The sequence below is a fragment of the Oryx dammah genome, unplaced genomic scaffold (assembly GCF_014754425.2).
Source record: "Oryx dammah isolate SB20612 unplaced genomic scaffold, SCBI_Odam_1.1 HiC_scaffold_3, whole genome shotgun sequence".
Lineage (NCBI taxonomy): Eukaryota > Metazoa > Chordata > Mammalia > Artiodactyla > Bovidae > Oryx > Oryx dammah.
The window spans coordinates 67,194,354-67,405,071 of NW_024070187.1; the positions used below are offsets into that span (position 1 = coordinate 67,194,354).

The following is a 210,718-nucleotide window of genomic DNA, read 5'->3' on the forward strand; positions in this document are numbered from 1 at the left end:
TAGAGGGGTCTGGTGTGCTGCAGTCCATGGGATTGCGAGGAGTGGGACACCACTTAGAGACTGAACAACAACAACTCCCTTTGTTGGTGGGACTTCCCTGGTGGCTCAGTCAGTAAAGAGTCCACCTGCAACAGGGGAGACTTGGGTTCAATCTCTGGATTGGGAAGATCCCCCCGAGAAAGGAATGGCTACCCACTCCAGTATTCTGGCCTGGAGAATTCCATGGATAGAGGAGCCTAGGGGGCTGAAGTCCATAGGGTCACAAGGAGTAGGACACAACTGAATGACTTTCACTTTCAGGAATCTTGGGGAAGCTGCTGAATGGATACCAGTGTTTTAATCTCCTACCCTCACCCCCTAGCTTTATTAAGGTGTAATTGACAAATAAAAATTATAAATATTTACAGTGTATGATGATGTTTTGATATATGGATACATTGTGAAATGATAACCTTGGGCAACTCAACATACCCATTTCTTCACGTAATTACTATTTGTATGTGTGTGTGATAAGAACGTGTTGCCTGACCAGATTTCAAGTATACAGTTGTTACTTCTGGTCACGATGCTATATATTTGTTGTTGTTGAATCGCTAAGTGGTCTCTGACTCTTTTACAACCTCAAGAATACTGGAGTGGGTTGCCATTTCCTTCTCCAGGGCATCTTCCCTACCCAGGGCTCAAACCTCAGCCTCCTGCATTGCGAGTGGATTCTTTACAGCTGAGCCGCCAGGGAAGCCCATGCTATACATAAGATCTCCATAATTTATTTATCCAACCTGCAGAATAGAAGCTTTGTACCCTTTTACAAACATCACCTCATCTTCTCTACCCCCCACTCCCTGGCAACCACCATTGTACTCTCTGCTTCTAAGTTTGACTTTTTTTTAGATTCCACATATAGGTGAGATCATGCAGCATTTGTCTTTCTGTGCCTTGTTTATTTCCCTTAGTATAATGTCCTCTCGGTTCATCCCTGTTGTCACAAAACATAGAATTTCCTTCTTTTTTAAAGCCTAGTAATATTCCTCTGTGTATGCATACACCACATTTTCTTTATTCGTTCATCCATTGATGGACACTTAGGTTGATTCTATATCTTGGCTATTGTGAATAATGCTGCAGGGAACAGGGGAGTACAAATATCTCTTTGAGACTCAATTTAATTTCCTTTGGAGATATACCGAGAAGCTGTACTTCTGGATCATAGTGCCAACTAAAAATTGGCCCTTGCCATCTGCCTCTACCAATACAGCAGATATGGGTTTGATCCCTGGATCGGGAAGGTCCTCTGGAGAAGGAAATAGCAACCCATCCCAGTATTCTTGCCTGGGAAATCCCATGGACAGGGGAGCCTGGCAGGCTACAGTCCATGGGGTCACAAAGCAATCTGCCTCTGCAGGAATGAAGCCGCAAACTGCTGTACTGCTAATCTTCAACACACTCTGAACGGAGTCTAGGATGGAGATCAGGAGTGTGTTCTCTGGGAAAAAACAGCAGAACAAACCTTCAGATGGTTAGATATTTTCAGGAGACAATTTTATGAGCCCAATTCTTGTACCTCCTCATATCTAGAAAAGCACTAAAATCATTAATGATGACCTCTGCTCTTCATGACTAGTAGCAAGCCTCTACCAAAATGTATGTTTTACTGCATATAACCCCCTACACTAAAATCGTATATAATATTGACCTCTTGCCTACCTCTTTGCAGCAGTTTCTCAGAGCTATCTGAAATGCTGTCTTCTGGGCTATGGTCTTCATTTTGTGCCCAAATAAACTTTACTTACGGCTCTCATGTTGTGCATTTTTTTTTCTGTCGACAACAGGTGGTTCAATTTTTAATTTTTTTGAAGAACCTCCATACTGTTTTCCATAATGGCTGTACCAATTTACATTCCTACCAACAGTGTATATGTGTTCCCCTTTCTCTGCATCCAAAACTTGTCTTTTGAAAATAGCTATTCTAACAGATGAAAGTTACACCTTATTGTGGTTTTCGGTTTGTATTTTTCTAATGATTAGGGATGTTGTATTTTTTCATGTATGTCTTCTTTTGTGAAATGTCTTTTTAGGTCCTTTGCCTACTTTAAAAAAAAATTTATTTTAATTGGAGGCTACTTACTTTACAATATTGTGGTGGTTTTTGCCATACATGCACACAAATCAGCCATGGGTGTACATGCATTCCCCATCCTGAACCCCCCTCCCACCTGCCTCCCCATCCCATCCTTCAGGTCATCCCAGTGCATCAGCCCTGAGCACCCTATCTCATGCATTGCACCTGGACTGGCAATCTATTTCACATATGATAATATACATGTTTCAATGCTGTTCTCTCAAATCATCCCACTCTTGCCTTCTCCCACAGAGTCCAAAAGTCTGTTCTTTACATCTGTGTCTCTTTTGCTGTCTCACATATAGGGTCATCGTTACCATCTTTCTAAATTCCACATATATGGGTTAATATACTATATTGGTGTTTTTCTTTCTGATTTACTTCGCTCTGTATAATAGGCTCCAGTTTCATCCACCTCATTAGAACTGATTCAAATGTATTCTTTTTAATGGCTGAGTAATATTCCATTGTGTATATGTACCACAGCTTTCTTATCCATTCATCTGCCGATGGACATCTAGGTTGCTTCTGTGTTCTGGCTATTGTAAACAGTGTTGTGATGAACATTGGGGTACATGTCTCTTTCAATTCTGGTTTCCACTGAGATTGCTGGGTCATAAGGCAGTTCTATTTCCAGTTTTTTAAGGAACTTCCACACTGTTCTCCATAGTGGCTGTACTAGTTTGCATTCCCACCAACAGTGTAGAAGGGTTCCTTTTTCTCCACACCCTCTCCAACATTTATTGTTTGTAGACTTTTTGATAGCAGCCATTCTGACTGGCATGAAATGGTACCTCATTGTGGTTTTGATTTGCATTTCTCTGATAATGAGTGATGTTGAGCATCTTTTCATGTGTTTGTTAGCCATCTGTATGTCTTCTTTGGAGAAATGTCTGTTTAGTTCTTTGGCCCATTTTTTGATTGGGTCACTTATTTTTCTGGAATTGAGCTGCATGAGCTGCTTGTATATTTTTGAGATTAATTCTTTGTCAATTGCTTCATTTGCTATTATTTTCTCCCATTCTGAAGCCTGTCTTTTCACCTTGCTTATAGTTTCCTTCATTGCACAAAGGTTTTAAGTTTAATTAGGTCCCATTTGTTTATTTTTGCTTTTATTTTCATTACTCTGAGAGGTGGGTCATAGAGGATCATGATTTACGTCAGAGAGTGTTTTGCCTATGTTTTCCTCTAGGAGTTTTATAGTTTCTGGTCTTACATTTAGATCTTTAATCCATTTTGAGTTTATTTTTGTGTGTGGTGTTAGAAAATGTTCTAGTTTCATTTTTACAAGTGGTTGACCATTTTCCCCAGCACCACTTGTTAAAGAGATTGTCTTTTCTCCATTGTATATTCTTGCCTCCTTTGTCAAAGATAAGGTGTCCATAGGTGCGTGGATTTATCTCAGGGCTTTCTATTTTGTTCCATTGATCTATGTTTCTGTCTTTGTGCCAGTACCATAGTGTCTTGATGATTGTAACTTTGTAGTATAGCCAGGCAGGCAGATTGATTCCTCCAGTTCCATTCTTCTTTCTCAAGATTGCTTTGGCTATTCAAGGTTTTTTGTGTTTCCATACAAATTGTAAAATTATTTGTTCTAGTTCTCTGAAAAATACCATTGGTAGCTTGACAGGGATTGCATTGAGTCTATAGATTGCTTTGGGTAGTATATTCGTTTTCACTATATTGATTCTTCCGATCCATGAACATAGTATATTTCTCCATTTATTTGTGTCATCTTTGATTTCTTTCATCAATGTTTTATAGTTTTCTATATATAGGTCTTTTGTTTATTTAGGTAGCTTTATTCCTAAGTATTTTATTCTTTTCATTGCAATGGTGAATGGAATTGTTTCCTTAATTTCTCTTTCTGTTTTCTCATTGTTAGTGTATAGGAATGCAAGGGATTTCTGTGTGTTAATTTTATATTCTGCAACTTTACTATATTCATTGATTAGCTCTAGTAATTTTCTGGTGGAGTCTTTATGGTTTTCTATGTAGAGGATCATGTCATCTGCAAACAGTGAGAGTTTTACCTCTTTTCCAATCTGGATTCCTTTTATTTCTTTTTCTTCTCTGATTGCTGTGGCTAAAACTTCCAAAACTATGTTGAATAGTAGTGGTGAGAGTGGGCATCTTTGTCTTGTTCCTGACTTTAGAGGAAATGCTTTCAATTTTTCACCATTGAGGATAATGTTTGCTGTTGGTTTATCATATATGGCTTTTATTATGTTGAGGTATGTTCCTTCTATGCCTGCTTTCTGGAGGGTTTTTATCATAAACGGATGTTGAATTTTGTCAAAGGCTTTCTCTGCATCTATTGAGATAATCATATGGTCTACTTTTTAATAGAGTTATTTTTTTCTTGCTATTGAGTAGTTTGAATTCCTCATATATTTTCAATATTAGCCCCTTACCAGAGGTATAGTTTGCAAATATTTTTTCCTGTTTCATGTTGTCTGTTTACTCTGTTGATTGTTTCCTTTGCTATGCAAAAGCTTTTCAGCTTGATGGAATCCCATTTGTTTATTTTTTTCTGTTGCCTATGATTTTTGGTGTCATATCCAAAAAAATAATTGTCCAGACCAGTTCAAGAAGCGTCTCCCCTATGTTTTCATCTAATAATTTTACAGTTTCAGGTATATTTAAGTTTTTAATCCATTTTGAGTTGATTTTTTTATATGGTATGAGATAAGGGTCTAGTTTCATTCTTCCATATGTGGCTATCCAGTTTTCTCAACACTGTGTATTGAAGAGATTATTCTTTTCCTGTGTGTATTCTGGGAACTTTGCCAATGATCAATTGCCTGAAAATGCATAGATTTATTTCTAGAATCTCTATTCTGTTCCATTGGTCTATATGTCTGTTTTTAATGCCATTACCCTACTGTTTTGATTTACTATAGCTTTGTAGTGTATTTTGAAATCAGAAAGTGTGATGACTTTAGTTTTGTTCTTGTTTAAGATTGATTTGGCTATTTTGGGGTCTTTTGTGGTTCCACATAAATTTTAGGATTTTTTTTTTCTATTTCTGTGAAAAATGTCATTTGAATTTTAATAGAGATTACATTTAATCTATATATTTCTTTGGGTAATATAGATATTTTAATAATATTAATTTTTGTAATTTAAGAACATGGAATCTTTTACCATTTACTTGTGTCTTCTTTGGTTTCTTTCATCAATGTTTTATAGTTTTCAGTGTACAGATATTTTACCTTTTTATTAAATTTATTCCTAAATATTTCACTGGTTTTGGTGCCATTATAAATGAGATTTTTTAAAGTTCTTTCTTGGCTAGTTTGTTGTTAGTGTATAGAAATGCTATTGCTTCTTGTATACTGATTCTGCATCTTGCAACTTTACTGAATTTGTTGATCACTTCTAGTTTTTAGTGGAGTCTTTAGGGCTCTCTCTCTATAAGATAATGTCATTTGCAATATTTCAGTGACTTTATAACCAGCTGGATCACAGTGGTGAATACCAGCTCAATACTAGTTTGCCCATTAGGTTCTTAATAAAGGTCTTTCAAAAAAACTTCCAAACTCTGCTGCACTGAACTGAGGAGGGAGGAAATTTGTTTGTATCTGGAACAAATTCTCTATGGAAAGCAAAGTGGCTCAGATCAGGTGTATGGGTTTAGAGAAGATCAGGGAGGAGGGATGGTCAGCAGTTGGCCAACAGGAAAATCATGGAAGAGCCAGGTAAGCTGTGGTAAGGATGTGGTCAGAAAGAGTAAGTTGGAAAGAACAGGTGGAAAAACACCTCTCCCTTCTCTCTTTTCAAGGAAATGTGCAGAGCCTTGGCATAAGTGAATAACTTTGCAAAGTCTAAAAGTAATGACAATTCATAATCTTCCTTCCTCCACTCTGTTGGAGCTCAGAGCAAATCATAAAGCAGATTTTCTTTAAGCCAGCAAACCACATAAATGACTAGTTAGTTCAGGGAAAAGTTAGCTTTGGTATACAATCATGCTTAATAGCCTTTTGGCATCTCCTGGGCACAACTTTCCTACTTTCCCTTCTTCCATTGGGAGGTGATGATATTGACAGACAAGAAAAGCTGAAAGCCAAACAAGAAACAGAAAAAGCAGTGAAAGGTCTGGAGAGCATCCATGAAGACTGGGTGGTAGGCAGCATCTTCCATCAGAGAGACAACCATCACAGTTTAAACATGAGAATCCTCCTGCCCTGGGGGTGGTGGTAAGCCCATCTGAGAAGAGAGGCAAAAAATTTGCTCTGTGTGTATACAGACTGGAGCCACAGCCAGCACCATTGCGTCTCTGCTAAGAGGACTTAAGCTAAACCCCAAAGCAGTTCCCTGCACACTAACAGCAGAGCCAGGGCTCAAACCCAGGTCTCACCCTGAAGCTGTCCTCCTGACCAGCGCACTAGAGCACCTTGTGATAAATCAGCCGGGAGTGTAAAAAGGGCCCACCTAGAGGAGAGTAGTAGTGGCAAAGGAGAGAAAGGATGCCTGAGAGAGTTTTTTTTGCAGAAAGCACTCCAAAAGACGGATGTTATTCATTTTTCTCAGCGCAGCAGTCTGAAAAAGCATAGTTCAAAGATCGATGACCAATTAATATCCAGCTGCCAAAAGAGAACAGTGCTTTGACCTTAGCAGAAAGTTACATAAACTCTCCCCAGGGCAAGAGACTTTTTAGGGAGAATTAAGAGGTAGCATAAACACAGCTCATTTTTGAAGAACTGGAAGAACTTTCCTGTTGAATCCCTGGAATTCCACTGAAAGCTGTGGTGGGTGGAGCCCAGAGGGGACTCAGCAATAGCTCTAGAGGTTCTATTAATAGGATTAGGGGATCAGGTTTCTAGAGGTATCTCAAAGACAGTGAAGCAGTGGTGGTATTGGGGAGTGATTTCCAAATTCTTTTATGCTTCTGTGTTGCTCTCTGGACCCAAGCTTGACTGTGGCAATAAAGGCTCTGACTTGCTTGAGGCCCCTGACATGTGGTGCTTGGTTTGATAAGCACAGAGAGTGGTGTGTTGGAAAGAGCTCTGAACTGGGTTCTGGTCTGGGCTCTGCATTATGGGCCAGCTCACCTTGGCTGTGTTACACTGAGATGACTTTTATCATTTAAAATCCAACAGGGTGGGGCTTGATTAATTTTTAAAAATTCACTCCAGCTCTGAAAGGCTATGATTCTGTGACCCTGGAATATTTTCATTTCCTAAGAGAAATGAAATTTTCCTAAGTTTCACACAGGAACGTTCATGAAGCAAATCTAACTTGGAAGTAGAATAACAAGGACAATAAACATCTGTATGGTGCTTATTGGTACCAGACATGATTTAAGTGTTTTACAAATGCTGAATCATTTAATTCTTAGATCAATCATTTGAAATAGATAGTAGTATTATCTTCATGTTGCAAATGATGAAACCAAAGTGCAAAGAAGTTATATAAGCCTGTGGGGTCAGTGCCACTCTTATCCCTGTACAATGGGTGAAGACACAAAGACTTACAGGTGGGCACATGCTGCTGGCTTTGGGCAAAGAATGGAAAGGGCCCAGCATGGCTGTACCAGGAGCATGTGGCCACAGCAGTCCAGGGAGGCACGTTTGTCCAGGGCACCCCCTTCTGGGCCCTTGCAGGATTGTCTGATCTGAACCACACCACAGCAGTACAGAGCAGCAGCTCTGGAAAGCTAGCTTCCAGCCCCTACCTCCTGGACTTGCTGCCTGGCTGAGGCGCCTGGGCTCTGGCAGCCCCAGGTATGTGGGAGGGGGTAGGATCTGAGGGGCCCCCTCCCAGAGTCCTCACTGACGCCCTCAGCATTCCCTGGACTTATGCTTAAGTTCCTCCTTCCTCATCTCATTCTTCCCCTCCTGTTTCCTCTCCTATCACTGCCTACAATCCCTCAGGGCCAGAGGGGCAGTTCTGACCTTTCACTTCCACTATTTCACACCCTCCTGCTCAACAGCAGGCCCGTGGCCTAGGCCTGGTTCCGTGGAAGAACCCTCTGGGCAGGGCCTCCAGGACTGGTTCCTGGCCTTGTTGGGAGAGGTGATCCACCACGCGGGTGCCGGCACGTTCCCCCTGGGAGTGCCAGGAGCCCCAGCTCTCAGCCCCTTTCCCAGGCCACGTCTCAGGGCTGTGCGTGCAAGGAGCAGCCCGAGGGACAGAGCAGCCTCTCCCTGAAGGTAAAGAGCAGGCGATCCCGAAGCTCAGCGTTCCTTGGTCATGACCCCAGTCACGGTCACCATCCGTCCCCAGCCTTCCTGTGAGCACCTGGTGAGCTCGGAGGAGGGAGCGATTGGGAGCATTTATGGCTTTTCTCGTAGAAAACTTCAATCACCTTTCTTCAGTCAGTTGATCAATCAGTGGCTACTGTGGAGCCTGAATGTGTACAAAGGTTACACGTTTGTACAGTTGTATGGGGTTTCAGGTGGCTACAGGTTTCTGGAAACAATGACCTGTTTGTTGACTTCCTGGCTGCAGACAATCTGGTTTGTGATTTGATATGAGCTCCAACAGAGCAGTGGGATGAAGATGAATTATTCACTATCCCTACTTTTAAAGTCTTTAAGATAATTTTTTTTTATGCCAGGGTTATACATACTTCCTTGAAAAGATTTTTCAAGGTAAGCAGACAGATGAAAGATCTCACAATTAGATGTAGGGAGGCCCTCGGTTGCTGGCTGTCCTCAGTGTGCCAGGTTTGAATACTGAGATGCTGAGACCCAGGGAGGATTATAGAAATCTGCCCCTGGCCCTTGAGGAGGAGCTCAACACATCCTCCCTGATGGGACTGATGACGGACTATAATAAATGGCTCCCACTGAAGCATGACTGCATTAGGCATATGGGTCATGTAGAAATACAGGTGGAGTCCTGGGAAGCCAGGGCAAGTTCAAAGCTTGGGTAAAAGCATAAACGAGGCTAAGGAAGGTATTATTTAGACTCAAGGGAGATGCAGGTAGATACTGCCGGGGACCTAGAAATCCCAGGAATCTTTACCCAAACCCTTTTAAAATACATCTACAAGTGGGTTTCCACTTACCAAAGCATCAAAAAGCTAGATCCAAACAACCTGCTTCCAATGGTAAAGACTGTCAGAGAAACAGTACTTGGTCACCCTTTCTACTGAAATTCTATGAAAGTGTTCTAAGGGAAGGGAAAGTTAGACTGAAAGTCAGGAATAGTTAACATTTTTCTACTTTAAAAATTTTCTTGATCATGACGATGCTTCCCGAGAGATCACATAAAGTTAGTAAAAGAGATTAACTACATTCTTCTTTAGTGAGTTCTGGAAAGTGAACAGTCTGAGACCACCTTCCCATCACTAACATGTGTGTCTTTTCTAACAGAAGTATGTTGAAAAGCACTTTTTTGGCTTCAGTTGAAATTTATTTGCTCAGTCAAAAACGTTTCTTGAGCACTTACTGTGTGCCAGGCACTGTCCCCAGTCCACGGGGATGCTCCGGTGACCAAGACAAAAATGATTTTTGTTCTTATTGAGAAGAGAGATAATATAGAAGGAAATATTTAAATAAGCAGTGATTTTGTAGATAATTTTAGGAGGTATGAATGTGATAAAGAATGCTTCAGGTGGGGTGTGCTACTTTAGATAGGATAAGATGGGAACACCTATCTGTGGACGTGAGATCTGAGCCAAGATCTTTAAGACAATAAGAAGCCCTGGTGGGAACACTCCACAGAAAGGCACGCGGAGTGCCCATTTCTGTAGTGGGAAGAGGCCCTGCGCGTTCTGCGAGCTGAGAGTGGCCAGTGTGGCTGAAGCAGTAAAAGGAGAGTAGCTCGCTGAGGGGTGGCCAGGAGGTGGCAGCATAGATGTCACAGTAGGGACATGGGCCAAGTAGGGAACCCATTTGGAAGGTTTTCTATAGGACGATGCTGAGGTCCTTCTACTGAAAGTGTGGTCTTTACCTACCTCCTGGGCGAAGTTAGAAATGCACAATCTAGGGTGCCTGACACCTCTGCATCTTAACCAGGTCTTTTGTGATTCTGTGATTTGTTTGCACAGTGGGGATTTGAGAATTGCTGTCCTAGAAGGTCTGGACATTGTGGTTCTGGCATCTCACTTGGAGAAACTCTCTAATAGCAAACTTAGAAGACAGAGACTGGCTTCACTCCTGACCCTGGGCACTGTTCCTTTTCCAGGAACTTTTCCAGGACATGAGTTTGAGTGAACTCCGGGAGTTGGTGATGGACAGGAGGCCTGGTGTGCTGCAATTCGTGGGGTGGCAAGGAGTCGGACACGACTGAACGACTGAACTGAACTGACTGATTTAGATAAGTGATTTAAACAACACATTGACACTCATCTGGCATACACCCATAAGTCACTTCATGATATGGACAGAATATTCATACTCCCACCTGTCTAGCTTCTCATCCCATCACCCCAGCTCTGGCCCCTGGAGTGGCCCTCATGGCATTTTGTACATGAGAGCTTTCCCTTGAATGGAGAGGTAAATTTAAGCACTTTTCCACATCTGTGCGTGTACAATTTAGGGAGCCAAAGTTGGCCTGCCATAAATACCATAACTACTTGAGTTCAGTTCAGTTGCTCAGTCGTGTTCGACTCTTTGCAACCCCAAGAACTGCAGCACGCCAGGACTCCTGTCCATCACCAATTCCTGGAGTTCACTCAAACTCATGTCCAACGAGTTGGTGATGTCATCCAGCCATCTCATCCTCTGTTGTCCCCTTCTCCTCCTGCCCCCAATCCCTCCCAGCATCAGAGTCTTTGCCAATGAGTCAACTCTTCTCATGAGGTGGCCAAAGTATTGGCGTTTCAGCTTTAGCATCAGTCCTTCCAATGAACACCCAGGACTGATCACCATTAGAATGGACTGGTTGGATCTCCTTGCAGTCCAAGGGACTCTCAAGAGTCTTCTCCAACACCACACTTCAAAAGCCTCAATTCTTCGGTGCTCAGCTTTCTTCACAGTCCAACTCTCACATCCATACATGACCACTGGAAAAACCATAGCCTTGACTAGATGGACCTTTGTTGACAAAGTAATGTCTCTGCTTTTGAATATGCTACTAGGTTGGTCATAACTTTCCTTCCAAGGAGTAAGTGTCTTTCAATTTCATGGCAGCAATCACCATCTGAAGTTATTTTGGAGCCCCCCAAAATAAAGTCTGACACTGTTTCCACTGTTTCCCCATCTATTTGCCATGAAGTGATGGGACCAGATGTCATGATCTTCGTTTTCTGAATGTTGAGCTTTAAGCCAACTTTTTCACTCTCTTCTTTCACTTTCATCAAGAGGCTTTTGAGTTCCTCTTCACTTTCTGCCATAAGGGTGGTGTTATCTGCATAGCTGAGGTTATTGAGATTTCTCCCGGCAATCTTGATTCCAGCTTGTGCTTCTTCCAGCCCAGCGTTTCTCATGATGTACTCTGCATAGAAGTTAAATAAGCAGAGTGACAATATACAGCCTTGATGTACTCCTTTTCCTATTTGGAACCAGTCTGTTGTTCCATGTCCAGTTCTAACTGTTGCTTCCTGACCTGCATATAGGTTTCTCAAGAGACAGGTCAGGTGGTCTGGTATTCCCATCTCTCAGAATTTTCTAGTTTATTGTGATCCACACAGTCAAAGGCTTTGGCATAGTCAATAAAGCAGAAGTTGATGTTTTTCTGGAACTCTCTTGCTTTTTTCCATGATCCAGCAGATGTTGGAAATTTGATCTTTGATTCCTCTGCCTTTTTTAAAACCAGCTTGAACATTTGGAAGTTCACAGTTCATGTATTGTGGAAGCCTGGCTTGGAGAATTTTGAGCATTACTTTACTAGCGTGTGAGGTGAGTGCAATTGTGCAGTAGTTTGAGCATTCTTTGGCATTGTCTTTGTTTGGGATTGGAATGAAAACTGACCTTTTCCAGTCCTGTGGCCACTGCTGAGTTTTCCAAATATGCTGGCATATTGAGTGCAGCACTTTCACAGCATCATCTTTTAGGATTTGAAATAGCTCAACTGGAATTCCATCACCTCCACTAGCTTTATTCATAGTGATGCTTTCTAAGGCCCACTTGACTTCACATTGCAGGATGTCTGGCTCTAGGTGAGTGATCACACCATTGTGGTTATCTTGGTCATGAAGATCTTTTTGGTATAGTTCTTCTGTGTATTCTTGCCACCTTTTCTTAATATCTTCTGCTTCTGTTAGGTCCCTACCATTTCTGTCCTTTATCGAGCCCATCTTTGCATGAAGTGTTCCCTTGGTATCTCTAATTTTCTTGAAGAGATCTCTAGTCTTTCCCATTCTGTTGTTTTCCTCTATTTCTTTGCACTGATCGCTGAAGAAGTCTTTCTTATCTCTCCTTGCTATACTTTGGAACTCTGCATTCAGATGCTTATATCTTTCCTTTTCTCCTTTGCTTTTCTCTTCTTTTCACAGCTATTTGTAAGGCCTCCCCAGACAGCCATTTTGCTTTTTTGCATTTCTTTTCCATGGGGATGGTCTTGATCCCTGTCTCCTGTACAATGTCACGAACCTCTGTCCATAGTTCATCAGGCACTCTATCAGATCTAGTCCATTAAATCTATTTCTCACTTCCACTGTGTAATCATAAGGGATTTGATTTAGGTCATATCTGAATGGTCTAGTGGTTTTCCCTACTTTCTTCAGTTTAAGTCTGAATTTGGCAATATTTTAAATGTGTCACTGATTTAACTGAAAGTGAGTCATTCCAGGCTGCTGAGTCAGCCAAAGTAAAAGCTGGTACGATTTGAAGCCAGCAGGTCGGGGAGTTGGTGGAATACTTGGAGTGACCGCTAGTGGCAGGGTTTACAGAATGGGAAGATCTTAGGAGAGGCTCCTATGGAAACGGCAAGAGTTTATAAACCCACTCTCCCTACAAGTAACTCTTTGCTTCTGTGTAAGGGAATGCTTTTGCAACTATTTAGCTTTGTCATGGTTTATTTTGTTTTTTTCCTTGGCAACTGTGGGCAGAACTTGTTCTGGGTTTTCTGCCCTCTGGATTTGGGTGTGAGTGAACTTCCATTTTTACTACTTGTAAATCATTTTCTAGCTTTGAGGAGGCAGTTTTGCAAGCACGGGTGGCATGTGCGTAATGCCCCACGTAGGACATACCAGACATCTAATCACTGTCTCGTGGCAGCAAACGTAGCTCACCGGTGTGCACTGCCTTGCACCCTTGCTGGAGCTGCAGATCCTTTCAGGACCTTGCAGAAGATTTTTCAGCTCCTCTTATTTCAATATGAAAATAAGGTTGACAGGTAAAACACAGGTCACCCAGTTGGATCTAAGTTTCAGCTAAACAACAAATTATATCTTTGTATAAATAAGTCTCAAATATTGCATGAGACATACCTACATAGTTGGAGAACATTTGTTGTTTAGCTTAAAGGCAAACTCAGCTAGGCGTCCTGTATTTTTATTTGCTAAACCTGGCAACGTCAATTAAAGAGAAAGACAAATACCTCATCCATATGATATCTTTTATGTGTGGAATATAAAATATGGCACAAATGAACCTGCCTACAAAACAGAAACACGTGCACACGTATAGAAAGCAGACTTGAGTTTGCCCAGCGGCAGTGGGGAAGGGAGAGAGATGGACAGGGAGCTTGTGGTTGGCAGATACAAACTATTGCACTTAGAATGGATAGACGGTAAGGAACTGTATCCAATCTCCTGGATAAACCATAAGGGAAAAGGAGATTAAAGAAGAATGCGTATCTGTGTTTAAGTGAGCCATTCTGCAGAAATTAACACAACAATGTAAACCAACTACATGTCATTAAAAAAATAGAAAAAAAAAATCGGTGTGTGCAGCTAACGTGGGGCTGGCAGGAGGCAGGGAGGCTGCTCTCAGAGCAAATGGCCTCTGCCAGCTGGGTGGCGGCTCTCCGTAGCAGGAATAACTCCAGACCAAACAAACGCACTCCAGCTGTTTGAGATTTTTTTTAAAGTTGGTGGTGGGGGGAGCAACTGAGGGCCGTTTTAGCTGCTACCACCCATAGGGTCCTAGCTGCCAAGTACAGCCAGCTCACCTGACGGAAGGAGCAGGGTGGGAAGGGCAGTGTGGGGGTTCATCCCCAGAGAGAGAACCTCAGGGCTCACCTGGATCTGGAGGGAGAGATGGAAGCAGGAACAGGGAAGCTTTGACCCTTGAAGACAGCTCCGTGGAGCCCATCCCAGAACGCAGGAAGGTGAAGATGGGGCTGCAACAGCCTGGGGCTACACCCTGGGTACCACCCCATAGCCCCATGCATGGGGCAGGGAGGCTGCCAGGTGTGGCGTCTGCTGCAGCAGGCACTAGTCTTCTTGGGAAGAAACACCTGGAAGATACTGTGACATCCTGAAGAGAATGTTTTCTACATCTCCTGGGTGGCAGGGCCTCCCTGTCAAGCCAGCCAGCAAGAGAGGCAAGGATAAGGATCGTCCTCACTGGTGGGGGACATCCAGAGTGAATTCTGGTTGGAAACAAGGACTAGCTGGGTGACCTTGGGCACAGCAGTTTACTAATCTGTTGCTTCACTTTCTTCCTCTACAGGATAAGGTTAGAATCAGTGGTGGGCTCTGCCATCTCTGATCCGTTATTCTCCTGGAAACTACTCCAAGTTGGAACAGAGTTTCCCCAGTCAGGTCAGTTACCTACACCAGCTATAAGAAAGAATGAAATGACAAAGCTAAAAAAAAAGAAAGAAAGAAAAAGAAGGGGAAATGAATTTATTCTCTGCATAATTATCAACATTATTTCTCATCATTTGCCAACAGAAATTCATTCCCCTTGCTGAGGGATGGCATTCTAAATGTGACCCACATTAATAAATTGATGTGGATGCAAGACAAAAATGTAGTTATGATTTTGGTATCTACAAGATGTCCATAGAGTCTGGAATCATAGATAATACTGTTTTACTTTTTCTTAATGTTGAAGATATTTGTGACATATTCACCCACATTTCTGGAATGCATATATATGCATATATATAATAATAAATAATATATATTAAATATATAATATATATAAATACATATATATTTTTCAGTGTGTGTGCACACAAGTGTATGAGAGAAAAAATAAATACAGCAAATATTAATAATTAGTGAATCTTAAAAATAGTCAGATGGTGATTTCAGCCATGAAATTAAAAGACACGTACTCCTTGGAAGGAAAGTTATGACCAACCTAGATAGCATATTCAAAAGCAGAGACATTACTTTGCCAACAAAGATCTGTCTAGTCAAGGCTATGGTTTTTCCAGTGGTCATGTATGGATGTGAGAGTTGGACTGTGAAGAAAGCTGAGTGCAGAAGAACTGATGCTTTTGAACTGTGGTGCTGGAGAAGACTCTGGAGAGTCCCTTGGACTGCAAGGAGATCCAACCAGCCCATCCTAAAGGAGCCCTGGGTGTTCATTGGAAGGCTGAGGCTGAAACTCCAATACTTTGGCCACCTCATGAGAAGAGTTGACTCATTGGAAAAGACTCTGATGCTGGAAGGGATTGGGGGCAGGAGGAGAAGGCGACGACAGAGGATGAGATGGCTGGATGGCATCACCAACTCGATGCACATGAGTTTGGGTCAACTCTGGGAGTTGGTGATGAACAAGGAGGCCTGGTGTGCTGCAATTCATGGGGTTGCAAAGAATTGGACACAACTGAGCGACTGAACTGAACTGAAAAATAGTCAATGAAAGTAAATACAACTCTAGGTTTTCCACTGGGGTGTTCAGGTAACTACTATTTAACCAGTCAAAACATTTCATTTGAATGGAAAAACAAGCTTTCAGATCAGTGAGGTGTAAGAAATGATTGCAATATTTATGTTAGTTATTAAGGGCATTGTTGTTTAGCTGCGAAGTTGTGTCGAACTCTTTTGCAACCCCATGGACTATAGCCTGCCAGGCTCCTCTGTCCATGGGATTTCCCAAGCAAGAATACTGACATGGGTTGCCATTTCTTTCTCTAGGGGATCTTTCCAACTCAAGGATCAAACCCATGTCTCCTGCTTGGCAGGTGGTTTCTTTATCACTGGGTCACCTGGAAGACTGTATTAAGGGTATTAAATATACAGAAAGAAGGCTTTATATGAATGCAAAGAATTTATGGAAAATATCTAGTCTTATTTTTATTTCTGTTAATTTTGTAACTTTACATTTGATATGAAAAGCATTTCTAATTTCTATATCACATCCTAGCAAAAATTGCAGGAATCCATGGGTTCACTCCTTTGGGCTACATCTGCTACTAACTGAATGGGTTACACTGCTCCACTCAGAACTGATTAAGGCCTTGCTAATGCTCCTTGTTTATGAGCTACTCCAGACTACTTTTCATGAAAACTGAAGCATCAACTCTGTGTTTAATTATTTTGATGAAATAATTCACCAAGTAAGGATTATTTGAAATCCATTTTTCCCTTAAGTTCAGTTCAATATTTGATTGCTGGAATGTAGGGGTAAGGGTTATGTATAAAGCATGCCCTTAGTCTCAGTAAGCTTGGGGTTCCAGATGCTAAAGGACACAGGTTGCATGAAGACTGCTATTCTAGTTCTGGTGATGGAATTGAAAGCAGGGTCTTTCTTTCTAAAGGAATGTATCTTCATGCAGCCACAAAAGGTATGGGTAAAACCACAGTAAGCTTAAAAGCCATCTCCAGCCCTTCTGAGTAGAGCAAAGCTTGTTGTCAGAGAAGGAATAAGGACCTGTTCTGACAGCCTGGAGTCACTGAGTGTTACCCAGTATACCACCCAGGGCACATCCTATTGCTTTTGGGCTACCCTGCAGAGAAAGTCAGCAGACCCTCTGTTTATTGAGGTCAGTGACGTAGTCCTGACCATATCAAGAGAGATCAACTTTCAGGGCCTGGGCTGCACTACCACAGTGGGCCCATTGTCTTGTAAAAATATATGGCAGAAAGTCCCACACTTATATTTCAAACATAATATTGGGGCCTAAATTTAAGCTGCTATTGAGCAATCAAGTTTCATCAGCCAGCTGTTTGTCTCAATACATTTGGAGGATTTTCCAGGCAAGAATACTGGAGTGGGTTGCCATTTCCTTCTCCAGGAGATCTTCCTGACCCAGGGATTGAACCCGGGTCTCCCGCATTGTAGGCAGATGCTTTACCGTCTGAGCCACCAGGGAAGTCCATTTGAAGGACAGTGTTTAATCTTTTGAGAAAGATAAGGAACAAAAAAAGTTTAAGCCTCTTTAAAAAAGGAAAGTATTTTAATTAAAAAGAACTGTAGGTGGTCCTGTGGTTAAGAATCCGCCTGCCAATGCAGGGGACACCGGTTCAATCCCTGGTCTGGAAAGATTCTACATGCCACGGGGCAACTACGCTCACACACCAGCAACTACTGAAGCTCTAGCACCCTAGAGCTCCTGATCCAAAACAAGAGAAATCACTGCAATGAGAAGCCCATGCACCACAACGAAAAGTAGCTGCCACTTGCCGCAACTAGAGAAAGTCCATGCATGGCAAGGAAGACCCAGCACAGTCAAAAATATAATAATAATAATATAACAGTAGTCTTTCTGAAAAAAAAAAAGGGGGACTGTAAATAAGCTCTTGCACCTAAAGGTACATTTGTTTAATTGGGCATTATATGCAAATAATACCTCTTTGTTGAAAAGAGAAGGTGCTGCTGCTACCAATGCATATTGCTAAATAATAGGATTAAGATGGAGAAGGCAATGGCACCCCACTCCAGTACTCTTGCCTGGAAAATCCCATAGATGGAGGAGCCTGGTAGGCTGCAGTCCATGGGGTCACTGAGGGTCAGACATGACTGAGTGACTTAACTTTCACTTTTCACTTTCATGCATTGGAGAAGGAAATGGCAACCCACTCCAGTGTTCTTGCCGGGAGAATCCCAGGGACGGGGGAGCCCGGTGACGGGGGAGCCTGGTGGGCTGCTGCCTATGGGGTCGCACAGAGTTAGACACGACTGAAGTGACTTAGCAGCAGCAGCAGGGTTAAGACAAAGTCTCAGGTAAGAGAGACTGTCTGTACCTTGGTGATAATTCTTTTTGGCTGTGTTTCTCAGCCATCCAGTGTAAAGCCATCAGAACTCTCTTGTTATCAAATTACTTTATGATGAAAGTTTTTTTACCACGTGAAATGTAAACCTCTTTTATTTGTTTGGATGTCAGCAATCATGAAACAGATGAAAAGTCACAAAATGCCAGGTAAGAAATTATAATAGATGAAAATGGTATTTGTTAATGACTGAAAATATAAATAAACTTAAAACAAGTTGTGTTTTCTCCTTTCCTATTAAAAGCTGTTTCTGGTTCTACTAATGCTTTAGAAAGTACATTATAATTTCTGGTATTTGAAACAGTAGCATGGTAAAAATAGGACTTTCAAAAATCTTAAAACCAAAACATAACAGGAAGCTTTGTTTGTTTCAACCACAATAAATCAAAGCAAAAGAATTTGAGTAGCAATCAGTAATGGGATATTTACAAATATAGCTGCCAAACACTGCAATGTTAAACCTTATTAATCATCCAGTAGTCTTATTATCTATGTTAATATTAACATTTTCACTTCAGACTTAATTTTTGTGGAAGGATAAAAAATAAGTAGTTATATCATTTAAGTTATAAATAAATCTGGCTTCCCTGGTGGCTTATACGGTAAAGAATCAGCCTGCAATGCAGGAGACCCAGGTTTGATACCTGGATCAGGAAGATGCCCTGGAAAGGGAAATGGCAAGCCACTCCAGTATTCTTGCCTGGGGAATCTCATGGACAGAGGAGCCTAGCGGGCTATAGAGTCCATAGGGTTGCAAAGAGTCAGACATGATGAGCGACTCACCCCTTCACTTTCATAAATAAATCTGTGACTCAGCAAGTTATGAAAGATAAGTACTTAAAATCAAAGTTTGGAAGATTCTGCGACCCCATGGATTGTAGTCCACCAGGCTTCTCTGTCCATGGAGTTCTCCAGGCAAGAATACTGGAGTGGGTTGCCATACCCTCCTCCAGGGGATCTTCCTAACCCAGGGATCGAACCCAGGTCTCCCACATTGCAGGTGGATTCTTTACCATCTGAACCACCAAGGAGACCCAAGAATCCTGGAGTGGGTAGCATGTCCCTTCTCCAGAGCATCTTCCCAACCCAGGAATCAAACTGGGGTCTCCTGCATTCTGCATTGCAGGCGGATTCTTTATCAGCTGAGCTACCAGCGAAGCCCCAGTAGAAGCTAAAATTGTTAGCAGGTATAGCACAGAGGAAATGTAAAACTAAACCTTGAAAGTGTTCATGTGAGCTCATGTATACAAAGGAGATCTTTTCTAATTCTGCCTCTAAATAGCCCAGCTACAGTTATCCCAACACTACACTCAAGACAGATAATCTATCCTCCATACCTATGCTTAATTTTCATATACTAGTATAGTGTATTTCTCTATGTTCTGGTCAACTACATAATATATCACCCTAAAACTTTGTTCTTGTTCAGTCACTAAGTCATGTCCGACTCTTTGAGACCCCATGAACTTCAGCACACAAGGCTTCTCTGTCCGTCACTATCTCCCTGATTTTCTTCAAACTCACATCCATTGAGTCAGCGATGCCACCCAACCATCTCATCCTCTGTCATTCCCTTCTCCTCTTGTCCTCAATTTTTCCTAGCATCAGGGTCTTTTCCAGTGAGTCAGCTCTTTGCATCAGGTGGCTGAAGTATTGGATCTTCAGCATCAGTCCTTCCAATGAATATTCAGGGTTGATTTCCTTTAGGATTTACTGGTTTGATCTTCTTGCAGTCCAAGGGACTCTCAAGAGTCTTCTCCAACACCACAGTTCAAAAGCATCAATTCTTCGGTGCTCAGCCTTCTTTTATAGTCCAACTCTCACATCCATATGTGACTACTGGAAAAGCCATAGCTTTGACTATTATGGACGTTGTCAGCAAAGTGATGTCTCTGTTTTTTAAAACACTGTCTAGGTTTGGCATAACTATTCTTTCAAAGAACAAGTGTCTTTTAATTTCATGGCTGCAGTCACCATCCGGATTGATTTTGGAGCCCAAGAAAATGAAATCTGACACTGTTTCCACATTTCCCCCATCTCTTTGCTATGAAGTGATAGGACCAGATGCCATGATCTTAGTTTTTGAATGTTGAGTTTTAAGTCAGCTTTTTCATTCTTCTCTTTCACCTTCATCAAGAGGCTCTTTAGCTCCTCTTCACTTTCTGTCATTAAAGTGGTAAAATAACCCTAAAACTTAATGGCTTAAAACAACAATCACCATTATCTCTCATTGTTCTGGAGGTTAACAGGTTTGCTTGAGTTGTTCTTGCTTTGGGTCTTTTTAGGGTTACAGTCAGGTGTGGCTATGGTTGAAGTCATCATCTTTATTGTATATCTTTTTCTGGAGGCGGGGGCGGGGGGTGGCTCTGCCTTACAGCTTGTAGGATCTCTGTTCCTTAACCAGGGATTGAACCCAGCCACGGCAATGAAGTGCTGAATCCTAACCACTAGACTACCAGGGAACTCCCTGAAATCATCCTCCTTAAACGTCTGACATCTGGGATGGGATGTCTGGAACAATGGGGAGCTAGTTGGGTATCTCTCTCTCCACGTGGCTAGCTTGGGCTTCCTTACAGTATGGTGGGCTTAGGGTAACTGAATTTCTTAGGTGGGGGCTGGCATCATCCAGAGTGAGCATTCCAAGGCACCTAGATAGAAGCTGTAACAGTTCTTATGACAATCTTGGAAGCCCTTCAGTCAGTTCAGCTGTCCTCTGGTCATTAAAGCAGGTTCAGGTCAGCTCAGATTCAAGGAGGTGGGAGGATGTCTGCAGGTACAGAGAGAGAAGAAACTGATGGCTTCGCAAAGCATGTTTCCGCCATAGGAATTGGTTCAAGTGTGATCAGAGAATGACGTCAATCTAACCTAAGAGTCAAGCCTGGTCGTATCAGATTTTTCTAGGTGAGGAGCGCCTGAAGAGCAGGAGTAGAACTGAAACCTTCAGCAGAAAGGAAAGCACGCCTGCCGCTCAGTGCTGCCCTGGGGGTGCGATTCCTCGCACTGTGTTTTGTAGACATTGAAAATGAGCACCTGCACCAGGCTCTGTGGGAGCCCAGAGAGGTGGGCCCCAGCTTTGCGTCACTTTTGGCTCCTGTGCCTGGGAAGTTCCTGGCTCCCAGCTGGTTCCGGCTGGATTGTCCCAGCATCCTCCTGGCTCTGCTCTAACTGAACAGTGGCCAGTATTGCCATTCAATGTTTATGTGAATTTTTAATGTCTCCTCTGGTAGCCTCTAGCCATGTCTAGCTGCCTGCATGTGTGGTCCAAGGTGATTGTCAAGGTACCAATGATTGTTTTTCTTAGCACTTTAGTCACAAGGTGGCCTATCTTTTGAGCAGTCTCCCCAACTTTATTTATCCCATAAGCCCCATGACTTTTAATGTATATTTTTGTAAAATATGTGGTTTTTCATTAATGGACATTTCACATTATAGCAGACAAACCAGAACTATTTATTTAAGCAGGTCTCTTTGGAGAGAAGCTGATTCCATTCTTGGGGTAACATTCTAGACGGACTTGGAACATTTATTGCCAGAAAGTAATGATGCTTTAGAAAATCCGGAGAAAGATGGAGAAACTAGCCTAAAGGAGGATTGATTGACCAAATTGCAACAATCTAAGTATCAAAAGCTAAAAACCAAAAATTATGGTTAATTAAAATATATTGAGTCCTGAAAGCCACAGTCAATAATGATATTCAAACAAAAATAAGAATTTTCTTTTCCAGTAACAAGTGTGGGTTGCATCTATTCAAATGAGCCAAGATGCTACCATGTGTAAGTGCACACAGTGCTTCAGGATTGCAGATACATATACACACAAAGGCAGACAAAATGCCTATCAACAAAAGACTGAAAGATTTCGGGCCTGGGTTTGGGATGTCCTTGTTCATTATGGTGACTGAAGTATGCTTGTTATATTGAGTATGTTAAATTATATAGAGTCTGCAGAGCCTTAAAATTCAGTAACACTTTTCACTGCCCATGACACCTAGACTTTTCAGATAGTAGTAGAACATTAACATGGATATTTGAAAAATATAAACTGGCTAGTTTGTGCAGAAACAATGATTAGTCAATCAGTTTTTGCCCTCAATTTCTCATGAATATAAGACTTTCAGGCAACAGAAAGACAGCACTCTTTCCTCCTACTTGCTAGTAAGACCTCCGGTTGTAAGTCTGTGGCCGGCCACTTTTTTTTTTGATGACATAGTAATCTAGTTCTAGTGAAATTCATAGGCAAAAGAACTCCTTCTCCCGCTCTCACTTCCATCTCCCTTGGGTCTGAAAAACATGTAGCCTTGAGTCGAATGGCTTTTGTCTTTCAAATGAACTGGAAATATGACAGTATCTCTTAGCTTATATCTATTTGCTGTTTGGTGGTTCCAGCGGTTATTCCTTTGTTTTTCTCCTTCACCCTGCATGGCCACTGAAAGAGCAAGATGAATCTTTCCTGAGGAGAGAAGGGGAGAGAGGCCTGACGACTTACGTCTTGAACCATTCTAGAGGGGAAGGGGAAATTTTTGTCAACCTGAACCAAAATGACTTTACTAAACCTGAAATAACATCAAAAAGACAAGTAAATGTGGCACTAGTTGCTTTTTTAAGAAAAGTATTTTAATGTTTCATATGTTGTTTGTACAGCCATGTGTCCATGCTGTGTTTAATAGTCTTAGAAACATGTAAGGGTTAATTATGCCAGGGGTTTTTCCAATGTTTTCTTAGATGAAAATACTCCATTATGGAATTGTTAGGCTGATAAAAATTTGAGTTACTCTGCTAAAGAAATTAAAAAATGTTATCTTAATGAAAAGTGAGATGTTTGAAAGGTCATTTGTGTCATGATAGAACTAGAGGCATAATTGGAATAAATGAAACTGGGGTAAAGGGCATCTAAGGAACTTAGGAATTTTCAAGTTTGAGTCAGTTTGGGGGCAGACCCCGAAGGTGAGACATTTTGGAAATCTGGAAGTAGCGGGCCTCAAATCTCACTCACATCAAGCAGTGTTAGCCAAGCTTGTGTGTGTGTGTTAGTAGCTCATTCATGTTTGACTCTTTGTGACCCCATGGGACTGTAGCCTTCCAGGCTCCTCTGTCCAAGCAGGCATAATGAGAAGGGTTTAAAAAAAATTTTTTTTATGAGTGCTTGCTGAGATACAGACCTACTTAACTGCAATACCTGTGATGTTTATGCCACATTACCAGAAGCCTTTTTTTTTTGGAGGTGTGAACAAAAACAAACAGAAATAGTCAAAGCCATATATACTTTTTTTTCTTCAATGCTGCTGAAATAGAAAGTAATTTTTCACTTTATAAAGTAACTGCAAACTCTGAGATGATTTTCAGCTTTATAGACCCTATGCTGGTAATGAACTTCATCCAGCCCACAGAAGAGTCTCCAGCAGATCTCAGTCAAACCATGTGAAGCCTTGTTTTCACCACAGCACACAGCAGTAGAGCAGGGACTGGAGGGAGTAAGGAAGTGGTCCATTCTACTTGGGTGGAATGAGCCGAGAAAGGCTCTTGGGGGAGGTGACCTTAAACAGTGTCTCAAAAACAGCAGAGACATCTTCCAGGCAGGGACTGGACTTAGTGGAAAGGCCAGATGTGCCCCTAAATGTGGGGAGCAGAGTGGGCAAGGGTGACATAGTCTGGTGTGTCTGTAACTGTGGATTTCAGAGTGAGGTACTGCACAGTGAGATAAATACCACATGAAAAGTTGGATGGAAAATGGGGCCAGATCAGTACTAAAGGGTTTGTTTTCACTCATTTAATAAATCCATATATCAAGAACCTATTAAATGCTAGACCTTTAGGAGACAAGACACATTATTGTTGTTCTTATGGAGATGAGTATAGAAGAGGCAGACAGACAGTAAACCAACCATCACACAATAACTATTCAACTTTACTTGCGATAAGCTCTCCTTGTGAAGGACAATGCTTGTTTAATGAGAGAGTTTGCAACAGGAAAATCCAACGGAGTCTAGGGGTCCAGGAAGGCTTCCATGAGGAAGTGTTAAGGCTGAGACTCAGGTAGGGTCTATTGAGCTTAAAGGGGGGCTTTGGTGGTGAGGTTGTTGGGTGGGGTTGGAAAGAACATTGTGGGCAGATGCGATGTGGACAAAGGTCTGGAGACAGGGAGTTACATGGTGCTATTAAAAAAGAAGAAAAAAAAAAAACAAAAACAGAAAAGACTGCATCCACAAAAAATGGGAGCCATGTGACCATACTTGGGTTTTAGGAACCGCTCCCTGGCTGTAGTGTGGGAATGATACAGGCATATAGGGCCAGTGCTGAAGAACCCAGCTAGTGCGCTATCGTCACAGATCTAGTGGGAGTGTCCAAGTGAGAACTGAAGCTGGAGCTGTGTGGACAGAGAGGATAGAACAGACTTGACAGAGACTGAGGGGCTACAAGTGATTGTACTCAATGAAAATAATTAGATGTGGGCAGCAAGGAGAGGAAGACCCCCAGGTTCCCGGATGGAGCAATAGGGCAGATAGTGAAATGGAGGATCAGGCTGGGGGTGGTGGTGGAGAGAATTAGGCGCTGCTACTGCGTTTCACTTTGGACATGCTTAGACTGAACTGCCTATGGGGATATCCAACAGGCAGCTGGATGTGAGTTTAAAGTTCCAGAAAGATTTCAGAGCTGAAGTTATAGAAGCAGAAAATAACAATTAAAAGCCATGACAAGTAACAGCTCACTCAGGGAAAGGAAACTGAGACAGAAGACAAGAGGGTCTGGGACCAAGCCAGACATAGCTAAAAACGACAACAACGTAGACATCTACCAGGCAAACATAGAACGGTGGAGTACCTTTTTCTTTTACAAGAAACATAAATGCTCTTCCTGAAAAATAATTTTTAATTTACACTTTGTTCTACAAAATGGAGTCTCCATTAACATTTTTAAACAAATATTTAGAATTGCTCTGAATCCCTCCAGTTTTGTAGTTTTCTAATCACACTCCAAAAAGCTATGCTGTTCTTTGTGCAAAATTCATTAAAATCTCCTCAGCAGCTCCATCTAAGTGGTTCAATATGCACTACAAATGTTACTTGAATCCCCTTTGATTTTCAGGTTGAACATCCTTGTGTTTGTCATAGCAGATCTGGTCCTCACATGGACAGCTAACTCCCATCAGGTTTCTCTGGGTCTGCATTTGAGTATAAAAATTGGAATCACCTTTTTTCTAACTGCAATACCATCAGTGTTAAATTTTAGTGTAAAATTTATTAATTGGAACCTTTGATGTTTAGGTATCTCAGTGCTTCCCCACCTAAATGACCCATGTCTTGTGAATGGCAGTTTTAATATTAGAATTAACTAATTATATTCTAATTATATTAGAATTTAGAGACTCCAGTTCATTGACTCAGCTTTGAGTGCTGACCCCGGTCTTTATCACTGAAGTGCTCAGTGAGCTGGCTTTATCTGAAAGCACTTGTAATAGTGGTACCTGGCTCTTGAAACCATCTTCCAAATACCCCTCCTGCCCCCCTACCCCTTCACAAATGGTGTTTCACTTATAACCTTTCTGGAATCATTGTCCCCAAGAGGATAGACACACCCCTCATTTGCATCAGTGTCCATTCTTGTTGTCCTGTTCAGAATCTTGTTGTGAGTTTCTCAAGTTCTGCCCTGCAGTGACCTTGGAAGGAATACTGTTTTGAGCTGTGTCTATTCCTTGGACATAAAGTTCTTTACAAACATCTGTGTCTCCTTCACGACAGACACTTGTCAGGATCTGAGGGAACTTTGGCAGAACACGGTGGTGTTTGTGGTAAAGCATCCACATTTGCAAATTCCAAGTCTCTAAGTGAGTACTGCCACTCCACTGCGCTGGGTTGAAGAGCAGAGATGTAGTTGTAAATGGACATGCTTGGGACCTCCTCACTGCTAGAACTGCTGCCTGATAACCGGGGCAAGGGATCCTCATAATTATTGGTGTTAGAGGCACTTTCCAGATGAGTCTGGCACAAATGAGAGTCTGGGTCAGAAATGACAGTTTTTCCAAAATGATCTTCCTGATTTTCACATTTCCTCAGAGTCTTCTGGAAGGTGATGTTGTCCTCAGGACTCTCTAATGGCCTGACACTGTCCCTCCTCCCACAGGAGGCCTGGTCCCCAGGGGGCTCCTCGGCTCTCCAGCTCTGCTCCCCACCTGCCTCTTCTTTGGCCACATTTCTCCAGTCTTCTGAACTTGTTGAACTCAGAGTAAATAAAGACCCTTCCTCAGACTCGGAGTCAGAGTCCACCTTGTACTGAGCGTCAGGAGTGTGCTTCTGCGTGGGCTCCTGGTAAGCTGGAGTCACTGGAAGGTCCCCACGGCATCCTGGAGGGCCGCTGAGTGGGGACGGGTCTCCCGGGTCACTGAGCGTGGCTGCTTCGTAGTGGGCGGGAGGCTGTCCCTCAGCACCGGCGCCCTGGAGCCTCTGCTGCTGTGCGCTCTGCCCATTCTCCTTAGAAAACTCTGAACGGGAGTGTGGAGGGACCCTTCCTCTCTCCTCCCCAGTGCTGGGTGTGTGTGTGCACGCTGGTCTTTGGGAGAGAGGCGCTGTCATTTCTCTGGGGCAGGGTGGGCCTAGTTCATCGGAATCCTTACGGACTGAGCCAGGGCTGGTCTGTATTCTGGCAGCCACTGCAGGGATGCCCACTGAACGCTCACCGAGGGAAACTTGCCTGGCCACAGTGTCATAGTTACCTTCTCCAGGAACATCATTCCTGTAGACGTGGTCCCATCCCGCCGATGTGAGTTGGGTGTCGTGGGCGTTTGGTGGTCCATAGAGAACGCGCCAGGCTGCACTGTGATTTGGGGGCACCGTATCCTTCCCACTTTCTGCCCCAGTGGGGACCCCGCGTTGTTGCCCGTCCTGCTGGCCACCAGCCCCACTTCTGCTCGGTGCCACCGTTCTTGCTGGAAGCACAGCGGCACGTGGGGCTTGGTTCTCATAGAGGTTTAGATGGTGGAAAGTTTGGGGCAGATCCATCCTCGGCTGCTGTAGGTTTACCGCACCTTCGATTTCATCGTAGAAGGCCTGGTTTGAATACTCGTTCCCCAACGCTGAACCTGGACTTTTTTTCCGGCATCTCTGTTGCCACAGTCTGTCCATATAAGGCCTCGTAAAAGCCCCCAGGCAGAAAGCCACGAAGAACGTGATGAACACCGACAGACAGACGGCCAGGACCAGGTCCTGGGAAGAGTCTGCCTGTCTGCCAGCAGCGTGCACATCCTCGGCCCTCCTAACCCGTTTTGGCAGCTGTCTCGGCCTGTCACCGACATCAAAGGCTGCAGTGTCCTTCTCCAGCATGGAAAAGCGCACTTCCTGGGCCCACTCAGCTTTGCTCCGTATGAGGGTTTTCATATGATTCAAATCTGCTTGAGGAAGGTGAGTTTCTCTGGACATTCTGCTTGTGGGGGTCCACCAGTGTGCATCCTCCTTCCCTAAGAATGGGAATGAGATTCCAGTGATTTAAAAGCATCTGTGAGTCCTCAGTCCCTTCAGTCGTGTCCTACTCTTTGAAACCCCATGGACTGTAGCCTGCTAGGCTCCTCTGTCCATGGCATTCACCAGGCAAGAATACTGGAGTGGGTTGCCATGTCCTCCTCTAGAGGATCTTCCTGACCCAGGGATCAAACCCACATCTCCTAACTTGCAGGCAGATTCCTTACCACTGAGCCACCAGGGAAGCCTCAGTCCTTATCTAGCTAGATGTAAAGTCTATTTTACATGATTAGCAATTTTACTGGCTGATTGATTGGTTGGTTGTCTGATGCCAACAGTGTGTGTAAGGCTCTGTGCACATTTACACGAGGCTCTCAGGCTTGGGTTTTAGGCTCCAAGGCCCAGAGGCTGTGTTTCTTAGGCTTCCTGACTGACTCCTGCCCACAGAAGGAAGGAAGCCAGGCTGTGGGTATAGTCACATTGCCCCTCCTCTCTCCACATCCTTACCTACTTACTGCACATCTGTGAGGACATTCTATCAGCCCCTTGCAAAATCTGCCTTGGCCCCACCTGTGTTTGTTATATCATCTCCTCACCATTCCTCAGTGCTGGTAAACAGCAAAAATATTCAGGTTTTTCTACTGGTTCCTGACATTCTGCCCTCCACACTCAGAAGGCTGGTGTGGCTTTTACAGAGAGATGAAACAAGTGTGGCTGACACTAAAGACTTTTCTCATCATTATGGATTTCTCCTAAACCTGTTAAACATGGCTATGTCTCTACTCAATAGCAGTCCTGAGTAGAGCAGAGGCCAGAACGCATTAAAAAAAAAAAGAAAAGTCCATTTCTCTCTTTTTTCCCAGTTAGGAGTTTGATTTTAGATTTAGCCAAGATAGTTACTAACAACAGTGCTCACTGCTCAGTTGTGTCTGACTCTTTGCAACCTCATGGACTGTAGTTGCCAGGCTCCTCTGTCCATGGGATTTCCCAGGCAAGAATACTGAAGCGGGCCACCATTTCCTTCCCAAGGGATCTTCCCAACCCAGGGATCAAACCCACATCTCCAGCATTGGCAGGCGGATTCTTTACCGCTGAGCCACTAGAGAAGCCTGATAAAATAGTGAAAAAAAAACTTTCCAGAATATTCAGTTCCAGTCACATATTTTAGCAGTTTGGGAGAGTGACAGATAAAAAAAAATCAAAGAAAAATATACTTTTTAAATTTGTGTGTTTTGGGCATGTTACATTTTCAGAGGGGTAGCAAGTATCTTAAATAATTATGGTTCAAGTTTTAGAAGTTCTTTGATTATTTTGTTACTCTTTTGGGTTAAAATATGACATTTGGGGGTTGTAGAGAAACATTCTTTGTGAAATTTCTGGTTTTGACCAAATCCAGTGGTTCCTGACCATGTGAAGAAAACTGTTCATGAATTGAGGAAAACAGATACCAACAATTGTTCTGTGATACAGCCCAAGAATTACTAATGCACTCTTGCTCCTGAGGCAGCTGTCATTGTTTCAAATGACACTAAATGTTTTGGGTACATTTTTTTCTGTTTAAATGGAACCACTTCCAAGAGGAGAGGTACTGCTGACTTACCTATGGACTCATTACAAATAGCATTCCACCTTTTCCTCCAGGACTCAGAAATAACATTTTGGAAGACTGCCAGGCTGTAGTCACACTGCCATGGGTTATCAGCCAGGTCAGCCTCCAGGTGGGGAAGCTCTAGGGCCATGATTACCACTGGCAGGACGGCTGTCAGTGCATTGTTGCTGAGGTCTACCATCTGCTCAAGAAAAAAAAAAAAAAAATTAGGACAGTCTGTGAATAAAGGCATTTGGAGACAAATGAGTTACAGATATGGTCTATATCTCTATGGAAGCAATATGAATTTCCCACTGATTTCAGAGTCAGAGACTACTGGGTTTAAATCTCTGCTCTGCCCCTAAGAACTCTGTGAGACTCAGCAAATTGTTGACTCTCAATGAGCCTACCTCCCAGGGTTGTTCTGAAGATTAAATGTATGGGAAATGTTTAAGTCCGGAGCCTTTATTAAAAGCCCAACCACTTTCCCTTCCTTTTTTCCTAACAGTTGTGTTTTGTACTGCTAGATATAACCTACACTCCCAGTTCTTATCAAGATTTGGAATTAGGTACCAGGTTTAGAATGTCTAGAAGCCCTGTCATCTTGAAAGTGGCAGAAAATATTGGATGATGAGGATAGAGTCCAGAAGAACAACTGTGATTGAACAGAAGGAGCCAAGAGGATTATTTTGCAAGTATTGTTTTAAATGTTGTTGTTCAGTCGCTTAGTCGTGTCTGATTCTTTGTGACCCCATGAACTGCAGCACTGCAGGTTCCTCTGTCTTCCACTATCTCCCAGAGTTTGCTCAAATTCATGCCCTGAGTTGATGATGCTATCTAACCATCTTATCCTCTGCTGCCCACTTCTCCTTTTGCCTTCTATCTTTCCCAGCATCAGGGTCTTTTCCAATGAGTCTGCTCTTCATATCAGGTGTGAAGATAAGATACTACCTTATCTTAAAGGTAGTGCATTTCTCTGCACCCATGGCTACTCAGTATACACAAAATGACTACTTTTCCTAGTCTCATATGAAACAAAAGGGAATGTGGGGAACAAAAAGGACTCAGTGACTCTAGAAACACAGAGCAGGATCTGCTGAAGTTGGATCTGGCAGGGGTGTTATGGGGTAGGGGAAGCAGAGTTATATGTAGCTCTCACTGCTGTCTACAGAGCATTGCTGCTGTGTACCAGGCATTCTACTGGGTGCTTTACATGCCTTATCTCTGATCCTCCCAACAGCTTTGTCATTTCCCCCTTTTTACAAAGGAGGAAACTGGATGGGGTCACAGTATATCCCACATAGGCCCTTGTCCTAGAACTTGGTACCCACATGCTCAAAAAATAATGGAGGAATGAACAAATGAATGAATGAATGGCAGAGTTAAAGTCTGATCTGCCTCTGCAGCTGGGTGCCTTCTATTTCCAGAATACAGCCTCTTGGAGCCTGAGCACTCACTGCCCTGATGAAGGGCTGGGCAGAGGAGGCCTAGAGTGTGAGGCACCAGTGGGATCATGGGGTTTGAAAGCAAATCATAAATGCAAACTTTGCTGAAAAGTAAAAAGAGAGCCATGGATAAAAACCAGAAAGTCTGAATGTAATTCAGGTCAATTGTTTAATAAACTCAGGGAAAAAAGCAGCATTGGCATCTTAGGTCATATAAATTCTTAAGAAAAGCTGATTCAAACACTCAAACAATACCATAACCAATACTCAGTAGTGAAGGGGACCTTTGCATTGTTGAGTAACCAAGCACTCTTAACTCTTAAAGGAAGGTGGTCAAAAATAGGAAATGAGATTTGGAAGACATACACAAAACAACTTTGCTTTCGCCTGGCCTTGTCTAGGATCAATAGCTTTCTGCATACACCTGTTGCGGTCTTTTACAGACTGGGACCTGGGGATTGGAGTTGACGAAAAGAAAGAGAGAGAAAGAGAGAAAAAGAGAGAGAGAGCAGTATCTCTCGGGTTACATGGAAAACCAATAAAGCCCATGAACAGGACTTGTGCTGCTCATGAAGGCACAGGGCATCCTCTCAAGGAGGTCTTGATCCTGGATGAGAAAGTGAGCTTGGCAGGCTTCCACACTCTGATGAGAATGAAGACACAAAGAAGGGTGTGGGGGACCCAGGTCTCTAGTGGAGCAAGGGTATTTTATTAGCAGAACTGCATGCTTATATATCCTCAGTAAAATGATTACTCAGCCATTACAAAGAATGAAATTCCACCAGTTGCAACTAAATGGATAGTCTAATACATACAAGGTCACTGAAGTGAGTCACTGAAGGGAGTCACTGAAAGGAGTCACTGAAAGGAATCCAAGCAGGTGCCCTTTCCCATTATCTCAGTCCTGAGAACTGTATGCAGCTCTACTTGTTCCTGTATTCCAGGAACTGATAAGGAACAGAGAGTCCTTGAGAAACGGCACACAAAGGAAAACGCAACACACTGGATCCCTTGCAGATGACACCACCCTTATGGCACAAAGTGAAGAGGAACTCAAAAGCCTCTTGATGAAAGTGAAAGAAGAGAGTGAAAAAGTTGGCTTAAAGCTCAACATTCAGAAAACTAAGATCATGGCATTCAGTCCCATCACTTCATGGGAAATAGATGGGGAAACAGTGGAAACAGTGTCAGACTTTATTTTGGGGGGCTCCAAAATCACTGCAGATGGTGATTGCAGCCATGAAATTAAAAGACACTTACTCCTTGGAAGGAAAGTTATGACCAACCTAGACAGCATGTTAAAAAGCAGAGACGTTACTTTGCCAGCAAAGGTCTGTCTAGTCAAGGCTATGGTTTTTCCAGTGGTCATGTATGGACGTGAGAGTTGGACTGTGAAGAAAGCTGAGCACCAAAGAATTGATGCTTTTGAACTGTGGTGTTGGAGAAGACTCTTGAGAGTCCCTTGGACTGCAAGGAGAGCCAACCAGTCCATTCTGAAGATCAGCCCTGGGATTTCTTTGGAAGGAATGATGCTAAAGCTGAAACTCCAGTACTTTGGCCACCTCATGCGAAGAGTTGACTCATTGGCAAAGACTCTGATGCTGGGAGGGATTGGGGGCAGGAGGAGAAGAGGACGACAGAGGATGAGATGGCTGGATGGCATCACTGACTCGATGGACGTGAGTCTGAGTGAACTCTGGGAGTTGGTGATGGACAGGGAAGCCTGGTGTGCTGCGATTCATGGGGTCGCAAAGAGTCGGACACGACTGAGCGACTGAACTGAACTGAAAGTTGAACGTCCCCTGACATACACCCTTCTCATCAACAGGTGAAATATTCCAATGTTTTAGTGGGTATTTTCTTCTTCCTGCACATCTGCTTTTTCATCCTAGTAGCTATTATGTTATAAATCATGAAACTGAAATCAAAACATAATAGAGGACAGAAAGCTAATAAAATGATTCAGGAGGGGTAATTTCTAAGAAAAGATGAAAACAGACCAATTTGGCTAAAGAAGTGACCATTCACCATCATTTGAAAGGAATGTACATTATATTGTAGAGAGATTGGGAGAAGCATGTAATGTTGGTAACAAATCACTATGCTAGGAAGAATGGCATGCAAAAAAGAAGGCTAATTTGAAATGCCAATGAAACATTTTCATTCTATCCAAACATGAAGATGGATTTATGCTTTAAAAAATCTATCTGGCTTCTGAAAAGATTCCCACATGAGAAGATACATAATATAGTACAAGTATTAAATATATCATCTGGGGAAAAAAACAGCATCCATTTTAATATTCAGCTTTCTGGTACCAAAGAGTCTCATCATGTCCCCAAACCAGTTTTTAGAGTTATTGCTGAACAGGCAGAAGGGAGAAGAGAGAAGGAGAAATTGTATGATTCTGGGCAACTTGGGTAATTTAGAATTACAGATGATTTAAACATTCTTGGGCTTATTTTTTAGTCCAACTGTAGCATCTATTACCTGTGAGCTGCAGAAGACTTTTATTTATAAGTACAATAAAAATGCATAGGAAATAAAACAGGCCTAGGGAAATTATATATATAAATATAATCAGTATGGGCTTCCTTGGTGGGTCAGCAGTAAAAGAATCTGCCTCCAACGCAGGAGATGCAAGAGATGTGAGTTCAGTCCCTGGGTTGGGAAAATCCCCTGGAGGAGGGCATGGCAACTGACTCCAGTATTCTTGCCTGGAGAATCTCCATGGACAGGGGAGCCTGGTGGGCTATAATTCATGGGGTCACAAAGAGTCGCACATGACTGAAACAACTGAGCACTCACACACACACACACACATAATCAGTATACAACATACTAAATGGGGTTCCAGGCAATCTGACAACATTTCTGTGGCAAATTGTGGAGTGCTGCCAAGTGAAGTAGACTTTCTCATCTGCTCTGATAACTACTATGGCAGACAGGTCCCCAGAAAACCTTCCCCACATTCACATCCTTTGAGTCATCACCTCCCCTTGGAGGGGAAGAGGTGAGACCTTTGCTTTGCTTCTAACAGATAGACTATGCTGAAAACAATGAGACATGTCTCCCATGATTGCATTCCATGAGCATGTAATGTTCTTGCTGGCAGGCTTTCTCCTTTGGGCTCTGAAGCCAGCTGCCATGCTGTGTACTGTTGTGTGGACGCCCCCATGGCACAGAAACAAGTGTAGGCTTACGCTGACAGCCAGCAAGAACTGAGCCTTCAGCCCAATAGCCCATGTGGAACTGAATCCTGCCGATAACCACGTGGCCTTGGAAATGAATCCTTTCTCAGCTGGGCCTTCACGTGAGACTCCAGCCCTGGCCAACATCTTGACTGCAGCCTCTTGAGACACTTTCAGCAGAGGCCCCAGCCAAGCCTTGCCTGGATTGCTGATCCACAGAAGGCATCAGATAAATACATGTGTGTAGTTTTAGACTGCTAAGTTTGCAGTAATTTGTTACACAGCAATAGATAACTTATACACCTATGCATGATCATCATCTACCCATTCATTCCTTTGTTTATTCACCAAGAGTTTGTAAATACATGGTATGTACTGGACAGACGTTAAGCACTAGAAAACAAAATAGACATAATGTATGTCCTCAAAGGGGCTTCCCTGGTGGCTCAGTGGTAAAGAATCTGCTTGCAATGGAGGAGACACAAGTTCAAACCCTTGGGTCAGGAAGATCCCCTGGAGAAGGAAATGGCAACCTAGTCCAGTATTCTTGCCTGGGAAATCCCAGAGACAGAGGAGCCTGGCATGGGGTCACAAAAGAGTCGGACATGACTTAGCGACTGAACACACACACACCCATATATTCTCAAAGAGCTTTGCACCTAGTAGAAGGATTATAGGGATATACACATTAACAGTTAACCATACCTAAAATGAAATAATTTCAGATTCCATATGTACAATAAGGAAAAATCATAGCCTATTAAATACGTATAAAGGGAATGAATTCAATCTAGAGGCCCAGGGAAGGCTTCTTTGAGGAAGAGATGTTGGAAGGATTAGTAAGAGTTCGCTCTTTCAGGCAAAAGGATTAGCAAGATGGGAGGGCTTGGGATGAAAACTAGGCAGGAAAGCAGTTAAGATTTGTATGTTAAAGGAGAAGGGCACCCTGGCCACTTGAGAATGTCTATGTGTAGTCTCTGTTTATAAAGGGCTGACTGTATTCCAAATACATTAATGATTTTTATATTGACTCCGTGCTAAGAGATAGTATTTGAGTATACTAGGTTATAAAACATATTACTAAAATTAAATTTACCTGTTTATTTTTACTTCTTAAAAATAAGTTACCAAGAACATCTAAAATTGCCTATGTGGCTCACGTTTTTATTGGATGATAGTGGCCTATGTAAAGAATGTGGGTGTGTGGTGCAGGTTACAGGGATGGGGGCTTAGGCTGCTCCTAAGCCATCTCTGCGCTTCCCTGGTGGCTCAGACAGTAAAGAATCTGCCTGCAATGTGGGAGACCTGGGTTTGATCCCTGGGTGGGGAAGATCCCCTGGAGGAGGGGATGACAACCCACTCCAGTATTCTTGCCTGGAGGATCCCGATGGACAAAGGAGCCTGGCGAGCTACAGCACATGGGGTCACAAAGAGTCAGACATGACTGAGGGACTAAGCACAGCACAAGGCATCTCTAGGTGCCACACTGCTGGCCACTTTGGTATTTCTAAAGGAGCACTGAGGAGAGATTTTACAATAGCTCCTCAAAGAGGGGGAGGTGGGAGAAAGGGGCTTGGAGGAGAAGGGGCTAGAGCTATCAGAACTAGAGCAGGGCTCTGGGAGTTCCTCACATTCACAGCTGTCAGGATGTCAGGACCTTGGTGAGATTCGCTGCAGAGTGCCCGAGAGCCAGGCAGCAGGGCTCTAAAATGTGACATGGGTGCCCCCCCTACATTGGTCTGATGTTTAGAACCATATGTGGCATGTGGTATGTGTGATGCAAGTATATGTTGATACCATTATTATTTGTATTATTCTGTGTGCAATGTTGGTGTGAGGCACCAGGGTCACTAGCCTTCTGAGATTCATGTGGACCTGGGCTCTATGGGTGTACAGCCCATATAGGCCCATAGCGTCCCAAACTGCATCAAACACCAGGGATATTTGACTGACCTTGTAGTTTAGAGAAGGAGCCTTCCTAATAACTGAGATTCATTTTCTTGCCAATTGGTAAGTGAAAGCTCAGAGCTGAGTTTAATTTGACTTAGGAAAAATAATGTGCCTGTTCTTGCTGCTGAATATTAATGTTCAAATAAAATTCATGTCCACTACTGAGGCCTTGGGGTTTTGAGGCAAGAGAGAGACTTCAACTTTTTCAGGGGAATCTTAAAATAGACTTATATTTTTTGATTAGTAGCCAGTACTACTGGGCATGTACAAACTGTTCAATGAAGAGTTCTAATGTAATTGCCTGTAGGTCTGCATATTTGAGATGTTATAAACTTTATTTTCTAACCTGTAAATTTTTTAGGTCCTTGAAGGCTTCTGGATGAATTCTGAATATCCTGTTGCTCTTTAAATGGAGGTTTTCCAGTTGCAGGCAGTTATGAAAATCAGACAAACCAATTTGTGATATCCTGTTGAATGACAGATCCAAACTCTGTAATGACTTCAGTTTCCATAGTCCTGTTTAAATTAAAAAGCAGATTGAAATATAAATCTGATATTTACTGCAGCATTGTTTATAATGGTAGAAAACTGGATACAACTTAAATGGTTCACAACAGAGAAATAGGCAAACAAAAGGTAGTCTATCAATACTATAAATACCGTGTAGCCTTAAAAGAGAATGGGGTAGACCAATATGAACTGACTGAACAGGAAGGTAAGTGTTAGTTTTCAGAAAAGTATAGAGTATAATTCTAATGTTTTTGCAAAAGAAGAACCAGATACATTTGTTTTGAGAGAGCAGAGAAGAAGGCCTGGAAGGAGATGAACTAAGGTACCAGTGGTATTTACACTTTGGAGCAGGATGGTGAAGAAAGGTGAAACTATGCTTCTATTTTATACACTTTGAATTCTTTCTTTATATGAACATGTGCTAATTTGGGGTCTTCCCAGGTGGCATTAGTGGTAAAGAACGTACTTGCCGATGCAGGAGACATAGAGATGTGGGTTCAGTCCCTGGGTGGGGAAGATCCCCTGGAAGAGGGGATGGCAACCCACTCCAATATTCTTGCCTGGAGAATCCCATGGACAGAGGAGCCTGGCAGGCTCCTATTGTCTTCAGGGTCACAAAGAGTCGAACACCACTGAAGCTACTTAGCACGCATGCACCTGCTAATTTTATCAGAGCACCAGTAAAAAAAATCTAACCTGGATTGAATGAGATAATTATAATACTTGCTTATTTGATTGACCTGTGGGTAAAACTGGATGATCTTGCTATGGTTATAGAGAAAAAAGTTATTTTATGCTTCACTTACATGGATGAATTCTTCCCCTTTTCAGAGATTATTATGCTATTTTGTAGTTATATCTTTTAACTACTTATTGTTGATAACTGTTTTCTAGAAATTCTTGTATTAGGTAATGTGTTACAGCTAGATATTTTACTTTCTGGCAAAATCATCTAATTGAGTGTTGGCCTCTGCCTTCGTATTTCACTTGATTCCAGAAGTAACCATTTGGCACTGAAGATAAACATTGAGAATGAGGTGCTAGCCATAGCAGTCTTCCAAATTTGATTTCCCATATGAGTCTCACAAGGAAGCCCTGCATTTTTACATTTCCTTCTGCTCTGTTCTCACATGTAGTCTGTGTCTTTAACAAACTACGACATACAGATCATGTTGGTTCAATGCCAGAAGGGTTTATTTCTTGTCTACTATCTGCAGAGTACTTACTATAACTGTTTATGCTGAGAGATGATGACTTAATTGAAATGGCTTTACATCTATGCCCTCATATGTTCATTTCAGCTGTATAGACTAAGCAAGAGATCACAAGGATGACAACTCAGTCAAAATATTATGAGCAAGGCACTTGGTGCTGGGGACGAAGACAATAGAGAAACCTTGTGTCGGGTTACGTGATAAAGCACACGCACAAGAAAAAGCTGTTAGTTACACAAAGCAGTTATACCCCCACTGATAAAACAGTCTTTGGTTGTCAGTCTTTCCGTCAGATGATTGGTCCCTCCAGGGCAGAATTCACATCTTTGTGAACACTTGTAAGGCCTGTTGTATGATATACATTCTGTAGGCTAGAGGTCACAGTGGTTGACCTGCACAGAAATTTACAAGTCGTGGAGCCAACATTAAAGATTCAATACAAATATGTACATTTCTAACTTTTCTTGAAAAATTGAGTCTAAAATGGCACAAAACGTTTGGCTGGAGCTGAATGAAGGCTGCCTGCTTTGGATGGGACATGTACTTATAGATGAATATGATGTCTCTATCAAAAATAGGAAGACAAAGAATAGGCCAAGAAGCCCTCATGTTTAGAACAATGAGAGACAGCCAAGGTTAATAATATTCAGCTGGCATATGCTGAATACTTATGAATACAATATGAGAAATACTTCCATATTGGCTCGTGAACAGCCATCGCTGAGCCCTTGTGTGCTGCTCCACTGCCCTGGGCACTTGACTGACTGCGTCCTCCCTTCCCCCTCCCTCCCCCAGGAAGATTCCACTCCATCAGTACAGCCAGGAGGCTTCCAGCTTGGGAACCCAGGCTAAAGGTCGCTTGTTAAATGTTTTGAATATAACCTCTGGAGAAAATCTGTTTCTTTGTGGAATGAAGAATATCCCTATGTGTTTTACTATGCACACATATGGGTCCTGAGACAAAAATGCCACACAGAAACTGAGATGAAGGAGTTTCTTAACATTTTCATGAGATTTCCTGGCCTGTTAGGGATGTAAGCTCATGGTTGCTACTATATCTAGTGCTTAATTGAATTGAATAAGTGCCCCAGGAGTTCAGGGATGAGGGAGACCACATCCATCAATTGACAGGGGGTGCTGAAACCTCCACCTCTAACCGTGGATTTGAGATGAAGCTGGAGCTTGTGGGGCCTTCTCAGAGACAGGACCCTGTGTTCCCTCCCTCTCGTCTGTAGAAAAGCTTTAGCCTCCTAGGCCTTCCCCAAGTTCCAAAGAGCACATTTAATCAGAGAAGTGAGGAAATGTAGAAACCAAGGAAAACAGTCAAGTCAGACAAAATAATAATAGTTTATAAAAACAGAATGATCATACGATCCAGCAGTCCTACTTCCGGGAATATACTCAGACAGAACTATAATTCAAAAAATACATGCTGCTCCTAGCAGCACTGTCAAAAGAGAGAGCAAAAGCACAGAAACAACCTAAATGATCCATCAACAGATGAAGACAGAGAAGACGTGGCACGTGTATACGACAGAGTACTACACAACCACAAAAAAGAACGAAATAATGCCATTTGCAGCAACATGGATGGATCTAGAGAGCACCGTAAGTGAGGCAAGTCAGACAGAAGAAGACAAATACCATATGATGTCACCTACATGTGGAATCTAAAATATGGCACAAATGAACCTATCTACAAAACAGAAACAGACTCATGGACAGAGAGAACAGACTTGTGGTTGCTAAGTTAAGAGTGGGGAGAGGAGAGGGATGGACTGGGAGGTTGGGGTTGGTAGGTGCAAACTATTGGCTTTAGGATGGATAGACAACAAGGTTGTACTGTATATAGCACAGGGAACTATATTCAATATCCTATGACAAACCATATTGGAAAAGAATATAAAAATATACATATATTACACACACACATATATATACATAATATACAACAATATAACTGAATCACTTTGCAGAAATTAGTACATTGTAAGTCAACTACACTTCATTAAACAAAACGACCAAAAAAAAAAATCACAGTCTCATCTCAGCCAGCTCTGCAGGCTGATGTGCCCCCTCCATAAACCAGAGATGCTTTGGTCTTGGTATCAAGGTGTCCTATGGCATGCCCAGTGTGTCCCACTGCAGAGCAAGGCCATATGGGTGTAGCTGCCACATGAGGCTGGCAGGAGGCGGGGAGGCTGCTCTCAGCAAACATCCTCTGCCAGCTTGGTGGAAGCTGTCTGTAGCAGGAATAACTCCAGACCAAACAAACACTTCAGCTGTTTGATTTTTGAAATAAAATTGGGCAGTGGGGCAGTTAGCAACTGAGGGTAATTTTAGCTGCTACCACTAAGGTACCTTGTAAGGTACAGTAGCAAGAACTGGGATGTTAGATAGTCAGGATGATCAAATGGGCCTAAGAGAGAACTAACATTTTTGCACACCTGTTTTGTATGAGGTTGAAGGAGAGATGTTTTACATATATCACTCTGTTACAGTTTTTACAAATTTTCTCTCTAAGCCTCACATCAACCTTTATATATATCGCTATCTCTAGGTACAGATAAGAACCAGGAGGCTTTTCTAGGTTAAGTGACTTGCTTAAGGTCAATAAACAAGTGGAGTAATACAACTGGCCTACAATTGGTAGGCCAGTTAGTAAAGAATCTGCCTGTAATACAGGACACTGGGGTTTGACCCCTGGGTCGGGAAAATTTCCTGGAGAAGGAAATGGCAACCCACTCCAGTATTCTTGCCCGGGAAATCCCATGGACAGAGGAACCTAGCAGGCTACAGTCCATGGGGTCGCAAGAGCTGGACACTATAGTGACAAAAACCACCAGCAAGGAATACAAAAGATAAAGCAGAGAGTAAATGCACATATGATAGGCACATATGAACTTACCTACAAAACCAAAACAGGCTCATAGATAAAGCGAGCAGACTTATGGTTGGCAAGGGAGAGGGGCAAAGGAGAGGGATGGACTGGGAGTTTGGGGTTGATAAATACAGACTGGAAAAGTGGAACCAGAACATGCCCAAGCATGTTTGGGGATGGGGGGTGGGGTGGCTTTTGAACATGGACAGTTATAAAAATACCTTTTTTTATTTGAATTCCTTCATAATATCCAGCTAAGATCCATAAGAAGAAGATAACTTTTGCACATGGGAATTAAGACTGTAATGTTCAGTTATTCCTTCCATATGAAGATTTTCTCTTTACTTCCACTTTTAGAGAATCAAGCTTTAATGCTACTAAGAGAACTGGTGAAGTTCTACACATGATCTTTTCATCTAGGGGGTCTTTCAAGATGGAGTTGGGGAATTTGGGTAAACTCTTCCAAGACCCTTGACTGTGTTTCTCAATAAGGGGAAGTATGTTCTTTTACAAACTGCATGGTGAATCAGTGTTGAGGGACATTCAGGTGAGTGAAAGAGGTGAGGTGCATTACTGGGTGGGGCTTGGTTATCAGAGAGCACATTTCATGTTTAAAGAGAGTTAAATGTTGGGAGAAAAATATGGAGGCAATTTTGTGGAGAAGGGATTATTTATTAAACTGTCTTCTGATGATCACTTAGGCCACAAGGGGCAGGAATTTGATTAGCCTTTGCATTTAAATGGCCAGACAGTTTTATTATTTCCAAGAAATTATCTCAGTGTCTATTAGAAAAAAATGCTACAGAGGGTATGCCCAGACATTACACTATCTTAGAAACATTCCTTGGGACTCTGAACTTCCTAAATGCTCTTCCAAATGTGATAATCTGATAACATAAAGTTTATGGCTTCAAGTTCAAAAGTCTTAAGAATTGGAATAGAGTCTGGAATGGTCCTGGATAACATATTTGATTCATAAAATCAGCCCTTAATATGGTCAAATTTACATAGGTGAGTCATAGACCTTGCCCTCTTAGCTTAATGACATATATTCATTTTGTTACTTTAGAACCTGTATTGGTTTTGAGAACATTGGTTACTGGTATTTCCATAATCCAAGGAGCAATCAGGATGAAAGGTTTAATATCCTACAAATGAAAAGAACACAACATGCTTCTTTTGTTCAACAATACACTGGTTACATTTTTTCCCTTCTCCATCAGTTTCAAAAATCAGTTCCTATTTCGCCTCATTGATAACATACTTATCTCTTAGATTCTGGAATTTAGTGTGTTAATGTGAGGTTGTCACATCTGGTCTTTCAGCCTAACTGGAGACCCAGTAAGATGTTTGTCCTGATATATTTTCAGGCACTTTTGGGCACTCCCAAAATACTGCTTGATGTAAGTGGGATAGTGTAACTGGAGACCAGTTCCTAGGATTTCTATTCTTTTAAAACTGATTTTTCCATCATTAATGCTATACTCCCAAATATGGGAAGAAGGTGAAGTGATCATTAAGGTTAAATTCATGGTTGGTTTCTGTCATGTAAATTATATTGGCCAGTACCTCCTCTGGGTGTTTTTCCAACAAGAAGCTTTTTGGTAACATCACAGCTGGTCAGTATCAAGACAGGAAGTCAGCTGACATTGGGTTAGTCAATATGATCTTTTACCCTTCCAAAAGTGGGCTTTCTGGAGTCAAAACAAAGTTTCACTGGCTCTATGAACTGTCATTATTTTAAGACATGTCAAACATGATTTATGAAGGTACACATGTGCCACAGGCCAATTGTTTGATTGGTGTTGAGATTGTTAATTGAGATGAGAGCAAACACCTATGTAAATCAGTTCAGTTCAGTTGCTCAGTTGAGTCCAGCTCTTTGTGACCCCATGGACTGCTGCACACCAGGCTTCCCTGTCCATCACCAACTCCTGAAGCTTGCTCAAACTCATGTCCATTTCGATGGTGACGCCATCCAATCATCTCATCCTGTGTCATACCCTTCTTCTCCTGCCTTCAATCTTTCCCAGCATCAGGGTCTTTTCAAATGAGTCATTTCTTTGCATCAGGTGGCCAAAGTATTGGAGTTTCAGCTTCAACATCAGTCCTTCTAATGAATATTCAGGACTGATTTCCTTTAGGATGGACTGGTTGGATCTCTTTGAAATCCAAGGGACTCTTAAGGGCCTTCTCCAACACCACAGTTCAAAAGCATCAATTCTTCGGCCCTCAGCTTTCTTTATGGTCCAACTCTCACATCCGTACATGACTACTGGAAAAACCATAGCTTTGATTAGATGGACCTTTGTTAGCAAAGTAATGTCTCTGCTTTTTAATATGCTGTCTAGGTTGGTCATAGTTTTTCTTCCAAGGAGCAAGTGTCTTTTAATTTCATGGCTGCAGGCACCATCTGCAGTGATTTTGGAGCCCCCCCAAAACATAAAGTCTGTCACTGTTTCCACTGTTTCCCCATCTATTCGCCATGAAGTGGTGGGATCAGATGCCATGATCTTAGTTTTCTGAATGTTGAGTTTTACGCCATTTTTACTCTCTTTTCACTTTTATCAAGAGGCTCTTTAGTTCTTCTTCGCTTTCTGCCATAAGGGTTGTGTCATCTGTGTATCTGAGGTTATTGATACTTCTCCCAATAATCTTGATTCCAGCTTGTGCTTCATCCAGCCTGGCATTTCTCATGATGTACTCTGCATATAAGTTAAATAAGCAGGGTGACAGTATACAGCCTTGATGTTCTTCTTTCCTGATTTGAAACCAGTCTATTAGTCCATGTCCAGTTGTAACTGTTGCTTCTTGACCTGCATACAGATTTCTCAGGAGGAAAGTCAGGTGTTCTGGTATTTCCATCTCTTTCAGAATTTTCCACAGTTTGTTATGATCCAGTCAAAGGCTTTGGTATAGTCAATAAAGCAGAAGTTGATGTTTTTCTGGAACTCTTTTGTTTTCTTGATGATACAACAGATGTTGGCAATTTGATCTCTGGTTCCTTTGCCTTTTCTAAATCCAGCTTGAACATCTGGAAATTCATGGTTCACATACTGTTGAAGCCTGGCTTGGAGAATTTTGAGTATTATTTTGCTAGCGTGTGAGATGAGTGCAATTGTGCTATAGTTTGAATATTCTTTGGCATTGCCTTTCTTAGGGATTGGAATGAAAACTGACGTTTTCCAGTCCTGTGGCCACTGCTGAGTTTTCCAAATATGCTGGCATATTGAGTGCAGCACTTTAGAATTTGAAATAGCTCAACTGGAATTCCATCACCTCCACTAGCTTTATTTGTAGTGATGCCTCCTAAGGCCCACTTGACTTCGAATTCCAGGATGTCTGGCTCTAGGTGAGTGATCACACCATTGTGGTTATCTTGGTCATGAAGATCTTTTTTGTATAGTTCTGTGTATTCTTGTCACTTCTTCTTAATATTTTCTGCTTCTGTTAGGTCCATACCATTTTTGTCCTTTATTGTGCCCATCTTTGCATGAAATGTTCCCTTGGTATCACTAATTTTCTTGAAGAGATCTCTAGTATTTCCCATTTTATTGTTTTCCTCTATTTCTTTGCATTGATCATTGTAAATCTATTTACCTATATAAATAGTTAGATACAAATGATTCTCTGCTTATGGATTATAATTATGCATTAGAGTGGGCTAGGATCAAGTCTACTGCAATAACTATTTAACATTTTAAAAGATAACTTCAGATTTAGCCAAAAACAAATTTATTGTTACCTAGCCATAGTCACAGAATAATGAATGGGAAGGTACACTAGAGGGGACTCAACGTAGTAAAAACTGGAAGTATATGATGATTACAGAAAAATACTTCAAATCACAAAATGCTATGGATAAAAGAACTCAAGAATATCCAGTTAGATTTAGGGCTTACATTGGACTTTCATCATTGATTTTATTCATCTCTCCATAGTTCTATATGCTAGAATTCTATTATTGAATAGAATTTTAGATACAGGATTTGCTCATTTCATATATTCCCCCGCCCCCCCACCTCCTTTGGAAGTTTAACATATTTCCTGATATTTTGGGAAGCAAAAGTTTAACTTGAGAAAAGAAGATGGGACTGTATCTGCATTTTATAGGGATATTTGGTCCTTAAATGAAATGTATTCATCCTAACCTCCAGTGAGCTCTGGGGAATTCATCTGTCTTAAGGAGACAGAGTCAGCATTTCTCTATGTACTGTTGTGGTGGGCTAATATTTTGACATATTAATTGCCTATCTCTTTTCCTTATTTCCTTTCTCTCTGTTCCAGCAGAAAGTAAAAGATCTGTGTTAATTGTTCCAGGGGAGGCCCTCCCTGGCAGCACAGTGGAAAGAATCCACCTGCTAATGCAGGGGACACAGGTTGGATTCCTGGTTGGGGAAGATTCCACATGCTGTGCAGCAACTAGGCCCATGCACCACAACTACTGAGCCCGAGCGCTAAGGCCTGCAAGTCTCAACTGTTGAGCCTGTGTGCTGCAACTGCTGAAGCCCACATGCCTAGAGCCTGTGCTCCGCAGCAAGAGAAGTCACCGCAATGAGAAGCCCGCATGCAGCAACGAGACAGTAGCCCCCGATGGCACATCATGAGGCAGAAAGCAGAGGTGAATACATGTCTTTTTGCCTTTTGTTTACTAAAGGCCTAAATCTTTAGAGGAAAGGAATTTCTAGATCTAGATAGAAGATTTTGAAGAAACAAAAGCAGGTAAGAATTTCCTCCAAAGTGAAGGACTGAAAAGAAATGTTCTCTGGCTAGAAGGGGCAAGGGATACACATATGAGCATGTGTACATGTGCACACACACACACACACTTTGATGCCTTGTTGGGGTATAAGATTCTAGAGCTGTGGTACAAATCTAGGAAAAGACAAATGAAAGTCCATGAAAGACTGATGTTAACTGTCACTATCTCTCCATCCCACCCTAACTGATGCTAGCAGAATGGGGGCTCAGAATTAGAAATTCTGCTGAATTATAAACGATAGTTATGTATCCAGCTCACCTCAATTTGTCGGTTGAGATTCACATTTAACACACTAGTTAGGAAACACTGCTATATCATGTGAGTATGTGTAGCTTTAATGAGTTATAGCAAACAAAATGGAAATAATCTAAATGCTATTTAACTAAACTGATTATAATATATGTATATGTGAAAATTGGGGCTTCCCTGGTGGCTCATATGTAAAGAATCTGCCTTCCAATGCAGGAGACACAGGTTCTATCCCTGAGTTGGGAAGATCTCCTGGAGAAGGGAATGGCTACCCATTCCAATATTCTTGCCTGGAGAATCTCATGGACAGAGGAGCCTGGTGGGCTACAGTCCATGGGGTTGCAAAGAATTGGACACAACTGAGCGACTAACATATATGAAAATTATTTGACTATTTAAAATATTTATGAGATTGTTTAATTATGTAATGATGTTCCAAATATTCTGTGATATAAAATTATGTTATGACATATGGGCAGTAGGATATAATTTTGAAAGAAAAATATATAGGTAGGCATAAAGAATAAACTTGAAGAATATATATTACATGAGGGGCTTTAATGTTTCCCTTAAAATTGTTCTTTAATTCCTAATATTCTACAAATAACAGGCATTTCTTTTACAATAAGAACAATATAATAAAAATCATAAAATGCAATTAATTTACATTTTGCACTGAAAATACTACACCCTGCTTTTATGGAAAAGGTCAGAGAGAGAAGACTCCTGTCCTCACACAACCCTGCTAATATGGTGACTGGAACAGTTGTCCCTTCACCTGCCAGGCTATTATTGTCACAATTATGCTTACAGAAACTGGTGAAAGAGCAAAAAATAAATGAATAAATAAAAAGATAAAAACATGAAATTAAAGAACTGGAAATGAGAAAAACTAAATATAATTTGAGATGGAGGAAAATGGAAGCACTCTTGCATTCTCTTTTTCAGCATGTGCACGCATGTGTGCTAAGTTGCCTCGGGCATGTCTGACTCTGTGCAGCTCTATGGACTGCAGCCCGCCAAGCTCCTCTGTTTATGGGATTCTCCAGGCAAGAACACTGGAGTGGATTGCCCTGCCCTCCTCCAGGGATCTTCCTGACCCAGGAATTGAACCCATGTCTCCTACATTGGCAGGCAGGTTCTTTGCCACTAGCTCCACCATAGGGTCTAATATAAAGTAAGTACTTAGCAATAGTGGTTGAGACTGAAAACAAATAGGGAAAGGAAACTTTGTAGCTTTCCTGAATATAAAAAGGAAGCTGTGGCTTACAAATCTGATTTACTTTCTAAATAAAACATCATTATTATTATAAAATATAAAAATATAAAACATTATTATTAGTATTATTATACATATTTTCTAAATAAAAACATTGGAGTTAAGGAACTCCAACATGTAGATTACTAAGTATCAGAATGGATGACTATTTATTATTAAATAAGATGATATGTGTTCTGATGAGTTCTAATTTTGATTTAATAATGAGTTTACACATAATATTAGCATATATATAGTCTACATTTGGAAGAGAACTAGATAAGTAGATGTAAAATGTATTCTGTAGAAACAAAAATTATAAATATGGCAACATTTAATTTGAATTGTTACATATTAAAAGTATCTGAACTAGTTATTTCTCAATGCTTTTCTATAATTAGTAACAAATATACATAAATTAGGTAATTTAAAATAATGCATTATTATTTAGCACTTAAATACTTCCTATTATTAGAAAGTATTTAAGTATGAATATGACAAATTCATATAATATCAATATAAGTTATGGCAACAGGAGATTAAATTACACTGATTTTAAATTTCACATATTATAAACTTAAAATTCTCATAAGAAACTCCTTTTACTATATTTGAAAAGTGAAAGTGAAAGAGTTAGTCACTCAGTCGTGTCTGACTCTTTGTAACCCCATGGACTGTAGCCCTCCAGACTTCTCCATCCATGGGATTTTCCAGGCAAAAATACTGCTAGTGGGTTGCCATTTCCTTCTCCAGGGCATCTTCCTGACTCAGGGATCGAAGCAGGGTCTCCTGCATTGCAGGCAGAGCCCATCATATGAGCCACTAGGGAAGTCCTTTTATTATATTTACTCTGATCAAATTGCTATACTTTCAGCTGTTTTCCTCAAACTGAAAACAAACCTGGAATTCTTACTGACACCAAACATTATGACTCAGTGGGTAAAGAATCTGCCTGTAATGCAGGAGACATAGGAGACACGGGTTTGATCCCTGGGTCAGGAAGATTCTCTGGAGAAGTAAATGGTAATCCACTCCAGTATTCTTGCCTGAAAAATCCCATGGACAGAGGAGCCTGGTTGGGTATAGTCAAAAGGGTCGCTAGGGTCGGATGTGACTGAGCAACTAAGCATGCAAATTAGCTCTCCAAATACTCGTGGTTTCTTGGTCCATCTTTTAAAATTGTACTTACCCTTGGGAATGTTGCTGAGTTTATTTCGTTGAAGAGTAAGCAACTTTAGAAATGGAAGCCGATTTCTCAAGCTGCCTCTGTGGCGTTTCACCCATGAGGACTTAAAACTGGGTAGATCCAGTAATACTGAGTGAATGGCATTGTTGCTGAGGTTTAATATTTCCAAAGCATGAAAATGTTCAAGAGAGCTTAAGGTTATTTTTGATATGAGATTGTTACTAAGGTCCAGGTGTTTTATGTTCCATTCTTCTTTCTTCATATGAGTTTGTAAGAGAACCCTAAAGAAGTTGGAACTTTCATCCACTGTGGGTGCTATCTGTGATATGTCCATGGGTATTTCATGCTTTCGAGCAAAAGAGCAATTTGTTGTAAGATATCCATTCCATTGGCACTTGGAATTGAGTAAAATACTGCTTTTTCTTGATGGGTTTGTCATTGTGTCAGTAAAACAAAGACCTATAACCATGGTAATCACTCTGAAACACAGGTTTTTCATAATGCCTGGAGAAAGAAAAATTGACTTATTCAAAATGACTTATGTACAAATAGCAAATAAGCAGAAAATTTAATTTTCAATTTAAGACTTAGCAAAGTTATCTTGCCTTGATTGTCAATTTAAGTGGATGTTTGATTTCTTACAAATCAAGGTAAAATGTAACTGCCAAAATGGTATACAGCTATAGTGTAAAATTACATTTGTGTCACATTTTAAAAGAAAGACCCTCTCCCCCCACTGCCCTCCACCCTGATCTGTCAAAAAATACATATTTGCTTGGGTCTCACCTCTGTCTGGTTTTCCAGGACCATTCACCCTACAGTCTGCTTTAGAATGGGGGAAACCTACCAAGATTAAACACTTCCGTGTTCCTTGCTGGTCATTACCACTGAGTAAAGTCTATTATGCTTATCTTACAGCACTGTAATCAGCCATGCGCTTTACCATGTGAGTGACAAGTCATCTAGTTACACTAAACCACAGAACTGTATTGGTGAAAAGTTCAACTCATGAAAGAGACTCATGATTATTTTAAATGACTGGAGGAACTACAAGCTTTGTCTTTGTGGCTTTGGTGACCTTTCAAATCCTCCTGAAATGAGACATATACAACACTAAAAAAAGGGGGGGTTATAAAAAGGATGCTTTGCCTAGGGCCCATGAAGATGTAAGATACAGAAACTCAAGTATCTTCTTCATCAGAGATTCTTGAAAGCAATCAAAAGCTTTAAAACAAGTATCTACAAATCACAATGCCTGAAGATATACACAAAAATAATTTTAAAAGAAAAGTAAGTGAATACTTTTGTGATTTAATTACTAAATTCAATTAAAAAATCAGTGTGTGTACAGATAACCACATGATTCAGGAGGTAGTTTTACGACAGATCACCCTTTCTGCTCTAGTGGCACCACTCTCATTCTCATCACTCATCTGAGTACTGCTGCTGCTGCTGCTGCTAAGTCGCTTCAGTCATGTCCGACACTGTGCGACCCCAGAGACGGCAGCCCACCAGACTCTCCCGTCCCTGGGATTCTCCAGACAAGAACACTGGAGTACTAGAATGGGCTAACTAGTTTTCCTGCCGTTTTTACTGCCTCTTGATTTTCCTTCCTGGTTTATCCAATGAAATTCCGAAGGGTTACTTCCCCACAGTACTGTTTTCCTCATTTCATTCCCTCATTCAAAATCCTTAAAGGGATCCTCAGTGCCAATAGTCCAAATCCCTTGGGTCAGCATCCTAGGCTTTGTATTATTTACATAACTTTATGAATTAGTTTTGAAAGCACATGTGGAGTACCTATGAGATGAGGGTTGTGCACCTCAATATATATGCAGAGCTCATGCAAAAATCAGCTTTTGGTTCACTCTTAATTCCAAGCCCAAAGCCCTTTCCTCTTCTCAGTTCAAAACCTATGTATGTCCTTCTAGATCTATCACAGATCCTATGGCCTGAAGACCCTTTTTCCTGCTTTGGCCTCTATTTTATCCAGAAACCTTTCAATAAATATTTATTGAATGAATGAATATATGTTAGTAACATTCAGTTTGACAGAATATCAATACTATCCCGCATTGCTTTGCATCTGTTTTTAACACCCCAAAAGACAACAGCTCCCAGATGGTAAGGGCCATGTTTTTATATATATACACATACACATAAAGATAAAAGTTCCCCCACTTTTTAATGTTTTTAATACTCTTCAGTCATAGGGTTTTGCTAATATAAATAGGGCTGTATCTATATCATCAACCTATTTATCATCTAAAATTTATATACACATACATAAAAAGTTCCCCTATTTTAAAAATATATACACATAAAGATAAAAGTTCTCCTATTTAAAAAATATTTTTAATAGTCTTCAGTCTGTCATAGGACTATGCTATCTATAAATAGGGATATATCTGTATCACCAACCTAGTTATCATCTAAATTTACATATTTCCCCCCAGGTTCTATATTTTTAAGTCTGCAGTCTGTCATAGGGTTATACTCTGCTTGGATAAATGAATAGATGGAGTGAATGAAACTTACCATGCAACTTTTTAAACTTTGGTGTCATGTAAGATCAAATCTGCCATATTTTGAAGGGCATCTAAATTCAGGTACACATGGGCCATGAACTGCAAAGGTGCCCTCAGCATGGAGGAGTGATTGATTTTTAAAGTGTACCGCTTATGTAATACCAGCAATTGAATTAATTTGTATAGTCAGAAAGGTATTTGTTACTACATTCAAAGCCTAAATCATCAGTATACAATTATATAGCAAGCTAATGTCACAATATCAGCAGTAACAGAAAAAAGTCATCATTCATAGGCATACTATAATATTAAAGAGAAACGTGGTTGAAAAATTTTTTAAGGGGACTTAAAAAAAATTCACTTTTTTTCCCCACTTACCTGATTCTAAGTTGAAGAGATTTATCTGTAACTAGTAGATTTGACTTCAAAACAGCTGATAACTTTGTATCTTAAAATGAAAGGTATTAATTCATAAATTAAAAAAATATTATACAACAATGCAAACCAGCCATAATATACATATGTCCCCTCTCCATTGTCATATGGCAGAAACCAACACATTGTAAAGCAATTATCCTCCACAATTAAAAATAAATTCAAAAGATTTTATATATATATTTTATATATATATATATATATATAAAACAAACCTCTATTAGGTAAGGAACATCTGAGAACTCCAGGAATATTTTCCGAGGCTACTGGAGACAATTAGGTAAAACATAAATCTATAAATGGACACATTCAAGCTGAAGTTATGAGGAAGCAGTTAGAAATGTTGGGTGTGTCAGTGAGAGGTAGGGAGAAAGCAGTAGAAAAATCAGAAAGTAGAACGGAAATGAGTCCATTCCTATATGAAAGTTACCACAATTAGAAGAAAAAAGAGCAAGAGGCCAGTTTTGCCAGGATGTAGAAAGCACACAACAGGAACACTGTTTCTTGGGCATACCTCTGGTCCTCAGGGATTCTTTCCAGTGGGCTCTCTCCGAATCATGCCAGGTGAGGATTTTAGACCTAAACCTCTGAGGCTCCACCCATCCGCCCTGGAGCCCGCCCTCTGGCAAACCTTTAACCCTTTCTTATCTAAGCTCTGGCCTCTTGCAGAGATGACAGACCGTGTAGCGCACATTCCCCTGGGATGCTGGGGAAAAGATACCAGAGAGAGAGGCCTTCTGCAGTGCAGAGGGCAGGAACTTCCAGACTGGGACTGTACAACTTCTCACTCAGCTCTAGCATTCCAGAGAGATGACATAAATACTGGGGGTGCCCAATTCTCAAGCTATTCAACATGTTTATAGGAGTGAGTAGAAACCTGCCAATATTTTAACAACTAAAAAATCAACAGCAAACAATTTTATAGAATCTTTATTGTAAACAGAAGTCATTAATAGTTATTACAAACTGAATCAACTGAAAGTCAAATGAGTAACTCAAAACAGATTTGTATGTTTATTTTTGTATGGCATAATTTGTAATCTTTGCCCCCTCAATGCTTTGAAAAAAGGTTACTAAAATTATTAGCATTTCAATGGTCTCTTTTTTTTGTCAAGTTTAGCACCGTAACATCCTCATCCTTTTAAAGAACTCACTCAAAACTAGGTAGAACTTTTCACTGTTCATTCAAAACTATCACACACCATTTGTTTTTTTCATAATGCAAAAAGAACACAAGTATATTTTTAAATATTACAGATAACACATAGACAGTCCCTACTGTGTGTTGTTTTGCATTCTTCCTACCTGCCCATTAGACAGCCTCTAAAATACCTTGCTTTCATTTCATCTGTCCCCCTTGTCATTGTCATCTACCTCTAAAGGAGCGCAGTTATTTAAACAAGCGTGGGAGGCCCCATTTTCCTGGGATCTTGTCTGACTTGTCCTCTACTCACCCTAAGTCTGTTGCCTGTCGTATCAGTGCTTGATGCAGGGGAGGAATCAGCAGAAGAGGCAAAGTTAAGAATTCAGTTTATAGAAAAATACCATCTGATGGGAAGAATGAGTAGCTGAGGCTTTACTGTTACACAAAATGGATGGTTTGTTCTCGTTCTGCTTCCCAGGGAATTTTCCAGGTCTATGTTTCGATGAAGAAGCAAAAGCTACCTGTAAAGTGTCCTAAAATATTATACCTGTTACCTTAACAATCAGTTCTATAAAAACATCAAAATATTCTCTCATGTCCAAAGCACTTTATGGAAATGTATCAAAAACAAGTTATTTCTCAGAGAAGTAAAAACAGATTGTTTCATGAATTACATTCAATAAATAATACTTTGTAACATAGTGTTTTGTGGTTTTTGTAAAAATATTTATCTAAACAAAACTGCAAAGCAAATCTAAATAAAGCAGACATGTAATGAATGTAAAACTTACAAACATACTGAGCCGCTGAATGAAAATTCCAATGGATTTTTTTTCTGAATATCATCAGATGTTAAATGAAACTGAATATATTCATATGGGTTTTGAATATCACTACAACTAACAATACCCAGAGGGCATAAATTTCACTTCCTCTCTTTTTTCCTTCACTTAAAAACTGTACTCAGTAATAGGCAAATCAGTCTCTACTGTTTTTTGGTTTGGTTTTTCTGTCAAAGAGACTGACAATACCGAATGCAAATTATTTTTGTATTGATTTTCTCATCTATATAGTTCAAAGTGTCAAGGACAGAATACTGTTATATTTAAGTGCAAAATGGGCATTACGGTTTATCTCTGCTGCCTACTTTATGGTACACTACTTTGAAGTCTCTCTTCCTGATGTTGCACGTGTGTTAATAATACTAGAATTCCTTTTAAGTCAAATATGAAACACATTAAAAATCAACAGGCTTGAGGGTTGTAAATCATTACAATGGGTGCTGACATTAGAAGCATAGATCAATTCTCATCTTACATAAAAATTACTTGTATTACTTCCTGCATTAGTACCCTTTAGTCCAGTGCTTCCTGACTCTCCTCAAGGTTTGGCACGTATTAAAAAGGTTAATATCTGTCTGGCTCGCTGGGGTAAACTCACCAGCCATCTCTGGCCAGCGGGGCTCACCTGGGACATGACCTCCCGGTCTCCCACCGTGCCACCCCAAAGGCTGAGGTATACATATCTTGGCAACCCCTTTACCCATTCAGGCACCCCAGTTGGGGAATGGGGGTAAACCACAACTATGACCTCTCTATAGTATAATATTTTGGAATTGGCTTAAGAAACTTTAAAATCTGACATTGACTGGTCAGTTATTTGACATGAGATTGATTTTCTTTTATCTAGGGTAGCACAACTGTTTTGATTCTTATCTGCATAGCTAAGTCTGAATTAGCCTCTGTTCATCTTTCTAGAGTTTTAAATACCTTAAAATCCAGTACAATAGTGATAAAAAGAATGTGGTATTTAGAAACAGGTCCATCTAGGTTTGAATCACATCTGATTTCCAATCCCAACTCTGTTCTTTCCTCAGGCAAGTTTCTTAACTTCTCTAATCCTCAGTTTCCTAAATGGGTCAACTGGGATACCATCTTCTTATAGAGTTTGTAGTGAGAACTAGACATTACATGTGCAATGCTTAGGACAATGCCTAGCAGTGTAAGATGCTCAGTAAGTGACAGCTATCATCATTTACTAGTTAAAGCTGAGATGGTGCTTTCATTTCTACCACATTGCGAACACAGTATTTAACAAGTAAATCAACATTTAATGAGTGAACATTCTCTTAGAGTATTTTCTTCCTAGTGCAAAACTAAGGAACCATCAGTTCAGTTCAGTCACTCAGTCGTGTCTAACTCTTTGTGACCCCATGGACTGCAGCACTCCAGGCCTCCCTGTCCATCACCAACTCCCAGAGTTTACTCAAACTCATGTCCGTTGAGTTGGTGATGCCATTCAACCATCTCATCCTCTGTCGTCCCCTTCTCCCGCCTTCAATCTTTCTCAGCATCAGGGTCTTTTCAAATGAGTCAGCTCTTCACATTAGGTGGCCAAAGTATTGGAGTTTCAGCTTCAACATCAGTCCTTCCAATGAATATTCAGACTGATTTCCTTTAGGATGGACTGATTGGATCACCCTGCAGTCCAAGGGACTCTCAAGAGTGTTCTCCAACACCACAGTTAAAGAGCATCAATTCTTCAGCATTCAACTTTATAGCCCAACTCTCACATCCATACATGACTACTGGAAAAACCATAGCTGTGACAAGACAGACCTTTAGTTCCTTACTATCTCCGATATGTGAAGCTCTTTAGTGACCTCACTTGTATGCGAGAATATAGTTAAAAGTAATGCACTAAAAATCTGTCTTTCCTCTTAGAAGCCAAAAGACAGAACATGTAACATTTATAGATGGTGTACCTTTAAATATCTTAAGTGGGTCTATCCCCATTAGTTACCAAAAGTTACTTACAGTGAGTCTAAACAGTTGCTTCATCCCTTTATCCTTTAGACAGGAACAGTGGCATTAAAAAAATACTTCTTTAAAGATTACTTTTGATTATATTCACTTCTCTCAATAATTTTAGAGAACCGTAAATTGAAGATCAGTGCAACTCAATGAAATGTATTAGAATTTAGGCTCTCTGAGACTATCTTAAACATGGAGACTACATAATAGATGCCGCAGTGCACTGCAGATAAAATAATTATGAGTTACCACAAACTCCGTAAAAACATGATATGCGTGCCTCGTCTTAAAAAGATAAAAAGTCAAGTCACAATACGAATCTATTGATGTCCTCTTGGGTTCTTCTAGTACGGGTCTCCACAGGGGTTGTCTGAGGTCTGGCAGCCCATGTTCTGACCCGTCACCTGCACTCTGAAGAGTGTTCCGTCAGCGCACATACAGAGTTTGTAACGCACCCAGTCATCACCACCAAACTGGTCTCCGCTGGAGGAACTTGGGAGGCGAGTTGTGCTGACCATCACAGTTCCGTTCAGGATAATGCTGTTTTCCTATCAGGAGAAAAATCATTACAGTTTATTTACACCCATAAGAAGGGACAGAACAAAAATAATAAACAAAACTCACTGAAATATGAGCAAGAATAGAAGGTGGTAAGATAGAATAAACTCATGACCAAAATAACAAAAAAATCCCCAAACCAATCAAAATTCGACTAGTGACCTCTTAGTAACTGTTCATAAGGTGTATTTATACACTTAACACAATTTATTTCTGTTAGCTAAAAATTATATCAAAATTCCTAAGTGCACATAAGACTGACTGATCAAGCCTCAGATCATTTTCATTTGCTACTACTTAAGAGAGTTTTAACCAAGTATCTGATTGAGATGTTTCTGACAATGAACAGAAAAAGAAAAACTAGAAAACGTTTCTCTCTTAGAGAAAAGTAATATTAATTTCCAATTATTTTTGGTAACACCATAAATGAAGATTCAAGCCATATAATTTTGAAGACCAGATACTCAAAGAAGGCTGCCTGGAAGTTCTCTTCTTCAAGCCCACTGTCCCAGGAGCACTATTATATTGCAGACTCTTTCTCTTTTGGAACTCCTCTCTCTCCCTTCTTCCCTTTTCTTCTTTTCCTTCATTCAGTGATTAATTTTTAAATGTCTCCTGTGTGTCAGACACTATTCTTGGTGTTGAGTACATAGCAGTCAACAGACAGGCAAATTTCAAGTCCTCATACATTGATGTTTTACTGGGGAGGGGCAGACAATAAACATCTTAAGAGGTAAAACAAACATCATCTGAGAAGAGCAAGTCAGGATAAGTAGAGAGAGAGTGACCAGGTGGGGTTCTACTTTACCGAGGAAGGTCAGGGAAGGCCTCTCTGGTAAGGTCACAGTCTGATGGCAACTGGGTGACAGGAGGGAGCAGGGCATGTGGGTGATGGGGCAAAGGAAAGAACAGTATGCTCGTGGGACTTGTGTTCCAGGAACAGACAGGAGGCCAGTGTGGCTGAAGGAGGTGAGTCACAAAAAGAACCAGGGGCCAGACACCTGGGGCCAGGGAATGGACTTTGGATTTTATTCCCAATCAGATGGGAAGACATTTGGAGGGTTCTGAATAGAGAAGTGACATGATCTTTTAAAAAGGATTTCTCTGCTGTTTTTATAGAGAATTGCGTACAGGGGTGAAAGAGGAGGCTGTTTTGGCAGTGCAGGCAGGAAATGACAGTGGTCTGCACCATGGTGGAGGAGGTGGCGAGCATCAGCCAGGCTCTGTACATCTTCTGAAGGTAGAGCCCGTGGGCTCTGCTGATGAACCAATGGGCACCATTTAACAAGATGGGAACACTGAGAGAAATACATGTTTGGGGAGGGAGGGAGGATATGCAGACTTTTAGATGTGCTGCGTTTGAGATGCCTATTAGACACTGAAATGGAAAGGTGGGAAGGCAGTTGGATATATGAATCTTAGTTCAGGGGAGAAAGAAGTTCCAAAGTTGAGAGTTATCAGCTTATACAGGGTGTTTAAAGCAATGAGAGAAAGTTGATTATGAAGTGATGGAAACAGTTAATTGATTATGTTAGTGATGTTGTTGTTGTTCAGTTGCTCAATCATGTCCGACTCTTTGCGACCCCATGGACTGCAGCACTCCAGGCCTCCCTGTCCATCACCAACTCCTGGAGGTTACTCAAATTCATGTCCATCGAGTCGGTGATGTCCTCCAACCCATCTCATCCTGTTGTCCCCTCTTCCCCCTGCACTCAGTCTTTCCCAGCATCAGGGTCTTTTCAAATAAGTCAGCTCTTCGCATCAGGTGGGCAAGTATTAGTTTCAGTTGCAACATCAGTCCTTCCAATGAATATTCAGGACCGATTTCCTTTAGGATGGACTGGTTGAATCTCTTTGCTGTCAAGAGTCTTCTCCAACACCACAGTTCAAAAGCATCAATTCTTTGGCACTCAGCTTTTTTACAGTCCAACTCTCACATCCATACATGACTACTGGAAAAACCACAGCCTTGACTAGATGGACATTTGTTGACAAAGTAATGTCTCTCCTCTTTAATATGCTGTCTAGGCTGGTCATAACTTTCCTTCCAAGGAGCAAGCATCTTTTAATTTCATGGCTGAAATCACCATCTGCAGTGATTTTGAAGCCCCCCAAAATAAAGAATGCTTTATTTTTAAATTTTATTTCCCCATCTATTTGCCATGAAGTGATAGGACCGGATGCCATGATCTTAGTTTTCTGAATGTTGAGTTTTAAGCCAACTTTTTCACTCTCTTCTTTCACTTTCATCAAGAGGCTCTTTAGTTCTTCTTCACTTTCTTCCATAAGGGTAGTGTCATCTGCATATCTGAGGTTATTGATATTTCTCCCGGCAATCTTGATTCCAGCTTGTGCTTCTTCCAGCCCAGCATTTCTCATGATGTACTCTGCATATAAGTTAAATAAGCAGGGTGACCATATACAGCCTTGAGTTACTCCTTTTCCTATTTGGAACCAGTCTGTTGTTCCATGTCCAGTTCTAACTGTTGCTTCCTGACCTGTATACAGATTTCTCAGGAGGCAGGTCAGGTGGTCTGGTATTCCAATCTCTTTCAGACATAGTACATGGAATTGAGATAGTATATGGAATTTTCAAATTTTGTTCCAATGCTGCCATCTTGTGGTCATGTAATTTTACTTTCTTTTAATTTGTAAAGCAGTTTTTTTGTTTTTTTAATGGAAGTATAGCACAAGCTGGAATCAAGATTGCTGGGAGAAGTATCAATAACCTTAGATATGCAGATGACACCACCCTTACGGCACAAAGTGAAGAGGAACTCAAAAGCCTCTTGATGAAAGTGAAAGAGGAGAGTGAAAAAGTTGGCTTAAAGCTCAGCATTCAGAAAACGAAGATCACGGCATCTGGTCCCATCACTTCAGCTCAAATAGATAGGGAAACAGTGGAAACAGTGTCAGACTTTACTTTTTTGGGCTCCAAAATCACTGCAGATAGTGACTGCAGCCATGAAATTAAAAGACACTTACTCCTTGGAAGAAAAGTTATGACCAACCTAGATAGCATATTCAAAAGCAGAGACATTACTTTGCCGACTAAGGTCCATCTAGTCAAGGCTATGGTTTTTCCAGTGGTCATGCATGGATGTGAGAGTTGGACTGTGAAGAAAGCTGAGTGCTGAAGAATTGATGCCTTTGGACTGTGGTATTGGAGAAGACTCTTGAGAGTCCCTTGGACTGCAAGGAGATCCAACCAGCCCATCCTAAAGGAGATCAGCCCTGGGATTTCTTTGGAAGGAATGATGCTAAAGCTGAAACTCCAGTACTTTGGCCACCTCATGTGAAGAGTTGACTCATTGGAAAAGACTCTGATGCTGGGAGGGATTGGGGGCAGGAGGAGAAGGGGACGACAGAGGATGAGATGGCTGGATGGCATCACCGACTGGATGGACATGAGTTTGAGTAAACTCTGGGAGTTGGTGATGGACAGGGAGGCCTGGTGTGCTGCGATTCATGGGGTCGCAAAGAGTCGGACACGAGTGAGAGACTGAACTGAACAGTTAATTTACAATATTGTATTAGTTTTAGGTGTACAGCAAGGTGATTCAGTCATGCATCTGTTTTTTTAGGTTATCTTCCATTATAAGTTATGACAAGATTTTGAATATAGTTCTCTGTGTCATACAGTAAATCCTTGTTGTCTAGTTTATGTATAGTAATTTGTATATGTTAATCCCACACTCCTAATTTCTCTCTCCCTGCCTGCCCTTCTTTCCCCTTTGGTAGCCATGTTTGTTTTCAATGTCCATGAATCAGTTTCTATTTTGTATATAGGTTCATTTGTATTATTCCTTAGGTTACATATATAAGTGATAGCATATCTGTCTTAGCACATTTTTTTAAAAAAGCAGTTTAATTGATAAGATTCTTCCTAATGCTTAGCCACACACTTAAAAACCAACCTCTGATATTAGCTGAAAGATAAAGCTAATTATCTTTTCAACACTGGCTTCTTTTTCTTTAACTGTGGAGATATTGGGGGAGGGGTGTGTGTATATATTTCAAAGTATGTCACATTAACAACAGGTAGAATTTTCGAGTAGAAAAAATTAAAAGATTTAGGTAATTTGCTAATGGGTATAAACAAATCAGTCACAGCTCTTGCTTCTGAGCTTCTGATGTGGAGAACAGCAGCCCCTCTGTGACACTATTACTCTCTCAGAAGGATGGCTTCTTTTTACAGGGTACACAAAGAGTACTCAGTACTGATACTGAGCTTCTGATAAGAATCACATTTTATGTTCATATTTACTATTTATAGACTGGTACATGTTCTTCAGAGGAAAAAGATATTTATGAAAGTGAAAAAACCATTTTTTTAAAGGAAAGAATTATTTTGTAAGTCCTTAGGTTTAAGTTCATCTTTGTTATTTAATGCTTGATAAATTTAATTAGCTTTAGTTAGATAGCATACAGCAGGTGCCCAAAAGACATTCTGAATAAATATACTTTGACCAGAATTATGAAACAGGTAAAATGTTTTTAGACTTATGGCTCCCTTACATGAAATATGTTACCTATTAAAGTACAGATATAGTCTGTGAGGCACAAAGAAAACTGTGCTTTTCAACAGGTATAATAAAGACAAAATCTTTTTCCTTTACAATTAAATAACAGATGTATAAATAAAAACACATTTTATATATTGACTAATTGATTTTTACATCACTAGATACAAAACCCAGGAAGAGATATGAAATATCTTTAACTGAAAAAAGCCCCAAAAACTTCAGGGCATGGATAGTTATTTTTATATTCTTTAAGAAGGTTTTTTTTGTTTGCTTGCCTTTTAAAATAATACAGGCATCATTATGCAAAAAATTTTTTTTAGAAAATAACAGGCAAGCAGAAATAAAATAAAAATCATCTGTTACCCTGCTGGCCATAACTAACCATTGTTGACATTTTGGCATAACCTTCCAGGTTTTTATAAACATACATATAATCTGAAAAATAAAAATGAAGTATTTCACACATTGTTTTACAACTTACTTCCACTTCATAATCTATTGTGAACATCTTTCCATGTCAAAAAAATACAAATACACTATCATTTTTCATAACTATACTTTCCAAATATGAGTTTATGTACCCAAGAATCTAGCAATTCACTTAAATTCAAAAAATACTCACAGCCTTTAACTCCATATTACCACCCATGTGGAATTCAATTGTTTTGCCCATAATGAATACGCCTTCATTTCCACGGACAATAGCACGCCCATCAACTTTTATATTTAAGTCACTAGTAGCATTGCTAGTAATCTGAAAATTAAAAAAAAAAAACTAGTGATGAAGAATTTCTAAATTAAAGTGAGAATTATTATTAGAGATAGAAGAGTAGAAGTTTCAAGGAAAAAATATGAAAGGCAAGTGTTTTCATTCATATTTTATAGATGTAAAGAGATATGATTTGATCATGATCACACAAACCAGTTGATGACAAATGTAGAACTAATCTTTTCCACTATTTTGGAGTTAATTCTTTCCCAGCACTGTATCAGTAAAACTGCCTCCCCTCCATACACACTTTGTAACTCTAGACAGTAATTCTCTACCATTAATAAAGCAAAGAAAATAAACCATACCCTTTCAGTAGATGCTTTTTGAACATTCAGACTTTTCACTCCACTTGGCAAATGAAACTCATGAGTTTCATAGTCTGTGCTGAATAAGATATTTTGAGTCCTTGGGTCGAAAAACTGCATGCCAATGTCACTTGTAATAGAAGTTTTGTTCTTTTCTACACTGAGCTTTGTTGTCCCTTGCTGAAAAACAATCTTCAGAAAAACAATTCATCATGAATATGTTTTTGAAAAAGGCTGCATCCAAAATTCATCAAGAGCATTATCAAAACTCTACAATAACAGACCTTTAACTTCAAGTAATCTTCACTGCCTCTCTGACTCCCTCCACCCACTTGGGAGAAGAGTTCTTTCAAATGAGGGCTTACATGCTTATGTGCTGTAATGCTTGGCAGAAAACAGATGGTTGCCGAGCACAAGGACCCAGAGCTAAGGTGGGCAGGGCCAGTAAGGATGCTTCCTTCAGGTTCTGGTCAGTTATATTAGCCACTCGGTAGGGGTTGCCACTGACTAGATGGACGTATTCCCTACCAGACACCCAGAGAGTAGAGGTTATTCTAACCTGGGAAGGTGTTGATTTTTAAAATTTATTTTTAACTGGAGGATAACTGCTTTACAATATCATATTGGACACAGTGGGGGAAAGCGAGGGTGGGATGAAGGTGCTTTATAAAATGGTTTCTTCATATGGAGGAGAAAACGAGTAACTACGCATTCTTACAGTAATTATATCTATCCCAGAAAATGTTACCATAAACAAAACCTAGAATATTAAGAAAGTACTGAATATTAATGGATTACAAGGCCAATATTATGAAATATAATTATGAATTTTCTCTAAAGGAAAATATCCATTTCAAACAATCAACTTGAGGTTTTTACCAAGAATTTTTCTCTAATGTTTCTCAAATAATATGGTTACTTACAGGCTGGTTGTTGCCAGTGATGACTAAATTTTCATTTCGCCTTCCTCCTACTGTGCTCTTGTAAAGAGGATGTATAACTCCCATGTCAGATACTTGTTTAAATCGAAGCAGACCACTTTCATGAAACTCCATGCTGTCACAGCCATTTGGTCCAATTCGAATCACAGCCCAGATAACAAGTGTTATCTAAAATAGGAATCAAACCTACTGTTGATAGGTAGCATACATTCTTAACACAACTTGAAAGCAAACAGAAAAGGCAGCTGCCAAAGGATTAAACTTCCTAAATGGTTTCATCAGTGACATAAACACATAAACTGGGTTTCCACTTACACACAAAACCAATTTTATTTTAATCAAGGTATTATATACAAATAACTAAAAGTTAAAAAAAGGAAGCAGCTTATTTCTTTCACCCCCCTCTGTATCCTGTCCACTTTAAGCAATTTTAGCTATTTTTGTCTAGAACTTCTCTCCATATTTCTGCATAATGTGTGTGTTATGTCTTTACTGATCAATTTTAGATTGTTATCTATTAATCTATTTTAGCAGATGAGAATTTTAGCTCATTTCTATTTCTTCTCCCCTAATTCCAGCCCACGTTACATCCATGTTCAGTATTCTCAGCCATTATGACAATATAAATATTATTCACACCAAGCCAAACACTGTACTATGACGGCAGTTATTTTCTTGGGCTTTGTGTCTTTCAGAGTTTAATACTTGTCTTTCCCTCATTTGCTTAATTTCTCTGAATATCAGACTCTTTTCAAACTCTCCAACATTTCTGTAAAATGTCTCTCAATAAAATGTTCTAAAAGTCCAAACCTCTCAGAAAATGTATTAGTTCTCTCTTCCTCTCCCAGGAACTCTTTCTGGAACCCCCATCTTCTGCCTCTGTTCTTGCCCTCTGGGTCTGCCTCACAGCTGTTACCCTGAGCTTTCCCTTCCCTTTCATGGGACAGCTTCCTTTTTCTTTCTCTAGTGTAGGGTACCCAGTTTGCTGTATCCTTGTCTTCAACCTTCTTGGTTTAGTACCTTTCAGTAAAGCAGTCACCCATGGCTTCCTTAGGAAGAATGTATGGAAAGTAAGTATTTTTTGAGCACGGCTAAGAAAATGTCTCTATAATCTTTCACATTTGATTGATAGTTTAGCTTGACACACATTCCTAGATTCGAAATTATTTTCTGTCTGAATTTTGAACGCCCTTGCTTTCCTGCCTGCTAGTTTCCAGCACTGCTTTTGAAAGGTCTGATGCCAATCTGATTTTGTGTTCTTTATATATAATCTTTAAAAAAAATTCTCTGGAAGATTTTAAGATCTTCGCTTTATTCCTGGTCTTCTTAAATTTTACAGTGATAGCTTTGGTGTGAGTCTGTTTTAGGCATATGCTGGACCCAGAATGGGCTTCCCAGGTGGTGCTAGTGATAAAGTACCTGCCTACCAATGCAGGAGACTTAAGAGATGCCAGTTCGATCTCCGGGTGGGGAAAATCCCCTGGAGTAGGAAATAGCAACCCATTCCAGTACTGTTGTCTGGAGAATCCCATGGACAGAGGAGCCTGGCAGGCTACGGTCCTTAGGGTTGAAGAGTCAGATACGACTGAAGCAACTTAACACACACACGTGGACCCAGAATAGTAGTTTTCAAATTTTCTTGATTTGATAACATTCTCCCTGGTTTGTTCTTTCTTCTTTCTAAAACTCCTATTAACAGCATGTTCATGGATTAATTCTTTTATTTTGTTGAATTTCGTGGAAGTTTCTTTTTTCTTCCAATATCTATGTATCTACCTACCTATCTATCCATTCATCTATCCATCCATGTGTGTGTATTTCTGAGTTTTCCCATATTCTTTAATTGCTTTTTAATGGCATGGTATCCTCTTACTTCTCTGAAGATAATGATTTTAGTGTTTTTATCTTTTAAAAAAATTAGTTTGCAATATTGTGATGGTTTGTGCTATACATCGACATGAATCAGCCACGGGTGCACACATGTCCCCCATCCTGAATCCCTCACTCACCTGCCTCCTGACCCCATCCCTCTGGGTTTTCCCAGAGCACAGGCTTTGAGTGCCCTGTTTCATGCATCGAACCTGCACTGGTCATCTGTTTTACACATGGTAATATACATGTTTCAGTGCTACTCTCTCAAATCATCCCACCCTCACCTTCTCCCACAGAGTCCAAAAGCCTGTTCTTTACTTCTGTTTCTCTTTTGCTGCCTTGCATATAGGATCATCGTTACTGTCTTTCTAAATTCCATACATATGTGTTAATATACTGTATTGATATTTCTCTTTCTGACATAGTTCGCTCTGTATAATAGGCTCCAGTTTCATCCACCTCATTAGAACTGACTCAAATGTGCTCCTTTTTATAGCTCAGTAATATCCCATCATGTATAAGTAAGTAAATGAAAGTTACTCAGTTGTGTTCGACTCTTTGTGACCCCATGGATTGTACAGTCCATGGAATTCTCCAGGCCAGAATACAGGAGTGGGTAGCCTTTCCCTTCTCCACGGGACCTTCCCAATCCAGGGATGAGACCCAGGTCTCCCACACTGCAGGCAGATTACCAGCTGAGCCACAAGGGAAGCCCAAGAATACTGGAGTGGGCAGCCTATCCCTTCTCCAGTGGATCTTCCAAACCCAGGAATCAAACTGGGATCTCCTGCATTACAGGCAGATTCTTTACCAACTGAGCTATCAAGGAAGCCCTGATATTGTGTATATGTACACACCTTCCTTATCCAGACATCTAAGTTTACTGTCATTTGCTACATTTTCTCTATTTCCCTGAATTCCTATTTTCTCTGTGGTTTGGGTGCTTTTGTTCTCAATCATTTCTCAATTCTGGGAGCGTTCCATAAAAATTTACTGATCCCTGTGGTTCTGTGTTCATAGTTAACACAGCGGTTATAAAAAGTTCATGGAAAGGTCTCTGTGTGGGGCGGGGCTAGTAACTGACAGGCTTCACAGTAGGGGATTTAGGTAGCTTTTTCACGGGGACCTGCCAAGTGTCAGCATCTTCAGATCTTGCCCAGAGAATGTAAAGACTGGTGCAGGGAGCTGGAGGTGGGGGATGAGGATAAGAGAGCCTCAAGGCTCAGGGTGCAGGACTCCCCTGCTTTTCTATGGAAACCCATGCCTACCCTCAGGCAGAAAGAATCCTGTCTGGTTCAGTGCAGGGTGAGGAGGGGCAGCTCCGTGACTGCTGGCTGGAAGGGGAGCGGGGCTGGGGATCGCATGGCTCCTTCTATGGATTTTTCAAAGATGCTCTCTGTTTTCGGTTCCCCTCTCACTCCTGCTTTTCAAGGAACTTGTACTTCCACTTCCTGAGGTTTTTTAGGATTCTGCAAGGCACTTCCACCAATGCCCTCTGCAACCCCCTCCCCAACATGCAGTTTCTCTTCTCTGGTAAGTTGCCATTCCTCATCCTCCTTTTTGTCTTCGAATATTATGATTTAGAATTCTGATTGCCTCCCGCTTTCTTCCAAGATATTTCTGCTTCTTGACATTGTAACCTTAGGTTGAACTTTTTAGAGCAGAAGGGGATGAAAAATGTCTTTTTTTTTTTTGGCCATCTTAACCATAACTTTTCAATAAAATAAATTCAGAACATGTGCTCCTAGTAAAGCTACTTACAGTTTCAGCTCTTTTAAGTGAAGAATTAGACACAACTCTTTGGATGTACATAAAATACAAGGATTGACTTAAGAGTATTAGAAGTAAAGAACACGGAATCCCTTTAGAACTGCGGCATCCATGTTCATGATCGGTGTTAGGGATACCAATAATCACTCTCTGAAAATGTCTGTCCACACACATGCCAGAGGGCTGCACATTTAACTCTCAGAGAGTTTCAACCTTGAGTTAAGAGTCTTCTTTAAGAGACTTCCTGGTGGTCCAGTGGTTAAGAATGTGCCTTGCAATGCAGGGGACATGAGTTCAATCCCTGGTCAAGGAACTAAGATCCCGAGTGTCTCGGGGCAACTAAACCCATGTACCACAACTGAGACCTGACACAGCCAAATAAATGAATAAATAAATATTTATTAAAAAGTCTCCTTCTTTAAGAAAGCAATTTTCTTTGGAAAAGGTAATATACCAACTCCTCATACCTTGGTGTAAATGAGTCTACTGCAGCCAAGGTTCACTATTTTTAAGCTGAGGAGGCAAAAGTAAATTTGGGAAAAGTTGAAAGAAAACATGAAGGAGTGTATTTTTACGAGAGATGAAGGCAATAAAATCATCTTGGGAAAGGTCTCTTCTGTTGAGTTGATGCTAATCTTTTAAAAGTTACATTGTTTAAAGGAAAGAGTCTATAAACATTTTTTTCTAAGTAAAATTAGTACATGGTGAGAAATGAAGTATTTCCTGCCATATCAGTATACAAGGATGCCACAGTCATCAGCAATTGCAGCCCTTCAATGTGAGTTGATGAGCCCTAAGGACACTTAGGAGAAGGCGATGGCACCCCACTCCTGTACTCTTGCCTGGAAAATCCCATGGATGGAGGAGCCTGATAGGCTGCAGTCCATGGGGTCACGAAGAGTCAGACACAACTGAGCAATTTCACTTTCACTTTTCACTTTCATGCATTGGAGAAGGAAATGGCAATCCACCCCAGTGTTCTTGCCTGGAGAATCCCAGGGATGGGGGAGCCTGGTGGGATGCCGTCTATGGGGTCGCACAGAGTCGGACACGACTGAAGCAACAGCAAGGACACTTAGGATGGAGAATACCAGCCATCAGACTGCAACCAATCCTTACTGTGAGCCCCAGGGATGCTCAGAATGTGAAAAACACAGGACACTGGCCCCAGATAGCTGAGATGCATACGAAACCAATGATTCCACTAAACTCAGATTCTTGCATCTTCCCATGCACAGAAAAGTGATAAATTCTTTAACCTGGGATATCTGGCTTCCTTTAATTAACTATAATCTTTTGATGTTCAGACTACCTGCCCTTTGTTGCAAAACTTCTATATAACCTGGCTCGTCCCCTAACCTCCTCAGAGCAGTTCTCTCAGGGTCAGCTGATATGCTGTCTACCGGGTCTGAAGTCCTAAAGGTCTGAAATTCTAAAAATACCCACAGAATAAAACATAATTCACAACTTTTAGGTTGTGACTATTTTTTAAGTTGATGATGGCAATATTAGCACATGAGGTTTTCATAGAGAAAATATTCATTAAAATTCAGTAAGAGATAAAACATATACAGGCATACTTCATAGATATTGTGGGTTTGATTCCAGATAATAGCAATAAAGTGAATATTGTAATAAAGCAAGTCACACAAACGTTTTTGGCTTCCAAGTGCATATAAAACTTAAGGTTACACTATACTGTAGTCTATTAAGCGTGCAACAACATTACGTCTAAAAAAACAACTTTCAGGGAATCCTGTTGGTACACCTGGTGGTCCAGTGGTTAGGACCCAGCACTCTCACTGCTGAGGATCTGAGTTTGAGCTCTAGTCGAGGAACTAAGATCCTGCAAGCCATGCTGCTGCTGCTGCTGCCAAGTCACTTCAATTGTGTCCGACTCTGCGCGACCCCAGAGATGGCAGCCCACCAGGCTCCCCTGTCCCTGGGATTCTCCAGGCAAGAACACTGGAGTGGGTTGCCATTTCCTTCTCCAGTGCATGGAAGTGAAAAGTGAAAGTGAAGTCGCTCAGTCATGTCCGACCCTTAGCGACCCCATAGACTGCAGCCTACCAGGCTCCTCCGTCCATGGGATTTTCCAGGCAAGAGTACTGGAGTGGGGTGCCATTGCCTTCTCCATGCAAGCCATGAGGTGAGGCCAAAAAAAAAATGTACATACCTTAATTAAAAAATACCTTTTTGCTAAAAAATGCTATCACCTGAGCCCTTAGTGAGTATAAACTCTTTGCTGGTGGAGGGTCTTGCCTTGACTTCACGGCTGCTGACAGATCGGGGTGGTGGTTGCTGAAGGGCTGGGGTGGCTGAGGCAATTTTTAAAAATAAGATGATAATGAAGTTTGCTGCACTGACTCCTCCTTTCATGACTTTTCTGTAGTACACATAGCTGATAGCATTTTACCTACAGTAGGACTTCTTTCAAAATTGGAGCCAATCCTCTCAAGTCCTGCTATGTGTGTGTGTGTGTGGGCTTTGAGACATCTCTGTGCAGGACCTGCCACTGCTTTATCAACTAAATTTACGTAACACTCTAAATCCTTTGACTTCCCTGGTGGCTCAGACGGTAAAGCGTCTGTCTACAATGTGGGATACCTGGGTTCGATCCCTGGGTTGGGAAGATCCCCTGGAGAAGGAAATGGCAATCCACTCCAGGACTATTGCCTGGAAAATCCCATGGACAGAGGAGCCTGGTAGGCTACAGTCCATGGGGTCACAAAGAGTTGGACACGACTGAGCGACTTCACTTCACTTCACTTCACTTCTAAATCCTTTATTGTCATGTCCATAATCTTCATAGCATCTCCCTCAGGAGGAGATTTCATCTCATGAAACCACTTTCTTTGCTCATCCGTAAGAAACAACTCCTTATCCTTTATCGGGGGATGGCAGCAATTTATCACATCTTCAGGCTCTACTTCTAATTATCTTGATATTTCTACCACATAGTTACTTGATCCACTTAAGTCTTGGACCCCTCAAAGTCAAGCATAAGGACTGCAATCAACTTCTTTCAAACTCCTGTGTACACTGATATTTTGACCTCTTCCCATAAACCCCCATTGTTCTTGATGGCATCTGGAGTAATGAATTCTTTCCAAAGGCTTTTCAACTTACTTTGCCCAGATCCATCAGAGGAGGCACTATCTATGGTAGCTATTATCCTTGAAAAATGTATTTCTTTTTTCTTAATAAATAAATGTATTTCTTAATAAGACCGGGAAGTCAAAATTACTGCTTGATCAATGGGCTGCAGACTGGATGTTGTGTTACCAGGCATGAAAACAACACTACATCTACAGTACAAACAACACTGTACATCTCTATCAGAGCTCTTAGGTGACTGGTGCATCATCAATGAGCCGTAACATTTTGAAAGAAACTTTTTTTTTTTTTTCCTGAGCAGCAAATCTCAACAGTGGGCTTAAAATATTCAGTAAACTAGGTTGTAAACAAGTGTGCAGTTATCCAGACTTGGTTGTTCCACTTGCAGAGCCCAGATACAGAAGATTTAGCATAATTCTTAGGGCCCTAGGATTTTCCAAATGGCAAATAAGCGCTGGATGCAACTTAAAGTCACTGGCTGTCTCAGCCCCTAACAAGAGAATCAGCCTGTCCTCTGAAGCTCTGAAGCCAGGCACTAGCTTCGCCTCTCTAGCTAAGAAAGTCTTAGATGGCATCTTCTTCCAATTTAAGGCTGTTTTGTCTGCATTAATAATCTGTCATTTAGTGAAGTCACCTTCAGTAATGATCTTCAGTAGGTCTTCTAGATAACTTGTTGCAGCTTCTATATCAGCACAGGTTATTTCACCGTGTACTTTTATGTTATAGACAGCCTTTTTTCTTAAACGCCATCAACCAACCTCCATTAGCTTCAAACTTCTGCAGCTTCCTTACCTCTCTCAGCCTTCATAGAATTGAAAGGTGTTGGTTACTCTGGATTTGGCTTTGACTTAAGAGAATTTTGTGGCTGGTTTGATCTTCCATCCAGACAAGTAAAAGTTTTTTCTGTATCAGCAATAAAACTATTTTGTTTTCTTACCATTCATGTGTTCTCTAGAATAGGAATTGAGTTTTTTGCTGTTGTTGTGCTGCAAAACTTGTGAGATCTTAATTTCTCGACCAGGGATTGAACTTGGCACTTTGACAGTCAAAGTGTCAAATCCTAACCACTGAACCACCAAGGAATTCCCTAGAGTAGGACCTTTAATTTCCTTTAAGAAGCTTTTCTTTGCATTCACAACTTGTCTAAGTGTTTGGCATAAGAGACCTAGCTTTCAGCTTATCTCAGCTTGTCATGTACCTTCCTCACTAAGCTTAATCATATCTAACTTTTGATTTAAACTGAGAGATACTTGCAACTCCTCCTTTCACTTGAACACTTAAGAGGCCATGAAAATGGCCTCTTAGAGAATGGCTCGGCCAGTAAGGAGTCTGCCTGCAATGCAGGAGACCCAGGTTACATCCCTGGGGTGGGAAGATCCCCTGGAGAAGGAAATGGCAACCCACTCCAGTATTCTTGCCTGGAAAATCCCATGGACAGAGGAGTGTGACAGGAGTCGGACATGACCAAGTAACTTCACTCCACTTTACTTCAAGTAGAGGGAGAGAAAGAGTGAAAGGGGGGAAGGGCTAGTGGATGGAGCAATCAGAATGCATACAACATTTATCAATTAAATTCACCATCTTTTATGGATGTGGATAGTGGGAACCCCACACAATTACAATGGTAATATTAAAGATCACTGGTCAGAGATCACCATAAGAAATATAATAATGAGAAAAACTCTGAGATATAGTGAAAATTCCTGAACTGTGACAAGGAGACTGAAGTGAGCAGATGCTGCTGGAAAAAGTGAGCATGCTGCCGTGCCTGGCACTAACAGGCATGCCTGGGACAAGGCTGCCAGAAACCTTCAATCTGTAAAAAATGCAGTAAAGGCAAAGTACAGTAAAGCTAAATGCCAAAAAAGCGAGGTAAGAAAGTGTTAGTCGCTCAGTCGTGTCTGACTTTTGGCCACCCCATGGACTGTAGACTGGCTCCTCTGTCCATGGAACTCTCCAGGCAAGAATACTGGAGTGGGTTGCCATTTCCTTCTCCAGCGGATCATCCCAACTGAGGGACTGACTGAATCTGGGTCTCCCACATTGCAGGCAGATTCTTCACCATGATTTCACTAAAAACAGTTAAGAAAAGAATACTCTGTGCTAAATACTCACAATTAAATTGATGACAGCCAGGATAAACAGGAGGATAATCACACAGATGGCTAAATTGCCCTTTCTCCCTCTCAGTCCCGTTTTATGGAGGCGATCTTCATCAATTGGAATATAGCCAGCTTTAAAGTTACTGTTGTGCTCTTTATTGACATTCCTTCTCTCAACAGCCTTCTCGCGCATGGACTTCTTCACAGGACCATTGGAACTTTGCTAAAAACAAAATACAACACAATGGAGCAGCTATACTCTCTATTTTGGATGCATTATTTGTTAGGTGCAAATTCATAAGGAAAGAAACCTAAATTGTTTAGTGATCCATTTTCTCCTAAAAAACCTCAAGTCATGTTGCGCTGGGACTTCCTAGGTGACGCTAGTGGTAAAGAACCCATCTGCCAATGCAGGAGACATGGTTTGATCCCTGGGTTGGAAAGATCCTCTGGAGGAGGGCATGGCAACCCACTCTATCTAGTATTCTTGTCTGGAGAATCCCCATGGACAGAGCCTGGTAGGCTACAGTTCAAAGGGTTGCAAAGAGTTGGACACAGCTGAAGTGACTTAGCATGCATGCACACACACGTTGAGTTGCAGGCTCCAAGCAGGGACATGACTGTCGGGGTTGTAGATAACAGTCTGATAACAGACTTCCACTATCTGCTTTGAATAGTCCTACCATCATTAGAGTGAACAGCCAGCTCATTTTGGGGGAGAGCTGATAGACACACTCTACAGTGGAACTGTTTTTATTAATGATTTATAAAGATCTGCTTAATCATATATATATATGTATTTCATTTACATAAAAAGAATTTAAAAAGGCTAATACACTTTACTTATCACTCCAGTTGGCTAAAGTCAGTATTATCCTAGACCAGCAGTTTTCAAAGTATGGGCTAGGAAACCATGGAGAGGTCCCTTGAAATCCTTCAAGTGTCTGGAGGGTGAAAATCATTTTCAAAAGAAACCCACTATGATGTTGTTTTCTTTTTTTCACTCTTCTCTCATGAATGTGCAGATGACCCTAGAACAAAATGGGTTTGAATGGCATGGATCCACTTATATGCGGATTTTTTTCAACAAACGTATTGGAAAAAAATTTTGGAGATTTTCAACAATTTAAAAAAACTTGCAGATGAAATACTGAAAAAATTAAGAAAAAGATTTGCTGGGAATGTATAAAACATGTAGATACATAAGGTGAGTAAGAGCTAATATAAAATTAATAACAATTTCCTGTTTTTAAAAAATTATATTATGTACAGTCTCTGTCTCATAACTGGAGAAACTGGTTATCAGCCGATCATCCCATATCACTGGCTTTTTAAAAAGGATATGATATGACTGTGATACTTTATGCCATAAAGTTTTTTAGTTTTACAATTCATTCACTAGTGCATAGGTTAGGCTACCATGAAGGAACTGTACTAATTAATTGTTGTTTAGTCGCTGAGTCATATCCAGCTCTTTTGAGATCCTGTGAACTATAGCCCATGAGGCTCCTCTGTTCATGAGACTGCCCAGGCAAGAATACTAGAGTGGATTGCCATTTCTAAAAAATTGCCATTTCTCCAGGGGATCTTCCTGACCCAGGGATCAAACCTGAGTCTCTTGCATTGACAGGCGGAGCCATCAGGGAAGCCCACTGGCTACATTAAGTTACCATAAAGCAACCACTGCGTTGCTGATATTGCCGGGGAAAATATCAACAACCTCAGAGATGCAGATGATGCCATTCTAATGGCAGAAAGCAAAGAGGAAATAAAGAGTCTCTTGATGAGGGTTAAAGAGAAGAGTGAAAAAGCTGGCTTAAAATTCAGCATTCAAAAAACTAAGATCAAGGGATCTGCTCCCATCACTTCATGGCAAATAGATGGGGGAAAAAGTGGAAAACAGTGACAGATTTTATTTCTTGGGCTCCAAAGTCACTGTGGTGACAGTAGCCAGGAAATTAAAAGATGCTTGCTCCTTGGAAGAAAAGCTATGACAAACCTAGACAGCATATTAAACAGCTGAGACAACACTTCACTGACAAAGGTCCATATAGTCAAAGGTATGATTTTTCTGTCTTCCCTTCTGGCTCAGCTGGTAAAGAATCTGCCTGCAATGCAGGAGACCTGGGTTCGATTCCCGGGTTGGGAAGATCCCCTGGAGAAGAGAAAGGTTACCCAATCCAGCATTCTGGCCTAGTTAAAACTGGACATGGGACAACAGACTGGTTCCAAATAGGGAAAGGAGTATGTCAAGGCTGTATACTGTCACCCTGCTTATTTAACTTATATGCAGAGTACATCATAAGAAATGCTGGGTTGGATGAAGCACAAGCTGGAATCAAGATTGCTGGGAGAAATATCAATAACCTCAGATATGCAGATGACACAATCCTTATGGCAGAAAGTGAAGAACTAAAGAACCTCTTGATGAAAGTGAAAGAAGAGAGTGAAAAAGTTGGCTTAAAGCTCAACATTCAGAAAACTAAGATCATGGCATCTGATCCCATCACTTCAGCTCAAATAGATGGGGAAACAGTGGAAACAGTGACAGACTTTATTTTGGGGGCTCCAAAATCACTGCAGATGGTGACTGCAGCCATGAAATTAAAAGACGCTTGCTCCTTAGAAGGAAAGTTATGACCAACCTAGACAGCATGTTAAAAAGCGGAGACGTTGCTTTGCCAACAAAGGTCTGTCTAGTCAAGGCTATGGTTTTTCCAGTAGTCATGTACAGACACGAGAGTTGGACTGTGAAGAAAGCTGAGCACCGAAGAATTGATGCTTTTGAACTGTGGTGTTGGAGAAGACTCTTGAGAGTCCCTTGGACTGTAAGGAGATCCAACCAGTCTGTCCTAAAGGAGATCAGTCCTGGGTGTTCATTGGAAGGACTGATGTTGAAGCTGAAACTCCAATACACTGGCCACCTGATGTGAAGAGCTGACTCATTGGAAAAGACCCTGATGCTGGGAAAGATTGAAGGCAGGAGGAGAAGGGGACAACAGAGGATGAGATGGTTGGATGGCATCACTGACTCGATGGATACGAGTTTGAGTAAACTCCGGGAGTTGGTGAAGGACAGGGAGGCCTGGCGTGCAGTGGTCCATGGGGTCACAAAGAGTCAGACACAACTTGGCGACTGAACAACAAGGCACTCAATGATATTTTACTGAAATGAGTACATCTAATAATTTTAGATACCAGAGATTCCTTCAGACTTAATTTCTCTTGATTTCCCCTACAAACCCACAGCTTGTTCTCTTTGAGATTTTCATTTTGAAGAGTATAAAGAGAACTGGAGACCAAAAAATTTGAGAACCTCTGACTATGGCTGAATGACATTGTAGGTGATTATTTGGTATATCATGAACATAAAAGGAAGGAGTAGAAATGCTTACTGCCCAACTTTCATATTTTTGAGAGCTTTGAGAAAATTAATTTATTGAATTAAGCATTTTTTAAGCCCTCTAGGCTTTAACATTAATCCCATACATAGGAATACAAAAGAAATACAGGACAAGATCCTTCTCCTCCAGATATTACAAATGTGATTTGGGTACACAAAATAGTTAGCAATGCAATAACGTATTCTGTATGCTCCGATGCCAAAATCAATAGTACAGACAATACATGCTGTGGAGTTCATGGGAGAAGAGACAGCATGGCTTGGAGTTGTCAGGGAAACCAGAAGGAGCAGGTGGGTCAGACCTGGCATTGCAGGCAGGATCAAGGTGGAAAAGGAGGACAGGTTGTGGAAGTTTTGGGACACCTGTGAACAAATTCTAGTCTTTACATCTGTTTATTGGCGAGTCACTAGAGGTCTCTGAATATGAACAATGTATGTTTAGGATGCTAAATGTGTGAGTATTTGCAGGAGTCACAGGAAAGAGAAGAATATTAGCAAGTAGGCTGCGGGATCGGAGAAGGCAATGGCACCCCACTCCAGTACTCTTGCCTGGAAAACCCCTGGATGGAGGAACATGGAAGGCTGCAGTCCATGGGGTCGCTGAGGGTCAGACACAACTGAGCGACTTTACTTTTACTTTTCACTTTCATGCATTGGAGAACGAAATGGCAACCCACTCCAGTACTCTTGCCTGGAGAATCCCAGGGACAGGGGAGCCTGGTGGGCTGCCATCTATGGGGTCGCACAGAGTTGGACATGACTGAAGTGACTTAGCAGCAGCAGCAGCAGCAGGCTGCTGGGATGGTCGTAAGGGAAACCCGAGGTATTGAGGGCCTAAAACAGGTGGGATGAAAAAGGAGAAATTAAAAACAGACTTCCAGAGAAGAATTGAGTGAATTTGTAGCCAGGTTTTAAAAAAAAAAAAATAAGGCCCCTCACGTTTACTGAATGGTGACTAGTTAAACATGGGGAATGAAGCAGGGAGATTTTACATATGCTGCATTTGAACTGAATGAGAAACGATCACATGCCTCAAAGGCAATGAGAAGGATGGCATGAGATATTAGGTCAGTCAGAACTTGACGAATTTGAGAATCTTCAGCTTCAAAGTAAATTAAATCTATGAGACTAATATTGGTCTACTGTAAAAAAACAACGTGAAGCAGTGGTCCCCAACCCTTTTTGTGGCACCAGGGATTGGTATCATGGGAGACAATTTTTCCACAGACTGGGGTGAAGGGGGATGGTTTGGGGATGATTCAAGGGCATTACATTTATTGTGCACTTTATTTCTATTATTAGTCCATCAGCTACGCCTCAGATTGTCAGGCACTGGGTCCTGGAAGTCAGGGACCGCTTGTATAGAGCAAAAGAACAAAGAGCCAAGGAAGTACTCTTGGAAAACTTTGTGCAGGAACAATGGAAAATGAGAGATACAACAAAACTAAGGATGTGCAGCACTGCTGAACTTAATATGGTAACAATCGCCTCTGTGACTTTCAAACTCTGAGTAGCAAACTGGTAAGTAGAAATAGTCCTGAAAAGATGCCAGCAAGTGTACATTTATTTTAAGACAGAAAACTATAACTAAAGAATTATGTACTGTCAGAGGAAAACTGTGCTTGTTCTTGTTCTTAGGATCTTTCTGTCCCTTCCCTCCAACAATTTGTAGGAAGACTCACATGTTTGATGGCAGAGGGAAACATGCCAAGAAGGACAAAGACCAGATACCTCAGAGCAGGGCAGAGTAATGAGGGAAATAAGATCCTCCAAGAGGTAGGAAAGAAAGTGAATGTATGGAAGTCTTAAAAGGTGGGCTCCCACTTCATTCAAATGGTTCACACCAGAAGAGATACCATTTCTATTTTTCCTCGGGATGTAAAAGGCAAGGTCATCTCTCAATAAAGAGTGGAGAGGGCAGCTAGAATCTTACTGTGGTTGCAGGGGTAGCAGGCTGGTTGAGGGCTTATGGAAAACAGAAAAAGACAAGAATAATCACTGTGGGTAATGTGGCAGACAAAATTTTTTAAACTTCACCAAGCAGTAAGAGTAAGCATCTTTTAATTTCATGGCTGCAATCACCATCTGCAGTGATTTTGGAGCCCAGAAAAATAAAGTCAGCCACTGTTTCCCCATCTATTTGCCATGAAGTGATGGGACCAGATGCCATGATCTTAGTTTTCTGAATGTTGAGCTTTAAGCCAACTTTTTCACTCTCCTCTTTCACTTTCATCAAGAGGCTCTTTAGTTCTTCTTCACTTTCTGCCATAAAGGTGATGTCATCTGCATAGCTGAGGTTATTGAGATTTCTCCCAGCAATCTTGATTCCTGCTTGTGCTTCCTCCAGCCCAGTGTTTCTCATGATGTACTCTGCACATAAGTTAAATAAGCAGTATGACAATATACAGTCTTAATGTACTCCTTTTCCTATTTGGAACCAGTCTGTTGTTCCATGTCCAGTTCTAACTGTTGCTTCCTGACCTGCATATAGGTTTCTCAAGAGGCAGGTCAGGTGGTCTGGTTTTCCCATCTCTTTCAGAATTTTCCACAGTTTATTGTGATCCACACAGTCAAAGGCTTTGGCATAGTCAATAAAACAGAAATAGACGCTCCAAAATCACTGCAGATGGTGACTGCAGCCATGAAATTAAAAGACGCTTACTCCTTGGAAGGAAAGCTATGACCAACCTAGACAGCATATTAAAAAGCAGAGACATTACTCTGTCAACAAAGGTCTGTCTAGTAGAGGCTATGGTTTTTCCAGTGGTCATGTATGTATATGAGAGTTGGACTATAAAGAAAGCTGGGCGCTGAAGAATTGATGCTTTTGAACTGTGGTGTTGGAGAAGACTCTTGAGAGTCCCTTGGACTGCAAGGAGCTCCAACCAGTCCATCCTAAAGGAGATCAGTCCTGGGTGTTCATTGGTAGGACTGATGCTGAAGCTGAAACTCCAGTACTTTGGCCACCTGATGCGAAGAACTAACTCATTTGAAAAGACCCTGATGCTGGGAAAGATTGAGGGCAGAAGGAGGAGGGGACGACAGAGGATGAGATGGTTGGATGGTATCACTGACTCAATGGAAATGGGTTTGGGTGGACTCTGGGAGTTGGTGATGGATAGGGAGGCCTCGCGTGCTGTGGTTCATGGAGTCGCAAAGAGTTGGACACAACTGAGCAACTGAACTGAACTGAAGCAGTAAGAAACGCTTTGTAGAAGATCATTCAATCTACTCAACAGGTTTAACACAAAACAAGTTGCTGAATACAGTCGTGTAGGTTGTGTATCCACATGAGGTGCAGAAGCTATGAGGGCTTGTTGACGCTGCAAACATTTTAGAGTTGAATTTGTATTTTGGTAGATTTTTGGCCAGAGGAAGTAGAATATCTTAGGGAAAGTGAGTTTGCTTCTAATTTTCACAGATCCAGTATAGGATTATGACAGTGATGTCAGATGAGCAATTTAGAACTCTTAGCCAGAATCTGAATACAGGTCTACATAAGAGAGAGACAGGGCAAATCTTACCTTCCTGGGATGAATTCGTTACTTTCCTCTGTCAGTTCATGTACATCAGTATATTTCATTCTTTGCACTGACCATTTACTGATGAGTTACTATATGCCAGATGTTCCAGACTACCAAGACGTGCAAGGCACAGCACCTACTTTCAACAAACTTACTTACAGGCCAGCAGAGTAGATAGATGGAGTCACTAGCAATTACAGTTCAACATGGCAAGTGCAGTCGTAAAGCAATGAAACTGAAAAGAGTGCATAAAAGGAATACCCTTTGACTTATCAAGTAAGGTCATCAGTTGAAGATTCTTCAAAAAAGCTGGGGCTTCAATTGAACATTGAAGGACAAACAGAAGTTAGCCAAGTAAAGTACAGAGAAAGGCATTCCAGGCAGAGGAAACATCATGAAATTCAGTAGAGGTCATCTTGTGCAAACTAATGTTGGTAATTTTATATGGATGGGGAAGAAGATGAGTATACTAATGGGACAAAATAAGAAGTGCAATGTGGTTGTGCTTGCATGCTAAGTCACTTTAGTCATGTCTGACTCTTTGCAACCCTATGGACTGAACCCCGCCAGGCTCCTCTGTTCATGGGATTCTCCAGGCAAGAATACTGGAGTGGGTTGCCATGCCCTCCTCCAGGGGATCTTCCCCACCCAGGGATTAAACTTGGGTCTCCTGCTTTGCAGGCGGATTCCTGAGCCATTGCGAAGCCCCAAGATGTGGTTAGGGATCAATACATTAGTAGATATAAGTACCACATCAAGAATGACAGACTCTATTCTGAAGGCAATGGGGATTTAAAATAGGTTAGTGATACAGATTTGCATTAGAGCAAAATTAAACCAAGAAGAGTTGAACTGGAATAGATGAATTTAGAGATGGAGATATCAAGAGCAGGTTTCCCTAACAGTTCAAATGAGGGCTTGACTGAATTTTGACACTGCACATCAAGATTTGGGAGAGTCCTTAAGAGGGAGAACTGAAAGGACCTGGTGATTGACTGGATGTGTTACTTGGGGGGATCTAAGATGACCCCCAAATAGGGCCTGATACTTGATTTGTGGGGTCTAGACCAAAAAGAAAATGTGAGGTTCTCTGCTCAAGTACCAAGCCTGAGAGAGCAGAGCAGTAACCCAAAGGTGGGTCCATTCTGAGCTCCCTTGAGCCAGTCCTGCTTGCGGCAAGGTGAACCAAGTGAATGGATGGTTGTAGCCCTTTTAATGGTGAGTGTGATGCACCATTCACCATTAAAAATTTCTGAGTTTGGGGTGCCCAAGGAAAATTCAGTTAAATTCCTACTGGAGACATAAATACCTAACTCTGAAGTGGAGAATAAGGGATGGATCAGATTGCCCAGTCTTTGTGGAAAGCAAGATAGAAACTAGCTGGAACGTCCAAGAGTATCAACAGGTGATAAAGATGAAAAAAGAACCCTCTAAAACAGGTGCTGATAATTCAGGAGGGAAATCACAGAAGCAAGGGACAATTTCAACCTCAACAACTGCAAGACGCTTTGTCTCCTTTCAATTTCACTCATTCCTTTACATTTTGTTGTTAGGTCCTGTAGCTTGCCTACCATCTTTAGCTGATTTTTCTGCATTTACCTGGCAGTTTGACTTTAACTTTGAAGGCAGATGTCATGTCTTTTATTTTTCATGGCGCTCAACATGACTGTTCCAGTGATATCTACCTACTACGTCTCTAAAAGCAGTTAATTACTTTCAGACAAGATTTTTCTGGAAACAGAATGTTGGCTACTTGGCTCATTTATTTTTTTCAACAATGCTGAAGAATGAGACTTTTCCAAAGAAACTATCCTACCACAGTTTATTTTTAAAGGAAAATAGTAGTTAAGGGGGGGGGAGACTATCAAAATTATTTTTATTATAACAAATCACCCTAGTAACTACAGGTTTGTGTGTGTGTGTGTGTTTAAATGTGTGCATAATGTATAGCCTGCTTTGGGGGAAGAAAATAGCCTTTTAAGCTATTCTAAGTTACAAGTTTACAACGCGGATTAGGAAATACTTGATAAAGGATTTTTAAAAAAACCAACTGGATAGGAGACAGTCTTATACTGATTGTGACTTAGTCTCCAGAACCAAAGCGGGAAGAGAAACATGGCTGTCAGCCTAGGGGGATGGCACACAAGAAGTGGCCGCAAGCTGATACCCAATAACAGCTGACTGTTTCTTGGCTGGTGTCAGGGGAGGCTGGCGGCTCGTCGGCTGGGGTTATTTTTACCCGCATCTTCGCTGGCCACGGAGCAGGCATGTCCCCAGTACGTCCTGGCGGAGGAGGCTCCCGGCTGCCTCGACCCCATCCCGGGCCTCCAGGACGGCGCCCCTCCTGACCCCGCCGAGGGACAGCCAGGCCAGGCCGGGAGCCCGCGGCTGGCTCCCCCTTATCTGCCCCGGAGCCCCTTGCCCGGGGTCCCGCCCGGCCTTCGCCAGCATCCCGGGCTGCGGACAGCTCCCGCCCAGCCCCGCCCCGCGGAGCCCGCCCTCGCGCCCCAGCCCCCGCCTGCCGGTCCTACGGAGGACCTCGCCGGCAGGACCCCGGCCTCCCCCGGCCCTCCAGCCCCGAGCTGCGGCGGGGCTCACAGACCTGCTCCGCGGCCGCCGCCACCGCCGCCGCCATCTTCCCGCGCCCGCAGGCTCCGCCGCCCTCCCGGCCGCCTCCGCACCTCGCGCGCCTGCGCTCGCGCGCTGGAGGGGCGGGAGGGGGGCCTGCCGCTCCTCGCTCCCGCCCCCCATCTCCAACCCCGCCCCGCCCGGGCCGCTGGTGCCAGCTCCGCTGCCCCCGGCGCCCAGGCAGTGGCCTCCGGGAGCGTTTTCTCGCACACCGGGATTCCGTTCGACCTCGGGCCGCCTCTGGATTCTTCGAAAAGGCCGCCCTCAAAATACAGAGGACCCCTCTCCCTTCCTCTCCATTCCCCAGCAAGGGGTGGGGGGGCGGTGCTGGTACCATCAGGAGGGCTCCTTGCTTCACGAGTCGGGATCTCCTTGGCTGGGTGGGAAGGGCGCATTTGTAGAGTACATGTGGACGAGGGAAGAGGCGGTGACAACGAGGACAGAAGTTAAGTTGCTGACAGGCAGCTAAAATCTTGAAAACCGAATGTCCTTAAAGAGTACAGGCACTTCAGGGATGCTTCTTAGTTTTGGCGGGCCTGTGAAGGCTGATGCTTTTTTTCTGTGGTTTTGCAGGTGGGTTGAAGATAGTGTGGATGTTATCTACTGGGAAATCCAATTTAACAGATGTTTACTGCACACCAGGAAGGCACTCAGATATACAAGTAACTCGAGTACACATTCCTTGTTCCCTGTCGAGTCAATATAATCCAATAATCCTCTTAGTTTGAAAAAAAAGAGAGAGAGAGGGGGCAGTGGTAACCAAGGTGCGATAACTATTCCTCAGGTAGCTGAAACTTCTCCTAAGCATCTTGGGGCCCCAGGCCTGCCTAACTCAACAGGAACACCAAAGAGACCTGCTGGCCAAATTTTTCTTTCTCTAGAAACTAAATCAGTTTTGCTTTTTGATGACTGGAGCTGATGTTTCTCTCTCTCTGCGTACGTTACATCAGAGGATTGCCAAGAATTTGTAGTTAGAAGATTCAGCTCTCTCACCTGGTAAATCCTTTATAAGCTTGCCCGTCTCGCCTCTAGTTTTGGCTAAGATCAGTACCTAGCTGGTCATCAAGTTCTGCAAATCCTTTCCAAATGCTGGAACCAATTGACTTGTATCTCTAGGCTGACTCCTGCCTGGATCTCTAGGACAAGCTTCATCTGGAGCAGAAAGACTTACAGCTCAATGCTTTGGGGAGTCAGCAGTAAGCCTTTGATAATAGTCTGGCTGTGGTCCCAATAATCCACTCAGACAACTGGGCTTTTGACTGATCCTTAATTCCTATCTCTAATTCTAGTCCTCTAGTCCTTACTTCCTATGCTTTGCTTCTTTGCCTTCTGCTTGAAAAGTCTTTCTCTTTTTCTCTGTCAAGCATACTCATTCATCCTTCAAAAATCCATTCAAATGTCATGTTCTCTTTGAGCCTTCCTACATGCCTGGGCAGTTTTAGCTGGTCTGTCCCTTAATTCTGCTCCTAGTCTTCTAAATGTATTTCAGAGTGCATTGTATTCTATTTTGTCTACCTGTCTTAAGTTCATCTAAAAAATGGGGAGCTCTATCTGGAAGATCCGTATCTTACTCATCCTTTTATCTCCAATGCTTAAGACAGTAATGAAACTTAATAAGTATCTTCAGTTCAGTTCAGTTCAGTCGCTCAGTTGTGTCCGACTCTTTGCGACCCCATGAATCGCAGCACGCCAGGCCTCCCTGTCCATCACCAACTCCCAGAGTTCACTCAGACTCATGTCCATTGAGTCGGTAAATGCCATCCAGCCATCTCATCCTCTGTCGTCCCCTTCTCCTCTTGCCCCCAATCCCTCCCAGCATCAGAGTCTTTTCCAATGAGTCAGCTCTTCGCATGAGGTTGGCCAAAGTATTGGAGTTTCAGCTTTAGCATCAGTCCTTCCAATGAACACCCAGGACTGATCTCCTTTAGAATGGACTGGTTGGATCTCCTTGCAGTCCAAGGGACTCTCAAGAGTCTTCTCCAACACCACAGTTTAAAAGCATCAATTCTTCGGTGCTCAGCTTTCTTCACAGTCCAACTCTCACATCCATACATGACCACTGGAAAAACCATAGCCTTGACTAGATGGACCTTTGTTGGCAAAGTAATGTCTCTGCTTTTGAATATGCTATCTAGGTTGGTCATAACTTTCCTTCCAAGGAGCAAGTGTCTTTTAATTTCATGGCTGCAATCACCATCTGCAGTGATTTTGGAGCTCCCCAAATAAAGTCTGACACTGTTTCCACTGTTTCCCCATCTATTTCCCATGAAGTGATGGGACCAGATGCCATTTTTCTGAATGTTGAGCTTTAAGCCAACCTTTTCACTCTCCTCTTTCACTTTCATCAAGAGGCTTTTTAGTTCTTCTTCATTTTCTGCCATAAGGGTGGTGTCATCTGCATATCTGAGGTTACTGATATTTCTCCCGGCAATCTCCATTCCAGCTTGTGCTTCTTCCAGCCCAGCGTTTCTCATGATGTACTCTGCATATAAGTTAAATAAGCAGGGTGACAATATACAGCCTTGATGTACTCCTTTTCCTCTTTGGCACCAGTCTGTTGTTCCATGTCCAGTTCTAACTGTTGCTTCCTGACCTGCATATAGGTTTCTCAAGAGGCAGGTCAGGTGGTCTGGTATTCCCATTTCTTTCTGAAATTTTCCAGTTTATTGTGAGCCACACAGTCAAAGGCTTTGGCATAGTCAAGAAAGCAGAAATAGATGTTTTTCTGGAACTCTCTTGCTTTTTCCATGATCCAGCGGATATTGGTAATTTGATCTCTGGTTCCTCTGCCTTTTCTAAATCCAGCTTGAACATCTGGAATTTCACGGTTCATGTATTGTGGAAGCCTGGCTTGGAGAATTTTGAGCATTACTTTACTAGCATGTGAGATGAGTGCAATTGTGCGGTAGTTTGAGCATTCTTTGGCGTTGCTTTTCTTTGAGATTGGAATGAAAACTGACCTTTTCTAGTCCTGTGGCCACTGCTGAGTTTTCCAAATTTGCTGGCATATTAAGTGCAGCACTTTCACAGCATCATCTTTCAGGATTTGAAATGGCTCAACTGGAATTCCATCACCTCCACTAGCTTTGTTCATAGTGATGCTTTCTAAGGCCCACTTGACTTCACATTCCAGGATGTCTGGCTCTAGGTGAGTGAGCACACCATCATGATTATCTGGGTCGTGAAGACCTTTTTTGTACAGTTCTTCTGTGTATTCTTGCCACCTCTTCTTAATATCTTCTGCTTCTGTTAGGTTCATACCATTTCTGTCCTTTATCAAGCCCATCTTTGCATGAAATGTTCCCTTGGTATCTCTAATTTTCTTGAAGAGATCTCTAGTCTTTTCTATTCTGTGGTTTTCCTCTATTTCTTTGCATTGATCGCTGAAGAAGGCTTTCTTATTTCTCCTTGCTATTCTTTGGAACTCTGCATTCAGATGCTTATATCTTTCCTTTTCTCCTTGCTTTTCACTTCTTTTCTTTTCACAGCTATTTGTAAGGCCTCCTCAGATAAGTATCTTAAGAATCTGTAATACCCCAGTTTCTAAGACTAGCAGCCCTGCCTTGGTTTTGCCAACCTGTCTCATACATAGAGACAAAGTGCCTTGGCAATACCACCAGTAAAAATTTAATACCTCCACTAAATTTAAAGGAAATCACATACAATTGGGTCAGCAAAAGCTAAAAGATTTTCTTCAAATAGTAATATAGGCCCTGACCCAAGGACTAAGCTCTCCAGACAGCTGTAGGAGAGGAATAGCATGGCACACACAGAAGAGGACTGGGGTGCCTAAAGAGAAGCCTGACTAGAGCAGAACAGATTATGCCTTTAGCCACATTCGCTGAGGGTTTGCAACTGTCCCCAGTGGAAATTATGATGAGGATCCCACTGTATATCCTTGGAGCTCCTTGCATACAAGCTTCTTACATACAAGCATCAGAAAACACACACAACTCTTGCTATACTGAAGGCTTTGATTGCTCTTTTGTTGGCTTCATAAAATCCCTAATTAAAAATCTCTCCAGCTAACTGATACAGGTAAAATTCAAAGTGGACAAAAGTAAGAACTTTCAGAAAGACTATTCCATCCAGATGTTTGACTCATTACACTTCTCTAGAAAAAAACGGCTCGTGGCTGGGTGGTAGAATTATGATGCTTTAAGAACAACCAACTGGCTATTAAATTTGCTCTTCTACCTCTACGGGGTTATGACCTCAGATATAAAGCAGCCAGTCATCTCCTTCCTGCCTTCTTTCCTTCTTTGCTTTCCTTTCTTCTTTCTTTTACTTCTTTCTCTTTTTGTTAATAGTTTAACAGACATTTATAGAGGGCTTAGAATGTGCCACTTGCTGTGCTGAGGATATTAAGCTAAATAGACCTTTGCCCTTTAAGAAACTCACAAGCTTATATAGGATGCAGACAAATAAGTTTAATATAGTAGGATAACAATATCAACATTTCTAAAGTTAGAGAGACAAAGCATAAAGAAGAGAGTAATGAGCTTTGTGGGCATGGGGGAGTTAGGAAGATTTTGTCAGTTTGAGCTATGTTTAAATTTATTAAAAGTGCAACTTTGGAGAAACCCCATGTTTATTTCCTGGAGATTAGCTTTAGTAGTTATTTCAGAAAGCCTGCAGAATAAATTGTATGCCAAAAAGAGGTTCAACTTTCAATGATTGGCTAATGCTCTCAGAATCAAGGCCTGACCTCAGCTGAACTGTGAACCAGAGATTGAGACAACAAGCAAGATTTTCTCAATCTCAACCATAACCAATATGTTAAAAAAAAAAAAAAAAGGAAAAACAACGTTAAAGAATGTCAGAACTGCAAGAGATCTTAGAGCTCATCAAGTCCATGTTTTTCATTATGTAGATGGAAGAAAAGTGAGGCTCAGAATGATTAAAGACATGTAAAGTCATGAGAAACCACTAACTGGAAGAGTGTGAGATAAAACAAGAGTACCCATGTTTCAAATTTATTGTTCTTTCAACTTCTCCAAGATAATCTGATAGTGTACCAGAAAGAAAAATTTGGTTTTTCTTTTATTCCCAAATAAACGCCTACTTGATAATATCCTAAAATAAATAGGAACAAAATTAGAGCATCAAATGATTCTGCAAATAGAACCTAAAGGAAGTATATATATATGGCTTACCTGGTAGCTCAGGCTTCCCTTGTGGCTCAGTTGGTAAAGAAACTGCCTGCAGTGCGGGAGACCTGGGTTTGATCCCTGGGTTGGGAAGATCCCCTGGAGAAGGGAACAGCTACCCACTCCAATATTCTGGCCTGGAGAACTCCATGGACTGTATAGTTCATGGGGTCGCAGAGACGGACACGACTGAGCGACTTTCACTTTCACTTTTCCCTGGTGGCTCAGATGGTAAAGAATCTGCCTGTAGTGTGGAAGACTCAGGTTTGATCCCTGGGTTGGGAAGTTTCCCTGGAGAAGGAAATGGCTACCCACCCCAGTATTCTTGCCTGGAGAATCCCATGGATAGAGGAGCCTGGCGAGCTACAGTCCATGGGGTCTCAAAGAGTCGGACACGACTGATGGACTCTAACATTATATATATATATATATATATATAGAGAGAGAGAGACTTTAAAAACAGAATCTCAACCTTGTTGAGTGCATGCTTATAGTTTGAAGCATGTGGATTCTTCTTTAATCAGCAACGTCTACTGTTTGCATTCCAGGCTCTAACTCTCTCTTAAATTGATTGCCATCCTGCGCCCAACAAAAGTGCTAAGGAAGGGATCATCATTAAGGGCACTTATGAGGATATCTACTTATTCCTACAGATACGGAAGTTCTAAGCTTGTACCAAGTAACATCATCAGAGAGCTAAGAAGTGGGGTGTCAATTCCTTGGCTCTCTCTTTGATGGCATGTGTTCTAGTGTTTCCCTCATTGGCATTGATAAAGGTGACTGCAAGAAAGTCACATGAAGATTGTTCTGTATTTTCTTTACAAAAGGGAGGTTATTAAGGACACATTCATCTGTTATTCTATACTCTTTGCAAAGGAATAAACATATTTAAGAACTGGTACCAAAAAATATGCTTTCATTCAAAGAATTGGTATGTATACTTTAAAAATCAAATGGTAATCATACCACCCAGTTTCCTTTTTTTCTTGACTGCCACAAAGCCCCAAAATAAATGTAAAATAAGGCTCAATATTAGTACACAGGCTTAAACTGGGGGCATATTTGTTTTTTTCATTAATTTTTTTCTAAATCTAACAAAGATGTTTTCTACAAACCTTCTACTGTAAGTGATCTGAGATCCTCTTTTGAAAGTTTTAGGGGGATAAATAATGAATAAGTATGTAAAATATTTCCTTTGTTTTGAGTACTTGAGAGTTATGCTTGTTATTAGTAAGCATCAATTTCTTGCTATGGACAACCATGCTCCAGAGAGCTATGGAAACTAAGAGGTGCATGAAATGACTGCGAAACCTGAAGGGTCTTGAATCTAGTTGTGGTGGTCAAGTATTGTAGAGATAAGGTCAGGTAGCATATTCTAAAGTGATTTTAGATTCATCCTATCCTAAGACTCTATACATCTATTAAATGAGTAATATGAACATTTGGTCAAAGCATATTCTATTTTGAGTTGGCTTAAATATTGATATTTTGAGTAACATTTTTCTGAAGGTGGTCAAGTTTTTGGATAGCTGTTTCTGAGTAAGTTTTCATAAAAGCAGTTTGTGTTCATGGTGGAAATTTGAAAAATTGGAAAAGTATAAAGGAACTAACTAAAATCATCCATAATCATGCCTTGGGTTCATGTTGTATAATGTAACACAATATATATAATTTAGAGACCTGCTTTTTTCACTTAACATTATATAGTAATAATTCCTAGATACTAGCTGTTCAATAATGCGATTTCTATTGTGAAACATTCCATTGAATAATTTACTCTATCAGCAGTGCTATTGTTGCTTTATATGTTTCCAACCTACTCTTCTCTGTTTAATATTAGTACTGTGACCTATTGGTACATTTGTAGTAATAGTGATCATAGCATTTAGGAAGCAAATTTATAACATTTGTTATAACATGTCAAGCACTGTGTTGCACTTCACATGAATGATCTTATTTAGTCTCTAATAACACTGTGAAGTAGGAACTATAGTAAGATGATATAAGGGCTTCCTAGATGGCTCAGAATCCATCTCAGGAGATGCTGTTTGATCCCTAGGTTGAAAAGATCCCCTGGAGGAGGAAATGGTAACCTATTCAGTATTCTTGCCAGGATAATCCCATGGACAGAGAAGCCTGGCAGGCTATAGTCATAAAAGAGTCCCAAACGACTGAAGCAACTGAGCACACAGGCATGCAAGATGATATAAACGAGACTCCGATGCTGGGAGGGATTGGGGGCAGGCGGAGAAGGGGATGACAGAGGATGAGATGGCTGGATGGCATCACCGACTCGAGGGACATGAGTTTGAGTGAACTCTGGGAGTTGGTGATGGACAGGGAGGCCTGGCGTGCTTTGATTCATGGGGTTGCAAAGAGTAGGACCTGAGCAACTAAACTGAACTGAACTGAGAGGTTAATTAAAGTGTAACAGCAAGGAGGAGGATTTAACCCTTAGTCTGACCTAAGCAAATATCACAACTTGGTTTTTATTAATAAGTAAATCAGACTGTTCAAAGATTCCAATTACCTATAAAAATGTGCATTAAGAAATCTATAAGATTCTTCTTCATTGCCTTCCTCATTATTTATATTTTTTAAAGAAAAAGTCAGTAATAAATTTTTTTTGTACTTTAGCAATTGTTATTGCACTATGATAAAATGTGTGTTCTCTTTATATTTTCTTTTTTCTTTTTGTTACATTATGTACAACATAGTGATTCAATATTTGTATATAATGTGAAATAATCACCACAATCAGTCTAATTAATATTTATCACCAGACATAGTTACAAGTTTTTCTTGTGGTGAGAACTTTTATAGATCTTATTTTGTGGTCTACAGAAGATAGTAAGAACACAGACTCCAGAATGAGCCTTTCATTTTTATCAGAGGACAGTAAAACCACTAATTAAGAGGAAAAAAGCGGGGTGGGGGCAAAAATTCTTAAGTTTACCATCAGTGGACATGTTCAATGTTCATAATTCTTAAATACCTGAAAAAAAAAAAAGAAGAAACTGAATTAAACTAGCTAACCGACTAGCTAGCTGAGGTCCTGCTTCCACCTGCTCTGTTTTAAAAATCATAGATTAGGATGATTTGCAATCTGCACATCATTTGACGACATTGAAAATAAGGGTACTAAAGTGCTTAATGATGGTTGAAATGGTTTCATTTCTTAAGTAGTCCAAACTACCACTGTGGCTTAATACACCTTTTGAAATAGTGCCAAACCGGCTCTAAACTTGCACAAAGTCTCAGTTAGAGAATTCATAATTAAACAACTTAAGAGTGCTTAATGATTCTAAAAACAGACCAAGTCTTATTTAAACCTGATAGACTAATCTGTGAACATCCTGGAGCTAAAATCTATTTAGCTGGGCACCCACCAAATCCTAGATGTTACAAAAGAAGAAATAACGTCTTGAGAAGTGAAAGAATATAGGAAGGAGCCAAACAACTGCTTTCTTCACCGCCTAACCAAAAAACGTCTAGAAAGAAAGAACCTTTGCTTTCCTAGACAAGAGGCCTCCGGCTGCCCAGCATCGCCACCCTGCGGGCGCCTCTCTCTCCATCAGGGTCGGGCGGCTGCCATCTGAAGTCTTAGCGTCTTCCAGCCGCCGGCCCAACCCAGAGTCTCACAGACTGTGGGGGCTCTCGCTTTCGGCCACCAGCAGCACCAGTAGCAGCAGCATGAGGCTGAGCATCACTAGCATGAGGAAGACCGGCATGGCTTGTCCTGGCGGTGCCCCGGACCCGCGGGCGGGTTGGGGTGGGGAGCAGCAGGGATGAGGGGCGGCGAGGCTGCAGGCGGGTAGTGCGCTCGGCTGGGGCTGGGCGGCGGCGCAGGCGTTGCCTGGAAACGGGCCGCGCGCGTCCCCAGCTGCCGCGCGCTCACGTCAAGGTTTGTTTAATAATCGCCGGGGTATTTATTGTCCTGGCTCCCGGCGGCCGCGCGGGAGCCGGGAGACCGCGCGCGGGGCAGCGAATGAGGCGTGGCGGCTGTGGCCCAGGGCACCTCCCCCCGGCTTCTCGAACCCTGCCCCATCCGACCCGAGGGGGGAGGATGGAAACACCAGCCGCGCTCTGAGCTCCTCAGGAAGAGAACACCTTTCCCGCCACACCACCCCGCGGTCCACGAGTCCATCTCCCAGAGCGGGCCGAGCGGAAGAGCGAGCGATGGCAGATAACCTGAGGAGACTGGTCTCCAACGAAGCTTTACGATCGTTGCAGGACAAGCTAGAGTCCTGGCTGAGGGAGTACAACGTGAGTCAGAGGGGAAGACCCCCGGGGTTCGCTCTCTCTCTAGTGCCTTGTACAACCCTCAGCGGGGGGTTCTTAGGACTGGCCTCCGGGTGACTGCTTTGCCAAGTCCCGCAGTTTTAATTCCTCACTAGGACCCGCACCGAGGGAAGCAGGGAAATGCGATTCCTTTTTCTCCTTCTGGCGCGAGGTGGCGCGGTCCGCGAAGCGCTGGACTGGTAGTAGCAGAGGAGAGCTGCTAGTTTAGCGAGCGGTAGCCAAGGACGCTGGCGGTCCTAGCAACGGGAAGCCCTGCGATCAACGCAGGTCCGGTCTAGCTTGTCACTCTTCCTCCAGTTCCCTCTGCCTGCAGCCCACTCCCATACTCCAAGTCGAATTATTATTATTTATTACATCCCACCTCCTGCCTTTCCGCAAGTCTCCCACTCTGGGATAAGATTTTTATAGAAATATACCCAGGAGTTAGTACCCAGAAGTCAATGAAACGAACACTAGTCAACCTTGCGAGTTTCACTTGTGTGCTGATGAGCATGGCAAGTAAGGTCGTTTCAACACCAGGGCAGATTTCAGAAAGCCTGTTGTCAAGGCATTTGTAAGCCAATATTCTGTCATCAAACCCAGTTCAGTTCAGTTCAGTTCAGTCTCAGTCGTGTCCGACTCTTTGTGACCCCATGAATCGGAGCACACCAGGCCTCCCTGTCCATCACCAACTCCCGGAGTTCACTCAGACTCACGTCCATCGAGTCAGTGATGCCATCCAGCCATCTCATCCTCAGCCGTCCCCTTCTCCTCCTGCCCCCAATCCCTCCCAGCATCAGAGTCTTTTCCAATGAGTCACCTCTTCACGTGAGGTGGCCAAAGTACTGGAGCTTCAGCTTTAGCATCATTCCTTCCAAAGAAATCCCAGGACTGATCTCCTTCAGAATGCACTTGGTTGGATCTCCTTGCAGTCCAAGGGACTCTCAAGAGTCTTCTCCAACACCACACTTCAAAAGCATCAATTCTTCCGCGCTCAGCCTTCTTCACAGTCCAACTCTCACATCCATACATGACCACAGGAAAAACCATAGCCTTGACTATCTAGGTTGGTCATAACTTTTCTTCCAAGGAGTAAGCGTCTTTTAATTTCATGGCTGCAATCACCATCTGCAGTCAAACCGGAGTCTCTTGCATTGCAGATGGATTTTTTTTTTTTTTTTTTTTACCAGCTGAGCTACAGTATAGAACTCTCCTTTTTAAGATGAATGGGAGCTGGAGTGGGGTGAGGGCCACCGCACCCCCTACCCCACTCCAGCTCCCATTCATGTCTCCATCCAGATAGTAGAACTCTAATGCAGAATTTGCTTCGGTTGGCCTGTCTTAAAAAGGGGAGTTCTATACTGTAGCTCAGCTGGTAAAAAAAAGTCCATCTGCAACGCAAGAGACTCCGGTTTGATTCCTGGATCAGGAAGATCCCCTGGAGAAGGGCATGGCAACCCACTCTAGTATTCTTGCCTGGAGAATCCCCATGGACAGAGGAGCCTGGCGGGCTATACTGAGTCAGGCAAAGAGTCAGACATGACTTAGTGACTGAACAATAACAACAAAAAAAAGGAGAGTCCTATTCTCACACAGCCAGTAGAACAATGCAGGAAAAAGAGCTGGGGACCCAGAATCAGCTCCACCCTGCCAGCTTTTAGGTCTGACTTTGCAGAGAACTGGCTGGCTGAATCATTGGGGCTTCCCTGGTGGCTCATCGGTAAAGAATCCACCTGCCAGTGTAGGAGACGCTGGTTCATTCCCTGGGTCTGCAAGATCCCCTGGAGAAGGAAATGGCAACCCACACCAGTGTTCTTTCTTGCCCAGGAAATCCCATGGACAGAGAAGCCTGGTGGCTTAGTGACTAAACAAAACAAGCAACAACAACAAAAGCTGAATCATTTGGGGCGAATTATTTAACCTCTGGGTCTCAGTACCTCCTCAGCTAACTGGGAGACTAGAATTGATGATGGATGAAGTTCCTTTTTGGATCTCAATTTTTTTAGTCTAAATTAGCTTGTTTCTGAAATCCTACCAGGAAAATGCAACTGCCTGCCATCATGAGTCCCTGGGCTTTCCTATCCACCTTGTAACCAGGCTCCTGGGAGGAGGGGAGCTCAAAGCACTATGGCTTTCTCCTTAGCCTGCTTTTCTAGTGTTTACCCCATTTGCCCACATTTAAAGTACCAATATTGATTATTCCTTCTCCATCAGAATTGCAGAAAAATTGAAATTCACCGTTAGCACAAAGCCTTGGGTTCCCCCCATACCTACCTTTAAAAGTGGCTACTTGTTACCTAATCTCAGAAAGATGAGAATAACAAATCTTAATACATGTATTTTCCCTTCTTAAAACTACTTCTTATAAAATTTTTTTTCTTGCCCTGTGGCCTAAATTAACTTAAATCATTAAAAGGTGTATTCAGTTTGTCACTAGACAATGTTGAACACAAATGACTCTGGTAGTGGCTGGACCAAATTAAATGATTGTTTTAGAAACGACCTGTAAGTTCTGAGAAATGCCAAAGTTTATTGTACTTTCTCTTCTCACTAACAGTGGTGCACCCCGTTCTTCTGTTCTCACTGAAACCATTTCTATTTCGATTCCTCACTTGTGGCCCTCCCCATCTCCAGTACACACATGTAATTAGTAGAGACTGCACTCTTAGAGATCAGTGCCTTCCCAAATATCGTGGCCATTCCTTGGGCATCATCATTTCTCTTCAACGTTCTGGCATCTCTATTGAATTTGATTGTCGACACTCTGTTTGTCTCCTTGTCTTACCCATACTCCTCTCATAGTTGTTCTTTAAGGGCAGATTTTAGAAACCTTTTCTTCCACCTCCGTTCCTGTTTCATCTCTTACCCCTATGCTGATGAATATCATATCTATACTCAGGTCCTTTTCTCATCTGAGCTCTCACTTCTCCAAATGTCCACTGGACATTTTCAGTTGTGCTATTGTCATTGCAAAGTCAAATCAGTGTGAGAGTGACCCTAGCTTCTCCCATGCCACAAACATTGACTTCTTTCCTTTAGTCACAGTCTTTATCATGACATACTCCACTACTTTCTCACCAGCAGAATCTGCTGGTACTAGCTTCTGAGCTTGTACAGAACCTGAGCATGTTCCACACCGTCCCCGCCTCCGCTGCCACACTTGTACACCTTTGGTCACCTTTTATTGGTGTTATTAAAAAAAAATAACCCAAAGTCATTCTTCTAAATACCAAGTCAGATCAAGTTACTCCTATGGCAAAACTCTCCAAACTTCATATCTCAGAAAAAAAGTTCCTGCAATGGCCATCAAGCTCCTGTACAACTGTGCTCCCTTAAACTCTGTGAGGTTATCTCTTACCCTCTCCCTTGCTCAACCACTCCAGCAATACTAGACTCCTTGCTCTTTGTAGAGCAGAACTGTCCGACAGATCTTTCCATGATGATGGACACATTCTATATATATCTTTATATCAGCACTGTCCAACATGGTGGCCAATAAGCATTTGAAATTCAATGAGTGCAAACTGAGGAACTGAAGTTTTAACTTCACTGAAGTCTAGTTTGAATTCGACTAGTCACCTATGACCAGTGGCGACTGTATTGGACTGAGCAGCCACCCTCACCCCTGGAACCACTGTGCCCCTTCTCAGCTTTATTTCTTCCATAATATCCTTCTCCATCCATAATATCTACCCCTTCTAATTTTTACTGATTTACTCTTTTATTTTGTTGATTAGTTTTCCTCCCCTCCCCCAACACACCCTAAAAGGTAAGCTCCAGATAGCGGAGATTTCCCTTTCATCCCACTTTTGGCCCCTAGTGGTTGCTCAATAAATCATGACTGGCTGAATGCCACCACCTTTCTCCCAGACACCCAGTTCCCTGGACTCATTTCTGACAAACCTCACATTCAGTGTAAAATTAGAGATGATCCCTGTGTGTGCCTTGTGTGTTCAGTTGCTTCAGTCGTGTTCAACTCTTTGTGACCCTATGGACCATAGCCCACTAGGCTCCTCTGTCCATGGGGTTCTCCAGGCAAGAATATTGAAGTGGGTTGCCATGCCCTCCTCTAGCGGATCTTCCTGACGCTGGGATCGAACTGGAGTCTCCTGCCTCTCCTGCATTGCTGGCAGATTCTTTACCCCTGAGCCAGCAGGGAAGCCCAGAAATGATCCCCAAATATCTTTAATTCAACTTTTCTTAAAATTGAAACCAGAAGCCAGGATTAATGATCAAGAGCACAAGTGAAAGGGTGCAAGCATTCTGAACAGTGTGTGTGTGGGGGGGGGGGGCGGTTGGCGGGGCCGTGGCGCTAAAGAAAGACAATGAGAAAATCTCTTTACAGCACCTACCAACATTTAGGTTATGTTGAGACTTATTCAACATCTTGTCATCTACAGTTTGAGTTTCAGTCAATTGCTTAGAGTTTTCCTGTAATGCTGCAATGTTATTTTATTAGTTCCAAAGACTTTGGCCTTGAATCCTTAAGATGAAGAGTATTCATTGTAGCAAATTATATTTATTAAAATATTGGTTGTAGAGAACTATGGTTTTTCCTTAAAAGCTTCAAATTATGTTTGCTGTGGAAGGTTGGTTTTTCTGACTGTGACCACATTAATTGAGTTCTGATAAACTCAAGCAGAAGAAAAAACGGTATATATTCCTCTAGAATTAGGAACATGGTTAAAGTTATTCCTTTGGGAAAAGTTATTTTCAAGTAAAATAGGTAAATAACTTGAACAGATTAATTCTAAAACACAATGCAGAATTTTGATTGTTTTCCAAACTAGCCATCATTTGGATTAACAATTAGATCCTATTTAGTTTTTCTTCTTAATTTCTCTAACATAATTTCCTTCTTTATCCATTCCTATCCCCTCTGCCTTTATCTGGCCATCACCTCATACACAGCCTGTTTCCTTGATTCCTACATTGTCAGAAACAGTAAGTTCTTTTAAAATATAATTTTCTGCCCTGAAGCCTTTGTTTTTTATCTTTTGGCTTGTTTTTAATCTTACAACATCTACCAATCTTCTGGGCCTCATTTTATTTTTTTAACTTATATTTATCTTAAATATAACTTTACTTCAGGAAGAAATATTTTCCAACACACTCCCCTCCCAGAGAAGCAAATCCTAAAAACAACAGCAAACAGCACCACCTCATTTTCTTCTAGTTATTAAAGAGATGCTGAATTATTGCATTACTTGGTCTTTAAAACTTGGACTCCATTGGAGACTCAGGGACGGGTTGTGGTAAACACATGAATTGCAGAGTTAGTTTTCCTCCTTTGTGGTTATTGAGAATGTTAGTGAAACAGCCAAAGAGAATTCCTTCTTATTCAACCAATAACTGAGCCAAGTATTAAAGAGTTTAAGAATTAATTGAACAAATAGTTACTTAGCTCCTGGTGTGTATAAAGGTTTGGGTGAGATACTCTATATTCACACTTTTTCTGCCGTGTACAGTTATTCCTCAGACAAATTTTTTTTTACACTATGTCTGTCTATGCTAGGTGCTGGGAATAAAAATCTCAGCTGCATCTTAGTGATGAAATTCTAGCTGGAGAAGAGGACAAGGGAGAGAGGAAAGGATGTGTGCAAGAAGCTGGGAAGCATGAAAAAGCTAGCATGTCTCGGGGGACTGGGGATACTTCCAGACAGGGAGTGGACATGAGATAAAGCCAAGGAGATGGAGTGGTGGGGGCCAGGGGACGGGTGTCTTGGGTGGTGTGTTATGGAGTTTGGACTTTATCCTGAGGGCAGTGGGGAGAAACTAAAAGTATTATATTGGGAGGTAATGCTTCTCTTGCATTACTCTCCCCTTGTGCTATAGAATTCTGTACTAACAAGTGTAAACAACATATTAAATATCAGCACATAAAAACGAGTTCTTAAAGAGGTGTCCTCTGTTTGTTTTAGAATAATCTCTGTGATTGAAATAGAGCCTGCTTTTATGCCAAAACATGCCTGATTCTAAGTACAAAAGTGAAAGGTTGCTACTGCGAGCTGTGTGTTACGCCAGGATTCATGATCTCTGGAAGAGAGGATTTTGATCCAGGGTCAGAGATGAGACTTGATTACTTGGAGCCTTTTGTGTAGCAAAGTTTTAATAAAGTATAGCAGATATAGGGAAAGCTTCTAACATAGACATCAGAAGGGAACATAAAGAGTGCCAAGGCATTTTATGTCTGTTAGCTAGCTTCTAATCAGATAAAGAAACACCTCAAGGCTGAGGGAGTTTCACCAGGCCCCTCTCCCACAATATGCATTTTTGAGAGGATGGCCAAGGTGTGTCATCCCTAGCCATAAAACAATTAATATGAGTACTGGTTTGCTGAGCCATTATCAGCCCAAGGTTTGAGAAAAGAAAAAAGAGGTTGGTCTTAGGCAGAACCAGTTTCCTCAACACAGAAGGAAAAAAAATAGTCTGCCTCTTGCAGTTTATTTCCTCCTGCCGCCTGGGGACCTCTACCCCTCCCTACCTGTTACCCTCGCAAAAGGTTGTCATTGCTATGGTGTCTTCAAACAGATTCCCTGACCCCCCTTCACTCCTCCCCTTCTACATTCTTGAAGGTTCAACTAGTTATTAAATTTACAGAGAACACTTTTCTTCCCTTCAGGACCTTTATCTCCTTCAGTTCAGTTCAGTCGCTCAGTTGTGTCCGACTCTTTGTCACCCCATGGACTGCAGCACGTCAGGCTTCCCTGTCCATCACCAACTCCCAGAGCTTGCTCAAACTCATGTCTGTCTAGTCAGTGATGCCATCCAACCATCTCATCCTCTATCGTCCCCTTCTCCTCCCACCTTCAGTCTTTCTCAGCATCAGGGTCTTTTCAAATGAGTCAGCTCTTCGCATCAGGTGGCCAGAGTATTGGAGTTTCAGCTTCAGCATCAGTCCTTTCAATGAATATTCAGGACTGATTTCCTTTAGAATGGACTGGTTGGATCTCCTTGCAGGCCAAGGGACTCTCAAGAGTTTTCTTCAACACCACAGTTCAAAAGCATTAATTCTTTGGCGCTCAGCTTTATAGTCCAACTCTCACATCCACGCATGACTACTGGAAAAACCATAGCCCTGACTAGACAGACCTTTGTTGGCAAAGTAATGTCTCTGCTTTTTAGTATGCTGTGTAGGTTGGTCATAGCTTTTCTTCCAAGGAGCAAGTGTCTTTTAATTTCATGGCTGCAGCCACCATCTGCAGTGATTTTACTGGCCAGTAATGAATAAATGCCAAACCTTAGTGTCTTGACAGAACAGAGATTTCTTTCCCATTCATGCAAAGTCTGATGGTAACTCTTGTCTGTCACTGGCTCAGTTTCAAGTGCCCTCCATCAGATGGAGCAGCCATCTCATTACTGGACCTTGAAGATTCTGCAAGGGGGATAGAGAGAGTGGAGAACTTGCCCTGCTCCTACATCATACACAGCCCTTGCACTCATTGTCCCTTGGGCAGACTTAGTTGTTGGCTGCTGTCTAACTGTAAGGGAGCCCGAGAAATGTGGAAAAGCAAGCAGAATATTTAATGGGTACCACCCCTTCTGCCACAGTTACTAATGATAAATTCATGGCTACAAAATAATTGACAAATAGTTAAGGAAGACTATATTCTTTTCAACAGAGTCTACCAACTTTTAAATTTGATTCTCCGTATTTTCATCTTGAACAAACTGGTTAATGTAAACATCACCATTGTTTAATGTTAAAGGAGAAGAAGTAACAAAATAAGTCCAGTAGGAATATTAATTATGGATCAAGACACTAAAATCCAGTGTGTGCATGCTCAGTTGCTTCAGTGATGTCTGACTCTTTGCGACCCCATGGACTGTCCATGGTATTCTCCTGGCAAGAATACTGGAATGGGTTGCCATGCCTGCCTCCAAAATCCAGTGGGAAAGCCTAAATAGAAGCTCTTCCTAAATTGTTGAGGTATAATCCTCCTCTTTCTTATATCTAAAATTCAGAAAAAAAATAGATATGCAACAAGCAACAGAGGTTAACTGTATAGCACCGGAAACTATAGTCAATATTTTGTAATAACCTATAATGGAAAATAATCTGAAAATAATATAAACAATATATATGTATAACTGAATTACCTTGCTGTGCACCTGAAACACTGTAAGTCAACTATACTTCAATAAAATGTATATATTAAGAAAAAATAAAATAAAATTTAGGATTTCAGTTTAAAAACTTTGTTGTGGAGGCAGTGAGTGTGTGGCAGGGTCAGCCTCAATGATGTAGAACAGAGGATTGATTTTGAAACAGAGCCGCTTGAAAGGCTGCCCACAGATGGGCACCTTTCTAGAAGCAATTATAACCTGTTATAACCAGCATTTTTACTTTTACTTTGCAGAGGACTTCATTTAAAATAATTTTTTAAGGTATAGTTGATGTATAGTGTTATATAAGTTTCAGGTGTACAATATAGTGATTCACAATTTTTGAAGGCTATTCTCTATTTATAATTATTGAATATTGGCTATATTTCCCATGCTGTACATAATATCCTTGTAGCTTATTTATTTATTTTTGATTTTTTTTAAATTGGAGGATAATTGCTTTACAATATTGTGTTGGTTTCTGCCATACATCAACATGAGTCAGTCACAGGTATACATATGTCCCCTCTCCCATCTCTGTCCCCATCTGGCACTGTTGGTGGGAATGTAAATTGATACAGCCACCATGGAGAACAATATGGAAATTCCTTAAAAAATTAGGAATAGAACTGCCATATGACCCAACAATCCCACTACTGGGCATATACCCTGAGAAAACCATAATTGAAACAGATGCATGTACCCAAATGTTTGTTCCAGTACAATGTCTATTTTATTAGTAGTTTATTCGTAGTAAAGTAAATTTCACTCAGTTGTGTCCGACTCTTTGTGACCCTGTGGACTGTAGCCTACCAGGTTCCTCCATCCATGGGATTTTCCAGGCAAGACAACTGGAGTGGGTTGCCATTTCCTTCTCTAGGAGATCTTCCCAACCCAGGGATCGAACCCAGGTCTCCTGCGTTGTAGGCAGACACTTTACCGTCTGAGCCACTGGGGAACTCTCAATCCCTTAAAACGAGTGTTTAAAGAGTTCTTGAAAGCCCTTAAAGCACTCTTCATGCATTATTGCCTTTAAGCTTTAGAAGAACCTATGAAATAGCAGGCTTTATTTTCTGTATTTTACACATGAGAAAACCAAATCCCAGGAAGGCAGCTTGCTTGCCCAACGCCACTCCACTTTATAACTTGGTTTTGAACCTAGCTCTTTTGCTTGTCAAGTCCATTCTGTTATCTCCTACAGAAGGAGGGGAGGACATTCCACTGACTTGCAGTGTCTGTTTCCTGCCATCCTTCCCTCATCCACCCTCTAAAAATACACACCCCAGTCAGCGGTGGCAGTGGGGAGATTGGAATGGGGAAGGAAGATAGAAATTAGGGCTTTGCTTTTCATATGTGAATTTCCAGGGTCAACTGCAAAGACCTGAGAAATGCCACCCCTCAGACTAGACTCCACATCCTTCCTACTGATCATCTTTTTTCCTTGCTCCTGTACATATTTGCTAATTGGCATGTTTGGAAATGGCATTCTTGTTCTATGTAAAATGACTTTTTTTTAAAAGAAGAGTATTAAAAAACAAAAATATCAGACAAATCATTGTTAAATGATTGTAACTTTCATATTTTAAATGATACTGTGGTAAATCTTTTTGCACAGTTTCTTATCTAATATAGATGAAGCATATTTTCTGTATATGAAAGTAAAGTTTCTCAAAGTGGAAATAACTACATTTTGTACTAAAATTGATAGATTTGAATAGCTTTTCAAATTGAAATTTGCAAAGCTTTTCAAATTGAAATTTTCAAGTTGATTAAAAATATTAATGTATTAATGTATTAGTGATACATTTTATTATTAGTATTTGCAGAGAATGAGATGGTTGGATGGCATCACCGATTCAATGGACATGGGTTTGGGTGGACTCTGGGAGTTGGTGATGGACAGGGAGGCCTGGCGTGCTGTGGTTTATGGGGTCGCAAAGAGTTGGACACGACTGAGCGAGTGAACTGAACTGAACTGGGGTGAAAATTTTCTCTTTCTAATATTGTGCAGGTGATTCAAGTTTAGAATAGTATGATGAGAGAGCCATTTCAACACAGGCTGTGATGATTGAGGTCTCATGTGGAGAAATGTTAATAAAGTCAAGGCTGCTCAAAAGTATAGGAATTGAAAGGGATTAAAGGATTGTTGATCTGGGGCTCATGGCACACTAGCGAAATAGGCTTGTGTGGGAGTGGAGAGAGCTGCTGGAGGAAGTGAGGCAGCAAAAGTCATGGAGAGGCACATTATGAAAAACCTTGTAAATAAGGCAACATTTAAGCTCAGTTGGTCAGGAGGTTTGGTCTGGTCTAGAGAGTGATAACACTAAAGGGATGGGAACAAAGCCTCTGTTTTGTTGCTCTCCTTCCCCACACTGCAAAACTTCTTGAAAGACTAATCTGTCTTCACTGTCTTTGCTTCTTTAACTCCCATTTGTTCCTCAACCTGGAATGATCTGGAACAACATCAAGTATCCTTTCCCCAAAACATTCTGCTGTAACTGCTCCACTTGATGGTCAGGTCAAGTCTAATATCTCTCTTTTTATTCCATAGTCCTTATCTCCTTGATTTCTCTGCAGCAATTGACACATCTTATCCAATTTTATTGGACTTCTCCTGTAGCTCAGATAGTAAAGAATCTACCTGCAATGCAGGAGACCTGGATTTGATCCCTGGGTCAGGAAGATCCCCTGGAGAAGGGAATGGCAACCCACTCCAGCAGTATTCTTGCCTGGAGAATTTCATGGACTAGGAGCCTGGTGGGTTATAGTCCATGGGGTCACAGAGAGTCAGACATGACTGACACTTTCATCCAGTTTTACAGCTCTAGCTACTTCCCAGATGCTGGTGATGCCAAGATTTATCTCCAGCCTGGGCCTTTCTCCAGAGCTCCCGACCTGAATGGCTGGCCACCTGCCTTCCAGACAGCTCCATGTGGATGGCCAGATCCTCTGAGTCAACATGAACCAAACAGGATGAGTTGCCCTCCCTCCTGTCTTGTTGCTTCTCTACTTGTGGCCTCTGGTTAGGCAACAGCATCACAATCTCCCCTGTGGCCCAAGTCAGAAACCTGGTCTCCTCTCTTTCCATCACACCTTGTAAATGGGTTCATCAAGCCCTGAGGAGTCTACCTTTTAAAGGTCTCAGATATCTCCCACCTTTCCCCTTTAGCTGCAGTTGCTCTTATTCAAACTCCAATCATTTCTTACATATGTGGGGAAACCAACTTCTGGGGTATGGTTAAGGCAGATCTCACATGAACTTTGTAGCAATAATGCCTACAGCTGCAGGAGAGTAAGGAAGGAAACATACTGACAAAGCAGCTGCTTGCTGTGCAGAGAATTCTTTCCCTCACAACTCACAGTATTTTTTTGCAGCCATCATGCTTACAAAAGGAGGCTAGTAGCCCATCTCCATCACACAAGGTTTTTTTTTTTTCCTTCAAAAGAACATTTTTCAAAAAAAGATATATTAGTAATGCTGGTGGTTATATTCTGGAATATGACACTCCTTTCTGTTATTTCTAGCTTTCCTATCTTCACGAAGTCACTAAAATAAATTTGAAGTTTCCTTGTTTAAGTTCCACACTAGCAACATGGCATATTCCTATTGATTTCCTGCCTTTCTCCATGCCTCCCTGCAATCCAATTTTTATACAACTCTTCATGGGATTGTTTTGGGGCTCCTCATTGCCCAAATCAGTGATTTTCAACACAGCTAAAACCCTATTCCCTGGGATAGTATTGTTAAAACTTACCCACAAAGTTAATGCACTTTATTTCACAACATAGCACGCATACCCCCTTTGTTGCTGTTGTTCAGTCGCTCAGTCGTGTCTGACTCTTTGCATCCCCATTGGCTGCAGCACGCCAGGCTTCCCTGCCCTTCACCATCTCCCAAACTTGCTTAAACTCTTGTCCATTAAGTCAGTGATGCCACCCAACCATCTCATTCTCTGTTGTCCCCTTCTCCTCCTGCCTTCAGGCTTTCCCAGCATCAGCGTCTTTTCTAATGAGTTGGTTCTTTGAGTCAGGTGGCTAAAGTACTGGAGCTTCAGCTTCAGCATCAGTCCTTCCAGTGAATATTTGGGGTTGATTTCCTTTAGGATGGACTGGTTTGATGTCCTTGCAGTCCAAGGGCTCTCAAGTCTTCTCCAACACCACACCCCCAACACCATATACCCCCTTATATAAATGAAGTAAAGGTTTCATTAATAATTCTTATTTGTAATTGTGATGTAACTGTTTTCTCTTTCATTAAATTTTTTTAGAAGGAGCTATTCTTGTTGTTGATCAGTCACTAAGTCATGTCCAACTCTTTGCATGGACTGCGGCACGCCAGACTCCTCTGTCCATGGAATTCTCCAGGCAAGAATCCTGGAGTGGGTGGCCATTCCCTTCCCCAGTAGATCTTCCTGACCCAGGGATTGAACCCGGGTCTCCTGCATTGTAGGCAGTTTCTTGACCATCTGAGCCACCAGGAAAGCCCAAACTCCTTAAACTGTTTGGAAAGAGTGTTCTCCCTCACATACCTCTTACCCCTTCCCAAACTACCTGACTTCCTCCTCAGGTAATGCTAGGATCAGTGGGACCTTGGCCAACACAGATGTGATTCCACAGCTCTCAGAATCTCTCAGCTAGATGGTTACAACTGCCTACCTCCTTCCCAGATGCACTCTCTAATCCAATTATCTGGTCTGCTCCTGCCAGAGTCATTTTTGTGAAATCAATGCAAACCCTCCACTTGCCCCATTAAACTTTTCAGTGATTGGATAGAGCCCAGAGCTCTTCATGTGACAAATAAAGTCCTTATTACTTAGTCTCTGGACCCTGTGTTCTCCTCTCCTGTACAGTAGGCCTTGCCACTTCTTGCCTTGATAATAATACTTGCTCTTCCTCCACTCAAAGTGTCTCAACCTCCCACCCATCACCTCGTACCAGAGTATATTTTACTTCTTCTACAGCTCACTATCTTCTTAGAGCACTTAGTAAATTCTATGGGAATTATTTATCCCCTGTGTGTTTCCTACTCTCTATCCTGCTTCCCCAGCTGGTGAACTCATTGACAGCAGGCAACCTTTTATTTTTTAATGTAGTTTTCTTCCCTGAGCTGGCCAGCCCAAGGCTTAGGAAGTAAAGGAATTCAAGGATTTATGAGTGAATGAGATTTGGAGTTAGGAGACAGTACAATTAGTTCATGGACTTCTCAGAGGGCACTAGTGGTAAAGAATCTACCTGCTAATGCAGGAGATGAAAGAGACTAGAGTTTGATCCCTGGGTTGGGAAGCTCCCCTGGAGGAGGGCTTGGCAACCCACTCCAGTGTTCTTGCCTTAAGAATCCCGTGGACAGAGGAGCCTGGTGGGCTATAGTCCATAGGGTCGCAAAGAGTCAGACACGACTGAAGCGAACGAGCACGCACGCAAGCACATAGTTAGTTCATATCTTTGCTCTGTTCATCTTGTGGGGAGTAACTGTTTGGTAGAGTACTATGACAATGGCAAGTTGAGTGTCTTGTGTAATGCTTTGTGTTAGAAACGGGCAACGTGTTGTGACATGTCTTGGGATCAGAAACAGTCTGACATGGTATATTCTCTTATGTTAGTGGTGTGTGCAAACTCATTTGATAAACATTGGACCCCTACTTTGTGCCTGGCACTGGTCAAGGCGCAGAAACCTATAGTAATAATACTACAATAATCCTAATTATTATATACCTTCTCTACTCTGCACCTATGCTAGCTGGTGCGATCGTCCACCTTCTAAATTCCAATGAATGGAAGAGCATTTTTAAAATGTCTTCTCTAAGGAAATAAGCCAGTAAGCAGAGAACCAGATCTGAACTAGGGTCTGCCCTGTGACTCGGTCCATTGCTCCCTTCAGTTCTGTGCAGCATCTTACAGGTGCTACATTTTTTGTCTTGAAGGTGCAGAATGTGCATTATTTTGATTTAATTCTCTTAACACTCTGCAAGCCATAATCTTCATTTTCCTGGTTGGGAAATGGGCTCATAGAGGCTAAGCAACCTGTGCAGAATTACACACAAGAGTGGCAGGTAGCAGAGCTGAGATACTCAGGTCTGCTTGACTCCTAAGCCTATTCTCTGTCCACTTAGCACATGGCATGATCCAGCCAGAGGGCAAAAGGCTGTAGCTGGGGAATTGAAGTACACTGTGGTAAGTGCAGGAATGAAATAGCAAGGGCAAGGAGTTGCTGGTTCAACAAGGAAGGAATAGAGAGAGCTGATCAGGCTGTGGGTCCCGTATGTCCTGATCATGCCCATATTATGATAGTCACTCACTCACTCATTCATCAAATCTTTGGGGTCTTTGATTTGCCATGGATACTAGCAGTGACTGATGAGAAAGACAAAGTCTTTAAAAAAGAAAACTCATAGTCAGCTCACAGATTTTTTAGGAGAAGGGGATAGAAGAATGAGATATTTCAATTGTGTCCATTTCTTCTTATAAGTTACAATAGAGCTAATCCCAGGTACTATTAACCAGGCGTGGAAAGTAAAACAGCATCTCCCTCTCAGTTACAATGAGTCCCTTCCATCCTGACTGCTTACCTGGCCTGCAGGGTGCCCACAGAATCTGTCCTGCCAACCTCTCTGACCACCTACCCTCTGTTACATGCACCTACTTCTGGTTCAAGGTTGCCAGATTCCTTCCTGCCATTGGGCCTTTGCCCTTGGTGTTCCCACAGCCTGGCCTGCTCTTTCTCTGGTGCTCTGAATCTGAGACTTAGCTCTGGTGACTCCTCCTCAGAGAGGCTTCCCTGACTGCCCTCCTAATTCACTTTTTGTCACATAATCCAATCCTCCCCCTCCTCCTCCTGGCACTAATCACAATCCAAAAGTCAGTATAGTTTAGTAGTCAAGAGCATGGACTCTGGAAGCAGGTCTCAGTTCTGACATCATACTAGCTAAGTACCCTTGGGCATATTACTTAACATCTCTGGGTCTCAATTTTCTCATCTCAATATGGCAATGATGACAACAGTCCTCCTAATTTCCTACAGTACCTATGGTGTGGATTTTCTGAGTTTACCTACGTAAAGCATGGACAGTGCCTGGCACTTAGCAGGTATGTAATAAAGCCAAAGTGAGCGAATCATCTCATTTTCATTCATCCACACAATACATATTGAGTTCAAATACATAGAGTCAGTAAGATGAAGGGCTGGAGATGCCACAGTGACCCGGCCAGGCACAGCCTTTGTCCTCAGGAGCTTACTGCCTGTCTGAACCATTTCCCTGTTGACACAGGTCTGCATTTCACTTGTAAACTTTTGCCTGGAGGTCATCTAAACCTTTCCTCTTCATTCTAGTTTCTATCTCCCACTTCCTATCTTGGGATTCGTTGTACCCGGAAGGCACCCCTGCCTTATGATGGCTTGAGGTGACATGTAGGTCTATGCATTTTTACACCCACATGGTTTGTTCCTTGCAATTGCATTCTTTCCTTCGGGAGTCAGAATCAATTAGAGGTTTGGCTAGCAAGGCTTTGGTGAAAGCTCACCAAGGAGACAACAAAAGCAGCAGAAGAGTTGAAAGGTCTACCTCCTAACTTCTGTTTTGGGGGCAGACTTTCCCTGAGCCCAACTTCTTCACCCCTAGAGTTTGCTTGTTGGAAGCCTTTCTCAGACAATGGCTCTTAAATAGACCTTGTGCTCATCCCTAGAGTAAGACTTTGTTTCATTGCAGGGTAACTGTCTACTCTCCCATCTCCCCAGCTAGTCTGCATCACCATGAAGCCTAGGCCATCTTTTTGGTCTTCTTCCCCATTGTATCCTTCACCCAGCAATACCTTCTTATTGTTGAAAAATAGTGCCCTTTATGCACATGTTGAACTTAGGTAGAGGATAAGAACTAATAATGTGGGTAAATTAGGAGGCAATGATTTATCTTTTGTTACAAAATGTCTATTTATGAAAGAAGTGTTTGTAGGGTTCCATTGAGTAGGACTTCCCAGGTGTTGCTAGTAGTAAAGAATCTGTGATGAAAGAGTCTTGATTTGATGCCTGGGTCTGGAAGATCCCCTGAAGGAAGAAGTGGCAACCCATTCCAGTATTCTTGCTGAGAGGATCCCATGGACAGAGGACTGGTGGGCCACAGTTCAAGGAGTTGCAAACAGTTGGACACGGCTGAGTGTCTGGGCATAGCACACTGAGTAGGGAGTCAGGGTTATTGCTATAGAAAACAACTCCCACATTTCAGCAGCTTAATGCCCACAGACACACACACAACTTTCTCAATGATGTAACAGGTCAAGTGTTCAGTTAACAGCCTTCTAAATCTGTGGCTTCACTATCCCTTATGCTTCTGGGGTCCTCTGTTAGGTCTTCTGCATTTGGTTGGTAGATGGAGAGAGAGAGAGAGAGAGAAGACAGTCATTCAGGACAGTCACTCATCACTTCCCATCCCAGACCAGAACTGGGTTGCATGGCCACATTGGTTGCTAGGGAGACTGGGGAAGGCTGTCTAGCTGGGTGTCCAGGAGGAGAGGCAAGTGAGTTTTGTGAGCACACAGCAGTCTCTGCCCTGGGAGCATACTAGTGTCAGCTGGCCCTTGTGTAAAGTGATACGTATGTCCATAAAGTGACACTTGTGTCCACCGTGCAGTGGGTCCCAGAAGGATGAAATTGCACTGATGTCTGCCATTCTGGCTTTGCAGGCCAACTCATGTGATCAAAATCTAAATCACTGCCTCGAACTCATTGAACAAGTTGCCAAAGTGCAGGGACAACTCTTTGGGATCCTCACTGTAGCAGCCCAAGAAGGTGAGAACGGCCCGTGCGTCTCCCTCTGGTTCTCCCTCTTTGCCTTCTTTTCCTTTTCCCTTCCCTTTGCTCTCTGCCTGGGTGGATGTGGTTGGTTTTCTCTCGCTCACCTGGTCTGTGGATTCTTCCAGGAGGACATTATGATGGTGTGGAAACAATCAAATCACGCCTTTTGCCTTGGCTGGAGGCCTCCTTTACAGCTGCTTCCCTGGGAAAACCTGTGGACAGCAAGGTCCCCTCTCTACAGGTAGGGATACTGAAGGATCATCCTAGGTACTCAGCACCTGATCAGGCTCTGGGAGCTCAAACGTACATAAGGTACGGCTTTTTACCCAGTGAGGGGCTCGGTTCTAGTTATGGAACTGTGAGACATGGGTTGGAAAGTTGCGTTTCTATTTATTGTAGTATGTGGCATAATGGATTGAGTTTTCTCTTAAGACAGATCACGCATTAAAATCTCAGCCTTGCCTACTTCCTGGTGGTATGGCTTCAATCAACTCAAGGAACCTCTGCTTCCTCAGGATGAAAAGGGCCTGGTGATGGTCTGTATATGGGACATTGATGCACCCACTCTAGGCATTAAATAGTAACTTTTAAATGACAAGTTATCTCAAAAATAGACAAGCAACTCCTGCAGCTCAATTCTAGAAAAATAAACGACCCAATCAAAAAATGGGCCAAAGAACTAAATAGACATTTCTCCAAAGAAGACATACAGATGGCTAACAAACACATGAAAAGATGCTCAACATCACTCATTATCAGAGAAATGCAAATCAAAACCACAATGAGGTACCATTTCATGCTGGTCAGAATGGCTGCTATCCAAAATTCTACAAGCAATAAATACTGGAGAGGGTGTGGAGAAAAGGGAACTCTCTTACACTATTGGTGGGAATGCAAACTAGTACAGCCACTATGGAGAACAGTGTGGAGGTTCCTTAAAAAACTGGAAATAGAACTACCATATGAACCAGCAATCCCATTGCTGGGTATACACACCGAGGAAGTCAGAATTGAAAGAGACACGTGTACCCCAATGTTCATCGCAGCACTGTTTACAATAGCCAGGACATGGAAGCAACCTAGATGTCCATCAGCAGATGAATGGATAAGAAAGCTGTGGTACATATACACAATGGATTACTCAGCCATTAAAAAGAATACATTTGAATCAGTTCTAATGAGGTGGATGAAACTGGAGCCTATTATACAGAGTGAAATAAGCCAGAAAGAAAAACACCAATACAGTATACTAATGCATATATATGGAATTTAGAAAGATGGTAACAATAACCCAAATGCAAGACAGCAAAAGAGACACAGATGTATATAACAGTCCTTTGGACTCTGTGGGAGAAGGCGAGGGTGGGATGATTTGAGAGAATAGCATTGAAACGTGGATATTATCATATGTGAAACAGACCATCAGTCCAGGTTCGATGCATGATTCAGGGTGCTCAGGGCTGGTGCACTGGGATGACCCAGAGGGATGGGATGGGGAGGGAGGTGGGAGGGGGACTCAGGATGAGGAATACATGTACACCTATGGCTGATTCATGTCAATGTATGGCAAAACCACTACAATAGTGTAAAGTAAGTAGCCTCCAATTAAAAAAAAAAAAAAAAAGACAAGTTAGTCACCCTGACAGGTATCATGGGGGAGGGAAGGTGAGTCATAAGAGAAAGGGATCATTAAAAGGGGGGCAGCTCAGTATTCTGAAAAAGTAAAATAAAATAAATTACCTAATTGAAAACTTCCCAGATAAGAAAACTCAATCCTGGTAGACTGATCAAGAGAGTGTCGTCATTTGTGGCTGATATATCAGTAGTTTCCATGCAGCAGTGGTAGTGTTTTAATAGTTGAGGACCAGACTGAAAAGAGAACACATACTTTGCTCAGAGCAGGGGCCCCCAACCTCCAGGATCTAATGCCTGATGATCTGAGGTGGAATTGATGTAATAATAATAGAAATAAAGTGCACAATAAATGTAATTCACTTGAATCATCCTGAAGCCATCCCCCATCCCAGGGTCTGTGGGAAAATTGTCTGCCATGAAACTGGTCTCTGGAGCCAAAAAGGTTGGGGACTGCTGGTAAGGCACAGTTATCACTATGTCTGGATAAGCAAAACATTGGTAACCTTCATTTTCATGTTTTTTGGATTCATATAAATTTCTTTCAAAAGATGAACCATTTAGATCAGGCTGTGTTCTAAGACCATAGCTGTGTTCTAAGACCTGTTCTAAGACCAGGCTGTATTCTAAGACCACCATAGCTGTGTTCTAAGCAAGAGGGCCTTATGAGGTAGTGGCTGAAGGATTCCTGCTTAGAGATCACCTGACAGAATCCTTGCCCACCTTCTAAGGTCCTAGATAGATTGTCCAATCTATTAGGTCTGTTTCCTTAGTTGCTAAATGGGAACAATGCTTTTGTTTACCTAATAGGGTATTGTTAGAGTTAAACGTGATAAGCATGGGAAACAACTTACACGTAGGAAGTGCTCTGTAGATGTCAGTTTTCATTAAAGAAAGTTTTTACATGGGGGAAAAAATGTCTCTTAGATTTTACCCCCTGTAGATGTTATTCTGGGTGTAAAGATATAGAATGATATTTCAGTGTCTTTTAAAAAAATCTGAGGTATCACTTACCTGCAGTGAAAACCATAGGTTGATGAATTTTGACAAATGGATATATCCTTGTAACTCACATCCCTACTGAGATACAGAACATTTCCATTCCTTCAGCTCATTTCCTTGTGCCGCTTCCCAGTCCCCTCCCTCCGCCCTTAGGGCAATCACGCTTTGGATTTGTATCACTCTAGGTTAATTATGCCTGCTCGGAAACTTCACGAAAATGAAACAATACATTACATGCCCTTTGGGCTTGACTTCTTTTGTCCAGAGTAATGTTTTTGCTGTCCATGTGGCTTCATGTTTTCAGACTCTGTTTTGATTTTTTTTTTTTTATCATTCCAGGACACCTTCGATAAGGACAGACATAAGGAGTCTGGTACTCGGGACATACAACAATTAGATGCTGATTTGAGTGCAACTCGTAATCAGCTCAACCAGGTTCAAGACGAGTAAGAGGAATGCAAGTTATCTTCTTTCAAAAAGAATTGCTTATTCTTAATATTTAAGTTTAAAAGGAAAATATTAGCTCATGTAAAATGTAGATATTTGCAAATACGTAACATGACGTGTGTGTGTGTATGAGTGGGGAGTCAGTGTCTTTGAATTTGGGGATAGGATTTCTATGTTATGATCCCTAAGACTCTGGTTCCCATGGCTCCGTTCCTGAGGTTCCTCCTTCTTCATAGGCCCACTATCAGTCCATGTTTATAAAAAAGAAAGATTGTAATATGCAAATCTACCTTTGGGAAGGAAAATAAGAAAACATGCAGACAGGAAAAGAGTGAAGATCAGGTAAAGAGAAAAGATAAGAGAAAGAGAGAAAAAGTAAAATGAAGCAGTCTGCATCTATCTGTCATTTAAGGCCTATGTATTCCTAAGAAGCATTCAAAATTTTGGAATAATTTTGATATACAAAAGTGTAATTTGAAAAAGTTAAGTAATGTCAGGCAATAATGGACCTCAGATGTATGCTATGTGCAAAGCCAGGGTAGCAAGCTCAAGGAATCACTGCAATGAAAATTGCAAACTTTGGGTTTGTACTTGATGGAGACAGACAAATGTGATGCAACTGCTTTCAACTTAACTAACAAAAATCCATCAATAAGGTGTTTCTCCCACCGCAGCATTGCTCCATGGCTGACCTGCAGAGGGCAGCAAAGGATTCTTTTGTCACAAGTTAGGGCTTATGGAAGAATAAAGAATCTACCTACAATGCAAAAGACCTGGGTTCGATCCCTGGTCTGGAAGATACTCTGGAGAAGGGAATGGCAATCCACTCCAGTATTCTTGCCTGGAGAATCCCATGGACAAGAGGAGGCTGGCGGGCTACAGTTTGTGGGGTTGCAAAGAGTCGGACACTACTGAGCAACTAACACACTACACAGGGCTTATGATGAAATACCATGTGGCATTCTGCCTTGTTCTCTGCTGAGACTTCCTTCTAAGGAAAACATCTCTATTGATCGATTGATTTAGTTTTGCCCAATTATAAAAGTTATACACATTTCCTTCTCAAAATGCATATAATAAAAGTACAAAGGTGAAAATCACCTATTAGTTTATGCCTATTAACATTTTTTGGAGAAGGCAATGGCAACCCACTCCAGTAGTCTTGCCTGGAGAATCCCAGGGACGGGGGAGCCTAGTGGGCTGCCATCTATGGGGTCGCACAGAGTTGGACACGACTGAAGTGACTTAGCAGCATTAACATTTTTGCATATTTTGCTCTAGACATTTTTCCTTTCACACACACACACACACACACACACACACACACACACAGAGTTACCTCCCCACACACTCACTAATTTTTCCAGTTGGAGCCATTGTCAGCCAGTGTTATAGCTGCAGCAGTCAAAATTTACAAATGTAATGTGCACAATGGGTAAATTCCTCTGAATATCTATGACTTAATTCAACTAATGTCCCCTGATTTGGAGAGGGGTAAGGAGGAGCCTTAACCCTGCCACTTCTTTTCTGGTTTATAGTAGTTCTTTTTGTGTAACTCTTCAGTTAATTCCAAGTTCAGACTTCTGTTAGGGGCTGTGTTTGCCCTTTCAGGGGGTCTCACTGTCCTCCTCCTTCCTTAGATGGCCGTCTAGGGGTGGAGGGATGCTTTTGCACTCTCCTGGTGCTGGAGGAGAGGGGCTTTGGGTCTTGTACTTCCCTCTGGCTTCTTGCTGCCTTGGTTCTGCCTGGACACTAGAGTCTTGTGCTGATGGATGCTGAGTTGTGGCTTGTTGGTTAGGTTTCCTGGGGCATTCGATGGCTTTTGCTGCTGCCTCTGGTTACGAGGCAAATCTTTGTGACCTTTCCGGTTCTTGACTTCAGGCAGCACACATAGGAGCCAGGAATTCCTACCTCCCTCTCTTGTCACCATAGCTGTGTAGTTACCCATAAGAGGTATCATGGACCAAAAGCTATGACTGCGTGGATTTTTTTTTTAAAGCGTTTATCTGGAAATAATGTCAAATACAGAAAATTTACAAGAATAGTACTAAAAACACCCATGTACCCTTTCATAGGCCTTTTGCCCTGTTTACTTTATCATTTGTACTTATACTCTGTGTGTACACTCCCCTCACCCATTTGAAAGTTGCACACAGTAAAGTGCTTGTTTTTTTCCCTAAATTTCCTACTTTTGTTTTGGTTTAACCCATTTGTGGCTCATATTCTATTTCTGGAGGCTGTTCACCCAGGTTTAATGGTAGCCAGCTCTCTCCTCCACTACTCTGCTTCCTTGTCTCTAAATCCAGGATGCTATCTACTGTGGAATGAAGGGCCCATCCAAGGAGGTTCCAAGGTCTAACCTTGCGGAGTCCAGTTTGGGTGTGACTCAGTTCCAAAGGAGCCAATTCCAATAGAATGGGGACAGGTCTGTCCAGGTTTGATGAGCCCTAGACAAGGGAAGACCACTAGATTTTATGCTGGGACTCTGGTTAGAAACCTCACCTGTTCTCATTTCCTGTGTCCAATCTATTAGAGGATCCAGTGGAATCTACCTCCTAAACACCTCCTGCACACGGTCCTTTCTATACTACTACTGCTGCTCTCGGTCAAACCTCTGTAAGCTCTCACCTCAGTTGCCTTCCAACCAGCTTCCCTGGGTCTGTTCTTGCTCTACTACCATCCATTTTACACACAGGAAATAGAAATATATTTTTATTATAGCAAGTAACTCCCCCACGTCCAGCTTAAAGCCTCTTCAGTTCAGTTCAGTTCAGTCACTCAGTCGTGTCTAACTCTTTTCGACCCCATGAATCACAGCATGCCAGGCCTCCCTGTCCATCACCAACTCTCGGAGTCCACTCAGACTCACATCCATCAAGTCAGTGATGCCATCCAGCCATCTCATCCTCTGTCGTCCCCCAATCCCTCCCAGCATCAGAGTCTTTTCCAATGAGTCAGCTCTTCGCATGAGGTGGCCAAAGTACTGGAGTTTCAGCTTCAGCATCATTCCCTCCAAAGAACACCCAGGACTGATCTCCTTTAGAATGGACTGGTTGGATCTCCTTGCAATCCAAGGGACTCTCAAGAGTCTTCTCCAACACCACAGTTCAAAAGCATCAATTCTTCGGTGCTCAGCTTTCTTCACAGTCCAACTCTCACATCCATACATGACCACTGGAAAAACCATAGCGTTGACTAGACGGGCCTTTGTTGGCAAAGTAATGTCTCTGCTTTTGAATATGCTATCTAGGTTGGTCATAACTTTTCTTCCAAGGAGTAAGTGTCTTTTAATTTCATGGCTGCAATCACCATCTGCAGTGATTTTGGAGCCCCCCAAAATAAAGTCTGACACTGTTTCCACTGTTTCCCCATCTATTTGACATGAAGTGATGGGACCAGATGCCATGATCTTAGTTTTCTGAATGTTGAGCTTTAAAGCTTCTTAGTCACCCCTTTTTGTACTTAGGAAAAAAATTCTAAATTCCTCCTCAGAGCTCTCCCAGCCCTGTGTGATCCGACCCTACCTCTCGCTCCACCCTCATCTCATGCCAGGCTCCCCTCATCCAGTCTTCCCTCTGCATCCTCACCTCGAGGCCTTGCCTGTGTCCTTTCAGAAAAGCAGAAGTCTTCTGCTGGTTCTTTGCAAGACTAGCTTTTTCTTGTCTTCCAGGTCTCAGCTTAAATGTGACTTTCTCAGAGTCTGTGACCACTCTACACTGAACAGTCTTTCCTTACTCTCTCACTTTTCTCTTTCAACGATTATCTATACCACAAGTTGAAACTTTGAAAAATTTGTTTGCATATTTATGGTTCACTACATTGGAAGCTCCAGAGGGTTACCATCCTGTATCACTATTCTCACACTTGTATATCCAGCACCCACCATTGTGCCGGCACATAATAAATCCTCAATAATTTGCTCAATGAATGAATAAATCTATAATGAAAAATAAATATGTTAGCCAGTTTAAAACAATGCTTGTCACATGAATGCACCCCCTTTATTCTTTCTGTATATCATCCAAGGGGGCCAAATTAGCCCTCTTACCCCTTTTGTTCATATGTGTATTAGCTCATCATGTGTGCCAGGTCTTTTTTTAAAAATTGAAGTATAGTTGATCTACAGTGTTGTGTTAGTTTTTGCTGTATAGCAACGTGATTCAGCTATACATTCATATATATATATATATATATACAGCTATACATTCATATATATATATACAGCTATACATTCATATATATATACACACATTCATATATATATATTCAGCTATACATTCATATATATATATATATATATATATACACACACATATTCAATAACATGCTCTTTTCCATTATGGTTAATCACAGAATAGTGACTAAATATTGACAGAATATTGATTAAATATTGAATAAATCCCTGTGCTACACAGTAGGACCTTGTTGTTTATCAGTTCTATAAACAATAGTTTGCATCTGCTAACCCTAAGCTTCTAATCCTTTCTCCCCCACCCTCTCTCCCTATGCCTTGTCTTGAGACAAAAAGCAAAAAAAAAAAAAAAAAAAAAGGAAAAATGATTACTGTTCACACTCTTCCCCCTTTCTTGGTCTATTTTCTTCTTTTAATATTCCACAATTTTCTCTTGGTAAAAGTGTTCATTTTCCCATATATACTTAAAAAAATCTATAACATGTTCACATTTAAATTAAATCATAGTAATTTCCTTTCAACTGTCAACATCTCTATTATGAAGTTATTGCTACTTTGGTTTTAGTTTAGACTTTAGGCATTTCATTGTTTCACTCATTCAGTTGTTTTTTTTTTTTTTTAATCTACTATTTGACAGGCACTATTTTACATGCTAGGGAGAAAGAGATCAATACAATAGACTCTTTGCCTCTCAATAGTTCACAGTTTGTTTGTAATGAGATTATAACAACTGTGGGAGGAGCTCGGAAGGTGAGACAAACTTGGCCTGAGTCAGACGTGGCCTTTGGAGAAGTATTCATGGATGAGTGGGCGTTTGTTGGAGGAGAACATATAAGATGGGATTTGGGGAAACTCACACCACTTCTTCTAGTTCCTCATTGCCTGGGACCAGTGGGGACTTGATAGGAATCTAGTTAGCCCATTATTTCTCAGTCTGCCTCACTGTATAGGGAAGGCCAGAGTTTAACCTTCCATTCTTCCGTCCGAGTGTAAGGGGGAAGACTGATGTAAGTTTGGATAGCAGTTGCAATCTCTTATTCTCAGAACTACTGTGATGAAAGAGACAGGGTATTCCAGGGATGTAGGGTCAGAGATGTCCGGAAACCTTTGATATGATCTCTCGCTCTACTAGGACAGCTTCACTGAGAACCACTGGTCCTTGTCCAGTGGCATCCATCGCATTCTCATGTCCTTTAATTTAGACCTAAAGAGATAGTATGATTTATTATGATTTGCCTACGATGAGAGGAGTCTTTGAAACTAACAATGACCAAACTAGGTTGAAAATGCAGGAAAATTGTCCTCAACTAGTGGTGGAAGTCAGAGGCGGGAACACGTGAGATACTTGGTAGTTGAGTGTAATTGTGGAAGACTTTCTTTATAGGTCGGCAAATAATTTTTTTTATATTTAGTAAGCCCAGGAAAATTAAGTCAAATACAATGCTACAGTGCAAAGTAATAAGAATAGGTATTACTATATTACAGAAAAATGGAGATTTTATAGAGAGAAGCAACCTGGGGATTTGGTATAATTAGAGAAGATGAATTAGGAGGGTGAGATGAAGAGATTGAACAAGTTTCTTTGTACTTTACATTCTAATATCAGTAATTATGTAGTCTTGTAGGGGTAGTAGCACTGAAATTTCTTTGAGTTTGACATTGAGGAAAGATGCTAGCATGTTTTTGCATACCAGTGTGCCTTAATATTTTTAATATCATCTGATTGAATGCAGATGTCTTATAATTTGTTCTTGTTTATGTTGAATTTATAGCATATGGCAAAAGTTCCCAAGAGAAACTATGCCTTGATTTAAAAAGTCTGCCAGTTTTGGAAAGTCTGTCTTTAGTTACTGATTTCTCTTACAGTATGGCTGAGACTGAAAAGACTCTTGAAGAACCCAAGAACAGATCTGCCATATCCCTTTTGGCTGCAGAGGAGGAAATAAATCAGCTAAAAAAGCAGTAAGAAAAAAAAAAATGACAAGATTATTGCAGGCTGCTCATTAATCTTTGAATTTAGCTTTCTTGGTGTTCCATGACAATACAAAAGAATCTGTCCACAAAAAGGAGAGGCAGCAATATTTTTATTAATATTTTATATACTTTTCTTATTACAAAAGCAGTCAGTTCGGTTCGGTTCAGTTCAGTCTCTCAGTCGTGTCCGACTCTTTGTGACCTCATGGACTGCAGCATGCCAGGCTTCCCTGTCCATCGCCAACTCCTGGAGCTTACTCAAACTCATGTCCATTGAGTCGGTGATACCATCCAACCATCTCATCCTCTGTTGTCCCCTTTTCCTCCCGCCTTCAATCTTTCCCAGCATCAGTGTCTTTTCAAATGAGTCAGCTCTTTGCATAAGATGGCCAAGGGAAGTTTCAGCTTCAGCATCAGTCCTTCCAATGAATATTCAGGACTGATTTCCTTTAGGATTGACTGGTTTGATCTCTTTGCAGTCCAAGGGACTCTCAAGAGTTTTCTCCAACACCATAGTTCAGAAGCATCAATTCTTTGGTGCTCCGCTTTCTTTATAGTCCAACTCTCACATCCATACATGACCACTGGAAAAACCGTAGCTTTGACTAGATGGACCTTTGTTGGCAGTGTCTCTGCTTTTTAGTATGCTGTCTAGGTTGGTCATAGCTTTTCTTCCAAGGAGCAAGTGTCTTTTAATTTCATGGCTGCAGTCACCATCTGCAGTGATTTTGGAGTCTAGGAAAGTAAAATCTGTCACTGTTTCCCATTGTTTCCCTATCTATTTGCCTATCTACTATAGAAAATCTTCAAAGCATAGTAGAAAGGAACCAAAAAGCTCTCATAATTCCAGAGCCAGTTCACTGTCACCATTGGATATTTCTTCCAATTAGTTCATTAAAAATAAAGACAACAAAATATGAGTATACAGTTGTAGACCCCATTTTTTCATTTAATATTTTTCTCTATTACCAAGAAAAAATAAAGCGGAGCTTAGTTTTAAATAGATCCATCATATTTCCTCATTTGAGTATTTCCCTAATATTAAATATTTACTTTGATGCCAATTTTCAACATTAGAAATAATTTTTTGTGGCAAATCTTAGTTTAAATTTCAGATTGTTAGTCTCTAAAGATAAAGAAATTTTTCTAGAAGGGGAAAATAAACACTGATCCTTTAAGGTTATACTTTTAAAAATCTTAACTTTGATTTTTCCCCCCAAAAGAGCAGTTGTAGTAAAATACATATATACACATTTCTACTGTCTTCATACATGTTCCAATTATTCTGATTTCTTAAGGAACATCCGTAAATTTTAGCTTGGAGCACTGCTCTGTTTTCCACTTCTAACTCCCCTCTCATCATCATTTCAATCTTTTTTTTTCTAGCTGAGAAAGCTTCTCAAATTCTTTATCTCCTATTACTCAGCAATTCTTATAGCACCTACTCTGTTCTTCACTGTTTCTAGGGCAGCGTTTAATTCTGCTACTGCATTTTCAGCTCCTCTGTATCCTTCTTAATTTTACCCCTTCCCTTTTCTTCTAACACCATTGTCATTTTCATCACGCCGTGTTCTCTTCTTATGACGTTTTCTCCCTGGTATAATGGTCACACCTCTTTGTATGTAATGAGGATGCCTATTTTATTTCTAAAACTTTTCTCCTTTCCGTAGTACATTATTTTTATAGGTCCACACATCTGCTTAGTGTTGTGGATGTTATTCAATTTCCAGTGAACTTTCTCCACCCCCAGCCCCCCACATTCTGAAGCACTAGTGAGAATAGATCATGTCTTGACCAGCTTCTGGAGTAGGTTTTGGAGGTCACTTGCTTCCAGAGTTTTGTGCAGTGAAGCATCTGCAAGGATTTCATGACTCTGCCCACAGCTTTGGCTAGAAAATTTGCACATCTATCTTTTCTTCAGGAGCTTTCCCATGCAAGCTGTAGACACAGTGTGGTTCCCCGACCCTGGCAATTCTGTTAATTTGTTCTTGTTCCTATTTCCATGAGTTTTCCAAGGCAATAACGACACACTAAATAGAGTAGCCTCATTAAGTATGCCAATTGCAGTTTATCACCTTTCCTCCATCTCTACCTCTCTCTCTTTTCTTTCAAACCTTTGTTTCTGTTCAGGCTTAAATCTCTTCAAGCCCAGGAAGAATCTCGCCACAGAAACTCAGATCGTAGGAGATCAGAGAAGCGGGGCTCCGAGCGTAGGAGAGTGGAGCTGCGGGGCTCAGAGCAGCGGGTCTCTGACCTGGACAGGTGGAGCGCAAACCAGCGGAACGCAGAAGCCGTGTGCGATTATGAGAAACAGCTCCGAACACTGAAGGATGAGATAGCTGTTCTGTCTGCTGAAAAATCTGTACTCCAAGGAAGGTCTGACAAACTCTCACAGATCTTTTCATTTAAGCCCCTTTTTGCCAAGTTAGTGATCAAAGCCTGGCTTGGTAAAGGAAAAAAAACAAAAGTAAAATGATATCCTGAACCCAAACCCCAACAGTATGGAAAATTTTGAACTGTAGAGGGCTGGTTTCTCTAACTGCTCCTTTCCAGAGAGAAAATACCTCCTGGATTTACACTACTTGGGCACTAATTAATTTCGGACTGACACCGAAGCTTATGGAATGGAACTGAGATGTGCAAAGGAAAGTTTGTGGCTTGAAACCAGATTTGAGTGCCTATATTGCAAAAGGCAGTACTCGTGTTGAAACACTTGATACCTGTGTTGAAACACTGTTCATGATGGGAGGATCCTGTTCTCTGAGTCCTAGGAGTCCTCTCTCCGGAGATGACCCACTGTCACTTTACTGCCAGGCATTTCCTTTTTCCATCTCACTTTGTCAGATGGGGTGCGTAGGTAAGGGAATGTGAAATTGCCTTCTACTGATGGACAAAATGTTAAGACAGGACATTCAGCCTTAAGTGAGGTCAAAGCAGCATGTTTCTCTGCCTTTTTTTGTGTTCTCTTAACACTTCCCTCTTCCCTGCCAGCCCCACAGTGTGCCCAGATTCAGGCTAACGTCAAAGCCACGCCTACCCCAGCTCTCCATTTCCTTAAATGTCACCTTAATCTTTCATTTTGGGGAATCGCTCCATCAGTGTGGTGCAGGTGCCAGCTTGTACTAGCTCCTGGGGACCGATTCAGTGCATTTCTACCTAACTCCAGGTTCAGTGACATCACATGAATAGTTTGAAATTGCCTATGGTGAGAGTGCTTGTTGCACTATGGAAATTGGCAAACACTATAAATGAGGGTTCCCCCCCACCTCCACCTTCCACCTTCAGAGAGGCTGCTTTGCACTACCTTTTGCCCCATAGTTGCTTCTACAAAACTTTCCCTTAGGATTAGCTAGTCTGATCATTTATTATGTACTTGGTAGCAATATATAATACCTTTAACCGACACAAGTACCTCCCCATATTCTTCCAACCCCCACCACCATCCTAAAATAGGGCACAAATTATGTAGGTGAAAATGGAGGATCTGGAGAGGAGACATGACTGCAAATGGTTTCATTGTTATAGAAGGAGAGCACATTTTCTTTCCCATTGTTCAGTCTGTTTATCTCATTTTATACCAGAAAGCTCAGTGATGTGTCAGTCGCCCAAGGTCAGGGTAAGAAATCTGACTTCTTTAACTCTGGCTTTTGCTAGCTGTGTTACTCTAGGACAGCCCTGCTAGCCTTTATGAGCCTCAAACCTCCTCATCTGTAAAATGGCCAGCAATCAATGCTGACCTTACCTGGCTGTTTGGAGGGTAAACTGATGCGCTGAGTGAGTGAAAGTGAGTTATAAATTCTAATGCATCAGGTAAATATAGAGTACTGTTTTTCCTTTGAGGAGACACAGTGCCTCTCACAGCGAGCTGCTCTCCTTGCCTCTGCCGCTGGCGGCTTCTGGTTTACGGGGAGAGAAGCAGCTGGAGTGTAGGAACAGAAGGGAGAAGGAGATCGGAGCACTTCCCTGCCTGATTCTTGCTCACCCACAGGTCCGCCAGGAGCCGATCTCCTAGTCCTGCCCCTTGCAGCCGCAGCCACAGCCACAGCCGCAGCCACAGCCACAGCCGCAGCCACAGCCGCAGCCACAGCCGCAGCCGAAGCAGATCCGCCAGCCCCTCCTCTGCCAAGGCCAGGACCCCGTCCCCGAATCGTGCCAAACTGTCCAGCGTGGCGCGCAAAGCCGCCCTGCTGTCCCGGTTCAGCGATGCTTATTCCCAGGGCCGCCTGGATGCTCAGTGCCTGCTGCGGCGCTGCATCGACAAAGCCGAGACGGTGCAGCGGATCATCTACATCGCAACTGTGGTACGTGAGGCTCGCGATGGGTCGCCGCGCTTCCGTGGTTCGTGGGCAAAGCGGGCCCAGGAACCTGGGTAACCTCAACAGGACACGCAAGAAGACTCGTAGGGCCTGAGATCACTGAAGGAGGGTGGGCTTCCGTTTCCTCCCTCCCTTCTTTCCTCTTTCCTCTCTTCTCCTGTTCTTTCTTTCTCTCTCCTTCCTTCTTACTTTCCTTCCATGCACCTATTACAAATATTTGCAATGAATTATTTTTCACACTAAGTAACCTTTTCTTATGGGCTTCCCTGGTGGTTCAGTGGTACACCTGCCAGTGCAGGTTTAATCTCTGGGTAGGGGAGGATCCCCTGGAGAAGGAAATGGCAGCCACTCCAGTATTCTTGCCTGGGAAATCCCATGGACAGAGGAGCCTGAAGGGCTACAGGCCATGGGGTTGCAAAAAAGTTGGACACAACTTAGCGGCTAAACAAGAACAAACATTTGATTGGTTATCTTCCATTCTTAGAAAAATCAAAAGGCTCTGAATATGTTAACTCTTATTTATTTAATGAAGAGCAGTTACTGAAATTGCTAATATAACAGCTATTTGAATATGGAAAATTAAAGAGTGCTTGTATATAGTCTTCAGTTCTATGGGTACCATATTGAGATACTAAGAGCTTGTTATGAGAACAATTAAATATTACAAAACAAAACAAAATATTGATGTAAGAGAAGAATTATCAGAATCTTTTGAATTTTATCGTATGTTTATTATATATTAGGAGTCAGCAAACTATGACCCCTGGGCCGTATCTGGTTCTGGCCTGTAATTTTAAGAGAAATACCACCCAGGAGTTATTATACAAGAATACTCTTACATTTTAAAGGATTGTTTAAAACAAAAAAAGTGACAAAAACATTTGGACCCACAAAGCCTAAAATGCCTACCATCTGGCTTCTTCCAGAAAAAAGTTTGCCAACCCCTGGGTTATATAGTTAAAAATCACATACTGATTTGTTAAAGTTCTATAATTGTAGAGGCCATATCTTTCATGCATAATTGAGGTTTTCCTATGCCTGCTACATAACAGATATTAAATAAATATTTTTTGAATTAATATCTGCCAGGAAACATGCCAGATGCTCAATATGTATCTGTGTATGACATGACCACTAGGTTGATAATTTTCTCTTATTTCTTGACAAGTAACATGATCATGCTCTGGGGACAAAGTGTCAACTGGCATACTTCAAGTATTTATGTAACCACAGGTGATTTTATTTCCTTGAATGCCTGCCTTGTCCTGCTTCTTGAAATCAGGGTTATCAGAACAATGGTCAACTGTCTCAAAATTGGTGAATATAGGTAATCTAATAGATGATGGATAGAACATGTATTTATGCACTTTCCAAAATTTAGTTGTGTATTTTCTCCCAGATTAAAAATAGGTTTGACTGCTGGACTTAGTTTTCAGAAGTCCAATATGATGCTGAATTTTTGGGGGGTATTCTTTCCTTGTTCCTTGCTTTGGACCTCTTTACTCCTCTCCTCCCACCAAATACATTGGCTGTATTTTATGTTCAGGAGGCGTTCCATGTGGCCAAAATGGCATTCAGACACTTCAAGATCCGTGTGAGGAAATCACTGACACCATCTTGTGCAGGGTCAAATGACTTTGAGGATGCTGTCTCGGATTATATCATCTGTCATCTCGATCTATATGATTCCCAAAGCAGTGTTAATGTAAGTGTTGGGTCTTTTTTTGGGGGACTGGTTTGCTGCAGCTGCAGCATTGAATACTAATAACTCAGAAATCATCCAGTGCTTACTATCACTTCTGATAGCTTATGGTGAATAATGTCCGATTTGTGATCTCTGAAGAAGATTTAACTTCGGGATCAGGGACCAGGCTTAATCACTCAAGAACTTTTGTGTAGCAGAGTTTTATTAAAGTATGAAAATGGACAGAGGAAGCTTCTGACATAGACGTTAGAGGGGGATGGAGAGTGCTCTCTTCCCTAGTCTTAGAGAGGCCTTATGTACTTTTATCAGACCCACTCCCACAACATACATCTTAAATTGGGTTTTCCAGTTAGTATGTATGGATGTGAGAGCTGGACTATAAAGAAAGCTGAGTGCCAAAGAATTGATGCTTTTGAACAGTGGTATTGGAGAAGAAAAACACTTGAGAGTCCCTTGGACTGCAGAGACCAACCAGTCCATCCTAAAGGAAATCAGTCCTGCATATTCATTGGAAGGACTAATTCTGAAGCTGAAACTCCAATACTTTGGCCACCTGATGAGAAAAACTGACTCATTTGAAAAGACCCTGTTGCTGGGAAAGATTGAGGGCAGGAGAAGAAGGGGATGACAGAGGATGAGATGGTTGGATGGCATCACTGACTCAGTGGACATGAGTTTGAGTAAGCCCCAGGAGTTGGTGATGGACAGGGAAGCCTGGCGTGCTGCAGTCCATGGAGTCGCAAGGAGTCGGACATGACTGAGCGACTGAACTGAACTGAACTGAACTGAACCAGACCCACTCCCACAGTATACAAGTTTTAAGATAACAAGATTAGTCAGAAGGTTCTTGTTAAGAAGAAACATATCCTTGAGCAAGATACATTGTTATATTGACTAAGACAAAGCAATGTAGAAAAAAAATGTTTGTCCTTTTCTCCTCCTTGTGAGCCTTGGAAGCTTTGTTCCTTCCTTGGGAGCCCCAGACATTTTATCAACCTGCCTAAGGACTGACTCTCTCACTTCTACGCAATGAAAGAGCAGGAATGAGCAGCATCCAATGTACTTTATAGAACCAGTCATTATTGGCTGTTTCTTTCTTAGACATTTTATGGGGAAACTATTTTGAGCTTTGTAGTTCTATTCTTCAGACAAGCCCTTAAGGTTGGGAGACAGAATATCATAGTACTTAAGAACAATGATTTGGGGAAAGATAGTTATGGATTTGCATCTTGGCTCTGCCACTTACTAGCTGTGTGACCTTGCACATTTACTTAACTTTTCTGTACTTGGATTTTCTAATCCTTAAATGGGAGCAACAGTGGTCACGACCCCACAGAGTTTGTGAGAGGATTAAATGAAAGGAAGCAGGTAATTTTCTTAGCAAAAAAAAAACTCTCAGTAAGAGCAAGATTATAATTGTTGGGCTTCCCAGGTGGCTCAGCGGCAGACTCTGCCTGCCCATGCAGGAGTTGTGGGTTTTATCCCTGGGTCAGGAAGTTCCCTTGGAGGAGGAAATGGGAACCCACTCCAGTATTCTTGCCTGAAAAATCCCATGGCAGGCTACAGTCCATGGGTCTCAAAGAGTCAGACACGACTGAGTGACTGAGCCTGAGTGATTATAATTGGCATTATTATAGATTATGGACAAGGCAGAGTTTTGTGCTGGTAGTCATATAACTTGCCCAGAACAGAAAAATAGTAGGAAATAATAAACAAAAGCTATTGAGAGTTTTTACTTTAGTTTTCTGGGAAGACTTTCTTGGCCTTTAGTATGCCATCTGTCCTCTGTTATCTCTCCTCCTCCTCAGTTAAGGAGTCTTCCTCCTTTCAGCACATGCGCTCCTTTTCTAGTTTTCCTTATTTTCACTCATGTGCCCTTTTCCCACCTCCCGTCAGTCATAACGACCTTAGGGATTGTCAGTGTATCGTTCACAGGTTGGCAACAAGATGATGCCATCTTTTTGTTTTTCAGGACGTGATCCGAGCCATGAATGTCAATCCCAAGATTTCATTTCCTCCTGAAGTTGACTTTTGCCTCCTCAGTAACTTCATCCAGGAGATATGTTGCATTGCCTTTGCAATGCAGACTTTAGAACCACCCCTAGATATTGCATTTGGGGCCGATGGAGAAATTTTTAATGATTGCAAGTAAGAGACATAGAAGCAGAAGCTAAGGATTTTTTTTTTATATAAATAAATGATATTGTCTTTATTTCCTGGGAACAATTTAGGGAAAAGAACTCTGGGTGGGGAAATCAACAGACATTGCCTGATTTCCAAGCCCTGCCATATACTTCTCTGTACTACAGAGTAGGGCCCTCTCCTGGGGTCATTTTCCTTCTCGGTCAAATGTGATTCAGAGGAGACCTTATGATTTCCATTGAGTATATTGGTTTTGGGGAGAACTAAGGACTGGACTCTGGAACACTTTAAAAGAAAAGTGCTATATAAATACAAACATGTATTACTTTTTTTATTGTCTAAAAATTTTTATCAAGGTATAATTGACATTTAATGTTATATTAGCTTCATGTCTACAACATGATTCTATATTTGTATATATTGTGAAATGATTACCATGAAAAGTCTACTTAACATCTGTCACCATACATAGTTACAAAAAAATTTGTTTAAGATCTATTCTCTATGCAACTTTCAAATTTGCAGTACAGTATGATTAACTATCGGAGAAGGCAATGGCACCCCACTCCAGTACTCTTGCCTGGAAAATCCCATGGACGGAGGAGCCTGGAAGGCTGCAGTCCATGGGGTCGCTAAGAGTCGGGCACGACTGAGCGACTTCACTTTCACTTTTCACTTTCATGCATTGGAGAAGGAAATGGCAACCCCCTCCAGTGTTCTTGCCTGGAGAATCCCAGAGACAGTGGACTGCCGTCTGTGGGGTCGCACGGAGTCGGACACGACTGAAGCGACTTAGCAGCAGTAGCAGCAGCATGATTAACTATATTGTTAACAATTATACATCGGCATGACTTATTTTGTAACTGAAAGTTGGTACCTTTTGACTTCTCTAACCCATTTTTTGTACACCCCCCCCACCTCTGACAACCACTAATCTGTTCTTTGTGTCTGTGAGCTTGGTTTTTGTTTGTTTGTTTTAGATTCCACGTATAAGGAAGACTGCATGATATTTGTCTTTCTCTGTCTGACTTATTTCATAATGCCTTCTAGGTCCCTCCATATTGTTTCAATTGGCAAGATTTCATTCTCTTTTTTATAGCTAAATCGTATACCATTGTATATATACTGCAGCTTCTTTAACCATTCATCCATCAATGAACACTTAAGTGTCCATCTTGGTTATTGTAGATAATGCTGCAGTGAACATGGGGATGCATAGATCTTTCCAAGTTAGAGTTTAGTTTTCTTTGGATAAATATCTAGAAGTGGAATTCCTGGATCATATGGTAATTGTTTTTAATTTTTTGAGAAACCTCCCTACAGTTTTTCGTAACGGCTATACCAGTTTACATTCCCATCAATAGGGCACAAAGGTTCCCTTTTCTCTGCATCCTTGTCAGCACTTCTTATCTTTTTGATAACAACTCTTCTAACAGGTGTGAGGTGATAGCTCACTGTGATTTTGATTTCTCTGTGATTAATGGTGTTGATGGTGTTGAACATCTTCCCATATATCTGTTGGCCATCTGTATATCTTCTTTGGAAAAATGTCCATTCAGATCCTCTGCCTAACTAACTACTGAGAGTATTCACCCATTTCAGTCTATGGAATCTGCTCATTTCACAGACTTCTGGTAGGCCTGCTGCTTACATACACACCTGCTGTAACATGCTGTCTCTTGGGGGCACTGTGGCCTGTTCTCCTGGATGGCTGTGAGCTCAAATTGGAGTTCCTAATAATGACTGAATTTATTTGGTTGTACCCTAGGGTTTTACAGAATAAGACTAAACCTTTTTTTGTTTATTTCTTTTTATTCTTACCTTGATAGCCTTTCACACATTTGAAATCAATTACTCATCCTTCTCCAGCCTCATGGTTTTAGATTTTTTTCATTTGAAGGGATTTTTGAGACCTCACATTTAGACTAGTTCTCTTGGTCTGTGCTCCACGTTTGTCTGAGTATTCCTTAAAAAAAAGAAAAAAAGTGTCCACACTTACATATATACAATGGAATATTGCTCAGTCATAAAAAGGAACACATTTGAGTCAGTTCTAAAGAGGTGGATGAATCTAGAGCCTGTTATACAGTGAAGTAAGTCAGAAAAAGAAAAGCAAATACCATACACTAATGCATGTATATGGAATCTAGAAAGGTGGCGCTGATGAAACTATTTGCAGGGCAGCAGTGGAGATACAGATATAAAGGACAGACTTACAGACAAGAGCGGAGGCAGGAAGGAGCGGATGAGATGGATGGAGAGAGTAGCATGGAAGCGTATACACTACCATATGGAAAATAGAGAGCCAGTGGAAATTTGCTGTATGACTCAAGGAAAATGAGGCTCAAACTGGAGCTCTGTAACAACCTAGAGGGGTGGGAAAGGGTGGGAGGTAGGAGGGAGACTCAAGATGGAGGGGACATATGTACACCCATGGCTAATTCATGTTGATGGGAGAAATCAAACCAATATAGTAAAGCAATTATCCTTCAATTAAAAGTAAATGCAAATTTTAAAAAGTGTCCACATTGAATGTAAACCCCAAGTTTGAGCTGACCAGACTAGAGGGGCTAACACAATTTTTATCCTCTATTAAGTCTTCTAATTTATAGTAGCTTTTCTTTTCTTTTTTTCCAGCCATAGAACACTGTTGGCTCATTTTGAGTTCAACTAAAACCTGATTTTTTTTTTTTTTTTACTTTCACTGTGATTGAACCAATCATCTGTGCAGTTACATGCTTTTTATTTGTTAAAAATTTATTTATTTTTAATTGGAGGATAATTGCTTTACAATACTGTGTTGGTTTCTGCCATACATCAACATGAATCAGTCATAGGTATACATATGTCCCCTCCTTCCTGAACCAGTTACATGCTTTTTAGACTCAACTGCAGGACCTCTTGTGTGTCCACATTATGTTGTTATCTTAGTAGGTTTATCTTATTATAGTTCCAACCTCTTAAACTGTTTTTTTGATACAGTCATCTGTTTCTTTTTCCCTACCCACTCCCCACCTTTGAACATTTTTCCTGTATTTCATGGGAGTCATTGATGAACATATTGACTTACTCCAGGATTGAAAGAGAGAGAGAGAGAAAGAGAGAGAGAGCACGAGCCCTGGGCACCTTCATTCTCGTTGACTCATTAACTACCCATTTTGGATATGATTATTGAACCAGTGTCTAATCCACCTACTTAAGTTAATCATCCACCTATATTTTTCTTGTTTTGTCCACAAAGATAACATGAGAAATCTTGTAGGTGGCTTATGGGACTTCAGATGCTCTCCATCTCTAGCATTTCCCTGAATTACAATTCTTGTAATCCTGAGAAGGAACAAGACTAGTCTGACATGACTTGAGCTTTTTTGTTGTTATTGTTAATTTTTTAAAATTGAAATATAGTTGATTTGCAATGTTGTGTTAGGGTTGCTCCGTTGTTCAATGGATAGCACATTGGACTTCCACAATGTTGTGTTAATTTTTGCTGTACAGCACAGTGATTCAGTTATACATATATATACATTTTAAACAAATATTCTTTTCCAGATGGTTTATCATAGGGTGTTGAATATAGTTCCTTGTGCTAAACAGTAGGACCCCTTGCTTATCCATCTAAATATATGAGTTTGCATCTGCTAACAGCAGCCTCCCAGTCCACCCCTCCCCCAACCTCCTCCCTCTTGGCAACCCCAGTCTGTTCTCTATGACATGACTTTTTCTTAGTGAGCTCATGTTGGGTCCTTGTTATAACTGGTTCCTATCCTAGGAGCCCACAACTGTCTCTTTAGTAATAGAATCAGGATCTATATTTATCCAGGTTTGAGCAGAATAAAAGATGAAAATTTTACACTGATGACCCTCCCCTCCCGTTAGGTTACGTAACTGCTTAACCTCTCTTTCTTGTTCTTTTACGTCTTCATAACAGGTACCGTCGAAGCTATGACTCTGACTTCACGGCTCCCTTGGTCTTCTATCATGTGTGGCCTGCTCTCATGGAGAATGACTGTGTCATCATGAAGGGAGAAGCTGTCACCAGGAGAGGGGCTTTTGTACGGTGGCCTTGTATAGTGACAGTTCATCCCAAGTGTTTGATTCACAAGTTCGAGAACATTTATAAACCCAAAGATTGTATAAAAGAAGTTCATAAGGGTTGTTTGATAAGATTTCATACAAAGGAGAGGAATGGGACTGGTTGTGAGAAAACAGATTCTTTTCTTTAACTCATGAGTCTTCAGAATTTCCTGGCAGTCATTTCTTTGTCTATTGCTTTATTTGTAAGCTGGAGGTGGTTTAGTTGCTAAGTCGTGTCTGACTCTTTACCACCCCATGGCCCACCAGGCTCCTCTGGGACATCCCAGGCAAGAATATTGGAGTGGTTGCCATTTCCTCCTCCAGGGGATCTTCCCGCCCCAGGGATCGAACCCACGTTTCCTGCCTTGGCAGGTCATTCTTTACCACTGAGCCACCTGGGAAGCCTCTTTATAATATAGAATTGGTCCTAGTTGCCTTCTTCATCTTATAAATACTATGCTATTATAAAGGCAAAGCCTTTGAGCTCACCTGTTGGAGGCTTTCTATAATTCTAAGCATTTAAAAGTGATTGATTAACTTTCAGAACACGGTCAAATTTTTATTGACAGTTTTCTGTTTGGAACTATGTCCTGTTTGGAATGTATCCTATTTTTCTCTCCTTCCTATGATTTGTAAGGAGGGGAGGGATGGAGAAAAAGAGGATGGGGAGGTGGGGAGAGAGTAGTCAGTCAGTTTCCTATATACATCAGCTGTAGAATGCTTTGAACATGTCAAATAACTGGAAAGCCTTCAAAGTGGAATCTTAGGTATGCAAGTGTGTGAACATGTGTATGTTAAGCTGGGGATTGGGTGTTGGAACTGGTTGCTGTGGATGCTTGGATATTCTGCACATTTCCCATTATGGAGTTTTACCCTGCCCTTCCTAGAAGGGGGTAAGTGAATTCTGGAGAGAAGCTCCTGGGTCCAGAGCAAAGCCACCATCTGAGTGGTCTCAGTTCCTGTTCTCTTTGACTTGGAGAAGACAGGAAGTGTTTCATGGCAGTTTTTCACATGCAGAGTGTGAGAAGCAGAGTAGTATATTTTAAAAGAACTTAAGAAAAGTGTTTTTGCAGCTTAAACATCTCACTAGAACAAATAGTATCTCAGTGAACTATTCTGTGTTACGAAAGCTGAGGCTGTAGAAATTGGTTGTGTTGACTTGAGAATTGCACATGCTCACATGAAGTGAGCTCGTAAAACATGCTAGTTCCCCCTTAAAACAATCACCCTCTGTTAAGAAACTCTTAATGTAGACTGTCTGCAGTATAGTTTGGAAGGGGAGGAGAGGAAATAGCCACTATTTCTATGTTCTACATCAAATAGCAATTGCCTTTTAACTTCCTTTGTCTCTCTCCTTAAGTGCACCATCAGTATTTACTCAAGTTGAAACTTCTAAACTTAAAGAAAATACCCTAAAATCAAAAGCAGAAAAGGAAAGGTTGAATGAAAGGATCTGATAAGAAGACTTTGACTAGTAAAATCTCATTATAGAAAATAGAGTTTTCTCTTTTGAGCCTTTATTTATTTAGTTAGAGAGTAGAAGGTCCACAGTGGTGATTCATTCATGCACTCATTCATTAATTCATTTTATTTTGTAGTTATTTTTGACCCAAGCACTCTATTTTAGGTGCTTGGGATCCAGCAATGAACAAAACAACTGCAAATTCCTGCCCACATGGAGCTTACATTCTCCATCACTTGAAACTTGAAAGTAATTTCTAACAGCTTCTGCATCAAAACAAAGTTCTGTTGCAGGAAGGGGGACCCCTTCCAAGGCCTGAAACTAGGCTCTTGTCTAACACTCAGAAATGAATTGTCCGAGGAGACACGTGTGTTGACAAAGCAAGAGATTTTATTGGGAAAGGACACCCGGGTGGAGAGCAATAGGGTAAGGGAACCCAGGAGAACAGCTCTGCCACGTGGCTCCCAGTCTCAGGTTTTATGGTGATGGGATTAGTTTATGGGTTGTCTTTAGCCAATCATTCTGACTCAGAGTCCTTCCTGGTGGTGCAAGCCTTGTTCAGCCAAGATGGATGCCAGAGAGAGGGATTCTGGGAAGTGGTTGGGCATGTGGTGTCTCCTTTTGACCTTTCCCGAACTCTTCCATTTGGTGGTGGCTTATTAATTCCACGTTCCTTACCAGGACCTCCTGTCATAAAACAACTCATGCAAATGGTTACTATGGTGTCTGGCCAGGGTGGGCGGTTTCAATCAGTGTGCTTCCCCTAACAACTCTCTGCTGAGAGACTTCATACTCAAGGTACTTCTTGGGAATTGGGGCAGAGGTCTTTCTTCCGTAACTTCTTCCGGCTGTACATGGGTGTAGGCCTGCCTAGCAGAGCAGAAGTCTCTCTCTACCTGATCTAAGTCAAGGTATTTTTTGCCTAAAACCAGCATTCACCCTTGTAATAACAGCAATTTAGTTTGAAAGTTTTGGCTCCTCTCAGAGGTGAAATAGACAGGAGCCTAACAGGATGGCCATTACTGGTCTCCAGGAACATTTGGGGTGAGGGTTGCAGGGTTTGTGACTTTTTTTTTTTTTTTTTGATTGGTTGGTGGTGTGGCAACAGAGCTGTGCTTGTTGCTCTTATTGAGCCTGAGTAATAGAAGAAAGCTCAAATTTATGGCGAGAGTCAGAGCAGGCATTATTAATTGGCCCAGTGAGGGGATCCCATCTAGTAATATCACAGTGACCTGAATATGACTATAATTTTTTTTTAAAGTAAATTTTCTCAGGGCCAACCAGTTAGAGCCTTGTAGTAGAGAAATTTACCAAGGTAACCCAGAACTAGACACAGGTAATTGGCCACAAATCCAACAATTGGATTGATTTCTAAAACTAGCCTAGGATCAGGCCTATAATAGAAAAGCACTTGATTTATATGCAAAGGTCTAAGAAGTCAAGAAAACTTTATAAATGATCATAAGAATCTGGTCCAGCATCTTAGGCAAACTGTCTACCTCTGATGTTGTTGTCTTCTCATCCTGGTGTAGTGTAGTTTCTCCTCTGTTTGAGCATCATTTTAAGGTGTGAACTGGAGCCCTGATCCAAGTGGAGGATGGTAACTTCAGACTAAACACAAGATTCCTGGAGCATAGTTCTGTTGCCTCACCACCAATCAATCAAAAAAAAAAAAAAAGTCACAAACTCTGCAACCCTCACCCCAAATGTTTCTGGAGACCAGTAATGGCCATCCTGTTAGGCTCCTGTCTATTTCATCTCTGAGAGGAGCCAACAGTTTCAAACTAAATTGCTGTTATTACAAAGGTGAATGCTGATTTTAGGCAAAAAATACCTTGACTTAGATCAGGTAGAGAGAGACTTCTGCTCTGCTAGGCAGGATTACACCCATGCACAGCAGGAAAAAGTTACGGAAGAAAGAGATCTCCGCCCCGATTCCCAAGAAGCACCTTGAGTATGAAGTCTCTCAGCGGAAAGTTGTTAGGGGAAGCACACTGATTGAAACAGCCCACCCTGGCCAGACACCATAGTAACCATTTGCATGAGTTGTTTTATGACAGGAGGTCCTGGTAAGGAACGTGGAATTAATAAGCCACCACCAAATGGAAGAGTTCGGGAAAGGTCAAAAGGAGACACCACATGCCCGACCACTTCCCAGAATCCCTCTCTCTGGCATCCATCTTGGCTGAACAAGGCTTGCACCACCAGGAAGGACTCTGAGTCAGAATGATTGGCTAAAGACAACCCATAAACTAATCCCATCACCATAAAACCTGAGACTGGGAGCCACGTGGCAGAGCTGTTCTCCTGGGTTCCCTTACCCTATTGCTCTCCACCCGGGTGTCCTTTCCCAATAAAATCTCTTGCTTTGTCAACACATGTGTCTCCTCGGACAATTCATTTCTGAGTGTTAGACAAGAGCCTAGTTTCAGGCCTTGGAAGGGGTCCCCCTTCCTGCAACAGTCCCATTAGCACCAAGAATTTGAATATCCCAAAGTTCATTGTAAGGAGATTTTATTGAGGAATATCCTAGAATTATTGTCAAATATTGGGCAGCTATAAGAAATTAGTGTACCTTATGCTGATGACCAGTAACAGGCAAGTGTAATCATGTCAGAAAATTTCTTGTTCATTCTATGGGATATAAGTATTGTTTTAAGCCACATGGGCTCTTACAAACCATTGACTATTTTTCTCTTTCTTTTTTTTTTTTCCAGTGGAATTCAGTGCGACCTGTAAGTCGATGTCGAAGCAGGAGTTTAAGCCCCATCTGCCCTCGTACCCGTATTGGTTTAGGCATGGTATGTATCTGTCTCATTGTTTTTACACAAAATCATCCTATGTATTTTTTCATCCACAGTTACCTATAACAAAGGTGATGGTAACTGGAGGTAAAAAGAGAACCTGCTGTAGTCACCTTAGATTAATTTCTATCTGAACTTGGGCTAAGGAATTTATCATTCTAGAAAGAAGGAAATAGAGGTAGTTTTTTTTCTTTATTAGGTATTTCATTGCTTTATTTTTATCTTTAAATGAAAATGGGCTATTAGTTATCAATTAGTTTTCTGAACAGAGAATGGGACATCTTAGTCAACTGATCTCTGCACACACCAGTCCCTGGTTCCTCTAGAACTTCTTGTATGAGCTTGGAGAAGTTGCTCAAATGATCTGGATTTCAATACTGTATAAAGGGCATTGCAGGTATTGATTTTCCTCCAAATTTCAAAGTAGGAAGAATTAAGATTAGTCTCTGCATATTTGTTCTTAGGATTACTAATAAGTCTGTCAAAGTAAAAAAAAAAAAAAAAAAAAAGGCAGAAACACCTCTGAAAACTGTGGTGATAACATCCCTAAAACCTGACATTATTATGAATCACCACTGTTCATTCATTCAATCATAATATTTAGTTAATGCTTTTTGAATACATGTCTGGACCAAGACATGTGGATACCAGATAGGCTAACAATTTGCTTTTCCTTCAAATAAAACTTCTTTAAATATTTGTTCAACCTAGTTTTGGGAGATTGGTGAAGAAGGAGGATCACATTTGTCAGGCTCCATTTCTCTGAAATTATCTCTAGTGATGCAACTCTAGCCCTACACTTCTAAACCCCTCTCAGCAAAACATTATGTTTAATAAAGTTCCTATCAAACATTTCTTCTGTACCGTGTGGATGCTAGACTAGGAGGAGAGAGGCAACACACAAATGATTAAAATATGTTCTCTTTCCTGAATGGGTTTCAATATAGGAAGATCAGTATGATTTAAACAGAGTAACTGAATGTGGTATATGATAGAGTCCATGAAAGAGGCACCATGTACTAAAGCTGTCAAAGCAGGCAGTGATTCTCTCTGGATTTGGTTCATGGGGGAGGTGGTATGTGATCTTACAGAGTTTTTATGGGTTGGGGAAGACTAACCATAGGAACAAAATGGCCTGAGAAAGCAAAGGCGTGTGTCAGACATGATTCTTTTGCTCCTGCAGATTTTAATATAACTTAATTATCCTTATTGCCAAATAAGTATTCACCATAAGTGAAAGCAAAAGGATTGTACACTTAATGGGCTGATAAAGAGACATCTTATGAGTTTTATACTGAAAAAATAAAAACTCTCCTCATCCTAAGAGGAAGCGTTTATATCAGAAGCAAGAACAATATTAGCCACTTGTCCTTAGAGCCATGACACATTTTGACTCTGGACACTCACTGGAAGATTTATCAGTGGGCAGCATCCCTCTGTGGAGAAGGCAATGGCACCCCACTCCAGTACTCTTGCCTGGAAAGTCCCATGGATGGAGGAACCTGGTGGGCTACAGTCCATGGGATCACTAAGAGTTGGACACGACTGAGCGACTTCAATTTCACTTTTCACTTTCATGCATTGGAGAAGGAAATGGCAACCCACTCCAGCGTTCTTGCCTGGAGAATCCCAGGGACGCCGGAGCCTGGTGGGCTGCAGTCTATGGGGTCACACAGAGTCGGACATGACTGAAGCGACTTAGCAGCAGCAGCAGCAGTGTCCCTCTGTGATAAGTACCTATACATGTTTGAGCTCCCCCTCTCTCTTTCTTTTGTCTCCAGGGTAAACAAACTTAAAACTTTTGTAAGAATAAAATGCATTCTCAAAGGTGAAACTATTGCCAAAATTCTGTCCCTTTCTGCCATCACCTCCTTACAACAGTCCAGTTCAGTTCAGTTCAGTGTCTCAGTCGTGTCTGACTCTTTGCAACCCCATGAATCGCAGCACGCCAGGCCTCCCTGTCCATCACCAACTCCCGGAGTTCACTCAGACTCACGTCCATCGAGTCAGTGATGCCATCCAGCCATCTCATCCTGGATCGTCCCCTTCTCCTCCTGCCCCCAATCCTTCCCAGCATCAGAGTCTTTTTCAATGACTCAACTCTTCACATGAGGTGTCCAAAGTACTGGAGTTTCAGCTTCAGCATCATTCCTTCCAAAGAAATCCCAGGGCTGATCTCCTTCAGAATGGACTGGCTGGATCTCCTTGCAGTCCGAGGGACTCTCAAGAGTCTTCTCCAACACCACAAGACTGGTACAAATATTTTTGGTTAATCTGGTTGACTTGTTTGAGATTTCATAGGCAAAACAGCCTCTATCTTTGCTAGTGTCTATATAAAATGAAAGCTCAGAGTAAGAATGATGCCTGCAGTCAATTATTTCTAAGCCATGTCAGGCTTGTAGGCAACCGGGCTAGCTGGCTTTTGCTCAGTGAAAGCAAAGATGAGATTTGACATATGGGTCTTTTCTGGCTTCCCAGGGACTCCCTTTAATAGGCAGGATTTTGGACACCTGAGATAATTCATATAAAGGATGTGCCAGAGAGTATTTGATAATTTTAGTCTTAATTAATCTTCATAATTATAATAATGTCTTCTGAAAGTCATGGAATTCAGTATGGCCAGTGAGCATCCAACCTCAAAAAATGTTTAGCAACTGTTAACAACCACCACTACAAAAGCCAACAAAACCCAAGCCACTGAGCCCAGCTTTTAATAAATAGTAAATAATTTAAGCTAAGTTGAGTATACATGCACTTCAGGAAGTATAAAAGGAATCATAGGGCAAAAACTTCAGGGCAAAGCCATTGTAGCTCTAAACTGCTTCAGAGCAACTGTTTAGCTGGATTTAGAGAAAAAACATCAAAAGGATTCGTTGTTTGAGCTTCATCTACTGTGTAATTTGCATTACACTTTTATATTTTCCAGATATCTCGAAGCCGGAGTCCTTCTCCAATAAGATGTGGATTGCCAAGTAAGTGGGATTGTCTAGGTGGAGCAAGGTTTCTGTTTTTTAATGCTTCTCTTAGTACTCAGCATGGAGCAGCAATATGAATGTTTTGCCTCCTGGAGAATGGCAGGCTACAGTCCATAGGGTCCATAGGGCAACAAAGAGTTGGACACAACAGAGCGACTAACATTTTCACTTTCAAACTTGGATTAACCACCCATCTTTTGTTTAGGTCTTCTCAAAAGGAAGTCTAAAAAATCAGCCATAATAATGAGCCCTTTATTTTTCTCCCTAGGGTTTTAAAACCACCAGCCATGTTCCTCTGCCCAGGACACCTACAATGGCCAGCTTACCCAGTGCTTCCACCTGCCTGCTGTGTTGCCTCAGACCTCACTTAAGCTAATGTGACAAGGCAATTCTGTGTATCACTTCACACAGAGAGTTAAATGTTTTGGCTTAGCGCATTTGTAACTGCAGATATATTGCATTTTATTTTATTTTTATAGATACAGATTCCATTAATTTGATAAAAACTATTGCCTAGGTGTTTAGGATCATATTCATTTGAAGCAAAGTCCATTATACAGGTTCAGGATTCTCAACCTGAAACACAAGGCTCTTTTATAACAACTAAAGTGAAAAGCTTTTACTGTGTTATGTCCAAAAGACAAGAAGAGTCATTTCAATTTGCAGACTGATCATAAATATTATAATTGCTGGGTTTAGATTTAGCTGGAAAACAATCTGGGGGTGTTTTTATTTTCTTTGGGGACTTGGAGGATAGCCCCAGTCTCAAGTTGGGGAACTTATAGCATAACAGGGGCTTCAGAAGACATGTACATGATGAGGATTTAGGAAAACAGAGTTCATCGGTTGGCTTCTATTTTCCTGCTGTGAAGTGCCCAGTTTGGTTTAGTTGAGCACTGTTGGTTGAAGCTACCTACTTGAGAGAGTTCTCTTGCTTCATAAATGTGGAGTGGTGATTTGGGTAGAAGCTAACTTGGAGACTATATGTTAGGTACCTTGTGTTTATCTCCTGGGAATGTTTCTGAATGAAGTTTTAATGTACATGTTAAATATAAAAGCTACCTGACATCTTGACATCTTTTACCTATTCTACTTGGTTATAAACTCAGATCTCCTAAGAACTCCATCTGACACCGATGGTGGGAATGTAGACTGATGTAGTTACTATGGAGAATAGTATGGAGGTTCCTTAGAAAGCAAAAATAGAGCTACCAATATAACCCAGCAATCCCACTCTTAGGCATATATCCAGAGAAAAACATGAATTCGAAAGGATACATGCACCCCAGTGTTCATAGCAGCACTACTTACAACAGCCAAGACATGGAAGCAACCTTAGTATACATCAACAGATGGATGGATAAAGAAGATTGGTACATACATTCAGTGGAATACTACTCAGCCATTAAACGAATGAACTGATGCCATTTGTAGCAACATGGGTGGACCTGGAGATTACCATGCTAAGTGAATGAAGTAAGTCAGACAGAAAGATAAATATTGTATGATATTGCTTACACATGGAACCTAAAAAATTATACAAATGAACTTATTTACAAAACAGAAACAGACTCACCAGACTTACAGAGCAGATTTATGGTTACACTAGGAGAAGGGTGGGGAGGGGAAGGGATAGATTAGGAGTTTGGGATTGACTTGTACACACTGCTGTATTTTAAATGAAATGTGTTTCCATGAAAAAAAAAAAAAAAAAGGACATGCCTGGAATGCAGAAGAGTTCTCATTGAATAGCTGATCAATAAATGACATTTAGCTATGCTAAACAATTAAAAAATAAAATAGCACTATTGCTTTTGATTTTTGCTTTGTGAAAAATTCAATTTAGAAAAAAAATAGAAAAATGTACTAAAGAAGAAAATTTTTTTTTAAATCTTAAAAATAAAAAAAGATCTCCCTCTGACTGAAACTCTGAAACTCAAGCCTAAAAGCTAAGGGAACCATTTGTAGATTTTAAATAGAACGTCTGTCCCTTGATTTCTTCACTATGAAGTACTGTTGAAAAAGTTCAAGCTCTTGATGGAATGATAAGTAGTGTTGTTTTTGCCTTTTTTGTGTCCATTTTAATGCCGTCTTTAAAGGCAAGCTTCACAAATGACAACTTTTGTCGTGGGCCTTTTAGAGAGAAGCTCCGAACTGGCCACAACTCAGTTTGCATAAGTTCAGCGCCAGAACCAGCAGCTGGGGCTGTTTAGGTGAAAACAAATAAAAACAAAACAAAACACCCTCAGATAACAAAAAGGAAAATCTTCTCTAAAGCATCTGTCTCTTGTGCTGGGACACAGGCAAGGGGGAGACCTCTCTATCCTTCACCCCTTGGTCTCAGTTCAGTTCAGTTCAGTCGCTCAGTCATGTCGACTCTTTGCGGCCCCGTGAATTGCAGCACGCCAGGCCTCCCTGTCCATCACCAACTCCCGGAGTTCACTCAGATTCATGTCCATCGAGTCGGTGATGCCATCCAGCCATCTCATCCTCTGTCGTCCCCTTTTCCTCCTGTCCCCAATCCCTCCCAGCATCAGAGTCTTCCAATGAGTCAACTCTTCGCATGAGATGTCCAAAGTACTGGAGTTTCAGCTTCAGCATCATTCCTTCCAAAGAAATCCCAGGACTGATCTCCTTTAGAATGGACTGGCTGGATCTCCTTGCAGTCCAAGGGACTCTTAGGAGTCTTCTCCAACACCACAGTTCAAAAGCATCAATTCTTTGGTGCTCAGCTTTCTTCACAGTCCAACTCTCACATCCATACATGACCACTGGAAAAACCATAGCCTTGACGGACCCTTGGTTTAATGGTCACCAATTTATTCTCAAAGTGAAAGTGGAAGTGTTAGTCACTCAGTTGTGTCCAACTCTTTGTGACCCCATGGACTGTAGCTCACCAGGCTCCTCTGTCCATGGATTCTCCAGGCAAGAACACTGGAGTGGGTTGCCATGCCCTTCTCCAGGGGATCTTCCCGACCCAGGGATCAAACCTGGGTCTCCCACGTTGCCGGCAGATTCTTTACAGTCTGAGCCACCAACTTATTCTGAAGTGCAAGCTTAATTGTTCTCCCCTCTGCATTTGTGTAGTCATCGTTTTGAGGCAGGGCCGAGTGCTGATAGAAGAGCTCAGTGTCCAGGCAGATCCAGTTTTGACTTGGTCCTCAGCTTGCTTGGTGGCCTGAAGCAAGTTACTGCACCTCTCTGAACTTCAGTCTTACTGAAGAGTGAGGCAGGTGGATGGGATCGGTAGTTCTGTCAACCCTCCCAGACTCAGTGCCTCCTTTCATAATATGTATTCTGGCTATTCTGAAATGAAGTTCAAAATTAGTGTGATTATAGGCATATATGCTTTTAAACAGTGGATACAGTACTCAAACTGTAATATAAACAGAAAAAGGAAATTTTTAATAAAACAGTGTATTTCAATAAATGTATTTTAATAAACAATGTCTTTTAATAAAAGAATATATTTCAACAAAAGGCTTGGGTATAATGATGCTAGAAGATACAGTGAAGTCATCAGACACTTGCACCTGTGTGTAGAATTACCAGCTACAAATGCAGATTGGTGTGCATTGTCTTGGTGACATCAGAAACACTGATGCCAGGGGTTTTCTGAAATGGTGAACAACTCTTGGTGAAGTTTTGAATAATAACTTACAGCGGTGCCTTGATTTGCATAGTAAACGCATGCCTGGAAAAGCTGGTGTATATTAAAACCATAAATCAATTACTTTGTGTTATGGGCTAAAAGGTCTTTTCTAAAATCTCACTAAGTAATGAGAATGCTTACATATCAGAATTTTTTTTAGGACTGAAATGTGGGAATTGCACCTGGTTGGGAAAAATGCTGTATGTACTCAGTTTATTTGCTCTGTATCCTGTCAGGCCACTTGCCATTTCCCAAGTCTTTGATTTGAACTGTAACTGCACAGAGCCTGGCAGTTAGTCTAGAATAATTTGTGGAAAGGGTCCAAAAACAGAAGGCGGCTGACCTAGACTCATTTCATCAAGGCATGCACCTTAACCTTGGTGACTTTGAAAAATGATAAACTTTTATTGTAACCTGGGTAAATGTTAGTTATTGTATTATCAGTTTAAGCTTTAATAATAAAATCAAGAAAAAAATTCTTCTGTACCTATCAGTTCTTTTCAATGATATGTTCCCCTTGTAGATTCCCTTCATCTACCTCCCTTCTGTGAGGCCTGAACCATGGCTGCAAATGCCCTCAAAAAATATCAACAGCACCTCTGCTCTGGGGTTGACTCTGTGATGCTGCAGTTCCCTGCTGTAGTTTAATTGCCAGCTTCAGTTTATTCACAATTCACTGTCTTCATATTCAATACACACTTCTTGAGTAGTTCTATACTGTTTTTATAGAGTTTTCAGGCACATGATTTCAGTTGCTCCCCACAAGAAATCCAGGTGTCAGTTCAGTTCAGTTCAGTCTCTCAGTGGTGTCTTTCTCTTTGCAACCCCATGGACTGCAACACGCCAGGCTTCCCTGTCCATTACCAACTCCTGGAGCTTACTTAAACTCATGTCCATCGAGTCAGTGATGCTATCCAACCATCTCATCCTCTGTTGACCCCTTCTCCTCCCACCTTCAATCTTCCCCAGCATCAGGGTCTTTTCCAGTGAGTCAGTTCTTCGCATCCGGTGGCCAAAGTATTGGAGTTTCAGCTTCAGCATCAGTCCTTCCAATGAATATTCAGCACTGATTTCCTTTAGGATTGACTGGTTGGATCTCCTTGCAGCCCAAGGGACTCTCAAGAGTCTTCTCCAACACCACAGTTCAAAAGCATCAGTTCTTTGGTATTCAGCTTTCTTTATGGTCCAACTCACATCCACACATGACTACTGGAAAAACCGTAGCTTTGACTAGATGGACCTTTGTCCTGCTGTTTAATATGCTGTCTAGGTTGGTCATAACTTTCCTTCCAAGGAGCAAGCATTTTTTAATTTCATGGCTGCAGTCACCATCTGCAGTGATTTTGGAGCCCCCCAAAATAAAATCTGACAAGGCGTCCATTGTTTCCCCATCTATTTGCCATGAAGTGATGAGACTGGATGCCATGATCTTAGTTTTCTGAAAGTTGAGTTTTAAGCCAACTTTTTCACTCTCCTCTTTTACTTTCATCGAGAGGCTCTTTAGTTCCTCTTCACTTTCTGTCATTTTCATATCTGAGGTTATTGATATTTCTCCCGGCAATCTTGATTCCAGCTTGTGTTTCTTCCAGCCCTGCATTTCTCATGATGTACTCTGCATATAAGTTAAATAAGCGGGGTGACAATATACAGCCTTGATGTACTCCTTTCCCGATTTGGAACCAATCTGTTGTTCCATGTCCAGTCCTAACTGTTGCTTCTTGACCTGCATACAGATTTCTCAGGAGGCAGGTCAAGTGGTTTGGTATTCCCATCTCTTGAAGAATTTTGCACAGTTTGTTGTGATCCACACAGTGTAGAAAAGGTAACTGTTCATTGAGTACACCATACAGTCTTCCTTCAAGGCTTTTTATTTCAAAATAATAGTCCACCATGTTTTCTTTTGTTCCTCGATAGCCTACTGCACCATTTCTTTTGTTTATTGCTTTGTTTGTTTGTTCCTTCATTCATACACTCGCAAGTTCAATGAGCTTCTCCTGGGTGATAGATACAGTATACATTGCTAGGGATACACTGATAGACAAGGTCTTGTCTCTTCTGAGCTTAATGTCATGTTCAGTTGCGAGAGCATATATGATGGAAGAAAGAGAAAAATACATCAGTAAATTTAAAAGAGAGCTACATATCAATTGAATTAATTTGAGGACAAATATCTATATATAAGAAAGTTATGCAAGACAATAGGAGAAGTATGGTGAACTTCATAAGAGAATGTAACTCAGTTTTGTCACCCATAGGTGAATTAGTCAGTCTTTTAACAGGTATCCACTGAAACTATAATCCTAAGATCAGCATGAACAATAAAATGAATGTGGGGAGAGGGGCTCAGAGATCCATCTAACACTTCTTGTTACTCTACTTTGTGTTCCACCTACTATTAAAAACGAGGCAAGTTGCGGACCATTATAATTCACTTTTAGGCACCCTGAGGATCCTGGAGATCAGTAGAGAAGTAACTCTAGAAGGAATGAAGGGATGGAGCCAAAGAAAAAAACAATACCCAGTTGTGCATGTGACTGGTGATAGAAGCAAGATCCGATGCTGTAAAGAGCAATATTGCATAGGAGCCTGGAAGGTCAGGTCAATGAATCAAGGCAAATTGGAAGTGGTCAAACAAGAGATGGCAAGGGTGAACGTCGACATTCTAGGAATCAGCGAACTCAAATGGACTGGAACGGATGAATTTAACTCAGATGACCATTATATCTACTACTGCGGGCAGGAATCCCTCAGAAGAAATGGAGTAGCCATCATGGTCAACAAAAGAGTCTGAAATGCAGTACTTGGATGCAATCTCAAAAATGACAGAATGATCTCTGTTCGTCTCCAAGGCAAACCATTCAATATCACAGTTATCCAAGTCTATGCCCCAACCAGTAACGCTGAAGAAGCTGAAGTTGAACGGTTCTATGAAGACCTACAAGACCTTTTAGAACTAACACCCCAAAAAGATGTCCTTTTCATTATAGGGGACTGGAATGCAAAAGTAGGAAGTCAAGAAACACCTGGAGTAACAGGCAAATTTGGCCTTGGACTGCAGAATGAAGCAGGGCAAAGACTAATAGAGTTTTGCCAAGAAAACGCACTGGTCATAGCAAACACCCTCTTCCAACAACACAAGAGAAGACTCTACACATGGACATCACCAGATGGTCAACACTGAAATCAGATTGATTATATTCTATGCAGCCAAAGATGGAGAAGCTGTATACAGTCAACAAAAAGAAGACCAGGAGCTGACTGTGGCTCAGATCATGAACTCCTTATTGCCAAATCCAGACTTAAATTCAAGAAAGTAGGGAAAACCACTAGACCATTCAGGGATGACCTAAATCAAATCCCTTATGATTATACAGTGGAGGTGAGAAATAGATTTAAGGGACTAGATCTGATAGATAGAGTGCCTGATGAACTATGGAATGAGGTTCGTGACATTGTACAGGAGACAGGGATCAAGACTATCCCCATGGAAAAGAAATGCAAAAAAGCAAAATGGCTGTCTGGGGAGGTGCCTTACAAATAGCTGTGAAAAGAAGAGAGGCAAAAAGCAAAGGAGAAAAGGAAAGATATAAGCATCTGAATGCAGAGTTCCAAAGAATAGCAAGAAGAGATAAGAAAGCCTTCTTCAGCGATCAATGCAAAGAAATAGAGGAAAACAACAGAATGGGAAAGACTAGTGATCTCTTCAAGAAAATTAGAGATACCAAGGGAACATTTCATGCAAAGATGGGCTCGATAAAGGACAGAAATGGTAGGGACCTAACAGAAGCAGAAGATATTAAGAAGAGGTGGCAAGAATACACGGAAGAACTGTACAAAAAAGATCTTCACGACCCAGATAATCATGATGATGTGATCACTCACCTAGAGCCAGACATCTTGGAAAGTGAAGTCAGGTGGGCTTTAGAAAGCATCACTACGAACAAAGCTAGTGGAGGTGATGGAATTCCAGTTGAGCTGTTTCAAATCCTGAAAGATGATGCTGTGAAAGTGCTGCACTCAATATGCCAGCAAATTTGGAAAACTCAGCAGTGGCCACAGGACTGGAAAAGGTCAGTTTTCATTCCAGTCCCACAGAAAGGCAATGCCAAAGAATGCTCAAACTACCACACAATTGCACTCATCTCACATGCTAGTAAACTAATGCTCAAAATTCTCCAAGCCAGGCTTCAGCAATATGTGAACTGTGAACTCCCTGATGTTCAAGCTGGATTTAGTAAAGGCAGAGGAACCAGAAATCAAATTGCCAACATCCGCTGGATCATGGAAAAAGCAAGAGTTCCGGAATAACATCTACTTCTGCTTTATTGACTATGCCAAAGCCTTTGACTGTGTGGATCACAATAAACTGTGGAAAATTCTTCAAGAGATGGGGATACCAGACCACCTAACCTGCCTCTGTGTCAGGAAGCAACAGTTAGAACTGGACATGGAACAACAGACTGGTTTCAAATGGGAAAAAGAGTACGTTAAGGCTGTATATTGTCACCCTGCTTATTTAACTTCTATGCAGAGTACATCATGAGAAACGCTGGACTGGAAGAAACACAAGTTGGAATCAAGATTGCCGGGAGAAATATCAATAACCTCAGATATGCAGATGACACCACCCTTATGGCACAAAGTGAAGAGGAGCTAAAAAGCTTCTTGATGAAAGTGAAAGAGGAGAGTGAAAAAGTCGGCTTAAAGCTCAACATTCAGAAAACGAAGATCATGGCATCCGGTCCCATTACTTCACGGGAAATAGATGGGGAAACAGTGGAAACAGTGTCAGACTTTATTTTTTTGGGCTCCAAAATCACTGCAGATGGTGACTGCAGCCATGAAATTAAAAGACGCTTACTCCTTGGAAGGAAAGTTATGACCAACCTAGATAGCATATTCAAAAGCAGAGACATTACTTTGCCAACTAAGGTCCGTCTAGTCAAGGCTGTGGTTTTTCCTGTGGTCAAGTATGGATGTGAGAGTTGGACTGTGAAGAAGGCTGAGTGCCAAAGAATTGATGCTTTTGAACTGTGGTGTTGGAGAAGACTCTTGAGAGTCCCTTGGACTGCAAGGAGATCCAACCAATCCATTCTGAAGGAGATCAACCCCGGGATTTCTTTGGAAGGAATGATGCTAAAGCTGAAACTCCAATACTTTGGCCACCTCATGCGAAGAGTTGACTCATTGGAAAAGACTCTGACGCTGGGAGGGATTGGGGGCAGGAGGAGAAGGGGACGACCGTGGATGAGATGGCTGGATGGCATCATGGACTCAATGGACATGAGTCTGAGCGAACTCCGGGAGATGGTGATGAACAGGGAGGCCTGGCGTGCTGTGATTCATGGGGTCGCAAAGAGTTGGACATGACTGAGCAACTGAATTGAACTGAACTGAACTGAGGATCCTTCATGAGGCAGATTGCTGCCAATAGCATTCTATAAATTTTGAGTCAAATGAAAGACTTCTTTAAATAATATCATACCTACAATTAAGGGTAATGTGTTATGGAGATTCTAAGAAACTAGTATTCCAAACTGCATTAGGTCATTGAAATATGAGTCCAGGGGCCATATGAATAAGTGACATTCAATATATGCCATTTAAATACCAAAGCGGTGAAGCCTTAACGCAGTGAGTGAATAGAGGCCTTGAAAATGAGGCAGGAATGACTTTTCTTCTTTCAAATGCAATGTGATTGGGTAATTTCATGCTCAAAATTTTTCTCCTAAGGTTGCCAGAATGAACATCATACTTTCCATAATATCACTGGCAATTAGTATGTCAGCCAGGCAGCTAACTCCATCATCTCCTATTAGGTGAGCAACTGAAAATATGATAAATGTGTATGTTATAGCTTCATTTCAGTACAGTTTAAGCCATAATTTTAGTGAAACAACCAGAATAATGTCTTGCAATGTGATGTGAAGTATATTTTGGAAAAGGTGGTTGTCAGAAGATCTTGAGTGCCACTGGATGAAGTGGACCCTCTGCAATTGACTTCTGGTGTTGGAGTGCTGGGGCTGCTTCCATCTTCTTAGACCAGGGAACCCAGCCCTGCAATGTGTTCCCTGGTCTTCACACAAATCGTCTCTTTGGGTTTCTTCAGAGCCTTGACTCTTCTACTGTTTGTGGGGAACTTCAAGGAGAATGTCGTGTAGATTCTCCAAATTTATTTTTCTATGGAAGCCTTTTTCTTCATGGAGTTCTTGAAGAGGTGCTATTCTGGAAGACCTATTTCAGGAAATGCTTCCTAAGACCTACTGTTTTCTAGAATCACAGATGCCATGACCATTGGGAGTTAGGTTTTATCAGCTTTTACAAGGGAGGGAAGAATTCTGACTCTGTTACAGATAAACAGACTTTTCACCCAATAAATTTACTATGGAATAAAAGGCTCAGAATGGAAATCTCTTATTTATGTCTATATCTTTATATTTTTGCTTACCTTTTCCTCTTGTTTTTTTCACCCTTCTATCAATTGTGTCATAAAATAAGATTCCCTTGAACTCAGTGTTTATGTCAATGTTGCTTTTCGAGCATTCCATGTTTCTCCTTTAATTCCTTGCATGTTATACCTTGACCTTCACTTCTATTTTCTGTCTCGTTCTCTTCTGTTTTCTTTTTCAGGGTTTTGTTTTCCAAGTTAATCTCTCTAGTGAAAATCCATTTACACTTCTTACAAACAGGCACCTAAACTTTAATGTAATTATGAATCAGTGAAAGAGACAAATGGATATTATTCAAAATTAGAGCACGCCAAATTGTATACCTTATAAAGATGAATTTGCACCCTGATTCATATAAAGCATGCATTTTGTAAAAACTTTTAAATAATTATTTTCTAAAGTTTTGAATATTTGGGTTGTTAAAAATGATGATTCTTAAATTATCCTTAACTTCCAATAAGTCTGAGTAGTGATTATACTTACATCTTTAGTCACTTCAGTAAAAATGTTGACTAATACTTCCCAAATTTGTTTGATGATGAAAATCACTTGGCAAACTTATCAAAGAGAGATTCTTGGATGCCACTCCATACACACTGAATCAGAATCTCCAGGGGCATCTGTATTTTAACATCAGCAGACAAGTTTGAAAAACTGGTCTAGGTCTGGCTTTAATGACTTACAAGCAGAATATTACAGAAATAATTTATTGCATGTATTATGCTGTCCTTTATTTTCTAAATGGAAAATAATAAATTAATTTAAAAGCCTCTGAGAGTATTAAACAATTTCCTGTACTCCAATAATAGGTAGTGAGTGAGTGAGTGAAGATGCTCAGTCGTGTCTGACTCTTTGTGACCCCGTGGACTGTAGCCCACCAGGCTCCTCTGTCCATGGGATCCTCCAGGCAAGAATACTGGAGTGGGTTGCCACTTCCTTCTCCAGGGGATCTTCCCAACCCAGGGATTGAACCCAGGTCTCCCGCATTGCAGGCAGGCGCTTTAACCTCTGAGCCACCAGGGAAGCCCTACTGACGATTTAGTATATACACTCTTCATCTGTGTGCATACATATAAAAATGTTGCTATATAATTAGTTTTCAATAAAAGAGAGCAAAAGAGAAGAGAAATTTTACTTTTCTTCCTAGAGGTTAAAAATGTCCTCGCTTGGATTTCTTGTTTGGATAGCTTCTTTGTTGAGCTGTCAGAATGTGCATTTCATAAGTCATCCCTTCCACCCCGTGTTCACTGTGTATTATGAGAGAGTCACAGAACAAGGGGTCTCCGTCGGCCACAGTCCGCCTAGTCATGGTTGTCTGCCAAATGGGGCTGGTCACCTGGGTGAGTCAGACTCAGGAACAGCTTTATGACTATTCATGTGAGTCTCTAGGGAAAATCTGAAATAGAGTGAAGCTGACATCCAAGCATTAGACCTCACAGGGGGCCCACCTCAACTGGAATTTTCCCAGAGTTAAATAGAGGAGACGAATTTGGCCTTTTCTGTTTACTCACCAAATGTCCCAAAGAGAAAACTGGAAATGAACCTGTCTCAGTTTATATTCATAAAGACTAAAGCACTTTTTCTGTTTTCAGGCCCCAATATCATCTCTCATTGCTACAGTGTCTTACTGTTGAAAAGAAAGTTCTGAAAAGCTCCAGGAAAAAATATTGATATAGAGGAGACAAATTGAATGTGCCAATATTTGAAATACATGGTGCTTTGGTGGAAATGATTAATTTCTTTCTTAATGTTTTCCTTGTTTGGTTTAGCTTTTCTTCAGTGAATAGCCAAAAGTGGCCAAAAGACAAAACAACGTTGATTATTGGAAACAATAATCAATGTAAAATTGGGGAGGAGAGATAATCTCCTCCTCCTTAACCAATCTGATTCACAACTAAAAGAAATTCTGCACTATAAATCAATTCCAACCTCAAGGTCTCCTTGGTTCACTTAGGTTTGGGATGCGTATAGAGGTAACCACCAGATGGCAACATTGCTTAAGAAATGAGAGGCTATTAGTCCTGGTACTAAAACTTGCTGCTGCTGCTGCTAAGTCACTAAGACTCGCTAGAGAATAGTAAAATCTTTTCCTTAGGTAAAATCTGTAATTTAGTTACTAGTTTTACTGCTCTCCATAAATTTGGAGAACAACTTAAATTGATGGAGAATGGCCAGGCATAAAATACAAAGAGTGTGATAGAAAACGTGAAGTGTTATATAGCTATCATTATACCTAATGAAGGATTTATGTGTTTGATCCCCCAAGGCTCAAGAAGCAATTCCTGTGCTAGAACAAAGCTTTCTCTGTGTTGACTTTAAAATTTCTTTATGCAAACTAACACCATCATCTTGTTAATTTGGAGCTCTTACTAAAACATGATTCAATTCCTTAATAAATATTTTTATTATATTTATATAATACAGCTCTTTGCTATACTATATATAGCATTTAGCCCTTTGCTCTTAAACATGGAGTAGAAGAAACTGAAGGTTTAATAATCCTTTAGGATCTCCAAGGTTTCTCAAACTGTTAGCTTTTCCCATGGTCCAAACTCCCCAGGTCAATCCTGAGCAGGGAGGTCAGTTTCAGAAACCCTTAGGATTATTCCAAACAATTCAGTTTTCACCTGGAAGATAGAATAATATTGCTGAGAAACTGTCTACAAAATTACAGGAACTCACCAGGATAATATTGTGAGCATTTGAAAAAGTCCCCAATGAAAGGAAGAAAATTTTATAGCATTAATTAAAACTTTATTAAAAAATAAATCTTTGCAGAAGCAGAAATGTTTCCTGTAAAAAATGTAGAGTTCCAGGCTGAGGGGCAAGGAGATAAATTAGGAGTTTTGGATTAAAATATACACACTACTATATATAAAATAGATAAACAACAAAGACCTACTTACAGCACAGGGAACTATACTCATTATCTTGTAATAATTTATAATGGAAAAGAATCTGAAAATACACGTGTGTGTGTGGTGTGTGTATATATATATATATATATATATATATAACCAAATCACTATGCTATATGCTTGAAACTAACACAACATTGTAAATTAACTATATTTCAATTTAAAAAATGTAGACTTCCATTTTGGCTTCTCTAGACCTACTCTTGGAGTAGGCGATGGCATTTCACTCCAATACTCTTGCCTGGAAATTCCCATGGATGGAGCAGCCTGGTGGGCTGCAGTCCATGGGGTCGCGAAGAGTCGGACACAACTGAGCAACTTCACTTTCACTTTTCATTTTCATGCATTGGAGGAGGAAATGGCAACCCACTCCAGTGTTCTTGCTTGGAGAATCCCAGAGACAGGGAAGCCTGGTGGGCTGCTGTCTATGGGGTTGCACAGAATCAGACACGACTGAAGCGACTTAGCAGCAGCAGCAGCAGCAGACCTACTCTGTTTTTTTTTTTTTCTACTTTATTTTTAAACAATTTTTCAGAGAACATTGATCTTAAAATTTACATCTGTACAGTCAGTGAATACAGTCAATGAAAGTCTCACTATGGGAACTGTCCCTTCTGTCAATGGCCACACACCTAAGTTTAAATTAAAATTCTAGTCTCCAAGCAAAATTTGATGACAGATTTTCTACTTCCTCTTCCTTTATGAGTCTTCAATCCAGTTCTTTTGGCTCTGTATCACCTGGATCAGACTTTTGGGGAAAGTGGTCAATCCCCTATTTTTCCAGTATCCTCAGAGATATAGCGGTTTTAGGATATTGTTGCTGATGGCTTGGGAAAGAAACTCTTCCTTGCTGTGGGTTTATTATCAATAACAAAGATGCTATTAATTAATGTTGTAAGCCATCAGCAAGCCTAGAGCTTATCTGTATTTAGTTTTAACAATAGAGCATCTGTCTACTCCGTATTTAATTTTTAACAAGTAGACATTGTGCTTGGTCCCAGGAGGGCAGAAGTCATTGTGGGAAAGGTACCTATCCCTCTTAAACCAAAATAGTGTAATAGAACCTTTGCCCTAGAAAAGGAAAGGGAAAGTTTTGAATGTTAAAGATGTAAGGAAAAGGGGTGAGGATTAAAGAAGTGGTGAAAGAGGGGCTGTTTTCAAAGACATCTCTTTGTTCCTAGTTTTGCTACCAGAACTATGTCTATTAAGGCAAGGAGAGGTGAAAACACAGTGTCCATGTTCAGTTGTGGAGATTCTGCTTCTCGCATTCACAGGGAGCCCCTCTCATTTGGATAACTGCTATTCAAAGTGCAAGTTGACAAGGAGCTGCGATCAGAATATAAATCAATGCACTGCTTGCTTCACTGAGAAAGTCTTGCTAAGGGAAAAAACAAACCAAAAAGCTGCACTAAACAGCATGGTTAGGGACACAGTCGATTTAAATTTTGATGCAAGCTCGTTATTTAATGATGGACCTGAAGTCAATGGTTTGTGAACTGACAGCCGTCCTGAGTAGCACTGATTAGACTATGATGAGAGCTGTGGCACCTGGACTTCCTTGGTGGTCCAGTGGTTAGGAATCCACCTGCCAATGCAGGGCACGTGGGTTTGATTTCTGGTCCAGAAAGATCCCACATGCTGCAGAGCTGCTGTTCTCTGCAGCAAAAGAAGCCACCGCAATGAGAAGCCCCTGCTCACCACAACTGGAGAAACCGGAATGTAGCAACGAAGACCCAGCGTAGCCAAGACAAAAACCGAACGGTGTCCCCTAGAACTGTGCATTGCTCAAAAGTGAAACTTACAGTAAACTTGCATAAGAGAAGGTGGCTTTAGTATGGTTTAGTGGCATCTTCGAAGTCTTGGGAGGTCTCATTTAAGAGGAGATTCTCAGAACCATTTTTGCTGTTTCCCTATTGAGGATATAAACCTTATATAAACCATATTCTTCAAACAGGGCTTCTGTCTTCCTTCTGAGATTCTTAGGAAAAGCGTGAACTAGGGTCTGGACTAGGGTGAATGAGGCAAGTGATAGCAGTTGTATAATTAACAGATACCCAAAATTCAATAATAAAATATTTTAATGCAATATTTAAAAAAAGTTAAAGTTAAGGGAAAAAATCCACGATGAACAAAGTGTTTGCCTTTTAAATAAAGACAGGATGGTATTGATAATACATTTTTTTGGGGTTCTGAATCTATGATTTGAATTGTCTGAAGTGTCTGCAAATTAATTCAACATGGCTAGTATCTCTGGGCTTTGATGAGAAAAATCTCATTGTGATTTGTTTCTTTTCAATGAATCAGATTGGAAACAAAAGACCAAAAGAAGCAAGTTTCTTGTATCACATGAAACTGCATTTATCAGCAACTTTCCTCTGTAGCCACAAAAACAAAAAAAAGCTAAATCTAAGAAATAACGAGGATTTGCCCATCTTCGGTTTCTGATCATGTGAACTGTGTTACACAGGTCTGATCAATCAACTTCCTTTTGATTTCTAGGACTGTTTCAGACCAACATGGACAATCGGATGGAAGCGCCGTGTGATGTGTGGCCTTCTGTAATGGTGGACCTGAAAGGCATTTCTAATCAAGGGCACTGTGAATAAAAATGCAAAGACATTCAATAACAGCGGAACAGTTTTATTTGAGCAAAACAGAATCTCTGATATTCACTATCTTGTGTCAAGAAGAGAGACGTTTCTTTGGGGAAGTCACAGCCGGGGGTGTTGTTAATTACTGGATGCAATTCCCTTGTCGGGTCTTTGATGGGGCATTCTGAAATATGCATTTCATTTGACTTTAGTCTCTGTGTGCTGGAAAGCTGCCTTGAGAAGAGATGGCCCTCCAGCAATCGCAGGATGGTGCAGTGTACACCAGCACTTGAGTGATCTCTGCCTTGAAGAACAATGAGAACTTTAGAAAATCATCCACTTTGGAGGTAATACTGATGCCCCACGGAGCCTCTCTCTTGGAAACCTCATTCCTAAGAGCCAGAAATATGTTTAACTGAACTCGTTAATTTCTAAATATTCTTAATTGTGACAATAGAGTTATCAAAAACAAAAGAAAGCTGATTTTTTCCTTCTTCCCAAGAACCTGCAAAACTATGTATGCTTATAACCCTGAGGCCCAGGGGCAATGCTCTGTTATGATTTTTAAACTTGACACAGAGGACCAGGACCAACCCTGGGCTGCTGCCAGTCACACTGAACATGAACTAGGGTATATCAGCAAAGCAAGGTCACCCCCCAAATAAAACAATTTAGTGCCTGTCATTCTCAAAAAATACTATAACTAGCTTTAGGGGGAAAAAATCAGAATTTTGTTAGAGTTCCTTAAGCTTTTCGACTGTGAAAAATATTGAATTATATGAGGGTGGGGGTTACATTATAATTTCTTCAAGTTTAAGGTCTTTGAAGGCAAAGTAACAGTCACAGACAGGTGCAAAATGCAAAGCCAGACTGTCAACTGAGAGTTTTAGAGAAGATGGTCAGCCAGCTCCCCTGATGAGGGGGTTGCTTTTATTACCAGAAACTCAGACTAGAAAAGAGGTCCTTCATGTCTGGAGGGTTCCCTTTGCTCCTGCTCCTTATTGCGGGTGTGATGATTCCCTCCACGGGTGGAAATGCTTTTCACAGGACTCCCGGCAGAGCCCTAACTTCAGTGCCCACCCCAACTCCACAGCAATTGTCTGATGAGGGAATTTTAACCACAGAGGTAGCTCCTTTAGGGCGTCTTCGAGCTGTAAAGAAGCCACACCAACCGATGTGGACACTAAATGGGACTGGTGTGGCACTGTTTCCATTAACAGAACACTTCTCTGGGTTTTACCGAGAGAAAAGAGCTGGGTTATCTCCTCCCTCCCTTTCCCTCTGGCTCAGCTTTGAGCAAGGCAGACTCCTGATGCTCTGTGCAAAATGCAGGGCTGGAGTTTCCCAAGGGGGTTGGGAGGTACGACTGACATGTAGACACTGATTTTTTTTTCACTAGGCTCCTTTCTCTGCAAGTATATAACCAACAGATAGGCATTCAAGAACCAGCCCAAGTGAGAGAGTCTGTATTGCACACAAGCACATGGACACACGTTCTGTACCACATGCAAAGACATACTGATGAAGGCTGGAGACCTGGCTGTGGGCAACTTTATTCTGAATATGTAAAGTCAGCCTGCTGGGACCCCGCCTCAGAGAGGAAGGGTCCAGGGAGACTCTTTCCAGAATGAGTCTTTGAAAAAACAATCACTTATGCCTCATGAAGTAAAATATTTGCCTTCAAGTAGAGTAGCATGAGAATTGAGCTGATGCCAGCTTTAAAATAATTCTCAGTCCAGAACTTCAGAAATGGGGTACAATGATGCCTGTGACAGGAAAAAAAAAATCTTAGGCGTTTTCCCCCTTGAAGTCAAGCAAAGAGCTTGAGAGTACTCTAGCTTTCAACCCCCTATCTCAGGGAAGTGGGAGACTTTCCCCCAAGGCTGTGAGTCTCCACCCTGGGGACACTGGGTGGGTGAGAGCTTCCACCATTGGCCCACAGGGCATGTCCCTGGGTTAGAGGAATGGTCTCATCCACAAGGTGGCTGCTCCTCCATTCATGTTGGGGCTGCAGGACAGACACTAGCTAGGACTCTGCAGGGCTAGGTTTCTGTTGAGGAGTGCAGGGCCTTGGAGGGAGAGCTAGCAGGAACATGAGGGTACAGAAGGAAGACAAGAAGTTACCCCCAGATGGTAGCCCCTGTTGAGGCATCATCTTGAAGAAATATGGCATCAATCTGAGTTCCTTATCTTCTCTCCTCTCTCCTCTTCCCCCTTCTCTCTCTCCTGGGATTTCAGCCTAACTAAGAAGAATCTTTTGTTGCAACAAGGCTTTCCAACCAGCAGGTGGGAGTTCCCTTTGGGATCCAGGGTGAGGGAGAGAGCACTTTGAGTGGATAAAAGAGATGTATTTGAAGGTGGGGCACAGGACAGGGGTGAAACTGGTAGGATAAAAATCATGGCTAAGAGAAGTGGCAGATTACTGGGTGGGTCTGGAAGTCTCATCATTTGCTGGTCCCTCTGAGGCGGCAGCCAAACTGTGCATTCCTTCTTGTCTCCTCCCCTTCCCCTTGTCCCCCAGAACTGCCTGAGCCCTGAACCAACCCTCGACCCTCTGAGCAGGCTGATCTGTGGAACTACTGCCTAGGCTTTAGGTTTTTGGGGCTGAGAATTCCTACTCTGTGGTTTCCTTTGTAAACTTGGGCAATTCATTTAACTTCCCAGAGACTCACTTTGATGGATAAAATGGGAGGTTTATAAGAACTAAATTTGAAACAAAGCAGAACAGGTACTAGATAAATGTGTTGAGAACCCCAGTCTCCACAGAACATTGAAGAAGCAGCTGGAAAAGTTAAGCCGTCTCTTGCTGACGATGCTCAGCATCCTGTCTCCTCCCACCCTGCTCCAGCCCCATCCCTTCCTCCTCCGTGCTGTGGCCCTTTCCCCCAATTCCCAGGTTCTGAGTTTTCTAGTTTTCAGGTCCCAGGCAGGGGCACTCCTAGGAATCCTGGGACTTTACTTGTGAGAAGCTGTCAGTGAAGACAGGACACAGAGCCAAGGAAAACCCACTGTAGGGTGTATAGATGGTCAGGTCAGACCTGGTTCTCCTACCAGCTTTGGTGGAAACACATCACTGCTGTTTCTTTAGAAAGATTTAATATTTTTGAGAAATAGCAGTTCAGTATCGCGCATGAGAGGGGATTGAAGAGCACATTGTTTTAGCAGGAAAAAAAGCAGACATCTTAAATAACAGGAGCACCCCGCTGCAATCCTATTGTACTATATCGACATATTCTACACCATTATAATACAAAGCAAGGAATTTATGAAGCTGGGGAACTTTACCCATCAAGGTTTTCTCCTGCAGCGTAAAGAAGTCTGAGCATTTAGGACAAGACCTGTGAACTGATTCCTTCTGTAATGAGACCTCTGTGCAAAGGCTCTCCCTGTGCTATGTCTGTACAAGTAACCAGTGTAATTTCTGGTCTGGTCTGGAGCTTTGATGAAAGGAAGAGAGGCTCCATTTCCTCTTGGTATGGCTAGTTCTTGCAGTGTTCCCTAGAAGCCGTGTTTTGTCTAGTCCTAACGGAATTTGAGAGCTGAAGGCATCATTCCTTCCACTCTGCAGATGCAAAAGCTTAGTAACTTGTGAACGGTCTCAGCTCCAGCAACACCACCCCCCACCGCCACCCCTCATCTTTTCTATTAAGATATATGACAGCAAAGAGTCCCCACAGTTATTCTGTCAGAGTTGGAGAAAATGGGCCTCAGCAATGTGTTATTTTAATACTGACCTCACTAAATCCCTCTCCTGGCTTGACTCACTCTTCTAATTAAAAACTCAATTAACTCAAATATATAAACATGGGGAAAGTGCGAGCTCGTGTTTCATTTGGAGCCCAGCTTCAGTGAATGGCAGACAGTTTTTATGCCTTTTACTTTCTGCATTGTGAACCTGCAGGGGCTGATTACCCAGCCTCTGCTTCTCTGACTGCCATATGCTTTCCTCGCTGCAACGTTAATCAAGACCAGACTTTGCTTGATGTGAAATAAGATCTGAAGGCTCCGAGAAGTCATCCTCTTGAAATCTGAGCAGCTGGATCCCACAGACAGAGAATCTGATTTAGAAACATCATTTCCAGGCTAGGTTTCCAGTCCATCTTAAAGGGGACACGGCTCACATCTTTGGGCCCTGGGTTGCATGAGATCTTGGGGTTTCCTGTGACCCTGAACCTGGCTATAGAACTAGTTTAGGAAATGAGAAATGAATTTTTGGATGGTCATATGGTTAGATCTGCAGTCTGTTGAGTTCACTGGGTTTACGAAGGGTTTTCCAGCAACTTAGTGAGAGAACAATGAATATTGTTATAGATCAAGTACTGTATATGAGTTTTTCCAAGACTTTTAATTAAATCAGATGAACAGAGCTTCAGTGAGACCTTGTGGGAGTTGAGAAAGCTGCAAATAAATTGTTCTTGGCACACAATGAAATGAGAAGTGGAGTCTGGAGTTTTAATAGAGTTGTGGAGGCTTAGGGGGAAACAGATCCCTGAAACACAGGGCAGCTGCGTTGTGGTGATGGTAGGGTTCTCTGCCCAGAGACTTACTCTTTGGTCGAAGTGAGAAATCTCAAGTGTGTCTATAGAGCAGTGCCCATGAAAAGAGACCATTGTCCCAGAAAAGCTTTTTTTTTGCAGTCTCTGGTGGCGAATCTGGAGCTTTTCATATTTATTTGCTCAGTGGAAAGAGAACTGCCACTTCCTGGTTTATGACCCACATCTTCCATCTTTCCAGATATGTGCAAAGGAGGTGATAATGTCTCCAGAACTACCTTGAGTGAGACTCATATAAGACAGCAACTATGGAAGGAAGCAGGACACTTGGACCCTTAGATTATTCAAGTGTTCCGCAGTCCCAGAAATGGTCTCTTCCTAATCTGATATGCAAAGCAAGCTCCTGTGTTTATATGGAAGTGATAAACTCTGCCTCACAGTATGACACCCGAAGGGCCTGACTCTAGATTTCTTTTACACAGTAGAATTCATTGTGTGATCATTATACTATTTTTTTCCAGATATCTGTTTACTCACCACTGAATATAATTTCTGTTATGTTGGCTCAATTATGTTTTCTGAAACATGGTTTATGGAAATTTATCAATATTTATATCATCCTGATTAAATCATATAGAGAAATAGTCCTTATTATCAAGAGCTTGAGATAAAAATTTCCACCAGGTCAAGATGGCAAAATACCCTGTTCTCTGAAGGCATACTTTTAAACGTAAAAAGTTTAGTGCAATTTAAGGATTTATGTTATTTATACTTCATCTAGAAACCTCAAACAGATTCCATCTTATCTCATACAACTACTTACTCAAATCTTGAATGACAAATTCCTTTAATTGCAGAGGTTGTTGGGAAAATACACTCTCAAGGCCCACACATTCATTCTGTCTGAACACCCTGTTCCCCAACTAGCGTCAAATACCTGTGGTTTGCGTTTGCCTGGGGCAGGGCAAATAGAACCAGCTGGGAGATTTCAATGGAAAATTCTTGATTAAACACAATGGTTGTGTAACTCAGATATCATCTGAGGTCTCCTGAGCCCTTATGATCTAGACAGGAGTGGCCTAACCTACAAATAAAGACCTCAAGTTAAGTTCAGTGTCCACTCAAGATCCTGAAATTCATTGCCATTTCCTGTGTCCTCTGAGGTCTTGTTTTACATTCTGAATCTTGGTGGTGTTTCCATTTTCTCTGCCCCATACTACTCCAAACTTAGAATCTTCTTGATTGTGCTCTCGCAAATGCTTGTGAATACACAACTGTGAACTATAGTAAAAGGTTTAGGGGCTCAGGAGTTGTGGTACACAAGCTTTAGTTTCCTGAGGCATGTGAACTCTTCCTGGACCAGGGATTGAGCCATGTGCCCTGAACTGGCAGGCAGATTCTTATCCATTGTCCCTTCAGGGAAGTCCTGTAGTAGAACTTTTACTAAAGGTCTATGAATTAGTATGTGAGAGCTTCACAACAGCACACAACACAGTAATCAGTGTACAATTGCATATCAAATAGTTTTATTATTTTTTAACTTTATTGAGATAAATTGATACACAAAAATTATATACACTTAACGTCTATATCTTGATGATTTTGGACACATGCATACACCTGTAATATCATTTCAAGGTACTAAACATATACCTTACCTCCCCAAATTTCCTGTGTTCGTTTTGCATTTTGTTTTTTCCAGTAAGAACACTTCATGAGATCTATCCTATTAACATATTTTGAAGTACATGGTACCGTGTTGTTAGCTATAGGTACTGTATTATATAGCAGATCTCTAGAACTCATTCATCTTGTGTAACAGAAACTTTATACCTTTTGAAAAACAATTTCCCATTTTCCTCTTCCCTAGCCCCTGACAACAACCATCTTATTCTTGATTTCGATAAGTTTGATCATTTTATATTCTTCTTTTAAAAAATTTTTTCTTGGAGTACAGTTGACTTACGAGTTTGACTATTAAATACCTCATTTAGGTGGGACTTCCCTGGTAGCTCAGCTGATAAGAATCCACCTGCAATGCAGGAGACCTGTTTGATTCTTGGCTTGGGAAGATCTCCTGAAGAAGGGATAGGCTACCCACTCCAAGGATTCTTGTCTGGAGAATCCTATGGATGGAGGAGCCAGGTGGGCTACGGTCCACAGGGTCACAAAGAGTCAGACACGACTGAGCGACTAACACTTTTCATTTAGGTGGTGTGCACATTTTTCCTATGATTGCCTTATTTTACTTAATGTAATGTCCTCTAGTTTCATCCATGTTGTCACAAATGATGGCATTTCCTCTTTTTTAAAAGGCTGAATAATATTTTGTATTCTCTCTCTCTTTAGTCATGTTCAACTCTTTGCGACCCTATGAACTGTAGCCCACCAGGCTCCTCTGTCCATGGGATTCTCCAGATAAGAATACTGGAGTGGGTTGCCATGCCCTCTTCCAGGGGATCTTCCTGACTCAGGGATTGAACCCATATCTCTTATGTCTCCTGTCTTGGCAGGTGGGCTCTTTACCACTAGTGCTGCCTGGGAAGTCACCACCCCCTCCCCCACATATATATATATACAAATATGTATCTCACATTTTCTTTATATATTCATCTGGCCATTCGGGTTTTCTCTATATATTTTTGAGAACTTCCATATTGCTTTCTATAGTAACTTCAACATTCTGAGTTCCCATTAAAGTGTGCAAAGGTTTTAATTTTTCCCCGTCCTTGCCAACACTTGGATGTTTTAAGACATCTATCACCACCAGCATATCTCACTAGCCTGTCACACCGTATAATATCCAGGCTTCATGCCACTTTGCTAGCTCTTCTTCTCTCTTCATCTCCCCTCTCTTCCTTGACTCCCATAAGGCCTGAGTTGCCTACAAGGACTCCATACCCCTCTAGCTTTGTTCTCTCTGGCCCCTATTCTCAATGCACCTCCAGACCCACTTTCTCAGGATCAGAATCCATCATGGTGTTTTTCATTGAGTAAGAGTATCACTCCTTCAGCCAGTCCATCCTTTCAAGAAGGCAAACTCTCGCTTCTTAGTTTATCAACACCTTGATCTCAGACTTCTAGCCTCCAGAAGAGTGAGAAATAAACATTGTTTAAACCACCCAGTCCCTGCTATTTTGTTATAACAGCCAAGTTGACTAAGACAACCGCAATGTGAGAACTTTAACTGCCACATCCTACAATTTTTAAAAGAAAAGCTGAAATTTTCTGGTATTTAAAACAGCAGGTGAGCCAAATGAAACAAAACTGCAGGCTGAATGCAACCTCTGGATCACCACTTTGCAACTTTTCCTGTAATAATTAAGAGCTTGGACTCTAAAATTAGAAAGGCCAGAGTTTCTCAAGGCTTAGCACTCATTAGCTGTGTGTCCTTGGGCCAATTAACATCTTTTAGGAATTCAGTTCTCTCCTCTGTAAGCTAAGCATAATGATAGCACCCTATGGGGTTAAATGAGATCATTTAGGAAAAGTAGCACATTGCAAACAAATAGAAAATGCTAAAATGAGTCCATCTGAAAAGGCTACATACTGTATGATTCTAACTGCATGACATTCTGGAAAAGACAAAAGTATGGAGACTGTAGAAAGGTCAGTGGTTGCCAGAGACCAAGGGGAGGAAAGGAGGAACAAATTGGAGCACAGGGACTTTTTAGGGCCGTGAAACTATTCTGTTTGATACTATAATGGGAAATACATGTCATCATACATTTGTCAAAACTAGTAGAAGGTATAATGCAGTGAATCTTAATGTAACTATGGATTTTAATTAATGATAATATATTAATATTAGCTCTTAAAGGAAATCAGTCCTGAGTGTTCATTGGAAGGACTGATGCTGAAGCTGAAACTCCAATACTTTGGCCACCTGATGCAAAGAGCTGACTCATTTGAAAAGACCCTGATGCTGGGAAAGATTGAGGGCAGGAGGAGAAGGGGACGACAGAGGATGAGATGGCTGGATGGCATCACCGACTCAATGGACATGGGTTTGGGTGAACTCCGGGAGTTGGTGATGGACAGGGAGGCCTGGCATGCTGCGGTTCATGGGGTCACAAAGAGTTGGACACAACTGAGTGACTGAACTAAACTGAACTGAATATTAGCACATCAACTGTAACAAATGCACCACACTAATGTCAGATGTTAATAATAAGGGGAAATGGGGATGAGATGAGAAGGTATATGGGGAAAAATGTCAAAATGAATGATGATTATTGATGATGAAGATAAATATGGTCTGTATGTTTATACTAGGTAGTTGCTGCTGTATACCAAGCAACCTCCCAATTTCATGGTTTAAGGCAATAACTACATATTATTGCTCACAAGTTAATGGGGCAGCTTTGTGGTTCTGATGATTTGGATCAGGGTGGCTCATGCCTTTACAGTCAGCTGCAAATCAACAAACTCTTCCTGGGGACTTCCCTGGTGGTCCAGTGGTTAAGATTTCGCTCTCCAGTGCAAGGGATGCAGGTTCAATCCTTGATTGGTGAACTAAGATCCCACATTCTGAGGGGTAACTGAGCTCTTGTGTCATAACTAGAGAGTCCTTGTGCCACAACAAAAGGTCCTGCATGCTGCAGTGAAGATCCTATGTGATGAAGCCAAACAAATAAATACTATTTTTTTTCTTTTTTTAAGAGCTCATCTTGGTGAAACTTTGTAACATGGGGCTCTTGGATCAGCTACCATGTGTATTATAGGTACCAGCAGGGATCACAGCTGATACAGTCCAGTCAACTGACCATGGACTGTGTGGTCTTTCATTCTCTAGCAGGCTTGTCCAAGTTTGTTCACATGGTGGAGCCAAGGTCAAGGAGATGGGGAGAGTGCAAGTCCTTGCACGCTGTTACTTCCTCCAGTTCTGTTGGCCAAAGTAAGTTACAAAGCCAACTCACATCCAAGGATGGCGAAACAGGCTGCATCTCTTGATGGTAGGAGCTTCAGCATTGCATTGCCAAGGGCCTGGATGCCTGAAGAAGAATAACCACAACTGCTTTGTTTCCATTCAGTCCACCAAATTGATTATCATGGAAATTTTCTTCTCACTCATCTCAATGACATCACCCTTTATCCATCCTAAGACCCTTTCCCCAGATTTGGTTGGCTATATCTTGGTCAAAGATATAGCTTGATCTTTTCTTTTATCTAACTGGAGGTTTGGATTGGAAAGTTAAATTTTACCAGAGCCTAAAATTTTAATGCAGAGAGACCAAGGGAATACAAAAATCACTCAAGTCTGGTACCCGAGTCTGCATTGGAGAAAAGTGGACCTTAAAATGTGGGAGATGTTCTGAAAGGGACCTATAAGCCTATCCCAGGCCCTGTGAACATATGTTAACAGCTCTCATCTGGTGTTATCAAGAGCAGTGGCTTTTGTTGCTCAATCACATAGGAAAAAAGAAAATTTGATTTCATTTACCACAATTTATGAAGCCCCAAGTCACCCATACATGACTCATAACATTTGTTGGGGGAGGAATAAGAATAACAGCTGCCCAGGGAATCAATATGGCACACATATGGTGCTCAACTTGGCTGTGGAAATTCAGTGATATTTGAGGGAGAAATGTTCTTACAACTTAGGCACCGAAAGCTATAGTGTTCATCATCTGCCCTTGGGCTGCTGTTTACTTCTGTGGGCAAGCAGTGTGCAATTTACTGGAACAGTACTTAAAAAAAAAAACCCAAACACCCACATTATGGAGAAATAGGGTTGAAAATGTTCCAGTTTTACAATTGAATTTATAGTCTTAGCCCTAAGAAAATATTTAGCATCACCTTCACGGGCTCAGTATTTCAAATGCTCCAAGAGAAGAAGCCTAACGTTAGCTGCTGAACCTAAGTGTTGGTTCACCACTTAGGTTCAGCAGCTAACGTGTAGCTGGCAACCACTGTGTAGCTGGCACCACTGTGTAGCTGGCAACCCTATGCCATCTGTCCTGTCTTGACCCCCATTGGTGGGAGACTCCTCGGAGTGAGCAGAAGCTCCTTCCATCTCTCAGGGTGCTCTGGTTGTGTTGAATACTCCTGCACTTTTCTGTTTATCTTACTTCACTTCTTAAATTCTGCCCGAGAGGTGATAACTCTCAATGCAGTCTTGTTTCTCCAGTGCTCAGGAGCCAATTGTAGGAAGGTTTTCTGCCAGCCAGAGGCCAAGGTGAAGTGCCAAAGTTGCTGCCTTTCCACCCGCCCCTAAGAGTTTCAATCCTGACTACTATGACACTGCAGGGTATTTCTAGAATAATGTTTTCCAAAGCATATTCCATAGGACAGTTAGATGAACCGATTCTCAAGGAAGTGTTCGCTGGTTGGATAATTTTGAGAAATGACACAAACCATATTCCCTTCAAAGGTGTATGTTTCCTAACACCTAGTACAGTATATGGAAGAGAGTGGGGGATTCAGTAGCTATCTGCTAAATGGCTGAATTAGATCAGTGTTTTCCAAACAACAATAAAACCCCCATAACATGAGATGATTTGGCCCAGATGCAATTTTTTTTATTTTAATGATTTTGTGTTTATTTCAACGTGTATTAGTAAAAAGACTTTTCATGATTAATGGATGTCATTGATTAAGGCATGGCTAACATTAATATGTGAGCTGATGTAAAGAAAAATATTAGGTAAATGAAAGAGCAATTTGTATGCAGATATAATGAAAATCATAAAAATGGTATATGAATGACTGGAGTTTGAGGAAACATCCATTTATCATATTTCCCCTGAGTCTAGGCTCTGAAGTGAAAGGGTAAGAAGGTGTTGCCTGCTCCCTATAGGAAAAAAGACGCACATCGACTGTTTCCTAATGCTGGAAAATCATACATGAATGGAAACAAATGAATAGGAATCAATATTTTCTTAAATTCACTCAGTTTGCTATTAAGTCATAATGCTTGGTTGAAGAATCCTGTTGACAGTTCTGTAAATGAGACTAGAAATTCTTGCCTACCACTCTGAATCAGGATTTGCTTTGGGTTCCTGTGCTTAGTGGCTCACTGGCTTGAGGTTGGGGCTTTCCAGGTGGCACTGTTTAGTCGTAAAGAACCTGCTTGTCAATGCAGGAGATATAAGAGACATGGGTTCCATCCCTGGGTCAGGAAGATTCCTTGGAGAAGGAAATGTCAACCCACTCCAGTATTCTTGCCTGGAGAATCCTATGGACAGAGGCACCTGGCGGGCTACATGGGGTCACAAAGAGTCGGACACGATGAAGTGACTTGGCATGCATGGCTTCAGGCCAGAGTGGGTGGGACTGAGTTGGGGTATAATATGAATTTGATAATATTAAAAAAATAAGAACGTTGAATCACATTAACTACTTTCAGCTCCTTTTTTTCTAGGAAATTTTCTTCTAATGAAATCCTACTTGGAGCTGATTGTTCTTTTTTATTCCCTTAATCTCTGTTTCACATTTTAGTCATTTATTTTTTTTTAAATATTTTGGCTGCAATGCACAGCATATGGGATCTTAGTTTCCCAACTAGGGTTTAAACCTACACCCCATGCACTGGGCTGCCAGGAAAGTCCCTGAAAGCCTATTTGGAAATCCTAGGCAAATAAAAATAGGATCAAAAGGGATCCTACTGATGGGGGAAAAGGATTTTGGCAGAGGAGCTGAGGGGGGAGGCCAAGCTGTTCCCTCTTGGTCTCACCTTAACCTCTGCTGTGACCCCGAAGTAGAGCTTGAAGACCCCAAGATGGGATGGCTTCCTGGAGTTTCCTTTAGATTAAAATTTAGTTTTTAACTTATTTGGTGTTATGAGAATCAGTAATACTCAAAGTGCATAGGATAACTTGGAGCAGCATTTTCCTCACATTTTTTGTGGAAATGTAATAACATAAGAAAGAATTAACATGAGATCCTACCCTATCAAGCTTGCCTAGTCTGGAAAAGTAGCTGAAAGTAGAAAAATTTGAGAGCTCCAGGTTTACCTTAGGGGCCACAGAACAATTCTTACTTGTCCTTCTGGTCAGTGGATGATGTCTTATATTAAGTCTAAAAATTTGGAAAACTGGATTGAACAGAAGAGAACCAATACTATACATCAAGGTGTTGTTGTTTAGTCGCGAAGTTGTGTCTGACTCGTTTGTGACCCCGTGGACTGTAGCCTGCCAGTCTCTTTGTCCATGGGATTTCCCGGGCAACAATACTAAAGTGAATGGCCATTTCCTTCTGCCTGGTGCTGAGCCGCCAGGGAAGCTCACCCGTCGGATTGCTGTGTTGTGCCGTGCTTGGTTGCTCAGTCATGTCCAGCTCTTGAGACCTCATGGACTGTAGCTCCTCAGGCTCCTCTGTTCATGAGGATTCTCCAGGCAAGAACACTGCAGTGGGTAGACTTTCCCTCCTCCTGGGGATCTTCCCAACCCAGGAATCAAACCCAGGTCTCCCGCATTGCAGGTGGATTCTTTACCATCTGAGCCACCAGGGAAGCCCACGAATATGGGAGTGAGTAGCTAGCCCATCTCCAGGGGGTCTTCCTGACCTAGGAATCGAACCGGGGTCTACTGCATTGTAGGTAGGTTCTTTACCAGCTGAGCTACTAGGCAAGTCTGACATCTGTTAATTTTTCTGCTCTCTTTATGTCAGATTTTGATAACTCAAATTCATAGACATAAGAATATAAAAATACCAAATGTATGTTTCCCTCCCAGATCTTTGAGTGAATAGATGTTTCAGGGAGATGTCTTTCCGAGATTTCATGTGTTCATGCTGTATCTTAAATTTCTGGGGAGTATGCATCTACCTCATATCGGGCATCATATATACAATTGGTGGGCTTCCCAGTTGGCTCAGTGGTAAAGAATACTCCTGCCAATGCAGGAGACATGAATTGGGTCCCTGGGTTGAGAAGATCCCCTGCAGCCATGGAGGGTTACAGTCCATGGGGTTGCAAAAGAGCTGGACACGATTTAGTAACTAAACAACAACAAGAATACACAGTTGCTAAGGGATGGTGTGTATATATGGGGGAATGTTTTAGGCATTGATGAAGAGCGATGCATGTTTTCACAATGCAGCATTGTCTTTAGCTTGGACTCAGTGGAAAGTGACTCTTGCCAATAAAGGATGCACCTTCCCATCTTTGCAGGATGCCGGAGCTGCTCCCTGAAGAGGGAACCCAGACACAATAACAGCCAGATTAGAGGTACAGTGAGTTGCAGCATCAGGGAGCTATAGCCAATATTTTGCAGAGCATATTGGAAAGAAGCAGAGTCTCCTTTCCTGAGAAATGCTTATGGAAAGAGTGCACTCTATCTGTAATTGGAAGTGAAGACTCAGAAGTTAGAAATGGATATCCTAGTGTAAATCATTCTATTGGCCCTTGGTAAGGTTATAACCAGGTCCTCAGAGAGGTGGAAAATCGAGTGATGCTGGAAAGCACTGTCTTCTACACTCATTGTATAAAAGTGCAATAGTAGTATTCTACTATTATCAGTAGTATCATTGTATTATCAGAAGTATCGCTCTAGATAGAGGTGAGTGAAAAGCAGGCTCCATGCTGTTGTTGTTTTTTCCCCAACACTTCTATATTCTATGTATCCAGAATCCAGCACAACACTTGGCACATAGTAGGTGTTTGTTTTATGTATAAGAAGACCTTGCTCAAGATCTCACTTTCTATTAAGTAGTAGTAAAAGTAAAGTGGAAGTTTGCTCAGTCATGTCCAACTCTTTGCAACCCCATGGACTGCAGCCCACCAGGCTCCTCTGTCCATGGGATTCCCCAGCAAGAATACTGGAGTGGGTGCCATTCCCTTCTCCAGGGGATCTTCCCGATCCAGGGATCGAACCTGGGTCTCTTGTATTGCAAATAGATTCTTTATCTTCTGAGCCACTGGGGTGCATAGGATTTAAGTGCTAGAGGCAGGATTTAAAGCCAGGTCTTCAAGCTATAGAGCTCATATTGCAAATAGATTCTTTATCTTCTGAGCCACTGGGGTGCGTAGGATTTAAGTGCTAGAGGCAGGATTTAAAGCCAGGTCTTCAAGCTATAGAGCTCATAGCCACCAAGCTAAATTCTTTTTACTGTCTTCTCTGGGCGTATGTTGGCAATCCTTAAAATCACTTTCAGTCATGTTCCCTCCAGTAGGGTATTTATGTTATTCTTTGTTTAAAAATCAGTTCAGTTCAGTCACTCAGTCACGTGCAACTCTTTGTGACCCCATGGATTGCAGCACGTCAGGCTTCCATGTTCTTCACCATCAAATGTTTTTAAATAAATCACTGACTACATAGATATTTTGGCCTTGAGTTGCCATGTCTCACAAAATGGGAATTCATTTCTGCCTTTTTTGTTTTTATTCATAGTTGCTGACTGCCAGATTTTATTACCTTCCTTGACTGAAAAATATTAGCATCCAGAAGCTGGTTTCCCATTGTGACAGAAGGCAAACTAATTAGAAGCCTGCTGAAGCAAGTTTTATGGGGCAAATGCATTTTTAGTTCAGCCAAAGAACTGAGTCTGCCTTAAATAAGTTAAAAAGTAAGAATATCTTCTGGGTTAGCAAATATATAAATTAGGAAGTCAGCTTTATACACCCCAGATGCATTGAAGGTAATATGGATGTTTCCAGAAGAATTAGAATGTGATCCTTAGGTCTGTGGAGGTACTTGCAGGTGAGACACTTCACAGATCAAAGCAATGGGGGCAGCCTATAAATTCCGCTAAACCAAATATCTACAGTATACCAGTTACCCAGACAAAGTCTAAAACAAGGGAAATGGGACATAGAGGCACAAAGCAAGATTGGATCTCCAGGTTTCTGGGGGTAAGCCACGTGATTCTGAAATGATCTTTAACTGCCCTCACTACTTTTAACATAGCAGGCTCTGGAGTCAGGCTGTCTGGGATCTAATTCTGGCCCCTCAGTTTGCTGAGTGAGTGATTTGTTTCATTAACCTCTGTGCTTCATTTCTGCATCTGTAAAACGAGGTTAATGACCACACTTACCTTGTAGAGGTTTTTTTAAGGCTTCAATTAATTAACACCCATAAAGTTCTTACAACAGCCCCTAATGCTCAATAAATGTCCTCTATGATATTCCATAAGGCCCAGGAGACTCTTTCACCAGGACTTTGATGGTTGCTTACATGAACTGAGCAGGCCTGCTATGAAATTTGGAGGGATTCAGTTCAAGATGAAAATGTGAATTCCCTTGTCCTAATTATTGAGTTCTAAGATGGCGATAGCAGACCATTATTTCAAGTATGGGGCCCTTCAAGGGGAGGGGCCTGTGTAATTGGACAGATCACACACCCATGAAGCTGGCTCTGGAACCAAGTTAGAGAAACTAGGTTTTAGAAACAACTCATGTACAAAATAAACTTGTACGATCTCTTACATCTGGAAAAGCCGACAGTATTAGTTTTCTTAAAAGAAAAGAGGGGGCTGTTTATGAAGTATAAACCCACTTAAGAAAATAAACTAGAAATTTTCCCTTTACAAAACTCAGTGTATTGTCGATCTCTGCTGAAATGTACAGAGAAAATAAAAACGTGTCAATAGGAGATGATTCCTCTAGAATACACTTTTGATTTTCCATTGCAAATGAAGACAGAGAAAGAAATACTCTTTTCTCCAAATACTCTTCAAGGCTTTGACAACCGACAAGTTTAGTATTCATTTTTGGTTATTGATTGCCAGGAAGTAATCCTGGCCTAAGTTTCTCTACATCACACATGTCTTTCCAATAAAACAGATTTTGAGCCAAAAAAATAAAGAATCAAACAAATAGCACATAATAACCCTGATGAGTGAATGAAGAGAAAAATCAGTTTTATTTATTTCTTGCCAAATCCTTTCAGTTTGGGGATATGATGAAGGTCACAATTACTTGAAACTTATTAGACAGGTTAAGGCAATCAAAAAGAAATTGAATCTCAGATAAAAAATGGATCTATGCCACTGGACTGTTGGGTAATATATAAATATAGATACATACATTTAAATGATATTTGGAAAGCTCTTGACCCATTGTTGTCAAAAATTCTTTGAAAGCAACAACATCTGCTCACAATGAGGCAGCCATCCATTGGCAAATGTTTTTCAGCTGAATTGTGTAGATTTCATTGTACTGTGAATGAGATTTAATAATTTATTTTTTTGTGTGTGGTGCTTTCAATATCCTTTCTTTTTTCATTTAATAAGATTAGCAATAGTTAACCAATCATTTTCATATGGATTCTTGCATGAAACAATCGTTTGAAAAAAATAACAATTATTTAATGTCCTTATTTGCCTGCCAGTGACCTTTGACACTGATTGTTTAATATTTGCCAAAAAGAAAAGAGGACAGGGGCTGGAAAGAGGGGGGAAACAGAGAGGAACAGATTAATGTCCTGAATATTTGGTCCGTATCTATTAGGAATATACCAATAAAAAGAAATACAATACACACTGTGAAGTTGTTAGGGCTTCCCAGGTGGTGCTACTGGTTAAGAATCCACCTGTCAGGGTAGGAGATGTAAGAGATGCGGGTTCAGTTCCTGGGTTGGGAAGATCCCCTGAAGGATGGCATGCAACCCACTCCAGTATTCTTGCCTGGAGAACCCCATGAACAGAGGAGCCTAGTGGGTTACAGTCCATAGGTTGCAAAGAGTTGGACAAGACTGAGCTGACTTAGCACCTGCACATATGGAGTTTTAACAGTTTTAATTCATTTTATGAAAGTGTTGTAAGACTAAAAATTCAGCAGGATACATCAAAAAACTGAAACAGAAATAAGCATTGTGAAATTCAGTAAGAGGTCTAAGAAACTAGGGGGGCAATCTCAAAAAAGTGTCTACAACTTTGAAGTTTAGTTATTTTACTTACTTTTTGCTTTTGGTTGAAGAAGCTCTGAGGTCTTAGTCCCAGATATCTGAATAAATATACCTTTTTAAAGCTATCACTAGAAATTCTCCTTTTCCTCTGTCCCTAGGCAGGATTTTTCTATTTTTTTAAAAAGATTCAAAAAGTTTTGATACAAATTTTCAATTTAACTTTTAAAATATCCTTGCTATACTTACTCTCCCATCCTCCTATTTCTCTTCCATGGTTTTCCATTTTTTGGAATCTTTTCAGAGTATCTGTATCTATAGATATTCTTTATTTATATATATATGAGCAAATATATATTGAATATATTGGTAATGAATACAGATTCTTATTTTCCACCACTAAACACACATATGCAGATATAAACTTTTAATTTAAATGGCAGAGGACAAAACTCAGGATCCCAAATCAATGTGTATCTTTAAATAAACATTTGAATATAGATTGTTAGTATTCTGGAACCTCCAGACTACCCATTCAGTACTCGTGGAAGGGAGTGTTTACTTTTTTTTTTTCTCCGAGCAACTTGGAGATCTTTCCAAATCAGTATGTAGAGATGTTCTTCATTCATTTTTTACAACTGCATATATTTTATTGTGTGGATGCACCATAGGTTAGCATATTTATCTAGAACTTTATTAATAGCATTTATTGTTTTCAATTTTCTGCAGTTAAAAATAAAAACTACAGTGAATAAAGTACACAATCAACATTTCACAAAATTTTTTAAAAAATTAGACTTGAGTTCTAAAAAATATCTTTATTGAGTTGTAATTAAGCCTGAACAAAGTTATTTAAAGTATACAATTTGATGAGTTTTTGATATGTATACATCACCATGAGACGATCATCAAATTCAAGAAAATAAACATATCTACAAATAGGGCACCCAAATAGTGCTCCTTTATAATCCCTTCATCATACCCCTCTCCATGTCCCCAGGCCACTACTTACCTGCTTTCTGTCATAAATTCATTAACCTTTCTAGAATTTTATATAAGAAATCATATAGCATCTCCTTTTATTTTTGTCTAGCTTTTTAAACTCAATATAATTATTTTGAGATTCATCCTTTATGTGTATCAATAGTGCATTCCTTAATATTGCTGAGTAGTATTCCATTATATGGATATACTGCCATTTGTTTATCCATTCACTTACTTGGACATTTGGACTGTTTCTAGTCTTAGGCTATTATAAGTAATGCTGCTATAGACATTTGTGTACAAGTGTTTTCATTTCTCTTGAGCAATACTTAGGAGCGAGATATCTGGGTTATATGGTAGCTGGATGGTTAAATTTTTAAAAAACTACCATACTGCTTTCCAAAATGTTGTACCATCTTGCATTCCTTGAGCAGTGTATGAGTTTCTGGCACTCCATATTCTTACCAACACTTGTTAAGTTCAGTCTTTTTTATTCTAGTAGGTATGTGGTAATGGTATCTCATTGTGGTTTTAATTTACGTTTCACTAATGACAAATGATGCTAAGGATATGCTTTTCTTCTTTCTTTTCATTGCATCCATGTATCTTCTTTGATGAGGTTTCTTGGCGTTTTGTTCACTTTTTATTTGATTTTTTTTTTACTATTTTGTTTTGAAGATTCTTTACAAATTATGGATGCAAACTCTTTATCAAGTATAAGATTTACAAATATTTTCTCTTAATCTGTGAATTTTCTATTTATTCTCATAATAGTATCTTTCAAAGGGTAGACATTCCTAATTTTGATGCAGATTAAAAAAGTTATACATTTAAATTTTTTAAAGGCTCTTGCTTTTGATGTTATATAAGAAAATTTGCCTAACTCATGGTTGCAAATATTTTCTCCTATGTGTTCTAGAAATTTTAGCTTTAGGTTTTATACTTGGGTTTATGATCTATTTTGAATTAATTTCTGCATTTGGTGTGAGGTGTGGTATGAATTCAAATTAATTTTTTTGGCACATGGATATCCACTCGATCCAAAAATATCTGTTGAAAATACTGTTTTTTCCAGACTGAACTTCCCTTGCACATTTGTAAAAAATCAGTTGGCCATACATGTGCGAGTCTATTTCCGTACTCTCTATTTTGTTCCATTGATCTTTGTTTACTTGGATGCTAATAACATACTGTTTTAATTACTGTAGCTTTTTAAATAAGTCTTAAAACAAGATAGTAGAAGTTTTCCAAATTTATTTTTCTTTCTGAAAGTTGTTTCTGTGTGAATTTTAGAATCAGTTTGCAAATTGGGACAAAAAAAACCATCTGGGAAATTTGATTGAGATTATGTTGGTTAATTGAAGGAGAATTAACATCTTGATAATGTGTGTCTGACTCATGAAGATAATATATCACTCCATTTATTCAGATCTTTCTTAAATTTCTCTCAACAATGTTATACAATTTTTCATGTATAGATGGTACATTATTTTTCACAATTAACCCTAAGTATCTTATAGTCATTGATGCTACTGAAAATACTACTTTTTAAAATGTCTATTTCCAATTATTTGCTAATAGTATCTAGAAATAAAACTGATGTTTGAATATTGACCTTGAATCCTACAGCCATGCAAACTCCACTTATTAGTGCTAAGATAGTCACAGGATGTTTTAAAGAAATAATCATAATCATCATCTGCAATTAAAAATAATTTTACTTCTTTATTTTCTATGTGGATGCTATTTATTTCTCTTTCTTGCCTAATTACCTTGGAAAGAACCTCCAGTACAACTGCTGAATAAAAGGTGTGAGAGTGGATATCTTTATCTAGTTTCTGATCTTGGAGGAAAACATCTAGTTTTTACCAAAAAGTAGGTTTCTGTAGATGTTCTTTATCAGGTTGAGGAAGTTCTCTTGTATTTCTAGTTTGCTGAGAGGGTTTTTTTTTTTTTTTCCAATTAGGAATAGACATTTGAGTTTGTAAAATTTTCTTTATTCATCTACTGAAGTGATCATACATCTTTTTGTTTTTAGTTTCTAAAACTGATAAATTACCTTGAGACAATCTTCATTCCTGAAATAAATCTCATTGGCTATGACATTATTTTTTCTTTCTTTAATAGATATAGTAGTATTTAGTTTATCTGTTTCTTCTTGGGGACCACTGATAGTTTATCTCTTTTAAGGAATTTGTCCGCTATATCTAAGTTGTTGAATTTGTTGTGATAGTATTATTAATGGTATTTCCTTATTATTTTTCAAATACCTATAGAATCTTTAGTGATGTCACCTCTTTTCATTCTTTGTACAGAAAATCCATGTCCTCTTTTTTGTATTCCTTATTAGTCTGTCTATAAGCTTATCATGTCATTAGGGCACTCAAGTTAACTTATGGAGAGATTCATGTAGTGAGGAGTTGAGTCCTCTTGAAAACAGCCAGAGCAGGGAATGTTGGCCTGCAGCCTAGGGGGATGTGAATGGGTCATCTTAGAGGTAGGTCCTCCATGTCCAGTCAGGTCTTCAGATATTGCAACCCTAGTTGATAGCTCAGTTACAGCTTCTTGAGCAAGCTTGAGCTGGAATCACTCAGCTAAGTTGCTCCTGGATTCCTGACCCACAGAACTGTGTGATATAACAGTGTGTGGTTTTATTTTAAGTCAGTAAGTTTTAGGGGTAATTATTAATGCAGCAATAGAAAGCTAATATGTTATTGAAGTTACTTGGTAAACCCTTTGATCTTCCTGGGGCTTGCTCTTATGCTTTGTTAGGTGATACCAAAGCAGTCTTTAGTATAAGACTAATTTTATCCCATTGTTGAGGCAAGACTCTTCTCAATACTCTACTTAGTGCCCATGAATTATGAGGTTTTCCACTCTGGCTGGTGAAGAAGGAGAAGGGGGTAATGGAGCATGAGATGGTTGGCTGGCATCACTGACTCAATGGATATGAGTTTGAGCAAACTCCAGGAGATAGTGAAAGACAGGAAAGCCTAGTGCACAGCACTCCATGGGGTTGCAAAGAGTCGGAAATGACTTAGCAACTGAACAACAACCACCACTCTGGCTGGTATGATAAAGAGCTATTCCTGGTCTAGTATGATCTTTGGGGTCTGTTCACTCTAGTACTTTGAGGCGATTCTTTTCCTGGAAGTTTTCTTACATGCACGTGCTGATCAGTATTCACCTGGGAAGGCTGGAGGACCTTTTGCAGACCTTCAGAGTTCTCACTGTGTATCTCTTTAGTACTTTTACCTGAAACTCTAGACTCCTTGGCCTCCCTACACTCTCAATTCTGTCTCCTTTATATGGGGAGATTGCCAGGTTGGACCTGGGGTCTCCATCTCTGCTCTGTGGTCTGAAGACTTATTAGGTAGGAAGCTGAGTGAAATTAAGGGACTAGGTTCATTTGTTTCTCATCTCTTAGGGATCATTGTCCTTTGTTGCCTTGTGTCCAATGTCTGGAAAATTTTTGCTTCATAGACTTTGTCTTATTTTTAGGTTGTCCAGGCAGAAGGATAAATCTGGTCCCTGTTACTCCACAATGGGTGGAAGTATTTCTCAGATAAAGTCTGAAAGACCAAAGTGTATTGAGAATTATGTTCTGGACATGGTGCTGGTACTCTATGTGATATATCTTACTGCATCCTTAAAAATAAAACAGAACAAAACAAAGATGTACAAGCAAACAGAAGGGAAAAGAACTATGAAACAGATACTATTAGAATTCCCCTCTTTTAAATATACTACATTTAAAATTTTAACACAGATGTTTCGGTACTTCAAATAATGAAGCAGTGATATACAAGCTCAAAAGCACACCATCTTAAATTTCAATACTAATTTATAAATTTTCAAGCATGATACCTGCTTTCTACACAGCATTCCATATAAAGAGGCAAAAACTGAAAATTAAAATAAAATCCCACACTAGCCAATGTAAAAGGATTTTAATAGAACTCCCTTTTTATAGATGAAAAAATCAAGGCAGAGAGATGAAGTAGTTTCTTCAAGATCATAAGGCTAGTGTATGGTGGGATTTTCATCCACATTTGAATCAAGTCTCCTCTCATACCTCCTCCATCTAACTCTTGCTGCTTAAAAGAAACCATGAAAAGTGATTTACCTTTTCTCATGCCCACCTTCTGTAGGTAATTATTCTTCCGGACTTTTCATTCTCCCTCTTAGAACCACATGGAGCAAAGTAATAGAGACTGGTTTTAGATTTTCCTTCAGTACAGAATAGCATCTTATTTGGCGTCTTGATTTTTTTTTTTTTGGTCTCTGCAAACAATGAGGCAAATTTAGACTGAGAATTTATAACGTAATACGTTCCTATCACAGACACATTAGCTTTGGCATGCGTGAAAGTTGCTTCAGTCCTGGCCAACTCTGTGCAACTCTGTGGACTGTAGCCCACCTGGCTCCTCTGTCCATAGGATTCTCCAGGCAAGAATACTGGAGCAGGTTGCCAAGCCCTCCTCCAGGGGATCTTCCCAACCTAGGGATCGAACCGGCTTCTCTTACATCTCCTGCACTGGCAGGTGGATTCTTTACCACTAGCACCACCTGGGAAGCCATTAGCTTTGGCAAATGATTACAAACTTCTTTGAAATAAGAAGGGAAAAAAAATCTCTCTCAGTGATCTGAGGCTGTCCCTGAAGTTTGGATGGAAGGAAAAATGAGGCCTGAATTTCAGGTCAGTTTCCAAACTTTAGATTGAGTGAGGAGTCACTAGTTGTTCTGCAACATGATAAATGATTTCTATCTGAGGACAAAAGGCCTGTAATATTCTCCAGATTACTGAAGAGTGGAAAAGAGAATAAAAAAGGCTTCTCTATGGGAGATAGAGTGATGACTGTTTATAATGCTTCCAAGAATCCTCAGTGAAGTTCTACAGAATGGAAACACTCAGGCCAACACTATTGGCATGAAAATAGAGACAAGCTTATTAAAATATGTTTTTGAGGGAAATATTGATGCATAATTAAGGGGGTGATTCCAGGGCAACTTTGAGTCTGTTATAATTCTGAAGTTCTCAACAAATGAAACACTAAAGATTTTGGCTGAGTTTATTGGTTTAGGAGATTCATTAATGTTAATCTAGTGCTCATGTGTAAATCTTTTTTTTTTTCCTTTTCCTTTTTCAAATAAACTTTTTTTTTTTAATTGGAGAATTGCTTTACGATGTTGTGTTGGGTTTCTGCCATACAACAAAGTAAATCAGCCACAGGTATACGTATGTGCTTTCCCTCCTGAACCTCCCTCCCACCTCTCACTCCAGCCCAGCCCTCTAGGTAGTCACAGAGCGCTGGGTTGAGCTCACTGTATCATACAGCAAATTCCCACTGGCTGTCTGTTTTACATACGATAACGTATACGTTTCAGTGCTACTCTTTCAATTCATCCCACCCTCTTCTCCCACTGTTCCACAAGTTGTTCTCTATGTCTGCGTCTCTATTGCTGCTCTACACTCATGTATAAATCTTAACTCAGTTTTAGGATTTGAACTCCCCATCTTTCCTCTTTTCTCTTCTTCATGCTTGCTGAATTTTAACTATGCAAAATACAATCTGTTTATTGTTGAAAAAGTAAGAAATAGAAATAAACAGAAAGAAAAAAAAACACACCTGTAATCTTACTGCTAAATCAAAAGTCATAATGAACATATGGGCAACTATCCTGATGGCTTTTGCCTTCCCCCTATGTAAATAAAATGTGTATGTGTGTGTGTTTATGTGCAGTTCTAGAAAAGTTTATAGTGCTGTAAGCTAGAGATCCCTAATGTATTTGGGATCATGGCACCAGATGGGGAAAGCCTAATACCTTAGTTGAAATCTCGGTGGGAGAGGCCCTGCCAAGACATAGTATGCTTTTCTTCTGGATCTAAGTCTTTCTAACTTCACCTTTGAGACATCCCAGAGATAAGATGCCTGAACCTGTGGCTGGAGAGTGATCCTTTGCATATAAGTCCCAAAGGTGACTCAGGCTTAAGGCGTTAGCTGGAAACAGTCAGAAAACAATATTTCCCAGACCCATAGCTGTTCGGGTTACAATCCCAAGAGGCCTTCTCACTGTGTCCGTGATTACAGAGAACAGTTACTCTTTCTGGATCATGTGAGTCCTGGAAAGGCCACACTATTCATGTGCTGAGAATCAGGATCCCGAATAGAAGCTGCTAGCAGAAGAGGGAGGTTTGCTTTATTTAGATGGTTCTGTGCCATTCAGCTGGGCTTCCCAGGTGGTGCTAGTGGTAAAGAACCTGCCTGCCCATGCAGGAGACTTAAGAGACACGGGTTCGATCCCTGAATTGGGAAGATCACCTGGAGGAGGGCATGGCAACGCATTCCAGTATTCTTGCTTGGAGAATTCCAGGGACAGAGGAGCCTGGCGGGCTACAGTTGATAGCGTTGTACAGAGTCGGACACAACTGAAGCGACTTGGCACCCATGCACGCCATTCAGCTAACTCACAAGCCACTGAAGAGTCTTTTCTCCATTTACTGTACTTAGTTGCTTGTAGCCAAAATGAACTCTACCTGATTTAAGTGAAAAGAACATTGCTGAAAGGCAACTGCTGGCGAGGTGAGAGAATGAGGCTCAGCAGATGGGCAGCAGAGGCACTAAGTAGGTAGAGAATATGATGATCTGGGAGAGCTTGCCTGCTTCTCTGCCTCAAGCACCAAGGCCAAGCCTTCTCTTTCCATTTTAATGGTGAAATAAACAAACCTATATTGAATAACCTAAATATTTTAAAAGGAAGAGCATTTTCTATGAATTCCCACTCCGTTAATGAACATTTTGTTGGAAAAGTGTTAGTCACTCAGTCGTGTCCGACTCTTTGCCACCCCACAGACTGTAGCTCACCAGGCTCCTCTGTCCGTGGGATTCCCCAGGCAAGAATACTGGAGTGGATTGCCATTCCCATCTCCAGAGGATCTTCCCAACCCAGGGATCGAACCTGGGTCTTCTGCACTACAGACAGATTCTATAACATTTGAGCTACAGGGAAGCTCTTTTTTTTTTTTTTTTTTTAATCAGAACAAGGCTATCATAAATATTGGCTTCACCAAAACACATTAGGGATGCAATTAGTAAGCCTGTGAGATTGTGGAAATTCTCTTACTATCATTAAATTATCATAGTGCTATTTAAAATAATTCTCTGAGGCCAAGGCTTCTCTTAACCATTGCAGAACCCAAGGCAAAGTACAGATGGAGACCCAGTACTGTGTCTAAATGCTGAAAAATCAGGGACTTGCCTGGCAGTCCAGGGAGTAAGACTGGGCTTTCACTGCAGGGAGAATGGGTTTGATCCCTGGTCAGGAAAATAAGATCTCTCATGCTGTGAGGTATGGCCAACATTTTTTTTTAATTGAAAAATTATAAATAAATTATAAATCCAATGAAGAACGTATTAAATAAGGTATGTTAGATCCTCCTTTCTTTGCAGTTTCACCTTGTACGTACCTGGCAGAATTCATTGTGCATAGCATATGCTCAGAAAACAGTTATGAATTGACCTCTTTTTTGTTGACCTTGAGTTGTTCGGTTCAGTTAAAGTCACACAATACATAAGAGTAATTCTCTGAGGCCAAGGCTTTTCTTAACCATTGCAGGACCCATGCAAAGTACAGATGGAGACCCAGTACCATGTCTAAGGTACTTCCCTGTAGCTCATATGGTAAAGAATCTGCCTGCAATGCAGGAGATCTGGGTTTGATCTCTGGGTCAGAAAGATCTTCTGGAGAACGGAATGGCAACCTACTCCTGTATTCTTGATTGGAGAATCCCATGAACAGAAGAGCCTGGTGGGCTACATTTCATGGGTATGCAGAGTCAGGCACGACTGAGTGATTAAGCACACAATACATATGAACTGTTATGCTTGGAGCTGAAGGCATATGTGATCAGACACAGTGGCCCTGTAGAATGTACTAGAATGAGTGAGATGCTCCTGAATGGACAAAGGCAGCACTGCCCTCTGGCCCCATGTTCTCATCAGGGAAAATGGCCCTGTTCACTTCTGGGGGTGTGTTTTAGTGGAAGTCTAAGCCTTTCTGTTTTTCCTCTGGCCGGTGGCTACCATGCTCCTGGTGACTTGCCCACCAAGAGTTTCCCTTTGATTTATGAGTGAGCAGTGCTTTTGATTTGATTCATTTTGTTTCCCAGCTGGGACCTGCCTAGGTTTCATGTTCCCCTCCTCTCCTCCACGTTCCCTCCCAAAGTCTCAGGCCTTCTCCTGGGCCCCAGGGGGCCTCACTCCTGCCCTCCTGGCAGGTGGTGAGGCTGCAAAGGGACACCAAGTCTCAAAGCTCCCTGGCTGCACGTGGCCCCATCCTCCCCATCCTTTGGTTTCGAACCATATACTCAAGTCAAGTCTTTCCCAAGGGCTCAGATTTTATGGGCCAAATAAAGGAAAAGCAAAAGCACTTTAAAGGGCCCTGGGTTGGTACTGGTATCCTACAATCTGGAAGAGAAAAGCTCTAATTTATCACCTCAACATGTCCCTTGACAATAACAAAGCCAGGGGATATACACCTCATTGATAAAGATGAAACAAATCTTTCTGTAACTATATAGAGTTTACATGTACTTTTACATATGCCATCTTATTTATTTCTTCAATAAATCTGTCGGTTAGGAGGAACAGATAGTATTATTTACATTTTACACATAGGGAAAAAGGAGTTCAAAGTTTGTCTGTGAGCACACAACCAACAGACAGCTAGAATGCAAACTCAGGTCTTCTGACTACAAATTTCTCATTATGCTATCCTGTTATCACACCACAAAATATTACAAGGTTTTAGATGAACTATGTGAGCCACAGAAATGTAACAACCATGTGTTATCAAGTACTCATAGGTTTAAAAGCACATATACCATATTGGTCTTATCCCCACTTACGCTTGGTCAACCCCGTGCATGCCACCACACATATTTGCAGTGTATCTGACTCTGTTGTCATTTTATATCATCTTGTGCAATAGTTTGATTCACCCATTTCTCTTGCACTCCATTCCCACAAGGGAAGGGAACATTTCTGATTTTGCATACCTCAAATTCCCAATGGAATTCTTGACTCCCCTTAAGTTCTCAAAAAATATTTGCTAAATGAAGGAAGGAAGGAAGAACCAAAATGAAATAGCTAGTGATTCGATTTGGGACTCTACTCTTAACTAGAAATCAATGGTACCTGTGAGAGGCCAAAGGAAAACACTCATAAAAATGTTTATAGGTTGTTCTTGGACCCTGTGGTTAACAGGGGAGAAAGCGGGGCACCTTTCCAACTCATATGAACAGGAGTGCGTGTGGCTCTTATTCCTGGGAGGCCCTTCTGTGGCTCTTTGTTTTCCTTCCTTGGCTGTAGCTTGAGAAAGCAGAGCTGGGGCAGGGGGTGGAAGAGAAATGTGGCCCCAAGTAGGCGAGACCTGGCAGCGTTACCTTGTCTGGGCTTTCTGGAGCTGCTTGCTCTCAAAGCGTGTGGCCTGTCTCCTGGATCCCTGACCCACATCCAGAGGCCACGTGCAGGCCAAAGTCAATTCAGCTGCAGCCTTAGGCATGGAGAAGGGTTCTTACTGCAACACCTGAGCCTTTGGGGATATCTGCTGTCTATTTCTTTTGGCATTGCCAGAAGAAAAGAGAACCCTTCCACTCCAGATGCTGCCAAATCCCATCATCCTCCTTCAAGAGGAAAAGAGGAAAACTTTTGTGGGTTGGAGAGACTTACCCTAAAAGGATGGGAAACATGTTCCATATCTATGTCAACTCTGTGTTTACAATTCTTGCCGTTGGCTTCCACGAATGACTTTTCACGAACTGCAGATGAAAGAATTACTATATAAAACGTGACAAAAGCAATCATGTATCTAAATATAAAACCGGATCTAGATTACAAACAAATAGAAACTCAAGATCAGCCCACATCAAAGACTTGTTCTTTACGAGCATGTATCCATCAATGCTTACTCAGAATGAGCCATACCAGATGATCTGCTCAGAGCAGTTAGTGTGTTTCAAGGTTTCTCGGAAGCTTGGCTAAAGTTGTCCATGCTTTCTGGTTCCTGTCACATGTGGATCATAAGCAGAGTCACCTTTTGAGTCTGTCAGGCTTAGAGTCAGAGTCCTCTGAGATGCTGCCCTGCAGGATTGGGTCTGATTTTTAAGATTTTCTCTTGACTTGGTTTTAAGTAATTTTATTATGATGTATCTTGGTATAGTTTAACTTTTTGTGCTTGATGTCCATTGAGCTTGGGACTGGTGGGTTTATAATTTTTATTTTGGGGAGTGTCTCCATGGTTACTAATATTTTCTTCTGCAATGTTTAATTTCTTCTGCAATCCCATCTACTGTATTTTCCATCTCAGACCATTTAGTTTTCAGCTCTAGAATTTTGATTTTCTGAAATTATTTTCCCTGTCCCCACTGAACATATTGTATCTTTCCTCAGGCTTTTGAACATATGGAATACAGTTATAATAATTGTTTTAATGACTTTTCTGCTCATTCACACATCTGTGTCAGTTCTGAGTCAGTTTTGATTGATTGATTTCTTTTTCCCTCATCGTGGGTTATATTTTTCTACTGCTTTGCATATCTACTCATTTTATTAGCTGCCAGACACTGCGTGTTTTAACTCACTCAGTGCTGGATATTTTTAAATTCCTGTGAATATCCATGAGCTCTGTTTTGAGGAGCAGTTTAGTTAATTGGAAACAGTTTGACTCTTTTGTTCTTGCTTGTGAGATTTGTTAGGAGGATGAGAGCATCGTTTATCCTAGGGTTCATTATTTACCACTGTTGAGGCAAGACCCTTTGAAGAACTCTACCCAGTGCTCTGTGAATTATGAGATTTTTCAGCCTAGCTGGCTAGAGAGGGCACTCACTCCTGCCCCTGAGGGCTCTGGGAACTGTTCCCTCAAGTCCTTTTGGGTAGCCTCAGGTGTGTCCCTCAAACACATATACTGACCACTCCTCTTGTGGAATACTGGAGGGGGTACTGCTACACATCTCTGAACTCCGCTGTGTACCTTTCTTTTCCCAGATCCTCTGCCCTGTGAACTCTAGCTTCCTTGATCTCCCTGGGCTTTCATCTCTGCCTCCTCCACTCAGTGTATCTGTGGGTTCCACTGGGTTTCCCCTACTCTGCTGCAGCCTGGGAACTCTAGCAAGGGACTACAAGGTTAAGTGTCCTTGATGATGTCCAATGTCTCGAAAAACCTGATGGCCAATGTTTTGAAACCTGTTGTGTCATACATCAGTCCAGGTTTTTCTTTGTTTTAAGTGGGAGGGTAAGTCTAGTCCTTGTTACTCCATCCTAGCTGGAATTGGAGGCCTGCATCATTAACTTTTAAGGGCTCTTTAAATATTAAAAGTAGTAACCTCTTTTTCTCATCCCCTATGCTGGAATTTTCCCTCTGGATTTTATTAATATTCTGTTTTGTGGTCCTTTTTGGTATATAGAAAATTTGCATTATAATTTTTTATATAGTCAAAACTAGTAGTTTTTAATATTTCTGACATTGACATCATACTTTTAAGTATTTCTGCAAGTCAAGACTATAATGTCCACTGTCTTTGTTTTAATCATATGCTAAATTCTTACAAACTCTTGAGATTTATATTTCAAGCTATGTATTTTCTATCTAATTCTACAGTAGGTATAATTTAATAATTGCAGCTATTTAGTGTAGAGAAGGCAAATGATATGATAGACATTGCTAGTAGTCTTTCAAAATCATTCTCACCTTCTTTTGTACTGGTAAAACCCTTTTATACTAACAAAATCTTTTTACACTAATAAAGCTCACTTTTTTAGGTGAGTAGTTGCTTCCAAGAATAATGACTACAGTTCCAAATCTCCATGGAATTTACATGTGGAAGTATGATTGCTATCTGGCCAATGGATTTTTAGTAGCAGCGGTGTGTTCAGCTACTGGGAAGAGTTCTGAAGGAAAGGAACAAGCCCTGTCATTCTTCCCTTTTCTCCTTGCAGACACCACTGTTGGCATTTGAGCTGCCATCTTGGACCTGAGGGAAAGCCATGTGCTGGGAATGGCAAAGTAACAGGATAAAAAGAGCCAAGTTCCCTGATATAAGAAGGGCTAGGTCAGCCCTATACTCTCTACCTTGGGGCTCTGATTACTTGAGTGAGAAATAGGCTTTAGTTTTGGTTTTGCCACTGTTATCTGGGCTTTTCCATTACTCAGAACTCACTTTAATCATGACTGATATGAACTTTTGAATTATTTTGAAAAAAAAATCCTATTGAGATTTCAATGAAAATTATATTAAATTTATATATTAATTGAATGAGAATTGACTTCTTAACAATCTTGTCTTCCTGTCCAGGAACATGGAGAAGGGGATGGCAATCAACTCTAGTATTCTTGCCTGGAGAATCCCATAGATAGAGAAGCCTGACGAGCTACAGTCTGTGGGGCTGCAAACAGCTGGACATGACTGAGCGACTAACACACACACACATCGAGGAACATGCTTTGTGCTTTTCTTTATTCATGCCTTCTTTTATGTTATTATAAGCATTTAAGCAATCAAAAGACTATTTTCTTAGTTTTTCACATTATGTATTTCAAGCATACATTACTCTTTGAATTATGAAATGGAAATAAAACCAAATGAATTACAGAACAAATGTATTACAGAACAATGCAGAAATGTAACCCTAGGGTGAACCTAAATCAAGGGAAAATATCTCTCTTTAAGTATAACGTTTTTTGTTTGGAAATTTCATGAAATTTCTCCCTTTACATATGGTTTCCGGAAAGCAAGTTGATGGCTGCTGAACACCCCAGTGTTCCTCAAAGCAGTCCCTTTAAGCATAATAGCTTATGAGAAGTGCTGGGAAAGTCATTTGTGTTGCTTACTTCTGTTCTAGTGTCTTATTTCTTAATAGGATCTCATCCTCGTTACCTAAAATTGGTGGGTGACTTTTCTAGCCAATAACAACAGGAGATGGAATGCATAAGGTTTCACCAGCTACCAGGCTTCACTGCTAAGAAGATGACTTGGTGCTTGTAATCAGAGGAGCTAGATATGAGACTCGGAGTAAATTCCTCATTGATGTAAGACTATGAACAGATCACTTGCTATTTTGGAACCCCACTTTTTCTCATGTGTATATATGTCTATAATTTGGGGGATGATAAAAAATACTAGCTTAAACTTCTTTACAACTTTTCTGTAAAAGCAGTGAGAGCATGGACATAAACATTCTTTATAAATGATAAAGTCTATATAAATGTTAAGAATGGGTTAGTCTTTCACAATCATAAAATAACATATTTCTTATTATTTTCAGCCATGGATTTTTATTTTTTCAAGTATAATGATCCTTCTTTAACATAAAAAATTTATATAAACCTCTGGCTTCCTTTTCAACTTGGTGCCAAAATGGCTGCAGCAGCTCTGGCCCTTACCTCCAGACAAGGCAACGTCCCTGGATAAAGAGAGACAACATATTTTTAACAGTCTGTTTTAGGAGAAAGAAAATTGCTCCCCAAACTTCCTTCTATCCTGATGACCTTTATTGTTGTTGTTGTTTAGTGGTTAAGTTGCGTCTGACTTTTGTGACTCCATGGACTGTAGCCCTCCAGGCTCCTCTGTCCATGGGATTTCCCAGCCAAGAATACTAGACCTCTGTCCATGAGATTTCCCAGCCAAGAAGACTGGAGTGGGTTGCCATTTCCTTCTCCAGGGGATATTCTTGACCCAGAGACTGAACCCACAGCTCCTGCATTGGCAAGGCAGATTCTTTACCACTGCACCACCAGGGAAGCTCTGAGGACCTCTGCTGCTGCTGCTGCTGCTGCTGCTAAGTTGCTTCAGTCATGTCCAACTCTGTGCGACCCCACAGACAGATGACCTCTAACCATACCTTAATTGCCCTCCCAGATCCATTTCTGAAATCACTGTTAATGTAAATGAGATTATTTTATGTCAATCTCTGTCATCCTTAAGGCTACAGATGCCTCATCCCTGGAGGCAATAGTGTTTTGAGGAGAAACTGACACCTGGACAAAACTGGTATTTGTTTAGTGTGGCAGAATTGATTGGGAGCTAACCTCATCTTGTCAGGCACCATTTCCGATGCACACTGATAACTTCCTAGGCAAGTGTCTGTTACTCCCTTTTTCTCCCTGAGGGATTTCTCTGGGATTTGCTTTATCTGAGGGATTTCCCAAGAACTTGTTTGGTTTGCATGTGGGGCAGACTCAAAAGTGCTGAGAAACTGATGCTCCTGAACGCAGCCCTCGGCCACTGGTGGATGAGAGTTGATGGTGCCCCTTGCTGGGACAACTCTGCATTACGTTCCGCCTTCTCCTTTAGGTCCCCGGGGCTACTGAGCTCCTATGGCCCACAGTGATAATCTGCTCATCCACACACTTGGTATTGACTTCCTTCCCCTCCTTTGTCACTTCCATACACTCTTACCAGTGTTTCCTCCTATCAGCTCTCAAACAAACTCCTAGTCCCCAGATCCTCACGTTAGGGTCTGCCACTGCGGGAGCCCAAACTCAGTTGGTAGGAAGAAGGAGGAAAGGATTCTGTGTAAAAAGCCTGTGTCCACTCCAATAACATAGAGAACCTGTAACAACCCCAGGGTCCATATCCATTGGTCTCCAGCAATAGCCTCCCCAAATGACACCAAAACTAAGAGTGAGACTCAGTATTCCCCAAGAACAGGTACAAACCTGAAAACTTCTGACAAAATGCAAATTGTAAACCTTCTGGAAACCTGATTGCTATACTTAGTAATAAAAAGTTTTCTGAATAAGCCTCTGAGACTTTACTAGACAGAGGCTTCAGATTGAAGTTTTGTGAATACAGATTCGCTTTCCAGTGTATCTATCTTTCTTTCCTTGAGAAAAAGTTATAACAAGGTGCTTCTTTCTGGAGATTTGGGATTATTTGAAATTTGGATTGTTTACCTAAATCTGCTTCATGGGGATTTGGGGGATTATTTTTATGTGTGGAATGATAACTTTGTAAAGAATTTTATTTCTTCAAATAAATTCTTTGGCTCATTGGTTTGCAATATTCCTGGAGTTTTTAACTTTAAAATCTAAATTGCAAAAGAGATATAACCACTAGATGGAGAGGAAAACTTGAAAATTTGATTTTTTGTCAGCTAAAATCGGAAAGCAGAACTTTATCACTCATATTTTCACAGATGCCCTGTGTCTGGAAGCATGGACATCTGGGATGTGGGTGCCTCAGCCTTCCTTCAGCTTCTTACTGGAAACAGAGGAGTTTTCTTGACAGCAGTAATAAATCAAACATCCACAGGAAGCAAGGAGACAATTGAAGTGAAACACAAACTGTGAAAGGTCTTCCCTAAGATTATTACAGCCCTTTCCTCAGTGGTTTCTCCCCTGGGATCTGCTAGAGTTGTGATTTTTCCAGGAGAATGCATGAATCAGAGATGTTAAAATTACTTGCTTTTGTGGAAATTTTAACTGTGCATAGATCAAAGTTAACTGACAGAGCACATCCCATGAACTCTAGGTAGCGGAACTTGTTTTAGGCTACTACAAATCCAGGGTATTTTTTGACTTTCTGAATTTAAAATTTTCACCTCTTTTAGTGTAAATGTCTTTCAACAGGTATATACACAAGCATTCTAAAGGGATTTATTACAGTTCAAAGGAAATGAATGAGTATTTTTAGAATTTCATTCTGGCAAACTGAATAAAACATTGAAAGTTAGATATAGCTGTTAAACCATGGACGTTTTCTGTAGAAGGATGCTGAGGTTACTATCTTCAGTGGTATCATATTCATAACCAATTTCTGTTCAGCTAGATGCTTCAAATATATTTTAATATGAGTGTTTTTTGTTAACAGTGGAACACTGGTTTGGCTATATTGGGAGACAATAATTTAAAAGTATTTTAGATTGATAGAATAATATTTAAAAATAAAAATAATTAATAGATGTATTATGAATTTCCCCCCAAATTTCAGAAGCAGCAATGGTTTTGTGAAAAGAAAAAAGTGTTGCCATTACTCACATGAGATTATTTGGTTTCAATGTGACTCCTCTAGAAAGAGCTGTAAAAATGGCTGATCTGTCTTCCTTTTTCATACTGAAACAAGTAGCCTTTGCGTTTTCCTCACTGCTTTCAGGGCAGTCTTAACCAGCTTCTCGAAGTCAGAATGTACTTGAGGAGGCTGCACATTCTGTAAAATGGTGGCTTAACCAAGAAAAACTAACTGCTTTAAAAATTAAATGGGCAGAATGATCCCTTAGTTGTAACACCCTGAAGCATGGTCAAATGAGACAACCAACAGAATGCAGTTTTGAAAAATGACAAATTCATTATTATTCACAGTCCCCACAAGTTTATTATTTGTTACCATCATCATACACCTGCATATTGAGTTAAACAAAGCATTGTTTCTCAGGTTTGAGGCATAAACATTATTGTTAGTTGGAGTTTAGGGTTTTGGAGCTTCTTCAATCTGTTTAGAGATTCCTTAATATTTACATATAAGCCATTGCTATTGTGAAATAAAATCTCTTTTGATTCCATAGCATTATATTGCTTCCACAATATCCCCAGCCTTGCTCCAGCTAAGGAGAAAAATCTATTATTTTTCACACATTCTTACCCTTGTAAATGCAAGGATCAGAGGTAGAAATCTAGGGGACATTACTGGTGGCCTACTTAGTATCCATTTTACCCGCTTCCCTCACATAGCATTCCAGTTTTGACTAGCCAATAGTTCAACAAGCTGGCCATGTATAACTTGGGATATGGGCTATACCAAATATTTCCAGTTGGTAATGAATATCCTGGAATTTGGATGCTTCTTTGAGGGTTTTCTGCTACCAAAAGGTGGTTTGGAAAGAGATCCTGTGTTTAGTACAGCACACTAACTAGGGGTATTTGGAGATGCAAAGTTAGACTCAGAGAATAGTTTAGAGTACGTGTTTTGTGTCTGTGTGTAAAGTGGTAGGTGAGTAATGACAGTATGTCAGAAAGTAAGCTGTTTAGAAGGGTTGAACCTGGGAACTTCAGTTGAAAGGAAAAAGGTCTCAGGATTGTAAAGGAAGGCAAGACATGGGTGACAAACTACAGTCTAGGGGATAGAGCATGGCAGTGGGAATAAGAGCCCAGCCCAGGGAAAAGCCAAGGGATACTTTATTTGTTGTCTTTTACCTTACTGTGTTAGCAATCCCCACTTAGGTTTTCCCACCTTTTAGTCAAAATGGAATGCTCTACAACCCTCGGTTCGTGAATCTTTGGGGATAAAGTGGATCGGGTGGTGGTCATCATGGCACGAAACAGGCCGGTGACAGAGGGTAACATCTGTAAAGCTGAATTGGAGGGCCAGAAAGAAGAGTCAACCCAGATGGGTCAAGAGAATGAGAATCTTCCCCCGCACCCCCAGCAATCCCTGGCAGGGGTTGGAGTCTTCCACACAGCACATGAAATGGGGATTCCAGCCACTTCATTCGGATGTTAAAGGGTAACACCAGAAACTGACTCAATGGACATGAATTTGTGCAAACTCCAGGAGATGGTGGAGGACAGAGGAGCCTGGCGTGATATAGTCCATGGGGTTGAAAAGAGTCAGACACAACTTAGTGTGTCCACCTTAACAACAAAGACAACTTAGTGACTGAAAAACACCACCACCACCAGAAACCTAGGAATTCGGGGGTACGACTGAAGCGACTAAGCAGCAGCAGCAGAGTTGCAAATGGAATCAAACTCCTTATGTGCATTCAAACATAATTTTGTGGCTTTGCTGGAGTCATTCTTTTTGTTTTAGTCCTTTGCCATTTTCTTCCCTAGCAGATAAACTGTTATGGAAAAGATCTTCAGACTGATAATTTACTGCAGTCACATGCAAAGTTTGCTGCCATATGTTGCTTATCATAGGAAGCACAAGCGATCAAACAAAGCATTTTTGTACTAAGCGTGTTCCACAAAGCTGTCTTATAGCTTTTTTTTTTTTTCACTAACAATGGAGAGGAAAATACACTGAAGTCAGCTGTGATCATTGCCAAAGTAGACATTTGCTTTCTGTTAGCCTCAATCCTCCTCATTCAGGCTTAGTGCATCTCCTGATGGGCTCCCAGGGCTAGACCTGCTTTATGCAGGGCTCCAGAGATAAGGATGGGAGAACCTCCCGTTCAGAGCTCAGCTGTCCCGTCGGAGCTCTTTCTCTTCCTCTTCTTGTGGAATATCTGGAAACCTCAGTCCGAGGTCGCTGAGCCTGTGGCATCCTGAGGTACATATTCCAGGCATGGCAGTGTAGCTAACGTGTGCAGCAACAGCAGCAGGGTTTAGCTTACAACCTCTACATTTTGGAAGAAGCAGCAGTGTGTTCATCTCTAGATGTGGCTCATCTGTTCTCCGATAAGGAAACGGTGCCCTTCAGTGAATGCCAGTGGAGGAGGGATACGTCACTTACATCCCTGGTCACTTCCATGGGGTGAGGAATGGTCCACCAAGACCTCGTGGAGTCATCTCAGAAGTGTGTCCCAAATGGCTAAGCAAAGGCGGATCCAGGCAGTTCTAGGAAGATTTTGAGGAGAAGAGAATGGGATGTCATCTGAGTAGAGAGAAACTGACAATTAAAAGATGGTTACAATGGTGCTAAAGACCTGAGATCAGTAGGCTTCTGGTACAGAAGAGAGTAATTGTGCATTGAGCTCTGGGAAGGCAGGAGGACCCACCACTAAGGAAGCTCTAGGTCAGGCGCATCACTCATGTATGCACGTATGTGTACCAAGTGGGCGTACATGTGTGTGTGCATGTGTGCGGTGATTGCAAGTTCTTGGAATCTATTCTTCCTTTGCCATTTTTTTCTTTATTGAGTTAAAATTTATATAATCTAAAATTAACCACTTAGTACATTCACAGTGGTGTGCAACCACCACCTCTATCAAGTTCCCAAATGTTTATCACTCTGAAAGGAAACCCTGAACCCCTTAAACAGTCCCTCCCCATCACTCATCCTCCAAGACCCTGACAACCATCAGTCTGCTTTCTGCCTCTATAGCTTTATCTACTTTAAACATACTATACAAACAGAATCATACAATAGGTGACCTTTTGTGTCTAGCTTCTTTTTCTTTAGTTTAGTATTTTTGAGGCCCATCCATCCATGTTATAGCATGTATCGGTATTTCATTCCTTTTTTAATCAGAGATGTCTAGGGATCTACCCAGCATTGAGAGCGTGCTAAGTCGCTTAGTCGTGTCTGACTCTTTAGGACCCCATGGACTGTAGCCTGCCAGGCTCCTCTGTCCATGGGATTCTCCAGGCAAGAATACTGGAGTGGGTTGCCCATGCCCACCTCCAGGTGATCTTCCTGAACCAGGGACTGAACCGGTGTCTCCTGAAGTTTCTGCATTGTATGCAAATTCTTTACCCCAAAGCCACGGGGGAAGCCCTCATTCCTTTATTATTATTATTATTTTTAATATTCATTTTTGACTGTGCTAGGTCTTTGCTGTTGCATGGGCTTTTCTCTAGTTGTGACAAGCAGGTCTACTCTCTAGTTCCGATGCTCGGGCTTCTCACTGCAGTGATTTTTCTTGTGAAGTGCAGGCTTTAGGGTGCATGGGCTTCAGAACTATGGCATGTGGGCTCAGGAGTTTCAGCTCCTAGGCTCTAAGAACACAGGCTCAATAGCTCTGGCCCATGGACTCAGTTGCTCTGGGGCATGTGGGATTTTCCCAGGCCAGGGATCAGACCCACATCTCTTGCATCTTCTGCATCGGCAGGTGGATTCTTTACCACTAAGCACCGGGGAAACCCATTTCATTCCTTTTTATGGTTGAATAACATTTCTTCATGAGGCCATGAAGTGAAGTGAAAGTTGCTCAGTCGTGTCCAACTCTTTGCTACGCTATAGACTGTGGCCTTACCATATTTTGCTTATCCATTCACCAGTGGAAGGTAATTTAGGTAGTTTGCACCTTTTGGCTATTTATTCTATGACCACTGATGTAGACTTCACAAAATAATCATTGCCCCAGACTAAAGATAAACTATAGCTACATGTGTTCAACAGGGCTGGGAAAAAGTAATAGAAATTCAAAATTTTTATTCTCCAGTTGATAGTGGAAATGTCTTTAAATTTCTGTTCATCTTTGAAAAGTTGAAGTTGGAAATAGTTGGCAAAGCATTATGGGTATGGTTGATGTCAGAAATATTTTATGGATCACCAAACATAATAATCTCACACTGAAAGAAAAGACCTTGGCCATAGACACTGATAAAAAAAAATGTTGTATATTTATGTATTTTTATATGTTTGTATACTTACATATATTTAATATACAATAATATTGTATGTGTGTGTTATGTGCTAAGTCACTTTGGTCATTCCAACTCTTTGCAACCCTAAAACCTATAGCCCGCCAGGCTCCTCTGTCCACCTCTGCCCATGGGATTCTCCAGGCAGGAATACTGGAGTGGGTTGCCATTTCCTTCTCCAGGGAATGTTCCCAATTTTAGGACTGAATCCTCGTCTCTTATGTCTCCTGCATTGGCAGGCAGGTGTTTACCACTAGCTCCACCTGGGAAGTATATGTATCATATGATATAATTTAAATGGTACATTTGGATATTTTTAAAATTGAAATAAAGAGTTTTAAGACTTAGAAAACAGAGAGGTCATGACGGTCATTAGGTTGTACCTACCCCTCCTTCCTTCCCAGTTATAGACTGGTTGATTAGAGATTTTATTCTCTAACAAGATTGTATGGAGGAAGGAAGAGAGGTGAAAGTGGAAAGGTGAGAGTAGAGCCAGAATGCATACTCTGATATGTCCAGGATCTGGAAGACAGGACACCCAGCTCTCCAGTTCCTCATCACATAACCAGTAAACTACTATCAGACACACTCAGAGACACGATCCTTCTCAGAGAGGTCTTGAGACTCTGAGCCTCAAGGTCCATTCAGCCCCTATGACAATCACTGCTGGCTGAGAGTTAGGGTTAAGGTTAGCACGGACCGCTGACCTGGTCCCCTCCCCTTTTGCTTCAATCACGGGGCCACCAACACTTCCATCCAAATGGTGTTTTGAGTACAAAGGGAGAGAGGAAATGCTTCCCTGAAATGGATGACAGCCTATGTCCCTCTTGGTAGGTAACCTTCCTATCTGAGAACGGGTCACCAGCAGGGAAGACCATAGTGGAGTGGTAAGATCTCATTTTATTTTGCCTACAGCATCTGTGGGTGTTACTGGAACACCCATTATTCAATGGCAGCAGAGCCCTGCTTTTTGCTCCGGAGCTGGGAAAATGATGAATGTCTAGTTCCTTGTAAGTGGGAGTCTCAGCTCACAGCCAGCGCGCTGAATGCCAGCTTCTGATGTATGGAGAGTAAGTGACCATCCCTGAATAGACTGCTGTGCAAGAAATGGGATTCTTGTGCCCTTTGACCTTTCCCAGACAGTCCTATTTCTTACTCCAACAAATTTATCATTCTAATGACATCTTTAAGAAAAATGAGATATCTGGCAAAATGGTAAGACATTTAATTCTAGAGCAGAATTGAGGGAAATCCTTGCTTCCCAGGCCAAACACAATGCGAGCCAAATAAAACTTTTACATCCAGTCTTTTAGTAGAACGTCCACAATTTTTCCTTTCCCTTCCCTAAATCTTTTTTTGTTTTTTCTTTTTGGACAAGCCTCATCTGGGAGTTACTAAAGTCAAAAGATTGCCAGCGAGAAGTATTTACTAAACCACCTGAAATTCTCAAAACCTGAGAATACCTCTGAGCAATTATAATGGCATTATATGTAAAGGTAAGTTCTTTGGATTGGTCAAAAGTTTTCACTGTTTTAGACAAAATGAATGGTTGATGTCATATAGTTTGATATTACAGAAAGCATCCCAATTACTGGCCAGGGAGGGTTGTACACAATTTATTAGAAGCTTAAGGGCCTAAAGGTTTGCTTTCTAACTTGAGGACTGAAAAAGCACAGTCCATAAGGGGTGTGTGTGTGTGTGTGTGTGTGTGTGTGTGTGTGTGTGTGACATTTCCCCTTCTTAGACTAGCTCAAAGAAGGGTGCAGCAATCTTTTCACAAAATCCCAACCTATGGACAGCCAGTTGCTTATGGTTGCAAATGCCGCTGGATTTGCAGTCATTCCATATGTGGTTCATGGCAGTAGCACGGAAGCTCCAGTCAAAAGATCTGACTCAGCATCCTGTCTCTGCCACTTGCACCTGAATGACCCTGGAGAAGGCACTTACGCATCTCTACCCTGGATGCCTCATCTGTGAGAAGAGTGTCTGTACTTGATACTCTCTGGGGTCCCTGCTGGCTTTAACCGCCATAGCCATTTGTTTAAGTCAAGGTTTGGCTTAGCTACAGACAGCTGGCTCTAGAGATCCAGTTTATCAACAGCATCTGCATAATTTACCACTTCCTTAAGTCCCAATATTTCTCAGATGCTCGCCGTTCTGTGAAATTCACAGTGCTTTCCAGCTGAATGGGTGGGCAGAGAGGGAAAGGGGCAGAAAGTCTGGTTCAGATATTGAAAGTGAGAACTGATGGTGTGAGACAACTATGTATATGGATCTTAGACAGTTTTCTCTGTCTTTAGCCACAGAAGAACCTACTCCATCGCTTCCCTCTGGCTCATGTTTAAGACACATTTGACCCAGTGTGAAGCCATAAAAATAACACTGCATTTTCTGGCTTCATGCTGGTTGAAATGAGTAAAAAGCAGTTTCTTTCACAACACATTTCCTTGCACCTCCTGACAGTATCTCTTTCAGCTACTGAAATGGAAGACCACAAACCAAAGGCAATCTCAGGAACTGGAATTGAGAGAAGTTGGAAAGGGACCCCAATGGGGAGTCATCCTGAAGGGAGGGTAATGGGCCCTTGAGCCAGAGTCAGCCAGGGAGCCAATAGCACCTGTGATAACACCAGGCACAAGCAGAAACAGTCCTTCAGGGTCTCTGAGGTCACGGTCATGGGGCTCCTTTGATGAGGGTCTGACTGTTCTCCAAGCAGAGGCTAGGATGAGAGCTCGCTTGCTAAATGTATGGCTGCCTTCCCAGTGAGGCAGTGAGACTTGGTCAGAGATGTTGTTTTTCTTCTCTGAATACCTGCTGGGTTTATCTGTGGTTCATTCAAGTCTGAGAAATCCTCTTGCCCTTCCTGTTTTGGCCCTATTTTCTGTATCTTTCTTCCTGTATCCTTCTCTCGGTTTGGCTCCTGGACAGCACTTGACTTTTACAACTGGAGAAGTACTCCATTTTTCTCCCGTCTCAGGGGACAAGCTCACTGAGATGGCTTTGTGAAGTCAGAGACGCCACACAAGGCCAGCAGAAACTGCTCTGTTCAGCCTGTAAGAAAAGTATCTCGAGGAGAATGTAGCTTCATGAAATGTTTGTGGACAGGAGTTTTTAGGTTTGGGCCTTTTTTTCCTGTGAGTTGCTAATGTGCCCCGTAGCTTGTGGCTCTTCTATAGTTAATTTTTTTTATGCTAGTAAGAATTTTAATAAATTCTGATTTAATATTTCTGATTCAATATTTAGTACCATGCATGTGTGCACGTTCAGTCATGTCTGACTCTTCCAGCTCTTTGAGACCCCATGGACCTCTGGGTCCTCTGCCCACCAGGGTCCTCTGTCCATGGGATTTCCCAGACAAGAATACTGGAGTGGCTTGCCATTTCCTACTCCAGGGGATCTTCCCCACCCAGGAATTAACCCCGTGTCTCTTGTGTCTCTCGCACTGGCAGGAGGATTCTTTACCACTGAGCCACCTGGGAATTCCAAATATTTAGCACATATATCTTTAACAATATTGATATTTGAAACAGAAAGATCTAATTAAACTAATGGTTAGTAAGTTGGCTTTTGTCCCAAGCTAGATATTTCTTAATATTTTTCCAATACTCATTTATGAAATCCTTCAAGCTTTTCTGAGGATATACACATTTTTGGAGAAAATTGCTCACCAATGATTTCAATCTTAGGTCAAATCCAAGGAACATTTTATTAAATTAATATTATTTGGGAGTTTTAAGCTACATTTTCATGAGTAAAATTTGAGCTCTCAGGAAATTTTGGTAGATCAGCACTTTTCAGGAGTAAAACAGTGCATAAAGGTACATCTTGTTTGAAAAAATTCTGCTAGGAAAAGCCACCACCAAGTCAGAAAACCAAAGATAAACTATATTTACCACTCATATATTATTTCTTTAGTATGGAGTTTTACTACAAGTCACTGCAAGAAAGACTAACCACCAGTAGAAAATTGGGCAAGCATGTTAACAGATAATTCACAGAAAAGAAAACTCTTAAAAAAAAAATGCAATCTTTACTCATGATAAGAGAAATGCCACCTAAGACTAAAATGAGCTATATGTTTTACCAGATAGATGAAGACAAAATTTTTGATAGCACAACGTTGTTAGTGTAGGGAAACAGAAAACTGGATGGTGGGAGTAAAACCTGATTTAATCTCTGACAAAATTAGATTAGCAATGTCTATAAATAGCATACTAATCCTTTGACTCAACAATTTCCTTTCCTGGGAATTTAACCTAAGATGTAATCATGCGTATGTGAAATACTGCTTGCAATCTGTTCATTGCAGCATATTTTTAATAAGGAAAAATGGCAACCATGTAATTGTACAGGTTAAAATTTATTATGCTTTTTGCACATCTATACAACTGACTATTATGGAGCCATTAAAAACGTGAAAGTGAAAATTGCTTAGACGTGTCCAACTCTTTGCGACCCCATGGACTGTAGCTCACCAGGATCCTCTCTCCGTGGAATTCTCCAGGCCAGAAAACTGGAGTGGTTAGCCATTCCCTCGTCCAGGGGATCTTTCCAACCCAGGGAGCAAACCCAAGTCTCATGCATTGTAGTTGGATTCTTTACCGTCTGAGCTACCAGGGAAGCCCAAGTGATATTTGTACTGAAATGAAGTTCCAAAGTATGTTGTGAAGTATAAATTGCAAAGTAGAGAAAAATACATAGAATAAACTACATGACAATAAAATACATGAAATAAATATTATATAATTATATAAGCATATATATATATGTATATACATGAAGCAAAGTGCTAGTCACTTGGCTGTGTCTGACTCTTTGTGACCCCATGGGATGTAGCCCACCAGGCTCCTCTGTCCATGTGATTCTCTGGGGACGATGATTGGGTAAAGAAGCTGTGGTACATATTTACAGTGGAATACTACTCAGCCATAAAAGGAACACATTTGAATCAGTTCTAATGAGGTGGACAAACCTAGAGCCTATTATACAGAATGAAGTAAGTCAAAATGAGAAATATAAACATCCTATACTAACACATATATATGGAATCTAAAAAGATGGTACTGATGAATTTATTTTCAGGGCAGCAATGGAGAAACAGACATAGAGAACAGACCTGTGAACATGGGGGGAGGAGAGGAGGGAGAAAGGGAGATATATGTAGAGAGTAACATGGAAATTTATAATACCATGTGTGGAATAGACAGCCAATGGGAATATGATGTATGACTCAGGGAACTCAAACAGGAGCTCTGTGTCAGGCTGGCTGAAGGGTAGGATGGGGAGGGAGATGGGAAGGAGGTTCTGGAGGGAGGGAACACGGGTGTACCAATGGCTGACTCTTGCTGATGTATGACAGAAAACCACAAAATTCTGTAAAGCAATTATCCTTCAATTAAAAATTTTTAAAAAAGAAAAAGTACTGGAGCATTGCCATTCCTTTCTCCAGGGGGTCGTGCTGACCCAGGGATTGAACCTAGTTCTCCTATATTGCAGGCAGATTCTTTACCATCCGAGCCACCAGGAAAGCCTATATATGTGTGTGTGTATATATATACACTTGCCCTATATTCTATTGATGGATATGCATGTGTATTTACATGTACACAGACTATCTCTGAATAGATCTATAAGAAATGGGTAATAAAGGAAAGGAAAAATGGGGGCAGGCAGATTGCTTTTCACTATGTATTTTTTGTACATCTTAAATTCTGTATGATAAGCAATTGCTGCCATTTTAAACTATCCATACAATTAATTTCAAAATTAATTTTAAAAGGAAAAAATACTACTTTCCTTTTCAATATTCTGAAGTTTTCACATTTTTCTTGTGGCCTCTAGAAGCAGATACCCTTGTCTCTTAAGCACAATTACTCAACAAGCTGAAGTCTTCATTTGATTTTTCCTTTTTAAAATAAAAGTCTTTTCAAAGTTTAGTTAGCCAAGACCCAAGAGTGAATCTGGAAAAGTTCCTGAGCCTTTCTTTGTATCTGTGCCTGATCTTTTGATTCCAAGATCCCTTCTAGATGTGTTTCTTTTCTTCAGGCAAAACTGCTTTCTCTCCTTTTGTTTCTAGTGGAATAATGATTCTGCACAGGATACTGTAAAAATCTCTCCATTGTCATCATTTTTAATTAACACCACAATCCTATTATAACTCTATTTTATAGCTGAAGAAACGGAATCCAAAGAGTTGAAAAATTAATTGCTCAAAATTGCACAGCTAACAGGGGGCTTTTCCTTACATGGAGAGATTAAAAACAACCAACAAAAATCCAGATAGTTTGGAAATAATTAACTTTTTCCACTTGGAAGGAGACAGAATGTTTAATATAAATTGTCAACTCAGAGATATTTGAGAAAATGCTTAGGAGTGGCTGGGCTCTAGTGTTTTCATTTCTCCTGACAGGAAAGCATAGATAATGGTTTGCTGGTGACAATCTGGTTGGGAATTCATGTGACCTTGAAAACACTGAGCAGCATGTCCTGGGGGAGGACCTGGACCTCTCTGAGTACTGAATCAGTCAGGGTTCAATCAAAGAAGCTTATGCATATACCTTATTAGTGTATAAGATGCACTTTTGTGTCTAATCATTAGCTTGGTGGCTCAGATGGTAAAAAATCCACCTGCAATGCAGGAGCTTCAGGAGACTCGAGTTCAATCCCTGGGTGGGGAAGATCCCCTGGAGAAGGGAATGGCAACCCACTGCTATTCTTGCCTGGAGAATTCCATGGACAGAGGAGCCTTGTGGGCTATAGTCCTTGGGGTTGCAAAGACTTGGACACAAGTAAGTGACTAACACACAACTTCATGAGCTTGAAGTTCACAAGTAGCTGGGAAGGGGAGATGGATGTCAAGCAAGAGAGAGAAAGGACAAGCTGGAACCCGTGAAGACTGATCAGAACCCACGTCAGTTTTCATTGCTTCCAATCCAGATGGGATGGTATCTTGCAGCAGAAAACTAGCAGCCTACATCAAGGAGCTAAACACACACCTAGACCAGGAGAGGCAAAGCTGAAGCAGGACCCAGGGGAGAGGGAGACAGTCACAGAGCTGGCGGCCTCCTAGCAAGGAGGCAGGTTGCTAGACAGAACGATAAACAAGCGCAGACGCCCACCTTGCTAGCACAGGAACCAATATGACTGCCTCTTCGCTTCTGCTCTCCAAAATTTTTACTTCTGCTTGGTGTTGGAGAAGACTCTTGAGAGTCACTTTCACAGCAAGGAGATCAAACCAGGCAATCTTCAGGGAAATCAACCCTGAATATTCATTGGATGGACTGATGCTGAAGCAGAAACTCCAGTATTTTGGTCTTCTGATGCGAACAGCTGACTTATTGGAAAAGTCCCTGGTTCTGGGAAAGATTGAGGGCAGAAGGAGAAGAGGGCATCAGATAATGAGATGGCTGGATGGCATCACCAATGCAATGGACATGAACTTGGGCAAACTTTGGGAGATGGTGAGGGACAGGGAGGCCTGGCGTGCTGCAGTCTGTGGGGTCGCAAAGAGTCAGACACGACAGGGCAACTAAACAGCAACAATGATGCCTCTTGTCACAAGAGACTGGTAATGTCATTTATAACACAGCGGTCTTCTTGTTATTGGTCAAGCCTACATTTGCAATCCTGATAATGTTCAATTCATTCTTTACCCTTGATACAAGACTTATCATGTTCACAGCAGGATGGGAATTGAGCCTGGTTTTGCTGGCCTGTCAGCCTCCCCTGTGTTCTGTCAGACCCTAGATTTTTTTTGTTTCCTTTAATAGGCAGACAGCACCTCTTCTGAAATTTCTCTTTCCACATTTTTCCTTCCTCTCCTACTGTGTCTTTGTCTTTTTTTTTTTTTTAATCCCATTGTTTCCTCCTCCACTGATGTTTAGCCTCTGCTCAAAGTTTTCAGTTATTTCTTCTAGCTGGCTTGGTGGCTTCAGATTAGAAGGTAGGGACAGGAAAGAAGAGTCCCTCTGAGTGGGCTGGGCTCTGGGTAGAGCATCTTGAAATTAATTAGACTCCTTAGAAGATTGAACTCCTGTTTCCCTAGCTCTTGTACCTCTTTTTGCAACTTGGGCTTCATTGCAACCACTCTCTTCTGTTCCTTTAGTTGCCTCCTGACTCATCTGGGGGTGTGGAAGCTTATCAGGAATGCCCTGCTAACAGCTTAGCCTCCCTCACAAGGCTCTACCCCCAACCGTCCTGTCTCAACCTCTGGAATCCTAGGTTTCTCTGATTGTTAATGTTATTCGTCACCTTGATTGCACCAAGGGGGTGGCAAGTGACTGGTTAAACCTTATTTCTGGGTGTATCTCTGAGGGTGTTTCTGGAAGAGATTAGCATTTGAATTGGTGTGTTGAGTAAAGCAGACAGCCCTCCCCAACAGGACTTTATAAGATCCAATAGCTTCCTGGCTGGAGGAGAGGGAGACACCAGACATCTGCTAAGGACAAGTTTGGTCCTTCATTTTGATTGCCTCTTTCTGAAGGTTTAAGAACTCCAGATCCGGAATATAGCACTGGCCTTGGAAAAAAATAAAGAGCTCCCTCAAATTAAAGATAAGGGCAGGAGGAGGAAATATTTTTGCATGTTTCCTAGAAGACAAAGACAATTAACTTCAGCCTGATCCACCTGATAAAACCCAAAGAATGAGAGTACGATTCATGTTTGCTTTCTAAAGTTCCCATATTTTACCGATTATTATAAAATCATGACTTTTCAGAAGAAACAGATAAAAGTAAAATTAATGTGAGTCAAGGCATATCCAACTAAGTTGGGTGCAGATAAGGGAATGTTTAAGAGAAAAGTATTTCATTTTGCAAAACATTATCATTTTGAGAAGTATTCACAGTTTGAATATGAAATAGCTTAAATCACTGATCACATGAGCAATAAAACATGCTTGAACTTCATGTTTTTTCATGTGTTTTTAATGCCCCCACCTTTTTTTTTTTTTTTCTTGGTCTCTCTAAAGGAGCTAAGTGAGTGAGATGAAATAATTTTAATAGAAAGAAGATTAAACAGTCCCTTGAAATACAGTAGAATGCTGGTATAAAATTGGGTTGGCCAAAAATTCATTCAGGGTTTTTCATAAGATGTAATGGAAAACCTAAATGAACTTTTTGGCCAACCCAGTAGATTCCCATCTCTGCATCAGTGATAAAGCAAAAAGGAGTTGGAGCAGGTGCAAGGAGAGGGGAAAAGGGTTCCAGAATCCCAGGTTAAGATGTCTTTCACATTGGCTCTTTGTCAAGCGTGCTTAGTTGGTAGTTGTTTCCATTCTCGTGTGCCTTCTGCAGTTGGTGAGTGCTTCCTTTGAGTATGTCTTCCTACATTTAAAAGCATTTAAGTCCTGTTGAGTTCTCCAGAATTTTTTCTTAAAATTAAAATATTTGAACTGACATAGTAGCAGTTGCAATAAACATCCTGGGAATATGGGTACACATTAACTTGCTATGGGTTTCATTCTTTAAGGAAAATAGATGGTGTACATTTTTCAATCCTCTTTCTCCCAAGATGCTAACACGTTCTTACAGCTGAATTTCCAGAAAAGACATTTGTTCTAAATCAAAGTTCAGATAATTGGAAATTTCAGAGAACTCTTAGATACATAGATAATTCTATAGCTGTTTAGTTTAGGAAGAGCTAGTGCCTGCTGGCTATTTTTATAGTGTTCTATCTTTACCTGTTTCCTTTGAAAGTATCAGCTTTAGGAACAATTTGTAAAAGCAATTTAGATTATGGGAGGTCATCATCTGTGGATCTTGTGTTTTATGTGGTTGAATATTCAGGAAAAAGGAGTCACAGTCCACTGCTATGATTCTTATTCTTATCAAATCAGAAAGAACATAGCTTTCACATAGAAATAGTTATTTCTTGGTAAGCTGAAATGCTTTATCTTATCCTTCACTTCCTGTTTGTGTACTGTGAATATTTTCAGCATTTGGGTGGTGGAGTCATGAAGCCACAAAAGTTTAAGAGGTAGGATACAATAGGGAGTCTATTCCGCACCCAAGAACGTTAAAGTTTCATATAAACAAGTTTGTGGGAAATGAACATTCTCCATTATGAGCCACTGTGGCAGTGACTACGACCGATTTCATTTAGTAGTAAGACTGTTACCTCACATCTATTTAGCAACATCTAGAGAATCCTGTTCCTTGAAAGAATGAAGGAAAATGTACTTCAGGTATTGTTGTCATCCCATTTTATTCACTCAACAAAAATTATTGGCCATTCTCTGAGTCCCATGCACTTTGGGGGGATGATTTTATTCCTTTATGTTTTTGCATGGCCTGCTGTTTCTCTTCTTTGCCTCTGTAACCCCTGCTCATTCTGAAAGCCCCGCGTCTTCAGTGACCCTCCCCTGACTCTTCCTATGTGAGCTGCATGGTCTTTCCTATGCTTCCCCTGAGCTCCATGCAGCCCTCTAACGTAGTTCTGTATCATATTTGTTGATTTCTTTGTAGCTGCGCCCCAAGCTCCCAACAGACTGCAGGATCCATGAGGCAGGTTCTGTGTTACATTCAGATTTGTGCCTCCAGTGCTTGGCAGAGGGTCTGACACAGAGTAGAAGGCCTGCCAATGGTTGGTGAATGAACGCAAGCGTGCGTCCTGCCTTGCCCACCCTGGGGTAAGTCTGAATAAAGATAAACTAGATTTGAGATCTTATTGCATAATTAAATTACCCTGTCCAAATACTTTTTAAAGCTGAAAGGAAATTCAGAGATCAACTACAGGAAATTGAGGACTAGAGAGGTGAAGAGAGTTGGCCAAGGTCATGCAGCTGTTTAGTGGCAAACTGGGACTGGAGCCCAGGTCTCCTGCTGGCCAGGCCGATCCCCAATATGGGGAAGGTTAGTTGCTATTTCCTCTTAAAAATTACCCTGGAATTCAGGCAAAATGATTTAGCAACCTAAACATACTAACGGGGAGACAGCAAATTAAAACTGTTTACAGAATGAATCTAACAGCAATTATTCAAAACTCTCTGGGAATGCCAAGAGGAGGTTGTTGAGATAGGCTTATAGCTGACTTCTTTTGACAGGGCCTTGGGCGTCTGCCAATGTTTCCTGGTCAAACTCTTAATGAGGATGGATGTCTGAATAGTCCAAATTTAGCATCTATCTTTGACAGAGATTTGGGTTGAAAGACATATGTCAAGTTAATAAAAACTAATTGATGTGTTTGTATCCCTAAATGTATCAAACAAGGGATTTGAAATATTACTCATTTCTGCTGTTGAATATTGATATACCTAAAGAACAAGATGATTTTTATTTTCCACCTTGAAATTTTGAAATCAATTTAGCCTATTTCCAGAACAAGGCCCATAAAGAAAAAAAAAAAAACAAAAACCTCATTTCGGATATGCACTGAAGACAAAGTTGACGAGTGAGTGGTTAAGCAATGGGAAAGCTCTGTGAATATTTAGCAGAAAGATGGCAACCTTGTACCAGTCTTCCAGAATTAACCTGCACATGTGTTTTGCTTGATGCTTCAGTGTTTTAACATGGAAAACATTTAAAATAATAAGATTTAAAAATAATAACATGGAAAATATTTAGAAATAATAAGATTTCACATGTAAAAAATTCTGGCGGGATTTCCCTGGTGGTCCAGTGACTAATATTACACACTCCCAGTGTGGGGAGGGGGGCAGTGGTGGTGGCCTGGTTTCAATCCTCGGTCCAGGAACTAGATCCCACATGCTGTAAATAAGACACAGCACAGCTAAATAAACAAAATAATTTTTTTAAGTTCTGGATTTCTGTCTAATTTCAGAAAGTGAGAGAATCCAGTAACACTGGATGCACTTGTCTATTAGTTTCCTAGTATAGAAACTAGGCAGCTTAAAACAAGTATCTATTCTTTCATAGTTCTGAAGGTCAGAAGTCCAAATCAAGGTGTTGGCAGCTCCCATCCCTCTGAAGGTTCTAGGGGAGAATGCTTCTTGGTCTCCTTCAGTTTCCGGTGGCTATAGGTATTCCTTGGCTTGAAAATGAAAGTGTTAGTCACTCAGTCATATCCATCTCTTTGTGACCCCATGGACTCATGTGACCCATGGAGTGGGTTGCCATTCCCTTCTCCAGGGGATCTTCCTGACCCAAGGATCGAACCCCCTGGGTCTCCTGCTTTGCAGACAGACGCCTTACCATGTGAGCTACCAGGGAAGCAATTTGGGGATGCTTTCCTGGAGCCTCCAAAAAGAATACAGCTCTGAGCAAACCTCGATTTTAGCTCTGAGAAAGTCCTGGCAGACATCTGACCTCCAGAGAGGCAAATAATAGATTGTATTGTCTAAACAACTTATTTGTGGTACTTTATTACATCAGTGATAGAAAAGAAATTCTGTGATCAGGGAAATGGCTTGCTCCATGCCTAACTGGAGGGTTTTAGCTAAGACAGTGCCTTGTCCTCACCATTTCTTTTTCTTCTTCCTCCCGTAGAAAGCTGCACAGTTTGCTTCTTTATTCATTCGGGTCTCTAGGCCAAGTGTCACTTAATCAGAGAATCCCCAAGGGACCCCTGTCGTGGTCTGTGCGCGGGTTGGAAAAGAATTTCCAGACATGAGACAGAATGAGAGGGAAATAGAATGTATTAGAGTGGGAGACACTATTAGAACAGCAGGCCAGCTCAAGGGAGAGCCTACACTGAACACAGGTCCTTAGTCTATTTTTATACCCAGGGTACAAGGAGTGGGACAGGGGTTTTTCAGGACATTTGCTGGATTGGATGAGACAGATATACTGGGTGGGGAAGAGTAAGGCAAATACCTTCTCCCTGTAGGAGGGGAGACAGGTAATACTGCTCAGGAGGACCTGAAATCTGTTAATAGTGAAAACATTGGTGGGGGAAGGATGATAAGGGTCTGTTTCTTCCCATTCCTGCATTCCAAGACCCTCCTTGGTTTTTTCTGTTCTTTCGTCCTTGGGACACCACAACCCCTCACCTTAGAACAAAACAGAAACAAAGCTAAACAAACCCCACCATTCTTTTTTACTCACCTTTATTTTTCATCATAGCACTTAACCATCTACTGGCATAGTGTACATTTAATTTTGTTCATTGTCTTCCCCTGCTAGAATCAGAGTTCTATGAGGAAAGGGTCTTGCTGGTTTGTTCCTAGCTGTATCCTCAAAACCCCAATTGATGCCCAGCAAGCAGCAGGCCATCAATAAATATTTGAGTAAATGAGCAGATGAACAAGCGCAGACTTCCCAGGTGCCCTGAGGCCCTATTCAGGTACTTCCTTTTCATAACATTTCCTCCTGGAATTCTTCCCATCAGTTCTCTTCTAAACTGAGTGGATGAGGATGGCCCTCCTAGCCACTGTCCACATAGGGGATGTCCCCTTGGAGTCCTGGCCCCTCTGTTCTCCTGCTGTCTCTTTTCAGTCCTTGATATGAACTTTGGGTGAGGATGAGCCTGTGATCTCTGCACCGCCTCCTCATTTCCTGGGTATTTTCTCTGCCTCTGATCATTCCCTGTTGGTGCTTTTGGTTTTAACTTTTAAAACACTGTCTTAATTGGAGTTTCCCCAAAAGCAGACCCAGAAGCAAAGTAGGTAGGTTATTTGGGAAAGTGATTCCAAGGGGCAGAGTAAGGAAGCAGAGAAGTGAGGGAAGATACATAGCTGATACATGGGGCAGTGATGAGGACTTAACCACTGTGGGTGACTGAGTTCAACTCCCTGGGGAGCCCCTGGAGAAACTATGTGAAATGTGTCACAGAACAGACTGCCATCAGAGGTGAGGAAGCTGTGATATTTATCCATTGACTTCTGTCCTTCATGAGTTGAGAGTTACCGCTGGGTGTATAATATCCCTGGCATTTGTGGTTGCCCTGCAGGCAGGCTGCACAAGTTCCCTTGAGAGGCAGGAGAGAACCATCCAGCAGATAGGGAAAAAGAGGCAAGCAGTTAAGAAGGCAGCTGACAACCTATCTCAAACTGTCTACTGGCTGAGTGGTGGAATGGCCACCATTTGCCTCACTCAGATCCATGAATCCACTCTGTTATGCTTTGCAGTGGTGGCCAGCCACAGTCTCTAAGAAGAGTAAAAGACTAAAATTGGGAGCACTCACACAACAAGCTGCAGTTTCTGTGTGGCAGCTGGATCTGAGGTCATTCTTGACACTCACCACACATACACACGTACACACACGCACGCCCTTCTATTCATTTGAGAATCCTCTCACTCTGAGCTATCATTTCAGGCCTCAGCTGCTTTCCTGATAGGATGGATGACCTGGACCAACATCCCTGTGGTGTCTGAGCCCTGGTTACTTACCTTGTCTTTGTCAGGCTGTGGTTGCTGCAATTAGCTCCCTGGATGTGGAAGGACCAAGACCCGAATCCCACGCTGCCCCTTCTACCATATTGAATTCACCCACTGCTGTCCACTTTGCTGCCTGCACTATGAATACACAACTTTAGCTTCTGGTGGATTGGCTCTGCCAGTGGTAAAGTAGCTCCTTGTTTGCCTACTGGCTTCTGGTCATCAAAGCTATGGCTTTTCCAGTAGGCACATATGGATGTGAGGGTTGGACCATAAAGAAAGCTGAGAGCTGAAGAATCGATGCTTTTGAACTGTGGTGTTGGAGAAGACTCTTGAGAGTCCCTTGGACTGCAAGGAGATCAAACCAGTCAATCCTAAAGGAAATGAGTCCTGGATATTCATTGGAAGGACTGATGCTGAAGCTGAAGCTCCAATACTTTGGCCACATGCTGTGAAGAACTGACTCATTGGAAAAGACTGATTCTGGGAAGGATTGAAGGCAGGAGAAAAAGGGGATGACAGAGGATGAGATGGTTGGATGGCATCACCAATGTAATGGACATGAGTTTGAACAAGCTCTGGGAGTTGGTGATGGGCATGGAAGCCTGGTGTGCTGCAGTCCATGGGGTTGCAGAGTCAGACACGACTGAGTGACTGAACTGAACTTCCTATTATCAGGATAACATGACCAGCTGACAACCATCAACTTAGTTTAAATGATAGCTCTTGGTGGAAACATCTTCTACTCCCTCCCAGGAAGTATGATTCTCTAGAACCTAAAATTGTGATGATGGAAGCACAAAGCCGTGAGGTGGGAACTGGGAGTGCAGATGACACTGCCATCCCCTTGGTTCCCAGCATCTGTCTGCTAGCTGTTAGGGACATAGGATCAGTAACGGCTGTTGGTCCCACATTTAGACTGCACTCAGGGAGAAACTGCCCCAGCTCCACAGTGTGTCCCTCCATCTGGAGCCCTAGCTGAGCCTTGAGAGACCATTTCAAAGTTCTACCAGGGCAATCAAGAGACTCTGCATGATGGTGCTATATGGCGGGAGCAATGAATTCCATGATTATGTGTCCACTGTCAAACCTCTGGTACCATAAATCTCTGCCCCTTCCAGAGTAGAGGGGGTCCCCTGTGATCAACCTGACATCAAATGTTTGGTTGGTCTCCTCAAAGAGAGCTCAGATTCAGCCGGATACCCATCAGTGGCAATAACTTTATCACCTTTGGTGAAAAGGAGCTCATGTGATTGGGCATATGCATAGCCTTCAGCCCTACCACTGTGGCTACTGCATGGTGCTGGACAAGCCCTCTGTCAGAAAGCAGAGCAAGGTGGTGTTGATTTGTGCAGCTGTCTGTGTGCTAGGCATTAGACCAGCGTAGCTGAAGGTGAGCTCAGGGCTGGGCCAAGGGAATGTGGGGTTAGCTACTGGGAGTGGCTAATGCATGTACCTTAGGGTCCATAGCTAAGGGCTGCCCTCCTCAGGATATTTGTCTGGTTAGGGCTCCCCCTTCTTTGCACTGTTCCTTTTCCAAGAATACCAATGTACACTTACATTTTGGAGATAGTTTTCTCTCAGTCTCTCTCTACATATATATATATATATAAAACATAAGGAGTCAGCCCTCCATATCTGCATGTTCCACATCTATGGATTCAATCAACTGCAGATTAAAAATATTTTTTTAAAAATTCCAGAAAGCACCAAAAAAGCAAAACTTGAATTTTATATGCACTGGCAGTTTTGTCCATAGCACTAACATTGTATTTATACGTATTTACATAGCACTGACATTAAGTATTAGCACCTACTCTGGAGAGAATTTAAAGTATACAATGTATTTGGAAGGATTTATGTAGGTTATACTCAAATATTACAACATTTTATGTAAGAGACTTGAGCATCCTTGGATTTCCGTATTTGTGGTGGTGATGGAACAAATTCTCCACAGATATTGAAAGACAACTGTCAAGAGATAGAGAGGGAGAGAAGAAAATATATATTTTAAATATACATATTAATAATACTTTATATATCTGTGTGAGTAGAAAATAAAAACACCATAATATTAAGAACAACCATTATCTGCATAATCAAAGTATAGGTGACTTTTTCCCTTTTTAATTTTTTGATACTTTTATAATTTTAACCATAAAATGTATCATTTCTATAATCAAAAGTGAACAGTTACCTTAGATATTTAGAAGAATCCACCTTTGTATTTCAGACATAAATTTTGGACCCTTTTGTCCTCAGTTTGCCCAATATTTTCAGTTGCTTGGAAAAGGGGAATTTACTGCCATGAAACTGAGATTTTCAAGTAGACATAAGAAATAAATGAAGAGTTCAGTGCGGTTGGAAGACAGATACGAGATCACATTATTCCTTACAGTCTAACTCTGTTAATACATTAGAATTTAATATCACAAAATTAATAACTCTCTGCTTAAAAGACTATCTAATTTAACAACCTGATTTTATAAATTTGTAAGTGACATATTTTGTACATGTAAATAGATCATGCTATTTTGACTTCAATAATGCTTAGAGACAGTATTTAGAGTCAATTTGAAAAATCTGCCAGTTTGCATCATTAATTTACTTAGTGGGAAAAGAAAACACCAAGTTTTCATAGAAACAAAGTGCTAGAATGGACTTGAGAGGTCAGTAAATCCTTGCATTTTATAGCTGATAGAGATGCCTGGAAGTAATCTGTCCAGGCTGACCTTTAAGAGATAGTAGATTTTTTTTTTTTTTTTTTTTTTACTATATCTGTAACTAGAGTAGACTGCTAGTATCATTTTACTTCAGGCCAACTTGGGAAAAAAAAAATTGTGTGTATCTATATTGCACTCTTGGGCTTTCCTGTTGGCTCAGTAGTAAAGAATCCACCTGCCAATGCTGGAGATGTGGGTTTGATCCCTGGGTCAGGAAGATCTGGAGAAGGAAATGGTAACCCACTCCAGTGTTCTGCCTGGGAAATCCCATGGACAGAGGAGCCTGGCAGGCTACAGTCCTTGGGGTTGCAAGAGAGTTAGACACAACTTAGCAACTAAACAACAACATTCTGGACTCTTACATAGATTTTTCAAGAAATTTTCTGAAGCAAAAACCACTCAGCTCAGGAAGGCCATGCATGTACAAGGTCACATGGCTGTCTAAAATTAGAACTGTGATCCCAAAGCAGGACTGTCTCAATCAATGACACTTGAGAAATTAATATTTGGGAGAAAGTACTTCTAGAAGATGGAGTAAGGACCTTCAAAAATCCACTCCTTTATAAAAGCCACAAAAACACTGGTAAAAAAAACTTTCAAAATTAACTTTCTTGGTACTCTGAAAATTAATCAAAAGTTTGCGCAAATCTAGAGTGTTTGTTCAAGAAATATGGCTGTATTTTGATAAGGACAGCATATTTTGTGGCATTTTAATGGTCCCTAACTCATTCTCCTTTCCCCATTTTTGTGGTAGCCGTGAATACAAACAACCTTGCAACCATAGCAGCTATGAAAACCAACAGACTCACAGCCCTGAAGAGGGCAGATGGATTTGGAGCTTACCCGAAGTTCCATCTCCAGAGATTTATTATGATATGACCCGCCTGGCAGCTCTCTGAAAACCTTCTTTGCAGAGCTTGTCTTTATTTAACTTGACTCAGACCTAGCTCAGTGGGAAATCCCTTTCCCCAGGTTGTTTGTTGAAAATAATCAATGGCAATTGTTTAGAATCACAATTGTTAGAGACAGTAACACCAGGTGGGGATTTCCAAAGGGAAAATTGGAATAAGGGACTTTGAAAAGCTCCAAACTGTTACTGGGGCTTAGAAGGACATGCATAGGTACACAGCCAAGAAAGAGAAGGCAACAGAGCCTCTGGCTGTCACTGAGGCTCTGTATAAGCAGTAGTAAAGGCTGAAGCAGAATTGTAAACTGCCACAACAAATACACAGAAACTCTCGGGAAAGAGTTGGAAACTTACAGGTTCAAGGCATTTAAGGAAACCTCTGTGCAATCATGGGGCTTCCCTGATGGCTCAGCGGTAAGGAATCTGCCCGCAATGCAAGGGACACATGTTTGATCCCTGGGTTGGGAAGATTCTCTGGAGTAGAAATGACAACCTACTCCAGTGTTCTTGCCTGGGAAATCCCATGGACAGAGGAACTTGGCAGGCTACAGTCCAAAGGGTCACAAAGAATCAGACGTGTCACAGCACGGCACAAGCTAACCAAAAAGGTACTTCAATGGCTGCAGATAAAAAATGATATAGATTTTACAGGATTAGTAAGTAAATGAACAGGCAAACAAATAGTAACAACAATGAACAGCAACAGCAACACTCCCTAGAGAGGAGAACAACTTAACTTTGGGATTATCATATTATACTGTTTAAAATATCCAGATTCCAATCTGCAAAGAAACAGAGAAGTATAGTCCATACAAAGGAGAAAAAAGAAGTCAGTAGAAACTGTTCTTTTAAGTCAACTGTTACAACTATCAGCAAAGAACTAAAGGAAACAATGAGGCTTCTCTGGTGGCTCAGTGGTAAAGAATCCACCTGCCAATGCTGGAGATGCAGATTCCATCCCTGGGTCAGGAAGAGCCCCTGGAGAAGGAAATGGCAACCCATCCCAATATTCTTGCCTGGGAAATCCCATGGACAAAGAAGCCACACACACACACACACATACTCATTAATACAAAGATCATATATTGTATGACTCCTTTTATAGCAAATGTCAAAGACAGATTCATAAAGATAGAAATTAGATTAATGGTTACTAGGGCTTGAGGTAAGAAGGGTATGGGAAGTGACTCCTAATGGATATGGTATTCTTTTTAGGGTGATGAAAATGTACTTATAATTGGATAGTGATTACGGTGAATATACTAACTCTGTGAATGTACTAAAATCACTGAACTGTACACTTAAGAAACGGTGGCTTTTATCTGGGCATGAATTTACATGCTAAGATCATGTAATTTGTCATCTAGTTATTGAATTGCTAAGTTGAATATTTGAGTAAACTCTGGGAGTTGGTGATGGACAGGAAGGCCTGGCGTGCTGCAGTCCATGGGCTCGCAAAGAGTTGGACATGACTGAGCGACTGAACTGAACTGAACTGACGCTGAATATATAAAATCATTGAAGCACATAAGTGCTATCAAGGAATCAAAGTACCCCAATGTATGTTTTTTAAAATATATCAATGTTCAATGTTATGTGGCAGCCTGGATGGGAGTGGAGTTTGGGGGAGAATAGATACAAGTATATGTATGACTGAATCCCTTCTCTATTCACCTGAAACTATCGTAACATTGTTAATCAGCTATGCCCCAATAAAAAATTAAAAGTTAAAAAAAAATTACCAGCGTTTTTCTGATTCTCCCCCATCTTGCTTTATATCTAATCTCTTCACTTTCTAAACATATTTTCTTATATTTTTGAAATTTATGAGAATTCTTTTCTGTTTCCTACCTACAGAGCTAACATTTATTGGAGTCTTTGCAGGCAAATTCTTCAGCAAAGTGACCTCTACACTGCCCCTTCCCCATCCTTACAATCCTACAGCCTCTTAGAAACCTTCACCATCTCCCAGAACTATCTGTACAAATGAGTTTATAAGTGGACATTTGAGCTTAGAGTAAACTTGAAGAGATGCCAAAGGCTCTTGGTTGAATTAAAATCATAGCGTTAGCAAGAAGTGATTTTCCTAAAGACTTCAGACTTGCTTGACAAGGCTTCCAGACTTATAAGGGAGGTTTTTTTTTGTTTCTTTTTTTTTTTTTTCTCTAGGAAATGGCTGTGTGGTGATGAGCCAACATGAGACCTGCATATTAAGGAAACTTATGGAAAAGTTTAGGTTGGAAAAAACCTACAGTTTTTTTCTCCTCCTAGCAAATTTTATGGACATTAAATGAGGTCTAGTAAACAATGTACACTTTATAAGGAAAACAGATTTTTCATGTGAACAGGCATCCTACAGATTTATAAAAATGTATCACTTGAATCCTACTATTTGTTTTAGTTCAAAGGAAGTTTCAAAACGTCCCACTAAATTTAAATAGAATTATGTTAGTAGAATATGGAATGACAAATTTAGAGGACTGAATTTTTATAAATATCTGCTGAGGTCTTTTGAAAAAGAAAAGGAATGTATTCTCCTATGATCATACATGTTAAAGGGATGAATAATAGTGGAAAGGAGCCGACTGACTTGAGGATTCTAAAATGCTAAGAACGCAAGATAAGGATAACCACTGTGAGATGCACACCTGGGAGAGAAAGAATAAGGCTGGGGTCACATCCATCCATCCTGGGCCACAGTCGGACTCTCCAACACAACCAAGCTGGAGACTGTTGACCAAGGAAATGCACGTCCTCAGCATGGCTTGTTTAAAAATTATTATATTTTACAAATTCATCAAGTTTAAAGAAAAAGCCTTTTCCCACTACTTTGAGCTATCAGTCTTGTTGCCAAGTATCGTGTGTCTTGTTTAACTTGAGAGATAATGGGTTACAGACCTCGAGTAGCATCTCAAGAATATCTTCAATATCAAATGCACTTCTGTATGGACTTTAAAATGTGACCTGAAGAAGAATATTCAGCACTGTAAAGCAGATTTATGTGTTACTAATGGTAATATGTTAACACATTTCCTTTTACATGTTGATGATGGTGATATCTACATAAGGTGATTTAGAATTTACAAAGAATTTTTGCAAACATAATTTTACTTAATTCACACAAAAGCCTGTGAGATCTTTAGGGTCAATTTTTTTAGGGCAGATATTTTTGTCTTCATTTCACACATGGGATAACTGTGCCTCAGAGGAGTTGAACTCTGCTTGTCATTAGTAGAATTGAAGTCTGGATCCAGGGCACTTGATTTTAATTTCAGAACATTTTGCAAATCCATGTTCTCAATCTGGACTGCATATAAGAATCATCTGGATGATATTTAAAAAAAAAATC

The 210,718-nt window shown here is 41.2% G+C and overlaps 3 protein-coding genes across 4 annotated transcripts; 1 reads left to right on the forward strand and 2 right to left on the reverse strand.

The window, feature by feature from the left end:
• Nucleotides 1-24,932: 24,932 nt before the first annotated feature.
• LRRC66 (leucine rich repeat containing 66) lies at nucleotides 24,933-48,307 on the reverse strand. Its single transcript, XM_040238187.1, has 4 exons — nucleotides 47,812-48,307; nucleotides 36,095-36,264; nucleotides 29,175-29,364; nucleotides 24,933-27,573 (listed from the first exon to the last, which is right to left on the reverse strand). Exons 1-4 carry the CDS (start codon nucleotides 48,305-48,307, stop codon nucleotides 25,853-25,855), a joined length of 2,577 nt encoding a protein of 858 aa, XP_040094121.1. The 3' UTR covers nucleotides 24,933-25,852.
• A 3,376-nt stretch (nucleotides 48,308-51,683) lies between these two features.
• SGCB (sarcoglycan beta) lies at nucleotides 51,684-80,289 on the reverse strand. The gene is made up of 6 exons (XM_040238189.1): nucleotides 80,221-80,289; nucleotides 70,705-70,914; nucleotides 61,813-61,998; nucleotides 60,890-61,081; nucleotides 60,435-60,566; nucleotides 51,684-55,276 (listed from the first exon to the last, which is right to left on the reverse strand). Exons 1-6 carry the CDS (start codon nucleotides 80,251-80,253, stop codon nucleotides 55,073-55,075), a joined length of 957 nt encoding a protein of 318 aa, XP_040094123.1. The 5' UTR covers nucleotides 80,254-80,289; the 3' UTR covers nucleotides 51,684-55,072.
• A 9,103-nt stretch (nucleotides 80,290-89,392) lies between these two features.
• Nucleotides 89,393-136,531, forward strand: SPATA18 (spermatogenesis associated 18). 2 transcript variants are annotated; one of them, XM_040238190.1, is made up of 13 exons: nucleotides 89,393-89,662; nucleotides 106,457-106,562; nucleotides 106,694-106,809; nucleotides 109,542-109,648; nucleotides 115,708-115,803; nucleotides 117,946-118,191; nucleotides 119,804-120,116; nucleotides 121,678-121,836; nucleotides 123,809-123,984; nucleotides 127,907-128,030; nucleotides 132,232-132,315; nucleotides 135,245-135,290; nucleotides 135,562-136,531. In XM_040238190.1, exons 1-13 carry the CDS (start codon nucleotides 89,576-89,578, stop codon nucleotides 135,567-135,569), a joined length of 1,668 nt encoding a protein of 555 aa, XP_040094124.1. In that variant the 5' UTR covers nucleotides 89,393-89,575; the 3' UTR covers nucleotides 135,570-136,531. The 2 variants fall into 2 exon arrangements, with proteins under 2 accessions (XP_040094124.1, XP_040094125.1); XM_040238191.1 differs by lacking the exon at nucleotides 115,708-115,803.
• The last annotated feature ends 74,187 nt before the right edge of the window (nucleotides 136,532-210,718 follow it).

What these genes read in the sequence shown, in the direction of transcription:
- LRRC66 (XM_040238187.1), bottom strand. Translation starts at nt 48,307, where the DNA reads ATGAAAAACCTGTGTTTCAGAGTGATTACCATGGTTATAGGTCTTTGT. An exon ending in ACTCAGCAACATTCCCAAGG is followed by an intron (nt 36,265 to 47,811) that starts GTAAGTACAATT and finishes TAATTTAAACAG; the next exon opens with GACTATGGAAACTGAAGTCA. An exon ending in AGGACCTAAAAAATTTACAG is followed by an intron (nt 29,365 to 36,094) that starts GTTAGAAAATAA and finishes TTTCTTGAGCAG; the next exon opens with ATGGTAGACCTCAGCAACAA.
- SGCB (XM_040238189.1), bottom strand. Translation starts at nt 80,253, where the DNA reads ATGGCGGCGGCGGTGGCGGCGGCCGCGGAGCAG. An exon ending in TGGCTGTCATCAATTTAATT is followed by an intron (nt 61,999 to 70,704) that starts GTGAGTATTTAG and finishes TTCCTATTTTAG; the next exon opens with ATAACACTTGTTATCTGGGC. An exon ending in AAAAAGCATCTACTGAAAGG is followed by an intron (nt 60,567 to 60,889) that starts GTATGGTTTATT and finishes TTTAATTTTCAG; the next exon opens with ATTACTAGCAATGCTACTAG.
- SPATA18 (XM_040238190.1), top strand. Translation starts at nt 89,576, where the DNA reads ATGGCAGATAACCTGAGGAGACTGGTCTCCAACGAAGCTTTACGATCG. An exon ending in CTCAACCAGGTTCAAGACGA is followed by an intron (nt 109,649 to 115,707) that starts GTAAGAGGAATG and finishes TTTCTCTTACAG; the next exon opens with TATGGCTGAGACTGAAAAGA. An exon ending in CCCGTATTGGTTTAGGCATG is followed by an intron (nt 132,316 to 135,244) that starts GTATGTATCTGT and finishes TATATTTTCCAG; the next exon opens with ATATCTCGAAGCCGGAGTCC.